The 288,358-nt window shown below is 41.5% G+C and overlaps 5 protein-coding genes and 3 long non-coding RNA genes across 9 annotated transcripts in view; 4 read left to right on the forward strand and 4 right to left on the reverse strand.

The window, feature by feature from the left end:
- The first annotated feature begins 22,062 nt into the window (after nt 1-22,062).
- Nucleotides 22,063-65,098, forward strand: itga5 (integrin, alpha 5 (fibronectin receptor, alpha polypeptide)). Its single transcript, XM_088289331.1, has 30 exons — nt 22,063-22,498; nt 35,155-35,285; nt 40,660-40,760; nt 41,295-41,418; nt 42,005-42,066; nt 42,158-42,203; nt 42,310-42,435; nt 42,510-42,554; nt 42,662-42,705; nt 42,852-42,908; nt 43,677-43,729; nt 43,852-44,060; nt 44,813-45,004; nt 45,087-45,132; nt 45,644-45,757; nt 47,293-47,348; nt 47,745-47,902; nt 47,986-48,123; nt 52,068-52,135; nt 54,939-55,089; nt 55,184-55,276; nt 57,132-57,211; nt 57,295-57,375; nt 57,456-57,561; nt 58,400-58,558; nt 58,960-59,067; nt 62,584-62,697; nt 62,888-62,989; nt 63,616-63,738; nt 63,817-65,098. Exons 1-30 carry the CDS (start codon nt 22,293-22,295, stop codon nt 63,898-63,900), a joined length of 3,177 nt encoding a protein of 1,058 aa, XP_088145457.1. The 5' UTR covers nt 22,063-22,292; the 3' UTR covers nt 63,901-65,098.
- Nucleotides 65,099-66,752: 1,654 nt separating this feature from the next.
- Nucleotides 66,753-93,085, reverse strand: rapgef3 (Rap guanine nucleotide exchange factor (GEF) 3). 2 transcript variants are annotated; one of them, XM_088289333.1, is made up of 27 exons: nt 92,959-93,085; nt 82,919-82,963; nt 78,864-78,970; nt 78,502-78,623; nt 77,525-77,696; nt 76,151-76,235; nt 75,883-75,943; nt 75,581-75,657; nt 74,205-74,351; nt 74,025-74,125; nt 73,741-73,829; nt 73,557-73,635; nt 72,557-72,707; nt 71,767-71,849; nt 71,655-71,685; nt 70,472-70,547; nt 70,189-70,326; nt 70,021-70,118; nt 69,774-69,899; nt 69,369-69,550; nt 68,854-68,944; nt 68,709-68,759; nt 68,490-68,577; nt 68,337-68,401; nt 68,183-68,237; nt 67,979-68,050; nt 66,753-67,190 (listed from the first exon to the last, which is right to left on the reverse strand). In XM_088289333.1, exons 1-27 carry the CDS (start codon nt 92,992-92,994, stop codon nt 67,072-67,074), a joined length of 2,547 nt encoding a protein of 848 aa, XP_088145459.1. In that variant the 5' UTR covers nt 92,995-93,085; the 3' UTR covers nt 66,753-67,071. The 2 variants fall into 2 exon arrangements, with proteins under 2 accessions (XP_088145459.1, XP_088145458.1); XM_088289332.1 differs by lacking the exon at nt 92,959-93,085 and adding an exon at nt 87,837-88,247.
- A 2,370-nt stretch (nt 93,086-95,455) lies between these two features.
- On the forward strand, nt 95,456-99,290 carry slc48a1a (solute carrier family 48 member 1a). Its single transcript, XM_088291966.1, has 3 exons — nt 95,456-96,005; nt 97,914-98,081; nt 98,156-99,290. The coding sequence occupies exons 1-3, from the start codon at nt 95,876-95,878 to the stop codon at nt 98,290-98,292; spliced, it is 435 nt and encodes a 144-aa protein (XP_088148092.1). The 5' UTR covers nt 95,456-95,875; the 3' UTR covers nt 98,293-99,290.
- Nucleotides 99,291-103,848: 4,558 nt separating this feature from the next.
- tmdd1 (transmembrane and death domain 1) lies at nt 103,849-109,330 on the reverse strand. Its single transcript, XM_088291454.1, has 6 exons — nt 109,300-109,330; nt 108,097-108,180; nt 107,790-107,936; nt 106,839-106,958; nt 104,726-104,860; nt 103,849-104,123 (listed from the first exon to the last, which is right to left on the reverse strand). Exons 2-6 carry the CDS (start codon nt 108,173-108,175, stop codon nt 103,879-103,881), a joined length of 726 nt encoding a protein of 241 aa, XP_088147580.1. The 5' UTR covers nt 108,176-108,180; nt 109,300-109,330; the 3' UTR covers nt 103,849-103,878.
- Nucleotides 109,307-187,240, forward strand: LOC148339962 (uncharacterized). Its single transcript, XR_015842564.1, has 5 exons — nt 109,307-109,578; nt 112,190-112,267; nt 166,238-166,364; nt 166,467-166,603; nt 187,121-187,240. It is a non-coding gene; the product is annotated as an uncharacterized LOC148339962 (long non-coding RNA).
- Nucleotides 121,335-122,143, reverse strand: LOC148339963 (uncharacterized). The gene is made up of 2 exons (XR_015842591.1): nt 121,708-122,143; nt 121,335-121,614 (listed from the first exon to the last, which is right to left on the reverse strand). It is a non-coding gene; the product is annotated as an uncharacterized LOC148339963 (long non-coding RNA).
- Nucleotides 126,296-126,843, reverse strand: LOC148339964 (uncharacterized). Its single transcript, XR_015842432.1, has 2 exons — nt 126,669-126,843; nt 126,296-126,575 (listed from the first exon to the last, which is right to left on the reverse strand). It is a non-coding gene; the product is annotated as an uncharacterized LOC148339964 (long non-coding RNA).
- A 47,358-nt stretch (nt 187,241-234,598) lies between the features above and the next one.
- Nucleotides 234,599-288,358, forward strand: part of plxna2 (plexin A2) — a 175,454-nt gene continuing 121,694 nt past the window's right edge. The window contains exons 1-3 of the mRNA XM_088289798.1: nt 234,599-234,988; nt 264,964-266,284; nt 271,513-271,695. Of these exons, the coding sequence (XP_088145924.1) occupies nt 265,094-266,284; nt 271,513-271,695 (1,374 nt within the window). The 5' untranslated portion in view covers nt 234,599-234,988; nt 264,964-265,093. The remainder of the gene's footprint in view (nt 234,989-264,963; nt 266,285-271,512; nt 271,696-288,358) is intronic.

The following is a 288,358-nucleotide window of genomic DNA, read 5'->3' on the forward strand; positions in this document are numbered from 1 at the left end:
ATGTTTATGTTTTTATAGCCAAAACTCAATTTTAACGAGCCCCAAAAGGAATTTCTCCCCATTGGGTGCAGTTCATTTAATGGCCAGTCGAGGGCAGCACCGACTCAGCAACGGTTGCCTCCGCATCAAGCGACGTCACAATAATGTCCCATAGAGTTCTTGACAGCAAATCTCTACGCACAGAGGTCCAAGTCAAGTCGCAATTATATCCATACGTTTTTACTATTACCATCCACCATTCACTGATTCCAAAAAGTGAAATAACTAAAAGAATAGCTTCCAGCTCTGTAATTAAACCCATCCCATTAGATCAGTTTCTGGCCCTGTGCCGGGCTTTGTTCTTGGTGAAGGTTTCATAGAATGTGCTCGCAGCGGGGCCTCTGTGCATTAACAGCAGTGGGCAACATAATGTGAACGTACTTGATTGTAGAGGGGAAAAAAAAGAGATGACTTCAACTCTTTGGTATCCAAACTGTACATTCCTACTGATGAACCTCTCAGGATGCTCTAATGTGAAAAACTTTGATGTGTATTTTTTTGGCACTTTACCCCCCCTGAACCTTTTGAGTTAGTTTCCCAGATGACTTCCAACGTAGCTCGAAGGGTCAATGGTTGAATTGAGATATCATATTCCTGGTGGGTTCCAATAAAATTAGTTTCTCATTCGGGTTGGCCCTGGACTGAGTCAATTGCTGGGCATATAATAGACAAACAGTCATTCCCAATCACATCTATGGATAATTTAGCGCCTTAAATGAACATTAAGAAGGCAGAGCACATGGAGAAAGCCAACACAGATTCTTTGTATGTCCAGTACCCCTAATGAGCACACGTGCTATTGAAAATAGAAGTTATTGTAGATGAGAACAAGTAGTAGAAAACACAATCTGGGAAAGGAAGTGTAATGACTTCCTGCCCATGCGTCTTATTCCCTGAAGCACACTTTGACTGAATCATGTAAAAAGTCCCTAACCACCATCTCGTCACTCTGTGTGAATACCATATCCCTGACATCCATGTTGTTTAGCCCTTGCTGGTATCACAGGCCATGTTCCCAGCATGCTGCGCAAACAAAACATGTTTCCATTCAAGTGACCTAATTTCCTGTTACACACATGGATCCACTGCTGTACCTGTAAAAACAGTGGTGGGTGTGGAGCGAGTCTTTCCATGTTGTCATGGAAACATCAATACAGCAGAGGTAGTTTGATGCCAAAAACAAATAGATTCAAACTGTTTGGGTGAGTTGATTGTGCATTTGTTTTAACATTTTAAAACCGTTCCCATCTCTTAATAACATGTCTGTGAAAGGTCTTTGTCAAAATGCCCCAAGGATGAAGGATTATCACATACTTTCCCCACCCTATTTTTCATCGTGTTGAAATGAGCCCATTTGAGAGGGTGCGGCCCTGTTCCATGCAAGTGATTGATTGGACACTTGGCCCCAAATGGCACAGGGCGAACGACGAGTACATATATCGTTATCACATAAATACAATAATAAGCATTTTTACTCATAAAAGCAACACTTCATACACGACACTGTATGTGGCTGCATCAACAACCAAAAATACAGGCAATAAATCAAGTGTGTGCTGTTTATCAGAAGCTATTTCTGCGAGCAACCACTAATGTGCACATCCAACAAAACACACCAGGAGCAATGCAGCTCTGCTTACCTTTTTGTTTGAGTGGAGAATGTTATGTAAACGATCACTCCTGTAACAATGGTACAGAAGTGCAGATATGCTCTTTTTCAGGAAAAGGACAGTAACATAAAAATACTTGCTTGTTAAATTTGACACTTGATGGGTGGCAGCCACTCCAGACAAACAACTAGGCAAGCCTTTCATGAGTAAATGTATTTAATTTATTTTTAGTAATTTATTTTTAATATATTATTTATCATAAGTCCTCTTTGCCCCCCTTGTCCTCAGTCTAGTTGGACAATGTCCATTGTACTGAAGGAAAAAATGTGGTAAAGTTTTTATTATTTGCTTTCTATTTAAATATATGTTTAAATACATTATTATTGTATGTTTTTATGTAGTACAATATTATAGAGTTCTATTTTTCTAAATAAAAAAATAATGACAACAATCTTAGTAGTTTTATTGGGGAGGCTGGAACGGATTAGTGACATCTCCATTCATTTCACTGGGGAAATATGATTTGAGATGTGTTTTGAGTTACGGGTGAGGTGGCGAAACTAATTAAACTCATATCTCAAAGCACCACTGTATATTTTTGAGAGAATGTAGTATTATGTTGTGTGTCAACTAGGTGGTTATCGTTAATAAAAAATAAAATGAACAAAATGAGAGCTTTCTGTTGCACACCAAGTGACTTTTCCACCTCAGTCAAACGACCACATTTATAATCTCGTTGTCAAATTAGGCTGGGAATCTCCGGTCCAGGCTCGGGTTGCGGTTTGGACAACATGCACAGCGTGACACCAACAGGTGATGGCCTGGTCAAAACACTGCCATCTTCAGAAAACGGCTTCTGGAAATTAATTGCACATCCCGGATGACTTGAGAGAAATATTTATGGACCATCTTTCGGGATTTTGCAGAAAGAGGATCCCCCCCACGCTCCCTGTGAGGGACTGGAAATATCAATTTAGAACACATCGGACTTGCTGGCCTCACTGGGAATTTTGGCTCAACGCCGCTCTGCATCTGTGAGCTGATGTCAACGTTTGTAAGTATTTGGAAACATTTAATAGATAACAGATCACTTCAAGCAAGAGTCTCTTTAACGCTCTGGAATGTTAAACTGGTTTCTGCTTACACTTTTCCTACTGTCCAGCTGCATCACCATTCAACTTTTTATTCCCGGACAGAGAACATTGACTGCAAAACATAGTACAGTTACATTTTTTTTCCCCTTCACACAATGTGTTTAACTTACGCATGTTACAAAGGCCTAGATTTTTTTTTTAACATCTTAACCAATTCTTAAAATGTGAGCAACCCCGCAGAGTGTCTTGAGAAATTTGGCATGTGTCTTTCTACCGGCCTGCGTTCAAGTGAGGATAAGTCTTTTAAAATATGTCGCCTCCCAACAGACGGTTAAAAAAAAAAAAAAAAAACTTTTTCCAAGCTGTACCCCCAAAAAGCAGACCGGCCAATCATAGCGCAGAACAGAACAAAGGTTCTACACTTGAATGTGCGTAATTGAACTTAATGATATTTTGCAGTTTTTGCTATGTGTGTGTGTTTTTTTTAATGTATTTATTTTGCTCTTTTAAAAGGTAATTACGGTTAAACAATGTCCTTGGGGTACCACACATTATCCAGAAAGGTTCAAGGGAATTGTTGTTTGTGCATGTTTGGTTTCCAGAGCGCAAACTGAAACCAGATAAATGCAGACGTCCACATAAGTTATTGAAAATTCTTAAAAAATATACTTTACCTACTCTAAAGTAAGCAATGTATATTTGTAATATTTATAGTTAAAAAAAAAAAAGATTTTCCGTTTTTCCTGTTAACCAAAACATGAGCATTAGAGTCGACCGCTCACGTGTGGCCAAGTTACCATCTGTGGTGCCAGCGAAGCATTCTGAACACTCACGACCCAAATTTGGTTCCTTGTCAGTAGAGAGCCGCAAGATGAAGCTGCCTCCAAGAGTCCTGTGATTTTAATTTGATTTTCTTTATGTTTTACCTGAGGAGTACAAACCAGTAGGCAAGAAGATTATGCAAGCCAAGAGGTCAACACTGGATCCATCCCACGCTCCAGCTGCTCCCAGGGAAAACATTCTGGTTGAGCACTTCTGTGACATATGCTACTTTTCCCACCACATTTCCACTGGGATCACACAGAAGTGGGATTTGGTTCGGTTTGAACAATGCCTGCCTGCATCCCATTGGCAGAGCAGATATTAACGAACAATAATGGCAGTGATGTTGGATTGAAAGTTCTTTGAATGAACGTTAATGATGTCAAAGAAATGGCTTAAAGCAAGAACACTTTGTCTCTCCTTTGAGTGATTTGTTAGCTATTTGCCCAATTAAATATTGCACGTTTAGGGATGGCAAAATCTTTGAACCGAAGCATATGAACCGAAATGGAAAACAGCAGGGGCGGACTTACCATTAGACAAACAGAGGCGATCGCCTGGGGCCTCGACATTTCCGGGGGTCACAAACATCTAAAAAATGTTATCACCAAAGTGTTCTTTGAGTGAAAGAAATTATTATGAAGACTTTATTCACACACTTGAAACACTTAACAAATTCTAATCTCTCATGATCAGTTCACGCGTCCTTTCTTTCTTCTCACGCTATCTTCTTACTTTGCAATGATCGGAGAAGAGACGCTAATAAAAACTACCAAAAGCTACAACCTTTTTCACGGAGACACAAAAGTAACCAAAATAAACGTAAACGCCTAAAAGCGGGAACATGCTAATTAAAGTGTCGTTTCAGCCAGTGGGGAAACGACCCCACTTATTATCCAAACTTAACAGTAATTCTACCCAAAGGTCTAAATTGTAGAGAAATAATAAATAAATAAATAACATGCACGGTTGGCAGCAGTCAATTTACTCTAAAAACACGAGCTGAGATACTTCAAGTAATTGGCTGCTCGTGCCCCCACCCCCAAATCCAACCACTCCCCGGCCCGTGTTTGGTCACAGTAGATTAGAGAGCACCGTAGTGTGTCAGCATGTGACATTCTCGGGCCCCTTCATCAGGCCCCTGCAGAGTGTGACCACTCACCCAGGGAAGAGAGGTCACCCCTATGCCCCCTAAACACTACTAATCACAGACTAAACTGCCGAGCTCCGCCTCCTGGCCGGCGGCCGGCAGGTGGATCAACGCGCTCTTTGTAGAATCACCTGAGGGTCTCCTTTCTTGTTTGCTTGCCGATGATGGCTTTACAGCCACACAAGAACCTTTTATGATGAGTTTAGCCTGCAGCTGCTTTTGTTTGTGAGGTGAATGTTGATAGTACATGACAGCATTTTTTTAACCATAAAGTATGTTGTTCTGCCTTTGCGTTTGCACACTGTAAAAAAAAACAACACAATTTGTATTTGAAACATTAGCTATAAAAGATTAATTTGAGAAGAAAAAGCTAAAAATGTTCAATTCCGTTTATTGAGGCAAACAGAGCAAGCAAGTTGTTTTTCCCGAAAAAGTGAAGCTTTAAATTGGGGTTCTGCAAACGCTAATTTCTTTGGTGTGAAATGCATGAATGACAATTTTAAAAATAGCACAACTTAAAACACTTAAAATGTTATCAGTTTGTTGCCTTGAAATTTTGAGTTGACCCAAAATTTGTTTTTACAGTGTTGTGCTCAACATAAACGAGAACCCAACATATTTGTCAAAATACCTTGTGTTTCATTTCAATCAATCTTATCTCGGACTTACAGCGTCTTTTGTTACCATGACAAAAAAAAAAACTATGCAAATGTGATCCTCATGCTGACAGCACAGACATTTTCATTTACAGGAGCAGCACTTCATCACCAAGCCATATAATTCCACTTAACCATTAATGTACACAATGTCAAACACAAACTGCTATTGATTTGGACAAATAAATTGTGACGCCTCCCTCTAATAAATCCATTCCCATCTACGGTTGAACAAATATAAACCATCAGCCACTATTGTCGGGGTACAGTTAAGTGGGTTGCGAAGTTGGGTAGTGGTCGTCTTTTAGTACATTTGAAAATTCTTTGATGCAAATAATAATGACCTTTTAGGATCTGGGTAGGAAGTGTGTAGTAGCGCTGATGAAATATCGTGGCCCCGTCCATCATTTAAAAAGTATTTAAAAAGTAACTGCCACACAGATAGCTAGCTAGCTAGCTAAGTAGCTAGATAGATAGATAGCTATCTATTTAGCTAGCTAGATAGCTATCCATCATTTAAAAAAAAGTCTTTAAAAAGTAACTGCCACAGAGCTACCTAGCTAGCTAGCTAGCTTGATAGCTAGCTAGATAGATAGATAAATAAAACACCAGAAATGACGAAAGGAAGGAAAAAAACGAAAGCATGTGAAGAACAAAGAAAAGTGTCAGTCATCCAACACACAGCACTTCATCCTTATGTCGTCAGTATCCGAGCCTCCTTCAATGGAATCTACTGTTCCAGTGAAGCACCCCACCCAGCTGAGCCTTGCCTGTCCTCCACCTGCGGCTAACATCATCAGTATGGCCCGCACCGCAGCTGGGAGTCATGGAAGCAATTACAGACATGACAACATGCCGCGCCGTTGTAGTGGAGCATCAGGAAAAGTAACTTCATGACACATTTGGCGATGAATCTCCGTAAAAGGATGTTGTTTGGCTCGTCACTTGGATTATTCTCATCAGTGGGAGGACTGTAACTTCGAAAGTGATAACTTCCAGAACTTCCCTGGAAGCTTTCAAAGGTTTGGCATGAAATATTCTTGATTGACTTATCTCAACTTGGCCCTGGAGATTGTACGTTTTTCTGTGGAACGTCAGGAGTGGAGAAAAAGGCAGAATGGAGACCATTAAGCCTGACAAAAAACACAAGTTGCAACAAAGAAGATGCCAAATTGATATTAATATATGCATAGTTTCTCATCTTGGCTGTAAAGCTAAAAATTCCAGAGAAATCTGACTGGATATTTTCTCACCGTTTATTCAATCACCAGTGGGACACTTGTCATCATTTGTATTACAGTGGTTTTTGTATGCAAACATTTTTGATAATACTATATGTCCTCTTCAACAAACTAAGCACCAGTTGTGGATTCACATGGGACGGATGGGGAGGGCGACTGTTTATTAAAAATGGAAACCTTTATTTACAGCACAACACAAGCCCCGGCTTACGTCACGTGGCTAACAGAAAGCAGACGCGAGTGTATGGAGCAAGGCTGAAGCTGACACGCAGATGAGTGAGTGCTAACTCCCTTTTGGGAATTTGAGCCTTGCCCAAGCACCAAGAGGAGCACATGAGTGATAAGAGAGGTGCCAGAATAGAAGAAGCATCACACTCGGACGAGATTATTTGCGAAAGCTGACGGAGGAAAGTAGCTGACGTGAAAAGATAAAGAACATTCTCATGGATGCCATTTTGAGGAGTGGATATGGAGGGTGGACATTTGTGAAGTCTGAAGGAAGAAGGGTACACAAATTCCGATAATCCGCCCAAATTTGAGCATTTATTCTCTAAATTGTGGCGCAAATTGTGTAACATGATTATTGTGGATTTGATCCAGGTACAGCAAACAAATTCTGTGCTCATCTGATGTGTGGTGGCTGTCCTCATATTTCATTCATATCCATGGCACACATACTTTCAGGGTAGCAGATGGCTCCAAATGCTGACTTCATGTGGCCAACTTTACATTATGCGCAAATATAGCGCCGTTCCTTAGAAATGCACACGCACGGATCTCCGCATGGACTCAGGCGAGGAATTCCGTAGTGCTTCCGCGTTGGAGACCGCGCACCTCACCTGCGCTGAATTTAAAGGGAACGAGAGGCGCCACTACGATTGGCTGGGAATCAAGTCAGCAGTCACGATTGGCTGGGAATCAAGTCAGCAGTCACGATTGGCTGGGAATCAAGTCAGCAGTCACGATTGGCTGGGAATCAAGTCAGCAGTCACGATTGGCTGGGAATCAAGTCAGCAGTCACGATTGGCTGGGAATCAAGTCAGCAGCCACGTAGTGCAAATGCCCATTCTTAACTGCGCCCGCCTATGAAAATACAAAAAAAATAACCTCCACCCATGTGCACAATTGGACAGCACCCTAAGATAGATTTGCGCCGAGCACAAAAATAAAACCCAATATCCTGACGTAGCATAATTTGGGCACTGTTCCAAAAAGGTACAAAAATTGCTTCATAAGTGTCTTTTTTCCCCCATCACGCTCATTCAGGAAATGTGAGCGTTCGCTGCTATTGTGATTCATCTCTGCCACCTGGTGACGAAAAGTCTCACTTGCGAAAGCTGTTGACCATTCATGGTAATACCTGTCGAGCATGGACACCAACACTCGATGTTTGCTCGCTCATACTGATTCATTTCCTCTAATGAACAGCCCCCCCCCGTGCCTTGTGACTCAAAACAGTCTCCAAACGTTCCTCTAAATAAGGCAGCGCGCTTCTTCTCTTGCTCACGTCGTCTCAAATGCACAGCGTTTGCGCTTTTTATCAGGAGTCTCAAGCCGAGCTTCTTTTCCCACTCATCCAGGGACTCTCATATGACTGGATGGGACGCCAAACAACATCTTTTTCTGAGAAAATGTGCACTATGAATCATCTGATTTCCTGTCTCAATTTCCCAGATTGCACAATCAGCCCAGTCTTCAGCAACGCTCTGATTGGAAAAATAATCGTTGGACATCACTGATAATTGCTCTTAAACTACAGAAATGACTTGCCAATGCTGGAAATGCTCTCATATGTCATAGCCATCATAATGAAATACCTAACGACAGCATGTAACAAGTGCATTTAAAATAAAGATACCGTGACGTTCAGCTAAGTAGAATTTCCTCGGTTCTTTCTTTCTCTCGTTTGCAGTTTTTGTACTGAAAGCCAAGTCGCTTCGGCGTCTTGAAGCCAAAGTGCTATATTAAAATGAATAAGTCAGGCCGTAGCCTTGTCTAAACCCTGTTAACATGATATTGACGTTATTGAACACAAACAACATAAATAAACACATTAAAATAAACTACATCAAAAGTACAGCAAAAGCAGAGACTCTTATCTAGAGTAAATATGCTTTGTTTGAGGTGTGTCATTTAATAGAGACCCTGTCAACTTTGGATGTGAGGCGGCACCCTGGACTGGTTTCCACCCAATCGGAGGGCACACAAAAATAACTGTTCACACTCCCATTCACACCTCTGGACAATGTTGAACCTTCGGTGAACTTAACATGCATGTATTCGGAATGTAGGCGACAGCATATTTAAAACGCTGCACAAGAGCGCCGCAGCTGAGATTCAAACTCCGAACCTCAGACCACCATGCACCCTTATGACAGTGTTTACTACACATGGGAGGTTGCCAAACATTCTTGTTACGGCATGCAGTGTCTATGTATTGTATATTCGGGCATAGTGCTGACGTTTTGATATTACTGTCGAAGGAAGTGAAAGCTAACTGCAGCTTCTCCGTTCCCATTTTTTTAGCCGGTCAGGTGCGGTCACGTCTGGGGTCACATGACAACATTTGGCATATTCTCACTCATCCATTTCAACCCTTTGTAGTTTAATACGAAGGTAACCGCGGGTGAGCTCATTTCATCCTGCTGGGTGTTCCACTTGAGAAAATGTGATATAAAGGTTTGTTGTTGAATATATAATTTATAACTCTCCCAACCCCAAAAGAGCACTTACTGTAGCTGTAGAGTGAAGGAGATCACTCGCTAAGCCGTTAATAATCAGATTTATATGACACAACGGGTTTAATGCAATTCATGCCATGACCGTAATTGGGCATGACACATTTCAACACTTTCAACAACATACAGCCGTTGTTAAGTTGTGCAAAAGACTTGACTTGTGATGTTCGGGCTTTTCATCAGCGGCACACAACACAACATTCCTAAACACAAACACAGGAACTCTGGGATTGTTTGACCCTCCGAAGAACACCGTGCCTGCTGAATACAAACTTGCTCAGCCCACCTTACAAGCCAGCACAAAATGCATCATGCTGTTGCTATTTATAGTCCAAAACTGGCTCTTGGAAGAAAAGATTCCTCGTGGCCTGGAGAGGAGTCGTATAAACTACAGCGGATTGACTATTAAGGACAGTGCTGAAAGCAAAGCGCCTCATTGGAAAGATTTTCCAAGACGATCCCTGAGCTCTGTTCAGCAATAAAAATTCCTGCCTGCATCCTCTTTCTTTTTTTTCCTCGCTGCAGACGATTGTTTTTAGTTCCAGTAATGACAGCAAACTGCATGTTCTCGCTACGAATGTGTAACACCCAACAGAACATTTTGCATTCTGATTTAAAAAAATATTTTCACGACACGTTTTATGAGGTGCCTGGACTATCTTCATGTTCTTATTAGGCTCGGGATGAGCTGGAGTCTATCCCAGGTGACTTTCGGTGAGAGGCAGGGTACACCCCGGACTGGTCGCTGGTCAATCCCATGGAACATGCAGATAAAGAACAAGTCGTATTCTAATTCACACTGATGGTCAATTTAGAGTCTTCAGTGAGTCACATGTTTTGGAAATAAGCCAGAGTATCCGGAAAAATCCCAAACCTCACAATTGCATGGCAGACTTGCTAACCGCCAAGTTACTATGTGAATTCCCCAAAATTCAAATATTTTCCAAATCTGAATTTCACTACTTGGCTTGGGTGGGAGTAAAAAAACCACACATGGGAGGTTGAAGAAACTTCAACATTAAGTGTTAACGTACACGTATGTGAATCTGATCAATTTAGTGTCTTTCTGCATGTGTGAGATTAGACTTGTTCGAAATTGTGTGCGTGATGATGCGTCATTGCTTTGTCATTAATTCACAAACACCTCCAAGTAATTTATTTTGAATATGCTTCGCTGGATTTTCAGTTTTGTTAAATGTCGGTGATTTTTTTTCAATTACCAGTGAAGGCAACACTGATTTCCGTTTTTCCGGGGCGGGCTTTGAACGTCTCTTGAGCCGACGCGAGCCGTTGAGACTCTGAGTGGAAGAGAGACGGTGATGTATTTTGGAGTTTGGAGAATAAAAAGATTCGTAGAAGGACAACACTGCAGCTCTTAGTGTCTCGGAGTTGCAACATACAAACACTGCACACAAGTGAATAGTGATGTTAATAGCAAGACATTATAAGCAGTGTGCTGGCTGGTCCACTTTTAGACCATTAAAGCAGATAATATTTGGTCACCTTGGCAACAATAGTGGTTGTGGTCATTTTTATTCCCGGGCAATGTAGCATTCACATAATTTTGAAACTGTGCAAGTACAACAAAAGAGTATCTAATAATTATACATATGCAGCGCACACATTTCTTGGGTGATACATTCCATGATGCTTCCACAACTGATGAATTTCCACAAAGTAAAGGTTGACATTTTTTAAGCCCTTATTAAGTAGTGATGGGCATGACAGTTCTTTATAGTGAACTGAATCATTAGAATCAGTTCATCAAAGAGAATCGTTCAAAAGATTTGTTCGCTCCAAAAACAGGCCCCTCCCACCGGGCACGGGCAGAGTGGGCAAAAATAAAATAAAAAATGTAATTTGTCCGTTTGTGTTATTATTGTTATTATTTATATCAAAAACGTCATAGCAGTAATGTATGAAAGAGAATGACAGCACAGCACGTTTACTCACTGAAATGACCTCAATGGGGGCGACAAGCTTTAATGTTCATTGTCTCAGTTTTGTAACCTGCCCTGAAAAAAAAAAAATTTTTTGACTGGCCCGACTTATAAGGAAGAAAAAATAGCAAGAAATCGCTTGGTAAACCCCCAACAGATGAATGAAGTTATGGTCAGGATCATGATCAGGGTTCTGCAGTGCTTGCTGATGAGCCGATCATTTAAATCAGGCGTGTTGGAAGAGGGAAACGTCTCAAATATGTAGGACGAGGCCAGAGTTTACTTAATGTTGTTACCGCCCTAACTTTGATATGACTTTTTTTTTCACAAGAAAGTAATTCTATGAAGCCATTCAGACTTTGTGGAGGATCTGGGTGGATGAATGAATAAATGAATGAATGTAGCCGTTAAAACATTTTTGGTGGCTATCTTCCTCGACCAGCTGGGCTCATAATGGAACGGACCACCCCACTGCTGATGCGACCAGAGAATAACCAGACATAATAAGCATACACAACCACTGCGTATTGAAAACATACACTTGGGTTGGTTATAAAATGGGCCGAGGGGGCTCTTATATTAACCAGACTGTTGAACAAATAACTGCAAAGTCCAGAAAGGTAAACGGGACCAGAGAACAGGTGTAGATTCTACGTAAGGATGTGTCATATTTCAGAAAAGCCGCGTCTGAACGATAATAACACCGTTGACCTCGCAGCCTTTCATTAGAAGACACCTCACTTCCCGTCTGTTTCGACTCGCTCGTTCTCATGCTTGACTCTGTTTGGCTAGGAACCCAATCTCGACTGAGGACGTGACATTCGCCGAGAATCCTTAATCAATCTGCTGACATTGCACTGTCAATCACCTCGGGCGCTCTGACGTCCTTGCCCCGTATTGTGGTCGACCTCCCACTTGCACTGGATTTCACCTCTCACACAAGGCAATAAAAGCCTGATCGTACAGCCGCTGATGGCGTCTATATAAGGCAAGCCTGCCTCGGACAGCACGTGAACATAAAAGGAAACCTGGAGGTGTCGCACTGTAAAGGCCGTTGTGTACTCACCCTGCACATGACGTTCATTTGAAAGTGGCATGCCTGCTAACATGCGGCATTCTTGTCAGACCTCCGCTGAGTTCAACAGCGGCTCGCCTTTTGCAGCTCAGGGCCGTCTAGACCGGACATACATCAGGAACTCCTTCAGTGACATTTCCTAGCATATTTTATCAGCATATTTTATTATTTTTTTTTTTCATTTTTTGCGCAGGTGTTAATTGCAAAGCCCGTGGATGAGATCCGGATTGCGACCTCATTTTTGTGGCTCACTAAAGCAAATAAAGTGTGTCTACTTCATTATTTGTATTACTTTGGCAGAAAACTGTCCCAAAATTGTCTGACAATTTATTTCTATTAGATTGTTGTTTTGCCGGTGGCCCGGTGGATGACTGATTAGCGCAACTGCACACACAGTGCGGCGGTGCTGAGTTCAATTCCAGCTCGGGCCTTTCTTGACGTATAGTTTCCTTGTTCTCCCCGTGCCGCAGTGTGGTGGCTGGATGAATATTTTCAGTGACCTTTAATTTCACAATGAATTTATGTTTAAAAACAAATGCCTGTATAATAATTGTGTATAGGTGATTATACGAAGATATTATCCATTCATTTAATTTTTGCAATCATAACTACCCAAAGAAAAAAAAAACAAATGCTGTGGATGATATTAAGTTATACATCACTGAGTCGAGGTTTCCTGGCTTGTCTTTGGTGCAAGCAGTGTGTATTCAGTTCCGACTCACTGACTGTGTAAACGCGAGTGTGAATGGATCTCTGACACGATGCAAGACTAGTAAAACTGCGAGCTTGAGTGGAGTTTACTCACCTTTGGTATTTTGCTCGACTACGGCGGAAAAAAGCCATTTGCACACATGTGGAAGAAAATGCCGCCGACTCCCAGTCGATCAACGCGGTTCCCAGCTTATTTCCTTGAAATTCAGCACAGAGTGAGAGGCGGTCTACATGGCCAAAGGATTAGCGGGAGTCCATGCAGGAGATTGGGACGCACAAATTGCATTTAAAAGGAAAAGCAATAAGATCTCAACTTGCGTGAATAAATGCTTTGTGACCATTCTGAAGGTTCCACGTGCTGGTTGGGCAGATTTTTTCCTTGCTGCTGCATGGCCTCATCCAAATTTCAAAACTTGCTCCATGTCATGGGTCTCTATTCCAAAAACAAAATTATAGGAGGCGAGGGGTGGGCCTATGTTGTTGTACGCTATCTAACATCCCAGGCAGGGGTGGCATTTCCCCGACATTGTTAATTTTTGTGTAAACAAGCATTGCGGCCGAAGAACTCGCAGAGGTAGAAGCAAAACATGTCGCCATGCGGCCGATTAATTGCGCTGGAGTCATGGCATTAGAGGCGCTGTTTTCATTGGCGCTCCCAAATGGTCATCGTGACACAAGCTTAAAGGCCCTCGACTGGGTGAGGAACCATATTTGGTAACCTGGGAGAGAAAGACTTCAAATTGGAAACCGCATGACTCAATACGCAATCATTTTGTCCCTGCAACAGTTTATATCTATTGCATTTATTTCCTGCGGGCATACGTGAATAAACTGGACACCCAAATGTGACCAAAAAGAACAACGATAAAGAGAGGCAACTAAGGTTAAAATGCTTTCTATACAAGGCATGTTTGGAAAGTGGGACGACTATTTCCACGTGCACTGTGTCAAACATATTTGGGTCGTGGGTGTGAGTGGGTGTGGGAACAAATTGGAGGGAATGTGTGAATGGTTATGAGAGCTTGCGTGTGTGCGTGTGTGTGTGTTTGAAACAACACCCCTAGGCTGTACCCACACACACGCATTTTACAGCCACATTCCATAAAATGGCCGCCTCTGTACAAAAACACAAGAAGGGGTAAATGGGGGTGCATCATTACATGGGGAGACAAATAGGCCACCCAAATAAAAAAATGACACAGCCTGATTTCTAAATTGGGTGAGTACGTCCATGTCCAAAGGTCAAGGGAGGCTCTTTTAGGTCTTTTAAGAATTGTATTCACGTTTATTACTTGTTGTTTCATTGTCAGATAAGCCTACTGGCATTTCCCTTTTTTTTTTTTTTTTTGGGTCCAATTTTCATGTATAGTTTACGTTCAAGTTGCTGCGTGAAACTTCTGGCAAATCAGCAGCTTATAAGGAATTCATATGACTACAGATGTTGTAAATGCTTTGTAATTATTTGTGACGACGACTGTGGCGAGAATAAAATAATGCAATAACGTCAGTCAACAATAAGTTGACAAGAACTAATTAGGCAGGCAACACGGGTGGGTTACCGCCATAGAAAACAAAGTTCGGACACTCTTTGAGCTCACTGCACTTCTCAGCATTGGTTAAATTCACGCCACATGGTTTATGAACGCTATGTTGTTTCTATTTTATTCGCAGCATGGCTTGCATTAGCTTCAGTTACGTCGAAGCCCTTTAAAGTGGATTTTTGCCGATTTGTGAAAATTGTATCTTCGTGTGGCTTTCGCCTGTACAACTCATCCTGGACAAGGCAATGCATCGTTTCCTGCTCAACCGAGACATGAAACAGAATGGATGGATGGATGGATGGATGATGGATAGATGAAGGAATGGATGGATGGATGGATGGATGAAGGGATGGATGGATGGATGGATGGATGGATTGATGGATGGATGGATAGGTGGATAGATGGATGGATGGATAGATGGATGGATGGATAGATGGATGGATAGACGGATGGATGGATGGATGGATGGATGCCTGGCTGGCTGGCTGGATGGATGGATGGATTGATGGATGGATGCATAGGTGGATAGATGGATGGATGGATGGATGGATGGATAGATGGATGGATGGATGGATGGATGGTAAAAATAATAAGGGACCTGCCAGTGTGATGTTCCCAGACCCAACAGCTAACGAACACAATGCTGAGACAACTTGATGTTTTGAGGCAATGAGCCATGGGAAGGTTCTTCAGTACTCTTCTTTGTTCAAGCTGCTCAGAACAATATGCCAACTGCCTGTGTGAAAAATTAACAGAGACATTATTATTATTATTGTGACTATATACCATGTTTAATCACATGTGTGTGTTTACTGTGTGGGTTGGCGTATGCAGTGCATATTGGGTGATGACGTAATGCATGCGTAAGCCGGGCCTGACAAGCTTTTGATGTGGCTAAGGGGAGCCACAAACAAATAGCCACTCAATATCGTTGCCTGTACACAGTGTGACTTGGGGCACTCAACAAAGGCATTCCAGTGAGCATGTTGGACTCCCTGCTCATTTCAAGTTGCAACTCATAAGATAACGCAGAAAAATAAAGACGGCTAATATATATAAACAAAAATGCAATGACAACCACACCACTAGATCAGATTTATTGTGAAGTATTGTCGTGAAAAACGAAGACGCTTTTTTTTGTCCTGCTTACTCAATAGGCCATTGTCAATAATGATGAGTACACAATGTGTTGTTTTTTTCCCCAAACTTATGCAGCATTTAACAATTAAAATCAGATTTTACTGTTCTCTCAGGATTTTTTATTTATTTATTTTTTTTTTAGGAAATTCTGACAACCCAACCAGCATCCCGGAATGAATCATATTGTTTGAAGACATATTTTTATTCTTTAGCTTTCGACTCAAAATGAGACTGTTTCTGTTCTTCTGTATATGTGTACATCTACTGTATATGTGTTTATGTGTTTTAATTTGTGTTCTAATTTCAAGCTAATTTATATGACACCATATGTGCCATATGAATAAAGTTGTAATGTATTGTATTTTATTGCACTGCTCAGCCCCCCTTCATACCTTTTAGCTCTTGTATAGTACATTGTGTTCATTTTGAAGCTGTGATTGCACACGCCACAACAAACAAACCTTTACCCCCAAAAGAGCCCCAGGGAGGATTTGTCCATGTGTAACAATCACGTCGTGTCGCGTTGCTAAGCGTGTGTGTTGAAAACAAAGGGCGGACCCGCTCTTTAACCGAGGCCAGCTCATGACTTCCGCTGCTCCGTGACTCATCTGTCATCCAACGTGCCATATCGCTCAGTCTGGAACAATCAGCATCACTCGGGGGAGGTTGGAGACCAAAGGAATCAAGCGATTGCGTGGACCAGAGTGACCAAGAACAAGAACTTCAGGAAACAGGAAGCCAGAACGGGCTTTTACACCCGAGGAATTTCCTGTCTGCTCCATGTGTGCTGCTTCAGCTGAGGAGAGACATGAGGAAACAGGAGGAGGAAGGAAAATGAATACGTGTTTTGAGGGAAGACAAGCTTAGGTTTTGGATCCCAAACGGGAAAGAGTCCATTTCAACCAGAAGCTCCTTTTCTCTCAACGGTGTGGGTGTCTCCGTTGGACCCAAGAAGCACATTTTCCATCATTAAAACCAATTCCGTCACATAACAGGATCAGATTGAAAAGGAGAAGGGAAATGGCTCCAAGGAACAAACAGACATTAAATCCTCTGATTGTTCCGACTTGTGTACAAACCGCCAAGCTACCTCTTGTGGCTTTTATTTGCTGTCTGTACCCCAGTGATAAAATGCTGTTTATTCTGTGACTTAACCGTTGCCTAATGGCTGGCCTCAGGGTGTCTCTAGACCCCCCTTCCAACAGTTTTAGCCCACCAAAGAGGCTAAAATGAGGGTGGGCGTAGGCTGCTGCCTTAAAGTGTCAAAACGTCTGACATTTAGTGCAGTTTGGTGGATCAAATTGGCTCCCGCCACCACCATGTGCCAGCAAGGCTGTGATATCTGCAAAGTGTTGCATTGGCAAAGTGACTCCCTTTTCACACTGCACTAACTTCCCCTGACCCCAACCCAACTAAGAACCTGTGGAGCATCCTTAAAAGGATTACCTATAAAAATCCACGTTGGCAGTCTATCTCCAATTTTTTTAATTTTTAAGTTTTTCATGTTCTCTCCAGAAACAAAGCAATATGACAATTCTTTGCATCCTCTCTTTTTAAAAAATGTTTTGCATAAATTGGAACAGCAGGGGAAATATGCGCACACACACACACACATGCACACACCCCCACACACACACACTCACACACTCACAAAAATATTTTTTTCTTTTGTCTAAAATTTGGCACATAAAAAAATTATAGTCATCATGGGTTGTTTGTTCAATAAAACCCTGATCATTATAAAGGCTAAATTAATTGTTAATAATTATAATCACTGGAAATTAAATTGACTACTTCAAAAAAAAGAAAAAAAAAATGTAAGCATTGAGTAGACTTTCAATAACTCTGTTGCCTGCCCTATACTTTTTACTTAGAATATTAGTAAAGTTTGTTACTTTCTTCTCTTGCTTAGATTCATTTCCAATAAATAAATGCTGGAATTAAAAAACAAAAATCACATTTAATTGCAATTTTCCATTTCTCCACTCAATCTACACGTGCATTATGCGTCTGGAAAATATGAAATGACCTTGACCCTTTCATTTGGACAGTTCAATGTTATCGTCAAGTGACACTTTTTACATCACACTTGTAGAGATAGGACCTACTTGTTGAACTATTAATATGTTGACCTACCCCACTGTATCGCTAACATTGTACCACACTTCAAGAGTTCGTCAATATGTGCCTGGCATGACTGCATATGCATGGATATATAAGTGCCAGATCTATTTTTAAAGCATTGTGTCAGCTGTGTCGAGTTGTGTGAATTGCTCTGCAAGCGTGTGAGTGTGTGTGTGTGTGTGTGTTTCAGCTGTGTCGCCATGGCGCCCGAACGATGATGCCAAAGCTGAGGCGCTGTAATAAAACCACACCCCATTTTTTTTTCATCACACTTGGAGCGAGACGGAAAATACTGTTCACTTAGTCAAGGCCAATTATTACGCCAAACTGCCGGCAGAACAGGCAACACGGCGGACTAGCGGTTAGCACGTCTGCCTCACAATTCTGAGCTACAGGATGTGAAGCTCAGCTCCAGCCTTCCTGTGTGAAGTTTGTGTGTTCAAAATAAACTTATAACTCCCAACCCAGTCATCAAGTGTGAAATTAAACAATGTACATTTCTGAATCAGAGCTAGGTTGGATAAATTTCCAGCGCAAAATAACAAACTTGAAGCAGCATTTAAAAGTCAAAAGCTGCAGTGTTAGAAATGATTAGCATTAGTTCAAATGTTTTACTTTCATTAGCTTCTGCTAATAATATGGTAAAAATGTTCGGCTAAATTATCTGCGTGAGGCTCAAGTATATATGTGTTTGCCAGGTGATATTACCTTGCGTGTTAACGCAATTGATCGTAATTTCCCCAGGTATTAGACACCCCCCAAATATAATTCCCTTTCTGTGGGTCACTAATTAGCATTAACAACACTTGATTGCGGTTAAAGTTGATGGCGAAGCGAGAAAATTCTCCATCCTTGCGGTATTTTGTCAAAATGCATATTATTAAGACGCCTGGGAACTGTGGTAAAATGTTAAACTAGATGCATAAGATGTCAACTTCATAACATGGCTGCAGAGTTGAGAATGTTTGTGTATGGCGACAACTGAACCTGGAATTTCCATCATTTAGTCTGATAAAAAAATTGGCAGCGGGACGTCCCACAACAGATTGTAGTCAACCACTGTATTTGCCCTTTTCCTTTAAAAGGTCAAAAAGGGAAAACGGTGTATGAAGATAAGAGGTGTAAAGTAGCAGGCAGCCCCTTCGAAAGACAATGAGGAGCACAAACAAAATAATCTGTTTGTTTAGACTGAGCTCACAGCGGAGAGGCGACGACGGGGGTACTTTCAAATCATTAGTTAAAACATCAGCACGAGGAAAATCATTTTCAAAAACATTTTTCACGATTGGGCAACCAGTGGTTAACACTTCTGCTTCACAACTTCCTCCCATTTCGGTTGCTGCGATATGATCCGGCTCACCCTAATGAGGACGAGAGGTATAAAGAAGAGATGAATGGACGATTTGATTTCATTCGTTTTTTATCCAATAAACTTGTGAACTGAACAAACATTCGGATTAAATGTTGTTAATAGAAAATTGATGTCAAAACTGCATTTTAGAGAGTGAACAACAAAAAAAAACATCGCATAACATTTAAAACAACATCGTTATCGAATCACTTTTTTTTTTTATGAAAGATTGATAACTATGAAAGCTACAATACTCAAACCTTTCAGTCTTCAATTCACCTAACATGGAAGCGGCGAAAACATGCAAACTGTCCACATGATGGGCCTGAGATGAAATATGAACTCAGAATCTCTCGAATGTGTGGCAGATGTACTAGCCATTGAATTTCTCTAATAAACATTAAAAAAAAAAGTCATGTAATCGAATGTCCTAAACCACACCAGTTGCTCATCTTGATCAATTCAGTCTGCATTTTTCATTGAGAAAAGCATTTGACGTGCAAGATTAGTTCAGGGAACCTTTTAGGGGCCACCCCGAACAGCTGCGAAAAGGCCCTCCAGACGTGGCGGATTACTGCCATCAGTCAGCTCGCGGCCCACGTCGGGGAGCTCCGGAGCGCCTATAAATACGAGAATGGACGAAAGAGTTCATGTTGCTGCTTCCACGCTGCCAAATTTGGGCCCACTGTTCGATCCCCGAAGGCTTCCAGTGAATCAGCTGAAGCAACAGTCAAGCACTCCAGGCGCTGTGTTCAGGCTCTCTCTTTGGTGAGTCGTTTCTACCAGCGTCATGAAAGTGTTCCTCCACTCTTGCGTGTGAGTCAGGAGCAGAAGTTCAACAACGTTCCCCTCCTCCACAAATCCCCATTAGACCACATCAGTCTCAATTCTGCTCAATGAGGTCATCTTACAAATATGGACTTACTTCAAATCTTCCACACAGATTCTACAACTGCACGTTCAGATCCTGATTTGGGGAATTAAAAGGGAAGGATAATAATACAATTTTTGTGATTCTTGTTGATTTGGATGAAATTTGCTTCATGTGTCTCCATGACAAAAAAAAAACAATGACCATATATACATCACACACTGGTGGAATTTTTCCAGGACATGAAGCGTCGTTCTGATGATTCGTTTGCTTTGATGTGCGAACAATAAAACTTGAAATATGAACGCTACATGATAGCATTAAACTCAACTCATACCACAAGAAAAATTGAATTAGTGAACAATTCTTAGAAAACGAGCATTCAAGCTGCTTAAACTTTCCTGTCAGACTACAAGGAGAATTACACCCGTGTATTTAAAATAGACCCCCTAGGGGCAATTTAGAGTGTCCAATCAACCTGCCATGCATGTTTCTGGAATGTGAGAGGAAACCGGAGTACCCGGAGAAAACCCACGCAGGCACCGGGAGAACATGCAAACTCCACACAGGAAGGCCAGAGGCGGAATGGAACCCACAACCTCTGCACTGTGAGGCCATCGTGCGAACGAGTCGTCCAACCGTGCCGCCCCAGAGGTATTACATCGCATCGTCATATAGAGCAAGCCATTTTCAACACGAGCCAATTTGTAGACATAAAACACTCACATGAGAACTAACCAATAGTATCAATTTGCAAAGTCACAATCACGACATTTACCAAATTGTAACATTTTGTGCCTTTGTATTTTTTTTCCTGACATTTTTGTTTGGTGGTGTACAATTTTTTTCAATGTAAAATATGTACCTTGGCTCAATAAACACTGATGTATAGGAAACAATGATAGAGCTACCAATTTGCTCAGAATGACGCCGAGCGATATATCACTTGTTGCTAAGGAGAGTTCATAAGGTTTCGATTACATTGCGACTCCACCGGCCAATGGAAGAAAATGTATGCCAGCTACACCCACTTGGCAAGTGCTGAGCATGCCGTGCAGGAACAGGTCATCAAACATACAGATTCTGGAATTTTTGTAAAATATAACACTTAAAGCACAGGTGTCAAACTCAAGGCTCGGGGGCCAGATCTGGCCCGCCACATCACTTCATGTGGCTCGCGAAAGCGATTTCAGTGTTTAAACTGCCATGATTCTTTCTCAAATCTGTACCAAAATTTCCAATTGTCATAAGTAATAAATAATATTTAGACTTTGCAAACATGTTGTTTATCCAATGCCCATTTTTTTTTACAGTAACTTCACCAACAGTTGAATGAGCAATTATCCTTGACGACTGATTTTAAATCCATCACTTCGTTGGGTATCTCTAATAATGTGACATTTTTTTGGGGGTTCACAGTCATCACGATCCCATTTGTACTTACAGTATTTGTAAATTAAGAGAGGAAACTCATTTTATCAAACGCCATAAATTGCAATGCGTGGTATTTTTTTTTATAGCTCAAGCTTTTATAGGTAAAGCTTAAAAAATAAAATTCCTGAAAAAAACTGATGCGCTCGAAAAAAGTGGAGACGTGTCGTCAAAGAAACGTTAAAGGACAGTTTAAACCATCTCTGATAACATTTGCTTTTGATCAGTACAATTAGACGTGTGTGGAGAAATAAATCGTTGTTCAAAAAAATCCTTGTATTTCAAAGGGTGATCAAAAGGAGTACTGTCCATCTTGTTAATCATCATCGAATCCCTGATAGGTGTACCACAAAAGAGCAAACGATATCACATTTTTAACACAGAGGCAAACAAAGATTAGTGGGTGGACTGTGAAGTTTTTTTTTTCTTCTCGCAGGGAATCACAGGCTCCTCCTCCCCCTCTCCCAAACTTTTGGTTCCCGGCTGTGGGAACTCCCTGCTGTAAGTTTGATTATTAGAGGAAGACAAGGAGGCGTAGGTCTTGGAGCTCAGTCCTGAAGAGGCGTGTGTCTGGAGCGCACACAAGAGCTGACGGTGCGTTCGCGTCTCGAGTGCGCTTTTTCGTTCCAAGTAGCGGGAATGCAATTGTAGCCTCTTTTTTTGCTTTATTTTTCTTTTACCACCGCCAAAACACAAACCCCCAAAGGAGCGCAAGACGCGCACCAGTTTTGCCACTTTCCTTCCATCTTTCCGTCAAAATGTTCTCGGGACGAGTTCGCTCAAAGACGCCGGGGAAAGGCGCTCTCGTGGCCCGCTCGCTGGTGTGTCTCGCCGGGCTTCTGCTCGTTCCTCTGCCTGGATGTGGCGCCTTCAACCTGGACGTGGACAACCCGACTGTTTACAGCGGGGACCAGGGCAGCTACTTTGGATACGCGGTCGACTTTTATTTAGCCGACTCCGCCAGGTGAGTTTATAAAAGATCAACACTTTTTCCTTTCGCATTTATTTGTGCCCACTCATCAGTTGTACGTGAATGCACCATCTATCTATCTATCTATCTATGCCCTTTATGGTTATTATGACCCCCCCCAACACAAATGGATAAAATCAATTTAATCTACTTAGAAATTCTATTGTTCCGGCATACTGCCACTTTCATTTTCGGAGTAGCTTGATCAGTTTGTATGGTGCTCCTGGTTGTGATGCTCTCCTGCTCAGCTGATCCCTCAGTTGGAATTCTTCCATCTTTGTGTAGTAGAATAGACTTTACACAGAGCTGGTCGGTTTGATCTGACTGGCAGACTTTGGCATTTTATGCTAAATTGTTGATGGGTTGTCATGTTACAATTTCGTACGTAGCTAGAAGGGACAATGTCAATATGGATTGGAGCCGGAAAATAAGACAAACAATATTGTTGACTCCAGGGATGTTCTGGGCTGCCATGGTTGATAATGCAAGATTTCTCTGTATGTTCAGTCGGATTGGAAAAAATAAATAGATCAAATGTTTTGAAATTATTTGTTTTATAGATGAGAGGGTAAGGTTTTAACATACATTTTCTTTATGTTAAATGTTTATCAGTGTTTTTGGGCGAACTTTTAGGATTTCATTTTTATTTTTTTCTCAATGCATTTTAATTATATGCAAAATGTGGTTATTCGTGGACACAATCCTCTGCAACTGTACAAGAAATAATGAATTTCTGATCGGATCAGGTATTTTTTTTTTTTAGTCGGTGATCGGCTGTAAAATCCTGATCATGTAAAGAGAGAGACTCCATGGCCTGCCACTTTCCGGTCTCATTTTTTTATGAGGTGTTGCAAATGGCAAATAGGAAAGAATGGCTTCACAGATTTGCTGAGTTATGCTTTTTTTGGGGGTGTGCTGCTCTGGTAGTAAAGTCAAATGAGCCTTGGGTGCAAACTCCTGCAATTGTAATCATCATTAGCTGCCAAAATGTTACACTCAGGAATAATCTGACTTCCTGCGTGGTAGTGACCAACAGCTAAATTTCTCCTTCTTCATCCTTCCTTGGTTACCCAGACATCAGACATGAAGAGACCCAAACCCCCAACCCCCTTCCCTCCAGTTTCCCATCATCATCCCACTACTCATCTCCTCGTCCTGGCTGTCTCTTTAAAAGCGCCGCTATCGGTCTGCCTGGGAAGATTTGATGATTTAAGACGTGAAACTTGCCTCACTGCAACGTCGCCGCACTCCCTCCACCTCCTTACGACCTCATAGGCTGATGTCATCCGGCAGGGCTTTTTAATTCACCCCCATCCACTCACATACTCTCTCTGGCCTCCCCCATCATCTCTCTTCACCTCATTAAGAATGAGGAGACGTCATCTTACTGATGATTGAACTTTTAATGCAGCGCGACGCTTCGCCTGAGGGGGAAGATGAAACAAAGAGGCTTACTTGAGAGTTAACTCCAAAGTGAGTGAGCAGATTAAGGTACGTTTGAACGACAGACAGCAAGCTAGTAAAAAATGGAAGGTTTTTCCTTTGGGTTTTTTAAAAGTGTTCATTTTTGGACGACAATGGTCTCATACTGTCCGTATGGACCATAAAAAAAAAAAACAACTAAGGGTTGGCATGGTTACTTTGTAACGAAACTCCACACATGTGCTCACTTTGCGATACGTGTTGATCATACACTGCAATATAGCGAGTGACCCTCTAAAGTCAAACTCAGTTCATTCCAGAATCCTTTGTTGGGATTATGAATCAATGTTTGAAATAATGGAAATAGAAAGAATCGATTGCAGGTCCATCATGAAATATTTACCCACCAATGGGAAGTGAGTTCCAAGAAGTTAACGACAAGGGGAACATTTTTGTCATGGCTGAAATTTGATAACAAGTAAAGATGAGATCTCACTTCTTTGAATGTGATTCTGCTTATTTGCTCTGATATTTTGCGCGACTTTAAAAGTAGATTCCTCCTGAGACTTTGAATCATTCATTTTGCAACAGTGCCACAGGGGAGGCGGTGTGGTTTATTGAAATAGTGGTCGTTCCCAACCCAGAGGTCGTGGTTTCAATCCTTTGTGACCATGTCTAAGTATCCTTGAGCATGATTTTGAACCCGCAGTTGCAACTGATGGTAGGTCACCAGTAGGTAGATGAGGCCGTAGTGTGAAGCGCTTTGAGTACCGTAGAAAAAAAAAAAAAAAAAGAGCACCATTTCACACATGAAAAACTGGAAAGCCCACCGAGGACCAGGCCAACATATGAACTTTGTCACTATTATTTTTAACTCGTTTCCTACCAGCCATTTTCAGACTCTCCTTAACTGCTATTATAGCGGTTAACGGTTAGAGCGAATCACGGCGGAGAGTGATTACTTCGTCTTCACACTCTTCAGTCAGGAGATGTAAAAATGAGTAAAGTTGATTTAGTTCTTGAGAAAGACGCAGCTTCAATTGTCCAGTGCACTGATTGGCTAGATGACAGCCAATCACAAAGCTCATTCAACTTGACACCCGGACTAGATTCTACATGTTGATTCATTTTCCGATCAATTTCCGACAGAGAGAGGCCTTCAAACTGCAACTGACACATCGAAACACGTGATGCAACTTGTGAAATCGACTTTTTTTTTTTTTTTCGCCCTTCTCGCCAGTGCTATGGAGACGTAGCGAGTGGGGGAGTGGCAGGAATCCCGCGCCGGGGTCATGCGAGGGTTACGTGTGGAGGAGTCTCTCCCTGTCGGGATGACTTGAACGGCTCTGGCTCCAGCCTTGGCAATAAAAATATGTCTGTGTTTGACAAATTGCCAGATGTGTGTGTCCGAATGTGCGTGTTGTGGTTGGAGCCTCGACCCTATCCGTAAATGGGACGCCCGGCCTGCAAAGACAAAGGCGTACTTTCTCCCACTTTGAGACTGACAATAAGTTTATGTATGTAATGCTTAGTCATGCCCTCTGGCTTTACGTAATAAAATTAAACTGGGAGGCTGGCAGGCGGCCCACCAAGGAAGAAGGCCTCGGGATAACATCCAGAGAATGGGAAGCCCAAGTTGGCAAATGGGAGTCCCACATAAACTATGCAGACAAAAGTAGTGGAACACAGTTCACCCATTCAAAATGAAAATGGATCAAAATGCGAAGAAACAGAATTAAAGGACTCAAATCCAACTCGAAGTATGCGGTAGTCCAACGTCTGTCAATGACTTTGTGGTGGCCGACTGCCGATTAGGGAGTGCATCACACTGAGGTGGTGGTTGCAAGGGGTGCAGAGGTCAGGGGCTGTTAAAAAAAAAAAAAAAAACTTAGCCGAGAGTGTATGAAAACCGATGCTTCGATTGAGTATCTGCACAAAACGAGTGCTGTGCACGAATCGATAGTGATTCAAATTGTAATTTGACTGGGCGTGGAAAAGCAATCCGAATTTTAGGACTCAGACTGTGCTCGTGCAGTGTGGAAGCGTGTTGCTTTGGAGGGAGGCAGCCACAAATGTGTAAGACGGAACGGGGAATTCTCACAACTTTTTTTTTATGTTTAAATATCATGAGGTCATCATCATGTAAATCGTCCCACGTCACGAAAGTCTGACCGAAACATGTTGAGGTCATCTATTTCAGCCGGTCCGCCTTTGCCGAAATTGACCTTTGCGGACAGGTTTAGTCGAGCTAATATTGACATTAGACCAAGGTCCATTTAGCTCACAAAAATGGCAATGTTGTCCTTTTTCAACAAGGGTGAGCGCTCTTGCAAACTTGACTGCTATCATTGCTGCACTTTGTCTATGTCAGTATGTTTCCAAATTAAACCTGCTTATATCTTTGGGCTACACACACACACACACACTCACTCACACGCACACACAATGGGCGCTTTGTCTTGACTGCCTTCCGTTGGAGGAAAGTTTTCAGCGTGACTTTTTTCCCCCCTTAAGTTAGTGCTGAAAATCGGTTTTAAATGTCAAAGTTTGCTTCACCGTTTTTCGATACCGCCAAAGACGTGACTGCCGCCACACTGCTGCATTTGTTTCACGCACAAAGCGCCTGTGTCGTAATATATGGTATGAACTGGGCAAAGTGGTCGTATCGGTAGAATGAGCCTGTGTTTGACGTGAGCAGTGTGACGCTGTGTTTTTTTTTTTTACATTTTTTTAGTTTTAAAGTGCTCCCACTACGTTTGAGTTAAGGAATGCCCCCAGGACGTCATGTCTGCTTCGGGAGTTGCCTGCTCATCAGGAGGGCCGACTCGACTCATACAGTACATTTAATCTGCTGCTGCCAGGAGCCTGACCCCCCCCCCAAACACACCCCTCAATGAGTCACTCACCATTGATGGTAATCTGATCTGGGCTGTCCTTTATTTAGCATTAAGACGGCATGGTCATAGTTTGGCCATATTTGACATGGAGATGAGCCACTGTGGCTATTATGTGAATGTTTGTGTGTGTTGGGGGGGTGTTTCAACAGCTGCTTTCCCTGCCCCCACCTTGTTTAATACAACAGCTTCTCTATGCTGAGGTGAGAGGACTCGGACCCCCTGACGTGGTCATTGTGGTGAGGTGTGAACTAGCAGCACTGCAGGAGGATTTTAGGGGGCCCATGAAAGAATTGGTGGTGGAGGAGGAGGAGCATTTTATAGGAGGTGGGGGTGGGCGGGGGCAACAGTTCGCTATGCATTCATAGGTAACCTCACAAATCACTGCAATGTTTTTCCATTTGTCTCTTATTAACACAAGAAGTTTGGTCTTCACAAAGCGGTAGCCAGGTTTAATGCAAAACTACAGCAAGGTCACTGGAGTTTTTTGTGTGATGGCAACAAAAAGCAACAAGAATTTGCGATCGTGGCTCGGCTTAGCTAAATGTTCTTTTTTTTAACAGAGCGTCAACATCAAAATGATTCCGCCGTCATTTTCAGAAATGGAGACTTTGTGACTTTTCGTTCCTGTAAATGTGGCATTTAAATGTTCCATTAAGACCTTTCATTTTATCGAGCCATTGTACAAACAAGCGGCGAAAATTGATCCCCCTCCACTATCTTAAGTGGCGCCATGCCCTCTTTCAACTTTTCACTGGACTTCTGCAGACTTTTTCAAACAAATACCAAATACAGAAACAATACCGGCGATATCTTGTTGGCAGTCTTAGACATTACATTAATTCTGTTCATTTATTCATTCAATTATTTGTAAGAAATTATTGATATTTTGATGTTATATATTATAGTATTATCATAAAATTATTATTATTTCAGAATTTATTTTTTTTTGCCCAGAAATATGGCATGAATTTCAAACTGAGCATGTGTGAAGTAATCCTAACAAATCAGAAATGGCCATTAGGATTTTTTTTTTTTACGGCACGACGGCCTCTTGTTAGTTCATGTGTGATGGTGTATATTTACAGCAGAGAACCCAAAGCTTTGACTTGATACCAGGCAAGAAATCGGACGTTTGGAAAGAATTACAGTCGTGGTGCAATTCAATGCTAACCAATGATCACTTGACTGCACGACAAAATAGATACTACAAAGTACATTGATGGTGCTGACGCTGCAGGGGCTGGATTTAACGAACACAGCTGTTGTTAGATTAGTGATTGGAAGAAAAAAAATATGTGTGGATGGAACTTCCGAGCACCTAAACAACAGAGTGATTGAGGAGGCAACTATTTCGGCAAAAAGAAACAATCTTTGTGTCCATTAAGGAGATGCTATAATATAAAAAAATACTCATCCATGAAATTAGACTTTTTCGCAACGTTTTTAATCGGTATAGGTGAATTTTTGGATGCCTGACGCACAGTGGACTGTCTGTAGTCTGCACACGCCACTGCTACTCTCATCAGCCACAATGTGTGTATGCGTGTCTGTGTGTCCCCATATGGCAGCGTGAGGACTTGAGCAGCTCCTGTCTGGCCTCTGCCCTGACAGGATTCATGGCATCCGTCTTAACTGCGCACGCTGAAGCGTGCGTGTCCGCCACTTGGCTTCAGAAAGAACTCGTGCATGTGGCGAACAAAGTTGATTCAAGCCCATTTGTTGTCAACTGCCCACTTCGGTTTTTCCTCTTCTTTCAGTGATGGAGCAGCTCCAGTGGAAAACAATCTGCTATGGAATGCTGTTTGACCGCTGATTTAGCAAATATTCCTAAATAGCAAGCACCAAATTGTTCGTACTGACAAATTGCGTGCGCTTTTGGCACGCTGTTACACATGATTTACTGAGATTGGGACCTTGTTAGTTAGATCACAAAAAGCATGTTCACTCACGGTAACAGATTGTTAATACGGCAACAGGTGGAAAGAGGGTCCTGTGCTGAGTTACAGAAACTAAATCCATGGCTACGATAATTTCATAAAAGCCATGACTTGTTTGATTTAACCCACACTGAGTGTGCCTTAATTTGACGTGCTGTTGTGTGGCCATCCTGCAAACATTGCGTGTAAAACTTGTTTCAGCTCACCTGGAAAGAGGCCAACGTTATTATAGTTAAAACACAAAGTCAACCCCCAAAAAAGTCTTTGCAATAAAATGTTCCAAGCAGCTTCACTCAACATTTTGATTAATTTTGGGTTTGTGGAATGTAAATCAAGATGCAAAATCCACCCATTTTTAGGCATCTGATGGAGCGGCCATTTTGTTATATCTATTGACTCAAAATGATATCATAGTTGATCACGGTGCAGGACCAATCACAGATCACCTGTTTTCTGGAGGTGAGCCTTGATTGCTCATTACCAGAGTCCTGAGCAACTGTGGTGGAATTTTCAGTTGGCAGAAAGTGGCAAAATGGCCGCCCCCAGAAAAGGATAAAAAACGGTGGATCTTACTACTACAACTCATATTCCGTAAACGCAATATTTATCAGAATGCCGTGTTTAGACTTGTGGGCCTGCATAGAACATAATCTTTTCAAGAACATTTTTGGTTTGACTTCCACTTTAATGGAAACTAACAAAATAACTAAAATTGATCAAAATACAAATAAAAAAAAAACAAAACTTTAAGAAAATGAAAACTAAAAACAATTATTATGACAAAAATGTCCTTCATTTTCTTTTTTGCCAATTAATCATATATGACCTTTAAGGGTTTCATTTTATTTTTGATATTGCTGTGCAGAACAAGGAAGGTCAAACAGTCATTTGACAATTGTAGTTTACGTACACAATTTTATAAAAACAAACATTACACTATACTCAGTGCCTTTTTTTAGGACTCCACAAAGATTCAGTAGTTAAAATAAAACTAAAACTAATACTAAAGCCAATAAAAACTAAAATAAAACAAACCATTTTCAAAACAATAAAAAACAACAAAGATGGTCTAAAAATGAATTAAAACTAAGTGAATTAAAAACAAAACAAAAACGAGTCTAAATAAAGTGAGAAACTATCGTGAAAATTCAAAAACAATTCTAACCGATTGGCAGAGTGGGCGCGGAAATGCACAATCGAAAGCAGTTTTGGCGTAGGCAGTAAGGCAGGACTTCCCGAGAGCATTCAGAAGCTCTCAACAGCAATTCTTTATGTAGCATTTTAACATTCTTAGTCAATGATGGTGTCACATGTTTCTTGTCTTAGATGTGCCTCATATATGTTATGATAACATGATCATAAATGTCATACAAGTTAACAGCCTCCCTTGATTTTGTGATGGCATCTTTTCAGTGACTAATGGTAGTTACTGTCGACAAGTTCCTCACAATACTGTAAAAGAGTGGAATGCGCTCTCTCGTCAGTCCGGACCTCGCCATTGTTTCAGCATGTGTTGATTGTTCACTGAGAGCGTTCATAAGTGAAAAGTCTACTTAACTGCTTGTAAATGCCACAGCCACTAATGCGTTTTCTTCTTGTCTTAAAGTGCTGGTTAGGGTGATGTCAGCTTCCCAGATGGGTGGGAGACAATTATATTTTTGTAGGAGTGAGGCAATGCCATGGTCCACTTGAGTTCACCACAGTTCTCCAAGGGCAACTTCTCATGTGTTGCATGTGTCTGCGCGTCTGTGTGGGCTACATAAAAGACATGACATGCAAGCGTGGCCACACAGTGTCACTTGCTAATTCATTGAACTCAGAGAGGCTCTTTCTTTTTTTTTCATGTGTTTCATTATTACAAGAGGAGTACAACCTTTGATTTTTGTCTTTTGCTCATTCTGGAAGTGAGGAATCCGTCGATCAACTCAATGCTCTGTGCATTTTTGATGGTGCCTCTAGTCGAAGAGCCGGGAAGTAGAACTGTCAGTTATTATGGTAATTACATGTAATTACATAGGACTTAAATTGACTTAAATGTCACATGGGTGTTAAAAAAGCCAGAAGTGCCATTAGCTGCTAATTCACATTTCTACTCCTGTTTTTCTTTTTCAAGGTTTTTAAATGCTTGTTGCTCTTCCTTGATAGGAAGGTTACTCAACTTTAACACCATTACTGTCCTTACAAGCACACCACACCATCGTCTGTAAGCCTTTCCGCTCAGTGTGCAAAGGATTGTCTTTACAAATCTCAGCGAAAAAGGGTTTGTTTTTATCTTGATGGTTGTCACGGAGACACAGCCATAAAACGATGCAGAGATAAAAGCGTGATCCCCGGCTCTTGCGGTCTAGACCTGCCTCATCCACTGGTGGGCATTCGAATGACCGTGGGTCAGGTCGTTGGCCCCCAGTGGGTGCCGCATATTTGCATAGCTCAGCAACTGTGGCGACGCCCCTCACTTGCACCGAAGGAATTTGTGATGCAGACAGAGCTGCATTAAATGCTAATCATAACAAAGCTCGACTTGTTGACAACAATAGATAATTGAAGGAAAGAGGTGGGAACACCCTAAAAGCTTTACTGATCCACGGATAATAACAAGTCATTAAATGTTAAAATCCTCATATAGTGCAAAGTACTTTTAGATGACTATCACGTTGTGCTAAACGGCCGCTTGTGAAATTCCTTCTTAGTGTCCGTCGTCTGACCTGCTGATTAAAGCTGCTCGCTCTTTCCGGTGCTCTTCCTTTTCGGAAAAGCTACTCAGCGGGTTTGCTAAGTTGACAAAAGCTGCTGCTTCTTCTCGCAATTTATTCCTGCCTTTTCCTTTTTCACGCGCAGCACAATAACAGATGATATCGTCAAAATGGTTTATCCAGATTTTGCTCCGCAAAACAATTAAGGACAACTAGTAATGTAACCTAAAATTAATTTTAGGTGATTTGCTTTTTTGGAAGGTCACTTGATTAGCAAGAAACCCATTTTACAGGTTTCCATATACCTTTAATTAAGGAAAGTATTGTACACATTTTGGGTGCTCATATGAATCCAAGATGTCTTTTATCCTCTTTTTTTTGTCATTAAATTGTGCCTAACAACTGCAGGAAGTGACCTAGAGAAAATAAATCGATTAACTCTGTTTATTGTTTTTAAAATCCTCATATTGTGTCAAAATGACTTTTTTGGGGGAGGTTGGCGTACGGACTTGTCAATCACGGGGCACGTAAAGAGAAAAAGCACCATTCACACGTCACAGAGTGGGAACTGAACTCACGCTGAAGTCAGCCGGGTGAACCATTGCATCGTCAAGATACCCAATAAAGAGCACATTGGACTGCATTTTGGTTTTTCCTTTTTTCAACATTATCTGTAGCATTTTTCCATTTCTGGTTGTAGTTCACCAAACCAAGAAGGCTTGCTGCTTGCTAGTATGCCTCATCCAACTCCGGGATATGAAGAAAGAAAACAGTGACGTGAAGCTAAGATGTACACAATTCTGTGGACGAATAGCGTCGCAACCCTGGCGCCACGTGATTTAACATCATTATGATTGGGTCACATGATCAACGATGGATAGTTTTTCACTTTGCTTTTGCTGACTGGATAATGAACACATTTATTTCTATCAAAAATAAATGTAAGAATAAGCAGACGATGTGTCTCCATGAAGGCTTTACAATTTCGTGCTCATCCACGTTGGATTTTTCGGTGTTCTTCTGCTGTTGTAGTCGCCAACAAACCTTGAACAGATGTGTGCGATTTGAATTTATACTGAGTGCTTGCATATTGGCGTGTGAGTTTGGATGACATAAAAGTCGCACTCCAGGAAGTGCCTGTGAAGTAGATTATTGCGCAGGTGCTGAGGTCATCATAAATAAGAGGACTGTGTTCCTTTGACTGGTGGGCTTCCTTCTGTCTCTTTTTAACAAGTGTGACTTGAAACTCCATAATATGACAAAGACGGAGGCGACCCTTGGGACTGATCTGGAAAGATTACAAGGTCACTGTTGCATGAAGAGGAAGCCTCCGGGGGGGCCGGGATTCTTCGTTTTGGTCAAAAAATGTAAATGCTGGTGCACGCGGGGCAGGAAAGAGTGCACTTTTCCTGTTGTGGAGGTCGGCCCTCAACGCTCTCATGCCTGCTTTAAGCACTTCAACGTTGTTGATGCTTGTCAGGTCAAGTGGGTCCACATTGCGGTAATGGTTGCTAATGCTATAAAAACATTGTCTTCTGGTGACCTGTAGACATTCATTACACAAAGTGACATTTTGATTTTGGATTTTTGTTGCGGTCTTTGTTAACAGGATTATGCACAAACCACTTCCATAAAACTTGCATGTGTTGTACAAAAACATAAGAATGGAAATTGGGGACCATCATTTATTAATTAAAATTTTTGGGGCAATTCCATTATAATAGAACAGTCAACTTTGCAACAGAAAGCATATATGTATATATATATATCTATATATATATATATATATATATATATATATATATATATAGTCCATCTATCAGTGGCGGGCTGTGCATTTCACCCATAGGCGTTCTGTGAAGTCCTACTTAGTCCGGCTGGAGAAATAATATACAGAAAGATACTTACCCACTACTGAGTGAGTGTTGGATGAACGAGCTTCTCTTGAAAGGTTCGTCTTGAAAATAGCCTCGCAAGTGTATCTGCAATTAAATTCACACTTTTCCATTGTGTTTTAAAAAAGCAAGAATATATTTTAAATTTTCAAACGGTCACCAGTTACGACTTCCGGGTGTGTTGATTCCATATAGCGCTGCCCCCTCACGAGGGAATATCCAATCACAAGCCGCGTTCATCACCTTCAACGTAAGGCCAGCATGAAGGCCTTACTGGCATCAATTTGTGATCTGATTGGCTTTCGCAAGTGTCTATCAACTGTAAAAGCCCCCTTGAGACACAGACCAGACGCCCGCTCGATTTTATCTGAAGGCCTTGGACGAATAGTGTGTGCTCCTGGTATTATGAAATCTGCCTGGCGACACGAGCTAGGTGAATTCTGATTGGATAAAAACTCTAACCTAAAAATTCAACAATGGGATATAATATGACATCAATGTGACAAATATGATCATGATTTATTGATTGTTGGGCCAGCAGAGAAGGCCTTGAAGGCCTTGCCCACCCACCACTGCCATCTATCCAATTTCTACTGCTTATGTTGTTCAGGGTTGGAGTCATGTGACTCGGGGCGAGAGACAAAGAACTATTCACTTGCGCAAATTAAGATTATCAATGGTATAGTCCAAGTTTAATCAAGAAATAAAATGGAGTGGAATATGTTGCTTCAGGTTGATTCGGTTTCAACTAGTTTGCTGTCTAAGGAAGTTACATACGTTATGGAGTCGGGTTTGTTCTTTGCAACCTCGTGCTCTTTTACTGACAATATTTGATAGTGCAGTGCAAGTTAACCATCTGCCGTTAAGGTCATCCATTGACATCTACTGCCCCGTACCTGTCAGAGCATTATTTATTTATGTATTCATTTTATTTTGTTTTATTTTATTTTTTTTTGCAGAATGCCCCCCCCAAAAAGTGTTCGCTCCATTTGTGGTCCTTCATTCATACAAGTGTGCTGTCACGGCTAGCGAAACAAGCGCATGACTCCACTTAGCCCGTTTGTCCGTTTTTTTTCTGCTCACTGTTCCCCGCTAGGCACAACGGTTTCTTCTTGTGAGTCTGATTTCACCCCAACCAGTATATGAGTCAGCGAGCGTCGCGTTTGGGAGCCGCAGCGGCCACAGGGAGTGATGAAATGCGTCTGCTTAGTTTGTTTACAAAATGGTGAACTCTGTTTGATATTCCACCAGTTGTAGAAAATTGATTTTTACAAACCATGGCAACCATATCATCCCGAAAAGCAACCGCATCCTTCTTGTGGTCGCCAAACCCGTTACCGCTTACATTTTACAAGTTGCTGAATAGAAGTTTTGATGTTTTGCTGCCGTCAAATGATATAGCTGTGAAAACTGTGAGCTGCAACTGTTAAATTGTATTCTGTTGGCAAAGGAACCTCTTTTGGGAACTAACGTCTGTGTTTGACCTTTTATTCAATTACCAATGGCTACCAATTACCAAAAAAAAATTTGAAAAATTAGGTACAGTAGCTATATATCAGTAATAAAGTTTGGTTGCGTGATATTATTCTGTATGTACCATGCACTGTCTGTATTTATCATATTTACCAAAATTGTTATTGTACAACACTGCCTATATATTTCCAAACATATAATACATCTCTCTGCCCCCCCCCCCCCAAAAAAAAAATGTATAACACATCGATCTTTTAGGTATATTATCAAAATGCAATGTGCTAGTCAACTTTTAACATTTGAATGCTTTCCTTCTTCTGTGTCCCCGTTTAGCGCCAGCGTGGTGGTGGGCGCTCCCAAGGCTCACACCAAGCAAATCGACATTGTCGAGGGAGGCTCCGTCTCCTACTGTCCGTGGAGCCTCGGCCAATCCGCTTGTCACACCATTGAGTTTGACACAGAAGGTAAGTGTCGTGACTGACAAGCGTGTTGACTTCTACAGCTATTTTAGGATCAGAACAAAAGAGTATAGGTCAAATCTGCACGACTTTTTTGAAAATATAATTTTAAAGATGTACAACGGAATAAATATTAATAAACTCATTACGCTTATCTGGCAAACCTGATTAGCTGGATCAGTCCAAACAAAACTGGAATTGTAAGGTATGTAATTACTCTTCTATTACGCATACTCTGCTAAGTGACTACCGAATGGAAGATGTTGGAATGGACTGACCTAACATTCTGTTTTCCCAGTTTTTGGTCTACTGGTCGTAATAATAGAATTGACCTGCCTTTGTGTAGACTTGAGCTGCCTTGTGGAGTCTGGCGTCATTTTTCCACCAGATTCTTATCGCTTATGTCAGTTGCTGAACAAGAAACAAGCAATTTTTATCCTGTTTATGTCTGGAAAGGCTAATTGGTTGTTGAGGAAAGGCTTTTGAAGGATGCTCTTTCCTTCCTTCCTTCCTTCCTCCGGGTTGTGTTTGGAGGAGATTTAGAGAGATAAGAAACGAATCAACAAATAAGTGAGACAAAGCGATGTTTGCAGGACAGGTGAACATGATACCGGGAATCTTGACAAAAGGCCTGCAGGTGAGCTAAAGGGATGACATAAGGTGTTTTAATGAATGGACGTGTCTTTTGGGCGGTTGATAGAAGACCCGGCAGGCTTTTTTTTGTTCAAAGACAGCGCAGCGAAGTGAAGACAGGAACTGTCAAAGGGAACACAAACTCCTTCGCAGTTATTTTCAACTCGGAGCACAGCGGTTCAGCTAGACCTCATGGTGTGTTGTGTACAGTGAGCGTAATATTCCAGTAAGTGTTTCACAAGACCATTTAACGACACTCCTTTGTTGGCTCTCGACACTTCTTGCAGCGTTTTTTTCCCCTCCTGTGTTAAATGTGTTGGCCATCCTTGGCAAATGGCAGCAGGCCATCGTGAGTGATGTCATCTCAAGGTCTAATGGCGAAGGCGAGTCGACCCTCGCCACAGGGACACTCTGAGGGTGAAGGCGCTTGTTGCTGTGACCTGAGCCCATTCTGACATGCAGAGTTGCGCTCCAATGGAGGTATTCTGAAAACATCTGCACGCGACTCTGTGCCAAGCAACTGTTGCATGGATGACATTTAGTGTTGCGATTCTTTTACTGGAGCTGTAATCGCGCTTTGTGCCAGCTTCAACAATACAAGTGATGATCCAGAAGTACGACGGCGTGCTCCTAGTCATCATTTAGGATGCTTGACTTTTTTAAGAGGATGGTAAAAGTGATTTGGCAGTATTGGCAACTGCACAATTTTCAGCCCAAGATTGAGAAAAATTGGAATGACTGAATTCTTTTTTTTTTAAATGTATTTATTTTTTACATTTTTAAATTGTGAATTTTTTACATTTTTAATTTGTAATTTTTATTTTATTTTTTAAAATTTTTACATTTTTAATTTTTTTAATTTTTAAATTTTTTAAATCTTTTAATTTTTAAAATTCTTTAATTTTTATTTTTTTTTAAATTCTTTTAATTTTTTAATTTATTTTAACCCACATCATATTTTTCTTAATAATGATAATATTGTAACAATAATATACTATGTGGATTTTTTTTTCTGAAATGTCATAGCTATAATTATATCTTGTTATATATTAAAATCCGCATTTAACAAGCTTGTATAGGTTATAGAAAATAAAAATATCTCAAAAACTTGATTTGCTAGAAAAAAAATAAAGACATTTTTTATATTTGCATCAAACATACGTTTCTGGACACATAAATCCATCTCTGATTATGTATTATTATCAGGGCTGGAATTCAGCATTTTGGTGCAAATTGGCACCAGACTTTTTTTTTTAATCCAGGGGACAAAAAATGATCAACTACATAATAGCTACTTTCTGAGATTGACAAAACCTTAAATATGTAGCAAACCTGAATATCAGTTTAATAAACATGCTTAAAGTCATTTAAATGAAGTGTTGGAGTTTGTATAATTATTTTTTTTTTTATGCCAACATTTCCCCTTTTAACGCAAATGAATACCAGGTCCAAAAAAATGGCCTTATGGTCAATCACTACTCAATGGCGACTCACACATTCTCTACAGCTAAGTATCAGTATTTTACTGAAGTTCCTGGATCAAGCATATGGATAATAAACAATTGTTTGAATATGATTTTCAATAGGATGGCACAATTCATTTCCGAATGTTCTGGACTCCTGTTTTGATAGCTGTGTCGCACTGCTTCTGACATTGGAAGTCTCTAGATGAAGCCATCATTTTGTTGTTCTGTAGACGGCCAACTAGTTGAGACTGAATAAACAGCACACCTGCTGGTTACGGCCGAGTACTGCATGCCATTTCACCTCAAATTTAAGCATCAAGACGCAATCGGCAATCAATTCAACAGCATTCCTAATCATGATGAAACGATTCTTATGCCCATCCTATGTAAAAATTCCCTGACTAAAAATAAAAATGCTCTGACATTTTTCTGGATGTACGTCACTGTTGGTATCTAAACGCTTGGTGAGTTTGAGCTCCGACCCCCAGGTCACCGACCCTCTTAATTAGTCAAACTAATTGGGTCAAAGTGGCCCCCTCCCATCCACTTCCTCTACCAGATAAGAGCCTGACTACGGATGGGAGAGGAGGTGTGGGGAGGGCGGGAGCACCAAGGAGGCTGCGAGAGGATCCCATTCAGGATGGGAGGGAAGGACCAAGGAAAGGGGGAGCAGCCCCCTCTGAACACAGGCCATGTGATGAGTGAATTTCACCATTTGTCTTTTAACCCACAGACCCACAAACACTCTCACACAGTCAAAAGCAGCACACCCGTCTAATGGCTACCCCCACACGGCAGGTCCTGTCCCGGGAGAGGCTCGGTTGGGCTCTGAGCCGCCCCGAGAAAGCCCGTGGTCACGTCATCTTGTGAATGACCAGATTCCCCGCTATCTCCTTTTGGAATCTCTACTCGTTTCATCTGATAGGGCTCCACGTGACTCCAGCTTGCCGCTTCAAGACAAACAGAACTTTTCATTGCTGGATTTAGCTCCTGCTTGAATTAACCTGATGAAATCCAAGTGTGTCGAAGGCATTCAGACTCCACAATTCAGAACATTAGCATTTCTTACCGCCCCCCTTCCTCCCGTCATGTTCGGTAATGGTGATACATTAATGTGTCCCCTCTGTGAGTAATGTCGGTAATGAGCTCAAGTCCATTAGGCAAGCCAGAGCATTTACATCTTTGGCTATTAGGTCCATTCCAAGGAGAGAATCAATCACATTTTGTTCCCATTTCAATGATCATTTATCACAAGTCATGAGTTATCACAAGTATCTCAATCGCTTTATTACCCCCAGGATGCAAATTTAATTCAGACAATATAGAATGCATATTTCCCTCAAAAATATTATCGTTGTGGGCAAACGACTTTACTGAATGGGGTTTCATGTCAGAGAAAACAAACTATGCTGATGCGCTTCTTCTTTGGTGTCAACAAATTAATTAACAAGTGGACTGGAGGTACAACCATGTTCATTTGAGGGGAGAGGATTGAACTGGAAATTTCTAAAAAAAATAAAACTGATGAGATAATTTTGTGTTTTGGTGTCATTAACACCCTGATAAATGCAATACCACCAAACTCGACGACAAAGTGTGATATTTAGGGGACAGACTTGATGTGATTGAAACACATAGATAGAATTGAAAAAGAGATTCAAGTCAATTGGAAATCGCTTCTTTGAGGTGAACTTAAATTATGTGAAGGGAGTTTCATGATTAGTCTCGAGCAGGTGTGGGCAAACTACGGCTCGAGGGTCACATGCGGCCTGTAAAACGCTTTAATCCGGCCCGCCGAACTTGAAAAAAAATGAAATGAATAAACCTTGTTAATGTTTTATTTTCTAAAAATTGGGGTTTTTCAAAGACATCTATAATTGTTGTAATCCTTTTGTCCACTTTCATTTAAAATTAAATGTATTTTTTTTCTCCAATGAGGTGAGGTGACCAAAACACTCCATCCATTTGCTCCTGGTCCGGCCCCTCTGTCAAATTTTAGAACCCATTGTGGTCCGCCAATCAAAAAGTTTGCCCAGCGCTGCTCTAGAGGTTAACTTTTGTCTTCAAAACCGCTCAAACATTTTAAGAGTGCCTCCTCCAGTGTGCTTTGCAAGTTGCCTTAGTAATCGGAGCCAAATCTACACAACCTTGTCCCGTGTTGTCTTTGAGTTATCCACGCTGACACCTGTGAGGTATGAAAATATGGCGGTGTATTCTTAAAGCCTTCGCAGCAAGTAGATGTTAGCTGAAGTAACATGCTTGCAAGGAGCCTTTTGAAGCGTCTCTCGTGTTCGATAATTGCCTTTATGACTGAAGTGCTTTGATTCACCTCAGGAAACCTAAACACTTGGGCAGGCATGAGAAAAAAAAGGGATATTAAGTGCATATTGTTGTTTTGCTTCAAGTTATGTTAGAGAGCCTCTTGGGAAAATGTGGCGTAGGAAATGGAATTTAGTTGGAACGGACGTGGAAATGAGCTAGATGTGGAAATGGAGAGCTTGAAGCAAAAGTGTGTCGAAATAAAGAATGATGACCATGTTGCTGTGAGGGCTTTGGTCCAAAAGAGTGATTATTTTGCTTGGACCAAAGTCGGTACCACAAAGAGGACGGAACAGAGCGCCACTTTTGTGTTGTGGAGTTGGCTGACAATCGACGATCATCCGCCTTTACGACTCGCAGCACGCTCTTGGTTCTGCCATTTTTAAACGGTTCGAGACAAAGTGGTTCCTGGATCGCCAGCTTGAGATTCAATTTTCAAAAATGTCTTCTTCCCTCCCTAATCGATTTTGTTTGCATTGCTTTGTGGCTGCGGCGCAGATGCAGCATCTGCCTGCCAATGACTTTGCAAAGTTTAAACCTGACTCCGGCGACCATCTGTCATCTCTCGCTTGCGGGTGGAGTGGCGGAGTGGCAGATTCGTAGCCAGGTGGTCAAACATGGCTAAGGGTCATTGAGGTTAAGCTCAGGACAGTCCTGTCCAAACTCGGTCAGCTACTCTGGATGACGTACATCAGCTCGTTGAATTGTCACCCTCTTCATAATTATTTATTGTCGCTGGCTGGCTGTTAAAAACATAATTTGACCTTCTGTATTGTCTTCTGTGTCCCAAGTCATCATTTCTTGGTTCGCTTTTGACTGTTTGCTAATTTCATGTTACCTCGCTAACAATCATTACAACCTGAGAGAAGCCAAAAAGCTGAAAAATGTTGCATCAAATCATCTTTTGTTTTTTCTTTTCATAGTTGTTGTAAAAATACACTCACTGTGTGTGTGTGTTACAGGCGCTCGTTTGGTCTTGATCAACAACACGGTACATCAGATTGAGTTCAAGTCACACCAATGGTTCGGCGCCACTGTGCGTTCCCACGGTGACACCATTCTGGTAAGTTTACCCCGGCTAAAGATTGCGGCACGAATGAGCCCGCCGTGTAGTCAGAGCTGGGCACTTGACCCTTTTTTGACAGTCAGTCCCCAATCTCGGTACGGCTCCGGCCTCGACCCTCCGGCCTTATTCATAAAAAAATTCCAAAACTGGTATCGCCGTCAAATGTATGAGTGGAACATTCCATTTAACCACCACAGGTTGTTTGGACCTTATAATTCAGACTGTGTCAACTATTGTCAAAGTCCACTTGTCATTTCCAAATCCAACACATCGCGAAGAAATGTCCCCTCCCGCCTATCCAGTGACGTCAGAAGTGAGCCGCCCGTCATTTGGTCCAGCACGGGTCATGACTTGAGTTGGGATTTGTGGTTAGCCTGCTCCAGATGGACTGACGTCCTCAACTGGCGTCCTCCGTCTTTGATCACTGTTGTAGCAACTGGAAAAACATCTCCCACCTAAAAGGAAAAAAAAACTTGCCTTGTCCACTACCCCATCTCTTCCATACTGACCCGAGCATTCTCTTTCTTTCAGGCCTGCGCACCGCTCTACTCGTGGCGGACAGAAAAGGACATACCGCGGTCTGACGCCACTGGGACTTGCTATCTCTCCGTTCAGAATTTCACCAAATTTGTGGAGTATGCGCCCTGTCGAACAGGTGACTGTCACCCTTATCTTAGCTTAAAGGAGAAGTCAACCCCAAAAATGAAATCTATCAGTTTTTCGCCATCTCAGGCGGCGGCCATTTTGTCACTTCTGTCGAGTGAAAATGACATCACCGTCGCTCAGAGCTCAGGTAACGACCAATCACGGCTCACCTGTTATCTGACGCTGAGCCACGATTGGTCGTTTGCTGTCATTTTCATTTGACAATGATAAAATGGCCGCCCCCTGAGATTGGCAAAAACGGGTGGATTTTTGGAAATTGTTTGGTTGTCAGCAAACAAGTACATTGCTCCTCACCCAAAGTCCGTTGCTTTTATAATATTTATCAAACATTATAACGCAAATATCCTCAACAGCATTAGCATTATTTTTGTCTTTTCTGCTTTTATCAGGGTTTATTTAACGATTTTCTAATTGTGGTTGTTCATGAAAGGGCCCAAAACTGAACACAAACCTATCTATGGGTACAAAGCAACCGAATCTGATATCTATGATATATTGTGTACAATTTCCGTGTTGTATTTTTGTTGAATATATTTTATTTTTGATATATTATCTTGATTCCTGATTTTGTGTAGAAATCAGTGATGAGGGAGGACAAGGCTACTGCCAAGGAGGATTCAGTGCAGACTTCACCACGGTAACGACCCCGTTTAGGATCAGGGTTTGTCCGCTTCCTCCGTCTGCGTTGTAAACGCCCAATTGATTGTTATATTTTTTTAATCTTTCAGGACGGCCGAGTGGTGTTGGGTGGGCCGGGCAGCTACTTCTGGCAGGGTATGCTTGAGTTACAATTCTGGTTTCTTTGTATAAAAAATAAAATAAGAAAAATGATAACGATAATAATATATATAACTGGTTTTCATCTTTGGTCTTCCCTTAGGTCAGGTGATCTCCGCAGATAAAGAGGACATTATTAAGGCCTATTACCCGGGCTACTTTATGCAGTCTGTGGATGGTCAGATCCAGACAAAACAGGTCCAGGCTAAACATGACGACAGCTACCAAGGTAAACAGAATTCCCTTCAACCCTCGTTTATTAGTTTCCCATCAAATGTTACTTTCATTTTTATGTCCTATTAGGTTACTCTGTGGCTGTGGGAGAGTTCAGTGGAGACCAAGTTGAAGGTAACGTTAGTTAAATGCCTCAAATACAACTGCAGTGGACTAAAGAGAACATGAAGCTGAGCCAACCAGATATGTTATATGACAAATCTGTTCATGATTTCCCTCAGATTTTGTGGCCGGTGTTCCGAAAGGAGTCATGCTTTATGGTTTGGTAAGAAATTGCTCTATTCTGATTCTCTTGTTTGGTGCTTGTGTGAATTTTAAGACGAATGCTGAAAAATATCAAAATATGGCAATCACTCTTTTCTATTGTAAGGCCATGTTAAGAGAAGAACATCTTTGTCTGGTGTTTTGCAGGTGTCCATTCTAAATGGCACTGATTTGAAGACGATGATTAATTACACAGGCGAGCAGGTGAGTGAAACTGGTCCCATGGCCTCATTTAATGGCGCTGCTGAAAGCTGATTTATGAAACCAATGTTGGCGAAAGAATTTTCTCTGTTGTCATCTGATTGTGATTTCCAGTCTGGATGGTCCTGATGAATACATTTTGCGGGCATGGCAAGCAGTTTAGATCCAGATAGTTTGCATGTACAGTAACTGTACATAGGTGCAAATATACATTAACTTCTTTATTTTAAAATCCAATCATTTTCGCAATCCTCAAACTTTTTTGTTTTATTTTTTAATTCAATTATTTCATTTTTTTTCACTATGAAATAACCATTTATTTATTGTGGTTAGACTATCGCACAGTTATTCATTTTGAAAAAAAATTATTATATTTTCTTCAGCAACATAGAAGGCTAATGCTAACTGGAAGTAAAAGCAAAGTTTGCTGTTGAAACATTTTGAACTAAAACGCTAAATATGTTCCCAGTGAATAAATCCTGTGTGGACATGCTCATGTTTCTCTACGATTTTCATATTTTTTTACGATATTTTATATTGGTATGTCATTAATAATAATTTATTATTAGAATAAAACTGGAATTGGAATTTCTGAATGTAAAATGAATGCAAAAAAAGGCTAAGCCGCAGTTTTCAGTGAAGCTCAATCGTTGGTCGAAAATCTTAGCGGCAATTCTAAAAATAGAAAAGTGATGACTCTTTCTGATTAAATAAAAATAAAAGTTTCACAATGAGAGCGTGTTTCTTGACAATTGAACTCTTTGTCTCCAGATGGGATCATATTTTGGCTATGCAGTAGCCACCACTGATGTCAACAGCGATGGGTGAGTTTTTCCCATCCAAAAATAACAATCGGGAAACAATTGAAGGCCACCGACTCGTCATTACACCTCTGGCGCCCAAGTGTCCGAATCACTTAATTGATGTCCTTTTTTTTTGTCTGCAGGCTGGTCGACCTGCTGGTGGGCGCCCCCATGTTCATGACGCGAGGCTCCGACGGCCGCCTGGAGGAAATGGGTCGAGTCTACGTATACCTGCAGCGTGCACCCTTGAGCCTGGAGCTCAGTCTACTTCACCTGACAGGCACTCAGGTGTTTGGCAGATTTGGCAGCACCATCGCACCATTGGGAGATCTGAACCAGGATGGATACAATGGTGAGAAGAGGCAACTCTGTTGTAGAATAGAACAGATATTTTTTAATTATTATCTCCCTAGTTGTCAGCTGGCCACCGAAACATGAGGACTGCATTTGGGCATTTGGAAGTTTCATGTTAGTGCAATGCTGATTGAAAATCCTGCACTTTAAATCAAATTTTTCATGAATTAATATATTTATTTTTTAGTCTTACTCCCATTTGGCAGTCAACCCCTCTCCCCCCAAAATTCTTACAAATACAATAATGTGAAATTAACAACACTATAATGATCAGATACTGTATGACTTGAAAGCCATTAGGAAGATGACAACGACCTCCATCTTGGGTAAAGTGACAACAAGTGGAAACAATTCCTCGAGTTTTGGATTCATGTTTGTTTGACAATTTGTTTGTTAGTTCGCGGAGTATTTCCTGGGTGGACACAATACTTCCAATGGTCCCAATATTGATTGCAAAAATAAATTCAGAATTTATTTATTTATTTAAAGTGCACCTTTATCCAGTTTCCGTAATGGACTAAAATAGAATTGGTGTACAATAAAATTGCTTGGGGTGGTATATACATGCTATCTGATAATTGTGACTGTATGAAACACTTTTACAGTATTAGCAAACTCTGTAGTCCATAATTTATTTCTTCTGTTGGGCTTTTTATGGGCATTTCTAGCTTGCACAGTGTTGAGTTTCCAGCGCCAGCGTCAAATGTATTTTCCAAAATTAATCAAAAAACGTTGTCTTACCCCGGGCAGACGTCGCTGTGAGTTGTCCGTTCGGTGGGGAAGAGCAGCAGGGCTTGGTCTACATCTTCAACGGCTTCCCGCAAGGCATCCGAGAGAAGCCATCCCAGGTGATCGCAGGCCAGTGGGCCGCAGGTTCCATCCCTGCCAGTTTTGGCTTCGCCCTCAGAGGGGCCAAGGATCTCGATAGGAATGGTTACCCAGGTCAGTGACGTTATTAAAAAAAACAAATGTGCTTATTCAGCATTTTCCACGTTTTCTAATCATTTCCTCCTCATCTTCTCAGATCTTATTGTTGGTGCTTTTGGAGTTGATAAGGCAGTTCTCTACAGGTATGTTCTCCTTGACGGGCTTGGAATCATAAACTGTATAGCATTGAAGCTCTCTACTATTTCCAAGCGATACTTTAGGTCACATGTGTCAAACTCAAGGCCCGGGGGCCAGATCTGGCCCGCAACCTCATTTTATGTGGCCCGCAAAGGGAAAATCATCTGCATCAACTTCCAGTTTCTAGCATATTTTCTTCACTTTTAACAACACTGAGATATGAGATATTGCCATTTATTTGTTACCAATCCTCCCCTTTTAAAATACATTGAAAAATTGTTGAACAATTACTTACTAGCTTCTGATTTCAAAACTGGCTTTCCAATCAATTTATATGGGTTCACAGTCATACCGGCCCTCTGAGGGAAACCACAACTACGATGTGGCCCGTCCACAAAAATGAGTTTGACACCCCTGCTTTAGGTATTAAGTGGTGGATTCATTCTGCAAAGTCCCCACAAGTGATCTGTGTACCATATGTCCCGGCTGACCCATCTCCGTGGTGGTCTCTCACAGATCCCGAGCCATCGTCAACACCAGCGCCTCACTGACCGTTTACCCCACCATGATCAACCCCGAAGAGAAGAACTGCTTGATCACGAACGGGAACGCAACCATTCCCGTTTCTTGGTGAGTAACCAGAACTCAACTTCTGTAAACACTTCTTTCCTGTCTGATAAGGAATATGCATGCCACCGGCGTTAGCCGAGTGCTTCTCTCATGTGACGCACGTTTTTTGTTTCGTGCGTTGAAGCAACGTGTTCAATAGCAGCATTGTTGGCCATTGTGACTTCCTATAAATGTGCACACTATTTCCTTCCAGAGGAGAGGAAACAGACGGCGGTCACTCGATTTTCAATGTGGTTGACACTGTGCTCATGTGTGCACCCCCCCCCCCCCCCCCCCCCCACTCTATGAAGGAAACTCTTGTATACACGTGTGTCTTGATTACACTGCCGCGTTGCCAGGGTGATGAGTTTTCAGAGAGGATAATGGCAAGGAGAGTGAGAGGGGAGGGGCTTCAAGTTTTTTTTTTTCTCCCCATTTCCTTGGAGTTGCTTTGAATGCGATATTGTTTGGTAGTGGAACACAGCTGGGAAACATCAGGACACGTAGACTCTCAGTTGTGCTGGCTCATTCACACACAGGAGCTTGGATAAAGATATTAGTGCTCCTCAATAGAGGTCCTTGTACTTTGTCTCTCTGTTCTTTTTGGATAGGGCAAAGAAAGCAGTTCATTCACATTAGCTTGTTTGACTATTTCGCCAATAATGCAGACGCCAGTGTGAATTGAATTTATTTGTTTATTTATTATTATATATGTTATTGTTATTATTAAATGATTAGGTTACATTGGAAATAAAATGTGAAATGAAATAATCACTGACCTATTTATTTGTTTATTTATTAGTTGTATTTATGTATTTATTTATTTATTTGGTTATTATTAAATGATTAGGTTACATTGGAAATAAAATGTTAAATGAAATAATCACTCACCTGGTCAAATCGGTTTTGGGCACTTTAAAGGCAAGAAGACACTGTTCTTTAATGGCACTTGTTAAAATATAAATACTAAAAGTACAAAAAGTAAGTAAATTGAATGACTCCTACAATTACACCAAAGCTTTCTAAGTTTTTATGAATTCCTCTTCTTTGCCAAATCCTGTTAGTTTTATTTTTAATCCTGCAAATTTAAGAGACCCAAAACTGCAATACAGATCAAGTATTTGCACTTGTAAATGTTTTCGAGTCAAATCATATTACCTGCAAACTGTCACTTACTCAAAGTTAACGGGACATCCATGGCAAGCCCGTTTTTTTTTTTTTGTTGTTGGTTTTTTTGCGGCCTCTGAAATTATTTAATGGGGGGGTTGACTGTTAAGACATCAGCAGTGTGTTATGCAGTTGATGTCATGGGAGACGACTTCCATGGGTAGCCTTTGGGCACTCAGTGCTGAAACTCGAGTGCTTGCCCAATTTCACCCTTCTTAACTTTGCTACTCCTTTTTTACATGCTTCAATTTATGAAAGCTGGCTTCCAGACATTCCCAGTATGTTAGTCATTGTATTTGTTACGTTGCACTGAAATGGGAAACATGTAAGGAATGGCCTTGTGAACTGTGTGTGTTTTTTATTTACTATCAAACATCTGTCCAACGCAGTGTCAACTTGAGTTTCTGCATATCCGCTGAAGGGAAGCACCTACCAGACGTTCTCGGTGAGAATACATTCCACAGCCGCGTTGTCAATAACTGACTGTTTTAAAATGGACAGCTGGCTGTGAAGGTTTTGGAAGATGATTGCTGGATTTCTTTTTGTAATATATTTATATTGTTTAAAATTCTCCCCCCAAAATAATGAAGCGCATTTAAATCACATTCAAATCACCTATGAACTTAAAACGTCGAGGACATCTGATTCCATGTTTTCCCACCCCCTGCCCTGACGTATATCCAAATTGGGCTTTTTATTAGGCAAATAAATGAGAATTTTGTCACTTGACCCATGATGTGCAAAGCCAGCATTTGTCGACTCATCAGTCATTTTGACATTTCATACACCCGCTGACAATGCGAATCCATCATCCCGCTGAATGAGCATTTGTGCATGACAGATTTCCAGGTGGAGGTGCAGCTGGACAGTCAGAAATTCAAGCAGAAAGGAGCAGTGAAAAGAGCTCTTTTCCTGGATTCCCAGCAGCCTTTGCTGCAGAGGAACATGAGAGTGCGCCACGGCGAGCGTGTGTGCAACCACAACAAGATTTACCTCAGAGTATGTCCTGTTTCACAGACATATATAATGTCCAGTCTATTTTATGCAACAGCATTTTCAATGTAATTTTTTGGGGGCTGCAGGATGAGAAGGACTTCAGGGATAAACTCTCCTCCATCTTGGTGGCGTTGAACTTCAGCCTGGATAACAAAGCTGCTGCGGACCAGCACGGGCTGCGACCCATTCTCAACTATCAATCGCCCAACATAATAGAGCAGAAGGTACTTTAAAAATAAATTAATTACACCTGATAAGCACAATGATATAAAATGCAAATTGCCGTTTTCTTAGAAAATATTAAATAAATGTTTATGTGTCATAACATAAACATAAAATCCTACCATGCTCGTTTGATAAGATGTCGAGAAAAAATTGACGTGTTGGAAAAAAAAATGGCAATCAGCATGCCGATTTTAATGAGCATAAAAAATCCAACTCAACAGAATTTATTTTTCAAAATGTCATCAAAATGTTGTTAAGTTTCATCTAATTGCAATAATGAAGAAACTACAGTGCAAGATAGAAATTCAGGTGATTTTAAAATGCAATTTCCGAATGAAAATATGAAGAAATGACTAAAGTTAGATGTGCAGATGGCAGTGAGCGGACAAAAGGAATGAACATGGAGAAAATCTTTTAACTCTTCTGGGAAGACTTTCGATGTGATTTGTGGTTTTCCATTTGTGAGTTGCTTGATATCGGACCTGAGAATGGGCTTGCTGGCTCGTCCTCTTCATTGGGGTTTAATGTGTTTGTTCCATACTGAAGCCATTGACCCAGATGGTCACTCACTGGACACTGGTGTGTGAAAAAGAAAAAGGGCCTTTGCCAAAATATTGTTGCCAGCGTTCTACAACCGCCGAGAACTGTACATTCCGAAGACTTAATATCTGGGCTACGACCCGATGAGCTCCCACAGCCAGTTTGGTTAATGGTGGTTTGTGTGTCTCTCACTGTCATGTAGTTCCTCCTGGGCTGGATCAACACCGGTGCCTTCAACATATCAAAAGCTTGTGGGCCTCTCATAAATGTGGTGCGCTGCCAAGAATCAAGACCTTGAGCTAAAATATCAAACTTAAATCCGGCAAAACTCCCCCTATGGATAATCCTGAAACGCACCATACTCATGTGTCAAATTGGGGGCGGGAGTAGTGTTGAGGATATTTAATTTCATACACATAACCCGAGATTATTGTGATAACGCAGCCGCGACCTCCATCAGACTGTGAGACTGTGCGGCAGCAACATTTCATCAAGTCTGGATGCGTCTCAAAACCCACTCACGCTCTCGTCCTTAACGTATTCCGTATGTTCCTGGCGGGATTGATGGTCTCATGCTGGATCTATTAATGGGCGTTATTCTGGCATCATTTGCATGACTCTCAGCTGTTGTTCTTCTTCGGAACTTGAAAGTGTACAACAAGGCCCTCATTGTCCTTTCTGACTTTGATTAATGAAGCACTCTCGCTTGATTGCGCTCTTCAGAGGGCACTCCATTTCAAATACAATTGAACAGAATCTGTTGCGCGACGCTGGACAAAATCTCATGCGATCAGATTAAGAATTCAATTTGTAACAAATCCAAACGTCAATCATCCGTGGCAGAAGATGTACACCAACTGAGAAGAAGTAAGGTCAAAATCCAAATTGTTTGATTTGACCTTTCCACTGTAAATCCCACATAGAGTTTTATTTGGCGTATGTTATCTTTTTTTTTTTGTTCCTAAAACTACATAAAAAAAATGTAGTCTTCATCAATTATCAAGTCTCTTTGACATTATTAGACAAAAGGCTCGATGAAACTGTAATAGACCGCAACCTTACATTGTTTTGATTATATGCATTGCATTTTTTGTGTATCTTTTAAGGTTGAACAATAATTTGTTCCTGGAGTTTGAGCTGACTCAGATTTCTTGTCATTTAGATTTTTAAGAAACAAATAGGAAATATTGTGGATAATATATCAAAATAATAGAATTCGTCCTTGAGGACAAAGCTACTTTATTTTGCTCTATGGGCAATGTTTTAAGTAACATTTTATACATCCAAGTCTTAATATAATTGATTGGCATTAGTAAAATGAAAAAAACACATAAGAAATAAACTAAAAAAAATATTTCGCATATATATATATATATATATAATAAAATAAAATCAACTTTTTTTTTGTACTAAAACACGTTGCACTTTATATATATCCCAATTTATTTTTCTCCAGTTTGTGATTAGCTGGGAGAAATCATGCGGTTTGACGTCCTTCTAAAAAGACTTACTTCTCTTCTGTGCTCTAGTTCGCCTGATAATGGCCTATTGAATATGTATGCCGTCATTATACTGCAAATGTTTGTCAGAGTGGTTGTGAAGCTCCTAGCATCACATGTGTGACCCGCACAGGTCCAAAGAAACAGATGCGTAGTTAACATGGCGGCTTCCCTTGGTGTCCATAATTAGAGCCTGGTGTGGGTGTAATAACAGAGGGGGTGGAGGCGGGCACATGGCTCTCTCTAATCTCCTCCTTCTATTTATTATCCTCGTCATCACCAACATCGTGACACTGACAGTCGCAGCCTGATGCAATTTAGCTTGCCGCATGTACAACATTGATCTAGCCGCAGCACTTTCTGTTGCTTTCGTTCCTCGGAAGAGACAATCTGTTTACTTTAGCCGTTTTCAATTGTAATATTCCAGAAAACTGGGAATTCTGAAATTTCTCACCTCTTAGACCGTTGCTTGATGTTGACGTTCTCCCCAGCTCTGCAAATTGATTTCCTCTGACTTTATTGAGAACAATGGTGACTCCTGTTTTTAATCTGTATTGATTTGATTATACTTGATGGGGAAAAAATGGTTTCCAAACTATTTGACATTTTTGGAGACTCAGTCAAGCCTTGACCTGATGTAGTACCTCCAGGTCTGACCTATGAGAGGCAGCAATGTGCCGCAGTGCATTCAGACTGCTGGAGAATGCAACTAACAAGCTAGGCTAACTGGTATCTTCCCTAGTAATCCGATTTATGCGCAACCTCCTTCCACAAAAGCACTTACTTTTCACTGAAGTAATGGCAAAATGGACATGCCACGCGGGGAAACTTTAAACATCAACAATATCTCTTTTTAAAAGAAAAAACAACAAACAAGACGTCACCACAGAGCCACCAAAGATGACGATAGATCAGGATTTGGGCCCCCCTGCGATAGATGACGTCACTCATGTTAACATATATTTGACTTTTGTCTGGAATGTACCAACCAGAAAGATTATTTCTTCATTTAGCTAGCTAGTTAGCATGTTCGGCTTCAAACAATCACGTCTTCAACCCGTTGTCTTGCTAGTTTGTAGCATACATAGGAAGCCTGCTAATCTGTTTTCTGTGTTTGGTCACGTGATTTTCCACTGTGGCGGTGAAGTCAACTCTCCTCCTTGTCATTTCTTTTACGACTTGTAGGACACATTCTAACCCGAGTTAGGTTGCTTCCTGATTGGCATTCGTGAGTCCATGTGTTTGGCTGTCTTCTGTGTTGACCACATTCAACATTAGTTTTCGCTTTACATTTCAAGTTTGACACGTTTATTACGTCGAATAGTATCACATTTGCATCAAGGACGATTCACACGTGAAATGGCCGGTGCTAGAATAATGCGGCATATGCCCCGCTGAAGTCTTCTTGCATTTTAACAAACGCTGCCTCTCTGGTTTCAATGGGGTGGCGTAGCGTGTGGGCAAAGTGTGGCCCGCCACAGAGCGCTGTGATGTGGGACGGTGGCGAGATCGGTGAGCTTGCTGCCACATGCTTCGTGCCGCAAGTGTGTATCCTTCCCTACAGCGGGACGCGTCGTTTCCTCCTGTGACGTCGCAAACACGAAACATATGCGTGCCGGCACAGCTGGCTGAGGAGCGTGCTTGCGCGTCTGCTCCTATCATTAGCTCACTAGGTCGTCCCATTGAGCCGCTACAGTGTTTGAGATCATCCGTCTGTAATAAAAGAGAGGGGCTGTGATCCAGGTGTGTGTCGGAATTCATCAGTCATTGCACATGTTGCATCACGCTACACTCATCCTCATGTCTGCCTTCAGCACATGTGATTTATGAGCTAAGCAATTCAATTCAAGTGTGGGGGTCTTTATGTTAATTTTTTTTTGCGTTTAAATAAATGTGTGTTTCAGGCTCAGATTCTGCTGGATTGCGGAGAAGACAACATCTGCGTCCCTGATTTGAAGCTGGCCGTCCATGGGTGAGTCTTTCATTTCCTCTCACATGTTTTGGAATTCATGTATGATTGATGGGGGAATACACTTGATTCTCCAAAAAGAACAAGTTGGAGTGAATGCTGTTTGACATCTCAATGAAGGATTAAGTTCAATGATATGTACTATAGTGATGCAAATGCCTCGTTGCCGTTTGCTAGTCATAGATTCCCCTATATATACATATACTATGTTTAGCCTGGGTTGTTAGTGGAAGTTTCTGAGAATAGTTGTATGAGGGGCTACTTTACTGGTGCATTTTATTTCACCAAATGATCTCTAGGAGATTCTTTTTAAGTTTAATGCTTAAAAGGAACACTTGATTATATAATAGGTTTGCATGTAAAAATGACAACAGTACTGCGATGTCTCCCTCAAAAGACTCTGTAGTGATGTAAAGGCTTTTTTCTGGATGAGATTTACGACAAATTGGCACGCCCCCTTTTGGAGCTCAGTTTGTTATTTTTTCCGATCTCAGCTGTCTTCGTCACAGCAGGGAGGCGAGTGAGGTAATATTGCTCGCTTTGTCAGTTTTGTTGTCTGAAATGGCGACCAATCGCCACCAAAATGCAAATGCACGTTACTACTCTTGTCCTCTTCAAACTGTGAAAGTATAAAAGCATCAAACATAAGATCATGTCATCACCTCCACAAAATCAAAAATACCATGCCGACTGCGACTATTTCTGACATTTAGTGACGCTAAAGTCTTGTCAAGCCTCAGGAGGCAGAAGACGACTGGTGGCAGGCAGCAACAGCCCACAGGCGGGCGTGGTTGCTCACCCTTGCCGACTTTGGACTGATCCGATTGTGCTCGGTCTGAAATGAGCAGACCAATGGGCATCTTCTGACTTGTGAGAGGCAGCAGACGGGAGGGGCGGTCTCAGATAACACTTGTCAACAAGAGAGGAGCATGCAAAATGTTCTCAATGGGGCATTTTCATTTGAGTTCCGGCATATGTTTTTTTTTTCAAGATGGGAGTGTCTGTTTTATCAGAAGTGTACATACGAGGATTGATTGAACCAACTATTGAGTTACACCACTTGCATACTTTTAAATGAGTTTAAACTCCTATACTAGCTGATAAAGAAGAATCAAAAGGTGGTTATGGATAAAACGGATTTTCTAGGTCATTGTGTAAACTTACTCTGCTACGTGCTGATGTGAGTTGGCCTCGGATTGATGTAACACACAACCGTGGTCCAATCCTCTTGCAAGTGTTTATTTGGAAATGCCTGCCCGTTTCCAAACACTTTCTCTTTCCCCATATTTTATAAAAAAAAAAAAAAAAAGCGGATTAGTATGAACTTAAAGTGGGCTAAAAAGAATTTACAATTGCCAAAGATTAGATACGAATCAACTCTGTGCCCTAAAACCTGACTGCGTCAGTTTTTTTTGCATCGCTGCTGGCTTAAACGCACCAAAGACAGGTCAGAGCGTCAGTTTTTTCGCATGAGGACTGAGAAAGGAAGCGCGTGTTGTCTACAGGTGCTACGACAAACAGGAGACAGGCAAATTGTCGGGAAATGTCAGCGCCGCGTGCCAAAAAGTCCAAAGGTCCCGCCTGATGCGGAGGTTGCCACACGCTGCGCCGAGAAATCTGTTAGCATTTTCCTCCTCCCTGATACTCCCTTCTCCGCTCTGTCATTTTGATTTCACATTCCTATATTTATCTGCCATCTGCATGTATGGGCGACCCCTCGCATATGGAACAACCTGCTGAGGGTGCATTCAAAGTACAACTCCAGAAAAGTGTGCAATCGGGAGCATGTCCGAATATTTGCGCCTGCTGCGTTTGGGCCAAGGGTTAATGTGATGTCCATGATCTTTTGTGGAATTTTAGAAAATGCAAAAAAAAAAAAAAAAAAAAAGAGAGAGGCTATAATTCCTGCACTGTTGTTTCTTACATTGGGCTGCCAAAGCACACAACCTGTTGGAGGAAAGGGTCCCTCAGGGAGGCTTCACAATGTTGTGGCCTTTTACTAATTTGGGGCCGTTGTTTGGTTTTGGGGGAAAAAAAAAAAGTGCAGCACCAGTCAGAAGGCGACTACAGCTGACTTACAGGAGGACTGCTCGCCAGCTCTCCCTTTATGAGAACAGCCGCTAATTAGAAGCATGTGTGTGAGCCTCGCTATGGAATTCTTCATTGTTCCAGGGAAGGGGAGGAAGCAGAATGGGAGCGGTGTTGTGTGCCATGTTGACTTTATATAATCAGGATTTTGCAGCTGATCAGCGTGTTAAAAAGAAAACATCTGAACCGATCCGATTAGAAGATGGACTAATCTATCCAATATAACAACTTTTTGGATTTACGATTTACTGTGGAGTTGACACTGAAATTAGCAAAAAATAAAAAGAATGAAACCCTAAACACTCTCTCCATTTAAAACATTTTTTTTTTAATGTTGGATTTATTTTTTTGGACTGTATACACGTAGAAAACCTTGGATTATAAACAATGGCATCCATAACGTCCCCGCAGAGAATGTTTGCGGCAACTTTGCGGATCCAATCAATGAAGGCATCGTTCAACAGCACTTGGAAAAAGGACATGCGCTTGTTTTCAGCTTGATGTGGTTTCCTCGGGAGATGATAACATTTAATTGATTTGCGGTTAAAGTAACAGGACCTTCTTGAGTATAAAGTGTCATCTCTATTGTTTTGCTTCCCACCGAAAACGGACCTGTGTTTATATATGGCAAGCTGACAGATGTTCCACACATTTCTTGGCCTGGTCTCACCATTTGACCTCAATAAGTAATCATTTGTTCCATTTGGCGGCTCCTCAGAGACAGGAAGGAAGTTTACCTCGGTGATGACAACGCCGTGACCTTGACTTTCAACGCCAGGAATGAGGGTGAGGGTGGCGCGTATGAGGCAGAGCTCTATGTGGTGCTGCCACCCGAGGCCGATTACAGCGGCATCGCCCGCAATAACGAGGTGAGCGCAGCTGCATTTGCCAGTAAAAATGAAAAGCACTTTGACAAATTCCTTTGGCATGCTCACACATTTTTCCTCCACGTGTGGTCCGCAGAGCTTGACCCAGCTGACCTGCAGCTACGACACGGAGAACCAGACTCGATACCTCAGCTGTGACCTGGGAAACCCCATGAAGTCTGGCACCAGCGTGAGTGAACCGTCGCGAGGCACTTTGCTTCCTCTAACAAGCATGTTTAAAGGCAATAAAGAAATGACGTAACATCCCAGATTTGCTTTCGGTGGTGGAAAAGGCAAAAGTCATCCGGAGATAAGTTACAGAGGAACAGTCAGCTGGTTTTAGGAAATGTTTTGCCTCATTTTCTTTATAATTTTTTTTAACTCTCATAATGGATCTTTTGTTTGGGTTCAAATTGATTTTCTCCATTAGAAATAATGGGAACCACACATGAACAGAATTTACCAGCTGTTCAGTTCCTCGTTAAAGCTGTGGATCTGAACTTCCAGCATCATAAATTAAATTAAATTAAATATTTACGTCTCAAACTTTTGGAGCACATTTTCTTTCAAATTTTAGGCCAAATTCAGAGTTGTTCAACTGCCCAATAAATTGTCTTCCGTGGGTACACCAAAAGTTTTCAAGCCCGGGCCTTATTTTGAATTTGAGAATTTTTCTTGTTGAATTGTATCTTTTAGCTGGAAATGACACAAGACTGATGTATCAAAAGCCTTTTTGTTTCCTAACTGTTAAGACATTATTATTGTCCATACAGGCTTTTCCAATTTTTAATCTAGTATGTGAAAGGTTACCTGGATGTTTTCTACCAGACATATGACTTTGTAAAAAAAAAAAAAAAAAAAACAACAAAAAAAAAAAACAGTAAAAATGCATGGGATTTTTTTCCAATCATTATTTAACTTTTCACAGGCTTTAGCTTTTTTTATGAATTCAACAAAAAAAAAATTGTAACTAGTGCCGGACAATGAATCAAAATGCAAAATGTGTGATTTAAAATTTTGCTTCTCACATTCATAAAAACAGCATGCAATTTAAAATAAATGTACTTACTGTTACATATTTTAGTACTCTCAGTCTTTTATTATTTTTATTTATTTATTTAAAAAATTAAAGGGAAGTGGGGTGGGGTGCTGTTTGGGAGTTTCTTCTTCTTTTTTTTAATATTGCGAAGCACTTTAAGTTGCATTTTGATCTATGAAAAATGCTCTAGAAATAAAGTTGAATTGATTTATGGATAACAAAAGAAAAAACTATGAACGTGTAAATTCCTATGCTGTGGACTTACCCTGAATGCACCGTATCACTTGCAGTGTTTGTATATTATTCTACCCTCCCTGAGTGTGTGCTCAGATGTTTGTTTCCACCTCAGTTGGAGTTTACTGCAAATATAAGCACATAACATAAATAATTACACTCATTGTTTATTTAAATACAATAAATAGTTCATTTTAGTTGCATTACCAGTTTTATGCTGGCATTCAATGGAAAACCTTATTGACCGACCGGCTAGCAAATATTAGCAATATTAGACTCAGCCAATCACATGGCTGTTTAGAGAGATGTGCATGTTGTGCTTTGGGCTTTTTGCAGTCTGTTGTCTAAACCTGGGACGTTTCTTGCTTGCAATAACATAAATGATAAGACAGACTACAACATTGTGGACAGCTGCCCTTTTGTCCAGCTTTCTCCTACACCATCACCCAAACACCATAGTCACATAATGTTTAAGTCACGGTCAATTAGAAGCATAGATGACTCAGACTTTGACCAGCAGGATGTGCTAACATGCACTTCGAACAGCCCAATGAGTAAAAGGGTCGATGGTCGAGAGTGATGCTCAGTCCATATAATGGGCTTGTCGCTTTACAAGGCGCCGCGTTTGTTTTGGGGAAGATTTGGGACTTTAAAGTGCGCCCTATGGTCCGGAAAATACGGTAATTAAAGTGTGCCACATTCTCCTTCTATTTTTTTTTTATGTTCAAGTTAGTGTGGTTTTATGCGTCTGATGATGAATTATTTTCCTCAGCTTTGGGCGGGTCTTCGTTTCACGGTGCCTCGGCTGAAAGACACGCACAAAACGGTCCAGTTTGAGCTGCAGATTCGCAGGTATTTCGCCAGCCGTTAAAAATCCCCAAATGTTTTCTGCTCCTGAGGTCATCTTACAGCAATCTGTCTTTTGGCATCTGCAGTAAGAACGAGAACAACTCCCACAGCGAGGTGGTGCCTTACAAGTTGGAGGTGGTTGTCCAAGCGGAGGTCATCCTGCAAGGGTGAGGAGGAAGATTTTTGGTGCCTCACCAAACATGTTCTCACTCCCACCTTCTCTCTCTCTCTCTCTCTGATTCCTTAGGGTGTCTCGCCCAGATAAGGTCTTCTTCCCATTAGCTAACTGGAAAGTGACCAAGGACTACGAAATGGAACAGGAAGTGGGGCCAGCAGTGGAACACATCTATGAGGTAAGCACTTCTTTTCCCCTTCCCACCTCCTTTGCGACAGACCGGACTTGTTTGCTCTTTGCCGTCGTCCTTTACGTGTCTTTCAAAGCTCGTCTTGAATAGCACAAAAGAGACAAAACATGAGTCTGGCTCTTCAGGATTTTTTTCTCAAATTGATGTTTTATGTTGCAAGTTTGGTCTGTTATTGCTTGGTGGCTAATGCTAGTTTTTTTTAGGTAGCTGCACTGGATTTTACAAGGTGTATCGGGAAAGTTCCCAAACTGGTGTCGCAAAAGGAATATTTTGAAGTGCAACTAAAAGTCTTCCTCTTTGAAGTCATCCCCCTGGAGTCTAATGCGTTTTCATGCACTTTGGGAAGGATTCCTCTGAGATACTCTGCAGCTCATTCGTCACTGCTATCTCAATTGTCCATATTTTTAAAATGAGCTCCCTTCATGACGCTCTTCAACTTGTGAAAGAGGCAAAAAAAATGACATGAAGTCAGGTGGAGCTTCTTCCAGATTCACGATGTTCTTCTCTGCCAGGAACTGTAGGATGCTCAAGGCATTTTGTGCAAGCACGTTGTCCTGCCACTCTTCTTGCATGGATCGAAGCAAACACTGCCGCATCTTGTTTGTTGACGTGCTGGTTGATCGTCTGGATCACAATGAAATTGGAAAATTTGTATTTTTATTTATATATATATATATTTTTTTTTTTACGTGAAAACAGTCCTCAAACGTTTGTGACACACCTCTTATAGCTTGATCTAGCAAAGTCTCAGATTGATTCAATACAACAAAAGGCATCATCATCCCGTTGTCGTGTTGTTGACACTGCATTGCGTCTTGTTTCCCAGCTGGTGAACAATGGACCCAGTCGGATCAGTCACACCCTGCTGGAGCTGCGCTGCCCCCTCTCCGCCCAGGGCCAAAATCTGCTTTACCCCTTGGAGTTCTCCACCGAGGGCCCCGTCAACTGCACCTCCAACGGCAACATGAACCGCCTGCAACTCAGCGTGAGTGCACGCTCCGCACTTGCACATCCGCTCAGATTGCGACCTTTCAGGGGCTCGCGCAACCTTTTGAGACCTCCTGTTGATTGCCGGCGGGAGGTATGATTAAGTGTCCACCAGCCCACCCGGCCCCGCCCACCACGCTCACCCCTCCGGCGCTTTGATGAACCACCTCAGTGGCAGCAAACTCACTCATCTCTGACAGCCAGCGGTGTGCCCCCTCCCTCCAAATAGAAGGGAGTTGTTTGTGTTTACAGATGTTGGGCAGAGCTCATCTGTGTCCTCTTTTGGCAAGAGTCCGCTACGCTTCCATGCGTCTGATTAATGGCACGCTGACATCGGGGCCTCCGAACGGGAGAAAAGGCTGGCGTCAGGTCACCGTAATGCTTGTCTCTCCTTTGCAGCTCCAACACACATCGACCGAACCGCCTCATCTGGCTCTGAAGGCTCATGAGCACCGCGTGGAAAAACGGGATGCGCACAGGAACCCGCTCGCGCACTTGACAAACCTGGTAAGATAGCGCCACTTTCGCTAACAGGGTCTGACATCAAGACAAGTTGTAGAGATCTTGCCACAACTGGCACCGAGCAGAGATGGGCACTTCACACTAATTTGCCGCTCCGTCCTCCAACTTCATCCTGCGTCAACGTCCGTCCTCCCCCTTGCATTTCACCAGTACATCACCCCCCCCCCAAAAAAAAAGCGTCCCTGCTTGAGGAGAGGCTAACGGTAGAGGTTTCATAATTAAAAAAAAAAAAAACATGATTTAAAACTCATTAGCTGGCTAATTTCCTATTCATGTCCATTTATTGTAATTTCTGGACTACAAAACACACCTGATTAAAAGCAACAATATATATATGTAGTCATCAATTTGTACATGCGTCAGCTGCTTTGGACTTTAAGCCATGAGTCTCCATGTTATTAAATTGGGTAGTATCGATATTATAAACACAGATGATTTTTTTCCCCCACCAAACGATACCGAACGCAACTATCATTATACAGCGTACAGGAACATTTCTCAGACTCGTGCAAGGCAAATTCACAGATGAGCTCGGACAAGGGTCGCCCTGTAGATGTGGATGTCGTTATTGCACTTCATCCATTGGCTGAAATTAAACACAATTTAAGCTGCTTATTTTGGCTCTCAATTGCTTCTTCACACAACCGCGCGTATCGCTTCTGTGTTTTTGCCCACTTTCAGTCTCTCTCTCTCGCCACAGCATAACAAGATTTCATTCTGCTCTGAGTGCACATAGGTGACTTTTTACTAAAACTGTTCCTCTCTGCTTTAACATGTCTGCGTTTTGCGTCCTCTGCTGGGTAAACGACGTTATAAAAGGGACACTTTGTCAGATTTGACCTGTTGTCGTTACTAATAATAACTGTCTCGAGATGGGGCCTCCTTCACATATAGTTCTGGGTGCACACAGGTACCATTGATGGAGCAAACTGGATGCCTCCATATGTCGATACCTGCCTCAAGTAAAGACACCTTTGTGTGTGTATGTGTATAGACTGGCGTCCGAAACTATGCCTGTCCAGCATTTACGCACCCCGTGACGACGCTCAAAGCATCTTTCTCTCTCTCTAAAGAAGCATGTTATTATGTGAGAGTTTAGAAAAGGACGTGTCCGCTTTCAGAAGTTCACACTTGAATTCTAGAATCAGTCACACTATTGAAGACATACTTAGTTTCCTTGTTTGGACAAAATATGTTAACAGGCGACAAGTCAAACATTTTGCATCAATAGAATTGTTGCCATTTGAACTTTGCTACCAAAGCAAATTGATGTCTTACTCGCAGTACTTTGAAACCAATATGCAGTACATAGTTGGATATTAAATGTGCATTTATTACGTTTCCAACTTGTTTCAATTTGAAACACTTTTTTTCAAATTACTTCCTTAATAAAAAAAAAATGAAAGTATGCTAAAGTAGCCTTGATCCTTGTTTTTTTTTTTTGTCTTGCGGAAATCTTTGAAACTAGTGTCTTTCATCCAGCAGGCTGTCACTTGAAAAGTGGCACAGGATTTTTGTCCAGCTGCTCATATCATGGGCAAAGAAACTCACGGTACAGATGTATGGACATGTCGGCAAACCAACACACCATTTTTTTTTTTTTTTTTTTGTGTAGTAGTCAAGAATCAGTCGTAGGCCAAAGCAGAAACCACATTCATTCACCAACAACCGCATCGTCTCCTGCTGTTCCTTTTAATGACGTTTCAGGAACGTTAACATCGACGACCTTCACGTCCTGACCACAGAAGCCCACGAGCGAGGACGTGTTGGACTCGACACTGCAAAACCATCATGCCCTTCCCATGGTTGTTTTTTTCTTTTTGGGCAGGAGGCGCGGGGTTTGTTCTCGTGCCGTGGGCACAGAGGAGGTTCGAGCAGGAGGCTTGATAACTCACCTGTCTGTTTGTTTAGCCGTAATAAGTCAGTCTGACTTTGGGTCTCGTCCTTCTGTGTTTATCCTTGTCAGCCTCCTAAGTGAACCAGAGAGCTCCGTGCTGAAAGCTTCGCTTGTGGGGGTGGTCTGCCTCCAATGCATGGGGCCCACGTGTTGGGCACTAAGTTGATTTGTGGGCGCCTCATTCGACAATCTGGAGGCGAAATAGGCTGGTTTCAGCAGTTGGGCTGTTATGTGAAAAGATTTCCTTTTATTTTCGCTCTTTTTACAGTCAAATGGCATTCCTGATCTAATTTGAAGCAGGCGTGGATAAGCGTTCTTAACATTGGACTCTCTTGTATTTATTTAACCTGCAGCATTAACATGGGTCCCATTTGTTTTACTTTGAGTGATTATTTTTTTTAAATATTTTCCCCTTTGTGTGTCCTTCAACCTGTCAGCAGACAGAAAGATTTTTTTTGTCACTGGCCTTGAATTTACAGTGAGTTTACAGTCTTTGGCCAAACAAAATGAATTCCAGGATGCGAGTTTGACGGCTGATTTGTTGTGATGATTTTCTCATGGCAGAGGATATGGGTATAGAAATCTCAAATCTGTTCCAGACTCAAACATTTGCTATGGCCTATACTTGTTTAACTACGCATGTAATGTTTTTGTAAGTAACTCATCTTTTTTTAATGGTGAAAACACGTTATGCATGGTTTTACAGTTTACAGTAAACTAACTTAAGACCATTGGTCTTAACTTCAATGGCAAAGGCCGTGATTAGAATCGAAGGCGGCTCTGAAAGCTCAGATTTAAAAAAATGTTATTGTCATAAAAGCGAGAAGAAAAAAATTGACCACTGTTGCTATAAAAAAAAACAATGAAACATTTTTTTCTTTCTGTTGAGCCTGCTTTTGGAGTTTTGCTAAAACGTGACTTGACTTTCGAGACATTTTTTTTCCCACCTGGAATGCGTATCAAAGTGTTTTTACTTGTTTCAGGTCTGTTGGGAACACTGCCCACTGTACAGTATGTAAAACTTTTCAAAAATGCCAATTGTGGCCCAGCAGGGACCATATCTGCCACACAGTTCAATATGAAATCCTGTGTGCTGCAGGCTCCAAAAACTCACATGTTAGGCTCATTGATGACTTTGAAATGAAATTGTACTGAGTGTGAATACTTGTTTGTTTGCCTCTCGCCTTTCGTCAGGTTGGATAGGCTCCAGCATACATGACCTGCTTAGAAAAAAAAAGTACATCATAAATTATTATGAGAATGTTTTTTATTTTAAAATTTTAATAGTCAATGTGAATGTCACTCAGCATAATTTTCAAGTCATCAACTTTTAGAGAATAATTTCATTTTTTTAAATAAACATCTGATAACTGTTAAAAAATAAATAAAAATACATTTTGTTAAAATGTATTGCACAGCAGTGTTTCAAGACATTTTATCGGTTGCTAAAACATTAAAATACTCATCGGTTGAATTTGGAGCATTTGGACTTTGTATTTGCTGTAATCAAAAGCAAGAACCTGGTCTATGTAAATATATTAACTGTTTACTTAAAATCAAATGAAATGCGTCTAATCATCATGTGTTGCCTGTGTTTTGTGAAGTCCTGCTCCAATGTGGACTGTTGGGCTGTGCAGTGCCAAGTGGGTCTCCTGGAGAAAGGGACCACGGCCATCCTAAAAGTGCGCTCTCGCGTCTGGGCGGAGACGTTCATGGAGGTTTGTGGAACTTCCTTTTCTTCTACTGTATGACAGACCAGAGGAGGTGTTGTGTTTGACCTATGACACTATTTAAATGCACACTCAAACATGATCCATCACGGAATAGCGCAAAGGGCTGGTTGCCTGGTCTCTGTCGCCACCTAGCGGGTGATAGTAACATTACATGCACGTGATGTTTCCCCTGCAGAGAGCGTATAAGCAATATGTGCTGGAGTGCCTGGCCAGATACAGTGTGAAGACCATGCCCTACGCCATCCTGCCCAAACATGTTCCCAGTGGACACAAAAAGGTATTTAGGATGTTTATTTGCCACTTTTACAGGGGGCTGGTGGGTAATTTCATTTGTAAATTCAAAGAGAGATTCCAAGGAAACATGCTCAAAATTGCAATGTTTGTACAAATATATCAGTCGATGCGCGGCTTTATTTAGCTTGAGCTCTCATCTAGGAGATTAATGATTATTTCTGTATAACATTGTTAAAGTCTCAAATTAAATCGTAAATAAAAAAATAACATGCATTCTTCTAAAAAATATATGCGCGTGTTTATTTCTTAGGAACAAGTTTAATTTTTAGTGTTCTGTTTTTTGTATGATCATTTAATTTTAAGGTATTAAAAGAATCCTTTTTTTCTGATGATCAGTGAAAAATTATATGACTTGACTCGCTAGAACAAATTAATGACTTGCCCTAAAAGCCGTCATTTATTTTTCCCAACAGTCAGATAGGATTGAACCAAACCTAAATCGGTGACCACAAAATTGAGTTACGAACCAAATCGTGGATGTCGTGCCACCCCTAACAAGTATGGTAAAATGATATCAGAGTCGAGTTCTAACGTGCAATAAGTCAGTTCCAGCGCGGCCTTGGTTCACCCATTGAAGAACGAGACTAAGTGTGCTCATGTGGTCCTCAGGTGTTGACCCCAGTGGTGTGGAACAAGCCTGACATTGAGAACTCCGTCCCGCTATGGATCATCATCTTGGCCATCCTGGCAGGTTTGCTGCTTCTGGCCTTGCTCATATTCGTCCTGTACAAGGTCAGTAATACTGTGGAGACGAAAAGAACTTATTCAAGGTGTGTCATCACTCAACCGTTGACCCGTGTCGTTCCGCAGTTCGGCTTCTTCAAGAGATCCCTCCCGTACGGCACCGCCATGGAGAAAGCCCAACTCAAACCGCAGGCTGCCTCGGAGGCCTGAGCGGCCCACGCGAGGCTCCCGCTAGCAGGGCCGCAGAACCGCAGAACCAGGCCACATGATTGCAAGGGAGACACACGGCGCAGGATTGCAAAGCAGCAAAGAAACAAGACCACTGGAACTACTCGACTGGCCAGAAGACAATTCCAGGCGTACTCCCAACCAAATGAATGTTTGTGTCGATTTGTATTTGTTGCTTGGCAAAATAGATCAATTCTTAGGTAGTTTATGGAGCTGACCTGTCCAGGATGCTCCCAGAATTGTCCCCCAATGCATGCTGGGAAAAGTCTCCAGCACCCGGGACAGGTTAAGCGGGTATAGACAAGCGCCAGGGCGGACGCTTCGAGTCCGTCCGTGGCGACGATCTCTCTGCCTCAGGTTGGGGGACGGTGCTGCGTTGAGTTGTTTTTGCACTCAAAAGAAAATCTACTGATTCACTTCCAAAGATGCCAAAGACGGACTCGCGCTCCCTACGAGTTCTCACGTTGCCTGCTACTGATCACTTTGCTCGTTCGCCGGAACCTCTGAATAGCTCGAGATGGGACTGGAACTGGACGACCTTGAAGCCTTTGCTTTAAAAAGTTCCACCCGAGAACGTTTTTTTGTACTCTGAAAAGTCACGATGCCTCGAACCAGAGCCTTGGACCTGACAATCAGCAACGTTGTAGCCGAGACAGAGGGATTGTGTCGGGAACAGGCGTTGCTATTCCTGCAAGTGTGAAGGAGTCTGTTTTCAGCTTGGTGTTACTGTGACATATTCTATTTATGACCCTTTTGACTAAGAGAGAAAAAAATCTGCCCACTACCAAAAGACTGCATGACTGAAATCAATCAAGACAAGTGTTGATAATCTTTTCTTTTTTTTTTAATTTGAATTTTAGTCTTGCTCTTGGACTTTGATATGCAAATATTTTCTGACTTTTGAGTGTAGTTTTGGACATGCATTTGTGTGAATGGTATATTTATGAATGCTAGTTTTATTGGATGAACTCCTCCAGCGTTCCCATCGGTAAGTCCTGGTTAGCCCCCTTATAAAGTTGACGTTGACCTTCCACCATGATGGCAAACATGTCGCTGCCATCCAAATTTTATGAGGAAATGACAAATTGGGGTCAAATATACGTATTGCCATACAGATAGTTTTAGATATATCATGAAGTTAGTGATGGGAAAATGAAGCTTCAGATTTGATTATGAATCAGTTCTGTTCACCATTGGGTTGAAAGTACACTCACTTGCCATTTCTTAAACCCCTTTATTTGAGACAACAGTGCAATCTAGAGGAGTCAAAAAAATACAACAACTGGTTCATGAAGCAAATTTTGAAGCTTCATTTTCCATCACTACGTGATACTGTCAAAATGTTCCAAATATCATTACATCATCATCAATGTGGATTCAACATGGCACTATTGTTTTTGATGTAAAAATAACACAATACCGTTTGCTTTACCGTATTTTCCGGACTATAAGCCAAAACAATGTCTATTCTTATACTGCCTTAGTTACGCCCCTGTAGGAGCACAGCCTAATATAAACAATGTACTGGTATCTTTCTGTGTGACTCCTCTCTTAACTGGTTACAAACTGGTAAGTGTGCAAGGGTGTAGATAAGAAGATGCCGAATCAGGAGAAAGGTCGTAGCGACACCAAGGCCTAGCTCAAGTCACTTCATGTGCCAAAAATCTAACGACATAAGAACTCTCATCATTGATGTAGCTTTAAATATTGCGATCTGTCATTGATGTGGCAGTATCGTGATCCTGTCGACAGTATCAAAATATCACAATATTGTCATTGATGCTGAAGTATTGTAGCACTATTGTCATGATGGTCCAATTATCATTATCCGTTGAGAAGTACCGTGATACTAATGCCGTTTTTTGCAGTGATATTGCCATTATGATGCAATTATATTATCATCAGTCACTGACATACAACTATCGCAATGCTGTCATCAATTATTTCTTGGTATTTTGATACTATCGTTATTGATGTAGAGGTATCGCAATACTGTTGTCATGTGTGTAGAAGTATTGCGATATTGCGGATCTCAGTAGAATATTCTCATCAAAAAGGGGCCAACCAGGCACTGGGAGCTTGTTTAGATGTGCAATATTTATATTCACCCTCCCCACCCCAACACACATTTTTTCAGAGTTTCGATTGCGATAAGCCATTGTTACGTGATCAAAAGTGTTGTTTGCGATAAGCACATGTTTCATTGTTCAGGTTCATCTTTGCTGATTCCACACTTTTAATGGATTTGTCACCACTTTGTTGCATGAATGCAGAACACCAAACTCAGTGAGCTGACATGATGAATGCGCTGTATGGTTGTGTCTGTCCAAATATGACTGTTCTACTAAACACATGGTTCACCTTTGTTTGCCTCATTAAACGCCCCCCACACATTTAGTATAGCGAGGGATTGTTTATCAAATCATCTACAAAACTCTTCCTAATGTCAAGCCATTATTTATAAGAACAGGGTGTGACCTCCAGAGTCCCCTGTGGTCACATCATGTGAAGGCACTGCACCTCTTGTCTCCTTTATTTAGATTTTTTTTGGCATGTCCTTGCCTTCTTTCTTTCCCTTCCAAAAAGACGTTGTACATATTTATGACTAGGAAAGTATTTCTGAATCCAAATGGTAACTTGTGAATTTTCTCACCCCATATTGGGGATTTGTGTGTAATTTTTCTAGAGGGTTGTGTGTGTGTGTTGGGGGGTCCTTTAGGTCAATTTGTTACAAGCTCAAATTTTTACATTTCTACATTGTATGATTTTTATTTGAAATAAACTGATTCCCTCTTTTTAATAATTCGCCTGTGGTTTAATCAAATACAAATCGATGGGGAAAATAATTTATTAAGAAAAACAAATGTATGAAATATGCATATATAGTACATGAACTGATCTATAAACATTTGTGCATAAACGACTGACCAAATAGTGAAACGCTGAATGTGTTCCTCTGGCGTTTTGTGAAATTGTGTGTGACTTCAGTCTACATGAACTTACAATATATACGATAAATAACACAAAAACAGTGGCGTGTCGGAAGGTGTGAAAGTTTGATTGTGACTCAGCATGAAGCAGTCTTCTCTACCTCGAGTCAATCCCAACAAGAGCTGAGTATTTTCCCGCAGAGTTTTTGCGTAGGTATGGATGCTAGCATTCTAGTGTCCTCGATAGCTGCGTTAGTTTGCGCTGGCTGTCGATCACATTCAGGTTCTGAATATACTGCTGGATGATTCTGGGACTCCGCAAAGGGAAGGCGTGGTCCGAGTCTGTAAGGATGGCGAACAACAAGGCAAGACAGTCACCAATGATTTAGTTCTTTTTAGCTGATAAATGTAAAAATGAAAGCGGTGAGTCGCAAGAATCAGATGCATCAAGGCCAGGTGTGGTACACCACTACTACTACTGGTAGTAAGCAGACTCCCCCTAGCGGCGTGTTAAAGAATCACTCCCTAAATACATATGGATTATGTTACAGTGGCTTTATAATATATTTGCTAAACAAATTGCGTGTTTTGATGAACAGTTAGGCCTATTACGATACTGAATTTTAATATTGCACTTTTATTTTGGAGTGAAAGGTTTGAGAACCACTGGCCTAGGTTACCTGCTCTCGTTTGGGGCACATTCAGCTTAATTCCCGCGAGAGGCATGACAATAATAATTGCATTACTAGTATGTGTAATATTTTTTGTAAAATGTATTTTCTATGTATTTTTCTAAAAGGGCAATTATGAATACAAAAGAGAAAATAAATACACTTAACAAATGACCAATTGGTTTCCTTTTTTATTATAACGAGCAGTTTCTATTTCTTAAATTTACATTGTGCATCGCAGCAAACTCGTTTCTTGTCTAGAATCATTTTCCGTGTGGCAATTTCAAGCACAAATATACTTCAGTTCAAACTGAGCATTTTTGGTATCACATAAACTCAAGACATGAATCTTAAAAAGGCCTTTGGTAATAAACAAATCAAATTTAACAGTCATAGAGATATTTAAACCAAACACCTGTCTACTGTGAGCCCCCCAAAAAGAAACGATCTATGACCTACATGTAGATATGCGAGAAGCAGGACCTTCCAGAAACATTCTATCAGCAAGGCCTCTCTGTGGCGATGAAGGCACTGCAGAAGGAGTGGAAAAGTGTCCGTTGATGTCATTTCGCACAGCTTTTCTTGGACCGGTACCGGTCCTGTTAAGACGTGTGTCCCAATACTTTTGTCCATATGCAAATTGTCAACATTATTAACACTCACCATGAGGCTGGCTCCGGCAAACTCGCACCATTTTCACAGTCTTGGCAATCATACGCTTGCGGGTGGAGGAGATTTAAGTTTGGAACAGGTGTCACAAGGCGGTATTTAGCATTTGTTCAGAAACTACAACTCAGCAAGCACAAGTCTGTCTTACCATCTTCTCAAAATTGACCAGCCGGTCTACCGTGTTGGGGTTTCCCTCGTGGATGAATGTCATATCTGGCGATAGACACAACATGCAGTCATTTCCGCCTGTAATGTCTCTGCACTGTACCGTTGCGGTTCAATGACGATGGAATTTGGTTACCTTTGAGTATGAGAGGCATGAAGGGGATGTAAGGGGGGCTGAGCTTGGCAACAGCCAGCCGGTAAGCTCGGTGGTTACGGGAAGGATCCTGGCAAAAAGACAGCAGACTTTGCATTAAGGGCCGTGGCCACCAGATGGTTCCGTTTTTCTCTTTTAAATTGTGAAAAAAATGAACATGGTAGAGCTACAAAGACACAAAATACTTTCAGTCCGACTTACCATCAGCCTCTCGTAGGCGCAGTAGATTCTTTTGGTCTTACCGGGTATTCTCTACATAAAACAAAAAAAGGCTAAAGATGAGAAACAACGGTGACGTTGCGCACACGCAAATGTCACTCATGAAGCGGAAGTGTGGAAGTGTCACCTCCCAGGTCTTGTAGAGCCGATGCACGGCGCTGTTGCTCAAACCGAACATCATGGCAAAGAACGAATTGAGATTCCTTTGTTCTTTTAATCTGAAAGGACACAAAGTCAGTTGGTGCAAAAAAGAAAACCGCTGGAGGCCATTTTATTTATTAAGTTTTGATCCGGTGAAATGGACAAGGTTCTGTTGTGAAGTTCCGTCTCAAAGGAACAGTGGCAGAATGGATATGCCGACTTAGCAGCAAGTGACTTTTTTAATTATTTCAGCATTGACGCAAATTCAAATGTGAACCCTTTTAGCTCCGAGCCTCAGATTCTGATGATTTCTTTTCTCATTTATAAAGCTCTGAATGCTCAACTGCAAGCACAATAATCTATTGTCGTTAAGATTGAAATGAGTTAAATATATTTGTATTTTTATGCTATTAACAACCATGAACATACATCTCCCAATTCACAGCATGTGTATGATCAGGATAGAATTTTATTTTATTTATTTTTTTACAAAGCTCTTACACGGCAGCGATCTTGATGAACTTCTTGAGCAGGATGGCTCGTTTGACCAGGTCTCCACAAAGGCACAGTTCGCTCACCACCCAGTACTGAACCTCGTTGAAGCGGCGCACAAAGCGCTCCAAGTTGGCTGTTAAGGCACCTGGCAACTTTTGACGTCCAAATACGTAATGGATAAACTCAGCCTGAAGATACGGGAAGAGGATTATCATCCTCAATGCGGCGATGAAAATACAAGAGGTGACGACATGTGTGAGTTCAGAATCACATCATAAGCTGGAAGCAATCATATAGAAAATTACAGTATTCAAGGAGTGGATCAATCATCTCAAAACAACTTTAATATTGCTTTAGAATTCTTATAATGACCAAGATTATTCTTGCAATTAACACAAACTGACGACCGACCTCGTGCATGGCGGTGAACAGTTCCCAGTCGTAGTCAGTGAGTTCACTGGCGATGTCCTTGGAGCACATGTGCTCAAGCGTGTTGGCACTTCCTTGTTCGGGACCCTGCTGCTCTTTCATGGGAGTCTGAGGGAAGAGAGACAGAGAAAGAGAGAGAAGATAGAGGATGTAGTAAAAAAAAATAAAAAATAAAAAAATAAATAAATAAATTGTTGTGTCAGAAAAGTTCCAGGACAAGTACCCTTACCAGTTTTTCGACTTGGCCACTGGTGCAGAGGAAGAGTCTCTCGTTGAGACCCAGCGCGGTGAACACGGCGGTGCCATCCAATTTCAACTCGACTCTTTCTGTCAGGGTGTTAAGGTTTTTACTAGCATAGAAAGAAAAGCAGAACCTGCGATGATTTGTGGTTGGCACCTCCTGCTGAGTTCATCTTGACCAGCACGTGATCTCCTCCAGGTTTGACCAGTGACAGCATCACTTCTTGGACGGACATGTTGACCGGCAACATCAGCGTGAGAGCTTGGTGGTCTGGCGTGTAAATCTCATACAACACTGCCACCACAAAGCAGAACGTCATCACATTACTGTGCTGGTACTGAATGGCCAAGACAACCTTTCCACATTGTTGGCCAAAAAAAAGCCCAGTTTGCGAATGCGCAAATCTGTCAGATTAGATCAGAATGTTTTGGCAGCTCACCTTTATCTTGCGCTCTGATTGGCTGTATCCGTCCAACAGGCTCCTCATTAAGAGGGAACCAGTCAAATGAGTAGTTCTGTTGAGGACATCAGAGTAACAACGGGAAATCAACACATTTCTATCACCTTTGCTTTAGTATAGATAAAAAAATATTCATTAATTAAAGGGGAAGTCAACCCCCCAAAAATTCTTAAGAATTGTTCTATGCAGCCCCACTAGTCTAAACGCGGCATTCTGATTAATATTGTAGAATATAAATTAAGAAGGAAAATCCATCTGTTTTTGTCTATTTGTCACTTGCTGACTGGAAATGACAATGGCTCAACTAATGACCAATCATGGCTCAGCCTCAGAAAAGAGGTGAGCCGTGATTTGTCGTTACCTGAGCCCTGAGCAACTGTGATGTCATTTTTAGTTGACAAAAAGTGACAAAATGGCCACGCCCTGAAATGGACAAAAGCGGGTGGATTTTGCTGCTTAACTCACATTCCACGAACACAATGTTAATCAGGATGCCATGTTACGAAAAGTGAAGGCGCATAGAATGTTTTATTGAAAATAATTTTCGGGGTTGACTTCCCCTTTAAGGTGTATGATTTATAGCCGAATGTACAACTAAAGTAGAATACATCTTTTTCAGGAGGCTGGCCAACCTAACAACCTGATTTTCAATTTGATTTGAAAACAGTTTGTGGAATCAGGTTATCCTGTTGCCATTATAAAATAATTATTAACTGTACAGGTACGATTGAAGTAACATTTCACACATTTCAGAAAAAGCACGTTTGAACTGTGATCCACACGGGAAATGCACTGCGACTAAAAATAAACATTTAGTCAGCTTGATGAAGGCGAGAGGATATAGAGCCGAAAGCACAATGAGGAGGTTGGCAAAAATACGCACATGCTATCTTAAAAAAAAAAAAAGACAGAGTCAAGTTTTGTTTTGCATTTCAACTTGCTCAGCTTGGCCACAATGAAAGGAAAGCTTGTAAAATCCTGATGTGAAGGAAGTAAAACATTAAATGACCTTATAATGTTCCTTTTGTCGTTTTCAGTTCAGTCAATACACTCGCCTTTGGTATACTATGTGTCGATTTTGAATTCCTCCGACTTTTGGAGAACATTCCACCAGACAGATACACTATAGCCAGAACGACAGACAAATAATTACATCCCTTACCCTGCCCAAAGAGTGATATCCATTCTCCAACCTGGTGAAGATGACAATGCACTTCATTAGCTGCGTTTTAAGTCTTGACTGCTTATAGGATGATTTGAGGTCATAGCATTACACTTTGGTTCTTCTTCTGTCCCGGAATTGATCTTTCAGCACGCCAAACAAACGGAAATTAGCTGCAATGTCCTTCTTCAGCTTCTGTTTGACAGCACACACAAAATATACAGTCCATATGTACTTTTAGAAAAACAGAATACGTGATTCACTTTCAATCTATATTCAATTGAATGCACTACAAAGACAAAAAATGTCATGTTCAAAAGAGAGGCAGGACTGGACTGCTGGCAGGCCTGTCTAATATTCTCACCAATTAACTACAAACCCTTGATGTAGAAAAGATGCAGAATGTGGCTCGTAAGCCCCTTCTCTTTATTCTCTGAATGGTTTCATGATATTAAGTACCGTTGAAGAAGAATCCCTAAAATTTGTTGCAATTGCACGTTGAGAAACATTGTTCTTAAATAATTTGCTCACACAGTTGTTCAAAGTGGTGGACCTCACCCGATCCTTGCTTGTGAATAGCGGAGCCTTTTGGGCATACTGCAATTCTACCCTATCATGACGACACGTTCCAGTTAACATGGAATGTTCCAACAGGTGTTTTTTTCGGGGGGGGTTTAAGCATTCTTCATTTTTCCCAGTCTTTTGTTGCCCTCCCTAAAGTTTTTGGCACATGTTACAGGCATCAAATTAAACATTAAATACATTATCTTGACCTTGTCGTGTATTCAATAGAAAGGTTTTGCAAATCATTGTGTTCAGTTTGTGTTTCCATTTTACACATCACACCTTCATTGGATTTGAGCTTTGCTTTACAAAAATATAAAACCGATCTCACGCCTCACCTCCAGAAAGGTTAAGGCAATGGGGTCTTCTCTCAGCAGAAGACCGTAGAGCGCGACCCATTGCCCGACCAGCTTCACCACCTTCTGCTTCGTGTTGAGAATGTAAGCAGCCTTCTCCTGCTCCGATCCCTCTGAGAGCTCAGCCTGGTAGGTGCCTCGCCGGTTAAGGAACATCATTTCCAGGATAAAGATTGACAAAGCTCATAACATCAAATCCAGTCGATTGAGCTGGTATACCAACAATATCAACTAATTTTTAACGGAGTTTTTTTTTTTAATTTCCAACATGTCAACTGCATTGTTTTGTAACACCCCCCCCCCCCCCGGGAGCGCCGTAGCCCGGATGTGTTCGTAGTGTGACAAAAGTAAATCCGTGAATCAAAATGCCCCGTTTAAATACATTTTTGGCATGTTTTAATAGCATTCATTTGAAACGTTTTTTTTATGGTTCGTGAAAACAGAATACAAACAAGAATGAGAGACAACAAATACTGCCAACCTACCTGTATGAAATAATAATAATAATAATAATAATTTGCCCTTTATTAGTCCCACAATGGGGAAATTCGAGATTCGAACCCAGGCCTCCTGGGGAGACTGGATCCTGAACGCCGCGCCTTAGACCACTCGGCCATCCTGGCAGAAATAAGTGGAAACAAGTATAAAGTCACACATAATGCCAAAATGAAAATTACACGGCACACTTTCTGCGTACGACTACTTTAATGTGTACAGATTTGATTTAAAAAAAAAAAAAAGTCACGGTTACCACTTCAAAATGGAGCTTGTCAAAAAAATAAATAAACAGAATTAGAATAGATGAGAATGTGACTCTCCTCAGGAAACTCCGCATATAAGCCAAATCTCTGTTTAAGATGGAGGGGGTTAACGCTCGTGGCAAATTTGCGGTTTGAGTCCACATTTTACGGAAATTCTAGTCTACAATTAGATCTTAAAGACTTCAATTGAGGCGGTTTGAACACCAATGACTTAAGGATATTGATGCTGCAGTGCAGGACACAGTTGACTGGAGGGCATGAAAACTCTGTGGGTGAGGAGGAAGTCGATCACACATGAATCTAGCAGGCAGTAAAAAAACAACAACAACAAAAAAAAAAAACGATCAACAATCAGGTGGTGATCTATTTGTCAAACAAACAAGAAGAGATGAGAAAACCTCTCACCGATGGCATCATTCCCGTTGGAGTCCAACTTGACAGTTTCCAGAAGGTGTTCCAGGATCTTCTCTGGCGTTCCTGACATCACGGTGTACCTGCACAGAACGAAAAAGAAATTTTTAACAAGATGAGTTCATTAGTTTGTACCATAAATTAATCGGTTTTAATTATTCATGCTCCTTGCAAACTACTGGAATTTAATATTATTTTCAAATGAATATATTGTATAGTCATTTGCAATTGGGCATTTATAACGGTATCAAAAGTAGATTATTTAGGAGGTCCCATACTTGTTTCCAGCTCCCCCCTGCTCGGCTGGGTTGGCACATTTTTCCAGCACCAGCACAGTTTTCCCATGCTCCTCCAGTCGCACCGTATTAGCCTCGACATCCTGAAGTCAGAGAAATACAATAAAATGACAGAACAATAAAAAAAATGATTGAAGTGGAGTGGAGCGTAAGTCAGCTGACCTTGAGAACTCGTATGAAGTCATGTTTGTCCACACGCAAAAAGTGACAGTTATCCTCCCTCAGGATTATCGTGGCGGCGCGCGGGGCGTCATTCAGCAAGGCCAGCTGCCCGAAATCCTCGCCCTCATGGAGGGTGGTCACCAGACCCTGAATGCACACACCTCACATTGTCAATGTGGCTTTTATATGTGCTGCATTAACCATTTTTTACACTGTTAATGAACCCGAAGATTCGCATTATAAACCCGTTTAACTCCTGCGACCTCGATTTATAAGATTTTAAGAACTTGTGTTAACTAGTCATTCATTTTAATTTTATTTAATAATATTTTTGTAATTTGAATATGCATGCATTCAGATGTCCATACACGTCCTAACCAGATGTATGGCAAAAATAGGTGCTCTCAAGAGATTTTTCAATGTTGTATGAAAGATCCGCTATCCTTTCCCAACAATAAAGGGTTTGAAGCAAAGAACCATTTTTTTTCCCAGTACAAAGGGCGCTTTTTCATGTAAGTGCTAAATTGGTAAATGGAGTGCACTTATATAACTACGCATGTTGCAAAGACTCACATTCATCCATTCACACATGTTCATCAATCAGTGGGGGGGCTGCACCGTTGCATGTTTGCAACTCGGCACACACGGATCCGCTGATTTTTTTCTTTTCCAATATTTTCCAAGTTTTGCAGACGGATCCCCCCTATTTCACTCTGTTTTAAAATGTTACTCTATGTCTACCAGCATTTCTTGTGGATTTTCTTTTTTACGTTTGTGGGGAAAAAAATTTAATAAAAAAAAAATTGAAAATAAAATGTGAATAATTTGGGGGGGAGAAAATTGAACAAACGGGTCACTCAGAGCCACCAGTTGCCCATCTCTGAGATATGTATCGTAATGGAATCGTATTAGTATCTTATCAGCTGAAAATTAAGACGTAATGCAGACAAGCTGAAGCTATCAAAGTGAACATTTAAAAAGGCAGTCAAGCTGATCATTAGTTTTACAAAAATAATTACACAATTTTAAAGCTAACGATAAATGCCATAGTCAGGCTAATAGAACGCATATTAGTTGTTGGATACAGACATCTTTGTCTAGGCTGGTGTACAATAAGGCTACATCATCGAAATAATAAAGAATGAATGAATGAATAAATAATTAAATAAATACATGAATAAATGTACACCGTAAAGTGAGCTGCAAGTAATTTTGGGATTGACCGCCCTCCCTGAATGGATCGTTTCTTTCTTTAGCGGTTATAAATTCGAGAGTATAATGGCAAACTGGTTTATGCATATGTGCATATGTCTTTCTGTGTCAAGTAGGAAATGAATCATTTTTGTTCAGTTTTATCATTAGGCGGAGTGATTTACCTTCCCGTGGGTGATCACATTGACAGAACCTTTCCAGATGATGTACCAGGAAGTGCCTTTGTCCCCCTGACTGAATACTTCAAACACAACACAAACTGAGTGAACATATTTCAAGTGTGAGATCAGATAACATGTACAAATTGTTAGAATTCATATCTCGACATGGTGACCATGACTGAATCTTTCATACTCATGGTACAAAGACTCTTGAATGCTCCTGATTGTACTCACGATTTATAAAAAAAAATCGTGTTGTGCTCCAAAGGGGGATGTGTGTACACGTACAAAGTTGGCCAACTTACAGACGGTACCGGCTTTAGCATGCGATTCAAACACCAGCACAGCTGCCAGCTCCTTCCGCACCTACAGGCACAGCAGCGACAATAGTTGGCTTCAAGAAATAAGAATAAAAATAAATAAATAAATCAAACCATGAAAGGGTTTGTTTCCTTCTAATAGGCACATCTTACAACTAAAGTGAAAACTATTGTTGCATAAGGAATACCAGAGGTGTTTGAATTATATCAAGGATGCCAATAACCGGCGAACGGGTCAATAAGAGTGACTGACCGAGGCGGAAAGATGGGCGGCGGCCTTGACATGGAGAAGCTCCTCATAAATGACTTCCAGGTCCTCAGCACTTCTCTGATTCGGACTAAACACAACAGGCAAAACATTTTGTTGAGATTACATTGCTCGGCTGATTTACATCTATTGTTTTGCTTTGACTTGGGAGCAAAAATTTGAGATAAGAGCACATATGGTAGTGAACTTAACTCACTTCACAATATGCAGCAATTTGGCACACAGTGAAGAATTCTTCCAAAGAGGCTTCAAGCGGTTTATCACCCCCCCCCCCAAAAAAAAAGATGTTTACTGATAAATTAAACAGTAAAAAAAGAGAATCAAATGTTGTTTAAACACACTTGGAATTTCCATTTAGTCTATTGCAAAATGCAAAACGACTGATACAGGCTAACAAACAGCATTGATGTCGGGGTGTTCGAAGCCTTTAAGTAACAGTTATTTGAACATAAACGCTGAAGCAACTTATGTAGACAGACAATATAGCAACATTCACAGAAATGTATTTTTTATAATGAGCCAAGACTGAGTATTACTGCAATTTGATGAGTTAGTGAAACGCTTCTGACAGTATTATACCCCTGTCCCAAATAGCGCACATCAGAAGGGGCAGCACTTAGTCCATTAAAATGAAGCAGAAATTATTGCAAAAACTGTTTATTCTTTACATCAGATTTCATTGGCATTACTGTGTGCCTTTCATGAGGTACAATATTATACAATATATATAATTTTATTTTTATTTTTTTTTTAGGAGAGGTTGGAACAGATTAACGGCTTTTCCATTCGTTTCAATAGGCAAGATTATTTCAGATAAAAGTGTTTTATGCATTTGTAAATGGAAAGTCAGATGTTGGTATATGCGCATGTGAATTTACCAACCTACCTACTTCAAAAGTTGGACATAAAATTAACAGAATACACCCAATTTATTGTGTGGCTCTATATACAGTACCACACTGAACGTTGGTTAAAATTATTGCCTTATCTACAGCACCGCATAAATTGTAATAAGTTATATGGTCCATTAAAATAAGGCAAAATGAATGCTCAACAGTAACAACAAAACATGCGACACTGCAGTTGTCAGGGCTGCTTTGAGGAACACGATAAAGACATGGAAAAATTGACAAGGCCACCAAATTCCTCAGAATCACAAAGCGATTGAGCTTAGAGGGTTTGACTGGAAAAACAAACACAGCCCCAACCTCGCCAGGAATTGGACTTAACATCGAACAACCTGTTCAGCGGTCTCCTGTGGACCGAGCTCTGGCATGTGCCAGCCTGGCACCAATGATTTGTGACGTGAACGTTGTGACTGGCCGGTGTTGTGTGTTATTCAAGCGCCATCGCACTGACCATTTCCGAAGGATCATCGTGAGCAGGGCGTCGGGGCCCAGCTGAGACAGCAGCGACAAACTTTCTTGCAGTTCGTCCTCCGAGTCCTTTGTTAGGTGGTTCAGTCCAAACTCGGAATCCAGGAAGCGGTAGAACTGCGTGTCTTTGTCGTGGAAGTTCACCTCATGTTTCACTTGGCATAGCAAAGACAAAGAAAACACAGGTGTACCAAATAAATGTGGCTAATTTGCCATGCGCGTGTTGTCCATTTGGGATATCGGAACACTGGATTTGGTGTTGTCATGGCAACAAGTAGTCTTGTTACAAATGAGCGTCGGCTGATTTATTGTAATGCGCCAAAATAACTTTGCAACTTTCAGTTATTGTAGCACTAGCATAAGCGCTAAATGCTATTTTTTAAGATTTTAACTCAATGCTCGTACAATTCAATATTTATAGTGTTTTATTACTCAAACAATTGTACCTTGTGCTTTGATTTTTTTTTTTTTTTTTTAGTAGGATCATTGGAAACAAAGTATAGAATGCCCGTCTCTCAAGCTGACTGAAAAGAAGTGTAAATCTATTCCAAGTGACCCACTTGAATGAATGATGGAGTGTTTCGCGCTTGATTGGAACTTTGTTTTCCAAGCAGGCAATGCGACTTCTCCGGTAGTTCGTGCATACTTGACTGGGTGAATTTTGTGCGCGCACTCAACTCACCACATTTTGAGCTCCTCAAGCATGTCTGAGCGCTGCCTGAGATATCATGAGTTGAATATATTCAAAGAAAATACCAGTTAAGAAGATTTGATGGCACTTTTTTTGCTTTTTTTTTTTTTTTGTCAGTGCATGTTCCAAGTAATCAGCCTTCCACTCATCATATTTTTTAAACTTATATTTCTCAAAGGTTATTTGGGGTAACCGGGCTGGTTTTTGTTCTTCCTCTTCATTTTCAATGTCAGTATTCCTGAAGTGATTGAAATGTCTCCATGTCCTACCGTGAACCAGGATTCCTTCGTCCACCAGGACCTGCCACATTCCGACCGCCTGGCTTCTCAACTGCAGGCCTTCATTTTGTCCCATCAGCCAGTCGACAAGTTCTTTACCAGTACAACATTGTCTATGACACACATTTGAATTTCAACGTGAGTCACAGAGCTTGTCATTTGGTATGGGCACCAGTTTGGAAATACATTTTTATGTAATCAATGTCCGTGTGTTAATGTAGAGGCGGATGTTTGGACTGTCATCTAAAATTTATACAGTACGTCAATAATTGATGATTAACTTGACCAAATCAATTTCTAATGTCCATCTCTAGTCGTTATGCATTATGAGACGGAAGCAACTTTCATGTTACCTGTAAGTTTTGAGGTGGTATTTCCTATCTCGGATCAAGTCAGGGTTCTTCACGACCATCACGCTGTACACCGACCGTGCGGCCTTCGCCACGCGCTCTGAGAGGAACTTAAACACACAAAGAGGAGCAGTGAGTCATGAAACACAGCTACATTCATATCGGGGTATAAATGTGACATTTGGTTGTGTTTTATGATGTCCAAAGGCAAGCTGAGAAAAGCTGGGACACGCATGGTTTTGTGTACTCAGTCTCAGCGCATACGTGTGAGCGAATGAGCCCACATGACAAGAGCACATGTGAAGGTCTTTGTAATTTGTGTTAAAAATGTCCTCACAAGTCCGCCTGACACATAAAGGCATCCCGACCACCATCGGTTCGTTCTCATTCAACTTGCCATTTAATTCCTCCTCATTCCCCCTCGCATGCACGCAACCTGAGCGGGTCCAAGACCTGAAAAGACCTTGAATGGCTGGAGCCCGGTTAGTCACTGGTGCAGAAACAAGTATTATGTAACAAGAATGTGCGTCAACGTGGTTAGCCTGTTTTTTTATTCTTTACACTTGTTAACACACCAACAAAACGAAATGGTCATTTTGCTTCAACCTCGTTGTCTCATCCCGTGTTCGGGCTTGTGATTCTACAAGCAAGACGATTGTTTGTTTGTGTGGCAGATTTCCCACCAGGCATTGCTGTTTGTCCAAGGTGGTAACACTAACCTGACTCGCGGCATGAATATTTGGACCAATCATGTGAAAATAGATGAATGAAACAAGGCCAAGAGAAGAAGCCAGAAGACAGCTGGGATTGACTCCAGGATGCCGGTGTGAGGATAAACAGTTCGGACAATGGAAGGCTGGATAAAGGTACTTTGAGCAAATTTGTTGTTTCAGAAGTGCGTATCAAACTGGTAGCCCGACTTTGGAATGTGGGAGGAAGCCCCTGAACCTGCACAAAACCCACACAAGCACTGAGAGAAAAGGCAATGACTTAGCCAACATTCACACAATTCACCTGAAAATGCTAAACAGAATTGGGGATTTATCGTGCATTTATCGTTATCGAGGTAAAATTGCTCAATTTCTCGCGATATTGATTTGAGGTCATATCGCCCAGCCCTATCTGACACACATTTTCTTATCTACTCTAGCCAATTTAGAGTCTTCAGTGAAACTAATGTACAGTACGTGTGTTTGCAAACCGACGAAAGTCTTCAGTGAACCTGATGTACGGGTTTTTGTTAACACCAACAACTCGATCCAGTCCCTTGTCACCTTAATGTTTTCACAACACCAAAGACAATTCTGAAATCTTCAATGCACCATGAACAGATTTTAGTGGACAAGCCAATTCAAAGGTTGTGGGTTAATTCCTGAGCATTTGTGATCATATCGACGTGTCCCTAAACACGATCGTGAACTACCAGTTGCTCCTGATGCTGCGTCAACAGCTGGTAAACTAGAAGACAGCCTTAGAGCCCATTGAGTACCTTGCAGATAGAAAAGAGCGATACAAAATGAAAGCCCATTTATATATTCGAGTTCAAGAGCGTGAGTCATATAATATAAATATGAAGAAAATCGCAGGGAACCTTGGTTGACACAAAAATAACATTTCGTCTTTGCTCTGTGATTGGATCAGGAATGGTGACGCAAATCTGCTCCATGCACTTGAAGCAGTCTGTTCCCAGACCTGCCGTCCCCCAAATAAATCCACCCTGTCTTGCCCGACTGCAAAGATGAAGTCATGAGGACAAGGTACATTAGCGTTTCCCAGGGGCCCATTTCCCTTTTCGATCCCCACTGGGACATTCTCAGGCACCAACTTCTTTTCATTTTTTTTCCCAAGAGACAAACTTTCCATTACCAAAGCAGGCTATTAGAAAAACACCATTAAGTAAGTCATATTTTATTTTGAAAGCCGGTCGGGCTCACACTGAATCATCCATGGGTGCAGACGCTCACGTTCGAGCCCAAGTCAAATTAAAATGCTTTGTTTGCTGTCCAGAAGAGTTTGGTGTGGATGTAGCTCAACTTTAAATACTGTTCTTTGAACACAACAAGTTGAGGATCCATTAAGTGATTTAATGCCATGTATGTTTTTTTTCACAAATACGGAAAAATTGTCTTTCTGCAAATCTGGATTACATGCAACATGAACCACAAGACTAATTCTATGGATTGTAGCATATCTTTTTGCCAGAGAAGGAAAAGAGACTTCAGGCTGCAGCGGCTAAAAGGAATCAGTATTTCCCAAGGAAGGAAGACAGGCACAATGGGGGAAATGTTTAAAATGACTCGTAAGAAGCAACTCGCTTGACGCAGCTAACCCGTTTTAGAGTGACGTTAAAGGGTCAGATGGAAAAGCCCCCTCCTAATGGGGAGCATATTGCCAATCAGCATTTCTGAGGCATACATAACATACGTGAGCCATTCCGGAAACTTCCCGATTTGCTCCACTTCATTTCATTAATTAGTTACTCTCATAGAGGGAGATGTTCATTATCGTACATGCTTGGGAGCACTTCATAGCCGTGTTGCAATTGTCTACACGTCTGCAGCAGCATGTTGCCTTTGTGCATTCCTTGAGTCATTAGTATTGTTGGGTGGAATGACTCCGCCCACCATGTCAACACTGTGTGATTTGACACGGAGATTTGAAGGAGAATGGCACACTTTTTCCAAGTACAGTAGCTGCATTTGCGCGACACGAGTTAGACTGCTCAAATGACGCTTCAACAATGAGTGTGTGTGATCACACCATATGGTCTTCATGCATTGCAATCATAAATCAATATTTTTATAATCATTTGATTAGAGTCATGTAATACATTAACAGGATATGGAATTTGGTTCTGGTATAAATTGTATTGCAAAATTTGGATTAAGATATTTGATTAGTTTCCGTTAATCGTAATAATCTTGACCTTTGATTAATTTCTATTAATTAATTAAATATTACTAATTTATACTTGGTACATGACCAGTGCCTGACGAATACAATGTGTCGGTTGTTGGCCTGTTTACTTATCCAAACATACATTGTCAAGCTTGCCAGCATCCCTATTGTCTAAATGAATTTATAGCCTTCTGCCACTCCTCAAAATGGTCGCAGAGGATAAGGAGAGGCCTCAGATTTCAAGTAAATTTCCAGAGGAAGATAGCAATGAGCCACTCTGCTTGGGCTTTAAATTATCCGATTACGAATGAATTGGATTCTTATTGCGATATACAGATGGGTAAGCTTAAATATGACAATTTCTATTTGCTGCAGTTTTATCGGCACTAATGTCTGCTTTTGATTCAAATTGGGGGATTACTAGTTGCAATAAATCAATTTCTTACCATATTATCCATTTGAATTGCCTCAAATTTCAGACTTTCCATTTGCTACAATTTAATTTTCACTAAGGTCTAACGCAGGACATAGGCGTGTCTCCCTTCAATTTGAACATAATTCCTAGTTCCTCCAAGATGTTACAAATGCACTACATTTATAAAAACAGCAAGTAGGTGAGTATTTCAGTGAAGAACGGAGCACAGGTTCCAAAAAAGATGACATCACGAGTATCGAATCTCGACTAGGCGGGGAACACTTTAAAGGGAAAGTCAACTCAATTTCTTTTCTTCACAATAAGACGTTGTATGTCCCACAACTCGCCTAATCACGGCTTTCTAATTAGATTACTTTTGCGCCATTGTCTTGACTCCAAATAGTATTCTCTCACAGTGCCAAACCTTGTTTATCAATATGCTGCTGCTTCTTCTCTCCTTACCACTTTGTTAAGGCAAGCTGAGATAAAGAGCAGTGTTAGGGGCCGAGCCCAAGATGACAAGGGGGGGTCAATTAGCAGTGAGCACTCAAGTGCCCTTTATACTCCTTATGAGTGCCTGCCTTGCCAGGAATGCGCTTTCCAAGACTTGCATGTTCACTGGCACAGATATTACACACAACAGAAGAACAAGTTCAGCACATTGAGAGCATGTAAGCGCTGCACAGCTACACCCGGGGAACTTCTATCTTCGGGCCACGCTTGGGGTGTTGTTCCATATACGCACCTGCTTCATTGTGTCCTTTGAGTCCAGCGCCTCTGGAAGTGGAGTCTAAATGAATGAGAAAGGGAGGGATGTTATCATTCATGAGCTACGTCTGCATATCTAAATAAAGTTTGACCAAGGTCAAGCAATCCAAATTTAGGATAAGGGTAACAAGTAACACAAGGGCTGTCCAAACTCAAGGTGTTATACAGAAAAATTTGAAGGATGCAAAACACACTCAAATCAATTAAACAAGCAATTAATCTGAATATTTTCTAGATAGTTTGAAAACTACTACTTGACAGTTTTTTGTTAAAGGTGATAAGGCAAATAGGATTTAAGGAATCCCACTAGACCAGATCCACCCGTGCGCTGAACAGTGATCAAGTCTCATTTCCACATTGAAAACCAAAACAAGAGAAAACGAGAGTAAGCGAACCATTTTTGAGTTATTTGAGGATCATTAATGTTCATAAATCGGACCTGGAGAAACAGCAGAAAATGGAGAAACAATTTTTGCTTCTGAAATTGAATTATCTTTATTCCCCACATTATTAATATTGTTATTATTAGTCATAATTTCATTATTTGTATCCTTGCATATCTAGAAAAGATCGACAATATATCACCCAATTTATTAGTAATAGTGAAATCATCCATTTTTACTCTGCCCACCACCACCAACGAGCTTCGTATAAACCGCGGGCCACTGAAAATAGTTGACGAGCCGCAAATACCCCCAGGCCATAGTTTGGACACCACTGACTGATAGTATATCTGTTTGATTTTCTACTGATGCCATAAAATCTTTAAAAAAAAAATGCTAAAATTGTACCCCTTGACAATCTGCATGTGTGAATTATTCACTGCAAAAGCTGGGTTGTGTTTGTATGTCAGCTGGTCAGGGCTGAATCATGATCGTCAAAAAGGTGTGCTTGGTATAAAGGGTATAAAGCAGGGGTGTCAAACTCATTTTTGTGGACGGGCCACATCGTAGATGTGGTTTCCCTCAGAGGGATGACTGTGAACCCACATAAATTGATTGGAAAGCAAGTTTTGAAATCAGAAGCTAGTAAGTAATTTTTCAACAATATTTCAATTTATTTTAAAAGGGGTGGATTGGTGACAAATAAATGGCAATATCTCATATCTCAGTGTTGTTAAAAGGGAAGAAAATATGCTAGAAACTGGAAGTTGATGCAGATGATTTGCCCTTTGCGGGCCACATAAAATGAGGTTGCGGGCCAGATCTGGCCCCTGGGCCTTGAGTTTGACACCTGTGGTATAAAGAGAAGCACCCAAAGTTAAATGCCTAATTGGCAATATTGTCACTAAAACGTATTTAACAACTTTTCCATCCTCTCTTGCGACTAGCTTTTTGAAAAAAAAAAAAAAAGAATGTCTGTGACTGACTCCGAGTTTCACGTCATGCACACATCAACAGCGGACTCATTGATGAGTCAGCCTTCATGTCATATCTCAGATGCATCGGTTAAATGTCGCCTCTCCTGCATACACTTTTGTATTTCCTAATCAGTCATGCTAAGGTCACGCAACGAATGATGGCTGGCCGACTAATGGTTCTCATTGTTTGCGCTCGGAAAACATAGAAGCTCGTTCGCTGCTTAGTCTAATGAGGTGCTGAAAAGACATCATGTACACTTTTATTTAATGGCGCCGTAAAACCACATATAGGACATTTCGTCTTTTTTATTAGGATCTGGATCAAATGATGCATGAGGCATATGCAGGAAATGTGGAAAAACCAGTTTGACCCCCATGGACACACAATCACACCTTCAGGAGACTGGGGAATGTTAAGTATTTTGGCCTGTATACCGGATGCGACTGCAGGAAGGAAATGCAGTAATATTAATTATGAATTACAAGAAACATATGGCTGGCCTGGCACATTTTGGTCAATTTCACTTTTTTTAATTTTTTTTTTTAACAGATCTATACTGCTCTGTCCGCATATGTGGTTCCTGTTATTTTCAAATTATTTACCAAAAGTGTTAAAAATGTCTTGCTCTGTTTGACAATGTCATTTTAATGGTTGAAAAAACATGCCATTTTGGGAGTTGTCTGAAGAGTGACGTTCTAATTTTATTTATTTATTTATTTTTTACAAGGATTTCGCCTGCTCCGTTTGACAATGTCATTTTAATGGTTGAAAAAACATGCCATTTTGGGAGTTGTCTGAAGAGTGACTTTCTAATTTTATTTATTTATTTATTTATTTATTTTTTACAAGGATTTCGCCAGACCAACGCCAGCGACACACTCCACTCTTCAAAAACATTGCAATTGTAGGGTCAAGACTGAAAACATTTGGGTTAGTCATTATACAAATAAAACATAATTCAGCCTTTATTTCCAGGTGTTAGTGAAGCCCTCCTAGATTGCAGTTGATTATTTTTTACAGTATATAGTACACCCTCACATACTTGCAGTTTGGCCCCTGCTGATTCATTTATTCACATATTTATAAAAATGTTTGGACTTGTTTTTTTCTTTTATTTTTTTTATAGGGGGGGGGGGCAACCCTCTCTTCATGGAAAACACCTTATTGACTATATATCTTCATTTATTCTCCAAAATTCTGTTTAAACTTTTTTTAAAAAGTCAGGAATTTGCCCAAAAAGGTACATAGACAGCCTGAAGAATTCTGGAACAGTTTTATGGACTCATGAGACAAAAATGAAACTTGACACAAAGTCATGGAAAGGTTGTAGAAAATAAGGATCTTTATGTAAAAATGACGATAAAAATGACCACATGACTTGTATCATTTAGCAAATCGCAAACTTGTTGAATTGCTGCTAAACGACTAAAGATTGAAATGACCAAAGTGCATGGAAGCTAAACTTTTTATTTCTGTCACATCTCATGTTGCTTTTTCAGGCTGGACTTTTGCCCCGTTTCTGACAGTGGGCAACTCGGGCGGACATCCTCCGTGGCGTCAACTTTTCTTGCGTGATTTATTATGTAAGATTACTTGAAGAGACACAACATCCGCATATTCGGATCAGCGCTGCTTGGAACAAAGTGTGTTCCATAAAAGGTGTCGCTGATTGGAGAAAAAAAAAGGTTGTTGAATGTAAACTCTAATAAGATATTGATATTAAAAGTCTAAAAGTAGAACAAGTTAGGCATCTGAGTGTTGCCTCCCCATGTGACCTGGAAATGACAATTTTCCTTCTGTACACTCCTCTACAGGCTCTCCAAGAAGGGAGTGTGAACAATAAACAATACACTATTTATAACGGGAGTTTAATACCAAAAAAAACAAAAAAACTTTGGTTGTCTTCCTGTATCCACCCAAAGAGCTGCACAAAATCAGCTTCCAGAAACGCCTGCAGAGTTTCGGACTTGAACTAGCACATGGAGGTGAAGTGGTCACGCGATTAGAAAAATGTCTTGTTCATTCCCTGCCCACAATAACAAAATAATTTTTCTAATCCAATGAAATGTTATGGGCTAAAATGCAAACATTTTGAATAGTGCAGTTTCGTAGAAAATAGAAAAAACCTTTATATGGAGTTGCTTTTTAGAAAAGCATAAAATACATATCGTAGAGTATATGCCTCCAAGTTTTTTTTTTTAATCATATACGATCTAAACTATAGTCTTTGGAATGTCATAATTAGCAATAAAAAAAGAAAAATGAAAAGATCTTTTTTTTTTTAATTATTGAATATGATTTTTTTACATCCCGTTATTAAAGGTCCCATGCCAGATAATTTGGGCTGGAAAAGTCCACAACGACATTTTTCAAAGCTATTTTAGTTACGGCATGCAAGAGTTGAATTTATTATTAAGATTTAATAGTTGCAGGTATGTAGCTTCCACATATTTTCGTTGTGTTGGCTCCCTTGACATTCAGAGCACTTTTGGTGGAATTGCGCCCATCCACGGTGCACTCTGAGGCAGCCACAGCAGTGCGGTGCTCTGCTCCCCGTGGAAGGAGAATGTACCCCCTCTCCTTTTTTTTTCTTTTTTTTTAGTCCACCCCAGCAATCTGAGGCTGACTGACTAGGAAATGCACCTTTGTGTATTTTTTTTTTGTGTGAAATGTGTCTGAACACATGCAGCACAATTCTTGTTTCAAAATGATTAGGAGTTTCTCCCAAAATAAATTGAAGCATTTTATTCCTCAGGTCTTATGAGGTTAGCAGCTGACAAGACACAGGCGCTTTGTCAGCCATTTTTTTGGGAGTTGACAGAGCATGTTGTAAACACAAAGTGGGCATGTATTTCAATGATAAATCTACTTCACAATTACCGCAAACAAATGTGCTTGTTCTGCAGGCATTTGCCTTTCAATGCCTATTGCATGCAAACAATATCATACAACAGTGAAGAAAAAAGTGATTTGATGCCATGGGACTTTTAAACAAAAGGAAATTATTTCAAATTGACACTGTTGGAAAAAAAAAACTTCAAAATTGTCAAAAAATGTTGACCACTGTTTTCCAAAGTATATTCATGGAGGACGACACAAATCAGACAATAGTTACTGTTGAAAGGCCGAAATTCTGATGAGGACAGTTTTAAGTTAAACAATGTTTCTAAACAATTAATTGATGATCGATTAATTGTAAATAAATAGAATGTGCCACCTCTACATATACAAGTAATATTTAACTACCAAAACGACACATGGTATTTGTGTTGTATCAAAAAAAATGTCATTCGGAGGCAATTAAAGTGATAATAATTCTCCTTACATTAACGTTACACATTATTTGTTATCCTTCCATAAAATAAGAATGCACTGTAGCCTCGATTCTATAATGGCATCTATAAATTACTGTTATGTGATGACGTGCATAAACGACACGTGTAATGACTCTTGTGTCATCACATTTGAACGTGTAATTTGCGTGCAAAATACAACAATGCGTCCTTTCAAGAGTGCAGTTAGAAGTGTACATACCCAGCTGATGCCGCGTATGGTCGGCGTGTCGACTGAGCCTCGGTCCGGGAACACTTGATAATTGTAACTCCTGAACAGATGCATCTTGTTTCACATCTGCACAGTCGAGCAGAAGAAAATCGGGAAAGTCCCCCCCCCCCTCCGTCACGCGACTCAAGCACGGGGCGCGCACACCCTCGTCGGAAAAAACGGAACCACGGTACCGCTCCCGGACTTCGTTGGCTCATGCATCCCGAAGTTGGACTCGAGTGTGCCGAGCTTGGCCAGGTTGTCGTGCTGCGTCACTTTTGAGACAATCCTGCACAGGAGTGGCGAGTGTGCGTGCTCGCGCAGTGCACGCGTTGGCACGCACGTGACCTCCGTAGGTCTTTAACCTCACTACTTACGTTTTAATGATTCAAGCAGCATGACAGAAGGCGTTTGCTTTTAATAGTCATTTAAAATCAAAAGTCGAGTGCGGAGTCATCAAAAGCATCACGTGATCATCACTTTACAGGGTGGTCCACGTAACGTTTGTTTACTAACGGCGAGGTATGTAACGCCTCTAGAAGTGTTACAATTTATTCCGTTTGATTCTTTTTATGGCCGACCAGTGTTTTACATTAAGAGTTAATGTAATTATTGACTTTACTACTGCAATGGTGATGGATAATCGCACGATTTACAGTAAGAATCAACAAGTCACCACCTTTAGAACAGAACGGAAGTCCGTCGTAAACCCGGGAACCTTCTGTATCTGATGTTGATTTGATAATTTTTTTCATTAATATATATTATTAAACCACAAAAAACGGAAATGTCCAAAATTGATCTGTATATTATTTTGGCTCTCAATCTCTTCCTCACATAATGTAACGCTTGTGTTTTTGCCAACTTCCTCTCTCTCTCTCTCCAACTCTTCCCTCTCAGCTGAACTCTCAGTTAAAAGGGTCAGTACAAGCAATGGGCTTACAAGATTTTATTCTGCTCCGAGTGCAAATATTTGAATTCTATACATGCAGTAATTTTGTTAGTTACAGACAAAAACTCACTTCTGGCCTTGCTTTGTCTGTCCTTTTTTTAAAAAAAAAAGAAATTCTCATCCTCTGTCCCAAAAATGGGCGTCAGTTCTGTCCCTGGGATAAAATGCCCATCTCTGCTTATCCTGAGCCTATTTCAGCTGACTTGGGGCAAAAGACTGCACTACAAACTTAAATCAAAACAAATGATATTTACAAAGGCGCATGGTGGACGGTGGTGGTTTCCACATCCGCCTCGCAGGTCAAAGGTAAAGGGTTTGTATCCGGGCTGCAGCTTTCCTACGCGAGGTTTGAATGGTTTTCCCTGCGCTTGTGTGGGTTTTCTCCAGTTACTCCTTTCCTACCACGTCCTGTCAGCATAGATGTAATGTTAGCAAGTACAAACTGTTCAAATATAAACAAATATACATGGAATTTGACACATGTGCTCTAAATTGTCCTTATGAAAGTGAATGGTTGTTTGTCTTTATGTGCCTCGTTTGGCTGGCGAACCTAATGATACGGGACAGAAACATTACGAGGATAGTCAGAGTACTACAAGAAAAAAGTTGAAAGTCATATGGAATGCTTAAAGGTGGACAAGCTAACCACTTGTCAGCCCAGATAAAGGGAATGCTTCCAATGAAAATACGGTGCCCAGTTGATTCTTGAAGCTGCCTGAGGTAACTGTTGTCAGATGATGACCAGTCTCACTCGTCATGCTTATCATGTTGTCCCAGCTTTGGGTCAGATAAATATTGTGTTGGATGTGCTGACGCCAAAGTTAAGGCCAAACGACTGTGCCTGAATGTCTCAGCTCAAGCTCGAGACTTTCGGTTCACTTTTTCTCACGATTATCTGCACTTTGCTCTGCCGTTAAACTGACACTGCAGCTTTATTGATCCATAAAGCATTACGAGTGAGCTACCTCAAATGTATTTTAAGCACAAAAGCAGGTGAGGAAACACATTGTTGCTTGGCTCGCAAGGTGTTGCATCAATCATAATCAGAATATAACACATGGTCAAAAGCATTTTGGAAAACAACACAACGGTTTTCCGAGTAATCGCTCAAATGTTTTGTTTAGGGTTCTTTCCGGAGTGAGTAATCTGAATTTTTTTGTTTTATTCCCGATGGGCCAGGCTGCAATACGCTGCTCAGGTCGCTTCTCTTGAACGTCCATGTTTATTTCATGTATTTCTTATTATGATCACATTACGTTGTACATAACACTGGCTGCCTACCTTTTTTCTGAGTGACTCCAACTCACAATAATTAATTACATGATTAGAAACAGTGGCTCTTAACTATATCACAACCCATCTGTACAAAATGACAAATTAAAGAGGCACAACACAATAATTTGTACCGGTAGCAAAGCCTGATGGGAAAGTCATCTGATTACGGTGCTGTTGTAATGTTAGTCAAGCCGCTAAATAGTACACCGGAAGTGGTATGACTAGGTTTTAAAATAAAAGCATAAACAGGAAGTGTGCCGTAAATGGCCTTAATCTTGCTCCCGAACATCGTTTGATAAATCTGTCTTGTAAAATGTAAAAGGTTTCATCCGATTTTATGGATACTTGCCTTTTAGGCCCCTTTTTCCGTTTGACCATTTTAACTATTGATGTTCTCCTACTGATCGTGAACTTGGAAGCACATTTAATTGTATATTTAAAAAGCAAAGTAATTGAAGGGAATGGTAAGATATTTACGATGAGACACTAATGAATGTAAATTTGTGTATCATTGAAACATCAGACGCTTTACATTTCCCATGTAAACACTTGCTGCCCTCTACTGTGAAGTTGCAGCTCAGCAACTTGCAGTCAATGAAAATGTCTTTAGTTTTGCATTCCAAGTACAAAGACTAAAAATGCAAGTGAGAAACAAAAACCATAAACACAAAAACTTAACCAGTGGTGGAAAGTAACAAATTACATAAACACCACTACTCTACTTTCTTAATTTTTTTTTATTTACATTTGAAACAGCGAGGTATTTTCTCCTCTGTCTATTGATAATTTTGCTCAAGGCGCTCTTGACGTTTTTCAATCTGCGCAGATGATAGAGAGAAAAACGAGTTTGTGATCTTGACAAGAATCACACCCCCTAAAAAAGAATGAATCCATGTTTTGATTAGTGTAAAAGTTTAGCTATTTTACACTAGGTTAAAAAAAAGCAAGATTTTTTCTCTCCTCCTTAATACAATGAATATATATTTGGTAACTTTAACATTTGTTCTGTAAGTAGCTACATTTTACAATTTCTACTTCCAAGTGCATAAATTAAACCAGTACTTCTTTTACCAGGCTTTTCTTTTTTTTATCACAAATATATAGTAGGGTGTGTGTGTACTTTTGCAACTGCTTTGAGCATAACAAATGTTCACGTTAAAATTATATACATAATTACATTAAGGGTGGGTTCTGCGGTTGGATATTTACGGTCATTATGTAATTTAGTGTGTTTTTGTGTGCAAATCTGTCTTTAGCGTGTGTTTATTTACATCCACACGTGTTTCAATTTGGAACCTTTGAGGAAGGGAGTGGGATTTCCTGTGACTGATCCACACCCATGGAATGTGTACTTTGCCAACTGTCTTTGGTGTGTCTGTCTTGTGACACACAAACACACGGATACACATTTGTCAAGCTCTCAGTGGAGACATTTAATTCGTTAACGGCATCATAAAGATCAGGATTATACTTATGTAACCTTTTACTAACCATCGACTAAATGGTACTGACACACACACAAGCACCTACACACATGTATGACTTTACAGCTAACACGGACACCATCAAAAATTCACACATTAACAATAAAATGCATGCGATGACAATGGGATTAACCCTTACCACTCTTAAATTAGAACAAATTATTGATCCTAACATTCAATGAGGGTAAAATAGTTGCCTAAAATATGTCTTGTGAAGTTTGAACAAAGTGTGTTAGATAAATGCATGTGAAAGTAATTATCTGAATTTTTTTTTGTTTTGTTGTTTTCGTTTTTTTTTGCAAACAGAAATTGTTAACATGTTCAGATTTTAATGGTGCTCAGAAAAGGCCATTACATTATTAATTCAGCTCCCCCTTCACATTTGCACTTCTCTAGTTTGAGAAAGATGCTACATTCCTGTATTTTCACACGGTAAGTGGAATTCATCAGACTTACTAAAATAATTATAAATTAATGCTCTGAACTGCAATATGTACAATGAGAAATAAAATGTTGCAGCCTTGGTTGCTGCCAGTTGCAAACAGCAAATGTGGTCATATGAGCAAAGCAGCAAGCATATAATAAGCTAGCAGTAAAATTGTTAGGGAAATTTTATGTAATACTAGTAGCCCCTTTGTATGCCTTTGCCTTTAACTCATTTACTGCCATTGACGGCTTAAGACGTCAAAGATCCATTTTTTTTTTTACTCGGCTGGTAGTGAATGAGTTAAACGGGCGAGAAGTTGAAAAATATATTCCCTTCACTTCTGTTACACAACACTGACGTAAATGTAAGATGAATGTGATGAAGCATTTTGATACGGTGATAACTATGTGCAGCCTAAAATACAATGACGTGCTGTCAAGTTGTGTGAATGTCACTAAACAATTATCATATATATATATATATATATATTGGTAGATTATTACTAGCAGAGTTACTTCTCTTTTTCAGGAACATTTCCATGACATTTAGAACATGGGCTTTCTGGAATGGAGTATTAAGACAGTACAAGGTCATAAAACTGCTCAGAAAACAACTTACCGCAAAAGGGAAAGGAATTGATTTGTTTGTTGTGCTCATTTTTACTTTTTGTTTTTAAAAGTGTTTTTAATACATTTTTTTAAATATCTCCAGGTGTTAAAACTAACACAATATAGAGTGTTCATAACTTAAAATAACACCACAAAGTGTAAATAAATTCAGTTTCCAATGATTTTAGCAAAAATTAGACTTCAATTTATGATAATTGGGGAGGACCAGAGCTCACCTTCAACTCGCACATGCACACTCAAATTTAGTTATTTTACCTCTCACATAGAATCACATTTGCAGATTAATTTGGAGCTAATGTCACGCAAACCATCTGTCAATCAAAGCTAAAGGGAGTCAGTAACTTACCGTGGGAGACTTTGTAACATTCTTCTGTGTGTCCATAGGTTTCCAAATTGTTTGTCTTGCTTTTTTTTTTTTTGCATGTCTTTTTTTTTAACAGCTCCTCCTCTGTTCCATCCTATATGGCAGAAAGATTATTCTCCGAATAAACAAGACTGTGTGATTTGTGAACAGAGTTTCTGCAAATGGCCTCCCTCTGATTGGCTGGGGAGAGTTAGCCTGAGGGGCATGAAGCATTTTCTTTCACATGGTGGCAACAAGTAGGTTTCTGTTGTGTAATTTGATTTAAAGCAAGGGGGGGGGGATGCATGCATTGAGCTGACCACAAACGTTGCACACAATTTGTTATTCCTTTGTTTTTTAGGACACATCAAAAGAAGGAATGCTGAATTAAGACCACAGCAGTGGTGGGTGCATTTTGAGTTTGTTTTACAAAGCAGCAGTGTTTCAGGTGTACCTTCAAAAACATTCACAGGTGCCTCTAACTTACATGTCAATGAATCACAAAGACATGTTTTTTCCCCAAGTGTGACATTGTAATCTTACTGTCTGTTAACTTCTGACTTTGAAGAACTGAAATAAATGTCTGGAAAAATTGAGGAAATAAATGTTGGTAATCCTAATTGACCTAAAACAAAAAAAAGTTAGTCTGATTCCATGTCAGAAAAACGGCATGAAGTGTATCATGATAAAAAGTATTTTATATAGAGTATGTAAATGTCTGTACGTTATCCTCAATAATCAATATTCATGTATATAAAGATATGATGATGTTAATTTTCTCAATAATTATAATTAACTAGCTGATTTTTTTTATGATTTCTGCAAATCTCTCCAAGTGATTACATTTTGGAATGAGCACTTCAACAACATTCCAAGATAAACCACAATGTTCCAGTTTCACAGTGCAACTAACGATGACTGAGCCATTTTATTTTTAACAACAGGCCCACGGGTTACTCATGTGGTCTCCTGGGGAAACCTGGTGGCAATTGGCACAATGTTGGTGACCCCTGACTTACACATTAATTTCCTGCCGTACCTTTTGTTTCCCCATTTTATTGTTGACCTACAAGTGTTTCATAAATATTTCCCGTAATTATGAAATTTTGAGGGCATGAACCGCATGCAACAAACTAGTTTATGCAATCAGTGGTAAGAATGTGTCACGCGAGGGAGATCATTTAAAGCTTTATCCACGATATACAATCATACAAACCCACCACCTTCCCGATCACAATGACCAATTATAGATGCATGAAGGAATTATGTCCAAGAGGCGCCACAGTACAAGTACTATCAAACTGTAACTTACCTTGCCAATTGGATGTGCAAATGTAGACAGTAGAGGGAGAAGTTACTGTTGGTGAGAGGCTGACTCAGATTTCTTTGGAGAAACCTTCAGCGGACAGTTCTTTGTATATATATTCTGCGGATTCCTCAAAGAATGCAAGTTGAGATGAGGCCCAGGTGGCCTTGCTTCATTTGGTAGTGTTTTGTAGTTATGTTCATTACTCAGGGAACCTCTGGTTAATTTGTCCACTTGAGTCTCCGTCTTCATGTGCTACACTATGGAAAAATCTTGACTTTAAATGTATAATGCTGTATGCTTGCCTTTGGTCACAGAGGTCATGTGTGAATGTGTTACGTGTTTTTATTGTTACCGTTTGTTCATTGTCAGAATATAAAATTTCTGACTTAGAACAGAGTCAGAGCTGTTACGTTCCAAAGTAGATGGCGTACTGTCGAAAAACTGGGACCAATTCTCTTCCAAATAAATGTGTATGTCTGCTCATTCCCATCTCAGTCTCCGTAAATATCCTGCCTGGTGCTTTAAGCCATGCCTCTTCACCGTGATCAGCAAAGGATCAGTGTGAGTGTGTGAGTCCTCTCAGCCTCATATGTTGCTCTGCTGGTGCATCTGCTCATTCCCACATTTCCTCATTCTCATATACATCAGCCACGGGGAGGTTAAATATGTTTAAGTGGTCATAGGTAGGGATGCCCACATGAACTTTGGTGCCAATTGATCACCATTTTTGGATGTTGTAAGCAATGAAAGTTCTGCCGAGTTTGTACTCAGTCCCTTTCATGACTTTCGCAGAAAGATGGAGTGAGCCGAGGGGGCGTGGCCATATTCCTCATTAAAAGTAGACGTTTTTCAAGCCGTCACTTATTTCCTAATTTTTCCTAAATTAATAGATAATGGGAAAATTGTGACTTGTGACTAATTTCAGTATCCTGATCCAAAAAATATATAAACTGAAAAATGGGCAATCTCGGCTGACAAATTCTTTTAAAAGTAACCCTTGCACTCCTCTAGGACGCTACCATATGACATTGTAGCGCGTGTATCGCTTTTATCGTAAATTAATTTCAACTATTGGTTTAAATGCAAAACAACCTGAGGACACATGCTGTATTCCGTCAGACAGGTACCAGTTGAAGTTGCTATTCATGTTGGAAACACCGGGGAGAATTCTTTTCTTGCTGTGACTGTGTCATCTTTGTGGCGGCAATGATTGATGTGAAGACAGACAGTACCAGTTCAAGTTGCTATTCATGTTGGCAACTCCAGGGAGGATTTCTCTCTTGCTGTGACTGTGTCATCTTTGTGGTGGCAATAGGAAAGCAGTTCCCTTACCTCTCCGTATTTTGTTGTGGTCTCATCTTTTGCTCAGATTCGACGCTTTTTTTGGGTGTTTAATTCGATCGCTCGATTCGTTGACCGCAACAAACTTTTGGCTCTCCCCAGTTGGCAGTGTGCAAGTTATTCACTTAGCAGTTAGCATCGAAGCTGTCGACTTACATAATGTTGCGATAAGGTAAGCTGGCGATGTAGCTGGCTTAGCAGATTGTTTTTTAAAATAAACGCCGCATTCTCTCTTAACTCACGCGTCCGAGGCGGCCGTTCGACTTCGACATGGCCATCAGAAGGATTTATCTCAGCATTGGCTTTGCCACAGTTGGTTCCTTGGTTGGACTTTCGGCATTTTTGGTGTGGAACGTTGTTTATCTTCAGCCATGGACGGCGGCCATGGGAGGCCTCTCAGGTTTGTAAACGTGGATGTGACAAACGTGACTTCGGTCAGCTTTTATTTTCGATAATAACACAATAAATCAAGACGATAACGTTTAAAGTGACTTCCTAAATGTGTCTTCGCGGAAGTACAGCAGCATGCATGCTAATGAAATCGGCAAGGGCAGCACTCGTGTTAGAATGTCTTTGGTAATGTAATTATTTTTAAATATCTATTTTTGTAGTGCTGTATTGTGTTAATGGTTTGCTCACAGTCATGCCTTTTGGCCTTGTTTCATTCCTCACAGCATGACTTTTGCACCCTGGTTGCACAATTACCATCCACCATTACAGGAGACATATGTCCAGTTTTCATAATTTAAAACAGTTCCTACGTGTCTGTTATGTTAACTAAGTCCCCTCAAAGCGATGTGCTAAATATTTCCAGTTTAATGCTGGCACCGTTACAAATCCCTTTTAGTGTTGATCTGAAAAAAAAATTCAATGTTTCAAAATATTATTGCCACATTTAATTGTGTAGCTAGAATATATTATACACTACGTACCCTATTCCTTTAGATCAGGGGTGTCAAACTCATTTTTGTGGACGGGCCACATCATAGATGTGGTTTCCCTCAGAGAGCCGGTATGACTGTAAACCCATATGAATTGATTGGAAAGCCAGTTTTGAAATCAGAAGCTAGTAAGTAATTGTTCAACAATTTTTCAATTTATTTTGAAAGGGGAGGATTGGTAACAAAAAAATGGCAATATGCAATATCTCAGTGTTGTTAAAAGTGAAGAAAATATGCTAGAAACAGGAAGTTGATGCAGATGATTTCCCCTTTGCGGGCCACATAAAATGAGGTTGCAGGCCAGATCTGGCCCCTGGGCCTTGAGTTTGAGACCTGTGCTTTAGATAGAGACGTCTGTTTATAATTGCAGTGCCCATATCAACTGCTTGTCATCCAGTCTAAATAAAGCAGTCCCATCCCCAAAAAATAAACTCCTCAGTTGTTTTCCTCAGGTGTTGCTGCAAGATGTCTGGCATTACCTTTACTATAGCCTCTTATCACTCTTTGCACAAAGCTGAAGTTTCAGATGGAGTTACGTAGCGGTTGCTTTGTCTTTGCAGGAAGTTTTTTTTTTTTTTTTAGGTGAAAGGCCACGTTGAGGAACTAAAAATTCTAACAGGTTAATACAGTTTATGTCATGCGAAACTGGACTGTAACAGGAAATTCTTCCATGGGAAATGCAGATAAACAAGAATTGAGGCAGACTGGGCTGGATATAAATTGCCTCACGCTACAAAGTGTGATTGCTTCCGTCTTTTTTTTGTCACTCTAAGTTGAAGATCACTGTAAAATAAAACTCAAATTATACACCGTTAATTTAAACACCAACCTTTTCAACCACACCATACAGTTTCATCGATCGAAACTCCCGTTGATACACTTGAGATGGGCTGACGTGAAATTAGCATAGATGTTACAGGATTGTAAACATTCAAACAATTGCAACCTTCATCACACATGGAGCAGTAACACACGGAGCACGGAACTATACTCACAGGCATTTTCTCTCTGCTCTTGTGGGAACACAAAATATTAAAACGGCCAAGTGTGGTACTGAAGGGGTATCTGGTGCTTGCTGTAAATTACGCGGCATCTCTTCCAGTAGATCTTATTGCTGCTCATGACGGGTTCAATGCGGCACTAAACTAGTGTACACAACTGTTAAGTCGGTCAAACCTGTGTACTAAAAATCCATAAACAATTGCTTAAAAGAATCCACTACATAGGCTGGGCGTGATTGATAAACCTATTGCAGGTGTTAACTGTAAAATCAGGTAATATATAAATGAAAGAATGTGCATTTTAAGTATGACTCAGCAGGCTTGTTTCCCAATATTTCTATTTAACATGCATTGTGTGCTTGACAGGCGTGTTGGCTCTCTGGACTTTGATCACACACATCATGTACCTTCAGGACTACTGGCGCACGTGGCTCAAAGGTCTCAAGCTCTTCATCTGCGTCGGCTTGCTCTTCGGTGTCCTCGCCGTGACCGCCTTGATAACCTTCTTGACGCTGGCCATCACACAGAAGCAATGTAAGTGTCTTCCATTCCACGGCTTATGTTAAGGGCAAGAAGCAGAGCAATAAAATGTGGTTTGTGTGTCGCAGCTTTGTCTGATCCGGGGAGTCTCTATCTGTCGTCCGTGTGGAGCTTCATGACCCTCAAGTGGTCCTTCCTCTTGGTCTGGTACTCGTTTCGATATCGGCAGGAGTTCGCCGACATCAGCATCCTCAGTGATTTTTAGATGGCTGCCACAGACTTTTAGGGTTCTCCGATCTGGGCATTGAAGACTTTTTTCGAAACCTAACGATTCATATAAGTGAAGTAGTCTGACTTTTACCACCAGGAGGTGCACTCCTGTCGTTGTATTTATGTCCTAGTTTACACAATTTTTCTTGTTCTCCAATGCATGTCTCAACCTCAAAGCTACATTAATAGTTTTTTAATCAAACATATTCATTCATTCTATGGAAAACCAAAGGGTTGTTTTGAGGCCCAAAACTGAAAACATTCAAACCGGCAGGCCTTGCAGATACCCAGTTCCCTATGTCCTCTTGAAATGTCCGGTGTAGACAGGCAGTACAGTATATTTGCTGTGCAGTGTTGATTTCATGTTTTTTTGGTTTTTTTTGCCTGGTTCTTGACCCACCACAGACATTTTTAAACATGTCAGAATGTCAGTCAAAATGACAATGGTGCACCACAAGCACTGTTTGTTTTTAGACTACTTTTGTACTTCAACTGCTTATGTCTTCAACAGACTCATATGACTTTGACTGTATTTCTATTCTATGGCAGGGGGTCTTCAATCCTGTTCCTCGAGGGCCGGTGTCCTACCTGTTTTCCATGTCTGATTCAAATGAACAGGATCGTGATCTGGCTTCTGTAGACTTTGATGATTTTCTGATCATTTGAATGAGGTGTGTTGTTGTAGAAGACCGACCCTCGAGATACAGGATTGAGGACTCATGCTCCGTGGATTCGAGTGAAACAATTCCGAGATTTTTTTAACTGGCACAATATTATGATGTGTGTCAGAGCAGCATTAATAAAAAGCCGGGAATCAAATATACAGTGCAGGCCTGCGAAGAGTGAAAATCCCTCATTGAAATGCTTTTTTAATTTTTTTTTTGGTAGATTAATCAAAAAAACACAGGTAAACATGTTTATCGCGTGTTCCTTGTAAAATGCGAGTGGGGACCCTTCATTAACACGAAACACATTAAAAACACGTGCTGTAAATATGGTGTAAATATGCTACTCGGAGGTGTGTCGATCATTAAGTAAGGAAAATAATTGCCAACAGCATAAATCATGTCATGTTTCGTATTTGTATTATTTATGTATTATACTTTTGTGTTCCCATTTTAAGCCACCTTCCATACTGATGAATGGCTTGCAAAATGATATGAAGACCTGCAAGCACCAACAGTTGGCTTGCATATGTGTAGTGTTGCTTTACAAGGTGTCAAACTAGTTGTTCTGCCAAGTACGCATACATTTTGTTGCTCTGTGTCAACAAAATCTTGGACTCTGCTCCTAGGCTAGCAGTTTTCTTTGCTGTGCTTCATCTCAATTGTAGCGTCTCACATTGTCAGTGCTTTATGTATGTCAAAGCAAAGAGCCATGTACATTTTGAGCAGTGTGGTGGTAAGCGAGATCCGAAGTCAGATATGCAGTACATAAAATAATTATTTTGCTTGATTATTACAGAAATATAAATTTAGTCTTATTAAACACTGAGCTTCTTTCGTATTATATTCCAATGTGACCCCAGTCATTGTTCATACACATTCTCCAAGATTCGATGTATTTTTGTGTCGCGTGGCCAGAGCAACACTTGATTATTTCTTTTAAGCTCCACTAGGGGGCGGGGGGGGGGGACCTGCCCTCACGTTTCTCCCTGAAGAGACTCGGATGAATGTTGAATGCACTTTAATATTGACGCTATTCATGTGTGTGACTCTATGATGAAGATGTATCATTTTAAAAGAAATGTTGGTGAACGAGTACAAGAACCCCCATTGTGTACATACGTAAAGGTGCGTTTATTAATTCATTGTCTGTTGTCTCACACTAACAAATTAAAGTAATTCAGCTCCTTGACAAAGTTGAAAGCGTTTTTTATTTAACTCTGTTCACAAGTTGGTAGTCTCCACAGATTTGAACAAATATGCCTAACTAGTGGCCAGTGTTGTAATTACATAATTATAATTACACCATTGATCACTGTTGACAATGTGATAGCAATTGCACTATTGACTCCTAGTTAGGCTTCTTAAATTGTGTCGCCTTTTAATGACATTCAATGTTGTGCCATTTGTTAACTGGCTGTGAGTAGGCTTTATTTCGTGTTATTAAATTTGCCACAAATTTCAAGAAGTCAGTAACAGTTAAATCTCGGTGGAAGTTGTCACTTTACCATAGTCACTTCCTTTTTAGTTAAGTCATGTTGCTCCTCTTAGGCTGCTTGTAGCCTAGCAGCAGGCTTACAGATTTGCCGGAGAACCGCTGGTGGATTTATGAGGCTATTAACAAATCATTTGAAAGTATTCTGGCAACATCTGCTGCTGTGCGCCGCTTCCTCTCAGCAGGAAATTGGCTCCACAAGTGATTAGAAAGCTTATGTGACCATCAGGTTGAATTTGGGTCTCCACAAGTCGCTCATCACTTAACTGGACGTGTGAGTGTCTTTCATTTAATTACTTGCAACGCTTTCTCTGAGGATTCGTTTGGAGATTGGGCATTTGAAAAAAATAATTGGACTTTGACTTTTATTTTGTCTTGCCATGACAACACACTGACCTATTTTTTTTTGTTCATTGATGAAGTTGGTGTTGGTGTTTAAATGATCACTGTATATTGCACTTTTCTTACTTGCGCCATCCCATTGTTTTCTTTTGCTTAATTCTTCATATTTCACCAAAGAGACAATAGTAATGGGCTGCCATCATGTTGGAAGTGGGTGTTCCAAAATTTGATAAAATCAGAAAACAAACATTTTTTTCCCTGCATTTTTAAATCACAAACTCCCACAGGCCCTTTATTCTACTCAGTGGATTACAGTATTGTGTCCTCTTCAACATCAGTCCCAGGTTCTCCAACTCAACTCCATTTTTTTGTGTTGTAGTAACCAAATATAACCACAGGATGGCACTATGGTTTAATTTTAAAATCTTCATAGCCGCTCCGTGAAGAAACTTAAATCTGACTATAACCCTCAAGGAAATCATGAAAGACAAAAGTTTAAAGCTGCAACTGAAGCCATTTGAAAGCAAAAGGAGTTCTAAAAGTGTTGTGATCTATTTTCCTGTGATCCATATATATTGAGTAAAAGAAGAGTGATTGCTGAGCAGGGACTGATGCACCTCAGTGGCACTGCAGATGAAGATGCAAATGAAAGGGGGGAGTGTGAAATTAAAGCCTTCGGTTCCACTAAACACCCCTTGAGGCTTTGCCAGAGCGCTCAACCTCTGCACATGCAGGACTTGCAGCCTGTCCATATTTATATCAAGATCCACGACTCCTTGACCGTGGAGAGATGGAGTCCATTCGGATGAGTTGCAGCTGCTGCCCCAACTGATGATAACCATACAGAATAAACAAATCTAGAAAGCGCCTTACAAGGAAATAGACAGGTGCTGAGAGGCATGCGTGGCATCTGCCAGTGTAAATGTCAATTTAGTGTCAGCCTCTCTCTGATCATGCATGACATCAGCAACTGCTTCATCTTTGCATGACAATAGGTCTGCCTCTTGTGGCGCTCGGCCTCCTTAATGACACATCAGAAAGGACGGCGTGGCAGCTGCTTGTGGGTGAAAATGCTTACTGTTCTGTGTTTTTCGAAATTTGAGATATTTTCATTGCGATTATCATCCAAGAGGAGCTTCCTGCTGAGACCTCAGTTAGATTGGAGAATAAAAGTGCCGCCCAGGCCGAGCGTGGCACCTGCGAGTCGTTGAGGCGTAGAGCTCATTATTCCCCATCGGTGAACCCACAGCAGGTAAAGATGTCAGGGGATTATGAAAAATACAACTCACCATTACGCTGAATGTTAGCAGCTGTAATTAGTGGCAGGAAAGTACTTGTCTACAATGTCATCAATGGTAAAATCTTGACAGAAGCCAATGACATGTGTATTACTTATGTCCAATCTCTGATGTCATTTCGATTTTGTCGCCGTCATTGCAGAAATTTGAAGGTTTCATTTCCTCATTTGCGAGAATGTCAGAGAGCGAGCTTGATGCTTGTCTCGTCTATAGTGATTAATCCATATTGCAAGGAGGATTGAGGCCGTTGTCTCTCAAATGCAGTTTGGTTTTCATCTTACGTCTGATGATCAAAAAAAATATTTCTTGTTCAGTATGTGTTTAGGTAACTAATGGCCCACAGACAGGTTGGGGACCGCTGGTCCACACAACACATCAGTCATCGACCACAGTAGACTTCTGACAGACCTCCATATGTCATTCATGCTAGACATAACGTCTTCCATTTTAGCACACATGGAATGCAGTAGTTATCCTCTGTGGAACACATGGCGTACAATGGATGTGATACCTGGAATTTCTGCCATGCAAGTTATCCATTGTAAAGCAGATGTATTAAGACTTCAGTGATAAATGTGATGTATAGCAGTTCCCATCCATGGCGCTTACAGAGTCATGCTGTACTTCAAGATGCTGTCCACAGTGCACGTTAAATACAATGGGGCTCATTCGTGGATGATGTAAAGGATAGAACGCATGGACGATAGTCATATTGACAGACGTTGCCCATGGTCCGTAGGATGTATTCTGTATCTTATACATGGTGTGCCTTTGATTTAAAAATTCGACACACCCCTGTTCAAATGGCAGGATTTTGTGAATGAGACCTCCATAAATCACAAAGTATGCTCTACCATTAATGTGGCCCATATAATCTGCACAATTTATTGAACTAAAAAAAATGAAATGTATATATTTTTTTCTCAAGTAATAATTAACATAAAATAATGTGGTTGCACAAGTGTGCACACCCTCTTGTAACTGGTGACATTTCTGTGTTCAAAACTAACCAATCACATTCAAACTCACCACCTATCAACATTTAAGCGCCTCCGGTTATCAACTAACAAAGTCCAGGTGTCTCATAGGCTTTTTTTTGTAAAATTCCGAGCAAAAGTCTCAACGTTAAGCCTGATAATGTGCGAACACTGACTGCTATTTGAAACCGTTCAAAAATTGACATTAGGGATAGCTCTTCAAAGCAAGATTCTTCATAAAAAGTTCAAAGGTTATTCCAAACAACAATTCACAATTTTGAAACTTTCCGAGGTCGTCCGTCTCTACGGCAAGCATCCTTTAGATAAAAATCAACTGCATTTGAATGAGCTGTGAAAGGTCACGTCAAGTTTTGTTGTGTGACGGTTTTAGTATAGAGTGTCCCGAGATGTTGGCCTTGGGGGAGGTCTGTGCAATCCAATGCTTATTTACGCATATGAAATAATCCAGTTTTTACGTCTAATGCATCAAGTTATTTCCTCTAACAGTTCAAAGCACCATGTAACTACAGGCTTGGCAGAAAGCAGACGCCACGGCTGCATAATTAGTTTTCTTCCATGCCAGACGGGCACGAAGCCGGCGTCACCATCGCACTAACACCAGGAACAACCTTTGGCGCCAGGGCCTGGTTCCAGTGCATCTGTCAGCCCCAATTCACCCACCCACGGGTGAGCCAAAACACTCAGCAGCCTTGCAACACTATACAAAAAAAAACAACATTTATTTACTCTGTGGAGTATTTCCTACATTTTGTCCAGTCACTCTCAAGTCAAGAATAGCGTTGACTAATTTTCCATCATTACCTCATAACTAGGGAGGCAGCTAAGGCTGGGTCGACGTCGCTTCTGGCTCCGACGTGAGACCCGCAAGACAATGTAGAATGTGGAGACGACGGCCAGCAAGGTTCCCCCGAAGCCTAACAGGATTCCATACAGGAGAGGGAGCGCCACGTCCAAAGGGCCCGCGGAGTACGCGGAGACTGGAGGTCGCTCCACAATAAGATCGAGGTCGCGCCAAGTCAGGTCGGATGCTAACACATACACACACACATGCACATAATAAACGGTTAGGCACAAAGGCGTGAGATGTTTTGAGAAGCACCTTGAGACAAATGAGCTCAAATTGTTTCCCAGGGGATTTGCTCCAAGAGAGAGGTGATGATTACCTTGTTTTTAATTCCTTGGAAATAGCCGTACTGCAGTGAAGAGTAAATTTTGATGATTTGTAACTGCTCACAGTCATGAAAATGTTCACACTGCAACTTCTTGGTGACATTTCAAAATAATAATAATAGTATATTAATACACTGGTATACTCGAGTCACACTCGCTATGCACGACACAGCTGAGAACGGCGTTTTACAGGGATGAGCTTGTTTTTACTCACATTACTTGTTGGGAACGTTATTGAAAATACTGCCCGTATATTTAATAAAGCTTTTTTTGTGATCTTGACACATTTACCCCGATTATTTCATTCTTATAATTCCCTCTGGTAAAATTGGCTTAAATTTAATAAATCAAAGTCAGCCAGCATCACAAACTGGATCGCGTTCATCATCGTCAGAAGTTGCATTTATTATGCAGATTAATGTAAGCAAAACCCAACAAGGTCATCTGAAAAATCGCTCACCTCTTCTCTGTCTTTTCTTTTTGCCTGTTTCCGAATCGGCCTCTTGGAAGGTTAGGGACTTGATGAACTCATGATAGCCTTCGGCATAGCGTTTCAAATTTAAAATTTTATCCTGGTTGATGTTCTTGCCCAGCTCTGAGGGGGGAAAAAATGCATGAGTGAATAATACATCTTAAAAGGTAATTAGTAACATTAAAGGCTCTAGTCGATGGCCGACGTAACACCGTGCCGGAGGCGAGTTGGACCCTTCTCAGAGGAGCGCAGGCCAGTGGATCTGAGAGCGGGAGGTCTGCGCAACTGTTGGGAGTGATCACAACCTACTTCGATCATGGAAAACCAAGCGGCCACTCTCATTTCTTTTTAATGTGTCACGCTAGTCAGATTAGCCTGCATTTGCACCTCACTGCAGATATGCTGTCTTTGAAAATAAAACCGTTTGTTACTTGTAAAAAGTTCTAGCAAAAGTGTGGCGGGATCTATTTGGACCAGAAACGGATGTTGTTTTATATTTGATGCATTCTGCATCCACACCACATTTTTCATTAAAGATGCCACCATCTCCCTGGTGCCTCGCCTTGTCATCGCCTCCCTTTCGCTGATGAAAGGAGCAGATGGTTTCCTTGGTGGCTCGTGTCAACTCCACCGAGTCCTCCGTCAGATCATTTACACCTTCGTCTCGGCCACGCTGGACGACAACACATGCCAGAAACTAGCGGTGTGCAAAAAAAAAGATGCCACTTCTGAAGCTCCAATTAAAACCAATCACAGCATAATGAAGCAATTATATGGCGCTGTTTAAAGTCTTCAAGGAGGCATTCTTGACCGGATTAAAGAAGCGCTTGTAAAAATACAACCGCCGAGCAACCACATCGGACTTTGTTCCAATTTGCGTTTGTCCAGGGACATGCTGCGATTTCCCCTCGTGAGGTTCGTTATCAACAGTACATTGTACAAACAAAGTCAAACCGTTTTATTTGAAGCTTATTACATCAGTAGGCCCTCATAAAAGCAATCCAAAACGACATTATGAAACGTTACGGCGTCAAAGCACTCATGAATAACAGAATGCGCGGTTCTGAAGGCAAACGTTTGATGCCTCAGATCCTAATCATGTGCTTAACTGAGAACTGTAATTACTATATAATGCATTTTAAGGGGTTAAGAAGTCATTCAAACCCAAACAATTATTTATCGGACAATAATTTATTTGAAAACCATCACTTGATAAAATCTTGCTTTTAAGAACACCAATTCGTTTGAAGATGATTACCCTAACGATTCATGTTCCAAGTGGTGCGGTGTGTTTGCAAGAGTTTTATGTTGTGAAAGTACCCTACATCGTAAACATATCAGCGCTGTCCTGTGAAAACACCTAAGTCCAATTTTGTATATATATTTTTTAAAACATTTAAAAAAAATTTTTTTGTTCATGTTAATGGGATGTTTGTTACGATGAAACCTCACGCAAAAATAAAAAAGCCGAAAAAAACAAGTGCTTTTCACAGTGACGAAATATTCACACACAAAACATTTCATTCATTGTTTTTTAGCACTACAACTTCAGTGTAATTTCATTTACAAAGTACTTTGTTAGTAATTTATTATCTGGTTGTTGTTTCAAGCTATATTTCAAATTCAGTTTTCAGGGTTTCAAGAAATGTTTATCATCGTACACATGACATGAAATGGAATATCTAAGAATATCAGAATTTTGGTAGTTAAATAAATACTAAGATTTGAAATACATTAATAATGTTTTATGAGTTGTAGTTTCGGTATCAATCGATTTTTCTCACAATGCATCTCACAGTAATGTCCAAAAATGTCATTCACGACCAGCCAAGTAAAAGCAAAATGGATCTTTGACGTCTATAGCCGTCAATGGTAGAATAATTGAGTTCAAAATATTTCATTCTCAACTTACTCAAATTTATTTACCCAGCGTGAAATCTGGGCCTGTTAAATTAATTGCATAATCATGAATGGCAGCAGGTTGCACCTTCTACCATCTAGTGGAAGAGCATTCTCATTGTTCTTCCTTCCACTATTCGTTGCTGGCATAGATAAATGAACAACAATATATTCGTAAGAAATAAACGATCCAAACTCTTACCGATGGCGATGTCTGCTCTACCGATGTGGTGCAATGCCCGACTGAGTCGTTCATAGTACATCTCGGGTCCACTTTTTTGAAGATTTTCTGTCAATTTCTTACGACACTTAGCCTCACTTTCTGGTCGAACACAAAATATGTGTAACTTATTCACAAGGTTCACTGGATCAACACTTGCAGCATTCCAAAAGTTAGGACAGCCATCATATATGATGTCGCAAAAGACTTCAATGTATTTATGACTCAACTCAACTTTATTTATAGACGGCCACTGCTGCAGAAAATGTTGTACATGGACAATTAAAACAAAACTTTAACAAAAATTCAGCATACGCAACAAAACACTAAAACAATGCTGAGTCTCATCCTGAGTCAAAAAGCAAGGAATAAAAATGTGTTTTAAGAAGAATTATAAAGATGGACAGAGAGGGGCTTGGGATTTTTTTTTTTTTTATATTTTCAGATATTGATGTGGCTATAGGTGAAGAGGAGCACATGAACTTTGGTGTAGTTTTCTAATACGAAGCGACGTTAACCTCTTTTATATTTTAATCCCAGAAATTTTCACTAGAGGAACTCCTCAATTCCAGTGTTTTTCTGGATTTTGACTGATTTTGCGAGGTCAACAGAATATTGTTATATAATGCTATAAAAAATGAGAGCTATGATGAAAAAGAAAAAAAAAAAAGCCCAAGACGTACAAATACGTCTTCGGGAGGCAAGGACTATGTTTTTTGAGAACATGATTTAAGCCTTTTCGACTGTCCCCAGCAGCGCTGCGCTGAAATTTAAACCAAAACAGTATTTGGAAATGCTAACCACTTCACCGTGCTGCCTTCCTATGGGAAACATTGTATTTATATGCAAACAGATTAATGATCTGGAGTGCAGAACTCTTTTATTTTCTGCGTTAGTCCACAGTGTTAATGAACAGAGCAGATGAGTGCTGACCTTCAAGTGAAGAGGTGCCTCTCTTGACAATAGGCGACTTGATTTCATCTTCTGACTTAGAAAGTGCAACTAGGAGGTCCTCGCACTCAGAAGGCGCCAGTAGTTCTACCAGACGCTCCAGCTGATGGACACCGACGTCGTCAGCTACTGAACAGCCACACCGTGCACTGATTATAGACAATCATTGATCCAGTTCATCACCTTTAGTTACACTTTTCAACCAGTAAAAGTTAGCATGCAGCGCAGCCCCTCCAATTTTTAAACACTTATTGGCATGTAAGCGTCTCATGTTCTCACATACACGCACCTGTGTCCTCCTCATCCTCTTCAAGTGCGAAACTTTGGGTAAAAAGGAGCAAGAACAAACCAAATTTACACACGTGCATGGCAGCTGAAAGAAAAAGCAGATGTGAAAGTTATGATTTAAAAAGTGTGATTCACACGAGCATAACAAATAACCACAGCGGCTAAACAAGTATATGAGGTAAAAATCTGACAAAAAAACACAATTAAAACAATAAATTAATAACATAAAAACACTAATCACAATAAAAACTAAAAAAGGCAGGCACGTGCCGAGGCGAAAGCCAAAGAATAAAAATGTGGTTTGAGTTGAGAAACACGCTGAACCTCCCCAATAGCTACAAATTTGACCACATCTCCCAATACATGGTTCACAGCTGTTTCAAACTTTCAACAATAATTCACTGAGAAATCAAAATGTCAAAATTATTGTACATATTTGCACCTTTATTTGGATCTGCAAAAAAGGTAATAGATTTCATCCATGCTCAAATGTCACCCCAACTCAAGTTAATGGAAATCTGTTTAATTATAAAGCTTAACGTTCATCGAAAACATGCTTTGGAAAAATCGGTATTGAGATCAGATCAGTTCTACTTTTGTGGACGATGTTTTTTTTTTTTTATTACAACAATTAACCATGAACTAGGAAACAGTGATAAAACAACCACTGAGTTGAATGAATGAAGAGTGTATTTCTTTAAATACATTGGAGCAATTTTGATTAAGTAGGTGAGTGCATGCTTTATGAAATATTTGTTTAAAAATTAGTTAATTAAATACAATAAGTAAATTAGCATGTTTTATTATTATTATATATATATATATATATATATATATATATATATATATATATATATATATATATATATATTTTTTTTTTTTCTGTTCTTGTATGAATCTACCATTGGCTCCATAAATTGGTTATTTGAAACACCGTTTCTTATTTTGGATTCAATCGATTTAATTAATTGTAAATAATACAATATTATTTTAGTAAAGTAGAATGTACATGCAGTGAAGTCATTATTTTGTTAAATAATTGTTTGATGAACCTTTGATTGAATTAATATGAAATTGTGCATGACATAATGGATTACAAATGTAATTTTATTATTCAAATATTTTACACAAACAAAAAAAAAATCAAATGTGGACTATATTCCATTACGAATAAAAAACTAATGGATAAAAACGTTGCTTTCACCTGTGAATCATCGTTCATCCATGAGCTCTGAATTCGACTCGTTTGGCCTTAATACAATATTCTCTGCACCTTTAACCTCTTATTCTGGCAAATTTAAAGCACGTTTGACCGAATTCTAAAGCTGCATTTGGCATGTCGACATTTCTGAAGTGTATTATTGTCAAGATTTAACGACCAACCAAAAGTTTCCAACTGCAGAATGTCGCCAAGCCCGTGCTGCAAAGCTACTTTATGGCGGAGTTGACGTGATTGCGACGTTTCACGGTCTCGTTCCTTTTGGTAAGTATTGCCTTTGCATCGCCAACCTGTCGTCATTAGTTTGCGATTGTTCTTAATGTTAGTCTGCCTGCTGCGTCGTTTGTTTGACGTTTTTGTTGAGGAGCATTGATTGACATGAGAGCTTCAGGGGTGGCTTGAAGAATGTCAACGGCAATTAGGACATTATTACGAACTGGCTTCCATGCATTTTCTCTTCTGCCACATCTGTTTTCTTTGCCGTGTCCCCTAGATATGAGCGCAGTGCGTTCCGGGAGACGTTCAAAAAGCGGAATCGTTCATATTTCATTATATTTTAAATTGCATAGCTTGACTGACTTTTAACCCCCAAGTCGACCCCCCCCCCCTCGCCCAAAGGGGTACGCCCTGCACCGCCTATCCGAAAATGAGGCGCTCTAAATGGGCACATTGGGCTGGAGGAGTCATTTATCTTATCCATCCATCCATTATTCCATCCACCCACCCATTCTTTCATTCATTCATTCATTCATTCATTCATCAACCCACTCAATCATAAGATCCACCCGTCCATCCGCCCGCCCATACATCCATTCATCTATCCATCCATTCTTTCATCCATTCATCCACCCACTAATTCATGAAATCCACCCATCCATCCATCCACCCACCCATTCATTCATTCATTCAACCCACTAATTCATAAAATCCACCCATCCATCCATCCTTGCATCCATCCATCCATTCTGTCATTCATTCATTCATCCACCCACTCATTTATAAATCTACCCATCTATCCTTGCATCCATCCATCCATCCTCTGCACCAGCTGTCAGGATGCCTGCCTGTGGAAGAATATAAAACTTCAGCTTTGCTAAATGTTTGAAAACTACAACCAAGCGGCACAAATATTTTATGCACATTCATACAGTTGTTCACTCAGACCTATAAAAAATATCACAATATTTTTGATTTTGTGGAAGTGATAATTTTCTTCTGTATAGAATCTCACATTTAATGTTAGTCAAATCCCAAATATATATAATAAATATAATAAACAAATCTATAATATAAATATATACTAATTAATATAAAAAATAAAAATAATATAAATATAAATAAATAAAAATGTAATAAATTGAGTAGGAATATGGATAAGAATTTTGGTGGTGATTGTTCACCGTCATGGGACACTAGGTGACAATGGAATGTGATATAAATTAAGCCAGCAAACAATATTACAATGCTTGACGCCTTGTTGTTTTGTTTAGTCACATCCATCGCTTGCTATTACAGCCTGCTACAAAATGCTACACTGTCTTGTCGTTTGAATTGCTCCCTTCATTTTCTTGCTGTCTGTTAATGAGATGTTTACCTTTGTGCTGATGTGACTGCATTTTATTCTATATTTTTTTATTGGTCTAAAAAAAAAAAAACTGCAATTCTTTCACGTACCTCTAGAGGGAGCCAGTCTTTGACAATCGCGGGTCTATTTTGTTGCTGGTTTATTATGGTTTTGCTGCATCTGACTCAACGTGACTTGAATCTGTGTAGAGTACAGTCAATTCTCAAGTAGATTCGATTTTTGTGGCCCGTGGCTGACTGGTCACCACCACCTTGCTGGAGTCAGACCTTTGCTAGAAGTTAGCTTGGATAGGGTCCATTTCATGCATGTGATTATAAACGGGATTAACGCTACATAGAAGTCTGTCAATCTCTGCACTTGAAGTATTCACATGAATGGTGCCAATAAAAAAAAAAACAATATTTAAGATAAACATGATGTAGTAATTAGTGAAGTTTTTTGTTTTAATAGAGTTGTGCGCACTTAAATATGAAACCATTATTAATGCTGATAGAATTTACATCATGTATGTGAGCACTTGTTTATGTTTTTGTCTGCTTGTAGCAACAAAGCGTTATATATTCAGTTTTCAGGGTGAGCATGTGTGATAAATACAATTTGTTATGAGCCTCTTCCATGTGAGGACGCTAAGTCTGCACTGTACCGGCATTGTTAAAATCATTTACCACCTCCCTTTTTATCAGACAAAGGAAGCACATTGCTTTATTTAAATGTGAAACCACAAATATGCTGTTTTATTTCCCACTGAGCTGAGAGCCAAGCAGATTGTCGCAGAAGCTGTGTAAGACTACGGCAATGGACACACAGGACGTGTCACTCTATTTAGCCTGAGTGACATCACTGTGTAGGACAGCAGCAAGAGCAAGAGTACGTTTATTTATGTGTATATTTAAAATACTGTGTGCATATTTGTATATGTGTGGAGGTATGCACAATACAAACTACACAAACATTTTCAGTGCAGCTTGAAGATGTAGGCAGTTTTTTTTAATTCCTTATTTTTGCAGTGCAACGCACAATTCTGCTTCACTTTTTTTTTTTTTAGTTTGAACATAGAACAAGAGACAGACGGAGCAAGGTCAGACATGTGTTCAAAACCTAAACCGAGAAGAACATTTTCTTTAGCAAGCGGTCTGGTGTGCATGTCTCCATGTCTCGTACACTTCACGCCACTGAAATCTGGTTATGTTCAGATACAGACTCCGGTGGAATGAAGGATAGAACACATGGAATGTTCCTGTTGAAGTGGGTGCTAAAATGAGTTATGTAATTCAAAACCTCTTCTTCCAGACGGCCCCAAGTTGAGGCGTGGTGACTGCAGGGAGCGAGCGGATGGCGATGGTTCCCCAACGATGGGCGGTGGTGACGGTAAGTGGAGCAGAAGTTGAAATGTTTGCCTCATCTTCTTGAGTTTGAAACATGACACCGAGCAAGACGCATTTTGCCGTGGTTGCAAGGTCTCTGGCTCCAGGTCAAAGTCCAGTGACGATTTGCAACTGGACACCAGTCAAAGCCCCTCACCTGAAGCCTTTTTGTGCATCCAAATTTCACATTGAAGCAAATATGTGCAGAATTCTGCAGGTCAACTTAGATAACATGAATGTTTATCCTAAGGAACTAAAGAAAATAAATCAAAGGCATAGTTAGAATTCAACTTTTTGCTAGGTCCTCATTGTAAAAGCAATACTTACCTTTTCTGCTCCTTTACAAATGTGTCAAAATGAATGAAACAAAAACTCAAAGCGGTCTTTCTTACTGACTGCAGATGCACGCGACAACAAAGCACTGTCAGTGTTTTCTCTACCTGACTCAGGTATACACTGCTTTAGAATTCTGAGCCAGCCAATGGGATGCAAGCACTCGCAAAGGGCCACCCACACGTTTCCCCAACCATAAAAAGCGACCACACCCAGCCATGCTTGTGTGGATTTAGCGTTGAGACCGAAATAATCAAAGATAAAGCCAATAGCTGAAATGATAAAATTGTCTCAGGAGCTGAAAACACCATTTTTCCACTTCACAGGTTTTTTGAGAAGACTGGCAGGAAAAGGCAAAATGAAATAAATGGAATTTCATGTAATATTCATCCAATAATAAAAGCCCTGTGCTCAGTATTTCACAAACCTTCATTGTAAATGTTCCCGCCTTCACGCCCCCAGACTGAAAATCAGTCTTCAGAGGTCCTTCCATGATATGTCGTTGCTTTACAAACAATTTTAAGGCCAACACTGGAAAGTGTTAACGAGCCAAATTACTGACAACAGTCTGGTGTTTAATGCTGAAGCAATAATATGATGGCCAGTCATAAATATATACTTGCGGTCGGAATATTATGATTTATTCCTGTGAGGTTTTTCTTGTAATATTGCGACTTTATGAGTTTTTTTTTTTTAGAATTTTTCTCCTTTATTGTTGTAGTATTGTATTTTTCTTTTAAGCGTGGTCCTATAATACTGTCCTTTTTTTTTTTTTTTTTAAAGATGCATAGCCTATAGTATTCAAGTTTATGCATGCATGAAGTTAAATAGCATTTTTGTAAATACACCTAAATACCCCCAAACATAACTGAGAATAAAAAAACAAACAGAGAGGGGCATAATTTCTCAGTAAAGAAAATGGTCTCCTCTAGCTACAGGTACACCCCCCCCTCCCCACACCTTCTACCTTATGTGAAAAATGGGTCGACTCTCGCCATCCCTCACTGTGAAAGGAACATTTTTTTTTTTTTAAAAGCATTCTTTCTTCTCACAATAGCTGGATTTTGGGGGTGGTGCTGAGGAGATGGGCTGGGGGGGGATGGGAGAAGAGTGAGGGCACATTCCTAAACTGAGCCTCACCTGATGGGATTTTTCTTCTTGTGTGGTTTTATTGGCAATCCAAAAAAAGTGTTTTATTCTTTCTCAATAGGAATTAAAGTTAATTTCTGAGATGCATACTTGTTTATATTTAGACAATTTATTGAAAAAGGTTCTGAAATGATGAATTGAAATGTTCATATGTAGCAGCATGAAATGAGCTCTCAAACATGTTACCAGCTAGCTCAGAATCTTTTCTCATGTGGAGTTGGTCGAATGAGGCGAGGGAGCCTCTGCAAATAGTGGCGTAACCGTCATTTAGGATTTGTGTGTGTGTGTGTGGGTGGAGGGGGGGGGGGGCAAATATTTCGTGAGCAAACCAGCTGAGCAAATGGCATCTACTCGCATTCAACTGCTCCTTTTCCTAATGGCCAAATAACTAAATGACCAAATTCTGGTGAAGGTTAAACACATTGGCAGTCGAGCATACGTTGCCTGATAATTAAATTTCTTGTCGCAACATGTAAGTCAAGCAGCATTCTAGCCATCAAGTTTTTGTGGGACACGCAATGGAAAAAGGAAGTGAACCATTTTGAAACAATTTCATGTCTGAAATATTACTGGCGGCAGGGTGGATGACTGCTTAGCGCATCCAGATCACAGTTCAGAGGTTGCGGGTTGAAATCCAGGTTGCAGTTTTCCTGTGTGGTGTTTGCACGTTTTTCCAAGTGCTTGCATGGCTTTTCTTCAGTTTCCGCCTACATTCCAGCAGGCGACTCCAAATTGTCAGTTGGTGTGAATATGAGCGTGAATGCTTGTCTTCATAGTTTGTGTCTTGCGATTGGCTGGCGACCAGTTCAGGGTGCATGCATGTGTTTGGAATGTGGGAGGATACCCGGAGAAAACCCACGCAGGCTCAGGGAGAACATGCAAACTCCACACAGGAAGGTCGGAGCCGGAATCGAACCCTGCACATCTGCTGAACTCCAATTTCAATGTTATTGCGCGTTTGCCAACTTGGCAACGTTTTATTTTCTTTCACTAACAGCAACCACGATACAAAACGAGCAGAATTCAAATTGAGACCTTTTTTTTTTTTCTTCCTGGCTTCAAATTCAAATTCATTGCATGTTAAACCTCCCTTTGAATAACCTTAAATTGATATTTTTAATTTTAAATTGTGGCATTTGCTTCAGATGCTTCTGACAGTTGCAACAATTTGAATATATTTGTGTGAGCCTTCTGCAGCCTTGGGCCTCCCCGAGGTGTTTCTCTCTACCTTGATACTTCTCGTACCACCTCAGATGTTCCGACTTGCTCGGGCAGGAATGCACCCTTGCTGCTTATGTACTTTTATGTCCGAGCACATTTGACAATAAGCAGCGGCGTCATTTCGAGGCATAAATATTTCAGGCTCCATTTGGATGCAGATTTGTGGCGACACACCCAGAATACAAATGGTCTGGGCCTCATTGGGAAAATACCCAAAGCGTTCATATCACAACTGGATATGAGTTCATTTAAATATCCTCGATCTGCATTTTTGGCTCCGCTTGCCGTCCGGTGCTCAACGTAAAGTGATGAGCCATATAAGCCATGGGAGACGTATACATATAATCTCTGTTAATTGGAAAATGCGGCATGAGGTGGCTATAAAAAAATATATATATTTTCATTGCTTTTAAATTTTCACTTTTAAAGTATTGGTACTGACAAAAAAGATAATCATTGAAAACTCAACATTTTATTAACATGAAACTTTTTTTCATTCATTTCATATATTTTTATTCAACAGTACAACAAATGAAGAAAAATATGAAATAATAAAAAAAAGGAATACGCCTTAATAAAGGGTAAGGTGTTTTTCAGACATGATCCTTAAAACGCCGTTAATGTCATTGCTACTGTGTGCATGTGCATGATCAAAAGCAGAAATGGACTGTTTACAACATTTTGCTGTTTCAGTCTGTTTTTTTTTTTATTTTCCCGGATTCTGTTTACTTCAACTTGCAAACCAAAGTTAGAAGGACAAGCTGAGTTCTGATTGGCTGTAGTCACGTACATTGTAATATTGCAATTGTCCATCATATAAGCACCCCGCCCGACGTCAATTTCCCCTTCGGAGGGGACTTGACAGGATGGAGAGTTGCCTGATGCTTCCCTTGGGATGCCTTTGTGCGGCCCGATACCAAATGGGCCGTGGTCCGGAGGTTAGGGACGACCGCTTCAGCCGTACTCGGCGTCGACAACACACCAGAATGTGCAACTATTGGTTAAAATTGACCAATCCTGGCCTTGGCTGTTTTCCAAACCGATTGAAGGGTGCGGAGGAATTAACTCTCAACACAACCTCTACAGCGCAAAAGACTCGGTCACGATAATCTTTTCAGACAGCCAATCATCGGGCCTTAGTTGAGTTAAACACGTGTGTGCATGTTATGAAGGGTGTTGTTGGGTTCGGACAGGCACGGAAATGTCTTCATTTGCTTTGACATTCTGCAACTGTTTGAAATGCAGAATATCAATTTCTACCAGACACGCTCCAAGTAAAAGAGCAACATCCCGGACATCCAGTGCAAGCAGTCAAGTCCGAAGTCATTTTGCGCTTGTCAGCTTTGACTTTTCACTTGCTTGCCATTATTTATCTTATAGTATGGGTTGGATTTTTTTTTTTTTTTCAAACCACATCTATATTTGATGCCAAGCTTTACTTAATGTCAAATTAACTTCACAAATTTGATTTAACCACCAGAATAACAATCTATCCAGGCGTGAATTTATTATTCTTTTTTGAGTGAAGCTCAAGTCAATCGCAGTGAGTGTGCAAATGGTGCCGCTTGTTCTGCACTGAGCAGCTATCAACAGACTGCAAATATGATTTTGATTCATCCATCTGGTTGGCTCGTCAACACAATCGGTGTTGTGCGCGACACGACGGACCCTCGATTTTCTTCTGCTTGAATTTGCTCTCCGAATGTTCCTTTCTTTAACGCAAGCTTCCGACACGTCTTCTTTTTCGCGAAGGTGCTCGGAACGAGCCTGGACTTGTCTGCTTCTCAAAACCCGCTTCCTTCTCCGCTAAGCCTCGTCCTCTAAAGAAACTGGCCACATTCCAGCTTGCTGGAGGTGCTGATTAGTGTCGGTTTGTTTCAGCGTCGGTGCCCTTAGAGGGAGGGGGCAAAACGCAGCTCGCCTAGCCCCCTCTGATTGGCGAATCCATCAGTTAACCTGCTCAGATAAAAAAAAAAAAAAAACTGACACAAAGCACCTCGGGGTCACGTGCAGTGCTGAAACCTTCAAAAAGTCCAACAGTGATTGCGACGAGCACTTAGTGTGGGTGTGTGTGCGTGTGTGAGCACATGTTCGTATCCATGCAATTAATCCACTGCAATGAGTAAAATGTAATGCGAATACTTTACTCTCTTCCCGGTGTAAATTTTATTCTGACCAAATATAGCGTAAAATGTACTCTACAAAATGTACTTTACCTGCTTTATTGATCATCTATTTTTTGATGAAGCTATCACCAACTGTTCAAACAATAATTCATAGAGGGGGAAAAAGAGATATGTTCTTGTCACGCATTACAAGTACGACATCCTGTATTTTGTGATCTTGCAATATGTCTTGCACGGTTAAAAAAAAAAAAAAAACAACAAAACTGTCATTTTTCTTTACACTGTTTGAAATGAAAACTTTGAAATGTCCTTTTGGTGATTGCACATCCTCTCCATATTTGAATAGGACATGCAGAGCAAAATCAATTCCTGACTTTGGGAAATCAGGGCTGCCGCTGCCAACTTTGATTTTATTTAGCCGCAAAGGTTGAATGGCACACGATTATGTATTGACATCCAAGCGACATTCCCCCACGTCGGCTGCGCCAGGTGAATGCGAAGGTAGGGCAAAGTGGATGCATCGGCTGCCAACTTCTATTTATCCTGTTGGTGCAAGAGTGCATACTTTCTGCTTTAAACGTGAATAAGCACAGACAACTTGGTTTGGGGTGTAATTGCATCATCTTTCTTGGATGGGATGCCATGTTTTTTTTTTTTTTCCTGATGAGCAACATGTTCAAGCTAGTCTCATATTCATGATTTTAACCTGCAATGAAATATTTATTTTACACTCATTGGAGCTTTTCAAGACATTTGGTTAATTACCCAACCTAAAAAAAAAAACCTTCTGAGGAGGAATTTTCTAGGAGTGTTTCTGTGGAATGCCAACAAGATGGAACATGTCTCAGGTTGTCTCTCAACATCCCTTCAAAATGCCCCAAAGACAATTTAGGAGTGGTGAGTCACCAGAATTCAAGTTATATGACTGAGAAAATATCATGTATAGCTGAGGGAGTTTACTAAGGCAGCTCGGATAAATAATCACTCACTGGCCGTCACGTTGGGGACACTTGAACAATCTGCAGTGTGAGAGCTCAATCACAAATTCACCTTTTAAAATACAAGTGTCCATTTTTTTTGTAAATGTGTACACAACTTAAATAATGTGGTCAAAAGGCAGTTTTGATTGACGCTGAAGCAGCTTTGAATGCAGCAATTTTGTGATTGTGACCTGCAAACCTCAAATACCTGTCAAGAGTGTTGCCAATTTTTGAGACACCCCTCTTGCTGCAGTCTTTCAAAAATGCAACAAGCAACTAATGTAGTGTTAGTGGAAGATTCTGGACACTCTCGGAATTCTGGATTGGTGCTTGCACAACGGTTACCCTGAACTGGCTGAGTTCACCAAGCAAATGTCTGCAACCGGCCGAGTTGTTGTTGATCAAGCCTCAACTAGTTTGTGGTTGAGTGCCGAGGTGCACCAAAATGAAAAATTCTTGGCTGAAACGGAAAATGGCCAAAAACCGACGCACAGAAAGGAATGATAAAACTTGAAAATAAATAAATACATATTTTTTAAAAATAAAATATATACATTTGATTTAAAAAATGGCCCTACTTAGGTAAGTGTTGGAAGGTCAAAATCTGTAAATGTTGATTGAGTTTTATACGGAGTTCGACCAAGGTGCATTGTGGGCGTGATACATCGCTACCTCCGGCTGAGTCACTCCCTATTTTTTGTCCGTCTAATCTTACAATGATCTCCAAGCCAGTGCCTTGCGATGCCTCTGTCGTCGGCCAGCAGCGACTAAGACACTTCAAAAATAATCTAGGGACTGACCAGCAGTGTTAATTTGTAAAAAATCGGAAATTGACCAAATTCGTACATGGGAGGTTTCAGCCATACGCTATCGATTTATTCTGAAATGACGATGATCACTTCTCAATATACCCCGAAATAAATTTGCATGCGCCTGCCATGAATTATTCTATTATAAAAATATCACAAACGGTTTGAGCAAAAACAAACAAAAAAAAATCAATCAAGGAAAGGTGGAAATTTCACCAAATGCCCTTCTCTTGTTTAAAAACGCAAAACTTCGATTCGGTGCAACCGCGTTAGGCTAGAACGAGAAGTTTGAGGTCATTCCAGGTGTTTTATCTGGGCTCAGGTTGCTGTTTTACTTTCGCTGGCTGCACTATGATGTTGCCTAATCCATTAAGGACGCCTTCATGTTGGAAGCACGCAAGGCAATATGAGCTCCCTTCACATCTCCTCTGTGATCAACGCGGGTTAAAATCACTAGAACTGACTGCCTGTGAAACCTGAGTCCGTCACCACGTCTTTTCAAATGGAAATGTAATACAGCGTTTGTGCCTTGAGCAGCGATAACAGTACTTGACTCTTCTTTATGTGGCGTACCGTCTCGATGCATCATCCTGGTGCTGGCGATAGGACTCGAGTTAGAAAACGCAATGTAATAACGGATTAGTGCAAGCTTTCACGCAGCATCAATTGGCGTCTTAGTTCACTGTTGCTAGCCTGACCCGACCAGTGCAAATTTCATTATCAGTACAATGAAATCAACACGTTCTTCCTTTTTTTTTTTTTTTTTTAATATTTATTGTCCAATTTTTATTGACTTAATTTGACCAATCATCATTGATCTTTTTAACACCCTTTTTTTTGTTCCTCGGGTTAAATCCAGCCATAAGGAATGGCTTGAACAAGATAAGCTTCGCAAATGTCAATTGTTAATAAAATTGATTTTACGACATTTATTACATGTTAATAATACACAATATTTTGTGAAAGGCTTAAATAATTCAGTGTGAAGATGCTAAATATGAATTAATCGTTGCAATGCTGGGCCAGTACCGGTTCTGTCAGGGCCACAACTTGAGTCAGAGCTCACATGATCAGAACGCCAACACTCGGATAGAAAACATGCTTTTGCACCACCTGCTGTGAAAGGGAGAGAAGCACATGGATGAGGGCACAAAAAAACCCCCAAAAAATTAAAACAACAAAAATGTCAATTTTGTGGCACTTTCATCTCTTATGCAATGAAGTGTTTACACAATTCTACATAGTTCCCAGATGTTTTTATAAAAGGTTTTGGGGTTTCAGACTTGGATTTCACAATATATTGAAAAAATATCAATAATGGCCCATCCAATATGCATATTGCAAAGACGTTCTAATATTTTCTTATGGAGTTGCATGTCCATCCATCCAGTCTCCAAGCCGCTTCTCCTCACAAGGGTCGCGGGCGTACCAGAGCCTATCCCAGCTGTCTTTGTTTTTATCTGAATTTGACTAGTCAAATGGAGACTTAAATGTGCATCCCCACCCAATAGTTGGCAATTATCTCGCTCGGAGCATTGCGATTAATTAGCTAGGAAAATTTTGAGCTTGCTTATTTTGACACATGAAAAACATTTTTTCTTTCATTAGATCTTAAAAATGTATGTTAGCTGCATGTTAAATATCCATATTTCGAGAGTAAACATCCATATCTCTTATCGCATGTTTTTCCAATATCATGCAGCCCAATTTTTTTTCAATTCTTCAGACAAATGGAGGTTGTTTTTATCCAGCCATCAGAAACAAATATAAAGAGACTCTCGCTTTCACAGAGAATCGATGGGTCTGATTTATTCGAGCTGTTTGCATGCAAAAAACATGATCAGTTTAAAAAAAATATGTTTAGGGACACACAATAAAAATTAATGTGTTGAAAATGGCTTGCACTTTTTGACAATAAATGTTAATGGTTCAATTTTTTATTTATTTTTTTGTGGGTGATCCGAAGTGATGTTTTTTGGAAATGCAAGGTTTCTGAGAACCTGTCCCAAAAATTCCTCAAAATTCTAAACTTTTGTCTCATTCATCTTTTGATTTGAAACCCAAAATGTCTGCAGAATACAACAAAAATTAAGGAATTGACGTTTCAATAACTTTGGAGGGAACTGCTTTGGAGAACTTGCATTATGCTGGCATTTGCCATTTTAAGTCTAAAACTACAGAATTATTACATGTCGAAGTGAACACTCAATTGATTTTTTTTTTCTTTATTGAAAACTTACTACAATCGAATGACCCAAGACTGCACAGGTTTTCATTAGGATTAATATGGATTTGTTAATTTTGAGCCCTTTGCCGGGCGTAATTGGTCTTCAGACCTCTTAAACTTGGCATGAGCTGTTTTTAAATTCCAGATCATACCGCACAAGTTAATGACATCAATGTCGCGGTTCTAGGAACCGTGTGGGAAGGAAGGAGGACCCAAAAGCGACAGGTGAGTGGGAAACAGGGTTTATTGAAGGCTGGAGTGGGGATGCAAGCTGGAGGGAGTCCACCACAAGGCAGGCGTCGTCAAGGACAGCGTCGAATGAAGCCGACGGGCAAGTGCCGGGTGGCGCGGACGAGGGTGCGGTCGAGCGGGGCGCGTCGGGAGGCGAAGTCGGGCTGGCGTGGTAGCGCGAAGCACGGCGGAGCGGAGAGCGCTGGCGGGATGCTTGCCGGGCAGGATCTCGGAGGCGCTGGCGTGCGGAGCGGGACCAGACGGGTTCAGGTCGGCTAGAGGGGGGAGACGGAAGAGCAGGGGTCAAGCAAGCACGAGAGCACGCCGAGTCAGGCGATCGGGAAACAGGACGAGACATGAGCCAGTACCACGTGAGGTGACAAGATAATCCGGCGTCGGACTCCTGGCGTGGCTGGTTCTTAAGCCGGCGCTGATTGCCGGCAACGAGCTGCAGGTGCGCCGGAGCCGACGCCCACTTTCTCCGGAGGAGAGCCTGGCTGGGTGGATCGTGAATCTGTAAACAAACAGAACTGCCACGCCCTCCTCCCCGACCCGAACCGTCACAGTACCCCCCCCCTAACGGACGCCTCCTGGCGTCCTACCCGGCTTGTCCGGGTGAAGTGCGTAAAACTCCCTGATGGGGGCGTCGGTCAAAAACAGTTTTCGGGAGATCCAGGAGCGCTCCTCCGGACCGTAACCCTCCCAGTCCACCAGGTACTGGTAGCCCCGGCCCCGGCGCCGAACGTCCAGGACTTTTGCCACCGTGTAAGCCGGGTGGTCGTCTATTATCATGGGGGGTGGGGGGGGGTGCCGCCGGAGGGCTCAGAGGGCTGGAGGATACCGGTTTGAGGAGGGAGACATGGAATGTGGGGTGAATCTTCAGGGAGTCGGGAAGCTTGAGTCGAACAGAGCATGGGTTGATGATTCTTTCGACGGGAAAGGGACCGATAAAGCGAGGAGCCAGCTTACGAGACTCGACTTGTAGGGGAAGATCGCGTGAGGAGAGCCACACCATTTGGCCAGGCACGTAGTCCGGGGCTGGGGACCGACGGCGATCAGCCAGTCGCTTGGTCCTCTGGGCTGTTCGGATGAGGGCGGCCCTCGCTTCGGCCCACACCCCCCGGATCCGGCGGAGGTGCTCCTCCACGGAAGGAATGGCCACGGTATGCTCCTGGTCCTTGAAGAGAGGTGGTTGGTAACCGAAACAGACCATGAAGGGAGACATACCTGTGGCCGTGGTGGAGAGGGAGTTATGGGCGTACTCGACCCAGGGTAGTGCGTCGCTCCAGGAGTCCGGGTTGCGGGCCACCACGCATCGGAGGGCAGCTTCCAGGTCCTGGTTGGCCCGCTCCGTCTGGCCGTTGGATTGGGGGTGGTAGCCCGAGGAGAGACTGGCGGTGGCCCCGACTGCCTTGCAGAATTCCTGCCAAACTTGTGAAGCGAACTGGGGGCCCCGGTCGGACACGATGTCCTCCGGGATGCCGTGGGGTCGGAAAACGTGTTGGGTGATGAGTTTGGCGGTCTCAAGCGCGGTGGGCAGCTTGGGCAGGGGGACGTAGTGGACGCTTTTGGAAAACCTGTCGACCAGGGTGAGGATGACTGTGTGTCCGTTGGACGGAGGGAGACCGGTAACAAAGTCCAGGGCGATGTGCGACCATGGACGGCTTGGAATCGGCAGGGGCTGGAGGAGGCCGGCGGGGACCGCGTGGGAGGCCTTTCCGCGGGCGCAGACGGAGCAGGCTCGCACGAATTCCCGGGTATCCTTTGCCATCCGGGGCCACCAGAAACGCTGCTGGAGGAAGCGGAGAGTGCGTGCCACCCCCGGGTGGCAGGTGAGTGTGGATGAGTGCCCCCATTGCAGTACCTGTGACCGCACGGTGTCGGGAACGAACAAGCGGTCGGAAGGGACTGGGCGCGGGTCCGGTTGCTGCTCCTGAGCGTTGCGGACGACCTGCTCGATGTCCCAGGTGGCCGCCCCCAGTAGACAGGCCGAGGGAAGAATGGGCTCCGGAGCGTCAGGGCTGGCAGGGGGCGAGAACTGACGTGAGAGGGCGTCCGCCTTCCCATTGTTCGAGCCGGGGCGGAAGGAGAGGGTAAAATTAAAACGGCTCAAGAACAAGTTCCAGCGTGCCTGGCGGGGGTTGAGTCTCTTGGCGGACTGCAGGTATGCCAGGTTTTTGTGGTCGGTCCAGACCAAAAAAGGGGTCGAGGTGCCCTCGAGCCAGTGCCGCCACTCCTGGAGAGCCCATACCACCGCGAGGAGTTCTCGATTGCCCACGTCGTAGTTTCGCTCGGCGGGGGATAGGCGCCTGGAAAAGAAGGCACACGGATGGACTACCTGGGTACCGGGATCCCGCTGGGAGAGGACGGCCCCCGCCCCGGTGTCGGAGGCGTCCACCTCCACGATGAACTGGAGAGCGGGGTCTGGGTGCCGGAGTACGGGGGCGCTGGTGAAGGCCTTCTTCAGGTGGGTGAAGGCCTGGGCGGCCGCCGGGGTCCACTGGAATGTGGTGGCTGTGGACGTAAGCGCGGTGAGTGGACTGGCGACCTTACTGTAGTCCCGGATGAAACGGCGGTAGAAATTTGCGAATCCGAGAAAACGTTGCAGCTCCTTCCGGGTGGTGGGCTGGGGCCACTCCGCCACGGCCTGGATCTTGGCCGGGTCGGGGCGAAGTTGCCCCCTGGCGATGATGTAGCCAAGGAAGGGCACCGAAGGGACGTGGAACTCGCATTTCTCGGGCTTCACGTAGAGGCGGTTCTCCAGGAGGCGCTGGAGGACCAGTCGGACATGCCGGCGGTGATCTGCGAGAGAGCGGGAGAATATGAGGATGTCGTCGAGATATATGAATACGAACCGGTTGAGCATGTCGCGGAAAACGTCTGTCATGAGGGTCTGGAAGACGGCGGGGGCGTTGGTAAGTCCGAAAGGCATCACCAGATACTCGAAGTGCCCCAATGGTGTGTTGAATGCCGTCTTCCACTCGTCCCCCTCCCTGATGCGGACCAGGTGGTACGCATTTCGTAAGTCCAACTTTGAGAAAATCTGGGCCTCACATAGAGGTTCGAACGACGGGTCGATGAGGGGGAGCGAAGACTTGTTTTTGACCGTTATTTGGTTTAGTGGTTTGAAGTCAATGCAGGGGCGGAGCGAGGCGTCCTTCTTTTTTACGAAAAAGAAGCCCGCGCCCAGAGGAGAAGACGAGGGGCGGATGAGACCGGTCGCAAGCGACTCCCGGATGTACGTCTCCATGGCCTCCTTCTCTGGCCTGGAGATGTTGTATAGCCGGGTGTTGGGCAGGGGGGCCCCCGGGAGGAGGTCGATGGCGCAGTCGTACGGACGATGGGGGGGGAGGGTACGGGCAAGGTCCTTGTTGAAGACCTGCGCCAGGTCGTGGTAGTCCGGGGGAACGGAGGAGACGTCAGGGGGAGGGGGGGGGGGGAAGCGTAGAGGAAGGGGGCGGATCCGCTGAACGCAGGCAGTGGGAGTGGCAGAACTCACTCCATCCTGTCAGCACGCACCTCCTCCAATCGATGGTGGGATTGTGGGTCTGGAGCCAGGGGAAACCTAAGACCAGGGGGACCTGGGGAGAGTGGATCAGAAAAAATCTGATGGACTCCCGGTGATTTCCTGAGACGATGAGGGTCAGGGGAGCGGTCTGTTGGGAGACCCGGGCGATGAGATGTCCGTCCAGCGCGACCACCCTTCGGGGAGACAGAATGGGTTCCATGGTGATGCCGAGCTGGCGGGCAAGGGTCAGGTCCAAGAAGCTGCCGTCGGCCCCCGAGTCGACCAGCGCGGTAACCGAGCGGGGGGTGTGTGGACCCAGCAGCCGGGCGGGGATGGACATCCGGGAAGAAGAGCCAGAAGCGGAGACCAGCAGGCTCGGCGTTGGGCTCTCCCTCAGCGACGAGCCTGCTCTCTTTGGGTTACTGGGACAGTGGATCAAGAAGTGGCCGGGGAGGCCGCAATACAGGCAGAGCTGATGGGACCGACGGCGCTGGCGCTCCAGAGGGTCCAGAGTAGTGCTTCCTACCTGCATGGGCTCCTCCGCGCCGGTGGATAGCTGAACCGGCGATGGCGAGCGAACCTCGGGTCGGGGAATGGCTGCCCGGGCGGCGACTCTGGCGGAGCGTCGGAAACGATCAGCCTGCCGGTCCCGCAACCGATGGTCCACCTTGATGGCCAGGGCGATTAGTTCTTCGAGAGTCGTGGTTTCGTCACGGATCGCCAGCTCGTCCTTGAGGGCGTCGGTCAACCCGTTGAGAAACGCCTCGCGGAGAGCCGGCTCGTTCCAACGGCTCTCGTGGGCCAGGATGCGGAATTCCACCGAGAAGTCGGCCGCGGAGCGGGGAACCCTGTCGGAGGGAGAGGAGCCGGCGGGACGCCTCGCGCCCCTGCACCGGGTGGTCGAAGACACGGCGTAACTCCTGGCTGAAATCCGCGTAAGTAGACATCGCAGGAGACGCCGCCTCCCACAATGCGGTTGCCCACTTGGCGGCGCGGCCGCGCAGCAAGTTGATGGTATAGGCGATCCTGGCCCGCTCGGTAGCGTAACTGTGGGGCTGGAGGTCGAAAACCAGGGAGGTGCTGAGTAAGAATTGGCTACACGAGCCCAAGTCCCCGGAGTAGGGTTCGGGAGTAGGAACGTGGGGCTCTCGACCGCCCGCATAATGCAATGCGGCGGCCGGGGGGGCCAGGGTCGCGTCCCTGGGGAGGTTGGAGGGGGGAGCGAGCGAACCCACCTGGTTAGAGAGGTGCGAGAGCTGGTGTTGGATGGCCTGGAGGGAGCCCGGAACTTCCTGCAGCATTCGATCATGGCGCTCGAGCACGCTGCCCTGGTGGGCAAGCGCTTCGCCCAGGGGGTCCGTGGTCGCGGGGTCCATTAATTTGGCCGGATTATTCTGTCGCGGTTCTAGGAACCGTGTGGGAAGGAAGGAGGACCCAAAAGCGACAGGTGAGTGGGAAACAGGGTTTATTGAAGGCTGGAGTGGGGATGCAAGCTGGAGGGAGTCCACCACAAGGCAGGCGTCGTCAAGGACAGCGTCGAATGAAGCCGACGGGCAAGTGCCGGGTGGCGCGGACGAGGGTGCGGTCGAGCGGGGCGCGTCGGGAGGCGAAGTCGGGCTGGCGTGGTAGCGCGAAGCACGGCGGAGCGGAGAGCGCTGGCGGGATGCTTGCCGGGCAGGATCTCGGAGGCGCTGGCGTGCGGAGCGGGACCAGACGGGTTCAGGTCGGCTAGAGGGGGGAGACGGAAGAGCAGGGGTCAAGCAAGCACGAGAGCACGCCGAGTCAGGCGATCGGGAAACAGGACGAGACATGAGCCAGTACCACGTGAGGTGACAAGATAATCCGGCGTCGGACTCCTGGCGTGGCTGGTTCTTAAGCCGGCGCTGATTGCCGGCAACGAGCTGCAGGTGCGCCGGAGCCGACGCCCACTTTCTCCGGAGGAGAGCCTGGCTGGGTGGATCGTGAATCTGTAAACAAACAGAACTGCCACGCCCTCCTCCCCGACCCGAACCGTCACAATCAAACCTAATGATTGAAATGCTTGACTTGAGAACAGTTTTTACTGTATGTCCAGGTTGGTGCTGGACCACATAAATCCTGTCGTTGGTGAAAATGAAAATATTGTCATTAGTATTGGTAAGATGGCTTTAGCGCTTTTCTGAAAACTGTTTTTAAACCTGAATATTTGTTTTTCCTTGGAAGTCAGGAATGGATTTTTCTGAGAAATGAAGGGAAAATAGATTTGCGTGCCTCTCGAAAGTTACTGATGGCTTGTGCGATCTCAAGAGGAAGGAAGAGCCGCGCTCGGCTGTTTTCTGGCTATGGGAGACGCATGAAAAAAGATTATTTCTGAGTTGACGTTATTGCACTTTTATGTGTCCTGGGAAATCATTGTGTCCTGGGTTGCAGCAAATGATTATTGAGAGCTTTATCGGGCGTGATGTTTAATATGAGGTTGAGAACAGACAAAATCACTCATTGCACCTGAGGGAATAAATTAAGGGTGAGTGAAGGTATCTCTGGCATATCTGCAGAAAGACAATCTTTATTACCAGCTGCCTGCCTCGATGCCGCGTCATTACCGGGACACGTACTGTGCTGCTGGCGGGAGCTTGTCATTCCCAGCTGGGATGAGTGGCGTGCGTGGACTGCAGTATTTACTCAAGCCAATACATCCAGCAAATATTGATCTGCGAGATGTGCTTGGGAAGCCACAGGGCCTAAAAACCTCCTGAGGCAATCAGTGCCTCGATTTCCCATGTCACATGTTTGACCAAGTCCACCGTCTTCTTATTAGTCTCTCGGAATGGGCACTCGAGCAAACCTCCTTGATCGTCAAATCAACGATCAATTAACAGTTGATTTACATATTGCTGAAAAGAGCAAAGAACGCTTGTCTTCCGCAGTGAAACCCAAAACGGCTTTAAGGATCAGGATCGTCTTCATGTTGAAAATAATTCCAGCCAGGCAATTAATATTGAAAGCAGTTTAGTGAATGCCAGTCCTTCTGAAACCCCCCAAGGTACCATTGAAGGGATTCAGACTTGGACGCGGTAACTTTGCCAACACTGGGGACCCGCTCCCTGTTAACATTATGCCGGTCTGCATTTCGGCAACATTGGCTGCTGTTGGCCGCAATTCTCGCTTATCCTAAACAACTTTTTTCAGTAAACTAAAAAAAAAAAAAAAATGTTTTTGTTATACCATTGGAGTCGTTAAATTGAGGAAACCATTTGCAAGACTTGAAATCTGTCAATAATTTATGAAAATAGCAGACAATAGTCAGATTTGTGAAAAAAAATTAATACATTTGGACACAGTAGACTTCTGCCTGACAGTAACAATGGGGTATTCCAATGTTATTTTTAAAACTACTATTTTTATTGATTTGACGCAAATATAGAGACCTTAACAAATGTGAAGTTTATGCCACAACTGCCAAAATTAATATCATTGATAATGGAATGGTTAATACACTGTCATGCTTATCACAGGTCATATATATTTTTTTTATTTTTAAAATAGAATTACTACTCGTATTCAATAATTTTCAAACATATTGTTTTACAAAATACCTAGATGAATATTGAAGTTCTGTTTATTATTATTATAATGATTATAATAATAATAATATAATAATATAATAATTAGTAGTAGTAGTATTATTGTTATTTATTATATTGTTATTATTAGTATTAGTAGTATTATTCTTATTTATTATCATTCATTATAGTTGTATTAGATGGTGTACTAGATTAAGCCCTCATTTCTTCGAAACGACCAGTGTGTTGACTCCAATAAAGGTATAAAAAGTTAAATTCAGTTTGAATGTTCTCATTATTGCTCAAAATTGCAATTTGTCGAAATGGAAAAAGTTCACATTAAAACACACAATGTGACATTATTGTTATTTGCAGTGTCAATCAAGTAGCCTCGACCTAAAAGTACCTTCATCATGACCAACATTAAAACACAACAGTCTGGTTGGCTCAAGTGTTCATCAAAAGATGAGAAGCACACAACCTTTCATTTCTCATAAAGAACATGAGAGAGTGTTTCCAAAGTTAGAACTGGGATTGAATTGAAGATGTAACCACTACAACACAATGCAAACAATTATAAATGTGATCTAAAAAAAAATGATTTATCATCCTTTCTCAACTTTATAAAGCCAAACAAGTTAAACATTTGTGAGCGATGGTTTCTGAGTTGGCTAAATACCTCCTGGCCTCCTCCGCTGCTGACCTTCTGCAGAGCGGCTCGCTGCTTGTGTGTTCTGGTCTCAGGTGGCCCATCTGCTTATCAGTCTACAGAAAGGGAGCATTTTCTATTTTGCCCACCGCAGAGCACCTGAAGTGGCTCGGACTCGGGTAGGAGTGACTACCAGCGCAAAAACACATGTTGCTATGGAGAAGAGAAGACTCATTTCCTTCCTAATAACAAAGGAGATAAAGAGGCAGCTATCACGTTATTTTCTTCATTCTCAAGGGATGCCAATGTCTCGGCGCGCCGGTGGAAACAAAATGTTGCTGTGTGAAAAAAGACTAGCTTATTACCTCAGCTGACACGACTGCGCTGAATGAAGATGCTTTTACCAGCGTAAACACACAAGTCTAGTGGGAGCAAGTGGTCAATATCATGTTTGGAAAGCAATATTATAGCTTGAATTTAATTTGAAACATGCACCATCACTTTATTTTTATTCAGACTTGTACGAAACTATCCTGCCTCAAATGGTTGTTTATGGTCCAATAATTTGGGATCTGATTTTGCAATTGGTTTATGCTGGGCATATTATTATATTAGAGCCCAGGCCTGTGATTAATACGTGGAATAATCCTTTTTGTTTTTATCTTCTTTTTTGATTTGTTATCCTGCACATGATGGTTGATTGTTGCTGGTAGGACTACAGTTATATCCAGGAAGTACATACTGTACTGATCAACCTCCGGTTTTCCCATTGGAAATAATCCAAATAGTTATTAACAGCCAGGGTCAAAAGTGTCCCAATAATTATAATATATATATATATATATATATATATATATATATATATAATATAATATATATATATATATATATATATATAATATAATATAAATAATTATTTCTTTTGCAGTGATGCTGAAAGTCACAAAACTGGAAAAGAAATGCCAATCGGAGCTCTCATTAAATTGTAAGCCGTAATGATTGGGACATTTGAAGTTTGAGACACCTCTGTCGCAGTAGGATCTGTAAATTTCAAGAAGATTTTCTATCAGCAGTCCATCTTTTCTTCTCTCCGTTTCAAATATAAGTCTAATTGGCTATCATCATGCATCACAAAGCTTCCTACCACAGGCCTGCGTCATGTCACCATGTCGGCGTGCTGCAGGTCTCCGAAGAGTGCCAGCCAAGCAAATGGTGATTAAGTTAGAAGGTCAGATGGAATTGATTCTTTTCCCTGCGGTCCATCCTTGTTGCATTTCGGCTAGAAATGAGTGCCTATTTGTTTTCCGTGTTTCCAAGACGCATGCTTCACCCGCAAGATGGTGGTTCATCTGCGCGCAACAGCCCGCCGGTGACGACCCGACATGATGATGTCAACGGCGTGCTGGGGGGGGAAAGCGGAGGGTGGTCAGGCGTTGAAACAGCAAGGCTTGCAGCCCTGTAGAGATTGACTTAATGGAGCAATTACTTTGATGACTTGGTGTAGTCAGAGTGATCTTTTATGTTTCATTAGCGCATTACTCAGACATTTAGCTAATGAGAATAGGGAAGCGCAAACAAAAGTAATTTGTCCCCGACGTGTCGAGCTGGGAGACCACGGCAGTGTTGAATATCGCATATTATACTATATATGTCAGAAAAATCCCAGGATTGGTGTCACAACAGTATTTCAAACCCAAACTCCAAACTTTGAGTTTTACCTTTCATTCTGGGCTGGACTATTTTTTTTTTCTACTTCAGTTTTCTTCGTGCCGTGAGCGGCGACAGCGTTCTTCCAAGCAAGGCTCGATCGTAGATGGGATGAGTAGATAAGCCATGGCGCTATAGCAGCTGGTTAAACGGCAGCCATGTTGTGGTGGTCGACGTTCTAATTAAAGGACATAAAATGTAGTTATAACTTGCTCATTTCTCCACCAATTTCCATAAGGTTCATTTTTTTAACAAAGCATTTCATATTAATTTACCATTTGAAAAAGTTCGATTTTTTTGGGGTGAATGGCGCAGTACATGGTAAATAACAACAGACATACACATTCTGTGCGTCCTTAATTTAATGATTGATGTTGCAGATTGTGTCAATTTAAAGGGGGAAGTCACCCGCGCAGATTTTAAGCAGTTAAGCAGCAAAATCTACCCATTTTTTTTACATCTCAGAGGGCGGCCATTTTGTCACTTCTATCGACTGAAAATAACTTCACAGTTGCTCAGGGCTCTTATAACAACCTATAACAGTTCATCTGTTTACTCAAACTGAGTGATGATTGGTCGTTAGCTGAGCCCCGAGCAAATGTGATGTCATTTTCAGTCGACAGAAGTGACAAAATGGCCGCCCTCTGAGATGGCTTTTGTTTTCTGCCAACACATTGTTAATCAAAATGCCATTTCGATTAGTCCTGCAAAGAACACATTGTTGTAAAGGACATTTTTGGGTTGACTTCCCCTTTAAAGAGATCAACTTCAAAAATTGAAAGCATGCGTAACCCATCAATATAAGTTTTGACATGTAAGTTCTCCCTGTTGCAATCGGGATCTGTGGCATGATGTGGGAGGCGAAAAGCAGGCGTCATGTATGTCATGTAGACAATATAGCAACAACGTAAGCGCCAGTCTGTCAGCTGGTTCTGTTGTTTTAACGCCTCATCAAGCGGTGACGGCAAACCGTAATTGCGGCCCGCGCTTGGTGTTTTGATGCGGCTGACAAATCTGACAGCGCGCGCGGCTGCTGTCAGTCATGAAGCCACCGACATTGTCCAAGTTTATTGGGCTGAACAACAATCAAAGGCACCTGAGGCGTAGCAAACAAGACCAACACAAAGAAAGATGTCTTTAATTACAATCGCTTGAAAAAATGTGTTGCGTGAAGCCTCAGCCCACAGAAAACGGAAGGTTGCCTGTGAAGTTTGTGGCTTGGCTTTGCTCATTTTATTGGCCATTTAAACTTGCGGGGACCCAACTTTATTATCGTCCACACAAAACAAAGGCATCACGCAGAACATTTGCAGCATCTAGATTTCTTTTCATTCCTCAAATAATTTTTTTAAATTATTGGTGTATGTCGCAGTTCCAAGATTTTACAGTAAAGCCACTATGGGAAACGAGTCGATTCATTATTATTTAGATTTTTCAAATATTTTTTTTATGAAATATTCATCAATTCCAGGCCAACTTTCCGCGTAAGTCTCATCACTGTCGACCATTAGCTGATCTTCCTAAAACTTTCAGGGATCATTTCTTACTATTAACGAAATAGCACAGCAGATTTTTTTCCCCTCATTTTCCCTCCAAGCTGCTCCAATGAGCAGGGGTCAGAAGTCATATTGGTTCATGTTTTTACTGCTTTGCAATTTTCAAACGATTTTCCCAGCGCCAGCAGAAAAGTACCTCTCAGCTCATCCCAAGGGAAAGACAGACTGCGCCCACCCTCACCTCGCTCAGTCCCACCCGTCAAGGATGGGAACGGTGGTCGTGTGTGGGCGGGAGATGGCTTGGGCGAGCGACATTATGACGCAGGTAGCGTCTGCTCAGAATGTTAATGCAATCGTAATGATTTTGATGGAATGTCTTCATAAATGTCTCCTCTCTGGGGAGGAAGAATGGAGACGCTTTTTTTCGCCATGAATAAATTCATGTCCACTCTTGTGTGCCGGCACCGCCTCTGTTTGCTCATCTCATATGCGGCTGGTCGAGCAGCCCGTCCCGTGAGACGCAAGTTTGTAAACATGAATAATAATTAGGAACAGGTCGACAAGCAGGTAATCTGCATGTTGCTTGCAGGAAAGGGCTTGCTTGGTTTCCAAGCCTTCCAGGGGTCCTTCCTTTAACATTTGCTAAGTTTACTTTATGGATGTGCATATTCTCCACTTTTGCGAGACATCTGGGGTAAGGCATGGCGAGTTTATTGAAATTGGGGATTTCCTTCACGAAAACATTTCAGCGTACACTGTCTGTTAAATTTAAGTACTTTTTTTTTTTAGTGGCCTTATTACCTACTACACAGTACAACATTATTGTTTTAGACTGTTCTTGAGTTGCAAATATGCCCACTACAGTCCAAACTATTGGAAATAAATATTAAAACAACAATTTCATCCCAACTTAGCTCGCTCCTGGTTGCGGGGCGTGATAATGGCGTGCAGCTGATCACGTTTATGTGATGTGTGCTTCCTTTTTTTTTTCCACTTCTTTACAAAAAAAACAATTGTATCCTGTACCGGGAAGTTCTAGAGACTTGAAACAACAGCCATAAATACAAATAGGTCGACATGACACACGCCTTTTAGCGTTAATGTCCATCCGTGACCTTTCTGGGACTGCCAAAATGGCCGCCACCAAAATATGTGCGTGCGTGGATGTGGTGATCCGTTTGTCAAAATAGAAATCATTATAAAAGATAGTGATAGAAGGAAAAAAAAAACTCAGACTCGTGCATTCCCCCAATTGAGCCTGAAACAGAACCAGCTGATTTGCCAATGTCCGATTCAACACGTTTTATTGATTTTGCGTCGCATTATTTATTTGGGCTGATAATTAAAACGGTTAACTGCATTAATTCTGCAGTTGTCTTATGAGATAAAAACACCGTTAAACGTCTGACTCGCAATTATTTCCATGTTTTTGTAAGATGGGCTGAGGATAGTTAATCAGTTTGTGTATTTATAATCATGTTTTTATACACTCATTCATGTTTAAACACACACACACATAGACACTTACTTGTTATTTTAGCACACACGCACACAGACACTGTATCCTGATGATGTGTATAGTTAAATTGACCTTTACACTGTGAGTTGTGATTCTCTGCCTGCTAGAGTTACTGATGATTCGTTATTGATGTTTTCTGTCTTCTGCTGATTAGTTTAGTCTAAAACAGACCACCATTGTTAATTAATCTCCTGTATTCTGGTGATTTAGTTTAGGCTAAACAGACCTTCATTGTATTCTAATTTCATGTGATTCTTGAGTCAAACTAATAAAAGCCGAGCCGGTGAGAAGAGGAGGAGAGGAGTTGCATGGGGCGGCCGCGAGCAGCCTGCTCGCGGCCTCTCTGTCCCACTCTTTTCCCCCGCCGGCGGTGAAAATGAACAACGGTGTCTGGTTCCTCCTGGCTATTCAGCTAGCGTTTTATTTCGGCCGTTACATTTAGTAAATTATTTCAGTAAGCCCTCCCAAAATGGGCATTTAAACCTGACAGTTTTGCTTATCTGCATCCATTTTGAAACAATTCAATAACGCGTTAACTCCAAACACAAAGCAGGCAATTGGATTGGGTCAAAATTGTATTGTTTCACATTCAGGATGTCGAGTGAAAATGGAAGAATGGTCTACCGCAGTGGTCCCCAACCACCACTTTGGACCGGGCCGCGCAGATTATATTTAAACAACCACTTGCCGTTGTCTCGGTTACGTTACGCTAATATTAAACACATAAGCTAGCGAAATGAGCAACGATACCCCGTACGAAGCCCGCTCGTCCCTTAGATTGGATCTTGCGAGTAGATCAAAGTAAGAGATCAGTTCAATACAGTACATCACAATCATCAAGCAGAAAAACCATGAAACGTAATTTTGAATTGCCAAAGATATGATAAACAAACCCCAGCCCTCTTTCCTCACTTTTTGATTGAAATCCACGGAGATAAAAGTGGACAGAACTCAAAGACGTGAGGGAGACTTATTAAAAAACATCGATGCCTCCTTCCAATAGTCTTCGTCTGTGGTGAGCCCCCATTTGAGATGCGGAGCGTGTCCTCTGGAGCTTGCCTTTGGTGAAGCGCACACATCCCTGGCATGAGCTTCTCTTTACCCTATTGACTGGAAGAGTCTGTCACCGGATCCGGATTAAAGTCTTAAGACTATCTATTAAAAAAAAAAAAAAAAAAAAAAGGTTCTGGTCAAGGAAAAAGCACTTGGCAGAGATTTGTTTGCCTTCAAGGACTTGTTACTGTCAGGTGAAGCGATGGCTTAGTAAACGCAAATCATTTCAAAGTCACTTGAAGATCAAACCTCCCCTCTCTGAAAATCTTCCTCAATCAATATTTACACGTAGCAGCCTGTTTATCATATGCCCAAAACACTCACGCGGTGTTACAAGGGAATTTCTGTCATCACTCATGAGTTCTAACATAGGCATCCGTGTTACTTACCATCGCTTGCGTGAACACGGAGAAGAAAACCCTTTGGGGAATAGCTTGGAGTATTATCGTTATTGTCGACATGCCTCCACTTTAACGCACCTGTTCCGTCCTATCAGAGTTCTGGCGGCAGCTTGTGTGACATTACTGCGGTACAAAGTGTACATGAAAATCTCTTGACGCCATCTGTTCGGTGTTTGTTCGTCTGTTTTTATGTTCGATAGCATCCTCATATCAGTTCAAGACGTGAACGCGGCGAGAAAAGCAAATTGAAGGGGAAACACTTGTTTTTAAAATACAGTCAAATTAACGCAATGAAATTGTGAAAGTCTGCTAGGTTCTGGGTTCGAATCCCTGATCCATTCGCATGTTATTTCCCTGCCTGCGTTTTGAGGATTATCGTCATCAGATTCAAAATTGTCTGACCTCAGGGGACGTCACCTAGAGGTTCCACGATATATCATACAAGTGGCAAACTACCAAAACCTTTAAAAGAGTCTTGTTTTGGATAGTTGAACACTTGATTTCACTTTATTTTTTAATTTTTTTATTTTTTGCAATGCAAGCTCATGATTGGGAAAGCAAAGACTTTATTTGATAATCGCCTCTAACGACAGGTCACAGCCACGATGAGGATTATTTGTGTGGTATCTGAGCACTACTAGAATATGCTCTGGAATTATTAATCATCGTTTAAGCCCTCAGTTATTTTCCTTCATTGACATTTTGCTGCCGCTACATCTCTCAGCGTTCCTTTCAAATGAAAATATCATTTTTAGATTACGTAACAAATTCTTTAGCACCCGAAAACTTGTCCACCATATATCACCGCTTAAATTAAACGCAATGAGAAATAAATGTGTGATTTAAACTGAATTAATGATCAATTAATTTTTTACTTTTGTTTTACAGCCCTATTTGAAACAGAGTTTTTGAAGCAAAAAAACAAAACAAAAAAAGGCTTCCAATGCTGTATGTTTGAGGAGCCATTTAGTTGTCATGTGGAAACAATTACGTCCGGATAAATCTTGCGCCAGAGAGGCCTCATTGTTTAAACATCAAGCACCTCTCCTATCGACTCCTCGTTAACTTTATCAGGATGCCGATAGCCATCATTGCTTGTCTTGTCTTGATTATCCTCTCAGATGTAAAATCAATCCGACATAATCCATTTCCATTCTGCGGGTCAAAAGTTTACACTGTGATGATTTACTGGAAACGCTTTTTATTTATTCATCTCTTGCATACATATTTACCTTATTACTCGCAGTGGCGTACATTTCTAAACCTTCCGACCACCTGAACGATTAACGACAGTTTCCCCGTGTAAAAAGCGTCGCTCCTTTTTAACCCCATCCACCGCAACCCGCCAAGGAGGTCATGTCGCGCAAATCGTGAGGTTAATAATGTTACGGGTACAAATGATACAGTCGTGCCGATCAATACGGATGAGACAGTGGACTTAGAGCGAAGGAGTATGGATTTCCATATCCAAGGACATTTTTTTCCCCAATATTCCACGCACACTCCGGTGAGGTTATTCTGCATGCGATCTTTCTGTCTGATTACACCATCAAATGTGTGCATAAACAAACTCTGCTCCAAATTATGAACTAATTTTGTACAGGCAATTCCGATTTTAACAGTCTGTTGAGGGAGCCAGGTGTTCATCCTTGGCATAATACAACCCAACAAAATCAAATGTATGCATGCATGAGATTGTAGCCGCTTTGTGGCTGATGGTTGCCGTGATGATCGTTTCTGTGTGTGCGTGTGTGTGTGCGTTGCATTTTTCATCTTGAAGGACAAAAGAGCGCGGCCTTTCCTCATCACAAGTAAACAATGTGATACACATCTGGATGAAGTATCCCATCGTGACTCATTACATGAGGCACGTCTCACTGGAGTTAACCCGAGTAAAAGATGAAAGTCCAATTAAATACGTGTGACTTCACTTGACAAATAGAAATTCCAAGCATTTGGTATTCCTCCAGCATTTGACTTTGAAATGATCACAATTTATAGTTTAATGGTTAATTTAACCACCTGATGTTAAACTGCTTGCATCCATTATTCATTCGTGAAACAATATATTTTATTGTCTTTCTTTGCCAAACAAAGGGAATTGGCTCGGTGTTGAAACACAATTCACTAGCTAGTGCAAGTACTGTTAATAAAATGGCATTATAACACATTTTTAATTAGTTGTTTAATTTTAAATGGTACATTAGGAGTAAGATAAAGAATCTCACATGAGGAAAAAAAAGGTACAAAATGACGCATAGATATCTGTCCAATCATCTGTTTGATGGAAACTTATGACATCAACTGGCTGCATGGGACTACATTGTCTCTTGGACCGCCTTCAAAACTTCCCCAAAGACCAAAATTTAATTGAACTGATTCAAGATATGATTTTTTTTCCCGTAACCATGACCACTCTCATATTGCAAAACTCTCGTAAGTCATCGTTTCCAATTAAAATAAATGGAATTGCAATCAATGTGGTAAAGTCCCATGAAAAAACCCCCCCCGCAAAATTCAATAATAAAAAAAATACATTAGAAATTTAGAATGCAGTAACGTTTGCTCTCCAAATAACCTGCGGAACATGTAAAATGTGGCCACAATACATGACGATGCCGAATGTCCATTTTCCACTGCGAGGAACCCAATAGGAATTGATGGTGGCTGGATTATGTCAAATTTGCTGCTTCCTTCTAGCGGTGTGAGTCTGATGTCCACTTGTGTCAATTTTCTTTCCTTCCATGATTAAAAAGAAATAGCCAAAACCTTTCCAACAGCATGTTGTAGAACACAGACCTCAGGAGATATATGCAGTTAGCTTCCGCTATTAGCAAGGGATGTGGAATGGCAAAGCCACCCGACATTTTTTCTGAAGACCTAAATAATTAATTAAAACCGTAAGTACACCTCAAACTGTGATTCCCAAATTTTTGCAAATAATTTCAAACTCACTGTACAACTTTACATTAAAAAAATGGCGCTCAGCATAATTTAGATAAAGTATTACACTCCATTTACTATTTCAGTCAAGGTGTATGAATTCAACATACAGTACTTCCTTAAAACAATTACTACTTATTAGCCAGGCCTTTGGCTACAACTTTTGGCATCTTAGGGTGAAAATACACAGTCGTAAGCAGTGTGAGCTTTCGTAGCAAATAGCTTCGGATCGTTTCCACAATGAATGGGTCAAATTTGTGAAAAGCAAATTGCAAATACACTCGGTGGTGGTTCACTCTACACTGTTTTGTCTCTCTTGGGTAAAAAAAAAAAATGTTGGTCGTCTATCTGTGAGGCAAGACCAAAGACGGGCACCAACAGATGCATTGCATTTTCCAGAAAACAGATAAATCATCTTCTGTTAGCTAACTAGCCAAAAGCGTTTACACAGTCTGTTGCTTCTGCAAAGTTTTCTGCAAGTTGCTCAAGGACTTTTTATGTAATCCCGTTAACCAACAAATAAACAAACAAATGCGAACATAATCCTCCAGGCAGAGGTAAAGAATGCACTGTTATTATGAGATGCGGTTTAAATGATCTCACAGAGGTGGCAGACGCTTCGTTATTATTGAGGAATTATCTCGGCTGCTGCTGGGTCCTTGGCCATTCTTGTTTCAGGATAAGAGTGCGCTAATTTGATTTCTTGCTATGGAGCATCTTTCTCATGCCGCCGTATCGCCCTGAGCAGTAAGAGGCGAGTATCAGGATTACTTTCAGGATTGAAAAGTCATTTAATGTTTACCGACCGCCATCCCCGAAATGGTGATGTCATGGCTTGACGTCCAATCCAGTTGGATTAGAATGTTTACCTGTCCTGTGACACTCGTTCCCACTAGTCTGGTGTTTCTAGACAAGCAGCCACTGTGTCAAACTAGCCAGACGACCCCTGGGCATTCCCGGCTCACAAAAATCTTTTTTCTATGCAATACAATACAATAGAAATTTATTTCTATAGCGCATTTCACAAGAGCTGGAGCTGTAAGAAAGCGCTTTCCATATGGTGTCATATAAATTGGCCGGAAATTGGAACACAAATGAAAACAAATGTACAATAGATACTAAAAGAACAGCAGAGCGGCGACAGTCTCATGTTGAGTCGAAAGCTAAAGAATAAAAATGTCTTCAAACAAGTTTTCAAAGGGCTTGTATTACTTTTAATGGGAGCTCATTCCATAGGGAAGGACCGGCAACAGAAAAGGCACGACCCCCCCCTGAGGCTGCGCTTAGTCCTCGGCACCTCCGGCAGCATTTGGTCCAAAGACCTGAGGCATCGGGCAGGTGCGTAGGGGTGGAGGAGCTCAGAGAGGAACGCTGGGGCGAGGCCATTTAAAGACGAACCAAAGTATCTCAAAGTGAACTCTAAAGTGCACTGGGACCCAGTGACGAGAGGTCAAGATTAGGTTTTATGTGCTCCGTCTTCCGAACTCCAGTTAAAATTAAGTCTTGGAATCTTATCATTTGGACTCGTACAACTCCCTCCCCAAAAAAGCTTTTAGGGCACATGTGTCAAACTCAAGGCCCAGGGGTCAGATCTGGCCCGCAACCTCATTTTATGTGGCCCGCAAAGGGCAAATCATCTGCATCAACTTCCAGTTTCTAGCATATTTTCTTCACTTTTAACAACACTGAGATATGAGATATTGCCATTTATTTGTTACCAATCCTCCCCTTTTAAAATACATTGAAAAATTGTTGAACAATTACTTAATAGCTTCTGATTTCAAAACTGGCTTTCCAATCAATTTATATGGGTTCACAGTCATACCGGCCCTCTGAGGGAAACCACAACTACGATGTGGCCCGTCTACAAAAAATGAGTTTGACACCCCTGGTTTCGGGTAACTTTTTGTTCTTGTCGCTTACACTTACGAGTTATTTCCGATTCAAAATAAGTATGCAACACATGAATAAACTTCTTGCTCATAAGGAGGTTGCCACAAGCCTCCTTGAGTCTGATTTATGTATGCATAGTACGTGCTATAACGACATGAATAATACAGAACGCTCCCATGTTGCATGACCCCTCGTGATTGTCTGAGAGACGGTGAGAACTTCTGTCGCCTATCAAAGCTTCGGCATGGCTGCGAGGCAACTTCTCATCTCTCACTTCACAGAAAAGTGGGAAAAGAAAATCAGCGTGCAGTCCTCCCGCAGTTGATTGTGGTCAACACAAATCACAGCCAAGAAGAGTAAGGGGTGGGTCGCTGTCGATAAAGGCGCCCCCACCTGCCCGGTGTCCTGTTGGCCTTCCCGACTGTCACCTCGCTCGAGGCTAAAACGCAGCACTGCCAAGCTGCGTCTTTCTTGTCTTGTTGCATTGATCTGCTGTAAACGCATCAAATACGACGGGCCACGCAGGAATTGCAAATACCCCCCCCCCCCCCTCCATTGCTTTTCAAAGGACGTGACAAAGGCATGGAAATATGAAAATGCTCTTCTTCACAGGGGTCTGTGAAGGAGGCAATTTCCATCATGTCTGTTTCCTGCGTAGAGGGGGAAAAAAAGTGACATCACTCTGATGTTCCTGCACACCGAGCACCAGAAGAGAGTGAAGAACAAACTAGGGGGAGTATTAAATGACTTTTTTTTCAAAAGCTCTTTATTGAATTTACTCCCAAGGGGTGTGTTAGCATAGTTCACAGTCCGTGGGGGGGGATTGACATATTATCACATTTTGAATTATTTGTTCATTTCAAGCTTTGTGGTTGTCCATTGGTGATTTTAAGATGGTGCCGTGTAGAATTTGGACCCGGTCCATGCACAATGGTGGTTCTTTTTGGTTGCAGTTAGCATGTCTTTATTACGGACCCACGAAAAGTAACGAAGAAAAAATTATATCGCAAAAAAACATTTTTTTACAAGAATATGATCACATTTATACAGCATATTGTCGCTGTCTGGCAGAAACCTCGTATGTCCAAATATGGTCAAATATTTTTTTTTTCCCCAATTCTGTACTAATGATCTGTCCCCACCTCATCTGTAATTGTAACACAATTTTTGCCAATTCAAAATAATGCAAGATGAAAATAACTTGAGCACAAATACACTGTGGCTCTTGAGCGGAACTTATGTTTGAGAAGTGTTGCAGAAAAGTGACAATTGTCGCCTCTATTTAACATCTGGATGTTTCTCAGTCAAGAACGAGTGAAAATAGAAAGGCTTAAAATCGATCCCTGTGATCCTTTAATGCAGAAGGACCATCATGTGTCACAGAATTTTCTTATTTTTACGATAGCGATATTTAGCAATATAACATGAACTATGAAGTGCCTGGGAAATTTTAACGAGCTGACTTTTTTATTTTTTTTTTTATACCTCCTGTAATGTCATTCTTACAGTACGGGGATTCCGGCCGATGGAGACAATATTCAATATAACTCTCAACTCAACTGTGTTTCTAGAGTACATCTAACACCTGCAGCTGTAGCAACGTCCTGTACATAAAACTACATCAATAATAATAAAAATAAATTAATGGACTACAGGACCTGACATTTAGAAGACAGGTGGTGCAGAGTTTTCTTCTCTTTTTGCCGCACAACTCAATTCCGTCTGGAGCTGTTAGTAGATGAGAGCGAGGCGCACGATTGAAATCTCCAGTATGGGGACACCGGGATCATAAATGTCTCCGGTCGGGTTACTGAAATTATAATCTGACCATCACAGCATGCGTGACGTTACTCACGTTTTCTAAGAACTGAGTTTGAAAGTAAGCCAACCGCTGCAGTTTTCAACACAGCCGATAGTTTGGGTGCCAGCATTCCTTTCAAACATTTTTTTCATCCCAATGGGGATGAATAAAGTTTTCTGAATGAAATTGAAGTGGAAATTTAACATGATGAAAAACACATTTCGATAAAATCATTACGCCTGTTTCTCCCGAACTCACAAATGTTTACACAATTGGTCCCAAATGTTGATAGTCAGATACTTTTATATTTAGGGGGAACTTTGTAGAATGATTTCATTTCTGCAATATTAAACCTATGAATTTTCTACAACTGTATTCTAATAAAATTTAAACTTTTTCAAACTTCTTCATAATAGTTATATATATATATATATGTATTTTATATATATATAAAAAAAAAGATTAGTAGTCTCATAAAATGACATCAGACTGGTAGTTTAATTTTTAATTGTATTTCTCAGGCAATTTTAAACCGTCGAAAAAGGAATGCAAAGATGCATTTTCACTTTAAAGACCTGCCCGGACGCGATTGGCTGCACTTACTTGGTAAATAAATGCATTAATCCTGCGTATTGTCCTTGAGATTCATTCAGATGGCGTCCTCACCGGAGAGTTGAAGCTAATTAAGATGGCGGTTGAGGGATGCGGTTGCGTCTCGGCGCTCGTAACGAGCACACACTCGATTGGTGAAGCGGCACTTGGGCTGACGACGGCGTACACAATGCACTTATCTCATTCCAGCGATTCCCTACTGTCTCGATGATAAGTGTAATCTGATTAAAATAATTGAATTAATTGAGGCCACGTAGCTCGGTGAGCTTCCGTTCTTTCTACTAGTGGACAAACCTCCTTCGATTGTCTTCTCATCGGGAAACTGTTTTTTTACTGACGACTGCTGGAAATGTGTCCTGTTCAGTATTTTCTTCAGTCTTCATCCTCCTGCACCACTATATTTATCTTTGATTGCCAACTCTTTGTTTGCTAATATTTATTCTCAGTCCTGTGTTAATATTGTTCTACTTTGATAAGAGGATTTCTACCACCCGAAGCGCTCAACTTTCTCAAATATTGACCAGAGATTATTTTATTTATAATCTAATATTGAACAACCTTGGCAGACATAAGGAAATGATTCTTACTGGTTGCCTTATCCTTTTCCTTGTATGGGGTTCCATATTTTTTGTCTGTGCAAATACTGAGCATGTAGAGAAAAGTCGAACACAGCCCGTTTTGGGACGCTCGCTGATCTATAATTAGTTCTGCTTTCCTAGCAATTATTGGAAATTTGTGGGTCTAGCTACGGCCTTAAAATATTAATGAACCGTAGAGGCAATATTTTAAGTAACATTTAATGTCACAGTGAACTTGAATTCAAATTAAAAACGTCAAATTACATCAATCATTTTGTAGTTAAGTTTCTGTTTGCATTTTTTCCCCACAGTATTGCCTGAAGCAATGAGTAATGGTGTAATGAATCCTCAAATTTTGGGGGGGGGCAGGGACCCCATACAGTGAAGAAGTTTTTCCACCAACCCCCTCATAATTATAAACGATTAAATATCAATTATATATTGCTGTTTTTCCCAATTGCTTTATTAAGAACCAATTGTGTACATTCATTTTGCTTGATTCCCTGACGAGAAAATTCAACTTGCACTGTCCAATATCCAGCTATTTATTTCACAGTTACTCTGGTTGCATTTTGGCATGAATCAATTTCAATCCTCTGAATCGTTTTTGGATCTTATCTTTCCAAAACCAATACTGTCTTTGGATCTAATCGGCAACCCTGTATCGTGATATCAATCAAATCGTTGAGAAATCGAATTGTTAAACCATGCCATTCACATTTTGGCGGGAACCATTTTTACATTGTGTTTTCGGCACAGATAAAATGTACTGTTTGGTAAGAGGCTGCTGCACTAACACAATAAGTTCCAATTCTGATTCTGCCGTCAGCTTTACTGGCAGGATGGTGAACTCGTGGTGAGCACAGAGAGGTGGGTTTTCGTCAAGCACTGTGGTTTCCACCCACATTACAAAAACATGGATGTTAGGGTTCATTGAAGACTACAAATTGTCCATAATTGTGCGTGATGTGAGTGTAAATGATTGTTTGACTATCTGTGTCCTGCAAACTGGCCGGTGAGGCCATGGTATGCCTCGCCTCTCGCTGGGATAGGCTTTCCATCTTATTTGTGGTCCTCACAAGCAAAAGCATTGTAGAAAATGAACTGTCGGATGGATCATCATACTTTGTGGAAAAATGACTCTCAAGTAACAGAAAATCCATTTTTCAGAAACAGTCAAACCCTAAAAGTTACAGGGTCCCTTAGCTCCTCGTACCAGCTAGACTTTTAGTGATACTCCACGCTTGGGCTGTCATGCCCCTCCGATATTTTATATTTCACCGTGCTTGGATCATTTTCATTTTCACAATGAAAATAATCTATTATGATCCATTGGCTCTGCCCCCCCTTCACGACTAGCTGTTTATGTGGCCTAATAGCCAAGCACTGCAGCTATATTTCATGCGCGTATATTTCTTTTCTATGTACTTACAGAGGCGCACAGTGATTGAAGTGAGGCCCTTAGCGATGACAGCTCCCGCCTGTGATATTAATGGAGGCCCACGTAATTGCGCATGCCATTAAGAAAGTACAGATGCTATCAGGGAGTGCACACATCATTATTTCTCAGTGTAGCACCTCATTAATATTTGTTGTTCTTTAATTTTATCCCCAACACACACACACGCACACAACGTGCCACCCCCTCCTACTTTGCAAGCAGGAGGGCTGAGCTGAGCCTGACAGAAAGATGAGTCTGGTTCACTCCAGGCAAATGATTTCTCTTCTTCTGCATTCAAAGTAGGCGCCAGAATCCTAGCTCTCAAACACATCTGCACTGAGCTACAGCTCTGTCCGCCACGGAAGTGAGTTGTGGCACCTGAAGCTTCCCTAAAGTCGCTTTAAAGGTCAGATGGCTTAGAGCAAGGTGTGATCTATTCAACGGTGAACTCTAGCAAGCCCTCAGTAACCTCTCACAGGTCAGATTTCTGGTGGTTGTCTCTTCTGTCCCTTTCACACTGCCTGAATTTGCCCATCAGAACTGTAATGGTGTAGCTAACACTATGACTCACTCGTGAATACCACTACTACCGTTCTTTTTCCATTTCTTCTTCTACTTTTGTTTGTTGGTTGGTAAATAGTGGTAACGTACTACATCTTCCATTCTTCATTTTCCTTTTTTCTTTTCCCCTTCTTCTTTTTGTCTTTGGAAAATACTTTTGCTGTTTTACCGCCACCTTCTGGCCATTTGCGTTAATGCACCAAATGTCAGATGAAAATGCCAAAAGAAAGTGAACATTATTAGAGAATAAGGATTTTGGGTGCCAACCAAAGTTCTAATTTTAATATATGCAAGTCACACCTGAGTATAAGTTGCAGGACCAGCCAAATTTGACTTTAAAAATGCAAAATGAAGACTAAATACCAAACTGCTGGCTGTGAGAAGAACGTCAGCTACAAGCCCAGCTGCGGACAATTACGATGGAACGTTGGTTAAAAACTGTTAAAGTTGTCATTTCTATCCCAAAATTGACTTACTTTAACTAGAATCCCGCGGTTAATTTTTGCCAATGGTACAATCCTGGTGGAATTAATGCATTTTTAAACCCAAGAAGCACCGTTGCTGGACTTAATCATGGCCTAACTTTCAAATTTCAACTTTTCAACTTCAGGATGGATAAAATGCAACGCGTGATTCTAGTTAAGGTAAGCTCTTTTCAGACGAACTTCAAGAAAGACCTGAGCATTTCATTTGCCAAAGTTTCGTGGTCCTTGTCCTGCTGAGCGAGCCGTGTTTGTCTGGTGGCTGAGCGCGATCCGCTCACAGCTTCTGAACACGGCTGGGAACCAATCATGTGCCTTGTGTGAGTGTCTGTGGGTATGTACAAAGCCTCAAAGTCTCCTCATCTCTTTTAAACAACGCTTTATTCCGCAATATGGCTGCCGATGTGGCTGTATTTTGTATTTATTTAATTTTTTATTAATATTTCCGGAAAACTCGCAAAGCACTGAAGCCGAAAATCTACTGGGAACTCACTGTACTCCAAAATTGTATTTATTTATTTTTAAATTTTTACATCCATCCATCCATTATGTATTCCACTTTTCACTATGATATAATTACCAGTAGTGGACAGTTCTCAAGGAGTACTTGTCCCTGTAGGGATACCACAGCTACAAAGGGTAGTTTGGGGAGGTGAAGCAGGATGAGGGGCAGTAATAATATCAGAATTTATGCATTTTTGTGTGTGTGTGTGTGTAATGGCTCCCAGAATTCATTGCAGTAATCTTGTTGTGTTCTTTTTTTTCTTTTTGGGATATGAATGGGATTAGAGATGCATGTTTTGTGTTAATTTTATTTCCTTGTTTCATTGTTTGCTTGTATGCTGTTCAGTGATAGTTTTGGTTTTGATTTTAACTGACTCTAAGGAGTGTGGTGACTAGTGACATCCCTCTCCTGACATTACTCTTTGCTGTGTTGTCATGAGAGCTGCAATAGTATTTGTGATACTGTTTTCTTTGAATGAGAGCTCGCGCGAGCTAGCATGCGCGGATTAGCGAACGCGGGCAAGCATGCGCGAGCTAGCATGCGCAAGCTAGCATGGGCGAGCTAGCATGCACGAATTAGCGAACGCGAGCAAGCATGCGCGAGCAAGCATGCGCGAGCAAGCATGCGCGAGCTAGCATGCGCGAGCTAGCATGCGCGAGCAAGCATGCGCGAGCTAGCATGCGTGAGCTAGCATGGGCGAGCTAGCATGCGTGTATGTGTTAAATACAGAAATAGCACCAAAAACTGACGCTGCGCCCTTTGATACGGCACGTCTTTTGGCCGTGAAAATATGGTAATGTCGCATTGACGACTGAAGGATTGAGTTGGCCTGAATTAATGACTGACTGATGATGCGAATGACGGACTGACATTTTCCAACAGGCCTATTACATATTTATATCTGTACCTCATGACAGCAACCAGAAGGTCTTGGTTTTTACCATCATTGTACGCCTTGATATGAGATGCCAATAGCTCCTTGTTTCCTCTTGTACTCTGCACGGCTAGAAATCCCACCAACCTCCAATTTTAAAGCTGCTTTAAAGAGAGATGCAGCACCCGGCTTTGAACAGCCACAATTTGGGCTTCTTCTGTGGGCGTGAGACACTTGGGTAGCATTACCGTAATAGATGGCTTTGTTTACTGTTGGAAGTTTTAGTGCCACTACAGTTATTCATCCCCAACCTCTTATTACTGTTATTTGCAATGAGGTAACAATTTCACTGCAATTGTCCCGGATCTAACTAGACCAAGTGGGAATATGTTTTCTGAGAAGGATATGCCTGGGACACATCACCATCACTCCTCCCAATATTACCGTCATCTTACAGCGCTCCAATATAATTATTGCCTATGAATAATGCTGCGCAATATCTCCCTCTAAATGAAGCAGCCTTTAAAATTGGCCCCCGAAGGTTGCTCAATTTTGGAAAGTATTTGATAAAATGGCCTGCTTTGTAATATGTTTTGCTTGGGAATTTATTTCGTGGCGCTCAAATAAATTCATAGATGCAACACAATTCAGTATTTTATTACTTAAGCCAAAGGGATTATGCATTTATAGCTTCTGTTTTTTTTTTTCTCAGTTGGAGAGAGAAAGTGTCCTGCAGGATATGTGGATGCTACATTCTTCAAAACAACCTCAGGTCACTGGTGGGGGACATTCACCTTTTTTGTGTTGGGCAAAAATGATGCATCAGCTCAGACGTCATTTTCATCACACAAAATGCGACATACACTGTGTAGCAATGTGTTTTTGTTTTTTTTTCTTCTTCATCATGTATTTTTGGACGATTCATACCCCGGAGCTACGTATAGTCCGAAACAATTTGCTCTATAGGACAAGTATTGAGCAAGGCTGAAAAGGTTGTAAAAGTTGGCGGAACAGATTGAATTTCAGTTCATACTAAACCAATAGTGTGAGCTTGCATGATGATGGAAGTTTCACAGTTTTCTTGTTGGTTGAACCGATGATAAGTCATGACGCCATCTCTGGAATTCTATATATTGTCTCTGAGAATTTTAGCCTCCCAAGAGAAATGTCTTTGATTTGCAGCTTGGGTACACATTGTCCACTGGGATTTCAGTTACGGCCTAATGGTTACTATGGAATAATTATTGGAATTTCATTCCAAACACGCTGTTATTTTAGCCTCTCCCCAAAGAGATGAATTTCCTGAATCTGCCGCGTAATGCTTCTATTCCCTGAGGGGTTAAGTCCTCTCCAAACACTTCTTGGCCAAACGCAAACACACTAATGAGGGTTTTATCTACTTCCTTTTCCTTTGACTCATGTAGCCCAGCTCAAATTCTCCCTCATATTAGCATAATTTCTCCCCTTTATCCCTTTCGGTGTCCTTGAATGCAGCGGGATGTCTCAGCAAAGCCTAAAAAAAAATTCTCACCACTACTTGAACCCTTTCACTGTTCAGTAATCCAATTAATGCCACAAGAGTCAAGTACCCTTTGGGGGGTTCTCCCCCCGCCCCCTGACCCTCATGTGACCACCCTTGATACTGTGGCCCCTGAACTTCCACTCTCTGATCACCCATTGACCCCACTTCATCAAGTATCTTGTGCTCAGAAGAGACCACCAAGTGTAAGCAATGGCCGACAAGCACTTCTTGATAATTGCTTATTAAAAATATGAGTTGGCGTCACTTTAGTACTAACAGAATATGTTATATATAAATCATAAATATATATTTAAGTTACATACACAAGTCAACTCAACCCTTTGTGTTGCTCCAGGGCAGAGTTTACACCGAATTGCAAATTATTCTGCAAGTGATGTTTTTTTCTGATGTTTATAAATAGTCTATGCAAATGGAACTCAGCATCATTTCCAAGTCATCAACTGTTAGAGAATTATTTGAATGTTTTTAAACATGCTGGAGGAGGCGGGAGGGGCGCTTCGTGTGCGGACAGTGGCTGTCACCTCAGGAAAATATTCCACCGTGGTGGGGGGGGATTCGACTGTCCTGGAAATAAAGTGGATGTTTGGGAAAATCAATATTTTTTTTTCTTGAAAGTTCCATCATGCCCACATAGTCTTTTCCCGATCCAATAGTTATCGTGCATCATATTTTAAGTCAGACAACAAAAAAAAAAAAAATTGTTTCCGGCTAATGCTGCATGGCCGGTGATTGGAGGAAATTTAATTAATGGCTTAGTTCTTTCAGAATGCTAATTATGCTATCACAGATTTGGCAAAGGATTTTTTGTATTTTCTTGTTGTCTCCTCACAGTCATGCTGATTTGCAACTCCAAATGTGTTGTGTTCGTTCAAAAAAAAAAAAGAAAAAAATATCTCTAATGTTGATTGCTAATTGAAAAATTAGGAAGTCAATTAGAAGCCGGCGATCCAATTAAAGTGGAATTGAATGGAAAGCTGGCTCCAGACTCAATCAGCCTCTCTAATTGATCATCTCCTCAAGGCGAGAGAATGAGTACCGCCCCCATTCCCCCCTGCTGCGTGTCGTTCCAATCTAATTCCAGCTCTGGCATCTGACACGCTGATTTGGATTCAGTTGCCGTCTCTTTCCAGCTTGTGAGACGATGAAAATAATAATGTTAGGTCACGAGGTGGATGGGAAGTCTCAAAAGCAAAACTGACCTGTGAACCTCCTCACCGAGAATGCGCTCCATCTCTCAATCATTTGGTCTTAAACTTGTGAGCTGGCAGTCAAATGCTTTATAAATAAACGTAAGATTCTTACATGGAGCTTTTAGTGTCACGTGTCGGAGATGTTTGTGCTTGTGGGTGCTTGGCGATCAGCTCGTTATTGCTTCCTAGTTAGCCAATCGCGGTTGTATGAAGGAAAACTTTGTTATTAACTCATTCACTGCCAGCCCAGGTAAAATGAAAGTACGTCTATATCCGTCAATGGTAGCGAATGAGTTAACGACTTCCCAGACATTGTAATACACGCAATGAGACTTCTTTGACAAACGTGCAAAAGGAAATTTGCGTTGGCTACCTGTAATTGCTTGTTTTCTTCCGCTTCAGTGTAACATCATTTGCTGTGGGATTTTGCGGGCTCTGCTGACTTGTGCACATTTCTTTTTTTTTCTTTTTTTTTCCTGTGCGCAATTTTTCCAGCCTCCCGGCGACGACTGCAGAGATCCGTGAAAATGACTGATTGAATGTCGGCGTCGGTGTCGGAAACCCGAGTAGATGGAAAGGAAAGCAGGAATTTGGAATGTGCGCATTGCAGAGATGAATCGACACGTTGGTGCTTTATACGCCAAATTTTGAACCCTCCAGAACCGAACAAAGAAAAAAGTGAACATTTATACTTTTCACGTAGTGCACGAGGTTCAAGCGACTTTAGAGTACGAATTTTGCCCCCGATTTTGGTTGAATCGCATTTATTTTAAAGCATCCATTCTTTGTGTCCGAAAGCTTTTCATCCCGTCACATTATTTAAGACGAGGACAAGGACCAACATTCACCTTTTGCTCCTGTGTTCGTTCTTTGCTTTCTCTTCAGTTGACAGAGCGATCTGAAGCGGAACAGACTGGATTTCCCTGCAAAGGTTCTTTGTAATCCTACTTTAAAAGTTCTTGGTTGATAAAAAGGATGTCTTAAATAATCATAAAAAAATAAAAATAAAAAACGCCCAAGGTCACACCCAGCTTTATTTCACTTGTTTTGTAACCTTCGGATGCAAGTCTCAACAAAATGCTCCTTATAAAAATATATTGAAGTTGCACACTCATGTGGAGTACGATGCAAAGTGAAAGAACCCGTCAAGTGGTGACAGTTTATACAATTGACGTCTTCTTGGCATCCCAGGCCTGTGGCGAGCTGTGAGTAAAGTTGAGTCATTGTTACAGTTTGCGCTTTTTGCTCATGGTTGGTTCTTGCACTTATCTTCCTTTTTGTCAGCTTCACTCCTGGCTTTGAAAACCTAGCCCGGGAACCCTGACAGTGCTTTAAAACCCTATCTGGGAACCCCAACTCTTTGCTGGGATCCTTGAATGTGCTGTAAGTTACTCACAGAATTCCATTTGAAACTCTCTCTACTTTTGCCCCTGGAGCTAAGTTAAAATTGTGCCATGCCTCCGGGCCAGCGTATATCTGTGGAAAAAGCTTGTCAGTGGATGTGATTTGCCTTTGGGATAAAGGACGATGGACTCTGGAGTTTGCGATATATGTGTTTGTTGGGATGAGAAATCTAAATTGGCCTCCAGTTCATGTGTTGTGGTTTGGCTCTTATTTTTATAGCCGGCACTCCATTCTCTTAAACAAATGGGCCGTAAAAAAATTGCTTTCTGTAAAAGTCTTTTGTGGAGCCATTAGAAAATCAACAGTAATAAATTATGAACAGTACTGTAATGAGCTTGCCACTGAGGAACCTCATAGACCAAATTAATGTGGACCGGTCACAGACAGCCGGTTTATGGCATTACGCCTGATTCATTTGTTCATATTTTGTGTACATGAAAAACGACTGGACGGAAGCAAATTGTTATTTTGCTCGAAGCTGAAATGACCTCTGCCCCATTTTCTTCACAAATGAGCACACTTGTACTTGACAAACTGCCTGGTTCTGGTGCATGATAAGGAATCCAGACACAAACACAAGAAGGGGCAAGCGATTCAACTTTGGCAAAGCTTTGACTCGCTTTGACCAAACAGTCCAGTGAAATCTGAATCGCCACGCGATGGTTTAGACGTCGCGTTCCTAATCAGGCTTGCGTTTCCAGTGTGGGTTGTGAGGCGGGATGGTGAGAGCTACGTCAACAACATAAATACCAATACTAGAAACATTTATCAGATGACCTCACGTTGTATTTGGTGCATGGGAAAGAAAAAAAAAAACATTATGGGTTGGATTCCCCCTCTGACAGCTCATGTCTGAGTATCCTGTGGGTTGTCCGCATCCCCGCTACTGCTAGCCCCTGTAGCGGCGTGTGACGGGATCCGCAGAGGCCAGCAGGCAGAAAAGTCACTCCCATCTGGTACAGTCGGATCAACGTGGTCTTAGATGGGGAAGGGGGGCAGAGGAGGGTCATGTGTCCCTCTCCATCAGTGACAAAACACGTTTTTCGCTGATGAAAATCCAAACATTGGCCTTTTATTTTGTAGTTCTGGACCACAGAAAAAAACACATCTCCCCAAAACAGAGTCAGTAGTTATTTTTGGAATGTTTTCTGAAAGCCGTCTGAATTGACATTCATCATGATGGTATGCGAGTCTGCCTTGCCTTTGGTGGGTCACTTTTACCGGAATATGAACTAATTGAAAGTGGTGCTAATAGCTTAAGAACAAAGTTATAAATACTCTCAGCGCCTCATTGTGTGTTAAATGTTGCCCACTCAACTTCCAATGCAGCCTGGTCATTCTAGAAAGGGGATTCCCCTCATCTGTGGTCCCTCTTGGGGCTTCGTCTAATATATACTGTTTTTCAGTTTTTCCTTGCCTGGTTGGACAGGTTTTCAAAGTTTTCTCTAGCTCTATGATACTCTAATTTGACTTGACTTTTAAATGCTCCTGAACACACCAAATGTCCGATAAGAAATGTTTTGGTGGTCTGTGGAAGAAAGCCTTGTGGCGTAGTAACACAAGTGCATGCAGATTAGTTTTTTACTGAGCTATGTATAAGTATCATATTACTGGGTGTGTTTGTATGTATTATATGACTCGTTTTTTTGAAAAAGAATTTGGGAAGATGATGTAACACAAGCTTGTGCTTGATAAGTGATGCCGAGAATTGATGGAGTTATGGAGTGAAGTTAAAGCTTTTATTAGTCTGTAGCTGAAGAACTTGACATCATAAGTAAGCTATAAAATGAACCCTAAATAATGTACATTAAAAAAAAAAAAATAAATAACCAGTGGTTCAGACCACAATAAGTGTAAAACATCTCCCCGAAGCCAATGTTGATTTTGTACAATTCCTATATGTTTCACTCTTGTCTCTTGTGGCTCATTTCTACCTCTTCCGTGGCTAATCCACATTTCCTTTGGTGATGAGACACCCACTAATTGCTCCGTGTTCAGCCTGAGTGTGAAGGTCACTGACAGAACCAATCAGGTGACTTAAATTACTCATTATTGCCTCGTGTTTATTGGCTGGAGGGTCAGTGAAGCATGCAAGCTCCCCAGCCCTTTACACAAAGCACACATTCACAAACGCACGCACACACACACTCGATCAGCTTTTAATCACAGTCACACAGAGACTGATTACTCTCTGCCGCTTTTCTTCAATTGATATATATTTACACTGCAGTCAATGGATAGTTTTCTTACTTCTTAAGAAAGGCAGTCCTTCTGTTAGTTGAGCATACGTTCTTCTTACGATCTGAATTACTACCAAAAAAATAAATTATCAGCACATAAACTCACAATTTGATTGATTTAGAATAATATGTACATACAGTACAATATTGTGCAGAAGTCACATGACACCATTATGTGTTTTAATCATTGCTATACTCTATTCTGTAATTACAATGTCGTTCCGTAGAACTGCCAGTTACCAAAAGTGAAATAAACACATTTCCTTAACATCCCGGTTCATGGGTGGTGATGAGCATTTCAACGAGACAAGACAGGCAGGTGTGTTTCAGGACCTTACACCTTAAAGGCCACAAGTCCAAGAAAATGTCTGAAATTCAAACAACCTGTGTATGTGCTGATATGGCCTTAGCTTAACTGCATCTGAAGTGGGAAATGGGAAATGGGCGTTCACTTTTTGGGGATGGGCAATATGGACCCAATTTCATATCTGGAGATTCATGCCAGAAACAATTTTTTTTTTTAGGTAATAATAATCCAACAGGAGGTGGAAAGTTCTGTTTTTCATCAACAATGCTCAGCAATACCGGCCTGGTACGGAAATAGCGACCAGAAGGCGGGCGACGGGCCGGCAAAAAAGGGTGAAGTGCCCAGCTCTGGAAATTAGTGTTGTTGTGAAACACAAAATATGTGTACCTCATCGACTGTATTTCTGTGTCTCGCTCCCTTCTGACATGCAAATGCGTGTGTGTTGTTTGTCTGTCTCGCTCTTCCTCACCTCTGTCCGTTGAATCTCATTGGCTGGCTTTAGCTATCGATCAGCGCCACACTTGAAAGGAGCTATGAGGTCGGTTAGCCCAAGCTGTATGTGCAACGCAACTAAAAAGTCCACAAATATCGTGATAATGTATTCATTTTCGAATATCAGTAGCTCTCTTGAATTCTTATGAAATAAAAAAGTTGTCATGCTTTTCTACCGGCAAAGTTGCATCAGATGCAACAAGGGGTTCGGTATTTTTAAAAGTCCGCTGAGGCTCAGCGTAAGTAGATTTATGGATTGTGCTCCAATTCAAATAACAAAATATTCCCTTTCGCCTTACTTTTAGGAATGTCTCTATAGTTACTCTGATGACAGCACTTTTCTCTGTGCCACTCCAAATAGATGTCAAACTTGTCTTTGCCGCCATCCCTGTGAATCAAAGGGAACAACGGTGATGAAAGTGAACAAATGAAATCAAATAAAACAGGGTCACACATCACTGGAAGGGCAACAAATGGCTGCTGAAGTGGAAGTAATTCCCCACCCTTGTGTCTGGACAAAAATTGTAGAAAAAAACAAAAAAACAAGCAAGTTGTCATTTTGCCTAAAGCACAGCTAAGCGCATCCGCAGAAATGTAGGTCTGAGCAGGACTTTGCATGGCAGAGGAGGGTCACTCATTTTTAATGGAAAAGGACAGTTCTTTTGTGAAAAAGCGCTGAGCGATCCAAATCTCGGCTGAGGTAAAAAGCTTCTTAAACAACCTGAATCATATTCATTTGATTTGCTCTCCTTCCGTGACAAAATGTTTAACAATTTGAGGTGGCTTTTAAATGGATCTGCAAGCAATCGTCTTGGGTGTGTAAACGTAAAAATGAGATATATTCATCAGTTTATGATTGCAGCTGCCAACTTTAGGAAATGTCGTCCATTGCTGTGGGTGACAACTTGTCACAGTTGGAAAATGAAAAACATCGCCTCAAAGTGAGAGAACAATGCTGAAAAAGTTTGTGCTGCTCAAATAATTAGCAAAAATATCCCTTAAAATATGACCTGAAGTATAAATCAGAGCTGGGCACTTCACCCTTTTTTTGTCGGGCAGCCCCCAACACTCCGGTCTTAATCCAAAACATTTTCGGCCCCTCACCGCGTTCCGAAAGAAAAAAAAAAAAGCTTCCGTGCAACTGCTTCATAAAATTTGCGCAAAGTCTTACGTTCCACATCCTCAAATCAGTTTATCGTGTTCATCAAAACAGAATGCAGCAACCGCTCCTGTAATGTCCCTTTGTGCTTTTTGTCCAACCCTTTCACCTTATTAGTCCACCACCACTCAATTACGGAGTTGACGTCCACACCGACTGACTGACATGATGTGCTGACAGGTCGCTTATGAGTCTCGGCTGACGCTTGGCAGCGGCTGCAGGCCATGTGACCTCACGGGGCGCTTTGCATATTCCGACTCTGGAGTCCCTTACCCTATATCCCGCTCGCCCCCAATGGTATAGGCCCGCGGGCCTGGCACATGTGTGACATATAATTGATTCATTAATAATGTGAACAGATGTTTCTGGTCCGCTCTGGCAGGGAGCCATATTGCCAGTTTGCGATTTTACTGCCCAAGGCCAAACTGGCTGAATCTCATTAAATGTTTACTCACTCTCGAGACGCGAAGGTGACACATTTTGGGCCTTAAATAAAAGGAAAAAAAAAATGAGGAGTTAAAGTAATTAACAACGATGAAGGATGGTGTTCCTCCTGACAGGGAAACTAGACAGAAAAGTTCAAAAGCATTTGTCATTCAGTCAATAGAAACGTCAAATTGAATTTTCAAGTTTATACTGCAAGACATTTGCCATTGTTCAGCATGGTTGGACATTGTTGGAATTTAGACGCTTCCAATTCCCATTTCCGATTCATCCATTCATCCATTATCCGCCACATTTCCGATTCTTAAAAAAAAAATAAAATAAAATAAAATAAAAAAAAAGTTTGCATGGTTTCAAGAGGGAGCTGACCAGTTATTTTTTTTTAGGATGAAATCATTTCAACTTCTTTGGAGTTTAGACGATTCCTATTCCGATTCTGGTTTGTCGATTTTTATACAGATTCCTAACGATTCTCAGTTCCGTTTTCCGATTCTTAAAAAATAAATAAATAAACAAAAGTTTTCATGGTTTAAATTAGGGAGCTAAACAGTTATTTAGGGGGAGGGGGGTCGTTTAATTTTTTTGTTTGTTTTGTTTTGTCTTTCATAAACTTTTTGCTGTTTTTACTCCTGAGGGGTCGGCGCCGAAGTTAGAGGTAGCACAGGAAGGTTGAAGCGCATATCATCAACGATCATTGTGGTGGCTGGCTTGACTAGCCATTCGTGGGGAGCCTGTGGCTGAACGCGTCCACAAGGGGCCGCCAGCGAGACAGTTTGGACAGACCGTCGCCGTGAAAAACTGTCCAAAGCATGCTAGCTGTCAGAGGTGGGCAATTAATTTTTTGGAACAAAACGTGCAACAAATGTGTCTTTTTATAAAACAGTAAATTGTATCATTTTCATAAGCTGCCATTGTGTAGCCCTGCTATACAGTATGTTGCTGTAATCTAGGAAATAAAACGGAAAACTGAAAAAAAATGAAAGAAATCGATTCTGTTGCACTAAAATGACATATCTGCACAGATTAACAATAAAACTTGCCCAAATGTGCTGTAAGTCTTTAATTTAATCAATAAGGTCAATGGGTAGGAAAAAAAAAATGTGCACCAAATAACAACCTCTTGCTCATTTGAGAAGCACGCCAACATTTTTATGTGCACCCCTGACTATATGCTACTATATCATAATACCAACGCCGATAAATGGATTCCCTTCCTGTGCATGTTTATTGCGACAATACAAGTACTATGATTTATTGTCTTAGTTTTTGCGGCAGTGTGACTAAACTATGCATGTAAATGTCCTGACTGATGATCACCTACTGAGAGTCTCACCCGCCCCAATCCCAGCCTCTCAGGCTTGCTATTAATCACTGCGCAGTGAAATGTGGTAGCGAGAAGACGTGGAAAAAAAATCAAAATTAGCAGCACTAAAATCTTCAACTAATTGTTCATGCGGAGAATATCAGTGGTTAGCTCTCTAAAGGGATAATAGGTATTGAAGCAAAGAAGTGAGATGGAGAGGAACGGCTTGAAATATAGCGGCAAAGGTCTAATTAATGTGTCTCTGTGGCAGCTTCCTACAGCTATCCATTAAGCTTTCATTCAACAAAGTCTGCGGCTCTTCAATCTCACTTTTATTGTTGGAAGTATAGCTCGGCAATAATAACATGATTGCAGATTGATCAAGAGAAGGCATGTGGCGAGGAATAATGACGGCTTCCAAGTATCTGTGTGGAAAGCCCGCCACAAAAAGGGGATCGCAGACACGCTCCGGATTCAGAACATTCACGATTGCTGAGAATCAATTTGCCTTTTCCCCTCCTTGTACAGTTGGACAGAAAGCATCGAAGGTTTTCACAGGTCGACACGTCCTGCTGGGAGCTACGAGGCCTTTAAGCATCAAGTCGAGGCTCCCCGCGGCCAATAAGGCACATCAGGGACGACATCCGTCTGCTAGAAATGAAAGCGGAGTCGTATAAATAGTGCGCTAATACCCGCCGCCCTGTGAGGCCTCGCCTTGGTGTCCGCGTACGCCGCATGAGGCCAAACATTTTCTCACAACAGCACGCTTTGAATATTGCGCAGCAAATCTACTCGATGCGGGTGCTCCATTCTGGGATATTGGTTCTTCTTTTATTATGGCTGTTGACGTGGCTATTTTAGACTTGATTACATTTAAAAGGGCATAATTTATGTACAATATATAATGTTTCTTAGTTATGAGTATTTAGAACTTGTTTGAAAATAAGGAAATATGTTGATAATGTAGGTGGTTATGTTTAAAAAAGATATCTAACGTAAAGCAACATTATATATATTTTTTTATTTATTTTTATTTGTTTTTGTGTACAATGCAAACGGCATCCTACGTTGCTTTGTCCACATCGACATCAGAAGCGCTTTACGTTTATTTTTTTCCGTATGGGGGTAGGCAAAATAAGCTTATCCATCCCTCTTAAAATAATGGCCTAACTCATATTTTAACAATTCTCCTTAAGTCGTTCGCCACCTCTGCTAAAAATCAACTACATCCTTCGTTATTTACGCAAATAGAATCCTGATTTGGGAGTAAATGGCTTCTTGTCAAACTATATGTGAATACATGAATAGACTGAAACGGAAAACTGCTTTTGTTCTCAGTAGCAAGCTGGGCTTTGCATCGACTCCTTTCAAATGTCATTTCTGGCCCTGTGGTCACTTTTTGTCATTGTTGGTACGCTTCTGGTTGAGCTGTGCGAGTGATCATTTATTGCCGGGATGATTTTGTTCTTGTTGTGGCATGTCCTCACCGATGTGCACTGCTTCCACTAACAACACAGGCTGAGATCAGCGACTGAAACTGGTTTGCAAATACTGTCAGTGTTGCCAACTTTGGGATTTGGTTTCTAGATTTAGTGAATTTTCTCACCCGTTAATTTATTTATTTTTCGGATTTTAATTCTTGAAACAGACGACACGAGCGTAATCATTTTGACATTGTTTTGCATTTGACAAGAAATCAACCTGGTGGCAAACATTGCCAGAGACATGCTGATTTATCGACATGTTGAACCCAAGGTACATGATTCCAAGCTGCAAATAGACACAGTATATGACGTGGCACCTCCACTTGGCTTGAATTCATTTCCTAACCACGCTCTTAACTCAAATCAACCATATCATAAGAGCCGACCACAGCTGTAGTTATAGAGCGACCCTACTCTTTCTTAGACTCTTAGTATCACACAAGGCAAATTCACAGATGAGCTTGGACCGGTGTCGCATCACTTTGCTCAAATTAAACGCAACTTAAGATGCTTTTTTTTGGGCTTTCAATTGCTTCTTCACACAGTACAGCCGCCGTGCTTTCTTCTGGCTCTCTCTCTCTCTCTCTCTCTCTCGCACTCTCTCTCTCTCTCGCACTCTCTCTCTCTCTCTCTCTCTCTCTCTCTCTCTCCCTCTCTCTCTCTCGCACTCTCTCTCACACTCTCTCTCTCTCTCGCACTCTCTCTCTCTCTCGCACTCTCTCTCTCTCTCTCTCTCTCTCTCTCTCTCCCTCTCTCTCTCTCGCACTCTCTCTCACACTCTCTCTCTCTCGCACTCTCTCTCACACTCTCTCTCTCTCGCACTCTCTCTCTCTCTCTCGCACTCTCTCTCTCACCCTCTCTCTCTGTCTCTCTCTCTCTCTCTCTCACCCTCTCTCTCTGTCTCTCTCTCTCTCTCAGTTGAACTCTCAGGTAAAGGGCCAGTACACATTTTTATTCTCGTCTAATTGCAAAAATTTTAATTATATTCCCGCGGTACTTGACTTGGTTAGGGACGATTACAGGGACGGACATATATCCACTTCCACCCTGGCTTAGTCAGTCTTCTTTAAAAAAAAAAAGAAAAAAAAACTGATCATCCTCCATCCTCCGCCCCCAAATTGTCATCTGTCCGGGATTGACTGTTCCTGGGGCGGAATGCCCATCTTTGCATACATGTAGATTTGATGAGACAACATGAAAACGAGCGTCACAACTAAACTGAAGCCATAGTAGTCATTTCATTTTGATCACACTGTCCATCACCTCCCAAACTCCTTGCCTTGCTTGCTTCTCTGCACTTAGGTCTCTCTGCATTTTGCCGACACACCGCAGTAAGGCCGTATGCCATATTTCGAGATATGGATTGTTCATTTTATCACCGAAGGCGAGGAACTAATTCAAACCCATTCATTTGAAAGCGCTTGAAAGGGAACAAAGTAAAACGAAAAGAATAAAATAGGAAAGCGTGAACATTCTCTGGTCTCGGTATTGAAGATTTGAACCAATTGCGGGTTGGTCACTCACGAGAAATACAAGAATTTACTGAGCTGGGTATTTTCAATGTTTTTCACCATCTTAGTTTTCTATGAGGAAATGTTCACTGCATAACTGAAATGCATGCATGCCAGCGGCGTCGGATTGGAAATTCCAAGTGTCACAATGCGACTTGGCAACAATGTCACGGTTGTCGTGGATGGAAGTGGAACTTATTAAACCAATTGTCCTGATAATGGCGATGACGCCACGATGCTAAACTTAGCGTTTATATAATGCTTCTCGTGCCTCTCGTCTCTTTGTCATCAAATCCAGTTTCACTCTGCCGTTATGTTTGTCACATTACGCTGAAATGTCCCAATTAAATTGACACGGCTCAGAGGCTTTCGGCTTGTTTTACAAGAAACCGTACAAATATGTATCGTAAATGCTGCTTATTTCTTTCAGTTGCGAACACGCCAAAAATGATGCGTGAACACAACTGTCGAATGTAGCTGAGTGAAAATGCCACGCATCAGTGCAACATTTCTCGCTACATCAGCCACCATCTCACTCCAGAAAGCAAACCGTGAGAGCATTTTCCTTGCAAGTAAAATTTGTGAAACTTGAATAACACGTTGGGCATTGCATTTTCTTTGTGTGAAAGCTTTAAGGGCATTCAGTTCTGTTCCAGGACAAAACTGTCCGCTTGCAACCGTTCTAAACTGTTCAAGCGACGTTTAAAGAGACACCTGAACATTTAGAACTGCCACACGTGTGATCATGACGTGCATATCAATTTGCATTCACAAATTTTCCAACGTACGTATATTCTTTTTGGCTTACGATTGTCGGGTTCTTGTTGCCATGTTGTACTGTATGTGTACCGTCTTCCTCTTTTCCGCCAAGTTCGATTTCCAGCATCAATTATGGTCGTCTAAGCTCACGTTTCGTCTTTGCCATCACTGGCGCCCAAGAATTAACACCTGCGCAGTGTTAAGGAAAGGGATGCCCCATTGCAGACGGGCTGGCATCTGGTTGGCTGCACGTTGCAGGTTGTCTCTTCGTGGCACTCGCACGGTCTTCATCAAGTCAAAATAAAAGTGGAACTTTTATTCTGAAAGCGGTGCTTCTATTTTGACGTGTACGAGTCTGTAACGAGTTGTCTTTAGTGTTGCTAACTCAGCGACATTGTCGCCATATTTAGCCATTTAATCATGATAGCAACGTTCTTATTTCTTGCACGGCACAAAAAAATAGGAGGATTTACACTGCTAATCATTTTGGAACTAGAAATGGCAAATCTGAGTTGGTGGTTGGCGCCTAAAATGTCAGCACTATTTAAAAATGGGACAGTTACATTTGTGTGAATTCTGATTTAATAGTACTATATTAAATTCTTAATGTCTATTTACAGCATGTCATTTTGTAATGCTGATTGCAATTCTACATTTTGTTGAACATTTAATTTTATAATGAGAACAACATATATCATAACTACACCAGCTGAAGCTTATTAAAAAATGCAAATTGCTACGTCATACAGATTCCTTATTGAATACGGCATGCTGGTGTGGCCCCGCGACCGTTCCTTCGTAAGTCAAATTGTGTTGAAACGTCTGAAAATGTGTTTCTCGAACGTTTATCGGACGTTCTGTCCTCGCAAGAGAACGCGTGTGCTGTGTTTTGAACAATTGCTTCAACAACTTCCTGTCTGACTTTGACACTGATGCAAAGTGAAGATAAGCATTTTAGTCACTGCTCAATAACGACGGACTTGTCTGAAGAGCAACATTTCCCTTCAGTTCATCTCCCAAAGGCGCTGTGTCAATATTGATAAGTGGACTGTGTTGGAGTCTCCGCACGGACAGAACGCTCTATAAGCAAACAATTCCCGGGTACTGGAGAGAAAAATGGCAGTGATGCACTTCAGCACGTAAAAAGTAAACATCCGACTCACGTTTCTGCTTTGCTTCGTGAGCCGAAGCCCAATATGAATTCCAACGACATAATCGGAAACTAGCAAGTCGTTTAAAAGCTGCTGAATGTATGAACTTGAGCTTAAGTTTGTCAAGCGACTCTCCCTATTAACATGGCTGCCGTTATGTCACGGGCTGTTAGCACTCCCATCATGCGCCTTAACGATGTGTTGATGGCGTCCTACAGACGTAGACAGCGATTTTGTTAACAACCATTCTACTTTTGTGTCATTTACGATAATGGCAGATTGGGAAGGCATCTCAACAATATAAGCCGTGCTAACTTTACCCATCCTTGTGTCTTTGGTGTGAAATAGTTTTATCACCAACGCCTGTGAACTTTTTTCTGTTTACTAATAACCATCTCTCCATCAGACCGCGTTTCCTCATTCATTCGATCGTCCGCATCAACTTGTGTTTGAATGAAACATGCAAGAGAGGTAGCGGGAGCAAATGTGCCAATGGATCGGTTGTTGTGCCGTGACAATAGTTTATGAGCGCAAATTAAAGAACATCACACTTTTAGAAGTTTGGATTTTTTAAGGGTGGGCAAATTCGGCATTGGTGGATTGATTGTCGGTGTGGAAATATTTCCGTTATTGAAGGAGAAGTAGAACACAGAACGACATTGTGGGGGCTCGGAAAAACTTTTTAGGAGTGATTTTTTTTTTCAGATTGACTGTATGTAAAATATTCCTGCAAAAGGAAAAAATTATGTTAATCCCCGCCCCCCCCCCCCCCCCCCCAAAAAAAAACAAAAAAACGCTCACACCAAATATTTAACAAATTTAATTGATTTAAACACCTTTTTGGCATTTTAGAAATCCGAAAGCATAGCATACATGTTAGAAATGTTGGGACTGAGTAATTAGGCATGCGACAATATCAAGCTCAGCTTGAAAATAATTTTCCGAACTGGATCTATTAACTTTTAATGGAGGACCTCTGCTCAATACCACCACAGATGCTATTTGCATTAAAAAAAAAAAAAAAATCTAAATCCCTCTAAAATAGACTAGACGTTAATTGTCGTGTTGCTTCACCGAAGTCTTTGGTCTATTTAGTCTTTTGCAGTTGTTGCAGAGGACACCCTCAACAGTGAAGATTTGTGGGCTCCCATCTCTCTTGGGAAGCCCTTTAAAACATTTACTAGTTGCTCATTAATGTTTTACCAAAGTAATAAGCCCTATGCCCTGTGAGTGGGCTGCCGCTGTGATTATGGGGCACATATCCATTAAAACTGATTAGCTCTCATGTGACACGAGGTCCACATCCACAACAAACACTTTTGTTTACCGTTTGGAGCGTGCACAACACTGCCTATGAAAGTGGATGACACTCCACTTGGGTGGAAACCTTCCAAGCTTGGCAAACAATTTTAGCAATTTACTTTTATTTAAAATAAATGACCAGAGCAGCAACAACATCGCAGTGTTAAATTTAGCGCTTGCATAGAGTTAACATTACACGATACATTTGGACGCTGGACAATCTGCAAAGTGCTGCCGTCTTAAAACTTTTTATTTTTATTATGTGGAGAAAATTTCAAGAGCATGCTTATATTCCCAAACATTTTGGTTCAAGTCCTGCAGAGTTTACTGCAAATTTTTCCTCAGCTTATTTACCAGAGCTGGGCACTTGACCCAGAAGAGATTCGGTTTTCTCTCGATTCCGCCTTGCCTGAATAGCATCGTTTTGTTAGGCAGGTAACTGAAAGTATTTTTGCACCAAATTGTTCATACATTACTATAAGTCTATTCAGAGTGCTTTCAACTCAGCATCACTGCCATTGCCATTAGCATGACGCAGGGCTCCTAGCTTAATGCTAATATACGCCACATCTAACGGAAATGATCCTCTCTTTTGCTTCAACTATGACTTGAATGAAAACAGGCCAGTAAGACACAAATATACCATCCTACAATATTTTTGTGCCCGCAGGCATGAAAATATTAGAGCTGTTGGAGTTCTTGATGACATCATCAGTCAACTCTGCATATGTTGCACAACTGCCACAGTCAGGCTAAGATGGTTCGGCTTCTTACCAGGGGCACTTTGGTCTACAGATCATCTTTTTTATTTGGAATTGTATGAAGTGGGGAGTGTTTTACTGTAGATCAGGCGTGGGCAAACTACGGCCCGGGGGCCACATGCGGCCCATTAAACGTTTTAATCCGGCCCGCCGAACTTGAAAAAAATTAAATGAATGTTGTGAATGTTTTATTTTCAAAATAAAAATAATTCAAAGACACATATATTGTTGTAATGCTTTTGTTCACTTTCATTTAAAATTAAATGTATTTTTTTCTCCGAAGAGGTGAGGTGACCAAAACACCATCCATCAGCTCCTCTGTCAAATTTTAGAACCCATTGTGGCCCGCCAATCAAAAAGTTTGCCCACCCCTGCTGTAGAGGTTCTGAAGAATTTGTTCTGTAAGGGCTGGAACATTTGGCTTGGTGACAAATTCACATTGAGCATTGCTGTAGTTGTAGCTGCTCCCCCCCCCCCCACACCATTCCAGCGCCACCTCCCCCAACTAGTTAATTTATTTGGTTGGATTAACAATAGAATAAATGTTCAAGCCAGTGCTTTGCTGCGTCTGTGTGGCCTCCTGCAGCTGTGTGCAGGCCGAGTGCTGCTGCTCGCTTTTGCGAGCCGGACACCATGTGGGAGATGCATCTTATCCTGCCAGCGAGCCCTCCGGTGCTGGAGTGGGCCGCGCCAGTGTGGTGCTGCGGGCCCTCGTTAACATTATTGACAGGTGGTGCATGAAGCCAGTTGTCCTTGTGAAGGACCCTGAAGGCAACTTTTCAAACTAAAGTTAAAGTCCAGAGACTCAATCAAGTCCCCCCCCCTCCACTGTAATAACCTGCAGAGCTGTGACTGATAGAAGGAGGCAGTTTTAAAATTAAAGGGAAAACTAACTTGTCAAAATTGTCATTTCCGTCCGTTTTTAATGTGTTTACCAGGAGAATTTTATAGCCCCATCTTGATTTGCCTTCTCTTTGTCTTTCTTCTGGTTAAAGCGAGCAAATTAGAATTTCCACATTTTGGCCAGTTTTATGTATTATATATTTTTTTTCTTGCTCTTCCAATGCAATTTGGGGAAAGATACTTTAGATAGCTGCCTTCCCATGTGGAGTTTGCATGTTCTCCCTGCGCCTGCGGGGGTTTCGTCCCACATTCCAAAAACATGCATGGCAGGTTGATTGAACACTCTAAATTGCCCCTAGGTATGAGTGTGAGCGCGGATGGTTGTTTGTCTATGTGTGCCCTGCGATTGGCTGGCAGCCAGTTCCGGGTGTACGACCCCGTCTGCCCAAAGAAAGCTGGCATAGACTCCAGCACCCCCGTGACACTCGTGACTAAAAGCAGAATAGATAATAGATGGATGGATAATTTTCACAGGCAGCCACACGTGACAATTTTCTTCATTCCACACTCATGTGATTAATGTATGAGGATCCTAGTGAAGGCGCCTTGAAAAGTTCATATTTGATGCAATTTCAATAAAGTTAGCTGGACTGGACTTAAACAGAAAAATATTGTCTTTAATAAAGGGAAACATGCGGTTGAAATCGCCCAGTTTTGGGCTAGCAATTCTGTTACGTATATATCATGTTATTTTTTTTAAAATGTGCTTTCCCACCTTCCGTCGATTCGTCACTACCCGAGTTAGTCCCAATGCAAGCGGACTGTAACATTTTTTGTGCATTATCTGGCAAACTACCTAAGCAACCCCCAAGATATCTATCCATTTGTCCGTCCATTTTCTATGGGACTTGACAAAAAGGTCCAGGGGTGCGCTAGAACCTATCACCTGTCTTCAGGTACAAGATGGAGTGTACACCTGGACTTCCCGCGAGTCAATTGCAGCCAACAAAACAGAAGATCTGAAGTCGACCAACTAACTCTCAGTGTTTTGGTTTCTATTCAGTATTCAGTTGTCTTGCCTCACAAGTGAATCATGGGCCTGCAATAAGGGAACGCAATATCACATTCAGCTAAACACCCCGGGGGAAAGAAAACTCATAGCAGAAACGATAAATCCCTGACAAGTGTCGCCCATCCGACTGACATTCCATATGTTTGCACTTGGGGGGGGCTTCTTGCATCTGTCATCATGTCCAGGTAAAAGTGTGCAGTGGGAAAAAAAAAAAAAAAAAGAGAGAAGCATTGCTGCAGATGACGCACTTTCCTGTTGGCTCCTGCTCCAAAAAAAAAAAAAAAAAAAATCCGTTTCTCCAGGTGGCGGGCTTTGATTTACTGTCCAAATACACATCCAGATGTTTATGGGCGCTTTTCTTTTGGCAGGTAACATCAAACAGATTGCGCCTCCTTAGTGCTGACGCACGGCTGCTGACACAGCGACAGATGGCCTTCTTCATGCCCACCCTCCCTCACATGGGCACGTTTGAAGATGGAAGGGGTTCACTTTAAGGTACAATTGGGCTTCCGGTGGGCTGTATACTCCTTTTTTTTTTTTTTTGCATTGATCGTGCAAATAAGTCTTAATCGTGAACACTTGCTGCTGGGATGACAGGGAGTTGTCGTGCCAAGCCGTCTGCGTAGAGCAGTGGCAGAAATGTGTTGAAAGTTGCAACCTGTCGAGACCTCGGACCTCAGCTGCCTCAGCTATCCTGTGTCACATCGCATCACTTCAGAAACACCGAGTTCAAGGTGAGAGAAAAATTGTGGCTGGTTTTACCAGTTAACAGCCGATGAAAATCCAAAATTCAACAAATTTAAGAATTTTGAAAACATGTCATAAAAGAGATCAAATAGGATGGAGATTATTGAAATTTAGAAGATGCCGTAATGTACATTCACAAAATATACACGTGTAGGGCACGCACGCTGCTACTACAAAATAGCGCACATGCAAATATTTTGTGAAGTTTGTCAAATGTAAAATTCTCACATGGTGAATATTTGTGATGGTATTTTGTTTTTTTTATTGCATTATTTTGCTATCTATCAAAAGCACATGTTCTGTTCAGGTGTTTGAGGCATCAAGCACTAAAGCAAAAATTATTAGCATAAAAGTCACTTGTGCATCAAAAATCTTTTCAAAAAAACTTGTTTTCTGCGTTTTTGGGTCATTTAGGTGAAACCAACCGATGTTCCAATGCTGATTTCTAAAAATATGAATAAGGTAGAAACAAACTTTTTTTTTTTAATGGTAAAAGAAGATCTAATCTTTTATTTGTTAGTTTCTAATGTGAAACACAATATTGTGCCAGCCTTGAATGACTCGTCAGAATGCTCTAAAGTGGCTGGCCTTCAATAGGCTATCTCTCTCGTTTTTAATGGTTGTCTTTGGAAGAGGTAATGGATCGATATAATGTATAAGTTTCACTTTTTAATTGAACTACTGAATAACTTGTCTATCATTTAGGGCCTATTTATATCGTCCTTGCGGCAGTTTTAAAGGAATATTTTTTTTTTGTGTCACCCTTAATCACGTTTGAGCACAATATTCATACTTGGTTGCACTTCAAATCAACTGCAACTTTTCCAAATGCTCGAGTGCAGTTCTGTTGTGCACGCACCTCAGCCGCTTCCAACAAGTTCCAATGAGTGGCTTTTTGCCCAAAATGGCATAATGGCAACTGCTGATGATATTTCTTTGACTTCCACCAAGGCTTCCAGAGATGTTGTTTTGACTTTGTTCATGAAATAATTCAAATTGAAAGTGTCATGATCGTACTTTGCAGTGTGGCTTTTGCTGTGTGATGAGTTGGAGAGTGAGTCAAAAGCAGCTCCTCACATGGCGGTTTTAAAGCAATATGCCGAGATCAGGGGCCAGCCCCGAGCAAGCTGTCTCCTTGGCTGAATGCTAATGACGCCGCTGGGCGAGCTAACTACCATTTGGCACCTGCAATGGCACCCAAACCAAACACCTGCCCGCGCCGCCTTCCAAAATTTTATGGGACTCTGACTTTTTGTGATTAACCGAATATCCCGCTGACGACTCAAAGGTTATGTTCTGATGTGGAACCGTGACTGGCTTGATGGGGTGGCGAGCCGCGGCAATGCAGCCCAGCTGGTGAGGGTTGTTGTGCCGTATTGTCGGATTCCGTTTGCAGTTTTAATTTGAAAATGAATTCAAATTATTCCTGATTATGAGCTGCCATGTGTAACGCTTTTAATTTTGCATTATTTGATCAGTAATAATTCAAGTGGCCACTGTCCTATGACAAGATGAATGCCGAAAAAAAAGTGATATACAAACCGTTAAAGCACAAAATATTTCATGAAGTACACCACACCACAACAAACAAGATTGAGGACAATTGCTTTCCCTTTAAATTGATCGGTTCTTGGTCGACTTGTTTGATGGACAATGGAGGTACTTCACATAATCTGGTGTTAAAATATGATACAACTGAAGAATTACCCTGGTCAACAGCACATTTTGATGCCAATTTTAAATATGGATATCGAATGTCTTTTTTTCTCCCACATCAGGTTATTCAATTGTTTTTTTTATAATTTTTTGTTTTTCTGTTGCATGCGCGATACGGATTTTGCCATATATTCTAATTATGATATTTTAGATAAAATAATCCACCTGTTGCTGAACATAACCTTAATATATTACTATCTTACATATTATGCTACCGTTATGTTATTGCTATTATTTTGATGAAAAACTGAAAAAAAAACAAGGGTAGATTATGAGTCATCACAAAAAATCATAGAGGAAAGTTTACTCGCGTCTCTGATTGGAAAAAAATATGTAAAATGTGTTGACCTGTATCATCTTTAAAGTTTTAGTCTGTTGTTCTCATAAGACTGACATCAATCTACGGTAGCGACCTCATTGTCCTTACCAAATATTTAACTCATTGCCTTGTGCCAACACTGAACATTGTGTCACGTAGGAAGAAAAAAAGAAAAACCCTGACATGTTCGATTTTTATCCGATTTGCAAGAAGTCTCTCTGATTATGGAAACTCACTATTCTTTTTCTTATATACTTTAATTCTAAGTTGATAAGTGTCTGGCTCAATACTGCACCCGAGGGACAGTAATAAGATGGACGCTATTATCGTCACGCTGCCGTCCACTAGAGACTGAAACAAGATGATAAATCCCAAATCCCTCTGACACCAAAAGTGTTTTTTTTCCCCCAAAATAGTTGAATTCCGGTTTTATTTTGATCAGTTATTCGTCGAGACAGCTCCGTGCTTAGGGTTGATTGGCATGAACTAATTTGTTTCCGGCACCATCGGATCACTTTTTAAATGTTGCCGTTTGTAAGAGATGGACATTGCCAACCTGTCTGGCTTCAGCCATCCGCCAAAGGTCAGCTGGCTCCGCTCTTAAAATGCTGCCCGAGCCTTTTTCATGCATTTGTCGGCGTCAAATGAGGCCTCCACAAATGGAACAAGTCAAGGCTCGACATTTTGTCACTGGGGCGAGACTCTCACTTGTCGCCCTCGCAAGAGTTTGTTGTGGGCTATTTCAAATGAAAAGTACCTTATTTCTGTAAATTTGTGCTTTTAGATTTCCATTGTTCCTGACTGAATTAAATCTGTAAATGGCACAAGTACATTTATTCAGTTTCATTGGAATAGAATATCCTGTCAAATCTTTTATGGAGTTTTGATTTTAAACTCACCGGATGCTTGTACTGAATTTTAATTGTCTTCTTTTTTTTCTAAATGCTGATTTTTTTTTTTTTTTTTTTCCATTATTATTAAATAGTTTTAAAATGAAACCAAACTAACTATTGTTCAACACGACTCTATAATAGATTCAAATAGAGAGAGAAATACAACAAGTTTCAGAAAACAAGCAAGAAAACAAGCAAGAAAGAAGGGCGACAAACTTCTCACCTCAAGGATAAATTGTTTAAAGTTCAGTGAAAATGCAATAAAACTCCCCAATATCAATATGATGAATTGTTTTAATTAATTTCATTTGTTTGTAGTCATCATTCATTTCAACACAAAACGCTTGCTAATCCAAAAGACAAATTGATGTCGCATATTGAGATATTAAGATATATATTGGATTAGAGAACCAGGAAGTGGAAGCTAATTAACCTGTTCCCAGTGATGAGATAAAGCCATATGTTTGTCGTCATTATCATTGAAATTCAAGTGGGGATAGACTGTGAATTAATATTAAATGAATGAACAAGAGTCATTATGTGAGCTGCTTGAGTAGATTGATGAAGTTTTTTTTTTTTTGCTAAAGTCACATTCACTTCGGAACTCAACAGTTTAAACATCATTCATCTCACTTAGACACGGAACATAAAGACGTCACCTTTATTACAGGGTCTCGCGCAAGAATGCTGAATTATTTATTCTATTCTGCTGTGCGACTGCAGCATTGAAGTGTAGTTTGACCAGTTTTCTCTTCAATGGAGGAATAATTCGAATGAACATCGTAGGCGCCACATTTGGTTATTTGGCTTCCTAATTGGTTGGCTAACAAAGAGCTAACATGTTTTAACTGATTCGTTTATAGCAGGCAATATTGTTTTAGGTTGTTTTGTTACCTGACATGTTTCGACGAGTATTTTTCGCCTTCCCTCCGAGTGTCGCATGATCGTGTCTTTTGAATCGTCTTTATCAGCTGATGTTCGATGAGGGCGTGACTTGTCAAAAGTCAAGCAGCAAAATAATCAGTTTCTGAATAATTAGTTGAAAATGGAAATAACCAACGATATCTACCTCATGGTCACCAATTAGCATTTTGTGTGCATCTTGTATCGTCTTTTATGGCTTTTTCTTTTCTTTTCAATGAAAAAAAAATCTTGACGTTGGGTGGTCCTCCTTACTTTCGACATCCACAGAATAGCATTGCTTCTCCGTCTCTAATTACTGTGATCGTATAGGATTTTGTGTTCCAGTGTGAAGTGAGACACTGAACAATTAAGCATCTGCTGTGATACAGTAATAAAAAGAAAATATCTCATTCATAACGCTCACGCTCTCCAAAGAATTCACTGTTATTCTCATAAAGGAAAAAAAATGCTTTATTTGAAATTGCACCGCTTCCATAGAGTTAAAATACAATGACTGTAAAGAATAAGTTGCCAGATAATGAAACGCGCCATAGCAACAGTGAACACACACAAAAAAAAATACAATTCTTGCAAAAGAAGAGAATAAGATATGAACCATTTTTTAGCAGCATTTTTTAAAAGGCAACATCTGCTGCTTTTTAGTCAAATGTGAGTACTTTACTTTGTCTGCCAGGAAGGCGATTATTAACTTTTTTTTTTTTTTACATCTTGACATTCATGGAGATCAGCTTACAGAAGAGAGATCAATATTTGTGCATGTCTTTTAAATGGAACACAAACCCAGTCATTCACACACTTAAAAAAAAGTCCCAAACTGAAATCCTACGACGACCAACCAACACTTAAATCATTATTCTGATCAACACATAAGACTGGCATCTAAAATTTCAATTCATTCCGTCCCCTGGAGGGATCGGTCCATCTGTCCGTCCCGGTTTTTGTGCAAGGACGGAATCACTTTAACGGTCTGAAGACGGACGGGAACGGACTCTTACGAATCAGGACGAAAGTCTAAGGACGGAATAGTGCTCATGTCAAAGTCGGGGGTGGTCAGAGGACGGAGCGGCAAAATAGGGTAAAGTGCTCGACTCTGATAAATGCTAAATATGCAAATCCGTGAGTGTCTTGCATTGAAGAGTAGCTCGGAAATGCATTTAAGGACGTATTAGAAAGGACTTAAATTGTTTTAATGGCAGTAAACAAAGTGTGAGTGCGTGTCGTGGAGGGAGAATGGTCACCGCAAAATGGTGCCACAATCCAGGCACTTATTTCCCAGCATGCCTCATAACTTTAACAGCTGCGGCTGCTGAAGCCATTTCATTAACGCACAAAGCAACAAGGACACAAAACGGAGAATGAAGAAGTGATGTGATGTCACACTGCTTTCCTTAGACTCTCATTCTGATTCTTTTATGTCTGACTGAGGCAAGTCTCTCTCTCTCGTGCAGCTCACTTGAATTCAAGGGATAACATGCACCGCTGCAATATAATTGACTGCAAATATTTGCCACTGCAATTTGATTGGCTGTTGCATCCACGCGGGAATGGCAGTATCTGACTTCAGTTCAATTATTAAGAATCAGACTAATCCTAAAAAATAAATAAATAAAAAAATTAACAAACCTTTTTATTTATTTATTCAATTTTGTGGACGTAGCGTTTTATATATATATATATATTTGTGGGATTTATCAAAACGCTGCGAGAGAAACTCACCACAGCCCCTCCCCTTTTCATTCACACATTTAATAATCGAAACACTTGTACTATTAAAGATTCCTTAATTGGTTCTATCTTACTTTTTTTTGCTGCTGGGTTACATTACATTTTATTTTTGAAAGGCCAAAGTCAGGCTTACACCCTCCAAAAAAAAAAAAAATATTGACAAAAAAAGCATTTTGAACATCAAGGAGAAAAGGGGGGGGGGCTCCAGCAGCCATCAGCCCCCCACATGTCCCTCCCTTCCCTCCAGCTGACCTTGCCGCCACCACCACTGTGTGCAACTTCGGCTATAAAATTGTTTAAAAAGTCAAAATCACCATAAAGTGGACTAGTGCGGTTGCCATCAGAAAGTTTTGATACAGTACATTAAATGGCACTTTTGAAGCCCCAAAAAAAACCAACAAAAAAACGCTTTACAAATGGCTTCAGATGATTGGTTTCCAGGATCGTAAATATTTGCTTCATGTGCGTGTAACAAAGGTGGTACCTCCTCTCGCTGATCAGCAAGAGGTGCTAGTTGGTTTATGTCTAAAATTCAATAGCGCTGCACAAGAAACCGCATGAGGCGATGTGTTTGTACGTTACAATTCGCTGACCTCAAATGAAGCCCAGCTGGTGGGAAAAGTAATCAAACCTCGCCTTCAGAAAATTGAATAGTCACATCTTGATATACTACGTGTGTGCTACATCCGTTTTAAAAGCAGCAAAATGTCCGCGTCTCAGTCAGTCTTTTTCGTCTTTTCATGCGCCTCTTAGGTTGATGGATGCCTGATGAGGCCCCCCCACCCCCACCTCTCATTGATAGATTGACGCACTTCACGGTACGGTAATCCCATGTTTCAACGCGGATGCATGGTCCCAACACAATTTGTCATTGACGGGGTTCACATTCCAGCTTACCGCCCCTGTTGCGTTAATTGTTTGCTTCCTAAATTGATTGTCTCGCAATCCCTCAGGGCTCATAAATCACAGGTAATGGTGTATCGCCATCTTCTCAGCTGCATCAAAAATGATCACTCACTGAGCTGAAGTCGCACAAGATATGTTGATCAGCTCGGCGGCAAGCTCTGCTGAAGCCTGATCACCATCCTGATCATTTGAATCAGGTGGGTTGGAGGAGGGAAACATCTAAAACATGCAGAATAAGGGCCTGGGAGGACTGGAGTTGGTGACGTTTCAATATGTTCTTTAGGCCACATCGAGTCTGAGATCCTTTAAAATCGATTTGATGCACGAGGGGCCCTATTTGATTAGATTTTGAATTTACGATTCATTGATTGATTTTCGATTCAATGTTGATCCAAACAATAAATATTTGCATTCATGCAGAATTTTCTGAATTGATATCGGGCTGTGAAAAGTAAAATCGATCCAAATCGATATATCGATTCTTAAAACCAGCCCTAGTACACTCAAACACTTGAAACCTGGAATACTTCTCTTAAAATACCATAATGCATTCGGATCCTTCTGGGATTTAATTCAATACACTATGTTGGGTTCGTAAATTTGGAACATAAAACCCACTCCACCAAATAGCTCCCGTTATATATGGGCGCACTGGAATTGTTGGAAATTCTGCAATGATGGCATCAAAAGCAAGAAACAGCAGAAAAAAAGATTCAGAGTTCAGGCACCGATAGAAAGGGTCCTGAAGAACCTCTGTTAGTCGTTAGTGGTAATAACTAATAGATACCTGCGTATTCTTAGTTGAATTATTTATTGGATGCCGGAAAGATCGAAACATGGCTGTGGAGCTCTTTTCTGCCAGATGCGGAAGGAGGTCAAATGAGCCTAAAATGCTTCGTACCCCTCTACTGTCTGGGCCCCTCTGCCTCGCCTTTATGACAACGTGTGACTCGATGGCCTGAATTGGTAACAATTAATTACCTGCGCCAACGCAGACTAAGCTAACAAACGTTGAACTATTCAAGCATATCAAAATTCACTTCCTGGTTTTTGTTTTGTTGGTTTATCAGCTTCACTTCTCACCGACCTGCTTCGCGGATGGTTTCTTTATGACATAACAAGAACCGGTGTGGATTTTTGACAGACATCCCACCTATTGTCCGTGCTTTGCCAGGTGAAATGGCGAGCTTTGATACCTGAGGAGAATGTCATCTGACATCCAGACAAGAAGCCGATTCATTTTGAACGACATCTGACACAAGCTGCTTCAAAACAATATTTCAACCAAACGGTGGAATTGTGTTGAAAGGCAGAAGCAAAGCAGCACTCGGAGGGCTTGTCCTTCCCGCCGAGGCTTGATCATCTTTGTGCACTCGTCAGCTTCACTTAGCGTCCACAGTTTGTTTGGATCGTCAGAGGCGACGCTTTCGGGGACGTGTTACTTCATTTTTTTTTTTTCTTGTAGCGGGGTTTGAGTGAGGCTGCACATGAGCATTGGTGAATCATTTTTTGGACTGGCAGAACCAGCATTGATTCACCGATGCCGTCATTTTCTTTAGAAACTTGTTTCTCTCTCACTCTAACTTTTGTGACCAACACATTTAGCTTATTTGTGTCGAAAAATCTTCATAATCCTCCTCGTCAAATAGTTGATTAACCATCGGCAATTCTGGGGGTGCTGAAACATCCCTAAATCGAATCCCAGCACCCCTTTCATTTGAGATATTTGTTTTGTTTTACTATTTGTGATCTTTAAACAAACTGGAAAGCGTAAAATAGATGGTTGAATTTTTTTTTTTTTTGTTTCATCTTTTTTTTTATTTTGAGATTTTAGAACAAATTAAATTAGTATATGAAGACACCACTATATTTCTTTTGTGTCAGGTTGAATGGTGAATCTAACCTTCAAAGACTCGCTGTATACTCTTCTTTCTTATTTAAAAAAATATATATATATATATTTATATATATATTTATTTATTTATTTTTATTTATTTATTTATTTATTATTATTTTTTTGTGGATATTGGACAATGTTCCTCCTGGAATTGCATCATGTTGCTTCTGAAAGCTTGGCATACTTTTAACCATTAACTAAGAAGGGCATATTTTAGTGAAAACGTGTCTTGATTGGAAAACATTGTGATTGTCTACAACCAAACGCGTGTGACGCTTGGGGAACATTCATTTTTTTCCCGGTGTACAACAATAAAGTGTAATTGCACATCCACTCCAGTAGTTGGCAGTGGCGCTCTCTTTGCACATTGTGCGCAGCGAGTATTAACTCCACGATGTAGGTTTGTTTTGCAACGAAAATGCTCTTACTTATAGTCGCGGTGGGAGTGGGTGGTGGTGGTGGGGGGGCGAATTGTTTTCTTCTTGCGCGGTGGGGGCGTAACAGAAAATAATTGAGAAGCACTGTTTTAACAGTATTCTTTCATCTATTGACACGCGAGCTTTACGTTAAAAGGAATCATTTTGGATGACAAGTCAAGGTCAGTCGTGTGGCACTGTGAAAATCGTAGCAACGGGAAGAAAGTGCTGATTTCCTGCCTGCATATTCTGGCAACCGGGATCCATTTTAGTGATTGGCATGCAGATGGATCTTAATGTCCTTTGTTGCCGTGGTACTGGCACGTCCATAGTGTGTCGCAAAGAGCTGGAGGCCGTTCCACAAATGAGCGTGACATGATGCTGGATCAAGACCCCTGAACGTTAATGCTTGCAGACGGCGACCATGATGGCACCTCATGCTAACCTCCCCCATCCCCCATGACTCCCCCAACCCTTTAAATGTGGACACTACATGGAGCTCTCCATCTCTATGAGTGAGTGTGGCCAGGTCCCGAGCAGACACCGTGAAATGGGTACGCCTCTGGATCACGGCGCAGACCACTCAGCCCTCACTGCCCGGAGCTGCTCCATTTACCACGGCCCATTAGCATGATGACGCGCCGTGCGCTAGCCATTCATTCGTCCCTCGGCGCATAGGGCGTCTGACCACGCTGACGTTCAAGGTGCGCCGCTTCGCTGGCCAGGCAGCGTCGACGCTAATGGCCTTGGGCTCTGCCGGCTGGTAATGACTATGAGCCGAGCGAGACGTGAAGGATTGATAGTTCTGATTAGAGGTGCCGTCTTGGGGAATGTGATGCTTTGGCTTATTGATTTGTTTTGAGTATGATATTAATCTTGACACCAACCACATATTGCTACTTTCAGGATGTCGGGCGTAGGCTTTTCTTTTCTTTTTGTTCAATTGACAGGCCGCATGTTTTATATTTAAACTAAGAGTGCTGCGTTATTAGGAGGCTGCCTAAATCAATAAAGTAACCTTTTCACAAGCACAACATTAACACTTGTGAAACGTAGTGCATTGTGTGCACGCACAGGACATGCGTTGCGAGGGCGTGTGCCATAATGTAAAGGTCACTATGGCTGTCGTCCCAGTGATTTATTACCCAGCCAGGGGGGCCCGGTGAGCCGCCGGCGTCCGACTCTGCGGCCACAGGAGTCACGCCACGCAGCCACATCGCATCACCGAGCAACACCCTGCTTTGCTCCACTGATGTTAGCTGACACATGACTTTGTCTTTGAGACTTGGCGTTGGAAAGCTTGCAGGTCAAGTACTGCAACAAAGGGTTCATGTGAAAATAGATTAAAACTCGTGACAGGAAAGTGATGAAGGCACGCACAAGTTTAGCTGAAGGTTATGCAGTATAGAAAAAAATCAATCTGGCCATTACTCACAATTAGTCAATGTCGCAAAAGTAATTAAGTGATCAGTGATCACTGATGAGCAACAAACTTTGATTGACACGTAAACATGGATGAAGGCCATCAATCCAAGAAAAATTACTACACTTATGACAGATTACATAAAAATAAAGATGTCCTTTATTAGTCCCACAATGGGGAAATTTGACCCTTGTGTACCATAAACGTGCCATTCTATAAACTCTCGACTAGTGAGCCTGTCCCTTTTGGGCATTGCAGAGTGCAAGTTAGCACACCCTGCTGGCCAAAGCCTGAGACATCTATGCTACAAACTGAATGTGACAAATACATTATGTGAATATGTCTTTTCGGTGATGGTGCAAGAGAAAGCTGGACAAAGGGGCAGCTGTCCACTATGTCGTAGTTTTGCAAGCAAGAAACATCGCAGGTTTAGACAGCAGACTGCAAAAAAAACCCAAAAAACACTGCAAAGCACACCACTCACATCTTTCTAACCTGATAAGATCCCAGAATGCCTCAGTACTGTTTTTGTGTTGTTTTTATTTCTTTTGGTGATAGGAATGGCATGAGAGATGCATGTTTTGTGTTAATTGTATTTCTTAGTTTCATCATTTGCTTGTATGCTGTTCAGAGATATTTATGGTTTTGATTTGAAACCATGACTCTAAGGAGTGTGGTGACCAGTGACATCCCTCCCCTGACATTGTCAATTCGATGTGTTGCCATGTCATCTCTGATTGGTCTGAGCTGAAGTGCTGCTACTAACAGCCATTAGCATGCGCGAGCTAGCATGCGCGAGCTAACATGCCAACTCGCGCCTCGTAGTGCGGCGCGCCCAGTCTAAGTATTAAATACAGAAATGGCACCCTCAACTGGTTCTTCCCATGCAAGCACGGGAAGAACATGCAAATTCTTAAACTCCACATATTTACTCAGGCATCATGTAAGCTATGGGTAAGTTCAAGATGCGCATCCAGCCATCCATTTCCTGAGAGTCACTGGTGACCTAGGGCCATCTGACTTTTGGCGAGAGATGGAGTAAACCCGGGACTCGTCCGCGGTCAACTACAGACACACAAGCATCCTCACTTACTTTCACAACTACTGACAGTTTTGAGTCTTTAGTGAACCTCACGTTCACCAATATGCAGGAAAAATATGCATCACATTAGAGACAAGATTCTTACCCTGAACCTTAGAACTGTGAGGCGCATGTTCTAACCAGTACCCACATGATGTTGAGTACAAAATGTATTGTTGAATTTATAGTGGTTGGATTATTTTGTTACTAAAAACATTTGTTGTGTACATTTAGGAACAACTTTACTTCACTTCGGACTTGGCGCCGAAACGACTCGACTTGACTTAGACTTGAACTACATGATTTGACAAGTCATCTTGTTTGTAGTTTGAAATCAACATTTGAATTAGATTTTTTTGTAGTCTTTAATTAGATACTTTCTTTGGTTGGCCTTCTCACTGTGTTGGCGACATGTTACTGTCATAGCGTGAATAATGTAATGACTGTATGTATAACACTGTTCTAACTAAGTAGTAGTACTTTCTTTAGCTTTAACTTTAACAGTTGTTTTTAGGACTACTGCGGTCAAGCCACCCATTTTTTTTCTTCCGCATTTCTTGTTTAGGGTCGCTGGGAGCGAGACCCCATCCCCTGATGTTGGTTGAAAGGCACACTAAAGCCCCGAAACACAATTTTAGCCACCATTTGTATGTGCTTTTAGCTGGATTGACACACTGGATCATATCAATCATCCAAAATTGACACCTCGCTGACAATGTAACGCTAGACAAAGGTCAGCTAAAGTTTAGCTCCATATGAACGACCGTGGACAGTGCCCTGGTTCCACTTGATTGCCGCACTTGGCCTTTCAGCAAAGAGCCGCTTGCCTCAATCATAACTCTCTGCATACATAAAAAGGAAAATCCGAAGCCTCACGGGAAGCCAGTCTTGTTTATGACCACAATATAGATTTTTATAAAGCTCCCAGGAAAAAGGGAATTGCGCCTTAAATTACGTAGATGTCTCTGTGAGTCGTCACCAGAGAGTTATTTGGGCCCCGAGGCTCCAGCGGCTCTATGGTTGCGCATGTCGGGGCGCAGGGGAGCCGAAGCATCCAGAATGGCCCTGAGCGGAGAGGGCCATTCATTGGCTATGCTCGGAATTAAAGTTACCCAATCCAATAAAACTGTGGCCGATATGAGACTTGCGTGTCTTTGTGTGTGTGCGTGAAAGACCACATCCCTATGATGTTGTCCTAAGGTCATGCCAGATATACGTAAGTGAAAGTAAGTGCAAATTCCATATTATGATCAATCCAAATGCCTTTCAAACCAGACGTGGGAATAAGTCACATACTGTATGTGCAAGTCTCAAGTCGGAACCTTCAAGTCTCTGTGGGAAAAAAATATTTCAAAGTCAAGTTGTGTGGCCACCAAATTTCAAGCAAATAATTACTTGGTTCGAGCAAGTCGTAAGTCAAGGCACAAAATCTTTGCCTCCTGTCCTCTGTTTTTTTTTTCCTCTCACCCGAATGATCAGAAGCACGGCTATGGCATTGGAACTGGTCCAGCGACTAAATCTTTGACATTCCTGTGTTTGCAAAGAGATTTGGTTACCTGTAAGACAATGTAAACGAGTCACTTTTATTTTCGTCACCAAGCCGCTAAATTACCCGTAGATCCTTACATGCAGTTGTAAATATGAAACAAGTTTCATATCTATACCATTTGCTCCAACCAATTTCACATGTTAATTGATCAGGATAATTTTACGCAGAAATCTGAGCGTCTGAGATGTCTATTTGGCACAATTCTCAATATGTGTATCCTTTTCAACGAGATTTTATTGGTTGTTTACACCTGAGGGTTTGTCAAGCGTTCCAGAAACTCAGCTTTGTGTATACAAGCAATTCCAAAGTGAGTTTTCCACGTATCCTATTGTCTTTTTGTCTCGAGCATCGTTGTCCTTGGAGTAAATAAATTGCAGCGGTATGTGTAGATTTCCTGTGGGTCTTGTACATAACGTGGTTACCTGCTTTTAAGATTAGTCCTGCAATAAACCAAACCACTCGTGGTTGAGTCGGCCTACTGTTTGTTCTAGCACTGGCGCCATATGCCGCAACAACAATTTTCCCACATGCCCAAAAATGACGTCTCTGTTTTCCGTTTATTGCCTTTTTTGCAGCAAAGGCTAATTGCTCTTACGACAGTTTGTGCTTGTGAGGCAGCTCTCTGTGACAGTTCCTTATGTGTGCCACTAAAGCAACTGCAGGCATTATTCCACTTCAGCCTGACACCGCTGTCTCTTCCGATTCCATCGCACTGCATTAGTCATTAAGCCGAGCACTGACACATCATATCATCACCCTAATCGTATCCGAGCACCCATTATACTGGATACTCATGACCACATCATTAGCATCCTTTCACCAAGCCCCCTCCCTCTTGCTGTCGCTGTGACTTTATTGTACATCATAGCTTCAAAGCTGCTTCTCATCCATCACATGGTTGTCCAGGTGAATACGTATCCACAAATGAGATTCACCGCATTGTGATAGTCACAGACGGGTTATGCTCGCACTTATGCAAAGTTATTCGTATTCCCGAGAGTCTCGAAGGGCCGGCAGGGGCAATGCCAGGGATGATGCTTAAGGTTGCTTTCCAAGCCCTAAATAATGACAATTCTGACTGTACTCCTGCCAATAAAGCTACAGCGGAGATATGCGCTTGGCTTGGGCCTGCTCTGTCCCGATGAGATGAAGAGCCGGACCAAACACACTTTGTGAGGAAAATCAAACTTTACAAAGGTGCTGAGTAGAACTTTTCCAGTCACAGAATTGGATTTACGATTTCAACATACAGTAGGCGCAGGCATGCTTACATTTTCCTTTCCCAGCGATCACAGCCGTCATGATTTCCTGTCAATTTTCCCTCTTTCACAGAATAACTGTGCAGTGATAAATCAAGACTTTGATTGAATCTTAATGATGCTAAGAATAGTTATTGCAAATGAAAATAGACATCCTTTTTTACGATATAATCGAACTGGCAATCAAATTATACTCATCTATTTATTTATTTATTTATATTATTAACACATGTGAGCTGAAGCCTATCATATGCCTTCTGATTTTAGATGAGCGGCAAAGTATAGCTTAATATTGCATATCAAAGTCTCGTAGTCTTCAACCTTTTTTCCGGCAGGCACAAATAAATGGAAGTACACATTTTTTTGCAGACCGGCAAACATCAATGACACAGGGTGCTGATGTCTTTTTCCATTTGGGATGTATATGTGTATATGTGCTGTGAAAAAAAACCAAAAACTTGTGTTTTTTCAATCTGTGTGGCCTGGAACCAAATGACCCCGTAGTCGCACTGTTATTATCGTGGAACACAATCTGTTCCAAGATTCATTGGCAAAATTGTTGTGCATGACACGTTTCTCCACATCCTATCCAAATTATAGTTGAATTCTGAAATGTGCAAAGTCAGGGGCATTCACCTTCCATTTTAGTGTATTTTAGTTGACACTATACCAAAATACGAAAACAAGTTTTGGCACTATGTAATATTTATACCAAATAAAAAGCCATTCAAACAATTGTCTTCACCATTGAAAACTGAATAAGCCTAATTAAGAAACTTGAAAAAAAATATTTTTTCACATTGAAATGCAAAACCAATCAACCAACCAAACGGTGTAATGAACTCCAATCAATATAGTCATAATTACAATTAAAAACACCATATGCCTTGAAATGGCCGTGGTGGCCAAGCATATTGTGCATTAAAAAAAAAATCAGAAATCTTAAATTAGAAACAAACGTGAAGGAGGCACTAATATCACCAGCCTGGCAATTTCAGATAACTAATTACCACATGATAGAAATGAGATCTTTTTTTCCCCCCATTGAAAATAAGGGATGTATTTTTATCAACTTGAAAGTAAACAACCATCTTTGAGTCTTTCTTTTTCTGCTTGGAATTTTTAAAAAATCAAGAAAGTAAAATTTTCTAACAGGAGCGCTAAATAATTCAGTTTCCGTGCTACCGAATACATCGGTCCACCCAGCGTTTGCATTATTTGTTTCTATTGACGAGAGGAATTCAGAGGATGCTATTATCTCACCGGGTTGCATTGACTATGTCTGCTTTATTTGCTGAATCTGCTCTCCATGCCAGTAATGGCACGTGGCTTGCTATTTTTAGCTCTGGGGAGAAAACTGCTAACCGCATCTTTTTTTTTTTTTTTTTTTTTTTAATACACAAATACATAAAATAATATAGAAAGACTGCATGTGATGTGTTCATAAAGAGCACTTCATTGTCACCTCTATTTTTGCATTTGTAATTGAGTTACATGTGAGCATTCCTTTGTTCATTTCCATTTTCCATCCTGAAGAGTCACTGCGCACTACTCTGCAATTGCATGCATCTTCATTTCGACTCTACGGAGCATTCCGATAAGCAACAATGGTCAAGTCATGGAGCCGTTTTATTTTTTTTGATGGATTAAATGCGAAGAAGTCGTGACATTTTATGGTTCCACGCAACAGGAGTTCACAAGCCCCTCTCATTTAAATACTGTAAAAGTATCTTGTTCTTTGAGATAAGCAATCAAGCTAGGGGCTATCCCACAAAGCTATTAATCCCAAATGTCAGTGATTTATCTAAAACAGGGAAGATCATCAATCATTTGTAGGAATGCAGTCGCAAACTTGGCGTTACTTTAATGCAATCTGCTGGCCGATTTACCGTCTTGATTGGGTTAGCGTGACGGGGACCCGGTTACTGGGATGCCTGAAGTCCATTTTCTAATATTGCTTACCTCTGCAAGAAGTCGCCGTATGCTCCAGGAGCCTGGTGTATAAATGACAACAGGGAACCTGGCACCCCCCTCAGGTTGGAGTAAATTAACCCTATCTGCCCGATTGCAAGACCTCACTGATGATTGTCACTCCCCAGGTCCTCGGCAGGTTCTGCCGCAAATGGAGCTTTATATGGCATTAACACAGCTCGAGTTGATGCGGAATGACAACTGTCGGCCCCCGCTGGGGAAACCACCTTTTTTTTTTTTTTCTATGGGCTAAAGATATTCCTGCACGCTCTGTTTTCGGCGCCGTAATAAGCTCGGCTGCTCAGGTGCTCAGCGAGATAGGACGTCTCCGCTCGGCCCTCCATGACACACCGACAAGATATTAGTGCAGAGTCAAATATAATTACAGGAACCTGTCAGCGCCATCTGTGGTCGAGCGCCTCGGTTGGAACCGGGGCCACGGGCATGATTATTGCGCAAGCCATTACAGCGATGGGAAGGTGCAACTGGGACCGTGACCAAATATTGCTCTCCGTTTGCCTTCCATTATGCCCCCCGGGACCGCATGTGATTTGAACGAGTTATTGTGAAAATGGCCAACAAAGTTTGCCCGCGACAGCATTGCATCATGCCGCCAAGACATTCTTGATTGGGAGTTCGGAAACCTTTCCAAATCCATTTGGATTATTCTGAGTAAATTGACTTGACATTTGATTATTTACCCAGGCCTGCAAAATTCAAACTTTGTGCTTTTAAATCAACCAGTCGGGGCTTGCACTAGAATAACTGACAAATTCCACAATATCGTTGACTATTAAATCAGTTTATTATATATTTTGGTTCTCAATGCTAGACCTCCATAAATTCCTTCTGGAGAAGGTTTTGTGGATTTCCTGCAATTTTACGAAATTTAGTGACGCAAATCATGTCATGAAAGCGAAGGCATTACAGTTGATGGTTCTCTTTGTATAATCCACATTATCTGCAGCCAGTTGGGAATGATTGCTCCTCAGAAGCAGCAACACATGTGTGATTGAAACACACGTCTTCCTTGTACAATCAAGTGGCACAAGGTGCATGCTTCAAGCTGTTCCTTTGTAAATAAATCGCAGTTGAGGTTTAACTCTATCAAATTGTGTCCCCAAAACTGACAACTGGCCTTGCTTTGTCCTCTTTTCATGTTCCAGCTCTGCTGCGTCTCACAAGTCAGTTACATGAGGTAACAATTGTCCACACAAAATTTTGTGATTGTTGCTTTTCTTGGACAAATCGTTAACTTTGTATATATAAGAACAACTTGATGGTAATTTTACCCCAGCCTTTCAAATTGGTAGAGGTTAAAATCCTTCCGTTACCTAAAATCTTAAAATTGTTGCGATTTTAGGAAGCTCAGATCCTTTCATGTATGCAGGAGATGTTCTACCGATCTCTTTGTTCTAGCAATCTACGTTGGTGTTCATCATTGCCAGGCATTATTTTAATTGAAAAAAAAAAAAATAAAATCACTAAACTCATCAAGATGGCTGATGACACCATGGGACTGAAAATGTGAGATGTTTGAGTCAAGTGAGGTACCAGAAATCACTGAGCAAACATCTCTCATTCTCATCTTCGCCACGACTCCACAGCGTCAAACGAGCGTGATCTCTTCCAGTCCTATTCAGCTTTGCTGCTAGAAAAAGCACTTCAGATCATCTTTTTTCATTTATGTACATTACCAATTCCCCACTGGGTGTAAAGAAAATACTCCGAGACATTGCGCAATAGTTTATACTTTTTTTTTCTCCACATTTTCCGGCAATATATTATTCATATATATATATATATATATATATATATATATATATATATATATATATATATAATATATCGCAAAGCGAAGTCTCAAAACTTAGCAGGTACAGCAAGAAAACCAAAGAACAGAAGGACATGACAACAAACTCTCTGACTGGCGATAATCACGTGGCAAATAAGCAGTGAGTCACAGGAACTCATTAAAAACATTGTTGTTGGGCTTCATCATGTCACGCAATCATATCATATTGCAGGATCTCCAACGATTTTTTTTTTCACATAAAAGTCTCAATTCCCAAAGTTATCTCCGACACGGAGTCATAATTTTGATTCTGTTGGACAAAGATTTTTCATATCCTAGAAAAGAAAAAAAAAGTGCTTTTGATGAAATGTCAGTGAGAGAAACAACAGCAAAACAAACTGTCACATTGCCCTCTCAGTGGAAAACAATATAACAGATGGCGGATGACTCACCACATCGAGTCCCAAAAGCCTTTTTTACTGCTTGATTATTTCCTGCGAGATATATGTATGAGTTTAATAACTTATTAGACGATTGGGCTAAATAGTTTTGTGTAGCGCCACTAAACTGGCTCGTTATTGACGTTCAAAGTCAAAACCCCGAAGGTCAAAACAATCCATAGTGTTGCGACGCTGCTCCCGCTCAATTTGTTCGGATTTGGAAAGGTGGTTTTCGCAGTGGTCGTTATGAAAATAAAAATAAATAATTGTTCATGCCAAATGGTGCGATCTCGACTCAACTCAATTGTATTCATAAAGCAATTTAAGACAGCCACTGCTGTATGCAAAGTGCTCTACATGGAACAAAAAGTAAGTCAGGCTACAAATAACAAAACAAATGAATAATGAAGACAGTAAAAAGCACAAAAACAGTCAAACCCCAAAGCCAAGTCTCATGCTAAGAATAAAAATTAGTTTTAAGACGAGTTTTAAAGTTAACATTTAGCGGGAGGTCATTCCAGAGAGAGGGACCGGCAACGGAAAAGGCTTGACCCAATCAGAGCCTCTGCTTATTCCTCAGCACCTGCAGTGGCGTCTGATCCGCGGGTCTGAGGCATCGGTGTGTAAGGGTGGAGATCAGGAGAGGTAAGATGGCGCAAGAAAACAAAAAAAAGAATCTTAATAAGAACTCTAAAATGTACAGAGAGCCAGTGAAGGGTCGCCAGTGTTGGAGTATGAGTACCACCCAAGAGGTAAGCAGCACTATTTTGGCCCAACTGGAAATGCTTGATGGAGAATTGTGCTTTGTTCTTTGCAGAAAATCAATACACTCCTAAATAAAAGCTTGTTATTAAATAAGTCTTATGTGATGGGACAAACGCAATCCGAACTGAAACTGTTGAAACGCTCTTCAAAAGCCGTTCTACATCTCTATGTGCGCGTGAGTCCCAATATGCACACAGCGGAAAGCTCGGTGACTGACAGGACAGGGAACAAAATGAATGCTGACAACGCATCATATAAATGACCATTTATCGAGTCCGAAAAAAAAAAAACTAGTCTTCTTTTTCGCTCGTTGAGTGATAAGTTGATATAGAATTTATCGTGACAGGCTGAATCTCTTTTCACTTTCTCCTCTTAAAACTCTTACTGTCAAACTCTAAAGTCCTATATGACTATAGAAGCCCACTTTCATTCTATCCATCCGAGTATGCAACCATCACTTTGTTGGGAGCTCGTTCGCATCTTAAGTGCACGATGAAGAACAACTGCGGCCTTGTGAATGCCCTGACCTCAATGCGAGTGGCAGGCGTGTCCTATGAAAAGGTCTTTGTCTCTGCAAACAGAGACTTATATGGCGCAGAGGTGAGCTGGCCTACAAAGCTATGGCTGTTTGTAGGTGATGACCCACAGAGTTGTTGAAAACACACAAACACACGCACACACACACACGCGTATACGGAGTGTACTCTTTTTGACTTAGTGTTACTCTGCTCGTGGCCTTTGGAAAGGTTATTTCTGTTGAAGTACAAGGGTTGCAGACATGTCTTAAGGATTAGGAGCATCCTCATGGCCACATATGGGAGATGGCGTTTTACCGCTTTGCAGCCTTCCATAGAGCTCCCGCTCCCCCCCCCCCCACATCCTCTTAAAAAGACCATTAAATACACTACATTTGATCGATACAACCGGATTTTTTTTTTTTTTACTCCACAACTTTGCTGGAGTCAAATCAATGTCACATTTAAATGTTAATGGAATCCTAAATTATTTACAGTGCAGTTTAACCATTGTGACCTGTTCCCAGGCACCAAATGACTTCTCCATATAAATTTAAGATGGTGCACTTAGGGCTCCAAGTTGTGCTTAGAATTTCTTTTAAGGGATGATCAAATTATTGTGGAACCTCCAAAGTTGAATTGTCTGTTTCAGAACGCTTACCGATTTGTTTGGATTTCAACAATGTTTTGGGTTTTTTTTTTCATTGAATATTGAGCCATAACGTTAATTTGTGCCATTGCCAAGCTCGTAATTTAGTTTGCTAATATATTAATTCAGTTTTCTGTGTTGAAATGAATTGAAATGCCATCAATTTGTTCCAGCCCCCCAAAAACCTCCACCATGATTTTATTGCATACTTCTCAAGGGTCATTGTCCAAATTAATTAATTATTAATATTTGGACTTCCAGGACCTACGACCCGAGTGAGATATTCAGTGCAAAGAAATAGGTGGATGATTGGATGGATGGACAGACTGAAGAATTCAGAGCACCAAATCTCCAGCGAGGAGGCCGACTCCACAGCCGAGTGTGGCTGCACGGGAAGCGGCGTTTTCTGATGTGTGGTGTCGTCGTCTTGCCCCCGGGTGGCCTTGATGGGGAAAAGAAAAAAAAACTAAGTCAAGCTACCGCTAACGACCTACGTAGAATTAACCTTCCGAAAAGCCTCTCGGAACGCATTGTGCTTGCGTAACTTGGTGACTTATGAAAGAAAACTGACAAGACATTTTAGAAAGTGCACTGCACGTAAGATGCGCATTTCCTCTTTTTCTTTTAAATCAACCATGGACGTTTTCAGTGGTTGAAATTGGCCTAAGTGGAGATGTCCACATTTTGAGACCGATCGGTTCTGTTTTTTTACCATTATTAGCGAGGTATCCACAATGACTTGGACGGTTTTGATTGGTCCCTGAGGGAGGGAGGCGTGGTCATACTGCTCATTACCAGGAGGTGTTTTTGAACTCCTTAGTTTTGATTTCTCCAAGAACAAACAGATAAAATTGAAAATGCAAGCTGATATCATTTTCCTTTTCACAATACTAATGCATAAATTGAGCTTGCTGTTGAAAAATGGACAATTTAGGATCCGTTTAAAGAACCATTAATTTGCATGTATTCCTGGTTTAGATTTTATTTTAAAGTATTCTTCCCAGAGTGTTAGCGGCGTGTTGCAACAATGCATAATTTGAAAATTTGTCCTGCCCCCTGGACTCACCGCAGTCATATTTTTTTTCCTAAAAATTTGACATGTGGCACTGCGTCTTCTTCATCCTAATTAGGATTTCTCTCTCGGGCGATTTGGTTGTGTTGGCTTGAATCGGTGTGACCAGACCCTTTCAGAAGCAATAGATTACTATTAGTAATTGTGACACGTGACATCACGATCTGGGCTGTCCAGTCATGCGTTTGATAAATGTGGTCATCTCCTTTTTTTTTTTCTTGCTCAAAGTGTATTACACATTTTCAAATTCATTCCAACAAAAATGCGTTTTCACTGCTGCAAAATAAAAAAAAAAATCACCATAGACTAAGGAAATAAGAATATGGAAAAATCAAATCAAATAATAAGAATAAGGAAAATAGCACTTTATTGATCATTTATATTTTATGACAGTGAGATCCTGCCATTTAACGCAGAACCCCCACAAAGTACGGCCAAGTATTCATTTTCCCCTTCAGTTTATCTATGTTGTGAGTTCACGTACCAATTGAGCTCCCTCGTTCCCCAAAATGATCCCACCCTCATTACCTTCACCAGATTGATGTTGCCTTTTCATAATGCTCCACACTGACATCACACGCTGTTCGAATGAATAAAATAGAAAAGAACCTATTGGTATTCCTGGCTCCTACTTTTTGGTTATTATTGCACAGAGACGAGTGCAGACCTCCTGATCGGCCCTCCCTGTCAATCACGGGACAACTTTGCCCCAGTCGAGCTGAGGGCGAGAGCTGCTGACGGACATCAAGCACCTTTCTCAAGGGTGTTTGAGGTCACATTGTGACAGGGCCAGAACGTGTATCTGCATTAAGGACGTGCTCCTTCTTCTATTGATGAGCTCTATTTTTAACAGAGTCATTGCTTCAAGTGCAGGCCAGCGGCATTTCTGACTTGAGATGAGGTTCAACTATTGTCAGTAATTGGTCAGGTTTGTCGTTCCATGTGGGAATTTGATGAATCTAGAGATGAAAAAAGGTGGAAAATTTAATATCACAGTTAGTGAACCAAAATGTTGTCGCTTATCAGTATTATCATGTTGCTAAAAGTGCTACGGGAAATTAGATAATTTCTCCTCGTTGGTTCAATTCAACTTTATTTATCAAACAACACCGCTGCATTAAAGTGTGTGCTGTTCATCAAAGTGTTTTTGAAGATTCTTCATTTCATTTCATTAGTTTTGTGTTTTACTAAATAGGCTCAGATTCCAAATTGAATTGGTGAATCAATGAAGACAATCATACAGTATTTTCCGGACGATAAGCCGCTTATTTTTTTCCTAGATTTTGAACTATGCGGCTAATTCAACGGTGCGGCTTTTCTGTGGATTTTTCTTTCACCAGTAGGGGCACTCTATAGTTCCGAAAATACGCTAAATAAATCTCGATTTAAAAAAAAAAAAAAATTTTAACTTTTTTTCTCTTGGGTCAGTTCTGTTTTAATTAGCAAAGTTGTTGCCGTGTTAAAAGGCACTGTTTTAACAATCTGTTTATGTACGTTTTTGTGCATTCACAGTACAAAATCGTTCTGTACATGCAGTAAACAACTCGGTTTTTTTTTTCAACATAGAAAACTGCAGCTTGTATTTGTTTGTTTGTTTTTTTTTCAAATGAGTTGCTGCGGCTTATATGCAGGCGCGGTTTATAGTCCGGAAGATTTGATAATTATTTGAGTGTCTTTTTTACATTATGTTGATTATTAACCCTTCTATTTGTCAAACGGGTTCTGCTTTTCCACCTCTAACTTTTAACTACTTCTTTCCAGTGTAACGTTTTGCATTTTTCATACCCTTTCCTGTCAAGGTCACATTTCCTTCTTTCAAGTGACACATTTTCATGGCTCTAAGATTGACATGAGTGTTTCTTGCCTCCTTCATCAAGTCTCACTACTAGTTTGCCTTCACAAGCCACAGTTTTTGTAAATGCGTAATGAAAGACTTATTTTTTTTCCCCGTTTGTGCAAAGGCCGCTTCCAGTTCATCTCCCAAACCTCATCCAAAGGTTGACGACTTGAGCTTTGCCGCCTTTTGTCAAGACTGCTTTTTCCCCAAATTTTTCTATGGACCTCAAGCAATGTCTGAGCATCTTATTGGTTTTAATCACTTTTCGTGTATTCGCAGAAAGTTGTACAAATTCTTGTCTGAGTTTGACTCGACGCTTGCTTGGCAAAAAAAAATAAAATCTTGGGATCTGTTTTTTTTTTTTTTTTTTTAATTGTTCCACTGATTTGTTAGCCATATCGCGAGTCATCTTGATTTTCATTTCGTTTATTTGAAGTTTAAACCCTTTTATCTGTCTTGGACTTTTGAAGCCTTTAATCGTCTCTTCCAGCTGCTGTTCTTCTTTAACGAATACAAATTTCCTGTTGAGTTATTTGAAGATTGGCCTCATTCGATAAAATGTCAACAACAGCAGGGAATATTGGTGATAATCTCTGACCACCTTCTATTTGGTGTTTGTCAGGTGCTTATGACAGATACGAAAGTACGTTAAAAGCCAGTAAAATCTCGATGATGAGACTTTCTTTTATCCAGAGTTTTGTTTCTCGGCTTTTTCTCGAACCAGCAATTCCCAGCAACTTTTGCTAACATTTTACATTGCAGTCTTGCTCTTTTATTTACTCCTGAGTGCTGCGCTTACTGTCACTTCAAAATATGAGCTTCTATCTGTTACACAGCAAATCTGCTTTACATCCTTTCAGCAGTCTGTTTCTCCATTCAAATGTGGTGTTACGTTTGGCAGCGTTACGGTGAAAAACACTTTATTGACCGTAGTAGTTGAACCTTAAGAACTACCTCGTCTTCTGTGTTTTTGTCAATTGACAGTCGGTAAGGTTAGAAAAGAGATTCAAGCGTACATCAGAGATACATGAAACATTTTCTTCAGGTGAAATGTAATCTGTCCAGCACCACAGCTCGAGGTGGGTTCGTCTAACAGTCTTTAAACACGGCAGATAAGAGAGAATAATTAATTTATCAGAGCAAGCCAGGCTTTAATCCCTGCTGTCCTGGTGATAAGAGAAGGTTTCTTTTCCCCAGATGCCTTTACCGATAGGTCCTTTTTTTCCCTCTGCGTTTCCCCGTTAATAAGCCTGTCAAAGAGGCACGTGACTCAGGGCTCTGTCCCGTGCAGGTTATCTCGCCGCCGCACGCTCCTGTCTCCTTCCTGACAGAGCCGACAGCTCGCAGGTCGCCGGGCCCTTTGAAACCATGGGAGTGTAGGGGCCCTGTGGGCGTCTCTGTCATTTAAAAGCGTCTAATTCAAACATCAGGTGGGCGCAAGGCCACCCGAGGATGCAGAGTGGTGGGCAGACTAGCCGCGGTCACAGTTTGAATAATTCCTTTTAAAAGAAAATAAAATGCATTCTTAATAGCCTGCACTCCCTCTATTCCTTCTCTCCTCTGTCTGTAATTGATTGGCTGTCTGCGAGATGGAAAGTGCTTGGGCATTTTTTTTATCCAGATAGTTCCTCAGTAGTGGAGTGGAAGAGTAATGAGATCCAGATGTTTGTGACAGGAAATTCGGTAATGGGGTGGCACAAAACTGCAGTGGTGGAACTGCGACATTTGTATCTGCTCGGTAAGCAAATTTGGAAATCTTTAAATACCGTATGTGCTTTAAGATGTTGTCAGTTGCCACGAGCAATGATTTTTCCTTCCCACGTCACATTTTAGAATTCAGAATGCATCCATCGTTTTCGAGAACTAGAGCTCGGACGGCACATAAAATTGAATTTGAATTTGATTCTCTGCTTTGCTTTATGCTGTGAGGTTTGCTCTCCCGGCAAACAATCACGCGGTACCGAAAGCGTAACATAAATCGCTGGTGGAAAAATGACACCAGGAAAACAACGCAGAAAACAGAAAACGCTTGCAAAAGGCAAGGAACAAAAACCGAACGAAAATCGCTTACCACCAAAGGGTAAGATGAGCCGATTGGCGAGCAAACACGGCCGAGAAGGACAAAGGCTGGGTGCATAGTCAGTGGGCGGAAACGAGGTCGAGAAACACGTAAAGAATGGCGAGAGTAAACACTTGGAACGTGGACATGAGCGCTAGGGAATAACCCGACGCTGAGGCGTCAGTGCGGCGCCGGCGCGTTCCAATAGCAAGGTAACCATGGTATCAATGGGCAACAGGTGCGTGGCTGGTGGGCGCGTCTCTCCAGCCGTGACGACAAGACAGGAAACAGGTGCCGGAGTGAACGCCCCCACGTCAGCTGAGCAGAAAACAACAAAAACATGAGGCATGACGGAAACGGATCATGACATATGCAGCATTTATATTCCAAAGACTAACGTGAGGAAAAAAAAACCGGGACAAATTCACACGGGACATTACGTACATGAAGTCAGCTCGAGACACTTATTACACTTTCATCCTTTAAGTTAAGAGCAGTGCTGATGCTAATTGCGGTTAAGCCATTTTTATACTGGACAACCGTCAAAATTAGTTCAAACATTGCATGCAACTGAGACATCTACAGATGATCTTTTCCTTTATTTTCAACCAATTAACCAATTATTAAATTCTACGCCCATTTTTTTTTTCCTACTGGAAAAATATTGTCCAACTTCAAACGCGTGTCCTCCAACAGATCCTGTTTGACTGTAATCTGCAGGACTCGTCGGTTTGTGTTGCACTGCTGATGGAATGACAATTGCGGCTCATTACATTTTCAATTTGGAGGCTGAGTGGTCCGCGGAGTGACTTCGGAGGATGGCTTGTCTATCTCCGGGGAACAGCAGGAAGTCGACAGCGTGGAAGTGGGCACTGTGGCCTTCGCATCACTGTGGGCCGTCATTTCTCTAAATCTGACTGCTTCAATTTGCATTGTCATAAAAAGCACTTTTTGCAGAGTTACTGGAAGCCAGCTGACCATAAATTGTTTCATTTATTTCTTAAACTGTGGACTGTGATGTTTTGTTTGTTGCTATTGATCTTTCCAGACTGTTTTATCTTTGAAGCGCAACAAATCCAATCCAAGGTCAGCCGTGAATGATTCACTTTGTGTCCTCTCTGCCTTTCTGTCGTTGTCTGTTTGTCGTCCTCTGGCTAACTAGCTCGCCTCAGCTTTTTCGATCTGTCCCCCTAAGTTAAGAAGAAGAAAAAAAAAAAACATTTAGCCAATGCTGCTTCTTATCTGTCATGCTCCTCTAATCTCCTGTGAGCTGCTGAGGAGGAAGCAGCGGAGAGGCTGTCATTGTCCGGGGATGTGAACTCACAACCTTTTCAATTTCACCCCTGCACCTCAAAGCCCTTCCGCCTGGACGAGCGCACGTCCCAGACAAAGGTGCCATTTGCTTTTCATTTCCTCCATGATAAGAGAAGGAGACCTGCTATTGTATATTGTAATGCTCCTTCACCTCTCTGACATCAGCAGAATTGTGAGCGCGGGCAGGAAGATCGATACAAATTAAAAGTAAATACAAAAAAAAAAAATGGAGTGGTTGCTGAAGAGGAGTTGCGGGGCTAGGGCGCTCCTTCATACTTTGACTTTTTGTGCTGAAAAGAAGCAAATTGTGGAGAGCACGAAGCGCTTCACATCAAAGTTGGAGTGAAACAAAAATATTCTGGGAATCTAAGAGCACATTTGATGCCGACTCAGTGCTGCCTGTCAAGAAGTCTCCAGGTTGATTGTTGTCCACACGCAGACTGTGGATGCTTGGTTCCCTTTTTTTTTTTTTTTTTTTTGTGGTCCATTAGAAAGAAGCTGTGATGTGATATTCTGTCATTTAAGCAGCACTGGCCACACAACATTAGGCAAATGATGTCTGTCTGGTGCTGCGTCGCATCCATCAAACACAGCCGAGACTGCACGGAAGGCTCCATTGTGTTTCTTTTCAGCCTATTTTGCCTCCGTGACAATACAATGAAGGAGTCACATTTGCAGTTATGGTATTTAGGCAAAAATCTGTTGTTTGCCATCATCGCAGGGCCCGACATTAACGGTGGCCTGTGCTTTAAAACGGGAAAAAAAAGCAATGAAAAAAAAAAAAATGGTTTTCATGGCGCCGCCCACTCCCCCTTGAACAATTTAGCTGAAACATATTAGAATACTTCCAGAAGGTAGCACTCTTCACTAATGGTGATCTTTGCTAACACTGCTGCGTCAAATGATAGTGCCTCAGGTGCTGACTCGAAGGAGTTCTTTTAAGAATCTGTGTGCGTGGGTGGTTATGATCTTAATTAGCCTTCCTGTTTTGTAACAGTGGGTCGAAAGCGCAAAACAGAAGACCAGCATTTTCACACGTAGGCAGCGAGCGATGGATTTACTTGGTTGTTTATTTTCCACTTGATGGTTGAGCAGGCACTCCAGAGACCCAACTATTTGTATACAATGATTAAAAAAGCCAATTTTAACAACGGCGAGCAACCCTGTTTTCCGCAAACATAAACATGGAGGCATCCCAAGTTATTGCTTCCATATTTGCCAACGGTGCATTAACTTTGACTCCAATTAAATTCGAATAAAGGTTGCATGGGAGGAAGAACAAGTCTTGGGTCTGCATCTATTGTGCTCTTGACTTATGGAGCACTGATCCATGGCAGGGCAGGTCAGCAAGCGAGTGAGTCTGCATTGTGGTCAGCGTATTGCCAGCCCACCTGACAATCAATAAGCTATTTAATCAAATGTCACAGTCTCTCTAACCAGACCATATTGACAAGTTGCAGACGACACCTTCAACTTCTGCAAGAACCAGATAAAAATTTATCTTGCCCTCGGAGATGCCGCTCAGTTCATATGTATTCTTCATATATATTATCAACCCTCTTCTGTGATCACAAAATATGTAATTGGCCAAGCCATGGACTCCCTGGTTGTGGATGGAATTTGTACAGTAGCCAATTAAGAGGCGACCTGAAGCTGATGCAGTTGCAGGACACAATTAGAGGAGCAACTGATTGATGAGTGTTTGGATAATGTGTTTCCTGTGTACAGTGCGCAAATGCAAAACAGTAACCTACAAGATGAGTTCAACATTTTTTTTGTATATTTTAGCGGTTTGCATGCCCTCTGACACCGTGCTGTCACCCACAGGTGAATTTTGGTGCTATGACCGACATCAATTTTGGGGGAGGGAACTCACCATTGCCAGCAGGAATATCGTTATGTGCATGATGTGCTGTGTTGGTCATCTCAAGTAAGAACGCGTCATGTGTGGAGTCTTTCAGTTTTGAAAAGAATTGGTATTCCACTGGATATGATTATCCATCCATCCGCTTCTCCTCACAAGGGTCGCGGGGGGTGCTGGAGCCGATCCCAGCTGTCTTTGGGCAGTAGGCGCGGTACACCCTGAACCAACTCAACCTGCCATGCATGTTTTTGGAATGTGGGCGGAAACCCGGAATACCCGGAGAAAACCCACGTAGGCCCGGGGAGAGCATGCAAACTTCACACAGGAATCGAACTCTGCACCTCCGTTGTGCTAACCAGTCCGCCACCGTGTCACGGTTATGATTATTTCCATTCATATAATATCGACTTTGCAAATTATTAAGCCCATCCTTATTGGCTTCACTGTGTTGTGAAGCAGAGGAAAGATTTAAAGAGGAATGGGACGCCCACATCCCATCCCCAAACTCGGCCTGACTGCCCTCTGTGGTGACACGGCTGTTAGGTGGCCTTTATCAATCTTTCAGAGTGGTACTGAAGGGGAAAAGATGGCATTTCAGTATTCCGTAAAGTCATTCCTCGAAAGTCTTCCTGTTTCGCTGTCCGCTGCTTCCGAGGCAACACCGCCATATTCGGTGGGAGCTAAACAGCTCAGTCTCCTCCGTTGGAAGAGTTATTTTGAAAGTTGCATTCTCAAAGATTCTGTCAGCCGCCTGACATCTGAAGGTGACTCGCGACATCTGGACTTTTTTTGATGCCTCGGCCCTGTCGCAGTCAATAAGCCATTTAATCTCGTCGCTGAGCCGAGTCGATGCAACCGATGTCGTGTCTGGGGCTTATAGTCAACAGAGCGAGGCTTCTGCCCAGCCCTGATAAAAAAAAGCCTTCATTTCCTTGAGCTCCTTTGTCTTCTCTTTTTGGTACACAGAAAAGAGCTCTCGGCCTCTTTTCAATCATGGATGCCTCTCTCTAATGAGCCGCTTTAATCCTCGCCAGCTAGCGCCTCTCGCCTCTCGGCATGACAGAAATGCGCTAGATTAGGGGATTACTCGCATATTTGTATTCATGTACTAATTTATGAACACAAGCCATTCCGGGAGTTGACGTGTTCTGGATGTTCTGACAATGGCGTACCGTGCGAATGGTGACATCACTGCTTCAGGGGATTCATCAGTGAATTCATCCGTCTGGGAATGGGAGCAGGTAGATATTTTTTCTTGGCTATAAGGTGAGGGGAAGAACCATGTTGGACCTTTGATTCGGAGATTGTAACTTAATTTGTTGTTTTTTTATTTCCTATTACAGCGAATCGGATGGAGACAATTGTTGTATGGTAATCTTTGTAAACTGATTTAAAAAAAAAAAAAAAGACACAAGACAAATTACAGTGCATTCTAGTTTTAGTTTGGGTGAATGGTGATCGTACCACCAATTAAATGCAGATATGGGTCCAGTCTGAATTATTTGGGTATGAGTGTGAGAGTGGATGGTTGTTTGTCTATGTGTGCCCTGAAATTGGCTGGCAACCAGGTCAGGATGTCCCCCGCCTACTGCCCGAAGATAGCTGGGATAGGCTCCAGCACCCCCTGCGACCCGAGTGAGGAGAAGCGGTACAGATAATAGATGGATGGATTCAAGAATCTTCCTCACATTCTGCATATACGGTAGCCACCTAAAAACCGAGTTGAGCAAATTCACACAAACAACAAACATGACTTACTTGATGGCAAGTACAGTGCATCTAATTTTTATCATCACAATACAGTAGGGTTGCAGACCAGTTTTTTTGTGGTGACCTTTCAAAGTAGTCATGTTGACATAAAAAAAACAAAAACAAGAAGTAATAGGACACATTGAGTTAGCGGCAACTTTATGAAAAGGTGGTGCTCAGCCTTTACAATTTGTCACCCGCCATGAACCAGGAACCACCGATAGATAGAGACACTACATATTTGCTCTTCATTTTTGGAAGAGGTCCGTGCGTGAATGGCATTCTAGTATTAGGCTTCATATAGCGAAGCTCAAAAACCAAATCTATCGGTGGCCTTTAGTGCGGTGCTCGCACGGTGGCCATAGTCATTCACAGCGTTCTGAGGGGTGTTTCGTGGGCAGAGTGCAGCACAGAAGCTTCCGGGCTTTTCGGGACGTGGCCACAAAGCATCTTGGTAAATGCGCTCAGACAGATGAGTCTCGCCCCAGAGCGCTGAGTCCCAAGGGCACGCTGACATTTTCTGGGGACAATGTGGGACGTCAGTGACATAGAAAATATTCCCCCCCCCCCTCTGTCTTGACTGGGTGCAGCTCTGTGCCCCCCCCCCCTCGCCTCGTTCACTGTTTTGCCTCCCTGCTCATTTCCTTGCTGCTGCTGAGTGCTGCAATGCCTGCCTCACATTTCATTGCGTTGCAGGTCAAAAGCTTTGACAAAGTTTCCCCAAGAGCCAGCTGAGGAACGGATGGCAATATGAGGGGCTTCACTTGGGGGCGTGATGATTAAACTCAGGAATGATACAGAGAAGAAAGTGCATTTTCTCAACTGTTATAAAAGTTGAAAACACAAGGGATTCTGGGAGGATATTTGGAGACTTAGGTTTCAAAATTGAAGGTTATTGCTTTCTGCATTCCCTAGCAAGGCCTCGGTTGAAACGTCTTAATATCGCTCCACTTTACATGACTATGAAGCCTTCCTACATTAGTTGTTTACCCAGGCGGCACTGAGAATCACGTCCATGCAGCCGAGTGTCTCAGCGGAAGGTTGAATACACATTTACTCCAATACACTCATCAATGTCAGTTTCGTTTCATGACTTCGTTTTTGAACAATAAACAATGTTAAAATAATGGGATGAAATGAAACTGAGTCCTCATAAAGCCAAAGAAAAAGCAAAAAGAATTGAGCGAAATCGTTCTTTGATGCTTGCTCAACTGCTGTCTCGCATCGTGATGTCATGTTTTGTGTAGCGTCACTTCCCAAAAAGTTTGTTCCAAAATTTTTTGATAATGCTCTACTTCCATGTTTCCTCCTGTCTATGTATCATCACCGCACATGTTGACCAACATTTGATAGCGAATGCTGTCACGAACGTGAGTCACGCTGCATATGACGGGTGAGTCCTCCCTCTCTCCGGGGGGAGGTGCAAATTTGCCCGCATCCCATCACTGGCAATCACACACTGTACCTTGACGAGAGACGGGCCTCCGCCGTTTGATTGACCGCCATACTAACGCGAAACGATGGCCGCCAAGTCTGCGGGTGAAGAGAGACAAAGACCGCAAGCGCTGCAACGTTTTCTCCACTTGGTCAGGCGCACGGAGAGGATCTGTGCGCATTAAAAGCTCAGCTTTGAGCTAGACTGCTTTGAAACAACAGCGCAGCCCCTGTTGAAGTCTTATGATTTATCAAAAAACAAACATGCATGACGTCGAATGAGACTTCAGCTCCAAAAGGGTGTTTGGCGTCCTCCCACGTTCCAAAAACATGCACGTAAAGGCCTCAACACACCAATCTGACGTCGTCCGTTGGAACGTTGGTACACGCCGCCTGTTTGGTGTCGGAACGTCAGAGCCATTGTTGGGGCGTCTGGGTTGTGAGTTCGTCCGATTCATCGTGTAGAATCGGGTCGGGCTGTCGGGACAAATGACCACTATGATTGGCTGCCAGCTAGCGAATCAGTGCATTGGACAAGAATGGGAAGTGACGAAAGCAGAAAAAGTGTGAACATTTTAGGACTAAATGAACTTAGCACGTTTTCGCATCTCCTCTGTGGAGAGCACAAAGACGAAGGAATCACTCTGTCAGAAAAGACTGCCAGTAGTCGACATCACCATCAAAGGCTACGTAGTCACTATCGCCCCCGGTGGCATGGAGGGGTACTACTTCTCACTTATGCTCAGACGGTCCGGAGTAGTTGGCGTCTCCGTCGGCTTTTGCAGTGTGTTCTTCTGTCATTTTCCGGACCGACGTGCCAACTCCAAAGGTCAACGCTTGCTGATGTCGGATTGGCTTGGAGAAGCCAATTTTCATTTCATTGAGGTGGTGATGTGAATGTTTGATGATGAGTGCTGATGAAAATGTCTGGAATTTCACAAGCAACAATGTTTGGTCTGGGGAGATTTTTGTAAATGCTGCCTTTCATTTTTAGCAATCTCTGTGGAGTTTTTTTTTTTTTTTTTTGCAAAAGTTCCTGATATACAGTTTAAACATTTTAAATGCATCCCAATACATTGGAGGCCTGCCAGCCCTCTGGGACAAAATATTTTCAACTTTGGCAGTTCCACCAGAATGTCTATAGACACTGCAAAAACTCTTCCTTTTGATTTCATACGTACAAAAACGGAACCTCATGTTTTACCGTCCACTTCAGAGGGAGGAAAATACTCCCAATCAGGGTCTGGAGGAGTTTCTCGACATGGGCAGCGACGGGTCAGACGCAATTAACTTTCAAGGGTCTGTCTGAGAAGCAAGGTTGAAAGCATCCAATCAAATCAAGCCAGTAATTTGCTTTCTACGCGACACGTTGCTAAAGCCTGTTTGTTGATTCAATTAGCACCCTGTGTCACCCCGCAGCGGACACAAAGTGGCAGGAAGAGATCCCAGCGGAGGTTTGACTGTCACAGAGGATTTTTGTTTGATAGTCTGCTTTGATTGTTCCACTTTCCTGCGCTGGGCTCCACTGCAGGAGGCTAAAAGAGAGCCAGTTCAGACCGGTGGAATGACCGTGTCAATCCCGCTGGGCCAGCAGGACAGTGATTGGGCAAGAGGCTTAGCGCCTGCTGGCTTCGGAAGAAAGAGAGGATGGACGCCACAGTCTTGCTGTTTGCTTCCGAGTGGGAATCCATGTGGAAAGACTCATGTCTTAATTGGTGCGAGTGGCACCGGACGGCGCCTGACGAGACTCGTTAATCAGAGTCTCGTTGAGGAGGCTACAGGCTATGATAGAGACCACGCGGCGCTGTGTGTCACACAGGGCTCTCATCACCCTCCCATCCGGTTGCCGCCGCCGCCGCCTCATCCTAGGGGCCTCCTCACGCCAATTTGAAATGCCGGCCGACGCCATCGCAGCTGCATCCGTCACACTCGGCCACGGGGTTGCGGCAGTAATTAGCATCCATGTACCCCGGCACACATGAGTAGCACAAACGTAACATGTGGGAAGCGTGCTCCTCTTCAGCTTGCATCTGTTTGTCATGTCCAACACAGTCTCAGTAAATGTGGAGGTCGCATCAAAGTGAGGGACGCAGTAAAGGGGAAAAGCGGCTAGCACAGAATGAAGAATCTTTCCTTTCTATGGGGATTCTGTAAATTCTCCCCAGTTGGCTGACTCCTTGACTTTTCAAATCGAGAAAAACATTTAGTTCAATAGCGTGGCTTGGTTTCGTGCGGTCGTCTCTAAGCGCAAAGGTTGGGGATTCGGTACCTAAGTGTCTGTTGACCAAAACAGATATTTGACCGTCTAACTTTAGCAGCATTGTACTTATTGCATTTCTAATTGTGCATACTTTTATACAGTGCCCATATTTGATTTATGAATGGCTGTTTTTAAAATAACATTTTTGTTGAGTTTTTACGACGAAATGCTTACTGTGATGTTTTTTTTTAAATATTGCACCCAAAAGGACACCAAATAAAAAAAACTAAAACTAATAGAAAAACTAAACTAACACCAAGCATTTAAAAAGCATATAATGTAATAAAAATGCGCAAAAAAACACATTTTTCAGAACAAACTAATTAATAAATAAAACAAACATTAACTACAATGAAAAATCTGAAAGTATTCTAAACAGCATTAAGCCTACAAAAATTAAAAGTGGGAGTTGAAGAAGAAATAGAAGAAGCCCGGGTCACTGTGTGCTTTTCTGCTAACTTCATTGCGGTTGCAAACTGCTCTTCTCATTTTTATTGTGGTAAATCTCTGACAGCAGTCCTAATTATCTATCCTTCAGTTTCACGTCACAATCGGTGTAGGAGCCGCCAGCTGCTCAGCAAAACCCGGTGTTGAGTACACACATAAAGATTTGTGTAAATATTAAACTGGCTTAACTTTTGGAATTTATTGACTCCAACTGTTTTCTGGGAAGAGAAATCACTCTTAATTCCCAATTCAGGTGAGAATCTTTGCTGACTTTGACTCTTTGAGTCGGTTTCTGTTTATCTGATGTAACTTTCCTTTCATATTTCTGAACATATGCATGCTCACTTTCTTAAAGGCTTTATTCTCTTTATTTACAAAAAACATTTCTGGTCGGCTCAATGTGTCAGGCCTATGAGTAGCAGGGGGTGAGTTAAGGCTGTGAAGGAAGCTGCCCTCCTGCTTCTCCCTATCACCCTGAACATGATAAGATGTCGAGACTTTTTACAACACACTTGCATCCACTCACACTCACACTTAACAAAGTCTTGCTGTCCATCAGATAGTCTCCACTGACTGATGTTGCTGCAGTCAAAAAAAAAGTAAAAGAGCAACATTCCTCTTCACTGTGTCTTTTCAGCATGTTTGCACCCATTTTGTCCAGGTCACTTCACCTAAAAGAGGAAAATATACGCCCTGCGGCTACAAGTTTGAGCAAACTCACATCCATGTTTCAGAAACGGGACTTTTTCGCTTTTGTTGCATCTTCTTGTGCCCCGGGCACGCTTTGGAGAAAGGAGTCACTTAACTGCCTCCGGTATTGCCATTTTGGACGGCCATTCGGGAGAACCATTAATGCACTTTATGTTTGTGTCACTGCTGCCCTTTGTCAGTGTCCTCATTCTCTATTTTGCACAGAATAACATTTGTGTTAATAGCCTCTCTTTGCCGAGTTTAATGTGAGGAATGTGGCCAGGCCCAGTGGCCAACGTGGAGGGCGTTTCAAAGAAATGTCAGGAGACTTCGATTTGTGGTATTTGGCTTTTCACACAAAAATTTAAAATCTTTTTCTAACCTCAACTCCAATAAAATTGGCATGTTGTGTAAGATGTAAATAAAAACAATCAAATCATTTGCAATTATTCACTCCTTTTTTCTTTTTGGTATTCGTTTACTTTAAATCAACAAACTAACAAGAAAATTCAATAATTGCTTATTTCAGACAGTGCATTTTTATGCATATAAGTGAGTGTGTATATGTAAATTTGGAGGATGGTGGCCAGAAAAAAAATGACAGAGACAAAGGAGAGGACACAAAGAAGGTGGATGTTCAGTGTTCTAAGAAATGAAGTCGCAAGTTCCTGTTAATTGTGAAATGGACTGTATTTGTGGACGTCGGTTCTCTGGGGATGTGGTCTCGAAGATTTTTCCCATGTTGAAGCCAGTTTTTGTCTTTTGTTTTTCACTTTATGAGTATGGTTTTCTTGGCCACCAGGATGAGTTTATTATTTGGTCAGACTTGAGGTGTCTCTCGGGAGACAGAGTAATGGAGAAAGTGGGAGGCAGCAGTGCAGGATGGCCGAGAGTGACTCTGTCACCTCTCTCCAGAATTAATTTCAGTTCATTCACTCATTTTTATGTATTGCCTTCAAACCGTTCCCAACAAGTTTGGCCAGTGGCATGTTTACGACTGTGTTATAACACCTTTCCTTTAAACAACGTTTGAGAACTGATTACACTAATTTTCAAGCTTTGTCCGCGCTAACTTCAGTTGCTCCGGAGTCTCCATTCTTGAAATTTGTGCTTTCTAACTCGCCACACATTTTCAGTGGGTGACTTGTTTGGATTGCTGGCAGGCCAGTCTAGTACTTGCATACTTTTATCTACGAAGCCACACTTTTGTAACAGGTGCAGAAGAATGTGGCTTGGCATTGTGTTGCTGAAATAAGCATGGGCGACCCTGAAAAAGATATTACTTTGATGCGTTCATATCTTGCTCTGTGTGTGTCAAACCCCCACAACTCCTAGTGATAGTTTCATGTTTTGCTGGTCTGGCAAACTATGGCCACGGGGCCCACATGTGGCCTGTTAAACGTTTTAATCCGGCTCACCGAACTTGGAAAAAATTTCAATGAATAAACTTTGTTCATGTTTTATTTTCTCAATACTGTGGCGTGTCAAAGACGGATATTTTGTCGTCATGCTTTTGTTCATTTTCATTTAAAATTAATTGTATTTTTTTCTCCGATGAGGTCGGGTTACCAAAACATTCCATTCATCTTCTCCTGGTCTGGCCCCTCTGTCAAATTTTAGAACCCATTGTGGCCCGCCAATCAAAAAGGTTGCCTACCCCTGGTTTCGACCATTATGGTAATTCGAGTTTGGTGCTGCAAATGCAAATGAATAGAAATGATGGAGTTTATCAACAGCCCGTCCTCCCTCAAGCGCCTCCAACTGGTGCGAAAATGCTGCCGCTCGCCTTTTAACTGGAGCTCAGAAGACGGAGCACATAAACCCAATCTTGGCCTCTCTTTACTGGCTCCCGGTGCACTTTAGAGGTCGCTTTGAGATACTTCTGTTCGTCTTCAAATCTTCTTCAAATGGCCTCGCCCCAGCGTACCTCTCCGAGCTCCTCCACCCCTAACGCACCTGCCCGCTGCTTTTTCAGTTTGAACTTTAAATATCTTGTCATTGTCATGTATTCCTCTCTCATCAAATTGAGAAGGACTTGCAAGCCCTCCAAAGAAGGTAAGATTTGAACACAGAATCTCTTGACTGTGAGCCTGAGACGTTGGCCGCAGCTCCAACGTGCTGACCAACAGCTGCCTTTTAAACCTTGTAAATTTGGTCAATAATTCCGAAAATGAACGCTGTGAATCGTGTGAAAATTAGACTACATGCGTGCTGAGTGTTCGGCACGCGCAAGCAATAATTCCGTTTTTGATGGTTAACCTGGATCATTTTGTCATCCCAATCGCAATCACAAGAGCGTCCCTGTTGTTTATACCACCCACGACTGCAATCACACACACTCGTTTCCATCATGCAATGCACACGATGAAGCGACAGTTTGCCTGGTGGGCACCGTTTGTTTCAACTGTCCGCCTACCGAATCTTTAATTGTGGTTGGTGTCGATGTGAAATTCAAAAGCCGTTGAATAGAATGCCTGTCTGTCCGCATGGCTGACAGTGTCTGTGGGCTGCGCGGAGAATTCTTCATTCTATTGGATTGAAACGTGGACTATGGGTAGCTGCAGCACATCAAAGGAAACTAGTGTCTGATCTGACCACAATCTTTATTTTGCATAGCGTCGCTGCTACTGTGTTTTTGGCATTTTGTGCCTTGAAACTTCTCGGCTCTCAGGACATAAATTCCTCTCTCGCTTGTGGGGCGGTGGGGTTTGGAATTGGGAAAGTGGTCGTTGAGAAATGGCCGGGTTCTTTCTCCTTTTTTGATAGCATGCCCACACAACTTAAGCTGTGAATAATGGCATTTTAAAGTCCTCACTAAATATTTAAGATGCACTTCCAGCACCTGCTATTCCTTAATCAGCAAAGGTCAGTTAGTTGAATAGCTCAGACTGCGATGTGGATGGCTGTCCTAGAAATGGAATTCAATGGCAAGCCTGATGGGAAATGTCGCGTGAGTAAAGCTACAAAAAAAAAAAAAAAAAAATCTATTGCTAAGATGACTTTTGTAGCAGGAGGCCTTTTAATGTTGTCATCCGGTGAAAAGCATGTGGTGCGTTATTCTCAACAATTCCACAACAGTTTTATTTCCATCTAATGAATCACCGCATGCATTCAGAACCGTGTGATAAAGCAATTTAAATTCACAGTACGTCGATGTAAGAAACAGCTTTGTCTTGGCGATGGCCAATTTTAAACGATCACAGCCTCACGTGTCTCTCGGCATCCACGGTCCCAGCGGGGAGTTAATAGGCAAGACAACATGTCGCCTGGGGAGGCTAATGTCTGAAGCGCTCTTTCTGAACTTGCTGCTAAATAATACTAAAATGTCCTCATACATGTATTCATTTACATCTTTCAGAGTGGAATGCTTTGGATTCCAAGCTGTCAAAACAGTCTTTTTCAGTTGAAGTTGAATTACACAATTTGGATTAAACACAGGTGGAAAGATTTTCTTTGATAGCGGATATTATTTGGGTTGTTGTTTAGTTTAGCAGAATTCTCGAGAAATTTCAGCAATAGATTTCCAATAATTGTGGATTTGGATGACGGTGTAAGACAGAGAGGCCTACCGATTTCCACACGGAATGTATTTGGTAAAGTAGGGAAATATGAATAAATAAATAAATAAATAACGCAGCTTTGACTCTGACTAGCTAACATTAAACTTGTTAAAGGCGAAGTCACGTTAACAATTTTTTTAACAATATATTCTATGCGCGTTCACTCCTCTAAACACAGCATTCTGATTAATATTGCATTTGTGGAATGTGAGTTAAGTAGCAAAATGCATCCATTTTTGTCCACCTCAGGATACGGCAATGTTGCCACTTGCTGTTGCTTGAAAATGACATCACAGTGCCTAAGGGCTCACCTTGTGGACGTGAGAAAAAAAAAACAATTGAGCCGTTACAGCCGTTACCTGAGCCATTTTCTGTCAACCACAAGTGCCAAAATGGCCGCCATCTGAGCTAGATAAAAATGGGTGGATTTAACTACTTAATTGATATTCCACAAACACAAAATTAGCCAAAATGCTGCATTTACATTAGTGGGGGCACACACAGAGCATATTCATTCCAATAAAAATATTGACTTGACTGCCCTCTTTAATGTATTACTGCAGCATGAAAACATTGAAACCAGCCTTCATTTTAGATATCATATCATTTAAATACCTCTGCAGACAAGATCAACAGTTTTGCACTTTCTCTTAATGTACTGACTGTGAACCAGAATGTGACCTTGAAAACAAAGAATGTCGGGAATCTGTATTTTTTTTTTTTTAAGTCCCTTTAACAGCTTCTTAATTGCTGCGACTCGCCGCTCTACATTAAAGACACCAGAGGCTGAGCAACTAATTGTTAAAAACTGCATTGAAACATTTTCATTGGTCATTTTTGAGTCGACAGTAAATGGGGGGGGGGGGGGGGGGGACATGCGTATCACATCCAAAAACATTTTCTGCACTTACAGAATCTACATAAAGCATACATCAAGTACATTGAGTGGGCAGTGTCATTGCGAAAATAATGCTGATATGAGTCCCCCATTTGTAAGACATTTAACCTTTCCCCTCTTCTATAATCGCTGCGTTTCCATACGTTCAATATCGCTGTGGTTGGAGTGTCTAGATTAGATTCACGATTGGTAAATAAAGGGATTAGCACTCTCAATGTCAATTTCTGATTGCCCATGGCTCCTTATTCGCTTGAGACAAAGATGAGCCATGATTAATTAGCCACAAAGATTTGCAATGTGGTGTATCCCAAAAAGAAATTACAAATGTTTGTTGGTGCTCAGTAAATCTCATTTCCATGCATGCGCAGAAAATGCAATTGGTTATTGCTTTGAATACATAAATTAATTACTCACATCCGGAGTACATCTAACGACATCACACAGCTTTAAAGTTTGTCCAAACGCTTATTGACACAAAAGCAGATCCCTCTCCAGTGAAAGTAGCGCGTCTCCAGCAAGAAGTTTCTAATTTCACTCGGGTTTATCGAGGCGTCAGATTGCAGCCGCCGACAGCTCGCGCGCCGATGGCCTTTCGGACCTTAACGTTATGTTTCAATCAGGAGGAATGATTGCCTGGCTTGCTGCTACCTGCCTGCTCGCGTGCTCTCGTAATTACACCTCCTTTCGTTTCGGAACACTCGCACCTCAGACTGCCGGCCAGCGACGACGCCGTGATGCGATGGATTATGTAACCACAAGTGACGTTGAGTAGGGGTTACATTATTGTTACTCACAGGGATATATTCAAATCATAATTATTTGTTTGGTACTAAAAGGCTAGCAGGAAATGTGTAATGATAACCTGATAAGAAGAAGTCTATCAATTAAAACACTCGATAAAAGTTGTGTCTGTGTTAAAGTTTTGCTTTGCTTCTTCATGGATTGTACTAGAAAATCTTCACACATCTAGAAATGTTTTTCTGTGTTTTTTTTCATGATTGAACACTTTGGTCCACAAAATCTCATTCTTAAGTTTGACCATTTTACTATGAATGATATTTGCTATACTTTGCATGCCAACTCATTTACTCAAAGATGCAAATTTTGAACCCTTCTCATAAACAATTTAACTCGGTAAACGAATGGAGCAAATTAAATTCTGCAAAGATTAAATCATATTTTCAATAAAAGAATTAGCTACTGAATACATTTTCAAGGTTCACAGGTTATGTTTGTCCTGACTTCATGCTGTTTTTTCCATGCATTTTGTTTACCTGCACTGATTTTAGATGTACAGCAGAAGTCACTGTTAACTGACCAACACTGTATCAATACAGTGTCAACACAGTTTGTATAATGTGTCAATTTTCGGAAAGGTTTGACGCTACAGCATATTTCATTCCAATTTCCCTGTTTTCTTTTCCCATGAGAAAAATATATTTTTTAAAATAAAACAACCCGCAGCTCAAGCGCTGTCAAGGAATTAATGCTGTACTTTCAAATGTGTAGAGCCCACCCTACGGCAATTTTTTTTTTGTTATAAAACAAAGGCTTGGTATGATGAAAAAAAATAGACCCATGGAATAAAGAGCTGACTATTCAGCCAAACCCAAACAAAAGTAGGAGTCTCGTCACAAATAACACACAATCGCAGTTGAATGCCTTGACAATGGCTAATTTATCTGTCATGTCCATGCACCTCAATTACAAGGTCATTTTCCTCAATCGTCATCGTCGGGCTTTTCTGGCTCATTCTTCTCATCCCTTTGCCCACCGCAGCTGCTTCATCACTGGGCACGCTGCCTCCAGGGACTGTTTGCTTCCAAAATACAACATGCCATTTTTTTTTTCCAACACAGACATTTTCGGGCAAGGGTTATAAATTGCATTATAATGATGGGTCATTTTGCTGAACGGTACCCGGTACGGAGTAACTTTTATAGAAAATCGCCATCGCGAGCTGTTGGCCAAAATAGGCGTCATTATCGTCTGTGACGCTTGTCCAGCTGCTCTGGCGATGGGAAATAAAATGAAATAACGCAGAGTTAATGTACACGTGTGCAGGAGATGCATGTTTGGGTCCTACTTGTTAATAATTGCAGTGATATCAGCGAGTTACATTTCAAATTGGATTGTGTGGTTTAAGAAGAAAATTTGGGAGGTTTCTTCCTTAGAACGATTTTTTTTTTTTTACTTGTGTGTGGGCTTCGGAAGGCTTTTTTAAATGCGAGAGGAGTGTGCTTCTAGACCTGAGATTGCATTTGTTGGGAATTGATTTAACATGGTGAGCGTTAGTCGCTAGTTAAATTTTTTTTTAGGGTAGGCGATTATTATATTATGTTGAAAAGTAGTCCATCCATTATCTGAGCCGCTTCTCCTCACGAGGGTCGCGGGCGTGCCGGAGCCTATCCCAGCTATCTTCGGGCAGTAGGCGGGGAAAACCCTGAACTGGCTGCCAGTCAATCGCAGGGCACACATAGACAAACAACAATCCACGCTCACACTCATAGCTAGGGACAATTTAGAGCAGGAGTGGGCAAACTACGGCCCGAGGGCCACATGTGGGCCGTTGAACGTTTTAATCAGGCGCGACGAACTTGAAAAAAAAATCAATTAATAAATCTTGTTCATATTCATATTTTATTTTCTAAATACTGTGGTTGTAATGCTTTTGTTCACTTTCATTTAAAATGAAATGTATTTTTTTCTCCCATGAGGTGAGGTTACCAAAACACTCCATTCATCGGCTCCTGGTCCGGCCCCTCTGTCAAATTTTCGAACCCATTGCGCCCCGCCAATCGAAAAGCTTGCCCACCCCTGATTTAGAGTTTTCAATCAACATAATATGCATGTCTTTGAAAGAAACAGGAATACCCGGAGAAAATAAAGGCTCGAGGAGAACATGCAAACTCCACACAGGAAGGCCGGAACCGAAATCGATCCTTAAACCTCTGAAATGTGAGGTGGACGTGCTAACCAGTCACCGACTGTGCCGCTCATGTCAAAGGTCAAAACATCAATCAATCCCAGATCGATATAATGTATTCAATCTGTATTTTGGAATCTATTTAAGACCTATGCTCGACGCTCAACCATCATATAACATTTAACTCTACAGGGTGTCTTCAACGTACCGTGGTCGAGTTCAACGTTTCATAGTTACTAACAGTGTGCAATGAACTCATTTGCGCCCCTTTCAGAGAATTATTCATATTTCATAATCTTATACATATACTTACTGTAATTAGGGCTAGTCTGGCTCCCTATACCTTACATCCAAAATTGTGTTACGGCAGTGTCAAACAATGTAATTAACAATTCAGCAAAGGTAAAAACAAGTTAACCCCCACTGATATAAAGAATATTAAAAGTGCATCTGACAACTTTAAACATCAGGAAATTGTTTGTTATGCTTATTATTTTTCTAACATTCATATTATATCTGCTTCAAACATCTTTTATGTCTCTTTGTAAGAAAAGTTATTGTTTGCATTGTTGAAAATTGTGTCTTGTTGACTTATCTAGGGTAGGATACTAAACACTAAACGCATTGCAACGTGTTTTTTGTTTGGTCGAGAATGGAGGCGGGGCATCGCTTGTCTTCTTATTGTACTAAATAAGAGCCACGCGTCAAGAAGAAAGATGCTCTTCATTGTTGTCATTTCAGTGTGTGACCTTTTCTCCTTTTTCTCAAATTTATTAGCATCCAACTGTGTCACCACATTAGAACGTCATGTTATTTACATAGTCATGCAGATATCGCCATCTTGCTTGCACACACAAGACACATCAGGACCCTTTGGTGAAATACAGCTTGTTGGTGTCCTCATCCTGTGGCCCTTTTCAGTTATGGCAGTGTGTGTGTGCGTGTGTGTGTGCGTGTGCGGGATGTTTTACTCAGGCCTCACGCTTCATTATTCTCCTTCTCGCCTCATTGCAGCTTAAAGATGGGCTGTCATCACCGCTGAATCAAACTTCTGTGATAAGACAACACATCAGGGGTGGTGGCATCAAGTTTTGTGCATCCCTTGTTTTCTGTGATTTTGTTGAGGTGTAAACGGGCCCACAAAGAGTCGCCTTCAACAAGCAAGAGAGGCAGCTAAGTCGAGCTAATTTTGTCGGGAATGTTGAAACTCCATCCTTTGGTCGAAATGGAGGTAATCAGTCTCCATTCAGACGAGCATCAAGCAGCTTTGTCTTCTGGAACAGCACTTGATGAGTCGCAACGTACATCGAGTGATTTCCTTTAAGACTGGATAATGAGTCACACTGGCTTTGCATATTCTCGGGAAATGCTTTGCCAATGAGCTTCACTTTGAGTTGACAAAAGTCTCGCTCTCTGAACCAGGGTTACATTATAGTAAATTTCGTTTTGAGTTTTGTTTGTCAAATTCTGTTAGTTTTAATTTTTTGGCAGGTTTGTTAGTTTGGTTAGAAAATGCTCAAATTTAGTGTATGAGTTTTAGTATTATTATTATTTTTTTTTTTGGGGGGGGGGGGGGTAAGTCGACCCAAAAAAAAAAAATCTTAACAAGAATATATTCCATGCAGCCCTACTAGTCACAACACGGCATTCTAATAAATATTGTGTAAAATCTTAGGGGGCAGCCATTTTGCCATGGCTCCGCTTCAGAAAACAAGTGAGCTGTGATTGGTCGTTCCCTGAGCCCTGAGCAACTGTGATGTCATTTTCAAACAAAATGGCTGCCTCTTGAGATGGCTAAACATAAGTGGATTTTGTTGCTTAACTCATATTCGCCAAACACAATACAAATCAGAATGCCATGTTTAGACTAGTGAAGGCACATTCAAAATATTATTACAAATATTTTTTGGAGGGTTGACCACTCCCTTTAAAATATGGGGCATTTGTTGTTTGCAAGATTATAAGCAGATTGGCAGGTTGGTAGATAGATAGATGTATATCTAGCTATCAAGCTAACTAGCTTGATAGCTTGATAGCTTAATAGATAGATGGGCAATAATAATTTGTCTACCACTATGAGTATTGAATGACCACTCTCGTAGTGCTTTGACAATCAGATGAATGTGAACTCACAGCCATCGAAACCAGCATGCTTGTCTTATAGGCCATATTGTCGAGCATGAGGAGTCTTGGGTCCATCTGTAGCGGGAACAAGGCAACGTCCGTATGTCATTAGCCACTCCACTGCACTAACATCTCCAATCAGCAGCATCCTGATGACATGTTTCCAAATGATCTTGCTTGGCCTCTGTGAGTCATCCTCTTCCCCTCTGCTGGGCCACAAACACAACACGGAATGTGTCTGTGCTTACAGAACCACCTCTTAGGCTTTGATAAAAAAAAAAAAAAAAGAACGTGGCACGGGATTTGTGTGCATAATCCTATCTACAGAAGTGAAAATAATTTGCAGTATGTTTGGTTGCATATGGGTCACATAATCAGCCCGCATTTGACTTTGCCTGTGTCGTTAATTTGCTCAATCAACTGTTGGCGCCATCTGTGTTCAGCACCCTGGTTGTCTCAAGGTCAAACAGTCTTCATCAGAGTTTTTATTGAATCGCTTTGACTGCGGTACAGTAGTGACCACCTCTTTACCTTCATTCCGGTGAAACATTTTTTTCCAGTGAAGAGAAAATTATCTTACCTTACTGACAGTTTTTGTTGTCACTCAAGCCTTCGTCTGTCCCAACTTCCTCTGTCTGAAAACCTTCAAAATAAAGTTCCCTGACACGACCAAATAAACAAAATAAAAAAAAACAAAAGACAAGATGAACGCCATTGCGGTAGCTAGGTTCTGAGACATAGGAAGGTTAAATGGTAAAGCAGAAGGGTTATCAACCACCTTGGCACTCACATTTTTCACTGACATTAAGCCATGACCCATTTTAACGGAAGAAAAAAAAAACGTACTTTTGAAAACTGCCCTGCAGTTGACTGGTGACCAGTCCAGGCTGTACCTTCATTACCGCTTGTTGGCTGGAATAGGTTCAAGCTCACCGGTGACCCTCATGACAAAAAGCACCGTAGAAAATTGAAATTGAAAACGCAAGTCACCTTTTTAACACATTCAGACATGAAAAATGCAAGGTTTTGCTGAGATTCATTTACTTGATCGTTCCTTTTTCTTTGCCATTGCTTAACTGATTTGCATTTCTAGCTAACAGCCAATCAGAGTGTTAGTCACCGTCTTCACTTTGCATATTGCTGCTGGTGGGTCATTATTTTAAATCATCGGCCCAAATATTTCTTAATGCTTCACGATTCTAAACCCTGATTTTTATTTTAGATTTCTTCCCCTCCTACGTCATGCATGTATGCATGTAAGTGGTTCAATGTTTGTTGTGTAAGAAAAATATTCAGCAAAATTGTAGTTTTATCTTGAAGGATAAAGCTTTCTATAATACTAAAAAGTGACTTTTTTTCTGATTTCATCTGGAGTTCTATAGACCTCAGTGCCTTTTTGGAGCGTCTTCTTGACTTCTGCTTACTAGCGTACATTGATATCTGCTGTTGCCTACTTCTTTCCTGGAGAAGTGAGTTAAATGCAAGATTGCTGATTGAGGCGGGGTCAAGCCCGCAGAAGCCAGGTTTGTGGCGTGGACCTCTCAGGTGAAATGAAGCGGAAAAGCTCCTGTCACCAGGTAGCAAAGAGGAGACGTGGAAATGGATTGTCGTCTGAGCTGGATCTGACTTTGGATAACAGGCGAGCGGCTCCTTTGTGTGAGCGGACACACCAATGTGCAGTTAGCGGAGGCGCTCATCCCGAAAGTCGATATGTGTCGCGTGAACCGTGTCGGGCAGAGGTCGCAAAAGGTCAGCCTCTGCCACGTAACAACTGTGCAGCATGAGATTGGAGTGGAGGCGAGACAGTTGCAAATACACGACGGTCATACACTCAGAACCAGTTTTTACTTTGAAATCTGTCCCTGTAGTTTGCAATCTTTTGAGTTGCACCCGGGATTTCTTGGCCATCCTATTTTTCTTTTTAACTGAACGTTTAGTGTTTTTTTTTTCTTCTTGAGTTGAACTGTTGTGTAAAAGAGATTCTGATTATGGTAAAGGAATGATTGCATTTCTGGATGTAGTTCTGCTTCGGGCCATCATTCATCGAAAAAGACTGCAATTTGTTTTTTTTTTGTTAGTATGGTGATCTTCCCTTGAATATAGATCAGAGGTGGCATTTTTTGTTTGCTAACCGGGTAGCCGTAAAATTGGCTTCCGCTTTTAGTTAGGCAGTTGATAAAACAAACAGGAAAGTATAAACGCAGAGCAGCACAGACTTTTGGTTCCTTATTCTAATGAGAACAACTTCATATTTTGTAGTGAAATCTTTTATTGCGATAACTGTCTTTCCTATTTCAATTTAACCTTTCAAACTTGGAACCCGTGTCAGCTCAATGTATGATACATTTTTTCCAACTTTAACTCACAAAATGTCTGTGTCTGCATTTTGCCATAACTTCCAAGGAACACACGCAACATACTCTTGGACTGCAATTGGGGTTTCTACTCTTGAATCTAAAGAAGTGACTTTAAGCTGTGAAACACACGCCATCCCTTAAAGGACAGCATGGATTTTATTTTCCCACGTGGATGCACACCCGCAAATTGCTCTTTAACATTTATTGTGCAGACGTATCGAAACACGGACACCCACCTCCTTACTACGGGCCATTGCTTGAAAGTGGCTCTGGAACTTCAGCCGGCCGAGCTTGAGCGACAAAACTCATTGATGGACGGATGGATGTGGACTTACAGTGGACGTGCAGAACAGCTCATTCACAGACACATTTGTAGGAATAGGCAGATTCTTAACGAGATCATTCCAAAAAAATACAAATAATTACAAAGGGCACAATACAACAATTCCAAAACAATGATGTCAATGATTCCAAGAGTAAAACAAAATCAACAATCATCTGGCTCAACTTTATTTTCATCAATTTATCCGTTTGAGTCTCATATTGGTGGATGGAAAATTTAAATTTATGCCTTCATTCATTTTTTGTTTCCAGACCCTTCCTTCTGTTGCAATTTATTTCATGCATGAAAAGCTGGATCATATATGACTCTAAATTCTTCATATTCCATTATTTTTACCTTTTTCGCAAACAATATCATGAACAAAAATAATTCCAGATCAATTCAAAGACCCTCTTGAAAAAAATATAGTGCAGATGACAAAGACATAAATTACATAAATTGAGATTAATTATATAAATAATTAACATTAGGGATTTTTCCCCCCATAATGTTCATCATTTCATTTTCTTTTCCATAAATTTAACATTTTAACATCGGTTCTTCCATCTCTCTGGCATAGATGTTTCCTTAAAAATGTAAACCAGAGAAACAAATGAATTTTTTTGACCTGCTTTGACTCGATCATCTTAAATGTTTTGGAATGGGCGCCCATCTTTTTTTTGGGGGGGGCTATTTGTGATGCTTTTGGCCCTTTTGTTTGTGGGGGACTCTTTATACTCATTGTGTTGACCACCCCTGGTCGAAATGACTTTTATCCCATTTTTCCTCTCGGTTTTATATGGTTCGTGTGGCCGCTTATTTGCTCCAGCAGCCCAAAAAAACAAACGAGGTGTGCAGCACCCTTGCCGTTTTTATCCGATTTGAGGAGCAACCACTTGTATGTGTAATTGCCTTAATGGTATGGGAGGTGCGGGGCGAGTTGTACGAGATTGATTAAGGGATTTGGTTTCATGGTTGCACAAAGCAAGGAGGGAGCCGGGGTCACAGCCGGGTGGGGGGCCAAGGCAAACAAATGTACCTGTCAGAATGCTCGCTCAGGCGTGGACTCCTGCGTGTTTGCGCTCAGAGAAACAGAAAAAGACCTCCTTAAGTCATCACTTGTTCTTTCGGGAGACATTTAAGTTCTCCTACTTGGCATGGAACTACGTCAAAATCACATAGTAGTATTTATGTTGTAAGAATTATTATTGTATGAAAATGTTTCTGCAAAATGTTTCCCCTTGCCAAGCTCAAAAAGAAGTGCCCGAAGTATTCTTTGGTTTTTTACTTACGCAAAGATGGCACAACTCTTGATCATGAATCCACAAACGCGCCGTGTAAGCAAGCATTAAATGTTTCCTCATTCTGTGCTATGACACGAGTGCGCTGTGAGCGATCGGGTGGCCCACAAGAAATTGTCCAATTTCACTTCATTGGTCTGAAAAGGATCATTTATCTATTTCAAATAATGTATATTTATCTATCTATGCTAGCAATGTATAATAATTAAATGATGATCCGCTACAAGGTGCATAATTGACTTGTGCATGTATTTCTTTCTGACATTTGTGTTCGGTCGTTTGTCGTGAAATTCTCTCGTATAAAATATGTGCCGTGGCTGCATAAAGGTTGGGATGGATTGCATGAAAGCAGGGGTGTCAAACTCATTTAAGATCAGGGGCCACATGGAGGAAAATCGATTTCCAAGTGGGCCGGACCAGAAAAATCATGATTTGTCACTAAAATCAATCGCCGTCAATATGATGCAGATTAGCGCTATTTGCATGCTGTCCCGCGAATCGCGGAGGTCGACTATAAATATATTGTAATATATAAAAGTAATGTATAAAAAATGTGACGGTTCCCAGAATGCATTGTTTGGGGCAATGCATTGAATTAATTAAGTTATAAGGACGTTATTCCTTGTCATATGTGTTTATGTCAGCAGGAGTAGAAATATTAAATTTCTTTTTACACTTTTTTTTTTTTTTTGATAAATCACACCGCAACTTAAGTTTGTATGTTAAATAGCGACATCAAGGCCAGTTCCTTATCCTACTTGCTTTGCTCATCTGAGTGTGGCTTTTGAATATAAATAAAAACACATTGAATCCAAGGCTTACACATTGATGATTTCATTTATATGTTTGATACAAATTAAAATATTTGATGTTATAGGTATAGATATGTATTACTTGTATACAACATTTGGCGAATTTTGGGTGGGTAACGTATAAAAATAAGCAGGGTCCGACTGAATAATGACTCGAGGGCCAGATTAAACCCATTTGCGGGCCTGATCCGGCCCACGGGCTGTATGTTTGGCACCAATGTGCTACAGGCTTTCGCCATGAAGCAAAAAGCAGCCCGTCAGTAACTTAAGCCCGTTGTTGATTTTTTTTTTTGTAAGAGCACAACTCGACATGGAGGCCTTCTCCTTCCCATGTACAAGGCTATCTCAATTAACTGTGGTTACATTTTTGAAAAATTTGACGTTTGACCTCCAGCTGAGACATAATGACGGTTGCACACGTCTGAAGCGCTGTGTTTTAATTTCATGTCGTTTTGTTTTCCCAGAGAGCGTCTTGGCATGACTCTGGGTCAACGCTATCGCTGAAGATAATGGTCAGTAACTCAATTATCTAATTCAATCTGCTAAAATAGGATCAGGCTGCCTCCTTAAAAGCGAAAAGGGGACTTGCTCCAGACTTTTACTCTAATTGCTTACGCAAATGTATTCGTTCTTATCGGCGCAGTTGCTGTTATTGTAAGAAGAGTGTTCTTGGTGAGTCAAGTAGCTAAAAATTGCACAAAAGTAGAAATACTGTATTCTAGATTTTTATCTTCCCACCAATGATAACAGAATATGTTTTTCAAATGCACTGTTCCATATTATTATGCACAGCGGTGTTCAAGTCAGTTTGTAGGTTGTAAAGAACTGCCTCAGATATTTTTCGTGGTCACGTGACTGCTTGGCTTAGCTTTATTGGTGAAATGGAGTCAGACGTTGCTTGCAGTAATGTTGTATTGGTGGAGCAGTCATGTGACAATGCCACCGGCAGAAATTTCTCTGACAAAGCAAAACGAGGCGATGCAAAAATTGATCAATGTAAAAGTAGTCTTCTTCTTAAAGGGGAAGTCAACCCGAAAATGTTCTTTTCAAGTATTTGCTCTATGTAAGCGCGGGAGCCTAAACATGGCATTCTGATTAAAATTGCGTTTGTGGAATATGAATTAAGCATCAAAATCCACCCATTTTTAGGCAGCGGCCATTTTGTCACTTTCTGTCGACTGAAAATGACATCACACATCATCAGGGCTCAGATAACGACCAATCATGGCACAGCTTCAGCAAACGGGTGGGCTGTGACTGAGATGGCGAAAAAAGGAATGTATTGTGCTCCTTAATGCATGAACGGAATAATAATCGGAATGTCGTTTAGACGAGGGAAGGCACATAGAAAATTTTATTGCAGCATTTTTCTTGGGTTCACTTCCCCTTTAACAAAACTACTTGAAGGAATTTTTTTTTTTTTTTAAGTTTCTGTGACTGTTACCTGAAACAGAGTGTAAGTGTAATGCATTACTCTCCACACCTGATCATTGTGATCAATTAAATCGTCCACCACTTTATTTAATATTATATATTAAAATTTATATGTACATAAAAATAGTTTGTCAAAGTATGGGCAGGTTTGAGCTAGTGTTTACATTTATTTTACTCCTGCAAGGCATGCTGTTTATCACCAACTGGCCGCATTGGTACAAATGAACTGGGAAATCTGTTGCTTGGCAACCTTAAACCTTCAGGTGATGAGCTGCATTCTAGGAAATGCAAAAGGTTAAACGAAGAGGTGGTGAGCCCTGGCTGAAAGCGATGGAATTTCTTAATGTCGCATAATTTGCATTTTCATGTTGCTAATTTGTTTTTCTGCAAAGTGTATGCAAATTGAACCTTTCTTTCCAGTTGTGCTGGTCATTTAGAGGCATTAGTCAATAGTTATGTCTTGACAAGAGTGGTCGAGTCATTGGTAGCGGAACTACTACAATCGAATGCTGGTGGAAGTCAGATTTTGTTCCAACTTTCAATTTAATTTTTTTCATAGAAATAAACGCAATTCCAGGGTCAAACTGTCACCAGTTTAAACGTTTTTGTATTAAACCTAAAAAAGCTATTCGAAAAACGCTGATAAACATTCAATGTGCTTTCACACAAATCTAAAAAAAAAACCTCCAGGAAAGTGATGTCATTGTACTATCGATAACATAATGGTGTGTTGTTGTTAGCTAATTAACCAAAAGCCTAACGTTAACGTGTGGCGTTGTCTGTGCTCCTGGCAAGTTTAACTAGCGTGAACAAACGTTAGCTCAAACCTCCTTGATGGAATCTATGTATAAAAGTAGGTCTATGGCTTTTTTTTTCCGAAATTATAATAGTCAACATAGTAATCGCATTATTTCAACTAACATATAACATCATTTTATGGCTCATCCATTGCAGCCTGATCATCCTGGAAGGGGGATCCCCCCCATCTGTGGTCCCTTCTCAAGGTTTCTCATTTTCCCCTAGATGGCGTTTTGAGTTTTTCCTTGCCCTCCTGGGGGGGTTAAGTTTGAGGAATGTTGACTGTGGGTATGTGAAGTCCTTTGAGACCGTCTGTGATTAAGGGCTATACAAATAAATTTGACTTGACTTGACTAGTTAACCTTTTGCTTTTTAATATGATTGTTTTTGGTCTCGGCGGTCAGGCAATGCAATTGTTCACTTTTGCTTTGTGGTCCGTATGTGTTCGCTTTGATCTTTATTTGTTTTTCATCATTTCCTTGAGCCACTTTGATATGATGGCTGTCACCTTCAAAGGCATACTGCGCACCTTTCCGCCTGCTGTTGTCTTGAAATGCCCCCCGCCCTCACACACACACACACACACACACAACCTACCAATTGGATAATATTCCACAAGGGAGCAGCAGACTGTCGAGGTGTCACGTTGAACGCTTGACGTCATATTCCATATGGCCTGCTTCATAGGGTCTCTTTTGGATGTATAATGTGCAACATGTGGTCACACAAAACCAACTTGCTTGCTTGAATGCCAAGTGTCATCGATTGTGAGATGATCTATTTGTATGAACGTACGTATGACACTTATGTAAATACATATCCAAAGGCGTATGGTCATAATGACTGCGTGACTCAATTCTAATCCTCCACTCGCTGGGGTTTTGCGAAGGGAGGGTCGGAAATGGACGATCTGCGAGACTGTCAAGAGACGTGCCGCACACTTGTATCCGTGACAACGCACACATGACGCCGTGCGCCCGCTAATGTACTCGCAGCTCCATTAACTCCAAAACTCTCGGAGGGGACACTGCATAGCTTGCTCCAATGCTTTTTTTCTTTTTTCCCCATTCTAAATGTGGTGATCGCCAGCTCCCATTAAATGACTTTCCGGAGCAAATTTTCTAACGTAATAAGGAATTTGACACTCTCCTTGCGACTCTTTCTGTGTGTTGCTTTCTTATCAGAGGTCATCGCCATGGGGCCGGCGTACTGACAAACGGAGCATGCGAGTAGAAATCATGACGTCAATCACGAGCCTTGAGCCGTCACTCAGGATTCAAGCCAATGTTGGGCGAATCAACACCTCTGGCAGCTTATTCTGCCTGCCAGAGAATTGAGGAGAAGTCCAACAGTGGCCACGATAACCCCTTATCACAAACATTTCACGTTAGCGGATTTAGACTCGTCAATTTCTGTGATGGTTTCCCAGTTTTACGTCTCGTATAGCTGCAAAATATCATACAGAACTTTAACAGTGGGTTGTAAGATGTTGCCGCACGGGAATGAAAAGTTGCAAGTCGAAATTGATATTCCTTTACAGTTTCTTTGTTGGACATTTTTTCACTTCCAGTTTTCAGAATTCAGCATCGTCCTTAAAAACGCAGATGCCATTAGGCTTTTCTTTAAATGCAAGTACTACCGTATTTTCCGGACTATAAGACGTTACTTTTTTTCTAGATTCTGAACCGTGCGGCTTTTCTGTGGATTTGTCTTTCGCCGGTAGGAGCGCTCTATAGTTCAGATAATATGCTTAATAAATCTCTCTTTTTTTCTCTTGGGTCTGTTCTGTTTTAATTAACAAAAAGTCGTTGCCGTGTTAAAAGGCACTGTTTTTCACAGTACAAAATACTTCAGCAAATTTTTTTTCAACATGGAAAACTGCGGTATATCGTTTTTTTTGGGGGGGGTTTTTTCCCCCAAAAGGAGTTGCTGCGGCTTTTGTATATTTTGTATAACCAAACGCAAGGAATATTTTGGAACTAGAAATCTTCTGGATATTTGACCTGCCTTTGATGTGGGAAACGATGTTTTCTGTACTTTTGCTCAAAATGTACTTATTCATGTCTTAAAGGTGTCGATATGTGAGCTAAACTAACTCTCTGGTTCTCTGATTAACTCTGTGATTCCTGCTAGCGTCACCACGTCATGAGAGGACGTAGCCCTGATGGCATTCATAAACATTTAACTACCATCATACAGTTCTGTGAGTACAAGTCGCGCACAGACACACTGAGTGTCCCCAACAAGCTGTTTTTTTTTTTTTTACGAATTACTGATGCGGCAAGTGACCTCTTGGAGCGCCGCTGGTGACATGCAACATAAAAACAAAAAAGCAAAGATGATTATCCGTGCATGCTGAAGCAAATTTGGTGTTGTTTTATCTGCCTAATGTTACTCACTTTTTCCATCCCAACATGAATCAAAATGACAGCAGTGAGATCTCTATTAAAGTTTGTTGCCTGGGAACAACCACCTAATGGCTAAAATAAAATGGGATGGGGCGAATTTAGAAGATTATCAAATAGACATCCTCAATCAAATCAAATTTGGTTTGACAGTGTAGCTTTTAACGCGGCATGCACATGGCGAAATACGTTCAAAGCTTTCTTCCAATTACAAACATATTTCTTTTTTTGGGATGTCTAAGCATGCACATCTAACTTTAATGAATATCTCATATATCCAGAGGTGGACGATATGCAAAACTTTGCCCGTCTGTCATTCATCATCCATCAAGTGACTGGACACCCGTCCGTCATTGTCAGTCCGTCAACCAAACTGCAATCGTCAATCAGTCAATTATTGTTAATCACGCTTCTATCATTGCTTGCGTCATTAAATTTCACCGCTCCGCCAGTCGGATACCGCATCATAGTCCAACAGATGAAAAATCCAATGAGATTAAAATGTGTATGTCGGGTGGATCGACATCATACGGTGCCTCCCCAAAGATCTTTACACACACACACACACACATTCTTTCACATACACGTATTTGTCAAACTGTTGAACTGGTGGCTGTTTTACTTCCCAAAACGCCCCAAAGAATCTCATTTTGAATTTCAAAATGTTTTACCGAACCAGAATCCCGCTCTGCATTGTGGCTGAGAGTAAAATCCAAATCCAAGTGGCTCTCAGTCTACTCCTCATCCTCGTCTGCTTCTTCTTCGAACTCTCCTTCTTCTTTATTCATCGGCGGATTACAGCTCTTTGGAGCATTTCCCGACATACTCTACATGAAGAGCAAAGCGCTTCCACGTGTAGTCAATGGAAGTCACGCTGACTGTATTCAGCGTTGCGAACAAACACACAAGACAGGCGCGGCGTGTTTCTGTCCGTCAGTAAATCAGGCGTCCGTGTCCGTCAGTGACAGAGAGGTCCGTCTCTACTCGACCCGGATAGCGACAATGACAATGACGCACGAAAACCCACTTCCATCAGTGCTCGGTCCGTCTTTTTTGTTTTTTCTTTTTCCCATCATTCATCAATTGTCAGAAAAACCGGAGTCCGTCAGTGGCGTAAAGCTCAACTCAACTCAGAAGTTGTCCACACAAGCAAACCCGTGAACATATTAGATGACATTACCTGCTTCAAACAAGACAGAATTTCTTTGATTTGTAATCATGCATAAGAGAAAAAAAGCATGGAGGCTACCATTATACTTTGTCGTAACTCCAATCACCGCAAAGTTGTCGTAGATCAAGACATTTACAATTTTTTTCAAAACATATCCAAAAGATACATTGCATATAATAGCAAATTACAATGTATGAAATATGATATTATATATAACAAAAATCACAATTGACAACAATACTGATTGTCAAATTAATTCCGACAGTCCGTTTTGTCACTCAGATGAAATACCAGTGTTACTTTATCGAGGCCGCATTGTAGCACCGAGCAGAAGACGTATGCGTTGCATACTCCAGCTGAGTTGAAACAAGATCGATAACCCCACCCTGTACAAACTCCAAATACATTATTCACTGTCCAAGACACAACCAGATGAGTGTATCTAATAGTAGCCATCAGTTAGAATCAATGGAGTGTGAGACTTTCTTCCATCATGTGTGAAAGTGATCCACGTTGGAAAGTGCTGTCTAGAATATTACACTTACACCTGCTTTCAATGCATTCGATGAAAGTTTGCCATCGGTGCGACGAATGCTTTTGGGAGACTAAATGAGGAATTTTCAAAGTCACTCCTCAGGCTATGTGTACGATTTAATGTCATTTTTAGTGATAATGATAGCACATAACTCCGACAGGATACGTTAGGGGGGCCTCAGAGCTTGTTTGAGGGGTGAAACTTTGGATTGAATTAATTGGAATTTGATTTGCGGCGCAGCGAGGGAAGTGATTGAGGGATGTGGTTCAAAAAGCAATAAAATACATGCAGCTTTACTCAGAGGAGGCTCATCTTCTGGAAGAATAAAAAAAACTCATCTAAATATTACAATTTTCTTTTTAGAGCCAATAAATGCTCTGCTGCACAACGAATAGATAAAAAGGTTGTTTTTTTTGTTTTGTTCAACTTACCACAAACATCATGTCACAAAACGTGTCTGTTAGTTTAGACAGGGTAAACGTACGGATAATCTGGTCCAATTAGAGCCTGGGTGTGTCCAACTCGAGGCCCGCGGGCTAGATCCGGCCCGCCACATTATTTTTTGCGGCCCGCGAAAGCAAATCATCATTGACGACTTCATGTTTCATTGCAAATTGTCTTCACATAATAACATACTAATAATCTAAGCATATTTTTGCTAGGGATGCTCCTTTTAAAATGAACTGAAGAATAGTTGAACAAACTTTACCTGTCTTATTTTGAGTACCCATACACCACACACTTTTGAGTCTTCAAAGAATGATACATGCCAGTTTTGGGAGGAGGTGTTTGGGCGACGTGTTTACTGCATACAAGTTCACCGTGCTGTCAACATGACCAATATGCATCCAAATTATTATGAAATCTCGAAAATATGAACAATAGAGAAAGAAAATGGATGAAGTGAGACTGCTACATACCATGTTCTGATCATTATTTCATTGTAGTGACGCTGTATCGGACTGTTGTGGTGAAGAAGGAGCTAAGCCGAAAGGCGAACTCTCGATTTACCGGTCGATTGACGTTCCTACGCTCACCTATGGTCACAAGCTGTGGATCTTGGATACAACCGAAATGCGTTAACTCCGCAGGATGTCCGGGCTCTCCCTTAGAGATAGGGCGAGAAGCTCTGTCATCTGAGAGGTACTCAGAGTGGAGCCGCTACTCCTCCACGTTGAGAGGAGCCAGATGAGGTGGCTCGGGCATCTGATTAGGACGCCTCCTGGACACCTCCCTGGTGAGGTGGGGGCTTCCTTGCTGAAACTGATGCCTCCGCGACCCGGCAGAAAATGGATGGATGGACAGTGTAGTGATGGCAGAACCAGGTTGACTCTTCCTATTTATTTACACACATTATTCAAAACACACTAATTCCCTCCAGGCCACACTCCTTGACATCATTCAACTCGGTCTTCCGCCTTGATTCCGGCCCTATGTGGTGACAGATTAATCGGCGGACACACCTTCCCGGTGTTCCTTTCTTCGTATTTCTTTACTGAGATTTAATGAGTATGTCAGCTTGTGATGGTGACATTTCCCTATCGACACCTTCAATCCCTTCCATTTACATTTCATATCAAGCGATGAGGCCGCCCCCCGTGTGAAAGGCCAGGCTGGATTAAGGTATCACAGTGATTGGGCGCTATCCTGTGGACGGGCTGGCAGGCAGGCACACTTACTAAATCCCCGTCTTGGAACAGCGTGGCTTTCAAGATGCTGCTAAGCTCTCATCAGTCATCGTCTCCCACCACCAGTCCGCGGCAACCCACCCCCACCCCTCCCAATACCTGCGAGATCAAGCATGGTGGCGGTGTAACGTTGGAGATAATTGCCTTGTCTTCTAACTATCTCATCCTCTCTGATGTGGAGTGAAGCAAATTAGATGAGGTGAAAGTAACCAGTTTTTGACATTTTTGTCAATTTTTTTTTTTTTTTTTTTGCTCATATTGTAGAAACTTCTGTAAAGATACAGGCACAAAGTTACACAAAGTTAGTCGTTTCTAACATGGCCGGACTGAGACTAAAAACCGGCCTTGTGCTTTTGTCTTCGACCACGCTTGAGCACGTGTGCCCAGCTACATATGCTCGCAACCACCGCTGTAAATGAGAAGTTATTGTTTCTCATATCCAAAGTCAAGGTTTCATGAAATAAAATGTACTCAAAATTCTGAACACGCCCATATTATAAGTATAAAAAGTTTTGCGAAGATTAATTTACTAGATGAGAATATGAATGCCCTTTTATTTCTCGTTGTTTTGCTCATTTTCATTTATGAGCTAACAGCCAATCAGAGCTGACACTGTTTTGTATACTACGATTAATGGCCCATTCATTCAAATAATATCAAAAAGGCACAATGACAAAAAATGTTAATACTTTACAATTCGAAACGCCGCTTTTTACTTGGGTTTGTTCTTGTTAGTATTAGGAATGTGTTGAGGAAGGTTGTGGATATGTGTGCATTTTATTTCATGAAACCCCGACTGTGGGTGGTATGAGGAACAATGACTTCTCGGCATATTGTTTGCTTGCTGTGGTGTGAAAATAATTTAAAATAGTTGACAGTGACTGTAAGAAATAAGCATGATATTCTAAAGACAGATTCTTAGAAAAATGTTTAGATATTTAGATCTGACTCCTGGCCATGCGCAACTATCATGCAGCTCTGCCACAGCACTGATGTTCGTTGTTTCAGTTGGCTGTGTAAATGCATTGCGTCTCTTGGGGGAAAGGGGAGGAAAAAGATATTTCCATAGTACCACAAAAGCCCTCTACGCTCGATGGCCAGTCCAGCCTCGGTTGCGAACAGTAAAACAAAAATAAAACATGCTCACTCAACTGATGATGAGCGACTAATCCTTGTTGAGGCGAGATGCATTCATGATTTCTTGGATTCACTTTTTTGCAAGTGTATAATTTAACATGAAGTCAACAGGCATGCACAGCCACCTAAACTGCTCGTAAGAAACAGTGACAAGATGGAAGTCAACAACAATGCATGAATATTACAAATATTAAACGTCACTCACTGTGCCGTTTAGTTTTGGCCTCGGCGAAATAAAGGTAACCTCGAAAATAATTAATTTGATTAATTTATGATTGACACCCCTTTGATATACCATATTTGTATGTTTCTGCTGGAGCTCTGATTTGTTTTTAGGCTGCAATGCCAGATATCTGATTTTATTCACATTTGGTCGTGGCCTAAATCTGATTTGAAGAAATCCGATGGCGGGATTCCCCATTTATCCTGTCATGATGTATATCTGAACATTACAATTAGCACTTGAACCATGTAGTGGAAATTCATAGATACGGTAGACACAATGATGCTATGTAATTGTTTTAAAATTGGACTACATTTACGGTAATTACCAGCATGTTGGTAGCCCAAAAATAGTTCACGAATAATCCAAATACAGTATTTTAGTATTTAGTTTCTGCAGCAGTAGCACTACTAGACTTAATAAAGTCAGTTTAGTGCATTGACTCGAACTCAGTTAATTTTGTTTAGTACAGTGTGTGATTAGTCCGACCCCTACATAACCAAGATTCCTTCTGTTTATAGCAAAGCAACAAATGCCTTATTCCATCTGTCCTTTTTTTTTTTTTTTTTTTTTTAATAAAGTCAATCAAAATTTGATGAAGGACACATACGGTCACTATTAGAACAAAAAATGACAGAAATGTAATGTAGCCGTCCATCAATCCTTTTTTTTTTTAAATTTTATTTTATTTATTTATTTATTTTTTTAATATCCTGCTTTTCCTGTCCAGGGTCACACACGCCCATCCCGTTGGCCAAACACCCCAGACTGGTTGCCAATCAATCACCGAGCACAATAATATATATGATTTAAATCCATTAAAACAATGAAGTCCGTGAAGGATATCCAAGGTTTCTCATTGGTATGCAGAATAATGCTTAAGCCCCCCCCCCCCTAGCATTTCATTTTCCAAGTGTGACTGGGTAAAGGAATGAAAAAATATGTAGGCGATTACTGTGTTGAACAATTTGGTTCTGCTTAATATAGACTCCTTTGATTCGGTCCCGGGCCCCTGAGATGAGCGCTGGTGAGGAATGATTGCAATGCACGAAGGAGCAGCAGCTCATTGGCTCGTCAGGCACTTCAGCGTAATAGCAGGTCATCCCTGCTGGAGTGTGGAATCGGGCCTAATTAAAACAAAATGCTTTATCAAGAGTCTGGGCGAGCCAGCCGTGCTAATAAAGCAAGTAGGCTGCAATTTCCTGAGATTTCTCAGCTGATAAGCTTCCTATTAAAAAAAAAAAAGGTGTGTGGAATGGCTTGGGTCCCCGTAATATGTTTCAACATCCTCTCGTATTTGCTTTAGTGTGAATAATATTCATTATATGGGAAAAACAATGAGACATGCATTGATTAACAATCAATACATGTTTTATTTGCTCCAGTCAAGACATTTTGGAAAAGTGTTTGCCTCCAATTTTCTGGGCGCAGTTTGGAGAAGGAAATGTTTTCTGCTCTCGGCGCTCAAAGCAGCCCTCTTAAAGGCTGAAAGAACACAAATGGAATCGACTCAGCAAGACCACTCTCACATCCAAATAGAAGACACCTTCCATAATATTGTAGAACTTATGGAAGGAACCAACTCATTTCACTTCCTGTTTGCGCCATGGAAGGTTTTAACGCAAAGTGTCAATCAATTTTATAGAACATTTTATATTTAATAGAAAAAGAACTTATCAGGTTGAAGGACCAATCTATAAGGGCATGTTGTCGAGGCTTTACTTGAATGATGTTACTCACTAATCTAATTTTACACTAAAGATGAAGAGGCTCATTTCTGATTGTTTTTTTTGTTTTTTTTTTGTCGCTTGTGGCCCAGTTGAGATATATGTGAAGGCAGATGTATGCGTTCTTAAACGCATGGAATCTGAATCCTCAAATCCAAATTGTGCCTTCAATATTTGATAAAAATCACTCATAAATGAGATATCGGCGGATGAGATTGCAGTGTAGGCTGACAGCTTGGATGCGTCTTGTATTTAAAGAATATTCCAATTTTTCACGTACCGTAAACACAATGTAGTAAATCGAAAGTCAGTGGCAACCAAACGGATTATTTGCGCAGTTGTTGAGACTTGTGTACTTATTTACCAGTGTTATGGAGGCATGCGTCTTGTCTCAGGTGTTCAGTGAATGTAAAATCAGTGATAGTATCACTTGAAAAGCATACTGTCCGAATTTATTTATTTATTTTTTTGCGAAAATATATAAGTTGAACAAGTGTTCGCCATACATCGAGCAGTTGAGCACCGCACATCTTCTGAGGCGCTGCAATGGAAAAATTGCAACCCTTTATCATGTCGTGTCGTATTCAAAGCGCCACCTGCACTCGTGTAGTTTGGTGACAGAGACTCTCTGTGCTTAGCTTTCGTGTCATCGGTACGATTATAATCAGCCAATCATGAAAACTATCCGCAAGAATCCAGTCGGTTCTAATTGTGTTGCTTGTTGTGCAGCGGGCTGTGGAGGCAACATATTGGAGGTTTGCAAGACTTTTTAGATTTTCACTCAGTTTGCACTTAAGCGCTGTTGGCACAAAGTACTTAATTGTTTTGGGGTTTTTTTTCATATCAGCATAATTCATCTGAGTCTGACAGCTGAATGGCTGAACTGATGTGCCGGGAGATGGACCATCTGTATGTTTGCCGCGTTCTCTGCAGCTATTTCAGTGCCGCCTTGTTTCCATACCGATGCCATCTGAGTCCAATGATTTGTCACCACAAGTCTGCGCGAGATTGCCGAATGCCTGAATGCCTCCAAGCGAGGACACAATTCCACTACTACTGCTGCTGGCAATAATAACAACAACAACAACAATAATAATAATAATAATAATAATAATAGTAATCCTAAAGCTCAATTTAACACTATGCCTCATCCAACTCACAATTACAGCATCCTCCTGTGAGACTGTGACTATGTTGCCATGGAAATGAATTGCCATTTTTATATTGTTTTCCATCTGATGAGCTTTCTTCCACTCAGACATGCACTTTTGGGACACAGATCAGGCCTGTTATGTTCAAGGTGGTCTCTTGAGACAAACAGAAACACCGTTGAAATACACCATTGTCATCACGTTGAGCACAAACACTTTTTGGACAACTTGACTGGAGTAGGAAGTAGTTCATTGGAAGGTTTTTAAGGTTTAATTGTCTGCACAGGATTTTTTTTTTTTTTGTGTGTGTTCTGTCGCCTGTTTGCAATTCATAATTTTCGGTCGTCAAGTGTTAGCGCTAGGTGGCTATACACAGTTGCATTTTTCAATATTTCTTTCCCAAAATATCTGTTGGTTTTGGGTTAAACATTTCACTCAACCTTTTTGATTAAATAAGTAGTCCAAAAAGTTGCTGTGTTCCCTTCTTGACCCGACTGTTTTGAGATTATTCATACGTCAATATTTAGTTTTAGCGCTCTCTCAGTTGGAAATTTCACATTAATGAAGCATAAACCCTGTTGTTAGAAAACAAATCTGATAGAAGATATTTGTGGCAACTAATGTGAAAGGTTGATCAATTGTAATTTTAAATGAAGCTTTTTAGTGATTTATTCTACAGTGTGGCATGTACTCTACAGGTAGTTAAGATGAAAGTTCAGATTTTTAGGTATAGTACATGCCTACTTCTTTTGCTGCCATTTTGTTTAAAATCACACAATAACCTAATAAAATATTGATGCTGCTACCAGGCCATAGCAGTGGTTGTTGCAAAGTTTCATGAGCTTTCGTACAAGTTTAAGCCCTCCAAAGTCGTGTTTTCTTGGCGAAAAGAACGTTGCCATGGCAACACTTTTTTTTGCAAAAATGAACAAGCTTTGTGTTGTTTCATCATAAAGACCAAAGCGCTCTTCTGACCAAGTATGACGTATATTTGGGTAACCAGTGGCAGAAAAACATGAACAAATAAAACAAATATTTCTTTTAGCCAGTAGGTGGCACTTCCGGTACGGTTAAAAAAAATGTTCGTAGATAACTTCAGGCACAGACTCTCAGCAAATGTGTGAAATTTCGATATGTTAATGTGAGTCAGGTTACAGCAACTTTTGTAGTCAAGGTGACACCGAATTGTGAATTTAATGCAAAATGGCCGACTTCCTTTTACGTTTAGCATATGGCGCCAATAAACCTTTTTGTACGTCTTGGCCTGTTACATATACTACCAAATTTTGTTGATGTAGGTGAAATGGAAAATCAGGGTGGCTTTTATTAAAAAAAAATAAAACAATCTAGGGGGCGCTAGCAAGAAGACTCCGGAACTTTGCTAAGTAAACATTTTAAATACATTGACAAATGAATGATTTACATCAAAAGTAATAACCCCGTTGATTTTAAAAGGGAGATATTCGTTTCATGTAACAGCGTGTCCCAGGAAGATAATTGGTGTCATTTAAAAGATTGACAGCTATGGTTTCTCACGTAATTGCTTCCTTGTATTTGCCTTCCCGCGCAGTCCGACTCACGACTTACACGGGTCAGCGAGGAGACGGAATGGTGCTTCACTGGAGTCGACAGGTTGCCACGCGCCCTCGTGACAGCCTCAAATATGGCCGCCGGGTGTGGAAATTAGCAGCATCACGAGAGGCCGCTTTGAAAGCTTCAAACTCAGTGTGAAACGGTCGCATACGAGCGCTTTGATCAGCCTCCGCTGTCGGTTATGTCTGCGGGGAGCCCGGACCCTCGACTCTATTCCACCTGACCACTGCTGGATGAGCCCGCTTCCAGGAAATAAGCTCTGCCACAAATGAGCTCAGTCACACATGCCTCACTGCGTTGCTCCGCCTCCTCGCACGCAGTATCCAGCAATGAACATCAGGTAGTACGCATCACACACTCACAGGAGTTAGTGCAGCTCAATTTAGACTTGCTTGAATGCAAAAGTTGCAGTTATCACCCTTTAAGCAATGTATATTTGAACACAAACATCCCGGTCAATTCCCGTGACCGCTAATGTTCGGCATAACTGCAAACAGCATATCATGCGCTATCGATGTCGATGATATAACGTAAAGCCAGCCAGCATGACTTTCATCACCATTGTCCACAATGTAATCATGTGACTATGGCACAGAACCGCTTTGCTCGAAATCAAACCTGATTCTTAAAAAGTCTTGGCCAGCCTACGTGTGCACTTTCTGTCTTGGTAATGCAGTGTTGTTGTCTAATAACGTCTTCCTTGTGAAACCTTGAGGGCAGCACTCTGACGGTATTAGGCCGGTCCAGTTCTTTTAGCTGTATACGTGCTAGAATAACATTCACTTCTAACTACATTATGAGAAATTCAATTTGGTATGATTTCAGTCGGACTAACACGTTTACATCTTCTGTATCTTAAAAGCCCAGACGCACATACCCAGTGATTTGATTTCCTCCGTCATGCAAGTGCACTGGACGGTAACCCTTCTCACTTTGGGTGCAAAGGGTGTCTTGCTTCACTTCTTTCCAACAAATTTGGCATTTTATCTTATTTTGCCGGTCCGTCCTTATTCCTAAAATAATCGTCCTGCATCCCATTCTTTACTTTTAAAGCGCTTTCGTCCTTGCATTTCACCAATCTCTAAAAAAAAAGCATTCATGCGTGATGAGAGGCTAACAGTAGAGGTTTCCAAAGCCATAAAAGTGGATTTGTACATACATAAGCAGCTTTGGACAAATAGCCATGTTATTAAATTGGCTAGTATCAGTATTATAAAGTATGGCAGAGTATTTTTTTTCCCCAAAAATTATGCTGAATGTAGCCATCGATACACAGCGTAACGTGTAAACTGCTTATTTTGGCTCTCAATTGCTTCTTCACACTGCCACAAATATTGCTGTTTTTGCGCTTCTCTCTCTCTCTCTCAGTATACTAAAGAGCATTACACGATATCGTTCGACTCCAAGTGGGAATATAAGAATTTTATACATGTGGTACATGACCCGTTTACGGGCAATTACAGGGAGGACTTGCTTAGTTCGTACTTTTGAAAAACTTTTCATCCTCCGTCCTCCGACTCCAAATTGGTCGTCCATCCATCTCTGGTAAACAAAAAAGTGGCTCAGTTTGGAATTGCGTATGAGTGCTTCATGTAACAAAAGCCAGACTTGTCTGATGAGATGTCAAAAATATGGATTCATGCAGTAGCTGCACTGCTACTTCACAATTATCTTTGAATATTTTGCTGCTGCAGACCTACACTTTATTGACTGTTAATCTCTCAGCAAGTGGCCTGAGTCTGTGCTTTGACATCTTATCGCTAATCTCTTACCTAGCTCAGTGTGTTGCTTCAACTCACAACTCTTTCATTTCTCTCTGCAAAAAGCAGAGGCAACTTGCTTTCAAGCATCCTGTGTGGCCCATCGCTTCAATTGGAATTGAGTTATGTTCCCATCAAGCAAACCATGTCTTGTACCGAGCGGGCTCGACGATCTACAAAGTCGCTATTTGATTACTGCCCGACGTTGACGGAGATCCATTTGAGGGTGCAGCGTGGCGGAATTCCAATATGGACGCCCTCCAGCTATCGACCCCCCGTCTTTGTAAGTGGGTGCCATGCTTTTAGTGCGTGTTCGCCGCTCGTTGTTGCCCGTCTTCCACCTCCCGGCAGTTCGGCAATACTCGTGATGGTGCCCCACGCCCGCTCCTTCTCCTGGCTCATCCATTATTGACACATCAGAGAATGTGAATAGCCCATTTTTTTAATCAAGATAAGGGAGCAGGCCTTTTCAATGCCCTTGCAATAAAATGGTGGACAAATTCTGTTGACCTGATTGAGTGATACCCGAGGGACAAAAACAAAATAATTTGGAACTATTCTAACCAATGGAAATCGTACCGGTTGGAATTCAAACACACAAAAAAAAAAGATTTTGGAATATAAATTCCTCTAACGTTGCACGAAAACATTAGCATTATATCAGCATCCAGTATATCATGCACAACTTATGTTGAGTGGGCAGCAAAGACTTAACTGCATCTTTTTGCCTGTTCTACAGCTTGTGCCTTTTTTTGGACACGTATTTAAAAAGGCAAAACGGCAACAGGAGCTCAATAACAACATGAGATAAACCAAAAAGAAAAATATCCATCGAGAATTATGTAATGTTAGCAATCTTACATTCAAAGCTGCAAAGCAGCACACTCGCCTCCCAATTTTTAACGCGTTAACTGTTTCTTTTTAAATCTGTCATTAAGCTTTTACATGCCGACCAGAAGTTAACATTCCACCTTACACCAAGTGCTGCATGGATAGAGCCCATTGGGCCTTTGCCGACTTAACCCAGATGGCAAAAGATCAATGTTGAATGAGGGTGAAGAAGGTTGATTTTTGGTATGTTTTTGGACTGATGGTCAATCAACGTTGGTTCAAACAGAATTTTGTCAGCATTGAAGTTTGTGATTCAAAATCTACGTTGAATTTTGGTTGGATTAAGAAATTAGAAAGTTCAATGTTTAGTTTCAACGCAATGTTATGTCTGCCAAGTCTAATAATTTGGACTGCAAGAAGCGTGCATAAGCGTGATCCAGATGGATCTTTGAAGATGAACCATAATGACTTTTTTTTTATATAGTTGTTTGTAAAGAACAGAACCGAACCTCAATTCCGCTGACACGTGACACGCGTTGGTCAACTTTCAGCATTTCCAGGCTAGTTTTATTTTGGTGACGCGTTCCCCTCGTGTCCGTACCTTCTCTCACCGTCTCCTTGATGAGTGACACCTGTTTCCTGTTGTCTTGTCACCTTTCCTGGTGCGTTTTACCTATCTCATTTCTTGCTCCTGTTGTCTGTTCCAGGCAAAGAAGCCCTTTCGTGTTTTTTTTTTTTTTTATCTTGAAATTTACCCTCAGAATTTTGTCAATAGCCTCAGCCTCATTTTGTTTTGATATGATCAAAATATTTTATTTGTTGGGCTGTCAGTTAAATGATTTTTCTTTATACCTGCACAGTTTGGACTTTCCGTTGCTAACCCTGTTTAATAGATGGTAAGCGTTTTATGATTGTGACAGTTTGACAGATTATTTGTATTGTCATTATATCTTATGTAACATATTCAATATAGAATAAAGAATACTGATGTATGGACCTCGTGGCTGACAACAGTTAAATAAAATGTATGATTCTATACTCACGTTAATTGTAGATAAAATGTAACTGAGTTAAGCAGAGCAAACAAAAGGTGCAAAGATTTGAGATAGTTGTGTGAATGAAGATGTTGTTCGCGTCTGTGCCTATAGATGGCAATGTTCCTACAGAAACTGGGCCGCTGAAAAGTGTGTCGCTCATTCGCTTCCAATGTGTGGAATGGCGAGTGTCTCTAAAACTACACAGGTTGCCTAAGGGTGCTTGAAATTCCTAAAATGACTGGAATATTTCTGTTGCTATTTGAATTCTGAAAAGGATTTGATTAATAGTTGACCAAATGGTTGGCTTATAAAATCGCAAAATGAAGTGTATTGGCATTGTCTTGTCGATTGAATTTGTATTGTAGGTTGCTGTTCATGTGTTTTACTGCTCTTTTGCAAATGTCTTGGATTATGACTTAGTACCAGCTCTAAAACCTGGTTGTGTTTCTTCAAATTGTCTTAATCTGTCCATTTACATCCAAATCTGAGCCACAATTGAGAAGATTTGTGTGTGTGGACCATGTGCACTGCATGCACCACATACACAGATCAACATGGTGTAATTTGGCATCTTGACGATGAAATGCTGCCTCCGAGGATTAAAATCTTTAAGGTGCTCACATGCAGGTATAGGTCTGCCAATACGAGTGATGAAAGTGGTATGCCCCGAAAGAGGAGGTGTGAGCAGTCACTTTTTTAAAATTATTTAGCATTTGTCATTCACTTAGACTATAATTATCCAAAGTTAGAAAATGCATAAAATTCCATAAGTATGTATATATCATACGTTTTTGTGATATACACATTAACTATTTTGATTTGGAAAGCAAAAATGATCCAGACGTTTTAGATTTAAATGTAATACAAATATAACGTTGCAACACTTTTTTCTTAGAAGAAATATTACCTTTTAAATTTGAACGGCCCAGAATTCAAATACTCCTCCCAGTCAAATTATTTGATACGATTATCTTGGTGCCGGGTGCTACGTGTGTGGGGGTTTGGGGCGTGTAAAGGGGGGGGGGGGGGTGGTCGTGTGCACGCAGCCAATGAGTGAGTGTGCGCGCGCACCACCTCACGGTGATGATGATGGTGACGACGATGATGATGACGATGATGATGATGATGATGATGATGGAGCCGCGCGTCCGAGTCAGTCCGGCTCAGTGTGGCGCGCCGCTGCTCCGACGCTGCCCGCACACCAGCACCGTCTCACCGCCTCACATCACGTCACGTTACTTCCGAGGACTTTTCCTATCGCGCGCTAACTGAAGGAATTTGCTCGCTCCTGTTCGCGCGACCTTGTGAATGATCTTTTTAAGTTTGCGCTTTTTTTTTTTTTTTTTTTTTTTTTTGGTGTACGCGTGTGGTTGCGACCGTACCGGCTGCGCTTTGAATGACGGTTAAAACAGGTGGGCGTCAAGCAGCGCACAGGAGGAAGAGGAGGCGAGCATCGGACAAGGCGATACTTTGCTCGCGGTTGGGGGACCGTTTTAGTCGGTGGATGCGAGTCCTTCTGCCGGCATCAGCTCCCACATTCCGGGCTGGCGGGGCTGGAGGAGGAGGTGTATTTGTGGACGGAGAGGGAATGTCGGAACACTCGGGATGAGGAGGTGAGCTTTCCGCTTTCCATGTGGTGTTTAAAATAGACGGGAACAAATGCGCTCTCAGCCCGCGTGACGTGCACCGTGCACGGCCACTATAGCTTGTGTCGTGGCTTTCGTTGACGCTCTCGTGTGACATTAAGGACATGCATGCATGTGTACCTCTACTTTACTGTGCACGCTTTGCATTGTAATTAATTTGCAAACACCCCAAGCTTGCTGCAGCCTTTATTGTATTTCTCAAATACTGTTGAAGTTGGCTGCAGCCAGCATGCGCGCTGCACGCTGTCGACGCTTCCGATTGGCTTGGTGCTTTCTAAGTGACAACTGCAAGATTACTTCAGTATTTGGTTCTAAATACGCACGTTTTTACATGCAACCAACTTGATCATGTGTGCAATTTGGACAAGTGACATCAACCTTTTCAACATCATTTTGTTTGCCCTTGGACATTTCTTTCCAAAATGAATACCCTAAAAAATGGCTCATAAATGGGCTATTATGAGACTGTTGACAGTTGACAAGAGCAGTCAATCATTTTGTTCGCGCCTTAAAAGAAATGTTGGCTTATAACGGGTTTATAAAGTGGTTATTACCTAGCTTGTTATCAGTGATAGTAAACTAAGAAAATAAGACTTCCCATCCAGCTCTCCAAACAGTACTGATGTACAAGTCAGTCCTTTACGATTGTCGGAGCTCATATTGACTGAAAAGTATATATTCATCAGTGTTGATTACAAAGATGCAAACTTGCCAAACGTTGACCCTGCACTTGTTGAAAACGGCTGTAAGGGCTCATTGAAGCATGTATTTGCCTTTATTTAATACCATATATCAATATTTTCTTAAGTAGTGTCATCAAATGTTTTGATACTTTTAGAAAATTTAATAAAAAAAACATGATTGTTACTTTTTTTAATTAAATTTTAATAACAATATATATTTTTTTCGTTATTATTCGTACCCATTTGGTTGGCTTGGACCAAACAATATATAGTGAGCGATGCTGTTGTTACCAATCTACCTTTCACTGGTGTTGCACGCAGCAACAACGATAAAGCCCAATTTACTTTGTATCATTTTCTTCGATGCTGACTTATGACCAGACCCGTCCACGACTGACCTCGAGCCTCATCTGTCCCATTCAGCGGACGTGCCCACAAATCTTCCCACTGCGACGCCTCCAAAGAAAATAAACCTTGTCTTCCATTGAAAATTGCCGTGCATTTGCATGAAAATAATGTACATCTGCTCGGGCGGATGGCGAGCATATTAATCCTTCTGCCCTTGCAATCAAACCTTAGTCCGTCTTTGTGAACGCACACTACTTTTTTATTTTTTTTACGCTCCGTTATAAAGCCTTCACATCATTATTTTAATACCCATCTCATAGTGCAGCAGTGGTAGTACGTGTATGTGTGTGTGTGTGTGTGTGTCGGACACAGCAGCCATCAGGGTGCAAATTGCTGCATTTAAGAGAGCAAACCAGCTCGCAGCATTGGACTGATTATCACAAGCTCATTTGGTTCAAGCTAATTATCATCACTCTTATTCAGAAAATCACACATAGACGCAACCTGTTATTGTTCTACACAGCTCTGCTGGCAACGCTCGAGGTGATATTTCACAAAGTATCACTGTATTGGCTTATTTCCGCTAACTTCTTAAAATACAAAACTGTGGCTGTTAAAACATTGTTTCATCTTTACAGAATCTCTTTTTTGAGTGATTTGTTTCGATGGTTTGCCCTATTTGTCTCCACTCATTCCTGTGCAATTTTTTTTTTTTTTTTTGCCGCCAGAGGCACTTTTTTCTTTATTGAAAGAATACTTTCTTGGCGGTAGACTCAATTAAAGGGAAATAATTGTTGACCTTCCGGAGATTTACTTTCTTCCGTGATGCCTCACAATCTAGAAGTTCTGGATTGGAACCTTGGCACGGGTCTTCCTGTTTTGAGTTTTCATGTTCTTCCTCCCGCATTCCAAATTCTAATTGAAGGCTCTAAATTGTCCGGAGTGTGTGTGATTGTTAGTCGACATGCATGCTCTGCGTTTTCTGCTGGCAACAAAATCCTGGATGGATCCGTTCAAAGATTCCAGTCCGTCATGTGGAATTCGACCGGGAATGTTTTCCTATCAGCGAAGTCATGCAGTCCCTTCGTTTTGAAGCAATTGTGGCGAAGGAGTTTTTACTTCTTGGCAGTAACCAGGAGAGGGCGAAACTAAGTCGGGGCCAACTTGCGTGCCACCGAAGCGGGCTGAGGTAGGACATAAAGTAAACAGGAAAAGCGTGACTTGCTTGATTTGATACTTTCTGGTTTATTAAATCTTAGTTTCCTGCATGTTTCGATGGTCCAGATTGTTTGCGTCCGAATAGTGTCCCGTTGGATGAAGAGCGACCCCTGTTAAAGGTCAGCCAATGAGCGCCGTACACCAAGTTCATTATCGTGAGTTAATTATGATCAGAACATATCACTTTGCTGCCGAGTGTGTCGTCGCTGCTCCTCTGGGTGCCGTGTCGACCCCAGTACCATATTATGACCCCCCCCCTCCCCCGTACCACTCCCCCGCCCCCTCAAGGCAGCCAGACTCACTGCTGTGTAGCTTGAGAGATTTTGACAAGTGGCTGCGCATGGAGGCAGAATCCTTGACCTATATCTTAATGAATGAATGCTGCAAACGCATGTGTGGCTATGTATTTTGACCCCCCCCCCCCCCACCCCTTCCTTCCAATTGCAACCCCTCTCTAACCCAACTGTCTTTGCCGGCGCACGCACATGTAAGATAATGGCGCTTTTGTGCTACCACTGACTGACTCACTCGGGCCTCAGATTTAGTTTCTCTCTTTACTTTCTGCTTCAGCCAGCGTACAAATAGTCAGCGGGGTTTGTTTTCATGCAACCCCCCCCCCTCCCCCGTTTCACACACGTTGTGGATTTCACCCCGATCCACTGTCCAGCTGTCACAACGGAATGCTCCGTTCCCGCTCTCCCTCGCAGCCTCGCCATGTGTTCGTTAGTCCGAAAGCCTCGCCTCGTTAAAATGTAACGTCTGCATTGTTGGTGGAGTTGATCACGTGGAATATATTTGAAGACAGGATGTTTTGACTGGAAAGCGCCGGAATGAACTTGACGAGCTTCATCCATTACCAGAGCTTCCGAACATTGATTTGAGTGGTTTTTATCAACTTTTACCCTGCCATTATAAGGATAAATACAACGCATCAAAATATCTCTAGCAGGAAAAAAAAAACGATGCTTCCATATGACGTGCCTCGAATGTCTCTTCAAAACTAATTGGGTTCTTCGCTTGAGAGTGTGAATCATGTTTGCAGACAACGGATTCAAGATGAAAGAACTGTTTCTTGCCCTCAGGTTGCATGGTCATCTGGTGTCAAATATCATTCCGAATCAAAAGTCTTCTCGCAAAGTTTGGATGAGGTCATTACTTCCGAGGGGCTGATGCTAAATAACAAACCAATTACGAAACACTTTCTTCTCTTGTCTTCAATCTGAAATCCAGACCTACTATCACCCCGAACGCCCTCTCCCTTCCAATCTGTCATCTTTTAATGGCGCTAACGCCAAACATACCAGCATGACCCCTGTTGTCTCGAAGACTCCAGCTTGGTGCAACAAAAGATTTGGTCCACTTGCTCATTCCGACAGATGAGAAAATGAATGGTGTAAAAGGGAAGTGATCAAGGGCTTGTTTTCAGCGCCTCCATTGGGAGTCTCTAACACCTTCACAGTGCAAATACTGTTCCAAGTTAAATGTTTTGTTGACGCCGTTTGGTCCCCCGTGTGAGTGTTAAAGGCAAGCGCTCTCACGATATGCTTGCAAAGGTTTCCCTCAAGGATTGGGGCCTTTGGTCCTGCATTTGTTCTTTGTCTGATCTCCTTGGTCAGGAGCCAATCTGAATTCCATTCCAAAATGAGGCAACGATATGGAAGGAACCATTTGTGAGTCTGCACCTGCATATTTTCGTCACAAACAACAGCAATGTAATAATTATGTCATCACAATTTCATAGCGGCCTCCTCTGTCCTGCTCGCTTCCCTCGGATGTAAGTCACTAGTGCCGTGGCGCCATCAATAATCAATTAGTTGGTGCCACAGGAGGGTGTGCTTGTTTTGTTTGTGGCAACTTGACAAGGAAGTGAGCAACAAAAAGAGAGAGGGAAAGCTGAGGGGCGGGGGGGGTGTCGTATTAGATGCCAAGGGGCAGCTGTCAGGAACAGATGACTGTGTGTGTGCGCGCGAGAGTGTTTGCGTGTGCGTTTATGTGATTTGTGCATGGCTGCGTGCAATTGTGTTCATTTGAATTTCGCTTTGTTTGACTGCGCGACACATGTGTCTTCTATCGTCGTGTGTTGTTTGATCATATGAGAAAGCAACACAATACTGTTTGGATCAACACTGCCCCCTATTGGTATGGATGCCCGCGCCCTCTATTGTTGCTGTGGTGACCGCATCACGGGATGGCAACGTGCTCAGCTCAGTCACACACGTCACATTCCGAGAGATAATTTAATGTATGGTTTATAAACTATGAAAGCATTTTATGTGAGGAAAATTCCATGTATTTTTTTTTTATAGATCTCTTGTTCATTTAGGGGTGTGCCAGCTGAGTTTGGGCGAGAAGCATAGTACCCCCAGGACAATCGCGGGACATTTAAACAGCAAATTACTCGAATCTTTTACATTTTCGGGTCATTAATTAACCTCACACGAATGTTTTTGGAGCGTTTGAGGAATCCAGAGTAGCTGGTGAAAACCCACACTAGCTTGGGGGAAATATTCAAACTCCACATAGAAGGCCGCGGGCTGATATTCCAACCTATGACCTCTCGACTGTGAGGCTGATGTAAAACATTGAAACATTCTTGGCTGTCATGCACACGGAAAACAAGTTAGCCAATGCAGTCTGAGAGTCCGCTTACTTCTCATTACTTCCTTTGTATGTTCTTCTCTTTTCCGTTTTTCTTTCACTCACTCCTCAAGGCCGCTTTACTTTGGTGACTCATTTTCCTTGTTCACGTTGAATTGTGCAACCTTAACAGTGTTGGACTTTTGAGATGGACTTTTGCATTGGAGCCAGTCCTCATTCCCCCCTCCCCAGTGATACGAGGGCAGGCGTGCACCCTCAAATGCATCCTGTCTTTGATCAACTGTTTAGTTTAAACAAAAAATAGACGTTGCTGTTCGAGTAATATTGTACAATAAGCGTATTGAATCCTTGGAAGTCTAGACCCAAGGTGATTAATCCCGACCACTTAAATGTGTCCTTTCCTGGGATAACTGTTGTTTTTTTCCACAGGAATGCATGACTCGATTTACAATTTGTGTGAATGCACATTCCCCATGCTGAACTGTTGCTTGTGAGACTAGTTTAAGTGCTAGCTAGCCCTGCACATGTTCACCTGAGCCCCCAAATTCGTCAAAGGGAACATCTAAATGTCAAGGTTGATCTCTCTTGTTCTCTTGTTCTTGCCCATCATCCTCCAACAGATTGTCTTCTTTGATGTCTGGAATGACTGATCTTTTTCAAAGCGAGGAGCCGTGATAACACATTGAAGAGCTGAGCTGTTAGCCCAAACTAGCGTGCAAGAATTGAATATGCAAACATCAGCCTTCTTATAGTTCTTTTTTTTTCATTTTAGAGTTATTCTTTTATATCACTAGAAGAAGGAATGAGTTCAATTCATGTTGATAAGCTGAAAATGAGCTGGTGAAATTAGCTTTATCATTTTGTTAGCATTTAGTAAAAGCTAACCTACCTTTCAAGGCTATTTTTAGCCTACATTGAAAGTATTATCTCTTTCACTTTTAATTATGTCTGATACAAGATGCACGTCAATATAGTTTGATCTAACATGTCTACCAAGGCTGGATATAAGATGCAATCTTCATGTGAGACAATTCCCAAATTTTACTCTCAGTCATGTTTTCAAGGCATCGTAATAATGAAAAAAAAAATGCATGCAATCGGATAATCTCAAAAAGGCATCTTCCAACTGTGGATACAACTACGCACAGTATGGGATATCGGTAAATGGACAGATCGGATATATCCCATCAATACAAGCTTGATGTCATCGAAACACTAAGTAACATAATCACATTAAAGACTATAAACAGGACTATGTGGTCAGGATGGCTCATTTTTTCTCTCCAAAACGCTCTCAATGTATTTTTGATCAGGCAAATAAAATCACTTATCATTTTCAATTATATCAATTTGTTGGAAAAATCACAATATAACTAATTTTAGAACACCTGGTTTTCATCGGCACCATGGAAACGCCTCGCTCCCTTCCTCTATATCTTGGTGTGACGTCAGCAGAGGAACTGGACACAGTTAGTACAGTCAAAATAAGATAACTGTGCTCAATCGTCACTAAAATCTACGTGGACATCTCTACTTATGCCCACTTCGTCCTCTGGAAATATCACAAAATTAAGCCTCTCCATGTATTCATTTATAAGAGAATGAGGAAATGAGCAGTTTACCTTCACTGTTTCATGCCAGATCTCTTTTTGTTTAGGAATAATACATTATGATATATAAAGAGCCTGTGAAGTCACCCAAGGATGCGTAGGCATCCAAAAAACACAACTGATGCAGCTGGAGGACCGGAATTGTACACCTACTATTTAGTGCTTGTTGGTTGGCTGAGAAGAAACGCTGCATTCCAGTCTGGAGGACGTACACTCCGCACTGCTTCCTTCTCGCGGGGCTCACCGTCCACCTGACCACGCGTTTGGCTGGCTGGGGAGTCTAAAACAGCTTCAGCGTCACTAAACATCCGACAACTAGAACGAATCATCACCAAAATGCTTATGCATGTCCCTACTTATGTATACTTCAACTTGTGAAAATATCAAAACAAGCTGCCGATAATTTGGATTTTGTGGAGGTGATAAGCCTTTTCCTCAGATCAGCTCAAATTTAATGTCCATCAAATCCTAACTATTGGGGCCATCACTTTGATGTGCTCGGTTTTCGGGCAAGAGGTGACGTGAAACTTTTTTTACACCTGCACAGTCAGAGATGACAGTCTGCTGAAGTGAGATGGAGAAGTCCGTCGCCCTCGTATCGAGATGATGACCTTGGAAGAAGTGAAGGCATCTCGCCTTGTATAGAGTAAGTCATATCCTTCCAAACTTTGACTAAAACGCATCATCTTCCAAGTCACAATCACTGGAATGATTGCTGCAAATTACGCTCCTCTGCTTAGTTCATCCAATTTGATTTGTTTTGCTATTCCTTTCGTCGAGTCATGAAAAAATGACATCTGGCAAATAAGCAATAGCATCAGGCTCTCCTCGTTCCCGTCCACGTCATCATGTTCACACCTTCTGACCATCGAAAATTGACATTTTTAAAGCTGCTGAATAATGCCAGAAAGCAAGACTAAAATCACTCCTGGGTCACGTGGGAGTTTATGTAAATAATCGGATATGTAAATGAGTTAATCGAACATTGCCATTAAATTGGAAATGGGCGTTTGGACCTGCCATGTAAATCAAGCCCAAGTTACACTTGCTCCCCGATTTTCTTTCGACCTAACCTCTGGTTGATCTTTTAGCTTCCAACTTTGTAACTGACGAGTGCGACACATACAGAATACATTTTCCTCAACTTTGAAGCAATCTCTGTGACGACAAAAATGTCTGTTGTGATTGCACTGAATGAGGCTATTTGTTCCTGCCAGACAAACATTAGCCGCGCGACTCGTTCGCAGGGGGAAGTTGCTTGTTTTTGTTCCACACCGCTCTTCATTTCCCGGCGACCCTTTGCTGTTGAAAGCAAAGTGTTGCGTGTGCTCAGTGGAGCAGCAGCGGGAGCTCGCCCAAATGCACTAAGCACGACAGCGGTGGCGGGAGTTGCGTGGAAAATCATTAACTTACTGTAGTCGGTGCTACGATTTGAGTCACAACTTATCGCATTGAATGTCAGTCAGCAGGTGTTGTAGTTTTCATTTTTAAAATTACGCACATTTTTGAGAGCTCTGATTGCTTCCCATTCTAACTCTCTGAATAAGTACAGCTGCTCAAAATTTTTTTACTATTTGAGTCTAAGGAAGAATGTTGTCATTTATTTTTCAAAAGTTGTGCGTAACAAAGCACATTCCATTTTTTTTTTTCCTGCATGTTGTGGTCGTCCTTCTCTTCCCATTATGTTTCTGTACGTTTGCTACTGTGACCTTTGCAATGCAGAATTGCATCTCATCTGCACAGACAACACTCGGTTCAGCCAAGGTTAGCATGCTCGTTGCTTTTGTCAGCTGTAGCGTCAACGGCCGTAAACTTTGAAAAACTAAAATGTGTGTCTGTCTTCACTTCACCCCGAAGTCAAGGAAAACAATTTTGACACTTTGTGTACACTAAAAGCGATTCAGAGATAAAGAAAAGCGCCACGAATAGGTGACAACCTTGCATGCATTTATTTCAGGCGGATTTTATTGGTTTATTGTTTAATTATTGTTCTAATTTTATTATTACGTTTTAGAATTAACCGTTAAAATAATTTCCCACCTGTTAGTCATGATCATCGCCCTTAACTTTTCCGTTAAACAGACAAAAGCCTCTAACTAGTCGTTTTCTAATTTTAGCTGTGAGCCAACAGAATGCTAGTTTTCGCGCTAGCTAGTCTTTGACTTGTTCACCTGAGCTGTTTTAGATGTCTTATCTGTGGCCCTTTTCATCATTTCAAAGATTATTTAGGCCCTTTGAAGCAACAACTCGATTGATTGATTGATTAAAGGACAGCTAGTGTGTAAGACTCACTTCAGCATTTGCTAGCCCATAACATATTTACTGTTCCTGACCCCCTTTTTTCAGAATCAGAAATCCCTTTATTGTTTTGCCATCCATCAGGTTGTCTTTAAACTTTGAGGGGGCATTGCCCAGTATATATTAAATAATCACATTCATATTGGCTGAAATTTGATGATAAAAGATTCAGAAATGTGTTTGTAAACTCTACTTTGTGAAACCAGCCTGACATGTTGCTATATTTCATGAGCTGTTCCCAAACCTGCATAAGAACATCTTTTACGTATTGTAAAATACTGGTGGCTCGAGTCTCTTGGGTCAAGCTCAGACATTGCCGCTCTTCAAGGTCCAATGGATTGTGATAATCAGTGTTGCCAAAGTTACCCTGAAAAAGTAATTTAGCTACTGACTTCACGGATTGTTTAATTTTGAAAGTTACAAAGTTAGATCACAAGTTACTTCATTAGTTCCGTTCAGCAGCTGCTTTTTCTTTTACAACTTACAGTACTGGCCAACCAATTGCTTGCAATCTCCCCCACTGTTCCATTATTTTTTTTTTTGATGGGGGTCTATCTTTTCACTGTTCCGTGCGGTCACTCCAAGCGTTTCTTGAAATTTGACGTGTTTTTAAAGCTAGATGACACTGTTGCCAACACAGAGTGTACAACAGATCATATTTGCTTTCATTTGCTTGTCCTCCCTCCATTTTTTTATGTTGCTGGCTGCTTGGTTCGTACATTGTTTTCCTGATGTTGAAAATATGACTTGGTGACGTCTCTCCCCATGACAGAAGTAGCGAGGAAGCATCTTTTTTCCAAGGAAACTAGCAAAAATAATAACGCTCAATAATTTATGATAAGTAATTCTAATCTGATTACCAACCTGTAAATAGTAACATTATATAATCTATCAAAAAAAATATATATTAGTGTAACTTGCTCCTGGCATCTCTGTTGACAATGTGCTGAAATCCAGCACAAATAGGCACAGGAGGAAAAAGGTTGGTCTGGGAATGCAACACTGAGTCAGACAGGAAGTGGAAGGGAAGCTTGAAGGGAACAAGAAGGCGCAGTGGCTCTCACAATCATGTGGCGGAAACTTGTTGAAAACATTGCTTGACTTCAAAAGAAAACTGGAGCATAGCAGATCCTGATTGGACTTGCAATTAATTCCATTTGATTCAATTCAGTTTTATTCGTACAACTAAACCAGATGTTGAATTACACGTTAAATGGAATTTAGAGACTGCCACATGGTAGCGCAGCATAGGCAAAGCATTAATGGATTGAGGTGGACATTAGTCTTGACTGGTTGGTGCGTTTACAATTTCTAAGCATTAACTTATTTTGCATGAAGGCTTCTGTTGTCCAACCTGAAAAGAAAGACAATGAGGGTTCGGCATTTATGAGCTGTGCTTCGACCAAATTACTTTTTTGGGCAGCTATTTTCTTTTATGTATGTATGTTCTGATTTTGGGACAATTTTAATATGCTGACCAAAATAAACACTGAAACACAAATATGCTTGAGAGAACATTACAAAGGATTGAGACAAAGACTTTGTGATGACATTTTGTCAACGGAATACTTTCAGCTATTTTTTTTTTCCTGGAACATTTTACATCCCAATGGTAATCTGATGTAAATTCAACATCAATATGATATCAAAATCATTTAGTTAATATAATCCCGGTGGGATTGTGTTTCACAAAAACAAGTATAAAATAAATATCAAAGAAATGACTGTGATTTCTTTACACAGCCATCTTTTGAGTTTCCTCTGACAAACCGTATCTACTGTCCATTTCTATCATGAGTGTTGACAGTACATTGAGGATAGTGAGATTCCTTTTTTGTTTATGAAAAGTCAAAATAAAGAACATATACAGTATGCATTGTTTTCAGCTGCTGCGATACATTAAAAAAGAAGTTTAAAAAAAACTGAGTCCCAGCACAGAACCTTGTGGCTCTCCATTAATTAGCTGGTTTGTTGTGACACATTATGGTTCTTATATTTTTACCATGTGTAAAGAAATCATCTGAGAAACTTAGTTTTCAATCCCAAAGTAATGGTTTTGTTTTGTTTTCTCATTGTTTTGCACAAAGTCATACAACACTTGTGTGTGTTTGTTGAGGAGTGATATAGAGGGGGTAAACTCTTTAGCTGACGCCCACCCAAAGTGAAACAGCCTCCAAGTGTCCCAATTAGCCCACTTCAGCATGTTTGTGTGCCCCAGCTGCTCCTGTTTGTGTTGCTGATGAAATGCTGAATGGGGCCTTTTTTTTTTTTTTTTGCCGTACATTTTCTCGAGGGTAGCAAAGAGTTGATTTTTATCATTTTTCTCCTTCCTGTTATTGCACTTTTTTTTCCCTACTGGAGTATGATTATAAGTTTGCATGCTGCTGCTGATGTGGTTTTAAATGGAGCAGCGGGGCTGTTTTGTTTGGCTCAGTGAATGGATATAAGATGTGTTTTAGCCCCCACCTCTCATGCCACGACCAAGTTGCCCAATTGCAGGGAAACACTCGAGCCGGCCAATGTCATGTTTATGCTGACTGTTCATCATTTCCTCCGCCACAGCGCACTTAGCATCAAAAGGTTGCAGTTACATCGCTCACTTGAATGGAGCGGTGGCTCATTTTACGACTCGTGCGGGATGATCGTTTTTAAAGCACCGCTTCATCCTCATCGTCATCATAGTCCGAGTGTGCGGTCTCACAGGAGGAAAAAAAAAAAAAAGTTATTACAAGCATTTGCCTTTGATTTCCGATTGCATTGCTTTGCCGTTTTTCAATACTGACCAAGTTGAGCATGGAGATGCAATTTTCTTTCATTTTCTGTTACATGTTTTTTTTCCCCCCTTAATGACACAGTTTTTTTTTTTCTTTCTGTTTTTGGCGCTCGTATTTCTGGCTCTCTCCACTCGCACTGTGGGATCTCATCCCAGCCCGCTTCGCTTCGCTTAACAATGAAACAGATGCTAATTTTAATCATCTTACTAGCAGAGATTAGTCTTTGATCAAACTTAACACCCAGAGGGGGAAGAAGGGAGGGGCAGAGACAGAGAATGATACTGCTGTTTAACTGGTGACTTTATTGGGATGGACATGATAATTGATTAATTTATTGATTAGGAATTTTGTATTGCTGACTAATTCTGTTCCAAATCATCCATCCATCCATTATTTAAACCGCTTGTGCTCACGTGGGTCGCGGCCATGCTGGAGCCACACGCATGTCGTCAATCGGCGTGAATGACCAATCAGCAGCCAGCGTCACATGGAGGCGGGGTTTACTGAACACACTGTCGCGCTATTGGCGTTTACGAAGGAATCAGTGTGTGAACATGCTGCATTTCCGTTTCACAAACAGGAAAAATAAAGAAAGAAATAAAATGAAAAATGACGTTACGATTTTATTTATTTGTTATTATTACTAACTCCGTCCGTGCCCAAAGGTAAGGGGCATGTTTGAGGCGCGGGGGGGATTCAGTGAATGAATCTTTTGAACGATTCTTTTTGATGAACTTATTCTCATGATTCAGTTCATTTAAAACTCCAGTCCCGGAGGGCCGCCTTCCCGCATGCTTTCAAGCTCTCCCGGCTGCAATACACCTGATTCAAATGATCAGCTCATCAGCAAGCTCTGAAGAAGCCTGAGAAGTATCCAGGACCGGAGTTTCACATCTGTGATTTAAAAGAACTGCCGTGCCCATCACTAGTTCAATCAACAATTGAGACAAAATGACATGTACTACTAGGATGCAACCAGCAGAGGTGCTGTTAATTCAATCCCAATCGTTTGCCTGATCGCAACTCTTATCAGCTATACAATGTAAAAAAAAATCGCAATTTATTGCTACTTGCCCCAGTAATCAATCAAGTCAGTTAAATCGCTAGGCTAAAGTCCCCATTGCCTGAATTTCTCCCGGTCAGCCTACAGTCTCTTTCTAAACTGGAGCAGGAGCTGAGCATTTCCAACAGTGACTGCTGACATTTTCCCTCCCCGAGAGTCGCTTATCATGTGAGCAATTATGCCAGTGACAAGGTTTCTAGAAGTCTCTCTTCAAGGTCCACTAGATCAAGATGTAGCACCAGAGGAATGCCTGGAGACAGTTGCATGAAGCTCTCCGATGTCAAGCCTAAAGAATATGGATGGCCGTGTTATATCTGCGGAGCGGCCAGCGGAGCCACCCGAGAGCTGCTGGCCTGTGAAAATCAGAGTAGAGCTCTTATTCGGAGACTCTCTGATGTAGCTGACGGACTATAGTTGCTACGGAGCGTAGCAGTGAAACATCAGAGTACAGTTGACAGCCGTGAATGTGATACAGTGTGAGGTCCTACGATGAGTTTTGCGGTCTCAGTCAGCTCTTGAGCTAAATTCATGTGTCCTCCTTTGGCTTAACCCGAGAACCTCAAACCTCAAGTTGTATTATAAATGTTTATAAATGTCCAACTGCGGAAGATGACTATGTGTTGTGCCGCCAACCAATACTGACTAGCAGATATTCCAGCAAGTTGTTCTAGATTATATTTTTTTTCTGGAAGAAAAGTGGCAAGGAGTGTTAGTTTTATTTTTACTAGTCACTATAGAATGTTTTTATCCTACCAATTATTCCATCAAATGATCAGATAATCACATAAAAATTTATTTTGCGATCATGTGTATTCTAGAACAGTTTTTTCTCCTACTAGTTCAAGCATACTTACTCTAACTATATTAAAATAAAAAAAACATGCCATAAAAATTTGCTCTTGACATTTAGAACGATAAAGTTAATGGTTGCTATTTATGAAAAACATGCATTGACATTTTTTTTTCGTAAGTTTTTATCCAAATTAAAAGTTAAAGATAATCACAAAATTAAATAAAACTCACAAGATCTGAAGATACTCGCTTTCTTTTAGGTAAGTTGACTGCGTCGGAACAGAATAGGACTGACTGGACAAAACTAGACCGGCTGAGCTGGACCATAGCTAATTGGTGAAGTCTTGGTGTCTCGTTGAAATCCGTGCCGAGTTGTAAATATGTGTTCCTCCACGGCCTGTTCTGTGTGGGGCCGGACAGGATGGATGTTTGGCGAGGACAGGGGTGGAAAATAAGAGCTGGCTGTTTTCCTGTGAGCCCAAGTTCTGGGAATGATGCAGGCATGCTGCCATCACGATTGACTTCCATCATAATAATTAAAAAAAAAAGCTTTAAATAACACACTGCAATATTTCAACGGACAACTTTTTTTAGGTAGTCCAATTTTGTAGTAAAATTCATGTGCACACTGAGCGACAAAACAGAAGGTCTACTGTGAATGACCACCTTGGCCGAGAGACAGCAACATGTGGTATTATTCACGCAAGCGGTAAACATGGACTGCAAAATTTGAAGGAGGTGATTATGAGTATGAGGACAGGAAGGGGAAGAGGTCCATAGGAAGGTCCACCAGGATAGTCACAGCTTAATCGACTTCACATGAATGTATTTTTTTTTTTATCAGGAAACACTAATTTGGAGAGAAGTGATTTTCATTAGACTGACGCTTTGGGAGAGTTTTCTGATTTAAAGTCAAGGAAGAAACAATTGTTAAGTATAATTTATTTTGAAGCCACTTGGGTAATAGAAGGAGACAATCCTCAACACTCATTTATGAACTCATACACGGTCAGAAGCTAATAAGGCTAGGTGATGCTAAACATGCTAAATGCTGACATAACACTCATCTGTGTTATCACATGTTGACTTCAAATAAAGAGTTTACATAAGCACACACTGAACAGAAAGCTTAGCACAGACGCCAGCGCTAAATCAACATGAGGCGGTGGTGCTGGCTTGTCCATCAATAGTATTAATTGATACAGATTGTGAATCAAGTTGCCGGGTCAACCATTGTGACAGTGTTCTCTATGAGTACGCCTCGAGATGATTTTCATACCACAAGTGAATGTTAAATCGGGTAGAAGTACTTCAGACTTTAAATAAAGTAATTCCCATCTTCAGGAATAGACGTTTGAATTATGAAAATTTGTGAGGCCGGTCTACTATTAACTCATTTACTGCCACTGACGGCTAAAGACGTCAAAGATCCATTTTTTTTTTCACTCGGCGAGCAGGGAATGATTTAAGGTGGTGATGTGGTGTCACCATTGAACAACACATCTAGTTGACCCTTATGTCCGCACTCAAATGAATTTGGGGCGAAAGTTAAGATGGCTGAAAAACAGGATTGTTTCTTTCTTGTTCGAACATCTGTCAAATGCACTCTTTTGCCAACTTGTGCTTGCTGGCCATGTTTGCTCCTTTTATGGCTAAGGGCCCACTTTGCTCACCGCGCGCTGCTAATGCGACTCAGCCGAGGCGAGATTGAGCTAACTAAGTAGCCGCAGACTCGATTTTGCGGCGCTTTATCACCCCTGATGAAATTAGAGGAACGTGTACTTGGCTGAGTCAAGGAGAAGAACGGACAGGCCCAAGCACAAGCCTCAAGTGTTCTCAAAGCAAGCACTTGATCTTGGAACAAAATGTGTTTCCTGCTTCCTGTTATTGGATTTCATAACAAACAATACATTCTATTAACACCAATGTCCTCTATTATTGTGGCCGCATTCTGCTTCCACAAAAGTTGCTGTGAACCCACTAGAGGCTTCATGGGTCTCTTAAAGGGGAAGTCAACCCAAAACATTTCTGAACAAGAATGTTCTAAGCAGTCAAAACCAGTTAAAACCCGAGATTCTGATTAATATTGCATTTGAGAAATATGAGTTAAGCAGTAAAATCCACTTGTTTTTGTACATCTGAGGGAGCGGCCATTTTGCCACTAGCGGTCGACTGAAAATGACATCACACTAAGATAACGACCAATCACACACTTGTTCAGGGCTGGGATAACGACCAATCATGGCTCTGCTTCAGAAAACAGGTGAGCCGTGATTCGTCGCTATCTGTGCCCTGAGCAACTGTGATGTCATTTTTAGTTGACCGAAAGTGCCAAAATGGCCGCCCCTCATATGTAAAAAAAAAAAAATGGGTGCATTTTATTGCTTACCTCATATCCCACAATTGCAATATTAGTTACAAGTGACGGTGCAAAAAACATGTTATTGCAAAGATCTTTTTGGGGGTGGTTGACTTCACCTTTAAAACTGCCTGGCTTTCGTCAGACTAGACTCGATGTCAGACTTAAAGTGGTGTTGCAAGAAGACAGCTCGATAACACCCTAGCGCTGTCTTGGAGTTAAGAAGCGCGGGGTCATGTGGGACGCTTCGCTCGATTCCTCCTGATGCCAAAATCACAAGACAGATAAGACTGGTATGTTATTCAAGGAGCTTCTTGTTGACCTTTAACCCATGAGCAGGTCGCAGCTCAGTCTTGGCTCCCACAAGTCAGCGTGTGGTGATTGACGTGTGCTTCTTGGCTGCGAAATATACAGTAATAATATATTTTTTTTAAAAGTAAGTTTCTGTGTGCTGCCTGCTGGGATTCACCCCACCTCCCACATCACCTCGATGAGGACAAGCCCCTGAAGAGAATGGTTGAATGAAAATTAAATTTTTCATCTTTTTCCACAACGAATTAGTTTTTAGTGCAGACATATGGTCAGCAAGCTCGGCTAAAAGTAATCAAAACGTCACTGATGCAAAATTTTGATTGTAATGTAAAACGATCTTGGTACCGTCTCGCTTTTTTGTTAGGCATCCAGTTTGCTGCTCCTTCCTGTCTCCCTTGCATGCGCACTGCTCAGAATCGGCAATCGGTGGAGAGGGGGGTGGGTATTGACATTACATGAACCCCGTCGTGCTGTTAATCGAATTGATGGCTAATTGACTTTAGCATGGATCATGCCGAGTCCTGCCCAGAGAGCGTTTCATGCTTTCACATCGTGGTTACATCACAGTGGGTAACACCCACCCACTCTTCTGGGGGGCCTTTTTTGTGGGCTTAGCCAAAGAATTGGCTTCCCCGCTGTTTCCAGTGCCCGAGCTGTGCATGATCAGAACTTAAACCAAACAGTAGTGGGAGAAAATGGAGGGATTATTTTGACTGACAGGTCCCCCTGGCATGATCCCGCCCGCCATCATCCTCTCACTAAAGCCGCCACCAGGAACGGTTACATAACAGATCCCGGCTGTATTAAGTGGGGTGCACATATATCGACAATCAGGCCAAATTGTGATCAAAGTCAGCATCGGCCAAATTCTCAAATGTCTCTGAAAGATAATCCTTTATTGTGGGGTCAGGGCTGACATTCATAACTATAAAACCCGTTTCATTTTTACGATCACAAGTCCTTGCGTGAGTTGGAGAGTTCGGGTGGAATTGTTGCCAGACGTAAATAAAGAGGCAACTGTTTGTGTTGAGGGTTTGTATGATATCGGGAGTGTTTTTTTATGATGTGACTCACATCAGTCATTTATTAGTTACCAAAAATGTTATCCATTAGCCTAGCCTCCTTCTCGTATCACTTTTTCTTCTTCTTTGTATTTTCCACCAGACTGGTTCGGTGCTCCATGCTGCCTTCTACAGGCCACTCATGGTACTACGATAGACATTTGGTTTGTAGGAGGAGACTAGCGATGTCAGAGGACATGTGCGTATTGATTTTGCAATATGTACAATATGTTGTTGGTTATCTCGAGTGCACCAGACAATATAAAAGCATTAAGAAAAGTTTTCCTTGTCGTGTGAGGAGTCGTTCACATTTTAAAAGTAGGTTAAGATGTTAAAAATCAGTTTGTGTATTTTGACATGGTTCTATTGATGTGCTATAAATGCATCGACCAAAATAGTCCTGCCTCCTGCCTTGATGTCCCTGCCAATATGACCTTTGCCCCCTTGGCAACACGCCCCCCTCTACTGGCCGGAGTTTGCATGCCAGGCTGTGTAAGGTTGCCCCAGCTAACAGCCAATACGGCATGCTGGCTTTTGGGAGTTGTTACTGCTGCTCAAACAGCTTGTTAGCCAGTGAGAGTAATGACTGCATGGTTTCCTTCCTTCCCTCCCTCTTTCCTTCATTCCTTCCTTCCTCCCTTCCTGCCTCTCTCCACGAGCACTGTATTGTTTCGTACTTAACTCTCACTTTCACAGGATATCATTCACTGTTTCTGACCTCCAGTGATCTCCACTCCTTTCCCGGTTGTGGTTTATGGCTCCCCTTTTCATCCTCCGGCTTTCCGACCATCTTTCCCGCTTCGTCGTGAGCAAGCAACAGTGTCCTTTTCACAAGTTGTGTAGCTTCAATATTTGCTGGGAAAATTGGCTTTTTTTTCCACTCTTTTTTTTCTCCCCCCTGTATTCACATAATACTCAAACTCGTTAAATTTGTTATATATTAAAGCACACACAAATAAATATATCTGACGTACTGATGCTCTAAATATAAAGTGTGCGCTCAATGTTTGATCAAAAAAGGAACATGAAGAAAAGTCTGTTTTGTCACTTTTTGCCAAAAACAACCAATCCAAACAAAATTTGAAGAAACGTGCTTTTCACTGGGCAATGACCTTATTCTAGAATATTCCACTCGTGCGCAACAAAGGTCAGAGTCGAATATTTGTTCAGTGTAGTACAGCCGCTGACAGATAATGCCTCGGTTGGGGAGCGTCCATCGATAGAGAAAGCAAATACGTCTGACTCAAACTACACAAACATGTTTGAATGCGCACACACTGGACACACTGCAGACGGTCATTCTGTGTGTCTTGTTCATTTAGATTAATACCGTTTGAAACGTCTTGGCTCGTTTGGTTTTTTTTTCTGGAAAAGCGACACAGACAATGGAATGCGTGTGCATCAAAGGCATTAAAAGTAAGATGTTTATTTTGTTCTAAGAAACTTTACATGTGTTGCTCAGCTCAACCAGTATCCTGCACCTCGACTCACCAGGCTGTTATACAATTTTAGAGTTGATTATTCTATCGGTTATTTTGCACAAAAGTATACTGTTCACTATTATATTTATTATGATTACTGTTTATTGATGTTGTTTAGTGATTAAAAACACAACTGAACAATTAAGCAATATTACGCAAACTGAGTCAATTCCTGGTTGAGTAATTGTTTTCCAACGTCTAAGCTGCAGCTGTTTGCAAATGTCTTATTTTGATGAAACACAAATGATAATGAGTCTTTCATAAAGGATGACAGAAATCAGACATTTTTTGAGAGGATGAAATCAGAGGATTTGAACGTGTTTTAAGTTAAACTATGTCTCTAAATGATTACTTGATTATTACGATATTACGATTCGACACCTCTAATCTTCACCGTGTTGTTTTTGCCATTCATTTACGACAAGAAGATGGAGCCTGAAAGACAAACTTTCCTAAAGTGGACTTCATCATTCTTGGAAATGCTGCAAAATACAAGACATGCATGTGGTGTAGTCATGAATATGTCACAACTAAATACAAATAGTGGCCCACAATGCAGTCTGCACTTGTCCATCAAAGTGTATGATCGAGACAGAATATTGAGATATATTTTAAAAAACCATGCATGCCAATAAGTATCAAAAGACCAAGTGATACTTCACAAAGCCGATTTCCCATCAGTGTAGACATGCTTGAGTACATCACAAACAAAACGGCAACTGCATTTGCACTTCTCCATCAAAGTGTATATTTGCTAAACCACTGCGTCATTATGTATTACTTCCTTATGTTACAACCCCTTCACCAATGACGGGTATTTCAGACAATCGAATTGGAATTATCATACAAACCTAAGATTTCCTGTGATCTTGTGAGGAATGTAAAACCTGTGAAATCTATTTGCTTGTCATGTTTGATTCACGATTGCCTCTCTTTGCTGTAGACATTTCCATGCACATCTTTACATTATTGCCTTACCAGCCTCGCCTCGCCTCAGCAGGATTCCTGTTTTACAAACGCCCTTGCTTATGTGTACTATTAATAATGTATAGTGACACCACACATCTCCTCAACACTAAAATATACACACTCCACAGCACCTCATTTATGACTTTTATTAACCGGAACCTTTATACACGCAGCTCTTCTAAAGTAAGACATTTATTAAACTGCACTTGCCATTGCATTTACAAGACAACACATTTTCTCAATTGTATACGAGAAATGTATTTGTATATGAGATATAGTTTTGTCTCACAAAGTTCTTGAGTGGTTCTGATGACCAAAAGTGGGTCACTGCGCCAAAGAAGTTATGATTAGATTCAGAGGTGGACCCGATTTGTCTTCAGTTTTCCCTCCATTCGGATATGTGGCGATGCTTGTCACAACCAGGCTGTCATTTTTAAAAACGAATGGATCAATGACGTCACCACTTTGTGTGCCGTCCTAGCAACACGTGATTATGGGCAGCCAACGAAACTAGAAAAGAAAACTCCGTACACAATACGTAATTTTCTTGCGTTTGTGAAGTTATCTTTTCCTGACAGACAAAAAATTGTAAAACAAAAAAAAGGCAACAACAAAAGAAGAAAAAAATATACTGTATATTAATAATTAAATACAATTAGCTGGCTCATAGTGCAGGCCTGTGCATGAGCCGTCAGCTTGATGAAACGACATATTTTGTGTTCAAAAGCTCAAGTGTTTATGAGCATATTCACCACATTTATGAGCTATTCTCCTTCAATTACGTCTTCGAGGTGAAAGTCGTCAAAGATCCACTATTGAAAACAGATGCGCTTATATCACCGTATCCAAAAACGATCCACAAACAGAAGTCTTACTCTTACATTTTTTTAATCCCTAACTTTAACAGTTTGCACGATGACATCGACAGTAATAAACACACTTATTTATGAGCAAATGCTAACTTATTTATAACCTTTTAATCAACACCAACTTATGAAATATGAATGTCTCGTCACCAGAAGACCTGAAACTTTCCATTTGATTATTAGTGAGGCTAGAGTACTTCACAGATGTCAAAGTAACCTTCAATTGTTAGTTCTGTCATTCAAATCCTTCCTCCATTCAATACTACTACCTCTTCTTTTCAGAGTTATAGGTTTGCTGGAACCTTTGCTCGCTGACTTTGGGCAAAAGATGAGGTATACGCTGCAAAAAAAAAAAAAAATCACACTCACTATGATGTTGTTTTATTGGGCTTACGTCACTCTTGATTTCATATATCTACAAAAACAATTTCAGATTGCGCTTGAATGTCCTCATTTTTGCGCTCATTAATACACGAACAACGTTATTAATGTAGCAAGATGACAATGCTAAAATCCATGCTTGATTCTCTTGTCGGTAAAATGACACTTTGGTTGCTAGTGGGAAACAAATACAGTTCCTCACTGGAGTTGAGTCATACACAACTTGACTTTGAAAGCAACCTTGTTTCCGTATCGACTCTTGAGCGCTATTCCATGCCCTCCAGCTTGTTGATGTTAGGGCACCAATTGAATCTCAGTGTGTGCGTTTGTGTTAGTGTGACAGCGTTCAGGTGAGACAGTTTGATCCGTTCGCCTCTAGTGACATCCCAGTCTGTTGTTTTACCGCCCCTGCAAAGGATTCCCTCTCGTCTGGCTGAGGTTTTTTTTTCAGTTTAGATTTCTGGAAAAGGGCCACAATAGGGAACTCGTTTTTCCCGGGATGATGACAGACTGACTTGTATCAGGAGATCACACCTCCACGGATGCAGCCTCCTGTGTAATAGGAACAGGATATTATTTGTGTCAGGAGGGAAAATGTGAGGCAACCCTACCTCACTTCCTGCTTTGGTTGCACCCCTCCGATTTTTTTTCCTACAGTTGTCGGAGATCATGACAGTAAATTTTTTGGTGGAGGGCGGGCAAGTCATTAGAATGACAATGACGTCCTAAAGCTCCCTTGGTGTGTGTCATCTTTTACACATAAAGCAGTGCTTGTTTGCTTGAAGCACAGTGTTGGGAGGGGGCTATGGGTTGGGGTCTTACAATGTGATACATTCACATGCCCTTGATGATCTGTGCTGCCGAGACTCAATTATCCCTCCATCACCATGACATGCTCCTTGTTTCTCAAAACACGGCTGCGCTTTAATGATATGTCAGAGGATGGTGAGGGTCACTGATGAAACACTGCATGCAAAGGGCACTTGAGTGTGCACTTCATCGTGTTCAAATGCACATTATTTGCTATAAATGATCAAATTGCCGCTGTTTTAATGCAGTCTTTCTACAGAGCAAAGGTTCTGAGGCCACCATTGGATCGGCTGTTCCATAATGCCATAATGACCTATTTACTATGATACAAGACTAGAAAATAGAAAAGCGACAAACCTGCCAAGGCCAGACCATTCGAGGAAAAAAAGAAATTTGGAAAAAAAAAGGCTGGGCAAGGCGAGGCAGAATCATTTCCTGTGTGTAGTGCATTTCATACACAAGGCAACTCAATGTGCTTCACAAAAACGTTTCCAAGCCCAACAGCTAACAACATTTAGCAGCAAAGCGGAGAAAACAAATGTAGCTTACCAAAATTACTATTTTAAAAGAAAACAAAAAAAACTAAACAGAAATTGACTACATTTAAACACATCAACAGATTATTTCAACTTGAATGTATCCAAAGGTGAGCACACCTTAGTGACTCCAACACTGGGTCATTGGTTTGCCTTTTAGCACCCACAAGTGCCATCTCTTTCTTAAAATGTGATAGTTGTGAACACCCCCCCCCCCCGCCCCCCAATGTTCAATTTCAAAAGACCGTTTTATATGTTCAGCTCTGAATGTTTAATTTAACAACAACTATTCATTTAACACCATTAACTGTATCATTAATAAAACCTTGCAACAGCAAATTTTAACCAAAGATGGCTTCATGTGTCCTGAAAATCATTTATGATCCGGCTTTACTTTTTTCCTGCACGTCAATTTTTTTTTAGCTCGTTCTTGTTCAATCTGGCTTTTACCAAGCGTTGCTATTCATCATTTAGACATTTAAAAAAACTAAATTCCACCTCTTTCTGAACCAGCCCTTAATTAATAAATATGACTAAATAGGCTACGATAAGTGCTAGACTATAAAGAAGTCAGCTTCGAAATCAGCGCCAAAGAGTAATCTAGAAATGTTTGCACGAATCTCTGATTTAAAAAAAAAATGAATATGTTTTGACCTGTCTGATGGGAGGTGATACGTTATGTATCATGCATTTCTAGTTTTTAATATGACACAGCCTTCCTTGCTGTGCTGACATCCTGGTCTGGCAACTCACATCAGCACTTATCTTAACGATCTTGGCTCAGTGACTGGGCCCCTTTTATATGAAAGGGGAACCAATCGAATCCCTGGAACTTTGCTTTGAAACTAAATCACAGTTTGAGTCCGTTTTGAGCTCTGCATCAATGTCATCATCATCGCCTGGGCTTCTGAGTGGAAACACATCTCTGGTTCCAAAATGTCGACTTGTTCAAATGTGTGGTTTGCACTAATGCATAAATGGCGACATTTCATTGTGGCCTCAACACAGGAAACCAGACCAGATGAAATGACGACAATTACCGAAGCCACTTGTGGTTTCTGGGAGGCGGGGAAGCCGGGGTTAAACCTCTCGTTTGGTGCGGCTCCCTCGTGGAGACTGCAAGGATGGATGGATGGATTAGGGAAAAGTTACGCAAAGCAGCTTGGAAGCTGACGGACGGATCTGGCACTGGAGCAGAGCTCGTCATTTCCTAGCAAGACAAAGAAATGTACAAATATAACTTGGCCTGACACGCCAGCAAGTCCTCTCGTTATTACAGCGCGTGAGAGAGTAAGAGCTAATGTCGCAAAATCCTGTTTAAAAAAAAAAAAATCTCATTAGGAGAAAATGAGCTTTGAAAAAAATATTCCATAGACAACATGCCAACATTTAAAAAAATAAGCTATTTGTAAGAATGACCAAATAATCAAAATATTACGACAGCACCTACTTGTCTTGAGTGACTAACCGGTTTATTGCTGTTGTTTTGATCGCTAACGCGTCAAGTTTACTTAGGCGTAAAGATTTCATGCCTCACTGTCATCATTAAGGGAATAACGCACTAATCCGAGGCATGAAATTACAATCTCCCTTTTCCTTTTCCTGTCTGACAACAGACGACTGTGTGAAGGGATTTCCGTGTTGATGTTCTTTATCTCCCGCGAGACAATTGCCATATGAATTGAGGAGCTCAAGACGCATTTTGGCTGCATCGCTAAGAAGCTTACCACATACGGCAAAAGGCAATAAGTAGACGAGAGACACAGGAGGTTCCTGGGTGACGCCAGTTTACAACCACGAGTTTTTCACTTTTGACACTTTTTGGCTTCCTTATGGTTTCACATGACCGCTTCTTTTGGTCTCCCGGTGTGCTTGTTCATCTCAGCGCCAGCAAACATTGCAGCCGCGTCTGACTTGTTTGAGTGTCGTTTGGGGAGAAAATCAACATCATTTTGAGTAAGCGTTTCATTTAATGAGAGATCATTGGCACGCCTGATTGTTCATCATGAAGGGGAAGTTTGTGGAGCCCGGCGTCGTGTCGGAACGGTTGTCTGCTGCCACAGCGCATTTCAGAAGCCGTAAACTGTTTTGGATCATCATGATGTCACGACTAAAGCGTCCAAACTGACAAATTGACTCACTGAGATACTGTGGAAAAAAATGAGGGTTTATTGGAAAACAACACGTAATGCAAATGATTTATTTATTATTATTTTTATTTTTATTTTATTGATTGATTTGTTGTGTGTGTGCGTGTGGTTAGCTTGTCTGCCTGACAGTTGTGAGGTTTGCGGTTTGGACCTGAGCTCTGGCCTTCTTGTGCGCCGCTTGGATGTTCTCTTTGTGCTTGCGTAGGTTTTTTGGAGTGTAATCTGTCTAGCTCCATCCATCCATTATCCGAGCCGCTACTCCTCTCGAGGGTCACGGGGGTGCGAGAGCCTCTCCGAGCCGTCTTCTGGCAGTAGACTGGTTGCCAGCCAATCGCAGGGCACACAAAGACGAACAACCACTCTTGCTCGCACTCATACCTAGGGACAATTGAGTATACCATTAACATACCATGCATGTCTTTGGAATGTGGTGGGGGACCGGAGTACCCGGAGAAAACCCACAGAGGCACAGGGAGAGCATGCAAACGCCACACAGGAAGGACGATTTCCCACATTTTTTTTCTTCACGACTGTTTCTTCACGAAATGACTAAAACTCATAATCTAGCACATTTGGGGTAGCATATACGAACTGAATGCGAAAACTTTTGATTTGCGTGATAACCTATAGACTGTCAAATTTGCCCATTTTCTTTGGTCTTTGTCTCCAATTTTCTCCTTTTCAAGTTAATGTCTGTTGGCAAAACATCTTATTTGTCGATTTGGCTGTGCATATACTGTAGGTGTGAATGGGAGTGTGAAAGCTTGTTCGTTTGGATTTGTCCTGTGATTGGCTGGCAACTGGACCAGGATATATTTCACCCGTGACCCTATTGAGGATTTAAAAAAGAAAAAATCAGGATATGAATAGATGGATATTTTTTGCATGCCACTCATCTTGCTAAGCAGTTAAACTGATAATAATTTTAGTGTCTAGAAATCAAGTCAGTTCAGTTGTGATGAGGGGACATGTAGCTGGTTATTTTGTCATATAACAGAAAGCATTTATCAAATGATCGCAAATGATCTGTGGACTGTTTTATTTGGGCTGTTATTTTCCAGGGCTTTTACACTTTTGACACAGCAAAGAATAACATAGAAGCAATTGATGGTATATAATTATGTTAAAATGCATGAAGGTGTGCAAAGCTTCTGTATATAAAGGCTAACGCCTGACTGTTAAACCGTATTCAAAATTGGTTTGCAGCTGTTACACCAAAATACAAGTGCTTGAAAATTGCCATTAAATGGTGGCAAGAAAAAAAAGAAAGAAAAAAAATGTTTCTACAGTGATATCAGGTCACTACGCCTACACATAAAAATATTGCATTAAATAATATTCTCGCGCTGGGAAATATAATTAAACTTCAAGTTTGATAATGAGAAGAATTGTGAAACACAGACTGAACACAGCAGACCCGGGACCAAATTCGGAGTCGTCCCATTAATTTACAGGGACACAAATAGACCCTGACGTTTCACTGCATATTGAAAGTTTATTAACCCATATGTCTATAAACAAATGTCCTAAGGGCAGCTGCTCAAGCTGTTTTGAATGTGTAGGAGGAGTTCTAGCCCATATATCCTAGAACAGCAGCAGGGACGAGACCCGGCCCGCCCACGTCTTACTCTCGCCTGTCCTCCAGCATGCTCTTTGTTTGAGTTTGTACACAGTCGGTGTGCAAAGTAGATCCCCTTGGAGGTAAAATCAGCCGGCTGCTGAGCCAGCTTTTCACACAAGTCTTGTGACCGTTTACCCCCTGGGAGTTTTTATGCGACTCCTGCAACATCCTTAAATGGTTTGTGTATGACATTGACTCTCATCCATCTTTGCTTACGCCCTTTTCATGCTGCACACAGGGACCGAATGAACGGTGTAAATGTGTGCCCCCGCCAAGGTGATCCATTCATATGGATAGAACTAAGTCTTTGTTTTGGTTGATAGCGTGACTGCGACTTTGTCACACCCGACGCCGACCTCGCCGAGTTCAGCAATTGAGTGTTGCGTTTGAAAAGAATGAAAACAACCCCGCTGTAAGCGTTTGCACTATCTGCTTCAAAGTGCTGTTCTTTCTTTACGGTGAGTCCGTTTTAAAGAGGCAGAAATTACCATATGAATGCAACAAGAATGATTCTTTAAACATATTCATGCCCTGACCTGGAATACAAAAAAATAAAGTGGTGGGCAACAAGAATAAAGTGGTGGGCTGACTAGAATTTGGGGTAAAATAAAAAATAATTGCTGTGGGCACCAAAATACAACACATTGCAAAAATCTGTCCAAATGTGTGCATTTTCCTTCCCTTGCAATCAAAGTCAGCCAAGGCCCAATTTTCAGACGTTTAAAAGATTATACTGAGCAATTATCCTGTAGCGTGGGGCATGTAAATCAATTTGTCCTTCCCGGTTTGCTCAGAAAAAACGATCAGGCTGACAATCATAAAAGAAAAAAAAATATTAAAGCAATATTAAAGCTTGGCTGAGCTATGGATATTATAACTTTGCCATAAAGTAGTAATAAAAATAAAAAGAAAAAAATAGCTTTGATTTATGAACAGTGACCATGGAACGCGACCTGAAGCTTGCACTGTAGCCAGATACAAGTAGGAGGAGCGACTGGTTGCGCTGCTGTTTGCAAAACGTGTCCCAGAGGCCATTTACGTCGATGAAAATTACGAGAAGAACCAAGGTGCTAACAGTAGGCCGAGAGTAGTAAGAGGACAAGCACTTGACACAAACGGTGATTTTTTTCCCCCCTTGCCCTGTCTCTCATATTTCAAAATCGGTTAAGTTAACTGTTAATTGTGTAGCCTGCTGAGCAATTTAGTTATTGACATACTGGAAAATTGCACACCATCACTGTAGATTAGTACAGTAAATTCCCACCTACGGACCTCTGTCAAACGGAAATCCCTTCACCCGGAAAAAAACGTATGTATAAAATTTTCTCCTGCTGTATTACATTAACAATCGATTCCTCACAACGGTAATTCCGATACCCGGAACCCGGAAGCTTCGCGAAGCCCGCAGTAGCGCAAACTCAAGCAGTTCCCGCCCCATACAACGGAAAAACTTTGACCGCTCCGCCATGATCGGATCCAGAACGGCGAAATGTATGACTTCTTTGGCATGCGTTTTACTTAAGTTGCGAAAGATTTAAAATGTATTCATTTACGTCTGTAGACCATGACATCCAAACGAAAAAGAACCGTAATGACCGTGGAAGAGAGTGAAATACATCCTAATAAGCGAAGCGGGATACGAAGTAAAAAAAAAAAAAACAAGTAATCGATTGTGGCTCAGTACGATTCCGGCAGTTTACCTTCTCAGAGGAAATTGCTTGCGGCTTGACGGACGAAGTACAGCGGCATAAATGAACGTGTCCTGGAATGCTTTAACTGTTGTCGTGCTAAAAACATCCCGCTAACTGGACCACTAATTAGAGAGAAGGCTAGATCAATAGCGCTATCTATGGGCACAGAGGACGACAGGAGAAGTATTTTGTTAACATACTTGCACGTCCTTTCTATTGTAGCGAAGATTGTGACAAGTTTGTGTGACGTGTGGGTGTGTGTGCGCATGCGTGACGAAGAGTGCAGTGGTCGTTTCCCACATAAGGAAATTCTGTTATACGGAAAGATTGGACAATGCAAATATGGTTTCGCATTGGAGAATACATACTGTATATTTAAAGTTGAAAACTCCAATTTCTAGTTCCGGTATGACGCAAAATAATCAACACCTGTTTGTGATTAAATGTGGGTGAGAATAGGAAGGAATTAGAATTAAAGACGACAAACTGAAAAGGCGTCATCCATCCATCCATAAGGCACTCTCGGTTGCAAACCGCACTGTCGATTTTTGAGAAAATTAAAGCATATTAAGTGTGCCTTATAGTCCGAAAAATATGGTACATAAACCCCAAAGAATGCATGCAATGTGAAGTTGAATTGCACTGCAATACAGCCTAGTCATCACATTTTCTTCCATTGTGTGTATATTTAGAATTTAATGTTCGTATTGAGAATAAATGTAATGAGACACTTGCAGGTACTGAGCTCTGTCTTTGTTTACTGGAAGTCAAAGTATATAAAAAAAGAGTTTTAGTGAGAATGAAAAAGGAACTCAATGTGAAGAGAGCAAATACATTAGTTGAGTTTGACACGGGCACGCCATATTATATTGAAATTTAGTATCAAATGATCATTGCCAGCAGACAAAGAATGAATTCTTGCCTTGATGAGCTTCAGAGGGAATCCCAAACATGTCTTGAATCTCCTCATCATGCCATCAAGTGCCTCTTAATTCTCTGATTATTCCAGACACATTCATCACCTTTGATTTGTGACGCATTTGCTGCTGGAAATGCAAATTCAGAGCTTGGTGAATGATGCGGGGCAGCCCAACCAACCCCCCTTTTCGCCTCCTCGCACCTCCTCCAGCTCCTCTGTAATTACCCTTGTTGGATCGCTCCGCCTAATCGTACTTGATTTTGGGATTTGCCTCCTTTGTCTCTCCACTTGTTAGCCTCTCGCACTGCTGCTTATGATGGAGTGCGCTGATAAATGCCGCGTGATATAGCTGTACCCGTACTGCTTGTGTCTCATACACAAACATTTAGGAATGTGCGAGGCCCTTTCTTGGGTTTGGGATCAATCTGTTAATATCGGCAGCAGATGAAAACAGTAAACCTTTACAAATCAGTCTGTGACGCATGTATCATATTGTTTACTCACCTCATCGGAGAAAAAAAATACATTTAATTTTAAATGAAAATGAACAAAAGCATCACAACAATATATATGTCTTTGAAAAACCACAGTATTTAGAAAACAAAACATCAACAAGGTTTATTCATATAATTTTTTTCAAGTTTGGCGGGCCGGATTAATACGTTTGACGGGCCGCATGTGGCCCCTGGGCCTTAGTTTGCCCACGCCTGGTCTAGAATATAACCTCTGTAGTCTCTCACCCAAAGTCAGTTGTGATAGACAGTTTCATCCATTTATGTAATATTTAATGATTTTGAATGGGTTTTAAAAAAGCAGTTTTCATCAATATCAGATGAAATGAAATACATTGTGACATTTTCAGCCGTGTCACCTTGTGCTATGTTTAATTTAAGAGTTGAAACTGCCATATTTCACTGCAATTTATTTTGAACAAAGACTAAAAGTCAGGGAGTTGTCACTTTTATTGTGCACTTTTATTAATTTCTTACAAATTAATCCTAAATTAATTTTTTAGGTTTTATTTTGGACTTAAATTCTCTACTGCAGAGTGTCTGTTCTGCCTGTCAGAAATAAATCTTATTTTAAATTATCTATCAATGGTTTAATAGAGGGCGAATAATGAGTGTCATTGCCGTCGTGTCATAGCGATAGGTGGGTATGGGGACCGCTGCGTGAGTCAAGGCAGGCTAATTTCTCTTGCTGTATCTTGCCTCGAATTTCATGCGGTGTCCGAGCAGTTCCTTTGGAATGTGCACTGTAACCATTTCCTCCCTTTGTCTTTTTAATCCGCTCGCCCCAACTCTTGGTTGCACGCTGCTTTAACCCAAGTTGAACCTTGAACCTTCTCAATATGTGAGTCATATAGGCTAATTAACACTCGCTTTCTTCTCTTTTTCCCCAGAAAGAGGTGAAGAGGCTTGTGACTCCTGGACGGACAAGTTAGCCTTCAGCAACCAAAACAAGAAGGTCCTCATCAGTCTTCCTTTCTTCATCCATTCACTTTTCAGCCTTTCCTGAAAAGTCTGGGAAATATGAAGGCTTTGCGCAGGACTTCATCGCCTGAGGGCAAAATGAGATTATTAGCTCCTTTGCTAGCCTTCTGGCTACTAGCGCTGCTTTCTCAATGCAGCGGGCAGACATTTACGAGCTTCCACCCGGAGCGGCGGGACTGGTTCTTGAACCACCTGACTGTTCACCGAACCACTGGAGCCGTGTACATTGGCGCCGTGAACCGTGTGTACAAGCTCTCGGGCAACCTGACCCTACTGGTGTCCCATGACACGGGCCCAGAGGACGACAACAAGGCCTGTTACCCGCCCCTGATAGTGCAGCCCTGCTCGGAGCCTCTGGTCTCAACCAACAACGTCAACAAGCTTCTCCTCATCGACTACTCGCAGAATCGTCTGTTGGCGTGCGGTAGCCTCTACCAGGGCGTCTGCAAACTCCTCCGACTGGACGACCTTTTTATCTTAGTAGAACCCTCCCATAAGAAAGAGCACTACCTCTCCAGTGTCAATCAGACCGGGACCATGTATGGGGTCATCGTGCCCTCGCAGGGCCAGGACGGCACACTGTTTATCGGCACCGCTGTTGATGGAAAACAGGACTACTTCCCTACCATATCCAGCCGAAAGCTTCCCCGCGACCCAGAATCGTCCGCAATGCTTGACTACGAATTGCACACCGACTTTGTGTCCTCGTTAATCAAGATTCCGTCAGACACCCTCGCTCTGGTGTCTCACTTCGACATCTACTACGTTTATGGTTTTGCAAGTGGCAGCTTTGTGTACTTTTTGACCGTCCAGCCTGAGACGCCCGAAAACGGCATGTCATCTAGCGCCTCCGCCAGCGACCTCTTCTACACCTCTCGCATTGTTCGCCTCTGCAAGGACGACCGCAAGTTTCACTCATACGTTTCCCTCCCCATCGGCTGCGTGAAGAATGGTGTAGAGTACCGGCTCCTGCAGGCGGCCTACCTCGGCAAGCCGGGCAGCGTCCTCGCTGCGTCGCTTCACATCGGCGCACAAGACGACGTGCTCTTCGCCGTCTTCTCCAAAGGCCAGAAGCAATTTCACCGTCCGCCCGATGACTCTGCGCTCTGCGCCTTCACAATCCGCGACATCAACACACGCATCAAAGAGCGCCTGCAGTCCTGCTACCAGGGCGAGGGACACCTGGAGCTCAACTGGCTGCTTGGGAAGGATGTGCAGTGTACCAAAGCGGTGAGTTACACTTGTTAGACACGAAGGCGTTTGCAAGCATTGTTACATGTTTCTGTTATATTATTTAATATAATAATGATAATTAAAAAAAAAGAAAGTATCATTAATGATGACATTTTGTCATTGCAACAATTTTTTAATTAAATTGAAATAAGAATAATTGGCCCTTATCTTGACTGTTTTAATTATTTTGCTCTGTCTAAACAACGTGGAGAAAACACGTTTGGCTGTTTAGACATGCAGATTTAACAGCCCATAGAACAGACTGTAATATGATGTTCACTTCATTAAAAAAGAAACAAAATTGCCAATAAAATGGCCTAAAAATAACAAAGTGACAATATTCTCCTTTGGTTTAAAACCAACAATTGTGTGCTCAGGAAGCAATTGTGTGTGCTTCCGACGCCTTTCCTTGTGAAACGCCCAATTATCTTTTGGAAGGGAGGCCACTGATTTGCTATCATTTCAGTCTTTTGATTTCTCGTCATTCCCCAGGAGGATGTATTCCTCCTTTGTCTTTAATTGTTAATAGATATTGAAGAAAAGCTTAATGAGTTGTGTGCTGCATATCCATAGTACATGCTTGTGATTTATGGCTGCATGATTTTGGAAAAAAAAGACATTGCGATTTTTGGGGATGCTGCGATGTGCATTGCGATATTAAAACGAGAAAAATTTTCACCAGATGACTCAAATAGCTCTGTTTGGGAAGACTTTGCTTTGTTTATTAGACAGCTCTGGGATGGCCACTTGATAGAAATACGTGCGCCACGACATTTTATACCTTTTGTCGAGCGTGCGGATTAAACCTCTCTTTTGTGAAGGCGTGTGGGTTGACTAATTAGCGTGGGGGTGAGCAAGACGGTCTGTGTAGTCCCTACAATGAAGAGCATAGTGTAGCGTGCTGCTTTTATGAAACAAACCAAAAGTTTCTGTGTTCTAAAAAAAAATTAAAAAAAGATAGAAACATTGCACGTCGTATGTGACTATTGCGCATGCGCACATCGCAATCGCGATGTTAAAACCGCATATCGTGCAGGCCTATTGTGATCTGTGCTGTACGTCTTGATAACCTTTTACTTTGTTGCTAATCCATCCCGGTGGACATTGAGAATTTTTATGAAAATCAGTGCCTTGATGGTTATCATGAAGGGGCACTGTTTTCTTTTATTGTCTCTGAGGAGCAAGAAGAGGTTAGAGGAAGGGCAACGCGGGGGCTGAAGAAACCGCAGTGACAGTAGTGCCAAATGCGCGCATATTTTGTTCCCACCAGTCTCCAGCGGAATCTCAAATCATCTCAGCATGTGTTGAAGGGTTCCAGGCGTCACCTGCCATGCTGCGCCGCCCACTACATTCTGCCAGCTGGAGCAGCGCGGGGCTCTGATGTCACATGACACAGCCCAGGAAGCACAATATTCGTGAAAAGAAAATAATTCCGTCCTTAAAACCGTGTTCGTACCCCTAAATCCCTCCCATATTATGGATTATGCAGATGGGTGTCAATGGATGAGGAAGTCTGGAAGCTTATACAGATGACGTTTAACAAGAGGATGTGAGCCGCGCTAACAATGTCTACATGCTGTTAAATCCCCGAGTCGAACAGAGCTGCACCATTGAAGTCTGCTATGGTGATCATATGATATGACATCATTCATATTAAATGACAAATTAAATTAATCATGCATATTTATACTGTGTATGTATGTATGTATGTATGTATATATATATATATATATATATATATATATATATATATATATATATATGTATGTGTGTGTATATGTGTGTATAGGTATATATATATATTTATATAGGTATATGTAGGATTATATACTGCTTTCAGTTTTTTTATCGATGATGGAAAAAAAACCCATTTCTATTGCGTTATAAAAGGTCCAGCATCATTTATTATAATTTTAATTTATTAACCGTTGACAGGTTAGATTACAGAATATCTGTAATGTGGATAAAAATGATGCCATTGTGGTTCAAGCAATTTTCTCATTTTGATTTTCCATGTTTTCATTGCCAAGTGAAATGCACACGTTTAACAGTGCGTGCAAATGAAAAGATTCATGATACCAAAATTGTCATTTAGCGGAGATGTCAGGTTGTATTTAAAGGTTGACAATGGGGTCATCATTAGTTTTGGTTTGAAATTAAGTGTAAAAGTACATGGCGGGAGAATACTCATGTTGACATTGGACACTAATAAAAGTTCATTGGCATGTTAAGTACACAAGTTACAAATACCAGGCACCAAAATAAATCCATAAATATGTATTTTTAACTTTGCAAACCGTGCTTGGTTTTCCCCAATTTCCACAAGTAGTCAAAAGCATCTTTCCTCGGTTTCACTGCTAACAATCGGCAGGCAGCAAGTTCCTTAATTATCCCCCCAGCTCTCATTCCTTTCCTGCCCGCGCGGCTGAGGCTGGGAAATGGAGCTGAGGTTGAGCTGAGGGATTCACACACAGCAGCCAATCAAAGATTTATCACCCGGCCGTCCAGCTTTATGCCATCTGGAGAGTCACTACATCTCCATAGTCGGGTCCTGCAGAGAAGAGACTGCTCTGTGGGATTGTCTTATCAGGACAGTTTGACGCCTATCAACTATCATACACCACAGTTACCAATTAAGCTCAGTCAGAGCAAAGGGATGCTCAGATTGATAACGATGCAGGGAGAAACATTTTCGGAGCGCCGATATCCTGTCACATCTCGCACAAACTTAATTCCAATTCCATTCCAAATGAAAGACTTTTTTTTAATGAGATTACTTGAATGTGAAGGAGGACAGGGACAGAAACCCTGGTCTCTGCTTGGATTAAATGTTACACTGCTCTTTGATGAAGAGTTACGTGCTATATTTAGCCTCACAGCTCCACTAAAGATAATGGTTGGAGTTTTTTTTTTTTTTGCTATTTTGCCAGAGTAAGATTTGTGATAAAGCAGGGGAGGGCGGGGAGGCTAAACCACATGGGGTCCGTCGGGATTTGCCTCTACATTGCCAAGTGTGCTAAACCATGCTTCATCCAAAACAATCCCGATTTAATCGCAATCAAATGGTCTGGAACCCCAAAAAACATATAAAGGAATTGTGGCGTGCGTTATAGCTTGTTGCTATTGGTTATGTGTGTTTCTCCCAAACAGCTGCTAGATTTCCCATCGCATTTATTTGCTGTGAGTGCGATGTAAGTGAACTTTTAAATATTTACACTTCGAGCTTTGTGTTTTATAACCAAGAACACTGATGTGGAACGTCCCTGTAGCGATAGTCACTAATGTGACAAATGGATAACGAGGATATCAATTCAAGAGGAGGGCGTGGCCATAAACGCTTAGGCAATTATTCCCCTCCAGCTATACAGCTTTTACTCCAAAAATCCCCTCTCATTTCCCTTCTCAAACCTTGCCGACAGAGCCACATAGGGAGGATGAAGAGATGGAAATAGCTTTTAAGGCTTTGCAGAGAGAAGCAAACATACTCGGAGAGAGTTTAGCAATGACAAAACACAATGTGTCGTACCATCTGAAACAAATGTTAGACGGTTGAACTGAACTGCACTCATGTGACCTACTCCCTAGTTTCCGCACGCTCATTGGACACAACTCAAATCAATACAATTCTTGCATTGATAGCAAAAACGAGAATGGCACTCAATGGAACACAACCCCATGCAAGAGTGAAACAAGAAATCAGATTTACCATGTACTTGCTGGTTCTCGGATGATGACAAGAAGATATTCGGAATGGACGAAAAATTTGTGAGTCAAAACACTGAATTTCATTCAAATAGCGTGTGATGGATGGAGTTTCTTGAGCACAGACGAAACAAAAACAAAAAAAATCAAAAGTTTCTTTGTTTGGCTTGAAATAATACCAAAAAAGGATGCTCCTCTCGAGTCAATATGCACGGCATTTTAACCAAAACGTGTTAAAGTGAGATATATTCAGAAGACCCTTTCAAAGTTCCTGAAAGTCAATTCAGTTTACATTGCTTCAGACTGCTTGCTATTCAGACACAAAGGACTCTATTTTTGTAGAGAGCGCACATGCGCATGCTGAGCTTTCCGGCGGACCACGGGTGGTTTCTTATACATGCCTCCGGTGCACTTGACAATTTGTGTGCTGGAAGTAGACTAATCTTTTGACCAGATGGATGCAGGTCTAAGTTGTGGCGCAAGTGGCGTAACGAGGATGATGGATCTGCCGGAGGTGCAAGTATATTTGATCTCATTGTATTTCAACCATAATTATGAAAATTGCATCAACCCCTCTTTTATCACTGTAGAATTCAATTAAACTAACGCGTTATTATTGTTAGCATCTTTAACCCATTCACGAGCAGCCCAGATAAATGAATTAATTTTTTACTTCTATATCCGTCAATGGCAGTGAATGAGTTAATATATTTTTTAAACTCACCCCCCATTCACGGTACAGCTATGTGTGTGGGTATTGTGTGTGAATGGGGAGAAAAAAAGTTGGCTGTATCCACACCCTGGCAAACTCCCTTTTCTAACTGCGTACGTCTATGAAAATGTCAAAAGAAAGAAAACTCCACCCATGTACACATTAAGACCGAGCTTTGCCCTAGACTTGCGCTGGGCATGAAAATAGGGCCCGTAGTGGGTGTTCACATCCATACAAGATGATATGTAATATTTCTTGATTCGTGATACTTGGTTATGATTTCTCTTTACTTTTCTCTCACAAGCTACTCCAAACTCCTCAGGTATTCGGAGATTCAAACACTTTGACCAAATTCAATAGAATACCTTCATCCTTGCGGTGAATGTGTAGAGAATGTGTCAGCGTGGCTCAGCTCATCATTATCAAAAAGCATCTGTTTTCCATCCGAGGCCCTTTTGTAGGCTGGCGTAATGAGCCACAGTGAGAGCAAGGTGCTGTTCAGTCAGGCAGCGACCGAACACGTCTATCAAGGGGGAGAAGAATGCTAACTTTAGTCCATCCGAGGAGTCCGTTGCGTGCCACTGCCTACGCCTCGCTCCCCTAAGCTCACCTTCCTTGCCCCTCAATTGTCTGACTCTGCCTCCTCTGCCACCTTCCTCCTCCCTCCTCACTCAGCTGTCGTCGTTTCGATGCCTCGCCTGCTTCTCGGGCTGTCTCACTCTGAAGTATTTTTGTCTCGTTTCGCTGTGGTGTGTTACATGTCAAAGTGGACCATGTTTGATCGCTCTTGTCTTCTTCTCTCAATATGTAGCCGGTGCCCATCGATGACTCTTTCTGCGGTCTGGACATAAACCAGCCTCTCGGTGGCTCCCAACTGGTATCCGGTCACACCCTCTACACTGAAACCCGCGACCGCATGACCTCAGTGATCTCCTACGTCTACAATGGCTACTGTGTGGCCTTTGTGGGGACAAAGAGCGGGCGCCTGAAGAAGGTGAGTACTGTTTTTCTCTCGTACTTGGAATGGGTGAACCAAAGACTATTGCGGCGCAATATTCTAGACTATTCCAACTATGCCACGGGTGTCAAACTCCAGTCCTCGAGGGCCCATGTCCTCCATGTTTTCCACCTCTCCCGGCTGCTACACACCTGATCTTCAGAGCTTGCTGATGAGCTGATCATTTGAATCAGGTGGGTTACAGCCGGGCAAGATTGTGAAAACATGCAGGAAAGCAGCCCTCCACGACTGGATCTTGACACCCCTGAACTACGCCACGACACATTACTGGACTTTATTGGTCAGTCGAAACTGTTATAAAATACAACAACCGACTGCACAGATGGTTCATGCTTACCTCCTTCCTTTTTAATGCTGGCTATCAGTACAGCAACTAGGCGTAATGATGATGGCGGGTTCATTGTAGTTGTCATTTCCAGTTGCTAGTTAAGTGAGCTCAGGTGTCGCCCTGTTGAATAAACCGCAATGGACCATTAATTTTAATAGGCACCTTTCCGCCTGCGGCCCATTGAGAGTTGGCCCGTGCCCCTCGCCCTCCCCCCTCCGGTCTTGGATGAGGGACGTCAGAGAGTGTAAATGGCTGCAGGCCAGTCTGTAATGAGGAAGTTCTCGCCCAGGCCATAGAAAACACGCTATAACGCAGGACCTCCGGCTTGAAGGGTGTAATAATAAGGAATGGAGTGTAATATAATCATAATATAAAGATTTTTTTTTATTAATGTGTATAGCATGCATTCTTGATAAATGGAAGTAATTGCTTGCACTGATGTTTACAGAGTGCACAGGTTGCTAGCTTGTCTTTGGTGTGGCAACTTTCGTACCATTCCGTGTGACATCTACCACAACACGTTGCGATGGGATGTTTCTGGTACCGACCGGTTGCATGTAAGGAAATCAAATTGTGGAATTCACCATTCACGTGATTGTACATCAAGCAACAAATTGGAAGCATTTGGCAATCTTTAGTACTACTGATATTACGTCTCAATTTTTTAAATCAGATATCGCAATCTAATTGTTTTCCTGTGTTACATTCAAGTGATGAACGGGCTGAATATTCAACTAATCGAGTCAACCTAGGTGACAGGGTGCAAATACTTGACTGACACTGGAAGCTCTAGTTATCTATGAAGCGCTATTGTCCATTTATTGATCCTACCAATAGACTGCACTAGTGTGTCCCAGCTGCCCCCCCCCCCAACCTCCCTTTCTGCCGACCCCACAACAGCTGCAATAGAAACAAAAGACTGTCACTGAAGGTTTTCTACACACCTGTTTCAGAAAGTTCTTCCAAACCTGCTGCTGCACAAATAGCCGTGGCGCGAGTTATTTTGGGCTCTGCCTATTCATAATTTAATCAATACATCAGGCTGTGGAGCAGAGAATATTCACTGGATGTATTCTGCTGTTTGTGCTGCTAAATTATTTACATCCCTTTTTTCATACTTGGTTAAATGAGATGAGACACTAGAGTGGAGTTTTCTTCCATTGTCTGACTTGCCCGAGTCCTCCCGAGGCTGACAGCTGCGATCTGCTGTCACTTGCTTGGGAATCCATGCAAAGTAGCTTCTCCTGCCGCTGTGTACTAAAGCTGGCTGCTCTCAGGGGCGTGACTGTAACCACAGAAACACCAACACCGGGAGGAATTAACCATGATGGGAGAAGGCCACCTACAATGGAAGTGTTTTTACACGGTCCAGTAGTCAGGGCAGGAAATGATTGCTGAGCTTTTCCACCTCCAAATGGCTTTAGCACACGGGACAGATCCTTCAATTTAGTCTACAATGGTTTATTTAAATATTTAGTGGGACATCTGAGATCGAACATAAATTGTCATGGTTGATCTGGTTCAAATTGTTCAGATTTTAGATGTTTTTTTATGATGGGAAAGATTTGCACAACATTGCTTTTCACAAAAATTGTTGCTTCCAAAATGTACCACCATAGTTGGTTTAAATGTTCAATAATTGTCAATTCCTGGTTGATTCAAGTCTCCAAAATGGTTATATGATTTTGGGGATATTAGTATTCAGCATTCCCTGTTATGTGACACTGCAATTAATATTTTTTCAGGTGAGGGACAAAATGTGTTTCATCCAGTGACACGGGTGCACTGGAGTCTATCCCAACAGACGTTAGGACAAAAGTCAGCCATCAATTTACCAGGCGTAGTTGCAATGACTGAGTGACGAGTGACCCCTGACATGAAAAGAAATTGTTATGACATCACTCCATATTGCGTACAGAGACTAGGAAGCATGTTTTAATATGTGTTGCCGTTTAATGGATAATTGTTACACCCACTGAGGTATACGCTAGTGAATCATCACTCTTTTGGGTATTTCAACTGGCAAAAACTCGCCTCAGTCCACAGAAATTATTTTGTTTGCAGAACACAGTTTACCATTTAATTTGGATCGATTTAAATTGGTTCCAAAAATGTTCTCTGTTATTACATTTCATTCTTTTTGTCAGTTTAGTTTAAGATGACAATATTGGAACCTATTTGTTTTCTCTTACTGCTTTACCGAGTACTTGTATATCCAGTTTATATACAATATTAAGAGCAATTGAGCGAGATGTGATTGTCTTTGAGCATGCAATTGAAAGTACTTTTTCTTTAATACGAGTTCCAAGAGCAAGTTAACGTGACTTAAGTCACGTAGAATTTGTTTTTGATGTTGCGTGTTGAATGTGTTTAGCTGGGACAAAAGCCCCCTGTGGTGCAGACATTTCTATGCAAATGCATCATTGGACGAGGACTAGTCACAATTTGCATGCGAGTGCACACTGCTATGCCGACATCGCCATGATGTGCATGAAACAGACTGACCAAATTTTGTTGCAAAAGCAAACATAACCTCTGCGGCGCGTTGTGAATAATGAAGCATTCGTTGAGTTTCCAAGCATCTTAAACACGGATGTGTTTTTATCGGCAGTGTTACCCATACGCTCCCTCAGGTGTCCCAGAGGGGCAGGAGCCCTGCACAGGCCAGATAAGCTCCCGCTGAGCGTGCTTGGACGCTGCTGGCTTCCTTCACAAGCCACAGCTGGAGGGTGACAACATTTCAATGCTGTGCTGATGATCTTCACTTCTCTGCCCTCCGCCTCTTTTATTGGAGGATCAAGAGCAGTAGCATTGGGAAAGGTGAACAGCCCCGACTAGTCATCGGAGGACGATATGGAGCAAAAGGAAGGTGGCGGTTGTATGTGCTTGAGGAGCAGGTTTACGAGGGGGGGGTGCAAAACGGCTTGGAAATGCAAATTCAGTGCCTCTACCAAAGCAAGCGAGTCTGCGCTGCTGCCTGTAATTGGATTGGCTCCCATCCCAAAGAACCTTCACTCCCCTGGCCCTACACCCCTCATTTACCCATTCAATCCTCAGCCTCCTCCCAGCAGATAGGCTGCAGCATGTACCGTAACTGCTCCCAGGGCTGTGCAGGAGCTTTGCGAAGGCAGGGGGTGTGGAGCAAGTTTCCTGGCAAGCTTTTGCAGGGGATTGTTTAAGGTTGAGAGGTTAAGACTGAGCAGTCACTAAGAAGGCGAGGTGAGGAAAATGGGTTGGTTACCATTAAGAATTGAATCGACACCAGCATGAGTCCTTGGAATTTAGTGCGGTTACTTTTTTATATATTTTTTTTGCTGGATGTTGAAGTCTCACTGTGAAAACAAAGTTGGTAAAGGTTAATCCAATTAATCTGAAAAAAGGAGATGTATCCGTCACCACTCACAATGTAGTTAGCGCATTATCTGAGGATGCAGACCACAAACCAACAGACATTGGGTTTAAGCTCAAATTGATGATGTCGAACATTACAGCAAGCTGCCTTAAAAATACATTATTCTATTGCGCTTTTTCCTTTTCTTGTTAAAAGGAGCCATCGGCACAAAAATCCCCAAATTCAAAATCTGAGCTTTTGGTGTGCCCTGAGCTTCAGTTTCTATCAGGGATGATCATAAAGAACATTTATAAATCAATGAAATTGTAGCAAAACTTGTAGCATAGAATACGTATGTACAGCATGTTTTTGTTTTTTTTGGGTCAATGGGGATATTTCCTGAAATTGCTCATCTTGACAGATAACATAAAAAAAGACGGAGGGCGGAGTTTCCCCGTGGGCAGGGCCTCAATTGCGCATCTGACACCAAGACACAAAATAAACCGGAAGTTTGGTTCCTTGCCATTTTGAACAAACACGAAAAATTCTTTATGTAAGCATTACCATAGCATGTGTAACATAAGTCGAGTAAATTGAGTGACGTTCCCCCATTTGGCAAAGTTTGAACATCGATATGATTTCAAAACTACAACGTGATGCCAATCTCATATTTGTCATCAAAGAACAGTAGGCTGGATTTATTTTAAAAACTTGGCTTGTGTCTTCAAATCTTAAGAGGTTTAGCTCAGAACTGTGATGATTTTTCCCAATCGCTCGTGCCCAACCCAACTCTCCATGCTGTGAGGATGCATGTGGGTGTAAATTTATTTTCAACATGGAGTAACATCAGTCGAGAAGGTAGGCTGTTGACTTGTGCATGCCGCTGATTGATTGTGGAGGCCAGAAGGTGTTCACCTCAGCAGAAAGCAGCAAGGAAAAAAAATCAATACAATGGGCCATGGCACTTTTTTTTTTTTTTTTTTTTTTACATGTACAGCAAAACAAGCCGCAATCACAACCAAACAGGACAGTGACAGTGCTGCTACATAAGCGAGGCTTTAGACTTAATGTTCTATTTAAATTCACACTTGCACTGATGCATCATAGTCACCCGGAGACAAGAGGACGACTCAGAGGAATCTCCCCAGGTCAAATTACCGAATAGCAATCCGCTGTGCGGTTTACTCCAGTAACACATCAGCCAAGAATTGCATCATGCAAATTGGAGTAGTGCTTGCGTGCAGTGCGCAAACCAGACATATCCCACGCTGGGCCTGACACTGGCGGGGAGTAACGACAACATTAAGGAGGAGACGAGCTGCTGGGAGCTCTTGCTTTGATATGGATGGAGACGGGGGCCACGGCTGCGCATATGAAATTGGATGTTAAAAGACATGCCGGCGATAGATGAATGGGGACGTTAAAGGCAAGCACAGCAGATGAGCATTCCGGATTCCCCCCTGCTCGACAACGGCAAACAACATCATCCATCCTGTGTGTCCCTCACGTAGACAGTGTGGGTTAAGCGCTATTCAACCTGGGAGCATATTGGGATCAAGATTCAGCAGGATTTGATGCGGTGTGTGTGGCATTTGTTTCTTTTATAGGTGTAAACTCGCATGCCCGAGTCACGGGGATCTCATACAAGAGCCGTATTCAGTAACAGGAGTGTCCAAGTTTTAGCTTGCATGGCACCGTGGTAGTACTTGGGAACAATGATCTTTTATTGATGAACTATTTTGTCACAAGGAGATATGGAACTGCGCATCTTCTAGCCGCAAAGCCAAAATTTTCCAATCAGTTAACTTTATAGAAAATGCTGCTAACTATGGGAACGCTCTCTCTGCACCTTTAGTTTTTGTTTGAAATTAAAACAACGATCAACTATAGGGAGTTAATTATGTGTTTATGTTTTCAATTAACTTTTTAAGGCAAGCTGATAAACCTCTGAGCTCTTAAAACATTTTTGTTAGTATTTTAAAACAAGGATGTATATTGTCTAAGACAATAAGCTTAAAGACAAAACAAAGTTAGAAGTTGGCGTTTGTTTTTTATAGGGGAAGTCTACCCCCAAAAATTATTCGCAATAATATGTGTCTTCAATAGTCTAAACAGCATTCTGAATAACATTGCAAAATTACCCGTTTTTAAGCCATCTCAGGGGTGGCCATTTTGTCACTTCTGTCGACTGAAAATATGACAGTTGCTCAGGTAACAACCAATCACAGATCACCTGTTTTCCTGGCGCTTAGCCATGATTGGTCAACCTGATTTCTGAGCAACTGTGATGTCATTTTCAGCCTGGGATGGTTTAAAACTCATATTCTGCAAATTTAACATTATTCAGAATGTCGTGAGTAGTGTGGCTGCATTCAACATATTCTAGTTCAGAAATGTTTTGGGTTGACTTCCCCTTTAAGAATTATGATGCTAATATTTCCTCTTTCACTGAAAATGAATAATGGCTCCAAATATAGGTTATCTGCTTCCTTGACTGCTAATAACCGTCCCTGAAAAAAAAACACATTGGTCTATCACTGTTTTGCAGTCCAGTTCTAGATATTGAGGACAGACAACAATTCACAATGTCTATGAGTGGGAACTCGGAACTGAACCATTAATACCCACAATGAAGTTAGGAGAGTGAACCACTACACGTTCAGTGACTCAAACTACCGCCTCAGTCATGAAATTTCCAGTGCAACCTCAACACAGAAATTTGGAGGTGGCGACATCAACATATGTGCCATAAACAGCGCGATACCAGTGATATAAAAAAAAATCTGATGATGACCAAATGACAATGAACAAAAGTAGTTGTTCAGAACAATATTTTACAATAAAATAAATAAATCAATAAATCTGAATTGATGAGTTCATTTGACACAATTTCCTATGGAACTTTTTTTTTTACTAAAAACTCTATTATTAATTTGTTATATCTCTGATTTTGTTAATTACTGGCATTGTTTTGACACGCCTTTCATATCAGATCTCATTTGATTGCTTGGGCAGCCCTCATCTTTTGGCCCACACGAAAGTACATTTCTGATGTGGCAAGCAGCATTCACAGCACAAATAGCTCTGCCTGTAAATTCAAAGGCTTCCTCTCATCACACACTGTGAGCCGGGTGTTTATGTTTGCTGACAGTCACAAGTTGACTTGCGCTGAAAGTCTGCTGGCTCTTTATCCTGGAAGCTTTCAGCCTTGACGAGCATCTTCAGGGCTAATTAATCCTTCCCATCACGCGCTGATGAGTCATTTGCAGTCTGTTTGGACGTGACGCCAGGCAGCTGAGCTGGACCACTTCAGAGGGTGGTTCAGGTGTTTAACTGGGCCCGTGTCCTGTCGGGCTGGTTGGCATCACAGCGGGTTAATGGCCAGCTCACTCGGCTGCCAACGCACCATTGGAAGAGTGTAAATTAGCGTGGCGTTGCCGAGGGCCGCAGCTGATCACGATGCTTAAAGGGTCGGGTGCTTGAAAGGCTCGTAAACGCACGCAGCTGCTCCCGCTGAGCGATCGTGAACAAGTGGTCAGCACCCCTTTCTGCCACCAATTTACGCCCCTCCCCGACCAGGGAGACGACAGCAGAAAGGGAAACGTGGAGTGAGGCTCCAGGCAACAGCTGAGGCCTGTAATAACAAATAAATGAAATCTCATCCTGTCGGCAAAGTGGTCCAAATGACTTTGAACAGACGATCCTTTCACCTAAATACTTAAAAAAAAAAGAATCATAGTTACGTTTCCTTGTGGGAATAGGCCTGATAAAGCAATTGGTTGTTTTTTATGTTGAACATGGAGGTGAAATCTCCACCACGGAAGTTATGTTGCTTTCACTCCAATTGGAAGCAACAGATGACTCACTTCAGTCATTTGGTTCACTGTCCAAATGGGCTCTAATAGGAAATCAAACGAACAAATAAACACAGATTTAAAGTGAAGACAATATAAATGTTTGTTATACAGTGAGTGCGAACGGAGTGAGGTCACCCAGGCTCGTGAGGTTAGCGCATACGTTGTGAGCGTTTATTCTCATCTGCTGTCACGAGACTGCAATCATATGTCAACATCCTCACACGGTATATTTATTCTGTTAAAACTGATGTGTGCATTCAAATGCGACGATATTTAACTCTGAACCTCAGACTGTCCTGTCGGGAAATAAGAAGAAGAATCCAACGTAAAAAGCTAATCATCCGCAGTCCAATACACATGAATCAATTTAAAGCATGCCCACAGTTTTATTGCTCCTCCCAATAAGTCGGCTCCATTTATTAAGCAAAGTTGAGCGAAGCACTGAAGAATGTGAGACACTAAAACCATAAAACCACACAATAAAAATGAGGAAATTGAAAGACTTGTTTCAAAGAACAAAAAGCGGTAAGATGTGGCATAACAAGGGCGACGTGGTTCAGGGCTGCCAGTCTTCAACCGTTGTTTCTTTAACGGCAAAATGAAACAATGCCAATCATTTTTGGGGAGGACTACAGGCTCTTAATGCAAATCCAAATATCAGGTATGACATATTCAAATGCAATTTAAATAAAAGTACAACACACCTTTTGTGAAGAAACAATGACCTATTTGAATTTGCATTTGCATTTTAAATGCTTCCATTGTGACAGCATGACTTACATTAACAAGGAGCGACCAAGATAAGACGACAAAATTACCACAAGGTATACCATTGTCGAGTCTCTCCAAACTCTTCAGGATGGCTGATTTTGTTCTGTCAGAGGGGATTTTCAAATTTTAATAGTGCAGCACAAAACAAATAATTGCCTTTTATTATCAACCTCACGCAAATCAACAGCCATTTGGCAGTTTTTATTTGAAGGCGGCAATTTAGTTGTAGCTAAACGGCAAATACAAAATAAGGAATAATGTGTTTTGAGCTTGTGATAAGAATGCATAACACGTTATTACTCGCTCCCTGCTTTGCTGCCAATCATCTGCTTCAAACACGGATTTCAGCCCTTTCACCACTCATCCTGAATTGGATACATTCCACAAAAACTACAAATGACATCCATCCAGAGCTCTTGAAGATTTTCTTCAATTATTGGAAATAATATTGAAAATGTGACCCAAATAGCATAGCAATTCTTAGCCCAAATCTGCAATTGCCCTTCGTTTACACTTTGCACCGACATTTGAATCCATTCGAATTTGCAACAAATTTTGCTTTTGCCAAAAAAAGGCATAATGTCCAGAACAATGGAAAATCCAGTTTTATCATATTAATAAATGAAGTGAAACTTTATAGTACGACACCCTAAGTTTGTCCATGTGCTTTGCCAAGCTTCATATCAGAGTATACCGACGCACTGTCACGCAGCACCAACATTTAGTTTAAGATAACTTTAACCTCCAGGATCCCTCGTCGTACATTGTTGATGGCAGAACCAAGGCTGTTCTCCCAACCATTTATCTAATGAACTACTTGTTTTTTGTTTTTTTTTAACCAATGTGAAATCCATGTGTTGCTGCGCTTAGCTGCAAGCTGGCATTATGCTAAGCGCTATTTTCATCGCTGCTCCATCATGCAAGTGACCAAACTCCCTGAGATGGCGAGCAATGAAGTCACAAAGATTTTGATAAAACTTTCTAGCTGAGCTTCATTGACGGCATAACACTTTCATTTAATGCTCAATCGTCGGCTAAATATTTCAGAGAGACGCGAACACCTTTGCTTTGAGTTTCACATGGCGCATCTGCTCCACCCATGTCACAGATGGACCTTTGTGTGTTAGTGTGTGTGTGTGCGTGTGTGTGGCCATATTTGTGACACAACTCTAGAAGAACTCATTTGCCAATTTGACACTCAATTCAAGTCACCGTCGATTAGTGCTCAGCCCCACTTTATAAAACCTGGTTATTTCTATACAATATGCTAGTTTTCTTTATTAAAAAGTGTTTGGACTGTCCGGTGGATGTGGTTGACTATCTACTTGACCTCCACTTGACCAGTTTTCCCTGACTCCCGCCGTCTAGGTTGTCAAACCTAATCCAGCCAAAGAGGCCGCGGAGGGCGTCAGACATTATTTCATGTCATTCATCATCTCAATGTAGCAGACTTGGCCCAAGCTCCCCCAAACACTTGAGCGTAAAGAGGCCAGTGGAGGTCTGCAGAGCCCCCGCAGTCGCACTCAAGCTAGCCTTACATCTTCTTTTGCTCGCCGTCTCAGCCTTTTATTTTTCTCAGCAAGGCCTTAAATGTGTCCCACTCCAGCTGGCTCCGTTGGCTCTCGATTCTCCATTTCGCTCCTCTCCTTCACCGCATATTCTTAGTCTTCTCCGTCTTCTCTTCCTCTGCTGCGACTATCACAGAGGCACATTCTACCCTGCAGTGATCTCATTAATCGCATTCAAACAGCTCTCTCCCGCCTCCGATCCGTCTCCCACTCCTTTCTCCTCCACTAATTGCTTGCTCTTTTCTCTGCCGGTGTCTCCAAGGAAGCGTTTTTCATTATCTAACAACAGGAGACTAATGCTCATACAGTGCCTACATTTTTACTACACACAGATTCTATAATCGCAGCCTTCATTTAGCCCAAAGACGTACAGAAAATGTAGCCGACTCCCAAAGGACGCTAAGACACAGTCGTGTAAATCCACAACGATGTTATTGCAGCACAACTCATTCAATCCTTGCTTCTAATATACGAGCTCGTTTTTTTTTAAAGTTCTGATCCTATTTAAAGCACCAGTTGCCCACAATATTTTTTGTACTTTTATGTAGCTCAAAGTATTTATACTATTTTTATTTCGTTTTTTATTTTTTATTTTGGCAAGTCAATTCAAAGTCAAGTTTTGCGCCATTGGTTGCAAAATTCTTTGAGTCTAATTTCAAGGTACTGTATAGAAGGCCGACAGTTGACGTACTCTTGTCGCATGTCAATTTAAGAGCACAAGTGTCTACTCAGTTAAAGCATTTTTATATTCAGATGTAAAATACATAAAAAATGAGGAAGTCCAGCACTTGGCTTCCTATTAATATTTTGTTTAGTCCGCAGCCAATGGCTTTACCGAGGGGAGAACATTTGAAATTCATAGGAATTCTTATCAGCCGGTGTTGTTCTTATTGATGTGTTGCTGTAGAAACGTCTCAGTGATGGTGTTTTTCCTTTCCTCAAGTCTAAAAGTCGCATTAATTTTCAGCAAAGAAAAAAAAAAGTCCTCTCAGTTCGCCGCTGCAGTGAAATAAATCAAAAGTCTTTGATGTCGTTTTACAACCTGACCTTACTGATGTACACAAAGGGACAGACGTAAAAATTGTTTGGAGTCAAGGAAACCAAAAAAAAAAATGCTAAAAATAGATTAGCCAAGTGGATGTCTGGCCCAGTGCCAGACGCTATTGATTTGCTTTACAAAGCGCTGGAATGGGCCAGATAACTGTGATTAGCTCATTCATTACCGTTGCCTTTTTTGAGTGCTCCCAAATTAGATTACAGGGGGATTGGAAGGACAAAACGGGAGGACGTAAACTCATACTTGGTCAACTTAGGAGCAATATTTGACCACAGATAGACTGCAACCTGTAAGATGGAGCACAAGGACGCTGGGGTTGGCTTCATAAAATCTTTATTTACTGTACAATCAACTAATTGTTTAATATAATTAATGATCATATGAGTGGTAAAAATGAAAACTGTTTGTCTTTCTTTCACACAATAAAACAACCAAAACATGCTGTTAGTGTTTAATAGGATATTCTATATTTCAAGGCGGAGATTCAATTCCTTCTTACATGTGCATGTGTACATCCTGATAAATATTCCAAACAACTGTTGCCTACACAAAGGCTAAGTGACGAACATACAAGCGTGATGGCGAGACACGGCACGTCTGTGGCTTCGGACAGACGCCTTTGTGCCTTTCTGACCTGACGCTTTACGGTCGGCAAGCTCATCATTCCGTTCAGCCGACATGCGTCGCGATTATGACAATTAGGGTTGGTGGTAAAGCGCCATGTCCCTTCTTGTTGGGAGATGAAATACCACAGCTGTGAGATCTTCCTGTTTACCGCATCATCTGACAGAGACAGACTGAGGGAGAGCCATTTTTCTTGTTTCGCTTTCACTCCAGCGTCGTTACGCTTCATCTTTCTCCCGGGCTAACCGAGAGCCTGCCACCCACCACTCCACCCGACCATCAGTCTAATGAAGTGCGATAAAGCGATAATAGCGCGTGATAATATTTCACCAGGGATAGTCATTCATGCAACCTTTACCTGTTCACCACTTCAACATTAGTATGCAGAGAATTTGTCAGTATCTCCACAGACATTTCAAGCCTCATTTGTAAACGCTGTCAACCACTTCAGCAGTTATGAGAAGCATTAGTTTTCCAATGTGTTCTAAATACATTTTCAATATTAGACGGGCAGTAAAAATGGATCTCTAGTTTTTAATAATAAATAGTCTGTACTCCACTTCATGACACTTTTTTTTTGTTATAATTGTGCCTTTTTCTATTCTGCAATTATGCCTTTACCTTGTGGTTATAGCCACTCATGTTGATTTTGGTAAAAGTTTAGTTTGTAAAAATGTGTAACCTACAGTTTGTGACAGGACTTCCAGCTTTTTTGTTTTATTTCATTAAATTAGGTAGTCAATACTGAAGAAAACTTGTGTCATATTTATTCCTTTGGTGGCTCCTCGTGAAGTGATGGTAATCTAGATTGTCATACAAGTGAAAGTCACATGGGAATATTTGCAATTGTGAAAAGCACCTGCATCACCTGAGCGCCAGTGCCCCGACGCTGACTTATTATTAGCGAGGTCGAGGTTTTCAAAGCACAGAGCAGGAGTTTGTGGCCTCCCTCCTTCACAGGTCAGCACCGTCACCACTGTTACTCATTAAACTCTAATGGTTAGCGGTTGGGAAAACACCGAGGGGGCCCCTGGAAACTTGACTAAAGGTAAGGGTCAAAGCCAAAGGCACGGGTCAGACATCCCCAAGACCGAGATGTGACAATTTGTTTAAATTACAACACAGCTGCAGGCCAACAACAGTTGTCTGTGACTCAAAGGACCAGTTATAAACGCCTCCTCAGAATAAATTCCCAAGTGTTACGTTGCGATCTGCAGCTTCGGTTGACAGCAGCTGTTGGGCTTGCAGGGTGCAAGCGCTTGTGTGGTATGTTTATGCGCACGTGTGATAATGGGCGAGCAGTAAACCAGATGAACCAGTTCCAAGTGAGAATTGTTGCCAGTTAAGTTCCAGAGGGCAAAGATCTTGTCAAGATCATTTGCATGTTGCTTCCCAAAGTTGTTTGTTTTTCCTCATCCTTGAAAAGAGGATTAAAAAAAACGGTTGCATGGTTATAATAACATAAATTACTTGTGATTTACTTACAGTAGTTTTACTGTAAAAACTGTGGAAATACAAAATAATAAAGTTGTAAATGTAAGTGTAAAGGAGACAGGTGTCTTAATGTGACCCCATAGATGGGGGTCCGCATGTCTTCACACAAGATGATTTGTAATATAAGAGGTACGATGCGATTTAAGGATGTCCTATTTTCAAAATGTAATGTTTCGATTCAGTTCCATTTTTATCTCTAATTAAATTGAAAGAAAGCACAAATCATCAGCAATGTCAAATCAATTTATATCTGGTGACCATCTCGCATAAAATACGATTCAATTTGATTTGCGTTACGTGGGGTACGATGCGATTAATGTATGTGACGATTTTAAAATATATGGCTTGATATGATTTAATGGGATTATGATTCCATTTGTTATGGTATGGCTGTCGCTTCTGTCATGTTTCTTTAATACGCAACAAGTGAAAATTCCAAAGCCCAAACTCTCCAAGTTAATTAAATTCAAAGAAACAACAAATCATCGGCAATGTCCGGCCATTTTCTTTCTGGTATAAATCTCTCACGAGACGACTCAATACGATTCTTGTAGTAGTAGTAGGAGTGTTATACATTTAACGGGTGCGTTAATTTTAATATGTAGCAATTTGATTCAGTTAAATCCAAGAGAATTTTCCGATTTAAGTAGTTTTTTTTATTTTTATTTTTTTTTTTTATTCGACTCGAGGATAAAGACTTGTAGCATATTTTATAAATAATTGAAATTAAGACCAGTTAAAGTAAGTTTTCTATAATGTTTCCCTTTCAATCCAGAGATGGGCTTTAAGAATACGATTCCAAATCTGATTTCCTGAGCAAAAAAAGACATATGGCGACTGCAAAGTTCAAATGTAGCAAAAAGTAGTACATTATTGTCATAGCAATACTTTTCTATTCCCCTTATGAGTATGCACTATATTCTCTGGCATGGTGCACATTTCAATTGTAGCCACCTATTTGTATGAGAGAGGTGTGCGAGAATTCCCTTGATCATACATTGAAAGACGCGGTGTTTCACTCTATTTCAAGAGTGTTTCATCACACGTAAATGCATGCACCCGCACGCATGGATACATTGGGGAGGAATGGAGAGCACGGCTAGAAATGCTTGTGTCACGGGTTTTTAACCTAATGAGCCTGGATCGTTGTGGCTGGGTGAGCATTTGTGGGTTGGTGGGGGGCCAGATAGATGCTGTGTCTGGACCACGGGGGGTCATGGCGCTCGGCCCGGAAGGTGCGGCGGATCGCATGACTGCGTCGGCTCGCCGAGCTCGTCGGCTCAGAAGGGGATAAAAGGGTGTTTGGGTTACAACATGCCGGGAATGCTCATCTCTTTAAATAAGATGCTGTCGAACAAAGTGCCGCTGATCAGATTAGCAGGGCGGATCGGGATCCAACGCCGGTTCTTGGATTCTGGCTGTCTGAGCATCTTGACGAGGAGATGCGAAACAGCGACATGCTAGTTTGCTCAAATATACGTCATGATTATCGTTTTGAAACAGAACACCCTCAATTCTAAAACCCAGTCAAGAGAGACAGGCTGTATTCAAGCAGTCCACTAAATCAAGTAGTCAAAGTTGCAGCTGGGAGGGCACACACTGAACAATATGAAAATGTAAAAGCCATAACAAGCCGCAACAGATGTGATGAAGCAAGAATAGCGATTGTGTTCTGCAAATGACTGATTTGATGAAGACGATTATTCAAATCAGAATTTTAATCAGTACTTTAACTAACACGGGCCCATCATCGCCAACGTCTGAGTTAGGGTCTTTTATCGCTAACTATTGCAGTTAAAGTGAAGAATACAACTTTAATTCTTTTGCCAATGACATTTCCATCTTTGTTTTCCTTGGTAGCTGGAATAGAAGGTCAGACGAGACAACCACACAATGAATTGCTGTTTTATTTAATTGCCTCTTAGGGCAAAGTTTGGCATTGTCAAAACTCAAAACCACACACCATCGCAATTCAAATTAAAGCGAATGATGACGGCTTTCTAAATCTGTAATTATTCTCTCAATAAACTATCTCATGACCACACTTTGGTGAAAAACATCTTAAAGATGTCTCGAATGTTCGCAAAATATTATGCTTACAAATCAACAGACAATCCCTTCCAGTAGTCCGTCAATGACTTCTTTGACTTTTAAAGGTCAATTTCGATATCAATCAAGTTGGGAAGTCATCTTATATTTTGAAAAATGCTCAGTTGATACTCCCACCTCCCATCGTTCATTCTCCGCAGCTTTTCCATTAGCCGTGATGCTTCCAGGCCAGGCAGCAATCCCTTATAAGGCCATTCCAAGCCCCCTATCTGGCCTCTTATTTCCAAATCAGATCTTCCAGTAACAGAGGGGGTTTATACGGGATCAAGCCTGGAATGTCATGCAGCCGCTCATTGGCCGGGGCACAAACCTTCGGCGATGCAAACGTTCCTAAGCATCCTCCGTTTTGCTTCTGTCTTTACTTCACCCGACCTATTCCGAAATCCCATTATTTTTTTTTTTGCCTCCACTGCACGTCACCCTATGTTGCCTCTGTAGCCTCGCTTGTATTCGGGCGGGGTTGGGGGAACAGACGCAGCATGCACTTGCTCAGATGGTTGCTTACTTTTAGCCAGTTGCGTATACAGAAAGGCAAACAAAAGACTAAGCCGCGTCTGAGTGCAAGACAAAAAGAGGAACGCAGTAAAGCCACATAGTACAAGTCTCCAGCAAACACTCCGAAAGCAGCCTCCGAGGAATTGGCGGTTCAGCATCCATTGTATTCAAAAGCCCTTTTTTCCTTTGCCATCGTTACATGCTTCTGTCAGTCGGCGCTCACTCAGCATGTTTACCATTACAATTTGATGTTTCCACAGGCCTTTCCCCTTCCTCCGGAGCTTAAAGATGCAGTGTAGACGCGGCCTGTGTGTGTGGTTTGTTGTCATAGAGGGTCTGTTTCTGATTAGGGCCCACTCTCACTAAGCTTTCCCTTTGCCGCCACATTTGGGGGTTTTGCTTGGCAACGCAAACCGTCAGCGAATCTCATCCGGCCCCTAATTGTTTTAAAAAAAAGCCTGGCAGCGCTTATTTTCTGCTCGGCTCTTTTTGACGTGTCTTTCCGTCTTTTGTTTGCACCGCGTCCTAAAGCACCTCCACGCTCTTGCCGGGTTCCTCCCTCCTCTCCCAGGGTGTGACACGCATACGCGGATGAAGGGATAAGATGGGAATCTCATGTAGCCTACAAGGTTTATCTCCTCTGGGAGCTCTCGCAAAGCTCATTAACCCCACGGTAGTATCCACATGCTTCCATTAAAGGGAGACACCTGGCTCCCGAGGGCCCAACAGGGAAATGACACGTCCAGTCTTCTTGTTCTCCATCAGCATCCTTAACACTCTTGGGGGAAGGACTCATTACACCCTAGCCTGCCCGGCTCATATAGTGACCCTCGGGGATTCTTCTTGTAATGGTGTTGAAGTGTTGACTTTTCTCTCCGCCCAACTCTGCTGGGATGTTCCTTGTGACATTCCAAACTAATCCTGATGCCTCAAGACACCATATTGGGAGCACGGAGCCTTTGGAGGAGGGACATTCGTATCCATTTTCGATACTAATTATTTTCC

Source organism: Idiotropiscis lumnitzeri, chromosome 3 (assembly GCF_059441095.1).
Source record: "Idiotropiscis lumnitzeri isolate Australia: NSW breed Sydney's pygmy pipehorse chromosome 3, RoL_Ilum_1.0, whole genome shotgun sequence".
Classification (NCBI taxonomy): domain Eukaryota; kingdom Metazoa; phylum Chordata; class Actinopteri; order Syngnathiformes; family Syngnathidae; genus Idiotropiscis; species Idiotropiscis lumnitzeri.

Excerpts from the sequence above, each read along its gene's own strand:
- itga5 (XM_088289331.1), top strand. The coding sequence starts at position 22,293 with ATGTTCTCGGGACGAGTTCGCTCAAAGACGCCGGGGAAAGGCGCTCTC. Across the intron at positions 45,005-45,086 it reads CGATAGGAATGGTTACCCAG|ATCTTATTGTTGGTGCTTTT; the intron begins GTCAGTGACGTT and ends TCATCTTCTCAG. Across the intron at positions 47,903-47,985 it reads ACAACAAGATTTACCTCAGA|GATGAGAAGGACTTCAGGGA; the intron begins GTATGTCCTGTT and ends TGGGGGCTGCAG.
- rapgef3 (XM_088289332.1), bottom strand. The coding sequence starts at position 87,920 with ATGCATCTGTTCAGGAGTTACAATTATCAAGTGTTCCCGGACCGAGGC. Across the intron at positions 75,944-76,150 it reads CCGCCCATCTTTCCGCCTCG|GTGCGGAAGGAGCTGGCAGC; the intron begins GTCAGTCACTCT and ends CTGTGCCTGTAG. Across the intron at positions 68,945-69,368 it reads TTCATCAAGATCGCTGCCGT|ATTAAAAGAACAAAGGAATC; the intron begins GTAAGAGCTTTG and ends GTGTCCTTTCAG.
- slc48a1a (XM_088291966.1), top strand. The coding sequence starts at position 95,876 with ATGGCCATCAGAAGGATTTATCTCAGCATTGGCTTTGCCACAGTTGGT. Across the intron at positions 96,006-97,913 it reads GGCCATGGGAGGCCTCTCAG|GCGTGTTGGCTCTCTGGACT; the intron begins GTTTGTAAACGT and ends TGTGCTTGACAG. Across the intron at positions 98,082-98,155 it reads GGCCATCACACAGAAGCAAT|CTTTGTCTGATCCGGGGAGT; the intron begins GTAAGTGTCTTC and ends TGTGTGTCGCAG.
- tmdd1 (XM_088291454.1), bottom strand. The coding sequence starts at position 108,175 with ATGCACGTGTGTAAATTTGGTTTGTTCTTGCTCCTTTTTACCCAAAGT. Across the intron at positions 107,937-108,096 it reads AGAGGATGAGGAGGACACAG|TAGCTGACGACGTCGGTGTC; the intron begins GTGCGTGTATGT and ends GTGGCTGTTCAG. Across the intron at positions 106,959-107,789 it reads AGGCACCTCTTCACTTGAAG|AAAGTGAGGCTAAGTGTCGT; the intron begins GTCAGCACTCAT and ends GTGTTCGACCAG.